General features: G+C 35.6%; 10 protein-coding genes and 1 non-coding gene across 23 annotated transcripts; 5 read left to right on the top strand and 6 right to left on the bottom strand.

The window, feature by feature from the left end:
* Nucleotides 1-35,238: 35,238 nt before the first annotated feature.
* LOC100376204 (reversion-inducing cysteine-rich protein with Kazal motifs-like) lies at nucleotides 35,239-88,853 on the top strand. Its single transcript, XM_085501251.1, has 24 exons — nucleotides 35,239-35,424; nucleotides 35,821-35,879; nucleotides 42,126-42,200; nucleotides 48,810-48,846; nucleotides 58,081-58,166; nucleotides 65,550-65,597; nucleotides 65,926-65,959; nucleotides 66,507-66,707; nucleotides 67,223-67,387; nucleotides 68,146-68,261; nucleotides 68,803-68,896; nucleotides 69,314-69,374; nucleotides 69,735-69,947; nucleotides 70,718-70,854; nucleotides 72,657-72,812; nucleotides 74,572-74,760; nucleotides 75,416-75,620; nucleotides 76,490-76,638; nucleotides 77,378-77,505; nucleotides 83,159-83,300; nucleotides 83,751-83,855; nucleotides 84,614-84,729; nucleotides 85,562-85,651; nucleotides 86,581-88,853. The coding sequence occupies exons 1-24, from the start codon at nucleotides 35,370-35,372 to the stop codon at nucleotides 86,794-86,796; spliced, it is 2,877 nt and encodes a 958-aa protein (XP_085357377.1). The 5' UTR covers nucleotides 35,239-35,369; the 3' UTR covers nucleotides 86,797-88,853.
* A 1,816-nt stretch (nucleotides 88,854-90,669) lies between these two features.
* LOC146740569 (uncharacterized) lies at nucleotides 90,670-92,544 on the bottom strand. The gene is made up of 2 exons (XM_085501838.1): nucleotides 91,381-92,544; nucleotides 90,670-90,873 (listed from the first exon to the last, which is right to left on the bottom strand). Exons 1-2 carry the CDS (start codon nucleotides 92,542-92,544, stop codon nucleotides 90,670-90,672), a joined length of 1,368 nt encoding a protein of 455 aa, XP_085357964.1.
* A 9,832-nt stretch (nucleotides 92,545-102,376) lies between these two features.
* On the top strand, nucleotides 102,377-102,465 carry Mir375 (microRNA mir-375). Its single transcript, NR_037560.1, has one exon. It is a non-coding gene; the product is annotated as a microRNA mir-375 (primary transcript).
* Nucleotides 102,466-105,457: 2,992 nt separating this feature from the next.
* Nucleotides 105,458-140,189, bottom strand: LOC100376509 (uncharacterized). 8 transcript variants are annotated; one of them, XM_085501253.1, is made up of 7 exons: nucleotides 140,041-140,189; nucleotides 133,739-134,019; nucleotides 120,635-120,852; nucleotides 118,832-118,956; nucleotides 118,010-118,158; nucleotides 107,670-109,960; nucleotides 105,458-106,923 (listed from the first exon to the last, which is right to left on the bottom strand). In XM_085501253.1, the coding sequence occupies exons 2-7, from the start codon at nucleotides 134,007-134,009 to the stop codon at nucleotides 106,915-106,917; spliced, it is 3,063 nt and encodes a 1,020-aa protein (XP_085357379.1). In that variant the 5' UTR covers nucleotides 134,010-134,019; nucleotides 140,041-140,189; the 3' UTR covers nucleotides 105,458-106,914. The 8 variants fall into 8 exon arrangements, with proteins under 8 accessions (XP_085357379.1, XP_085357380.1, XP_002732692.3 ...); XM_085501254.1 differs by having other exon boundaries at nucleotides 133,772-134,019; XM_002732646.4 differs by lacking the exons at nucleotides 133,739-134,019; nucleotides 140,041-140,189 and adding an exon at nucleotides 128,370-128,449.
* A 5,164-nt stretch (nucleotides 140,190-145,353) lies between these two features.
* LOC146740568 (uncharacterized) lies at nucleotides 145,354-150,438 on the top strand. Its single transcript, XM_085501691.1, has 2 exons — nucleotides 145,354-145,517; nucleotides 149,364-150,438. The coding sequence occupies exon 2, from the start codon at nucleotides 149,381-149,383 to the stop codon at nucleotides 150,173-150,175; it is 795 nt and encodes a 264-aa protein (XP_085357817.1). The 5' UTR covers nucleotides 145,354-145,517; nucleotides 149,364-149,380; the 3' UTR covers nucleotides 150,176-150,438.
* A 1,839-nt stretch (nucleotides 150,439-152,277) lies between these two features.
* LOC102800614 (uncharacterized) lies at nucleotides 152,278-155,475 on the bottom strand. The gene is made up of 6 exons (XM_006813907.3): nucleotides 155,301-155,475; nucleotides 154,958-155,014; nucleotides 153,647-153,755; nucleotides 153,058-153,193; nucleotides 152,591-152,729; nucleotides 152,278-152,348 (listed from the first exon to the last, which is right to left on the bottom strand). The coding sequence occupies exons 2-5, from the start codon at nucleotides 154,980-154,982 to the stop codon at nucleotides 152,601-152,603; spliced, it is 399 nt and encodes a 132-aa protein (XP_006813970.2). The 5' UTR covers nucleotides 154,983-155,014; nucleotides 155,301-155,475; the 3' UTR covers nucleotides 152,278-152,348; nucleotides 152,591-152,600.
* A 2,387-nt stretch (nucleotides 155,476-157,862) lies between these two features.
* On the bottom strand, nucleotides 157,863-160,762 carry LOC100376661 (uncharacterized). Its single transcript, XM_002732647.4, has 2 exons — nucleotides 160,565-160,762; nucleotides 157,863-158,825 (listed from the first exon to the last, which is right to left on the bottom strand). Exon 2 carries the CDS (start codon nucleotides 158,812-158,814, stop codon nucleotides 158,002-158,004), a length of 813 nt encoding a protein of 270 aa, XP_002732693.1. The 5' UTR covers nucleotides 158,815-158,825; nucleotides 160,565-160,762; the 3' UTR covers nucleotides 157,863-158,001.
* Nucleotides 160,763-164,701: 3,939 nt separating this feature from the next.
* On the bottom strand, nucleotides 164,702-172,208 carry LOC102803095 (esterase OVCA2-like). Of its 2 annotated transcripts, XM_078007536.2 has the most exons (9): nucleotides 172,158-172,208; nucleotides 171,233-171,255; nucleotides 170,238-170,308; nucleotides 169,593-169,673; nucleotides 168,932-169,063; nucleotides 168,514-168,579; nucleotides 167,786-167,926; nucleotides 166,969-167,028; nucleotides 164,702-165,950 (listed from the first exon to the last, which is right to left on the bottom strand). In XM_078007536.2, exons 1-9 carry the CDS (start codon nucleotides 172,191-172,193, stop codon nucleotides 165,847-165,849), a joined length of 714 nt encoding a protein of 237 aa, XP_077863662.2. In that variant the 5' UTR covers nucleotides 172,194-172,208; the 3' UTR covers nucleotides 164,702-165,846. The 2 variants fall into 2 exon arrangements, with proteins under 2 accessions (XP_077863662.2, XP_085357816.1); XM_085501690.1 differs by lacking the exon at nucleotides 166,969-167,028.
* Nucleotides 172,209-174,601: 2,393 nt separating this feature from the next.
* LOC100376810 (uncharacterized protein C8orf76 homolog) lies at nucleotides 174,602-179,879 on the top strand. The gene is made up of 6 exons (XM_002732648.4): nucleotides 174,602-174,944; nucleotides 175,565-175,801; nucleotides 176,431-176,515; nucleotides 177,811-178,144; nucleotides 178,782-178,854; nucleotides 179,284-179,879. The coding sequence occupies exons 1-6, from the start codon at nucleotides 174,849-174,851 to the stop codon at nucleotides 179,479-179,481; spliced, it is 1,023 nt and encodes a 340-aa protein (XP_002732694.1). The 5' UTR covers nucleotides 174,602-174,848; the 3' UTR covers nucleotides 179,482-179,879.
* Nucleotides 179,880-184,633: 4,754 nt separating this feature from the next.
* Nucleotides 184,634-202,968, top strand: LOC100376961 (2-amino-3-ketobutyrate coenzyme A ligase, mitochondrial-like). The gene is made up of 10 exons (XM_085501250.1): nucleotides 184,634-184,658; nucleotides 185,944-186,188; nucleotides 186,986-187,075; nucleotides 194,963-195,182; nucleotides 196,276-196,369; nucleotides 197,518-197,687; nucleotides 197,874-197,983; nucleotides 198,890-198,991; nucleotides 200,577-200,700; nucleotides 202,601-202,968. The coding sequence occupies exons 1-10, from the start codon at nucleotides 184,640-184,642 to the stop codon at nucleotides 202,705-202,707; spliced, it is 1,281 nt and encodes a 426-aa protein (XP_085357376.1). The 5' UTR covers nucleotides 184,634-184,639; the 3' UTR covers nucleotides 202,708-202,968.
* LOC100377113 (EF-hand calcium-binding domain-containing protein 4B-like) lies at nucleotides 202,958-260,706 on the bottom strand. 5 transcript variants are annotated; one of them, XM_078007525.2, is made up of 21 exons: nucleotides 260,573-260,703; nucleotides 256,030-256,149; nucleotides 245,706-246,059; nucleotides 244,887-245,040; nucleotides 241,536-241,574; nucleotides 228,577-228,723; nucleotides 225,784-225,874; nucleotides 225,569-225,664; nucleotides 223,900-223,971; nucleotides 223,599-223,714; nucleotides 223,293-223,364; nucleotides 221,745-221,799; nucleotides 221,368-221,385; nucleotides 219,019-219,051; nucleotides 217,667-217,764; nucleotides 211,573-211,815; nucleotides 210,092-210,209; nucleotides 208,129-208,267; nucleotides 207,031-207,227; nucleotides 205,936-206,037; nucleotides 202,958-205,758 (listed from the first exon to the last, which is right to left on the bottom strand). In XM_078007525.2, the coding sequence occupies exons 3-21, from the start codon at nucleotides 245,953-245,955 to the stop codon at nucleotides 205,588-205,590; spliced, it is 2,211 nt and encodes a 736-aa protein (XP_077863651.1). In that variant the 5' UTR covers nucleotides 245,956-246,059; nucleotides 256,030-256,149; nucleotides 260,573-260,703; the 3' UTR covers nucleotides 202,958-205,587. The 5 variants fall into 5 exon arrangements, with proteins under 5 accessions (XP_077863651.1, XP_085357373.1, XP_085357374.1 ...); XM_085501247.1 differs by having other exon boundaries at nucleotides 210,125-210,209; XM_085501248.1 differs by lacking the exon at nucleotides 241,536-241,574 and having other exon boundaries at nucleotides 260,573-260,706.
* Between the last annotated feature and the right edge of the window lie 1,682 nt (nucleotides 260,707-262,388).

The following is a 262,388-nucleotide window of genomic DNA, read 5'->3' as shown; positions in this document are numbered from 1 at the left end:
GTGGGAGAGGGCTGGTAGATGTTGAAAACCTGCACAGAGAACATTTTCAGCATATTCCAGCACTGAACATCTGTGTATTAATTTATTTCATGGGACTACAAGGCCTAATTACAGGGTCCATGAAAATCAATGTAATCTTAATATACAAAATGGATATAAGCAACACAAAATCAGAAAAAAAAAACAATAAAACAAACAATTTACATTAAAAGTACCGAAGATTAAATCTTAAAAAAGGTCTTTGACACTCAATTTGAAACTGCTTGATGTACTAAAAATATCGATTTCCGAAAAAGACAAAGTTAAATTAATAAAATTACCTATACATCTGTGAGTGTTGGTGAATATTTATTTAAATTAATACGATTACGAATTGGGTAGAATAAAGAGACGGAGAAAGAAATTTTACTTACATAATTTGAGTCTTACATTATATTGACCCATGTGTACGTAATCATGGTGTTCAAGTAAATAAGAAGAATAAGTCACTATCATACTGAATATGTGATTTGTAGCACAAATATTTTACAATTTTGCGTTGCATTCGTTCCCCTCTCAGTCTCAAACCTTTCATTCTGTCACTACTAGTTACTCGTACTAGTATTGAAACAATATTTTAAATAAGTTTATGAGTTGGTACAGGACCGATGAGTATGCAATGCCAACGTTGTCAGCGAATTACTAGTAGCGACTCTAACTCCAAACTCGCTATTCGTAATGAACTAGAAGACTGCTCAGATTTTATGGCCGAAGGGAACGGCAAAATCTAAAGGAGTCACTTTTAATTTCAATAATGAAGGAAGGAAGGAACATCTTATTCTTTAGTCTGGCATTGGTTACAGGTATTCATTAATGTTTTTCACAAAGCACTTTATTGACTAATTGTCAATAAAGTGTTTCAACAGGTCAAATCATGAAATGATTGTAAAATGATAACAATGCACATAGTACGAATGTGACAAGATAGAGGGACAAGAGACCAAGGGAGCTTGGATATTAAATGTGAACCATTAAATTGATCAATTAAAACAGAAACAAATTAAATAATTGGAATGCCAGTGGCGGCGGCACAGGGAAGGGGGTCCAAAATCAAGCTGAAACCCTTTGTGTCAGCAGAATTTGCCCCTCAAAAATATGGTGATAGCGTTTCAGCAGGTCTAGATTTCAAATTTTTTAAGGAGGAGCATGCCCCGGACCCCCTAGAATATAGTAAGGTCGCGCCTTCGGCCCGAAAGATGATTGAGCAGACCTTCCTCCATGCAACATTTTGTGCCGCCACCTATGAATGCCGATCTTCGTTTGGAAACACATCATGTTTAGCTTGTCTATGAAACTCTGTAATTTCTGTAAAGGTTGCCTCCCGTCTGTTTCTTCTTTCTTCCTGTTCCTCTTTTTAGCACCTGCAGCAATTTTGCTGAATACTTGATTTATCTTGAAAAGTATATTATCTGTTCAGCTATGAAATCATCAGCTTACTCATTCAGAACACACAGACTTGACATCGAAGTGCTTTTTGTTTTGTTGCTCAGTAGATATAAAGTATTGTTAAGAAGAATCCAACGATTTTGATCGAATAGAGACGAATGTTAAAAGAAAATGGAGACGAGAATTGAATGAAAAAAGTAAAGACGCGAGGGTATTATTGATATACATGCAATGCATAAGCCATTTATGTTGGGTGGGTGAAACGATACCTATCTCCTAAATTTCACCCTTGGAAATGATTTTTACCAATTACCTGGAATATGTGCGAGGAAATTTCATTTTTAAATGTAATTTTTCAGTTGACTTCATTCTATTACACTTTACTAAAACAGTGGAGTGAAGTTGAGCCTAATAAAACATCTCATATGAATATGAAATCATATGGAATAACAAAAACATCCGCATTCAAAATAAAAGTATCTTTTACGGAGTGTTTTTTAATGCAGGAATAATTTATATTGCAGATATATTTGACAAAAATGGGAAAATTAAAAATTGGGCTTAGTAATCTTCAAGCACTAGGGCTCAATTATGTTCAGCTACTTCAGTGGTATGGCATTATCTCTGCACTGAGAGTCTAGTGCATCTTTTTGTTGAATGCGAGTCTATTAAAGTCCTCTGGACATCAATTTTTAATCTATGGGGAACAAAACTAGGATGCCCAAGAACATTGTCAGCAAAACAGATTATATTAGGAGACAAGTTCTTCTCCCCTCTACTAAACCATATAATTATAAGTGTTAAAAGAATAATCTATACGTGTAAATTAAAAAAGGAACTACCATGCTTTATTCTCATAAAATCTGATATACGTTACACGCAAAAGATAGAGTTAGAAATTTCAAAAAGAAGACATACAATGTCCATTTTCCTGGACAAGTGGGGAGACTTTATTTGTTAATGGGTTCCAATACCTAACTGGTAACGGGTATGCAGTGTTTATTTTGTATGGGTTATATTAGCTGTAACATTTGTTGTATCTTGACATTGTGCTGTAACCTAATTTCTAGTGTATGCAATGAAGAAGGATAGGTGAAAAAAAAGACGCGAGAGAAAATACAGAGCGGAAGTCAGAATTAAACACTGCGAATTGAGTCTAACAAAATGAGTTTTATGAAAGTGGCGTGTGCATGCACTAGGGACCTGGTATTTTCAAATGCTGACAATTGTTTCTTTTGTTGGACTTTCAAATAACCATGCAGTCTCATCGAATAACAATTTCCCAAAAAATCAAGAAATTGCTCCATTGACTTCCTTTTTTGTTTAATAAAATACCCAATAGTTCTCTATTTTACTTGGTTTTGCAGTGAATCTACACTATCTATGAAAAATGTCAGTCATACAAAATATTTCTATTATGACTAAAATATCTTCTGCTTTTTATCTTGTCTTATGTGACAGAAGAACATTTGCTTGTGTTATAATTTTGAAGATATACTGATATAATGTCACCTCAGATATTAAATACTGTAGTTAGCTCGCAGAGAAAAATATAATACCCGTGTCAAACTGTATGCACTAAACTGATTTTCATGTCTATGGTTATGTGTTGGAAAAAGAGTCCCATATGATTTCTTATCTTACTGCTGAAGTGGGTCACAATGTTTTTAGTTAATGATCGAGGTATTATTTTTGGCACAACCTTATGAAGGTTCTGCCAGCCGACCGCCGGTAATACATACCATGTCTAATACCAGTGTTATCGCTGGGCTTGACATTTTATTTTACTCAGTGGAACAGTTGTCTGGATTACCGGGGTCTCGTAATCCAGAGCTTGAAAAAAAGGTGAATATCAGCAGACTAAACATATAGCAATCTTATCATATGAAGTTGTGTTGTATTTCGACTTCGGTGTCATAGAAATCAGCTGATAAACTATAGCACCGTCCATCAACACAGTGCCGAGGGCCGGTGACTATGGTAACGAGTGATGATAAAGAGCTGTGAATAAAAAGAAAAAGATGATTTTATTTTTTAAATTATTTATTACAATTTTTTATAATATATTTCAACTCCCTGTGCCAACATACCATTTACGCGACGCAAGAAGTCCGTCGCTAGACTCGGTTCAGTCTCATGTCTCTCAGTACGCTTATGTGAATCAGCCTCAGACGCCCTTTATAAACTACCTTTATATGCTGTATTTTGGTGGTATCGTCACACGGCTTGTCTCCGTGTATAATAACAAATATCACTGAGAGCAGTATAACAAACAGGAACGGCAACGTTATGCGCGATGAGCACATACTAGTACTTGAAATAAAGTCTACTTCATCGCTTGGGGGCGCGATCTATAGTAGGTGTATTCTGTTACCCCAGCTGCCTCCGTGGTATTTGGTTTCCTACCATAGACTATTGCCAAAAACCCGTATGGCTAAATTCGAAAACGACAAAATGTAGAAGATTGTATTTCATTTATATTATCCCAATAACGTCGACTGTAGGTAAAAAACAAAGGCAAACTACCATGTACCTAATAATATGACATTTATCATATAAGTATCATTTGATAACAACACTGGTTGGTATGTGTGTACTATAGCGCTTATAATAAACAAGATACACATTGTATTTTTGCTGTCTCAAAATTGTCCATTATCAGTTTTGTCCAGTAAAAATAAGAAATCAAACTACATGTATCTCCGGACTAGTCAATAACATTTAAATAATCATGAATTATTTATTCAGAAATATTCAACCACTAGGTTTTTAGACATTATTTTTTGGTTAGTTAGGGTGTGTGATTTTTAGGAGATCACGCACCCGGCAATATATAATCCACTGGAAATAATAGACTTTGGCTTTCTTATTTCTCCAGATAACTCTTTGCCCATTTGCTTGAGTTAAATTATGAAGTTTTACGTCACAGTTTGCATGTGTGAATAAATAAAAGATAATTTATTATACCTAGCCTGACAAGGTCACGTGAGTTGTCGTTCGGCCGGTGAAGGCGCTACTGACGCCTACGTGTCAGGCTATATTATACCCAGTTAGTTTTATTGGTTCTATTTGTAATAGAAATTTCGAACCCAATGTATAATTGGCGTGTCATCTGTGTATGACATTTATCGTAGGTTCTACAATTATCCCAAAGAACCATGGCTCCACATACGGAGCCGTCACCACGGATACAGTGTCGCATACATCTCTACACATCATTGGCCACTGCATTTCAATTATTTATGACATGTTAAATAAGTTATTTTAAGTACGTGAATATTTTTTATGAAATATTGTTCTAACTGTGACTCCTTTAAGTTGTGGATTTCCTTCGCCATTCAATTTAAATGTTTAATTTTATATAAACAACAATCATTATGGTTCATGTTTTTCTAGTTAAAAGCGTGTTGATGCCCTTTTAAAATGTTTGACACCTTTATCTTTATCTTTATTCAATCGAATAAAAATAAATGAACTGATACAGAAGGTCTGAAATTCTTATCTTTTTCCATTCAACGCCTCATTCGTCAATTTATTTAATCTTTTATAACTTATGGATACTTACTTAATATGTGAATTGTGATGGCATTCGCAAGTTGTGTACAATGGCAGTCATAACAACGCTATTATTCTGGTATTCCACAGGTCAGTAATATTCGTTACATTCAATGTATTGTTGTTACAATGTAACAAACATAACCGCATTGTATATGATAATACTATTTACTACCCTAGTATATTATTTAGGGCTAAACGGAATGGAATATTGGTACCACCCCCCAAACATGAAATGTTTCTAATAGGAAATCCTGGACAAATGATTAGCACCTCGTTACTGTCACCTGATAAAAATGTCAGAGGTACACAATTTTGAAGAATTTGATTACAACGTCATAAGCCTTCCAGTTCCGACCTATGCTGTAATAAACTGACTTATTTTGTAATACAGTATACATACCTGTACATAATACGTTAAGCTGTATCGTACGTAACGCACCGACATGTTTTGTAATTTACATATATGTGTGTCATAATGCCCCAAGCTGTATCGTACGTAACGCACCGACATGTTTTGTAATTTAGATATATGTGTGTCATAATGCTCCAAGCTGTATCGTACGTAACGCACTGACATGTTTTGTAATTTAGATATATGTGTGTCATAATGCTGCAAGCTGTATCGTACGTAACGCACTGACATGTTTTGTAATGTACATATATGTGTGTCATAATGCTCCAAGCTGTATCACATGTAACGCACTGACATGTTTTGTAATTTAGATATATGTGTGTCATAATGCTCCAAGCTGTATCACACGTAACGCACTGACATGTTTTGTAATGTACATATATGTGTGTCATAATGCTCCAAGCTGTATCACACGTAACGCACTGACATGTTTTGTAATGTACATATATGTGTGTCATAATGCTCCAAGCTGTATCATACGTAACGCACTGACATGTTTTGTAATGTACATATATGTGTGTCATAATGCTCCAAGCTGTATCACACGTAACGCACTGACATGTTTTGTAATTTAGATATATGTGTGTCATAATGCTCCAAGCTGTATCGTACGTAACGCACTGACATGTTTTGTAATGTACATATATGTGTGTCATAATGCTCCAAGCTGTATCACACGTAACGCACTGACATGTTTTGTAATGTACATATATGTGTGTCATAATGCTCCAAGCTGTATCACACGTAACGCACTGACATGTTTTGTAATTTAGATATATGTGTGTCATAATGCTGCAAGCTGTATCGTACGTAACGCACTGACATGTTTTGTAATGTACATATATGTGTGTCATAATGCTCCAAGCTGTATCACATGTAACGCACTGACATGTTTTGTAATTTAGATATATGTGTGTCATAATGCTCCAAGCTGTATCACACGTAACGCACTGACATGTTTTGTAATGTACATATATGTGTGTCATAATGCTCCAAGCTGTATCACACGTAACGCACTGACATGTTTTGTAATGTACATATATGTGTGTCATAATGCTCCAAGCTGTATCATACGTAACGCACTGACATGTTTTGTAATGTACATATATGTGTGTCATAATGCTCCAAGCTGTATCACACGTAACGCACTGACATGTTTTGTAATTTAGATATATGTGTGTCATAATGCTCCAAGCTGTATCGTACGTAACGCACTGACATGTTTTGTAATGTACATATATGTGTGTCATAATGCTCCAAGCTGTATCACACGTAACGCACTGACATGTTTTGTAATGTACATATATGTGTGTCATAATGCTCCAAGCTGTATCACACGTAACGCACTGACATGTTTTGTAATGTACATATATGTGTGTCATAATGCTCCAAGCTGTATCACACGTAACGCACTGACATGTTTTGTAATTTACATATATGTGTGTCATAATGCTCCAAGCTGTATCATACGTAATGCACTGACATGTTTTGTAATTTACATATATGTGTGTCATAATGCTCCAAGCTGTATTGTATGTAACGCACTGAAATGTTTTGTAATTTATAGATATGTGAGTCATAATGCTCCAAGCTGTATCACACGTAACGCACTGACATGTTTTGTAATTTACATATATGTGTCATAATGCTCCAAGCTGTATCATACGTAACGCACTGACATGTTTTGTAATTTACATATCTGTGTCATAATGCTCCAAGCTGTATCACACGTAACGCACTGACATGTTTTGTAATTTACATATATGTGTGTCATAATGCCCCAAGCTGTATCGTACGGAACGCACTGACATGTTTTGTAATGTACATATATGTGTGTCATAATGCTCCAAGCTGTATCACACGTAACGCACTGACATGTTTTGTAATTTACATATATGTGTGTCATAATGCTCCAAGCTGTATCGTACATAACGCACTGACATGTTTTGTAATTTAGATATATGTGTGTCATAATGCTGCAAGCTGTATCGTACGTAACGCACTGACATGTTTTGTAATGTACATATATGTGTCTCATAATGCTCCAAGCTGTATCACACGTAACGCACTGACATGTTTTGTAATGTACATATATGTGTGTCATAATGCTCCAAGCTGTATCACACGTAACGCACTGACATGTTTTGTAATTTACATATATGTGTGTCATAATGCTCCAAGCTGTATCATACGTAACGCACTGACATGTTTTGTAATTTACATATATGTGTGTCATAATGCTCCAAGCTGTATTGTACGTAACGCACTGACATGTTTTGTAATTTATAGATATGTGAGTCATAATGCTCCAAGCTGTATCACACGTAACGCACTGACATGTTTTGTAATTTACATATATGTGTCATAATGCTTCAAGCTGTATCATACGTAACGCACTGACATGTTTTGTAATTTACATATCTGTGTCATAATGCTTCAAGCTGTATCACACGTAACGCACTGACATGTTTTGTAATTTACATATATGTGTGTCATAATGCCCCAAGCTGTATCGTACGGAACGCACTGACATGTTTTGTAATGTACATATATGTGTGTCATAATGCTCCAAGCTGTATCACACGTAACGCACTGACATGTTTTATAATTTACATATATGTGTGTCATAATGCTCCAAGCTGTATCGTACGTAACGCACCTGACATGTAATTTACATATACGTGTCATAATGCTCCAAGCTGTATCGTACGTAACGCACTGACATGTTTTGTAATTTACATATATGTGTGCTATAATGTTCCAAGCTGTATCGTACGTAACGCACTGACATGTTTTGTAATTTACATATCTGTATCATAATGCTCCAAGCTGTATCACACATAACGCACTGACATGTTTTGTAATTTACATATATGTGTGTCATAATGCTCCAAGCTGTATCACACGTAACGCACTGACATGTTTTTTAATGTACATATCTATGGCATAATGCTCCAAGCTGTATCGTACGTAACGCACCAACATGTTTTGTAATTTACATATATGTGTGTCATAACGCTCCAAGCTGTATCACACGTAACGCACTGACATGTTTTGTAATTTACATATATGTGTGTCATAATGCTCCAAGCTGTATTGTGCGTAACGCACTGACATGTTTTGTAATTTACATATATGTGTGTCATAATGCCCCAAGCTGTATCGTACGGAACGCACTGACATGTTTTGTAATGTACATATATGTGTGTCATAATGCTCCAAGCTGTATCACATGGAACGCACTGACATGTTTTGTAATTTACATATATGTGTGTCATAATGCTCCAAGCTGTATCACACGTAACGCACTGCCATGTTTTGTAATTTACATATACGTGTGTCATAATGCTCCAAGCTGTATCACACGGAACGCACTGACATGTTTTGTAATGTACATATATGTGTGTCATAATGCTCCAAGCTGTATCATGTGTAACGCACTGACATGTTTTGTAATTTACATATATGTGTGTCATAATGCTCCAAGCTGTATCACACGTAACGCACTGCCATGTTTTGTAATTTACATATATGTGTGTCATAATGCTCCAAGCTGTATCACACGTAATGCACTGACATGTTTTGTAATTTACATATATGTGTGTCATAATGCTCCAAGCTGTATTGTGCGTAACGCACTGACATGTTTTGTAATTTACATATATGTGTGTCATAATGCCCCAAGCTGTATCGTACGGAACGCACTGACATGTTTTGTAATGTACATATATGTGTGTCATAATGCTTCAAGCTGTATCACACGTAACGTACTGACATGTTTTGTAATTTACATATCTGTGTCATAATGCTCCAAGCTGTATCGTACGTAACGCACTGACATGTTTTGTAATTTACATATATGTGTGTCATAATGCTCCAAGCTGTATCACACGTAACGCACTGCCATGTTTTGTAATTTACATATACGTGTGTCATAATGCTCCAAGCTGTATCACACGGAACGCACTGACATGTTTTGTAATGTACATATATGTGTGTCATAATGCTCCAAGCTGTATCATGTGTAACGCACTGACATGTTTTGTAATTTACATATATGTGTGTCATAATGCTCCAAGCTGTATCACACGTAACGCACTGCCATGTTTTGTAATTTACATATATGTGTGTCATAATGCTCCAAGCTGTATCACACGTAATGCACTGACATGTTTTGTAATTTACATATATGTGTGTCATAATGCTCCAAGCTGTATTGTACGTAATGCACTGACATGTTTTGTAATTTACATATATGTGTGTCATAATGCTCCAAGCTGTATCACACGTAACGCACCGACATGTTTTGTAATTTACATATATGTGTGTCATAACGCTCCAAGCTGTATCACACGTAACGCACTGACATGTTTTGTAATTTACATATATGTGTGTCATAATGCTCCAAGCTGTATTGTGCGTAACGCACTGACATGTTTTGTAATTTACATATATGTGTGTCATAATGCCCCAAGCTGTATCGTACGGAACGCACTGACATGTTTTGTAATGTACATATATGTGTGTCATAATGCTCCAAGCTGTATCACATGGAACGCACTGACATGTTTTGTAATTTACATATATGTGTGTCATAATGCTCCAAGCTGTATCACACATAACGCACTGCCATGTTTTGTAATTTACATATACGTGTGTCATAATGCTCCAAGCTGTATCACACGGAACGCACTGACATGTTTTGTAATGTACATATATGTGTGTCATAATGCTCCAAGCTGTATCATGTGTAACGCACTGACATGTTTTGTAATTTACATATATGTGTGTCATAATGCTCCAAGCTGTATCACACGTAACGCACTGCCATGTTTTGTAATTTACATATATGTGTGTCATAATGCTCCAAGCTGTATCACACGTAATGCACTGACATGTTTTGTAATTTACATATATGTGTGTCATAATGCTCCAAGCTGTATTGTACGTAACGCACTGACATGTTTTGTAATGTACATATATGTGTGTCATAATGCTCCAAGCTGTATTTTGCGTAACGCACTGACATGTTTTGTAATTTACATATATGTGAGTCATAATGCCCCAAGCTGTATCGTACGGAACGCACTGACATGTTTTGTAATGTACATATATGTGTGTCATAATGCTCCAAGCTGTATCACACGGAAGGCACTGACATGTTTTGTAATTTACATATATGTGTGTCATAATGCTCCAAGCTGTATCATACGTAACGCACTGACATGTTTTGTAATTTACATATATGTGTGTCATAATGCTCCAAGCTGTATTGTGCGTAACGCACTGACATGTTTTGTAATTTACATATATGTGTGTCATAATGCCCCAAGTTGTATCGTACGGAACGCACTGACATGTTTTGTAATGTACATATATGTGTGTCATAATGCTCCAAGCTGTATTGTACGTAACGCACTGACATGTTTTGTAATTTAGATATATGTGTGTCATAATGCTGCAAGCTGTATCGTACGTAACGCACTGACATGTTTTGTAATGTACATATATGTGTGTCATAATGCTCCAAGCTGTATTGTACGTAACACACTGACATGTTTTGTAATTTATAGATATGTGTGTCATAATGCTTCAAGCTGTATCACACGTAACGTACTGACATGTTTTGTAATTTACATATCTGTGTCATAATGCTCCAAGCTGTATCGTACGTAACGCACTGACATGTTTTGTAATTTACATATATGTGTGTCATAATGCTCCAAGCTGTATCACACGTAACGCACTGCCATGTTTTGTAATTTACATATACGTGTGTTATAATGCTCCAAGCTGTATCACACGTAATGCACTGACATGTTTTGTAATGTACATATATGTGTGTCATAATGCTTCAAGCTGTATCGTACGTAACGCACTGACATGTTTTGTAATGTACATATATGTGTGTCATAATGCTCCAAGCTGTATCACACGGAGCGCACTGACATGTTTTGTAATGTACATATATGTGTGTCATAATGCTCCAAGCTGTATTATATGTAACGCACTGACATGTTTTGTAATGTACATATATGTGTGTCATAATGCTCCAAGCTGTATCATGTGTAACGCACTGACATGTTTTGTAATTTACATATATGTGTGTCATAATGCTCCAAGCTGTATCACACGTAACGCACTGCCATGTTTTGTAATTTACATATATGTGTGTCATAATGCTCCAAGCTGTATCACACGTAATGCACTGACATGTTTTGTAATTTACATATATGTGTGTCATAATGCTCCAAGCTGTATTGTACGTAATGCACTGACATGTTTTGTAATTTACATATATGTGTGTCATAATGCTCCAAGCTGTATCACATGTAACACACCGACATGTTTTGTAATTTACATATATGTGTGTCATAACGCTCCAAGCTGTATCACACGTAACGCACTGACATGTTTTGTAATTTACATATATGTGTGTCATAATGCTCCAAGCTGTATTGTGCGTAACGCACTGACATGTTTTGTAATTTACATATATGTGTGTCATAATGCCCCAAGCTGTATCGTACGGAACGCACTGACATGTTTTGTAATGTACATATATGTGTGTCATAATGCTCCAAGCTGTATCACACGTAACGCACTGACATGTTTTGTAATTTAGATATATGTGTGTCATAATGCTCCAAGCTGTATCATACGTAACGCACTGACATGTTTTGTAATTTACATATATGTGTGTCATAATGCTCCAAGCTGTATCATACGTAACGCACTGACATGTTTTGTAATTTACATATATGTGTGTCATAATGCTCCAAGCTGTATTGTGCGTAACGCACTGACATGTTTTGTAATTTACATATATGTGTGTCATAATGCCCCAAGCTGTATCGTACGGAACACACTGACATGTTTTGTAATTTATAGATATGTGTGTCATAATGCTTCAAGCTGTATCACACGTAACGTACTGACATGTTTTGTAATTTACATATCTGTGTCATAATGCTCCAAGCTGTATCGTACGTAACGCACTGACATGTTTTGTAATTTACATATATGTGTGTCATAATGCTCCAAGCTGTATCACACGTAACGCACTGCCATGTTTTGTAATTTACATATACGTGTGTTATAATGCTCCAAGCTGTATCACACGTAATGCACTGACATGTTTTGTAATGTACATATATGTGTGTCATAATGCTTCAAGCTGTATCGTACGTAACGCACTGACATGTTTTGTAATGTACATATATGTGTGTCATAATGCTCCAAGCTGTATCACACGGAACGCACTGACATGTTTTGTAATGTACATATATGTGTGTCATAATGCTCCAAGCTGTATTATATGTAACGCACTGACATGTTTTGTAATGTACATATATGTGTGTCATAATGCTCCAAGCTGTATCATGTGTAACGCACTGACATGTTTTGTAATTTACATATATGTGTGTCATAATGCTCCAAGCTGTATCACACGTAACGCACTGCCATGTTTTGTAATTTACATATATGTGTGTCATAATGCTCCAAGCTGTATCACACGTAATGCACTGACATGTTTTGTAATTTACATATATGTGTGTCATAATGCTCCAAGCTGTATTGTACGTAATGCACTGACATGTTTTGTAATTTACATATATGTGTGTCATAATGCTCCAAGCTGTATCACATGTAACACACCGACATGTTTTGTAATTTACATATATGTGTGTCATAACGCTCCAAGCTGTATCACACGTAACGCACTGACATGTTTTGTAATTTACATATATGTGTGTCATAATGCTCCAAGCTGTATTGTGATAACGCACTGACATGTTTTGTAATTTACATATATGTGTGTCATAATGCCCCAAGCTGTATCGTACGGAACGCACTGACATGTTTTGTAATGTACATATATGTGTGTCATAATGCTCCAAGCTGTATCACACGTAACGCACTGACATGTTTTGTAATTTAGATATATGTGTGTCATAATGCTCCAAGCTGTATCATACGTAACGCACTGACATGTTTTGTAATTTACATATATGTGTGTCATAATGCTCCAAGCTGTATCATACGTAACGCACTGACATGTTTTGTAATTTACATATATGTGTGTCATAATGCTCCAAGCTGTATTGTGCGTAACGCACTGACATGTTTTGTAATTTACATATATGTGTGTCATAATGCCCCAAGCTGTATCGTACGGAACGCACTGACATGTTTTGTAATTTACATATATGTGTGTCATAATGCTCCAAGCTGTATTGTGCGTAATGCACTGACATGTTTTGTAATGTACATATATGTGTGTCATAATGCTCCAAGCTATATTGTGCGTAACGCACTGACATGTTTTGTAATTTACATATATGTGTGTCATAATGCCCCAAGCTGTATCGTACGTAACGCACTGACATGTTTTGTAATGTACATATATGTGTGTCATAATGCTCCAAGCTGTATTGTATGTAACGCACTGACATGTTTTGTAATTTACATATATGTGTGTCATAATGCTCCAAGCTGTATTGTGCGTAATGCACTGACATGTTTTGTAATTTACATATATGTGTGTCATAATGCCCCAAGCTGTATCGTACGGAACGCACTGACATGTTTTGTAATGTACATATATGTGTGTCATAATGCTCCAAGCTGTATTGTACGTAACGCACTGACATGTTTTGTAATTTAGATATATGTGTGTCATAATGCTGCAAGCTGTATCGTACGTAACGCACTGACATGTTTTGTAATGTACATATATGTGTGTCATAATGCTGCAAGCTGTATTGTACGTAACGCACTGACATGTTTTGTAATTTAGATATATGTGTGTCATAATGCTGCAAGCTGTATCGTACGTAACGCACTGACATGTTTTGTAATGTACATATATGTGTGTCATAATGCTCCAAGCTGTATTGTACGTAACACACTGACATGTTTTGTAATTTATAGATATGTGTGTCATAATGCTTCAAGCTGTATCACACGTAACGTACTGACATGTTTTGTAATTTACATATCTGTGTCATAATGCTCCAAGCTGTATCGTACGTAACGCACTGACATGTTTTGTAATTTACATATATGTGTGTCATAATGCTCCAAGCTGTATCACACGTAACGCACTGCCATGTTTTGTAATTTACATATACGTGTGTTATAATGCTCCAAGCTGTATCACACGTAATGCACTGACATGTTTTGTAATGTACATATATGTGTGTCATAATGCTTCAAGCTGTATCGTACGTAACGCACTGACATGTTTTGTAATGTACATATATGTGTGTCATAATGCTCCAAGCTGTATCACACGGAACGCACTGACATGTTTTGTAATGTACATATATGTGTGTCATAATGCTCCAAGCTGTATTATATGTAACGCACTGACATGTTTTGTAATGTACATATATGTGTGTCATAATGCTCCAAGCTGTATCATGTGTAACGCACTGACATGTTTTGTAATTTACATATATGTGTGTCATAATGCTCCAAGCTGTATCACACGTAACGCACTGCCATGTTTTGTAATTTACATATATGTGTGTCATAATGCTCCAAGCTGTATCACACGTAATGCACTGACATGTTTTGTAATTTACATATATGTGTGTCATAATGCTCCAAGCTGTATTGTACGTAATGCACTGACATGTTTTGTAATTTACATATATGTGTGTCATAATGCTCCAAGCTGTATCACATGTAACACACCGACATGTTTTGTAATTTACATATATGTGTGTCATAACGCTCCAAGCTGTATCACACGTAACGCACTGACATGTTTTGTAATTTACATATATGTGTGTCATAATGCTCCAAGCTGTATCACACGTAACGCACTGCCATGTTTTGTAATTTACATATATGTGTGTCATAATGCTCCAAGCTGTATCACACGTAATGCACTGACATGTTTTGTAATTTACATATATGTGTGTCATAATGCTCCAAGCTGTATTGTACGTAACGCACTGACATGTTTTGTAATGTACATATATGTGTGTCATAATGCTCCAAGCTGTATTTTGCGTAACGCACTGACATGTTTTGTAATTTACATATATGTGAGTCATAATGCCCCAAGCTGTATCGTACGGAACGCACTGACATGTTTTGTAATGTACATATATGTGTGTCATAATGCTCCAAGCTGTATCACACGGAAGGCACTGACATGTTTTGTAATTTACATATATGTGTGTCATAATGCTCCAAGCTGTATCATACGTAACGCACTGACATGTTTTGTAATTTACATATATGTGTGTCATAATGCTCCAAGCTGTATTGTGCGTAACGCACTGACATGTTTTGTAATTTACATATATGTGTGTCATAATGCCCCAAGTTGTATCGTACGGAACGCACTGACATGTTTTGTAATGTACATATATGTGTGTCATAATGCTCCAAGCTGTATTGTACGTAACGCACTGACATGTTTTGTAATTTAGATATATGTGTGTCATAATGCTGCAAGCTGTATCGTACGTAACGCACTGACATGTTTTGTAATGTACATATATGTGTGTCATAATGCTCCAAGCTGTATTGTACGTAACACACTGACATGTTTTGTAATTTATAGATATGTGTGTCATAATGCTTCAAGCTGTATCACACGTAACGTACTGACATGTTTTGTAATTTACATATCTGTGTCATAATGCTCCAAGCTGTATCGTACGTAACGCACTGACATGTTTTGTAATTTACATATATGTGTGTCATAATGCTCCAAGCTGTATCACACGTAACGCACTGCCATGTTTTGTAATTTACATATACGTGTGTTATAATGCTCCAAGCTGTATCACACGTAATGCACTGACATGTTTTGTAATGTACATATATGTGTGTCATAATGCTTCAAGCTGTATCGTACGTAACGCACTGACATGTTTTGTAATGTACATATATGTGTGTCATAATGCTCCAAGCTGTATCACACGGAGCGCACTGACATGTTTTGTAATGTACATATATGTGTGTCATAATGCTCCAAGCTGTATTATATGTAACGCACTGACATGTTTTGTAATGTACATATATGTGTGTCATAATGCTCCAAGCTGTATCATGTGTAACGCACTGACATGTTTTGTAATTTACATATATGTGTGTCATAATGCTCCAAGCTGTATCACACGTAACGCACTGCCATGTTTTGTAATTTACATATATGTGTGTCATAATGCTCCAAGCTGTATCACACGTAATGCACTGACATGTTTTGTAATTTACATATATGTGTGTCATAATGCTCCAAGCTGTATTGTACGTAATGCACTGACATGTTTTGTAATTTACATATATGTGTGTCATAATGCTCCAAGCTGTATCACATGTAACACACCGACATGTTTTGTAATTTACATATATGTGTGTCATAACGCTCCAAGCTGTATCACACGTAACGCACTGACATGTTTTGTAATTTACATATATGTGTGTCATAATGCTCCAAGCTGTATTGTGCGTAACGCACTGACATGTTTTGTAATTTACATATATGTGTGTCATAATGCCCCAAGCTGTATCGTACGGAACGCACTGACATGTTTTGTAATGTACATATATGTGTGTCATAATGCTCCAAGCTGTATCACACGTAACGCACTGACATGTTTTGTAATTTAGATATATGTGTGTCATAATGCTCCAAGCTGTATCATACGTAACGCACTGACATGTTTTGTAATTTACATATATGTGTGTCATAATGCTCCAAGCTGTATCATACGTAACGCACTGACATGTTTTGTAATTTACATATATGTGTGTCATAATGCTCCAAGCTGTATTGTGCGTAACGCACTGACATGTTTTGTAATTTACATATATGTGTGTCATAATGCCCCAAGCTGTATCGTACGGAACACACTGACATGTTTTGTAATTTATAGATATGTGTGTCATAATGCTTCAAGCTGTATCACACGTAACGTACTGACATGTTTTGTAATTTACATATCTGTGTCATAATGCTCCAAGCTGTATCGTACGTAACGCACTGACATGTTTTGTAATTTACATATATGTGTGTCATAATGCTCCAAGCTGTATCACACGTAACGCACTGCCATGTTTTGTAATTTACATATACGTGTGTTATAATGCTCCAAGCTGTATCACACGTAATGCACTGACATGTTTTGTAATGTACATATATGTGTGTCATAATGCTTCAAGCTGTATCGTACGTAACGCACTGACATGTTTTGTAATGTACATATATGTGTGTCATAATGCTCCAAGCTGTATCACACGGAACGCACTGACATGTTTTGTAATGTACATATATGTGTGTCATAATGCTCCAAGCTGTATTATATGTAACGCACTGACATGTTTTGTAATGTACATATATGTGTGTCATAATGCTCCAAGCTGTATCATGTGTAACGCACTGACATGTTTTGTAATTTACATATATGTGTGTCATAATGCTCCAAGCTGTATCACACGTAACGCACTGCCATGTTTTGTAATTTACATATATGTGTGTCATAATGCTCCAAGCTGTATCACACGTAATGCACTGACATGTTTTGTAATTTACATATATGTGTGTCATAATGCTCCAAGCTGTATTGTACGTAATGCACTGACATGTTTTGTAATTTACATATATGTGTGTCATAATGCTCCAAGCTGTATCACATGTAACACACCGACATGTTTTGTAATTTACATATATGTGTGTCATAACGCTCCAAGCTGTATCACACGTAACGCACTGACATGTTTTGTAATTTACATATATGTGTGTCATAATGCTCCAAGCTGTATTGTGATAACGCACTGACATGTTTTGTAATTTACATATATGTGTGTCATAATGCCCCAAGCTGTATCGTACGGAACGCACTGACATGTTTTGTAATGTACATATATGTGTGTCATAATGCTCCAAGCTGTATCACACGTAACGCACTGACATGTTTTGTAATTTAGATATATGTGTGTCATAATGCTCCAAGCTGTATCATACGTAACGCACTGACATGTTTTGTAATTTACATATATGTGTGTCATAATGCTCCAAGCTGTATCATACGTAACGCACTGACATGTTTTGTAATTTACATATATGTGTGTCATAATGCTCCAAGCTGTATTGTGCGTAACGCACTGACATGTTTTGTAATTTACATATATGTGTGTCATAATGCCCCAAGCTGTATCGTACGGAACGCACTGACATGTTTTGTAATTTACATATATGTGTGTCATAATGCTCCAAGCTGTATTGTGCGTAATGCACTGACATGTTTTGTAATGTACATATATGTGTGTCATAATGCTCCAAGCTATATTGTGCGTAACGCACTGACATGTTTTGTAATTTACATATATGTGTGTCATAATGCCCCAAGCTGTATCGTACGTAACGCACTGACATGTTTTGTAATGTACATATATGTGTGTCATAATGCTCCAAGCTGTATTGTATGTAACGCACTGACATGTTTTGTAATTTACATATATGTGTGTCATAATGCTCCAAGCTGTATTGTGCGTAATGCACTGACATGTTTTGTAATTTACATATATGTGTGTCATAATGCCCCAAGCTGTATCGTACGGAACGCACTGACATGTTTTGTAATGTACATATATGTGTGTCATAATGCTCCAAGCTGTATTGTACGTAACGCACTGACATGTTTTGTAATTTAGATATATGTGTGTCATAATGCTGCAAGCTGTATCGTACGTAACGCACTGACATGTTTTGTAATGTACATATATGTGTGTCATAATGCTGCAAGCTGTATTGTACGTAACGCACTGACATGTTTTGTAATTTAGATATATGTGTGTCATAATGCTGCAAGCTGTATCGTACGTAACGCACTGACATGTTTTGTAATGTACATATATGTGTGTCATAATGCTCCAAGCTGTATTGTACGTAACACACTGACATGTTTTGTAATTTATAGATATGTGTGTCATAATGCTTCAAGCTGTATCACACGTAACGTACTGACATGTTTTGTAATTTACATATCTGTGTCATAATGCTCCAAGCTGTATCGTACGTAACGCACTGACATGTTTTGTAATTTACATATATGTGTGTCATAATGCTCCAAGCTGTATCACACGTAACGCACTGCCATGTTTTGTAATTTACATATACGTGTGTTATAATGCTCCAAGCTGTATCACACGTAATGCACTGACATGTTTTGTAATGTACATATATGTGTGTCATAATGCTTCAAGCTGTATCGTACGTAACGCACTGACATGTTTTGTAATGTACATATATGTGTGTCATAATGCTCCAAGCTGTATCACACGGAATGCACTGACATGTTTTGTAATGTACATATATGTGTGTCATAATGCTCCAAGCTGTATTATATGTAACGCACTGACATGTTTTGTAATGTACATATATGTGTGTCATAATGCTCCAAGCTGTATCATGTGTAACGCACTGACATGTTTTGTAATTTACATATATGTGTGTCATAATGCTCCAAGCTGTATCACACGTAACGCACTGCCATGTTTTGTAATTTACATATATGTGTGTCATAATGCTCCAAGCTGTATCACACGTAATGCACTGACATGTTTTGTAATTTACATATATGTGTGTCATAATGCTCCAAGCTGTATTGTACGTAATGCACTGACATGTTTTGTAATTTACATATATGTGTGTCATAATGCTCCAAGCTGTATCACATGTAACACACCGACATGTTTTGTAATTTACATATATGTGTGTCATAACGCTCCAAGCTGTATCACACGTAACGCACTGACATGTTTTGTAATTTACATATATGTGTGTCATAATGCTCCAAGCTGTATTGTGCGTAACGCACTGACATGTTTTGTAATTTACATATATGTGTGTCATAATGCCCCAAGCTGTATCGTACGGAACGCACTGACATGTTTTGTAATGTACATATATGTGTGTCATAATGCTCCAAGCTGTATCACACGTAACGCACTGACATGTTTTGTAATTTAGATATATGTGTGTCATTATGCTCCAAGCTGTATCATACGTAACGCACTGACATGTTTTGTAATTTACATATATGTGTGTCATAATGCTCCAAGCTGTATCATACGTAACGCACTGACATGTTTTGTAATTTACATATATGTGTGTCATAATGCTCCAAGCTGTATTGTGCGTAACGCACTGACATGTTTTGTAATTTACATATATGTGTGTCATAATGCCCCAAGCTGTATCGTACGGAACGCACTGACATGTTTTGTAATTTACATATATGTGTGTCATAATGCTCCAAGCTGTATTGTGCGTAATGCACTGACATGTTTTGTAATGTACATATATGTGTGTCATAATGCTCCAAGCTATATTGTGCGTAACGCACTGACATGTTTTGTAATTTACATATATGTGTGTCATAATGCCCCAAGCTGTATCGTACGTAACGCACTGACATGTTTTGTAATGTACATATATGTGTGTCATAATGCTCCAAGCTGTATTGTACGTAACGCACTGACATGTTTTGTAATTTACATATATGTGTGTCATAATGCTCCAAGCTGTATTGTGCGTAATGCACTGACATGTTTTGTAATTTACATATATGTGTGTCATAATGCCCCAAGCTGTATCGTACGGAACGCACTGACATGTTTTGTAATGTACATATATGTGTGTCATAATGCTCCAAGCTGTATTGTACGTAACGCACTGACATGTTTTGTAATTTAGATATATGTGTGTCATAATGCTGCAAGCTGTATCGTACGTAACGCACTGACATGTTTTGTAATGTACATATATGTGTGTCATAATGCTGCAAGCTGTATTGTACGTAACGCACTGACATGTTTTGTAATTTATAGATATGTGAGTCATAATGCTCCAAGCTGTATCACACGTAACGCACTGACATGTTTTATAATTTACATATATGTGTGTCATAATGCCCCAAGCTGTATCGTACGGAACGCATTGACATGTTTTGTAATGTACATATATGTGTGTCATAATGCTCCAAGCTGTATTGTACGTAATGCACTGACATGTTTTGTAATTTATAGATATGTGAGTCATAATGCTCCAAGCTGTATCACACGTAACGCACTGACATGTTTTGTAATTTACATATATGTGTGTCATAATGCCCCAAGCTGTATCGTACGGAACGCACTGACATGTTTTGTAATGTACATATATGTGTGTCATAATGCTCCAAGCTGTATTGTACGTAATGCACTGACATGTTTTGTAATTTATAGATATGTGAGTCATAATGCTCCAAGCTGTATCACACGTAATGCACTGACATGTTTTGTAATTTACATATATGTGTGTCATAATGCCCCAAGCTGTATTGTACGTAACGCACTGACATGTTTTGTAATTTACATATATGTGTGTCATAATGCTCCAAGCTGTATTGTACGTAACGCACTGACATGTTTTGTAATGTACATATATGTGTGTCATAATGCTCTAAGCTGTATTGTACGTAACGCACTGACATGTTTTGTAATTTACATATATGTGTGTCATAATGCCCCAAGCTGTATCGTACGTAACGCACTGACATGTTTTGTAATTTACATATATGTGTGTCATAATGCCCTAAGCTGTATCGTACGTAACGCACTGACATGTTTTGTAATGTACATATATGTGTGTCATAATGCTCCAAGCTGTATTGTACGTAACGCACTGACATGTTTTGTAATTTATAGATATGTGAGTCATAATGCTCCAAGCTGTATCACACGTAACGCACTGACATGTTTTGTAATTTACATATATGTGTGTCATAATGCCCCAAGCTGTATCGTACGGAACGCACTGACATGTTTTGTAATGTACATATATGTGTGTCATAATGCTCCAAGCTGTACCACACGTAATGCACGTAACGTTTATCACAGCGCAGGTCAGAACGCCATGGCATAGGACATTATGACACAGGGCATGATTGAGTCAATTTTTAAATAAATAAATAAATAAATAAATAAATAAATAAATAAATAAATAAATAAATAAATAAATAAATGAATGAATGAATGAATGAATGAATGAATGAATGAATGAATGAAAAATTAAATAAATAAATAAATAAATAAATAAATAAACAAATGAATAAATAAATAAATAAATAAATAAATAAATAAATAAATAAATAAATAAATAAATAAATAAATAAATAAATAAATAAATAAATAAATAAATAAATAAATAAATAAATAAATAAATGGCATACACTAATTCACTCATAGTCAAGTAGATTGAAATACGACTATACCAATATAAATAATAATGTTTTCATGCATATATTAGTGATCAACACTTTTGAATTTCTTTGAACAGTTTTAATTACGTCACAGTTTCCTGTATTGGATGGATTGAATTGTTACATGTGTGAATCCATATTTCTACACAATTCTACATGTGAAACCCTTCCCCATAGAGTGGCCATACGAAAGCAATGCAAGAAGAACGAAGTATGTTCGGTAAGTTTAAAGATCATCCATAATGTTTTACTGGGGTTCTTTGATTATGTGAAAAATTAAATGGCATATAACTAAATGTTAATTTTTTGAAAAACTGTCAGTATATACTATTTGTCACATACGACTTATTTACCACTTCTGTGTCACTGAGAATGTTCTAGAACCGTACTGTGTCTGGTTGGAATATTCTAGATTTTTTTAGAAACTGGTTGAACAGGTAATAGAACACTGTAGGAGGCAATAGAAGATAATGGAACATTCTAGAAATTTGTAGTAAGTTCCAGACTCATTATGTATGCTGATGTAATGGTCTATTTATAGACAGTGGGGGTATATATAGGGGAGTTGTTCAGCACTGAGTTCAGATCGGAGATCTCGTTGAATTGTATTGGAGTTTAAGTATCTAGTTATTGGAGTAGTGGAGTTTTACCGCGTTATTGTACTTGATGTTTGCAGAGTATAATAATACCAGTACCAGTTGAAACCTCATCTGTTGGCTTCGTGTTCGTATTTTATCATCGCCGCCAGGGAAGTCTTTCTGTTACTGTTGCCATTTTGGTATTTGAACCATCACACCTGTACTATACCAATTGCGGTAATATTACATTGCGTGTGACATCTGGGGGCTCGTCCGGGAACAGTGAAGACATATAGAAGACAACATGGCCAGCGAGATGAAAGATATGTCGAAACACGAGTTGATGGAATGGGCGAATGAACTGGGAATGACTGGAGAAGACAAAAGGAAATTTATTTTGGAGCAACTGAGTTCTCAGCGGGCTGACAGAGAAGCGGCGAGGGAAGAGAGAAAGGCAAAAATGGAAATAGAAGCAGAAGTGAGGAAAATGGAGATTGAGGAAAGAAAGGAAAAGTTACGGTTGGAAGCGGAAGCAGGTGAAAGGGAGAAATTGTGAATGGAAGCAGAACAGCGAGAAAAGGAAAGGAAACTAGAGGTAAGGAAAATGGAGATTGAGGAAAGAAAGGAAAAGTTACGACTGGAAGTGGAAGAAAAGGAAAGAGAATTTGAGTTGAGGAGATTAGAGCAGCAATGCCGGGGTTCCAACAGGCTGATTTTGGTGATCAACGAAATGTGGTCAGTGATGCACAGTCACCAAAGTTGCCTGCATTTGTTAATGGTAAGGACGAACTTGATAGTTATTTATTGCGGTTTGAGAGGTTTGCAACGAATGCGAGTTGGCATAGAGATGGATGGGCCACAAAATTGAGCGCGCTGTTGACTGGTAGAGCACTGGAAGTATATTCCAGGATGTCTGACACTGATGCAGTTGACTATGATCGTGTGAAGGTGGCGCTGTTGACAAGATACGATTTCACAGAGAACGGGTACTTGAACCAATTCCATGAAATTAAATCTGAAAGTCCCGAGAGTCCTGACCAGTTAATTGTGCGGCTAAAGAATTATTTTGCTAAATGGGTTGAGTTGTCAGGCACTGCAGCAACATATGATGGTGTTACCGACTTGATGGTGAAGGAGCAGTTTATTGGTGCCTGTACAAGAGATCTTGCAGTTTATCATAAAGAAAGAGCACCCAAAGATTTAGATGAGTTGGCAGTAATAGCAAAGCAGTACCTAGTGGCACATGGTCGACAGTTATCCACAAAGGACCAGGAGAGGCGTAAGGATAATAAGACTGCCATTAGAAATACTAATGTGGGACAGGGTAGTAGTATCCGATGTTATGTATGTCAGGGTGTTGGTCATCGAGCAGCACAATGTCCATCCCGTGTTACTGATGTCAACCATGAGAAAGGTGAACAGTTCCTTCAGTGTGGTGCCATAGGACATGTGGCTAAGTTCTGCCGTAGTGGACAACACAGGGGTCAAGAAAGAAAGAGTGTCAAACCCAGCACTACTACTGGTGCAGCTGCAGTGGTTAAAGAGGAGTCTAATGTCAGTGCTAGCTGTGCTGTTCAAATTAACAGTGATGTGCCTAAAATGATTGAGAAGGACCATTTGTTGTTGGCATCGGGGGAGCAGTTAAAGGTTGTGAATGGTGCATGTATGGAATGAAGTGGTGTTGTGGAGGACAGGACTTTGCCTGTGGGTCAAAGGAAGGTTGGTAACACAGCTGTGACCATGTTGAGAGACACTGGGTGTAATGGCATTATAGTCAAGAAGAGCTTGGTACCAGATGACCAGTATACAAAAAAGATGGGTCATATATTGATGGTTGATCATACTGTAAAAAGGGTTCCAGTCGCCATGGTGGAAATTGATACGCCATATTTGAGAGGCACGGTTGAAGCATTATGTGTGCAGGACCCAATCTATGAGTTAATTGTTGGGAATGTTCCCGGAGCAAGACCACCGGATCCAGTGTGGAATGTGAGTGGAGCAGTAACAACCAGAGCATGTGAAGGTGAAGCCGCTCAAAGTGTGTGATGTGAAGACTGGAGCACATGTAACAAAAGACAAATTAATCGAGATGCAGCAAGCAGACACATCGTTGAAGAAGTATTATAATAAGAGAGAACCAGAAGTGAGAGGGCACCATACAACCGAGTTCCAGGTGTATGGAGGCTTGCTATATCGTGTGTATCAGGATCGTTCAGTTCCAGGAGGCAAGACGGTATGTCAAGTGGTTGTGCCGAAACTGTTGAGAACTCGTGTTATGGAGATTGCCCATGATTCAATATTTGGTTGACACATGGGGATAAAGAAGACAGAAGACCGGATTGTGACTAGCTATTATTGGCCTGGGCTACATCAAGATGTTACCAGTTTTTGTAGGTCGTGTGATGTATGCCAGAAGACTGTTTCAAAGGGATCAGTTGTGAAGGCCCCATTAGGTAAGATGCCTTTAATTGATATGCCATTCAAGCATGTGGCTATAGATTTGGTTGGACCAATTATGCCAGCCAGTGATGGGGGTCATCGATACATCTTAACTATGGTGCTACACGGTATCCAGAGGCGGTTCCACTTAAAAATATAGATACAGAGACTGTAGCCGAGGCGTTGATTGACTTTTATAGCCGATTGGGGGTTCCAGAAGAAGTACTAAGTGACATGGGGACTCACTTTGTGTCAGAATGCATGCAAGAAGTATCAAGATTGCTCAGCATTAAGAGACTGACGTCTATGCCCTATCATCCCATTTGTAATGGACTGGTGGAAAAGTTTAATGGTACTTTGAAGAAGATGTTAAAGCGATTGTGCCATGAACAACCAAGGCAATGGCATCGGTATATTAGTGCTTTACTCTTCGCATATAGAGAGGTACCACAGGAGTCAACTGGTTTTTCCCCATTTGAGCTGTTATATGGTCGAACGGTTAGAGGCCCAATGAAGATCCTTAAAGAGTTATGGACCAAAGAAAGCGATACTCCTGAGATAGTTAATAGTTACCAGTATGTGTTTGAGTTGAGAGATCGATTAGAACAGACTTTAGAGATTGCTCGAGAGGAATTACAAAAGGCACAGAACCGATACAAGTGTTACTATGATCGTAAAACGAAGAAGCGAGTGCTTAAGGAAGGAGATAAGGTGTTAATTTTGCTGCCAACTGACAACAACAAGCTATTGATGCAGTGGAAGGGTCCTTATGTGGTGGAGCAGGTAATAGACGAAAACAATTATCGAGTGAGGGTAGGTGACAAAGTGAAGACGTATCATGTAAATATGTTAAAAAAAGTTGTATGTTGAGCGGGAGACGTCACCTCAACCAGATGGAAGTGAGACAAGTTACTCACCAAATACGACCATAGACCTGATGAATGCTGTGCACGCAGCTACAGTGGGGTGCAATGAGTCAGATGAAGAGAATGCTGTAGACGAAGATGATCTCCTATAGTTAGGAACTTGTAAACCCAAGGAGTCAGGTAAAGATGTTCAAATTGGTACAGACCTGACAGAACACCAGAGAAAAGAACTGGTGGGTTTAGTCAATACTTATGATAAGGTGTTTACTGACTTGCCAGGAAAGACCAAAATAATCAGTGGTAAGATTGACCTGACCAATGATACACCAATACGATCTAAGCCATACTCACTACCATATGCAATAAGGGAGAACCTTAGGCAAGATATTGAAGATATGTTAAAAATGGGAGTAATCAGGAAGTCCACATCACCCTATGCGTCACCGGTGGTGATTGTAAAGAGGAAGGATGGATCAAATCGCATATGTGTAGACTATAGGAAATTAAATAAGGTCACTGTAACCAACCCTGAGCCAATGGTAACAACAGAGGGACATATTTCAGAGGCTACATAATAGTAAGTTCCTGTCAAAAATTGATTTAAGTAAGGGTTATTGGCAGATACCAGTAGCTGAAAAAGATATACCAAAGACAGCATTTGTTACTCCCGATGGAACTTATGAGCTACTCGGGAGCTACTCTGGTGCGGGGAATCAGGAAATTATTGTCAGGTATGGAGGGGGTTGGAAGCTATATAGATGACCTGATAGTTTATTCAAGCTGCTGGGATGAGCATGTTCAAGTATTATCTGAGTTGTTATGAAGACTGAGGGCAGCGGACATAACAGCTAGACCATCCAAGTGTGTTCTGGGTGCAACATCAGTAGAATTCCTGGGTCATGAAATTGGACACAATTGGGTGAGTCCGAGTCACGACATCATGGAAAACATTTGAGAAGCGAAAAGACCAGCAACCAAGAAAGGTGTCCGATCATTCTTTGGGCTGGTCAATTACTACAGAGACCACATCCCCTTATTCGCAACTATTGCAGCACCCCTGAGTGACCTACTAAGGAAAGGACAACCCAACAAAGTTGTATGGGGAGAGGCCCAGGAGAAAGCATATAACACTTATTGCGGGAATACTTATTGGGCAAACCAATTTTGAAGTTGCCAGACCCACAGAAACCATTTGTGTTGCGGACGGACGCGTCTCAGGTAGGAATTGGAGCAGTACTTATGCAGAATCATGGTGAGAAGCCTCAACCAGTTGCTTATGCAAGTAAGAAGTTATCCAATGCAGAAAAGAAATATTCAACTGTAGAAAGGGAATGTTTAGCCATTGTATGGGCGTGAATAAATTTCATCTATATTTAGCCGGTGTGGAGTTCATTTTGCAGACGGATCATAAACCATTGTCTTACCTGGATAAAGCCAAGTTTGCAAATGACCGAGTGATGAGATGGGCGATGACTCTGCAAGGATATAATTATAGTGTTGAGGATATTCCTGGACGGGACAATGTGGTAGCGGACTACCTGAGTAGATTGATGGATTGAAGAACTTTTGAACAGTATAGTAGAATGTTATTCGTTTATGACTATATTTCATATTTTATTATATTCTACTGTATGTGATTTTCGAATGTATGTACTCAGAGCTTTATTCAGTTCGATTTGATATTTTGTATTGTTGTTTTATTTGAAATTGTTATTGTATTCGTATTATTGACGTCGTTGCTAGTCATGTAATATTATATGTTATAATATTCTTGAGAGGGGAGGCATGTCGCATACGACTTATTTATCACTTCCGTGTCACTGAGAATGTTCTAGAACCGTACTGTGTCTGGTTGGAATATTCTAGATTTTTTTAGAAACCGGTTGAACAGGTAATAGAACACTGTAGGAGGCAATAGAAGATAATGGAACATTCTAGAAGTTTGTAGTAAGTTCCAGACTCATTATGTATGCTGATGTAATGGTCTATTTATAGACAGTGGGGGTATATATAGGGGAGTTGTTCAGCACTGAGTTCAGATCGGAGATCTCGTTGAATTGTATTGGAGTTTAAGTATCTAGTTATTGGAGTTGTGGAGTTTTACCGCGTTTATTGTACTTGATGTTTGCAGAGTATAATAATACCAGTACCAGTTGAAACCTCATCTGTTGGCTTCGTGTTCGTATTTTATCATCGCCGCCAGGGAAGTCTTTCTGTTACTGTTGCCATTTTGGTATTTGAACCATCACACCTGTACTATACCAATTACGGTAATATTACGTTACGTGTAACACTATTATGCTGCTTCCTATTTTAAAGTGGCGTTCAGCCTTCGTAATGCTGTTAAAACTCACTACATAAAGCATATTGAGAGGTATATGTGCTTGTGAAAATGCGTGGATAGCGAGAAATCGGTTTGAAACAGACGGCGACTGGAAAGAACTTTATTTTTCGGTGGGCCACTCGTAAACAAAGTCCCGAATGTCAGCTACTCAGCTTTGTTGCTGAATTCAGTTGGCCTAGGGAGTCTCGAGCAAATGTGAAATCGAAGCTTACAGCAGACAATTGTCAGTTCCAACGCCAGTGCATTGTTTCGATTTTTTTGGAGATGTAGTAATTCAGAACACCATCGAACACCAGGAATGTTTGCGGTCGGTAGAAGATGAAACTAATCTGTTCACTTGTTTCCACCAGTCTGAGAATGGTTACATTTTCAAGGGGCGCCGTGGAAACTGATTATTGTTGAACACATATTGTTTGAAATGTACCCTAAAACAATAACTTACATGTAAAAATATGTGAAACATTGTAAACGTAGAGGCAGTTTTTCATTGCAGCAGTGTATACCGTGGAATGAATACTGTAATTCATAGTCTGGTTTTGATTAAAGCCAATCAAATCTTTCCAATACTAATGATCATTGGAACAAGTCAACAACTCCAAAAAAGCGTTCAATCACACCAAAATTCCCACAATTCCCACAAACCATACATTCAACTTTAACTGCAACCTGTCTTGGCCTACGATTACATCCTGAGCTAAATTGGCCCAACCATGTGTAATAGTTGGCAAGATGCCACCGATCCTTCCTAGAGAAAGTTCGCAAAGACAGTATTTTACCACAGGGAGCCTAGGAACTATGATCAACTGTGTGCAGTATCAGCCGATACCCCCCCCCCCCCACCCACCCGCTCATATGGACTGCGTACAGTTGATCATAGTTCCTGGGCTCCCTGTGATTTTACCATGTATCCTTTCATTTCTTGATTACTGTGACACTGCCTATTCAAACTGATATATTTTACTAACAATTATTCTCTAATCTATCATCAACTCTGTCACCCACTTTGTATTGAAAAGGGTTTGTTCTTGGATTACAAATAATAGTAGAACGACATATACACCATCTGAATAGACTACTCTCAATAAACTAGTCATCAAATGCAAAGAGCATTCAGTTCCTCGTTATCTTTCAGAGCCAATGACTACAAACTCTACTAGTCAATCCTATAAAAATATAAATAAATATCAAACCCATAAAATTAATACGCGGTCATTCAAATAACGTGCTTCACTGCCAATATCATTAACACGCGATTCTTGTGAAAGATTGTTGGTGCCCACAATTCGTAGTTTTATCAAAAATCAAACTCAAAGATGAAATATCGATAAACATAAATTAAACATGCGGGGAAATTGTTAGAGTTATCCACAAGTGCATCTTTAATGTCTCGTGTTGTAAATATATTTAGTTACTATGGTTTTCAACTGTCTTCTATGATCGCCAGCCAAGATCCGTTTGTTCGCGGGGGAGTATGTTTACATAAGTTGAATTCGTGAAATCGTGCGATTCGGACGATGATCTGTAATACTAGTATCATAAATTTTACTTTTAAAAATGTATCAAGTTTTATAAGGCCATATTTCTAAATAGAAACTGAATTCTGCGCCATGACGTGTTCCTTTTTTTTTTAACTTGATCAATAAATAATAAACAGTAGCAATGTTTTATTTCCCTCCGTACTTCTGCGTGGATTAACGGTGTATTAGGCATGCATGAGAAGTACACACTAAAAAAATGTAATATGCACATTTTCAACAGCTGGTGCAGTGACTCGGAATGGCCCAAAATTTTTACTTCCGGATTGCATTATTCGAACAATTTTTGTGTTAAATATTTTGAAACAAAAGAGAAATTGGCACTGGACCTATTTTACATTGTATTAATTATAAGTGCACGTAGCGCTTTTGTAGCCTGCTGTGCTAGATGAACAATAAATTATTTACGTAATGGTTGTAATTTTTATTACAGACGACCGTGTTCGTTGCTGCTGGTTACCAGGTGGCATTCAAACGTCAGTGTCTGTTAGACGAAGACTGTGATGACGCAAAGAGGTGTAACGGATTATCACAAACGGGTTTTTGTATCTCCTGTTGCAATGACGACGATTATTGTAATATCCACACTTCTAGCAATGTCACGGACACATCAAATAATTTATCGACGACATATGCCACTTTAGCTGCCATGTCTATTATGGGATCTACCGTCAAATATTTTATTTGACTTGGCGTATGGAGTTTAAATGGTATCTTATGGTGAGGACGACCTCACTGATTGACGTCAAAGAAAACCGAGAAAAGTATTCCATTTTGATACAATGTTCGTTTATTTGTCTGTTTATTAATTATCAGTGCAGAAAGAGGGGCATAATAGTCAACATTCATATCACGCAGTAAAGTAGTTTAAAAAAAAAAGGATCCCTAACATTTGTTTCTGTCGTCTTACTCAGGGTTCGGGCGAATTATAGTCTGACATGTAGGCGTTGTAGCGCCCTCGCCGTCGGGCTAGGCGAATTACTAATATCCAAAAAACAATTGTATCGGTCATTTATTCGACAGGCAAACAAGTTCTAGGAACAACACGAAAAATGTTTGTGCATGCAGAAATTTACTTAGTCATGATAATACAAAAACAAACATTTGAAGCACAGACACTTGTCAATGCGTGAAATAGACAGAAACATCCCGATGCAAAATTTCACGCGTAACACAAAACAGGATTATCGTAGCTAGTATATCAATATATTTCAATTACAGAAAAATACAACTCCATTGAACGATTCGATGTAAAACCCAGAACTTGTACGGTATGTAGAGAAATAAACGTCGTCACGCCAGTGAAAAAAAAAAAAAACACAGATTGAAATCAAACATAAAAGAGTATCGAAGTTTTTGAGTTATTTATGGGAGAATTGCAAAGGAGGCCTGTTTATTTTTGGTGCTTCCATTTCCATTTAATTATGTTAATATGCGCGCAAACTTGGGCCCAATCAGGTGAAGTGTTTTAGAGCTGGCGAAGTATTAACTAACCAGAAAGGCTGTACCACAAATTGGTCCACTTACCCTAGGCTGACATGTATATCAACTTTCGCCGGTTAGCAGCTGTGTTTTTTAGGTCTTAGTTTTCTTGTGAATCCGCCTCTCCATTTCTTCCACCTAAACTGTTATTGTTAAGTGAGATGGTGTGTTTTGCTCCCTAGCTTGTAATGTATTTACCTAATGAATAATTCTTAGATATTGTATTTTACATTCAAGTAATGGAGTACCATATATATGTATTTAAGATGACGTAATTCGATAATAAATGACATTTTCTGTTGGTATAATAAATCATCATTTAAGTAATTAAGTCATTACTAGATCAGCATGAGTGTGTACTTTGTTGGTTGTTATCATAAACACTATATTCCCTGATATGAATCTCGTGGGTTCGACAATCTTCACATTATGGCACTGTCGCTTTAGTAAGAGCAATAATCGTAGAACGCCCTCTGTCGACAAAAAAGTGTAAGCACTGTGATTTAGTCCTGTTACAAGTACAAAACGTACATTACGTTGGCAAAGCTGTGTCGTTTTTTTATTTGTGATATCTAGTTCTATGTGGGTGATTGTTCTGGTGCCGTTGTAACACTCATTTCCATGGAAACGTCTGAGATAATCTAGTACACAGTGAATCCAAATAGCATATTGGTGAGGTTGTTAGTGCAATTCGAAATACTAGTATAAACGAGTCAAATTGCAATTAAGGAAGTATGACCATTTCTCTCTGTCGAATTTAACATTCCTGTCTTTTAAATAATTAAAATCACACTTGAAATCCAATGAAACTTTATACGACTTTTTGTCTATGATTTGTATTAAATCGATATTATTAGTATGTATTTGTACAAATTCAAATATCAGTAAACACATGTCCACTAATTGAGGCACACATAAACTTGGATTTCCACGTCACTTTTTACATACAATACATTAGAAACAAGTAATCAATTTAGTATATAATAGCAGCAGGGGAAAAACGATCGATCTTATTTCAGACATTGTTTAAAAGCTGCTAAGATACATATATATATATATATATATATATATCAGAAAGCTCGAATATATTTATAACTCGTATTCATAATTTAAAGGTCGTAGATCTGAGAATAAATTTGATTTTTGTGTGCGTAACCTCGACATTTGACGTGTTTTCATGTTGATATGTTAAGACATCATAGCGACCAACTGTCGCCTTTATTATATTAAAAAAGTGACAGCGCCACCATTAGTTATGACTTTTGAATTACAAAATGAGTTATTTTGACAGTTGATGACAACATTCCACGGAGTCAAATTTTATATGCGGTTATCATTTTGACAAATATCTCCGTCAGAACTACCGTATTTGTGTATATGTATTCACACGCCTGCATTCCCCCGTGATGCTGTATGCTATTCTACCCGACGTGCCTGAGTCGACTACTGCTGTTTCGTCAGGATTTAACTTACAAAAAAATCAATAATCTGTCATCTTGTGAATACCTAAATTAAACGTTTAGATGTATATATTCGCGTATGTAAAGATGGCCAGGCTTGTGTATTGTTGGGATGGGGATATCGAACACCGGGGTCGACCGCAGACACTAACATTATAATAACGGCTAATTTGGAATTGGGTACAATATGGAGAATTCAGAGTATTAACTTTGGACTCAGCTTGTCAATTTCACCCGATTGCGCTAAAATAATTCGAATGCTCCCCCAGTTCTAGTACCAATGTTGAATTGTAAAACCAAGTTTGCCAAACGGGCTTGCGGTCCCATAGTTTTTTTTCTACAGGGACTCCTATTTTCTCACGATCTTGAGAATGTGGTCCCTAGTGTGTTCGCCGCTACTTAGTCCTGCTGAAAATTTTCATCGATTATTATGGCTTGACCGGCAATACCTCCCACGAATAAGCTCATGAGAGGGTTTGGTTTCCTGATTGACAGGAGAGACTGAATCGTGGATGTCAGCCCAGACACCATGGGGGAGAATATGAACTTTACCTCAGTGCACGACTAGATATTGTCCTATAACGGTACGTGATGCCTAATCTATACATTGTTTAAACAATGAATGTTTACTGTTGAAATACAAATATTATCTTGCGGGGTATCCCTCAAACAGTTAGAAATGCGGGAATTAACAAAATCCCAAATTGAAGTCTAACAATTACCTGATTGTTCAAAACGAAACATTTCCCTTCCAAAATTGATCTTAGTTGCACTCTTCCGAGTTTGCTTTAAAATAAATTAATGTTTTGTCCTATTGAATGCTCACAGCTGCTGAGCAAACAGTTAGCAATGTAAACAGTGGAAACGTCACTAACTTGGTCCATTCATCACACTCGCTTCTAGTACAGTACTTCAAACCATTCCCGAACTTTTGTTCTTACGAAGCGGTTCGTGACGCGAGTCGAGTCTTGTCCTCCAAGACGCTTTCTAGGGGTAAGCTTTCAAGTTAGATGAAATGTTATCACTCTTCCATATTATGTCAAAACGAATCAATGGGCTCGTAAAAAAACTAACACGCGCGAAAGAAGATGTTTTTTTTATTCCTATCAATTAATGATACGGGTGCATTATGAAAACTTTCTCGCGGGAAAAAAAGGTTACAGCTGACACTAAAGACGATGTAACAACATATTAGCCACCCGTGCAATTAGAATGGGGATAACGAGCCGGCAGCTTTTATTGGAAACTCGATACGGTTAGAAATTACTGTAACGTACAACCCAAGACAAGGATGTTTAGTGACCATGGAGAAACAAAAATAGCGTGTACACATTGGAGAGAGTAATGCGACTACATCCAGCAAATTGGAGGGGAGTGGCTGTCGATGAAGATGGACAGTTGGGTGTATATCCGAGATGAACGCGGCATTCCTCTAAGCTCTACCTATTTATACCGGGGTACATTGTAGTATCACCGCGTTATGGCTTCATTTGGCATGTCTTTCAAAGGACTTTTCAGTGGGTCTAAATGTTGTGACTAATTACATATCGAATTCTAGCTCCTTGCATAGGAAAGATTGCACATAGCGATTGTCCTGCCTTTCATTACGATAATTACTCCGTTTATTCTGCTAGGCTCGTCCAATGTCTACTCTCCCTCCCCGCTCACTATAGCGGTCACACGAATCGTTCGCCATCTAAAGTGACGGCCATAAAACTGGCTATACTCACCTTAAATCATCTATATTTATTTATTGGCCCATAAATACCCAGATGTAGAACGCCAAGTGTCAGTAATGAAAGACGTATAAACGTTCATATATTTTCAGCACGTATAGTCGTAGTATCCCCGAGGGGGTAATTGGAACAGCGGTATTGTTGTGCATGTGCTAGCAGACACTCAACGTGTGTTAGCTCGGAGCTGGTTTTTTTAGACATCATTGACTCTATCTCACCGACCATCATCATGTATTTTCTTATAGTCGCATATTTGCTCGATACAACATGATCAAAACGCCGTTTATTGCTGTATTATTGATTATCGCTGCACAAAGTCAAGGTAAATTTCACAATTTCTCTCATTTTCTGCCTCTTCCCCCCCCCCCCCCCGAAGACTGTTCGCTATGTTTGAAGCCGCCATATTCAAGTCAACATTGAACTGGGCACTGTTTACCGTGTTGGTTTTACTAATAGACCGGTTTGTTTACTTCACAAGAAAGGCAGTTTAGAAAGGGTTTTCATTGAATGATGAAGCTCATATTTTGCAGCGTATTCTCGTCTTTATTTTGCTCCAATGTTGGCTTCATGTTTTGAACCTGCGCGCAGAGATCGGGATGTGTATCAGTAGAATCGACGTGATATCATGTACTCTGCCTGTACTTTGGGTTTCCAATTACACACTCTACCAAGCATTCACTCGTTCCAGTTTTATCACACATTTTTTATTAATTTGCAGATCCTCAGTGTTGTCATAATGTGAATAGCCACCCAGAATGTCAGGAAGTTTGCGACCAGGTACGATTTTACTGCCCATTTTAATACACTTCAATCTTTTAGCCAGAAATTTAAGTGGTCCAAAAAGGGGGTCAGAATTGCTGTTGAAAACAATTCGCACTCAAGTCTTGTGTAAATAAGAAGAGTAGACAGATTACTTAGTAAAAGCGGCCAGTATTTCACGTGTAATATTAGTAGGATACAAATGAACCGCTTGTATGTAGTGATTAGTAGTCTTGTGTATAATTTGCGTGGTTACACGAAAACATTGCGGGCCACTTTAAAGCAGTGGCTTTCGCATCCAAGTGGTCGCCCTCAAATGGCCTTCGTATTGGAGGAGCAGCCATCCCGCCGAGTAGACTTGAGGTCACTGCAGGGGACAGCGAACTATTTACACATGCCGATAATTTATCATGATTCAACTGTCAAATTTTGGTAAACATACTTTGTAGTGACATGCCCTTTTTCTAGCAGTGTAAACTATCTGTCATCTGTGCCAGCCAGCCATGTCACAGTCAATGTGGGCAGAGTTCGCTATGCACACAGCTTCTAGCCCGGTATTCAGTTTTACCAAAGTATTTCTTCACCTCAAGTAGTTTTTCCTCTTACACAGACGTTCTTCAAACTGGCTCCACCCCGTTTTGTTCCTTGCAAACATTGTTGACATATATTAAATAAAAGAATAAATTTTTGGTCTAAACTCTACACAAATTCAAAATTATATTTATACTAGTACATCCACCAGATAATACAGTTGGTTGACCTGCCATTATGACATAAAAATCCGCGATCCCAAACCAACAGAATAAACATTTCCTAATTTTAATTTCCGTTCTGGACTGGATTCTCGCAATCAGTGTAAGTTTTAGTTTACCTTTCTCATGCTCAAACCTAGTAAATAGGCAGTGTTTGCAAGGTCATAGGTTAGAATAATAGAAAGTGGAGCTGGAATATTGCTGTGGGCATATGAACACAACAAGTTGAATACGCCTGAAGATTGCTGTGCACAATGTTTCTCAAGCTCACCACACTTACTTGACATATTATGTGATGTAAGTCAGTAATAAATAACATCACAGTTGTTTGAGCAGTGATCTGGTATTTACCTGATTAGTTTTTCACAAAAGAATTTTCAGAAATTTCATGAGTCTGGGAGATAATTGTGAACAATTCTCAGGGAGTCTCGTTCACTTTGTCAAAATTTGTTCTGTGCTGCTTCTCTTTTGTCAACTTTCACAAAAGAAACCTGCATAACTGTTTTTCATATATTTTGCAAATATCAACCCCTGTAGCCAATTCGAAATTTTATTTGGTTCCAAAATTTACAAATAAATGATGAAATATATAAAAATGTACAAAATGTTGCATCACAGTTTTTTTGGGCAAATCAGTGATGTATTCTCGTTTCCGAGTAAAAGGAAAAAATAAAAAATGCTGTTGATGTCTAAAATACTAAAAAGCTACCGTTTATTCATTTATATATATTTATATATATAGTTGTTTTTTTACTACTAAAAAGCAAAAAACTAGCTGGTATTTTATTCAAAGTAGGTGGTCTTTTTGACTGACTATAGGCTGATTTCTACATCACTGGGCTCAAGTGATGGGACTCAAATCTTAGATGTTGATATTACCAGCCGACTCTTCCTACTGTGAGGGTATTTTATTAACACATTTTATCACAATGGTCATAGTTTCTACAATATTTCAATGTTGTTTTTATACATTTTAACAACACTTTGGAGGGTAAAGGCAATTTCAGGCACTGTCCACAAAATAGGTACATTTATAGTCTGCTTTTTTTTCTCCACATGAAATGTTGTGAAAATTTCTATTTTTTTCATCGGAAACTAGAAGCAATGTTGCATTTTGTCTGTCTTGTCCAAAATTAGGATTGCAATGTGAATTACAGAAAATGTGAAAATTTTTACCAGAATTTGAGCAGGAAAAATATTTAGGTGCTATAAATTTTGGTGGTTTGATAATTTGAGGGGGATTACATTTTGTAAAAATCACTGTTATTCACATCTTTAAAGATCACAGTGAAAAGTTCACTACTATGAACTGTCGTGCTTTTCTGGAAACATTCTGGTGCAAAAATGAGGCAATTAGCAGTAGTAGTAGCAGGGATACTTCTTGTATTTGAATGTTAAATATTTAATGTTAACCTAACCTTGCCTGCCCAGCACCAGTCCAGTTGGTATATAATAATTGATATTCATATTAATAATCATGTCATTGCCTTTTTGTAACAATTTTACTTTGGCCAAAATTCAAGTGATAATTTATAAAATGAACTTTACATAAATTAATAAAAGAATGTAAATAATATGAGATTATTATGAAGATACCTCAAAGTATGCACAAAAACAGTACAGCAGGAGTATTGAACGACGTGCAGCGGAGGTTGATGTGATATAATATATATAATATTAGTTTAAAAGCCTCTCTGGTTAGCTAAATTTTGAATGTCTGTTTCTCTACTTGAAAGTAAATATACGACTTTACAGTGTGTAATTGTTGTTCTCTGTAAAGACTTTACAGACCGTAAAATTTTATTTCTGTTATTATGAGTAATCTGCTGGAATTTATGGGAATTAAAGTATGCTTAATATATTATGTAAATGATCTGTTAATAATGTTATCATGAATAACAAATTAGTGTGGATATAACCATAACAAACATTTTAATCTTTTATGTACCTCTTTTGGAGATGCACTTCTATTTGAGCAAATATAGTTATGGTTTTTCAGTGCTACTGAATCTGCTACTGATTCTGAGAGAGCTGTATTGTAAAACTGTACAAGTTGTTATATGAGGCATAACAAACTTAGCTGTTCTTGTTTCCATGGTGATCTTTGTGAATTGTATTGATTGCCAGGGATATGGAATGTAGTTATGATGATGTAGATATGAGATGATGTGATATACGCTACAGGATGTGTAGTGAAAAAATGCACCCATTTGATGTAATCAGTTCCTGCTATGAGTGATCAAACTTGACCCCCTACACTTCGTCATATCCAGATAACCAAATAACAGTCCAGGTCTCCAACGAGGTCATAAAGGCTATTGCCTAGATTCCCCACCTTAACACCAACGCCTCATGAATACTTTCATGGATAGCAGAACTGAATTTGGAAAAATGGCGTCTGCAAGCATATGTCATGTGTTAACACATCGTCTACTTATTACTTTCACGGATAGCCAAATGGAATTGAAAAAAAGAACCTACTTCAGCAGGGATGAGTTAAATGCCCTTCAAAATATTTTCTTCAGAATTTTAATCAGTCTATGGCATTTTATTAAATTTCCTCCTTGAAATTTGGTGCCCCTAGAATATAGAAATTGAAGCCCTGGCCAATTAAAAGATAGTGTTGCTTTATATAAAATATGTCATTACTTAAATGAATATTTTGAGTTTGATAGCATCACATAGTCTACCAGTATTAATTGTCATATTGAATATCATCATGACAAACTGGAATACTGTAGAATACTTAATTTTCACTTGGAAGTTATTTTTGCTATTTTCACTGAAAGGATGATTCCGTGAAAATATAATCTAGCGAATATACTTTTTTTCTTATTTTTTCACATTAAACTTATCAAAAATCAGTGAAAATAAATTCCATACAAAACGCCCAAAAAGCCTTTTCAGCGAAAATTGATTCCAGCGAAAATAAAGTATTCCACAGTATTAGACGAACAAAGATAATATTTGAATTCATCAACATTTTTTTTTCTGCCAACTTGTTTTTATGTGTACATGTTTTCAGGTAATAATAAATGAATGGCAGAACAACAATAAACCCTATTTCATGAAATAACAGATAATCAATGTTTTTGTAAGTGAAATTGAAAAAAAAACAAGCTCGAGTTGAATCCATGAGAGGAATCAACATCCATAGCGTGCTCGACTATGGGCTAACTGTTGTCATTTTGACCTGGAAACTATTAACGCTGGAAGGATGCATTAATGTATTAATAATTAATTCATTGATTTTCAGAAAGTACTAACAATGTAAAAATGCAATGAAAAAAAAAATTAGCAGGTTGTGAGGCAAGCTAAGCTATTGTGTGCTTTCAAGCACATCAGATGATCAGTTTACAGGTCAATATCGATAAACTATCATCATGTTTTTCCGAAAAACATGTCATTGTAAATCCAAAAATTATGTTTTTTACAAAATATGAAAAAGAGAAAACACAGATCTGGCAATAACAGTTAGTATATATTACTTCACACATGGCACTTTTGACTTGCCATTTTTCCGTCAAGGTAATTACCAAAAGTTATACAGTGGTGTATGCTGGGAAAACACTGCTGTATATCACTGTTTTACTGCTCAGATTATATTAATAAATAATGACAAATTTTGGCCATGCTGCGTTCAATGATGATTGGTGTATATTCTTCTGTTGCAGAAACCTCACCAGTTTACTAGTACTTTCTCCACTTAGTCCTCATTCGTGATAGTAGCAACACACCAGTTTATAATGCTTATATAGTGCTTGATTGTTGATATTATTTTTTTCTTTGTATATCAAAAATTACATGGAATTTTGTTTCACCCCCTCCTCCAAAATGTTGTGACAAATTGACACTGATGGCACAGGAAATGTTTATTAAAAAAAAAAAATTGAGGAAAAATTAAGATCGATTTTTGAAAATATATCTGCTTCCCAATCAATGTACTAGTGATGTGCATTAAATAACATGCTTAATATTGATTCCAATATGTACCAAACTATGGAATGAGGTCAGTCTAGTTGACACATGTCCAGGCTCACATCTATTAGTCCCACTTGGAACATGTTAGACACCAAAACTACAAATTCAAGAATGGAGTTATGTTTTGGGTTTTCTGTCTGCCTGGACCTGTTTTGTTCAAAGTTATTGCAGAAAGTTGGTGCCTTTTTGGTAGGTTTCAGTAATACATGATAACCATTTGGTGGCCATTTTTAATGCTTGTTCCGTTTCATTCCTGTACTTGCATTTCCACCTGCAGATTTTGTTCAGACTTGGTATGTACATTAAACATTATGGGAGCTTGATGCATCTCATTTTGTTTTTTCAGATCGGATTCAAAATGGCCGACTGGTGGTCATTCAGTTTTAATGAATCCAGTTCTGGAGCCATATAGCTCTGATCGTTCATGTTCTATTTATTTCTTAAACTTGATAACTCACTGAGACTATGTAATACGAATAATTATTGTATTTAATATTTCCCTGATGGTACATCACAAACTCAGTACAAAAGCAAGAGAATGTCACACATTATTTACTTGGCTAACTTTATCATTAATTTTGTTACATTTTAAACGCCATGATGGAAATGTAAAATGTTTTGCACAAATGCAATAAAGTTTTTATCATATGTCAATTTATTTTGGGTCATGGTAAATTGAAAAACCTCAAAATGTCTCATAAATGTTTTAAACGAATCAATGTACAATTGCGACAACTCAACTCATGGTGCTGTACAGTGTTTCATAGTGGATCACAGCATGCTCCAAAATCAATTTCTATTTATCCTTGTAATTTACCATAAGGATTGGCATTTGACCCGATATATTAGTCTGTATTTACTGATTCCCTACATCAATGATTAATTTGACGAAGTTTAACATGGATTAAACAATAAGCCATAAGCAAAGCTTTTAAACTAATTGCTTTAAATTGCAAAAATTAATAAATTATGCGTTCATGGTAATTAAAATACAATAGTCAAGGTTATAATAGTTGTGCTATGTTACTTTAGGATTCTTGATTGTGTGACTCAGTATTACTATGGCATTACAATGAGTACCCTAGTGTTCGAGAGCTAGTGCGACTCATTTCAACACAGTAGAAGGCAATCCTCCAGTATTAATATTATAACACTGATAATATGACATACACCATGTCTGGCTCTAACTGTAGGACAATCAAAATGAAATTAAAATAAATCGAATGTAAGAAATAGATCAGTTGTTGAATGCTAGATATTAAAATTCTATCTTTCCATATCAAAATGGAGGATTATAGAATGAAAGTGGAATTGTGCGCTCTGCTTTTAATACCCTTTGAATAATTGCCTTAAACTTTGTGTGTTCACATTAAGCTGCTTTCAGAACCATCGCAATTACCATTATCAACTACATTGTCTGATTGAGGATAGACTCCCTTGGGAATTTAAATCAAGTTTTAGATAGATTATATTCAATTGCAGCAGACGAAAATGTTTCACTTCTAATGCTAAGTTTTTCCTTCTCTTATAGATGGCATTAGAAACGAGCCATACTGGAAGACAGCGTCATGTAACCAATCTACGCACACACTGCCCTTTGACATTGGTAGGTATAGCAAAAATCATTGAATTTCATATCACAATTTACATGAGAAATGCGCTTGTAATATCCAGTCCCAGCGTTTTTTAACGACTAGTCACAGCACAAGTTCTGACAAGCTTGTGTTTTCAGTAGTCGTATAAAAAGTGTGGAGGTTAAGTTCAATAATGGAAGTGTTATAATTCTGATTAAAATACAATTTTATTAAAATACATTTTGGCTAATTATCTCTGAATGAACTTACCGCATGAGTTCATGGAGAGGTGGATGAACAGATATGAGACAATCCAAGTGAATGTTGCCTGCTTAGCATTAGCTATAACCCAATTTTATTAGCATTTTGATAACGTGGCTAGCCTTAGTGCTAATCCTGAAGCGTTGTTTCCACTTTCCATTAGCCAAATGGCTAATTTTTTCTGGCTTAAAGTTCATCTCTCTTCCCAACATGTCCATGAAATGTAAACTGTTAGATGTGAATATAAACATGTGCTGTATTTTGCATCAAAACATGTTCATGATGCTGATGCTATTCAAAATGATATTAAATAGGTAATGAGATCTAATCTCCATTTACCTTGATCAGTTAGAATATCATTTAGGCACACAAGATTATCATGGGAGTTGGTCAGTTGGAATATCATGCGAGTTGATCAGTGGAGATATCATGCGAGTTGGTCAGTGGGAATATCCTGTGAGTTGGTCAGTGGGAATATCCTGTGAGTTGGTCAGTGGGAATATCATGCGAGTTGGTCAGTGGGAATATCATGCGAGTTGGTCAGTGGGAATATCATGCGAGTTGGTCAGTGGGAATATCATGCGAGTTGGTCAGTGGGAATATCATGCGAGTTGGTCAGTGGGATTATCATGCGAGTTGGTCAGTGGGAATATCATGCAAGTTGGTCAGTGGGAATATCATGCGAGTTGGTCAGTAGGAATATCATGCGAGTTGGTCAGTGGGAATATCATGCGAGTTGGTCAGTGGGAATATCATGCAAGTTGGTCAGTGGGAATATCATGCGAGTTGGTCAGTAGGAATATCATGCGAGTTGGTCAGTGGGAATATCATGCGAGTTGGTCAGTGGGAATATCATGCGAGTTGGTCAGTAGGAATATCATGCGAGTTGGTCAGTGGGAATATCATGCGAGTTGGTCAGTAGGAATATCATGCGAGTTGGTCAGTAGGAATATCATGCGAGTTGGTCAGTAGGAATATCATGGGAGTTGGTCAGTGGGAATATCATGGGAGTTGGTCAGTGGGAATATCATGGGAGTTGGTCAGTGGGAATATCCTGGGAGTTGGTCAGTAGGAATATCCTGTGAGTTGGTCAGTGGGAATATCCTGCGAGTTGGTCAGAGGGAATATCCTGTGAGTTGGTCAGTGGGAATATCCTGTGAGTTGGTTAGTGGGAATATCCTGTGAGTTGGTTAGTGGGAATATCCTGTGAGTTGGTCAGTGGGAATATCATGCGAGTTGGTCAGTGGAAATATCCTGCGAGTTGGTCAGTTGGAATATCCTGCGAGTTGGTCAGTTGGAATATCCTGCGAGTTGGTCAGTGGGAATATCACGTGAGTTGGTCAGTGGGGATATCACGTGAGTTGGTCAGTAGGAATATCATGCGAGTTGGTCAGTAGACATATCACGCGAGTTGGTCAGTGGGAATATCACGCGAGTTGGTCAGTAGGCATATCACGCGAGTTGGTCAGTAGGCATATCACGCGAGTTGGTCAGTAGGCATATCACGCGAGTTGGTCAGTGGGAATATCACGCGAGTTGGTCAGTGGGAATATCACGCGAGTTGGTCAGTAGGCATATCACGCGAGTTGGTCAGTAGGCATATCACGCGAGTTGGTCAGTAGGCATATCACGCGAGTTGGTCAGTAGGCATATCACGCGAGTTGGTCAGTAGGCATATCACGCGAGTTGGTCAGTAGGCATATCACGCGAGTTGGTCAGTAGGCATATCACACGAGTTGGTCAGTAGGCATATCACGCGAGTTGGTCAGTAGGCATATCACGCGAGTTGGTCAGTAGGCATATCACGCGAGTTGGTCAGTGGGAATATCATGCGAGTTGGTCAGTAGGAATATCATGCGAGTTGGTCAGTGGGAATATCATGCGAGTTGGTCAGTAGGAATATCATGCGAGTTGGTCAGTAGGAATATCATGCGAGTTGGTCAGTAGGAATATCATGGGAGTTGGTCAGTGGGAATATCATGGGAGTTGGTCAGTGGGAATATCATGGGAGTTGGTCAGTGGGAATATCCTGGGAGTTGGTCAGTAGGAATATCCTGTGAGTTGGTCAGTGGGAATATCCTGCGAGTTGGTCAGAGGGAATATCCTGTGAGTTGGTCAGTGGGAATATCCTGTGAGTTGGTTAGTGGGAATATCCTGTGAGTTGGTTAGTGGGAATATCCTGTGAGTTGGTCAGTGGGAATATCATGCGAGTTGGTCAGTGGAAATATCCTGCGAGTTGGTCAGTTGGAATATCCTGCGAGTTGGTCAGTTGGAATATCCTGCGAGTTGGTCAGTGGGAATATCACGTGAGTTGGTCAGTGGGGATATCACGTGAGTTGGTCAGTAGGAATATCATGCGAGTTGGTCAGTAGACATATCACGCGAGTTGGTCAGTGGGAATATCACGCGAGTTGGTCAGTAGGCATATCACGCGAGTTGGTCAGTAGGCATATCACGCGAGTTGGTCAGTAGGCATATCACGCGAGTTGGTCAGTGGGAATATCACGCGAGTTGGTCAGTGGGAATATCACGCGAGTTGGTCAGTAGGCATATCACGCGAGTTGGTCAGTAGGCATATCACGCGAGTTGGTCAGTAGGCATATCACGCGAGTTGGTCAGTAGGCATATCACGCGAGTTGGTCAGTAGGCATATCACGCGAGTTGGTCAGTAGGCATATCACGCGAGTTGGTCAGTAGGCATATCACACGAGTTGGTCAGTAGGCATATCACGCGAGTTGGTCAGTAGGCATATCACGCGAGTTGGTCAGTAGGCATATCACGCGAGTTGGTCAGTAGGCATATCACGCGAGTTGGTCAGTGGGAATATCATGTAAATTGTTCTGGCCATGCATATTAATTAGCTATATTGGCCAATTTTGAGGTACTTGACAGATTTCAATGAAACTTATTACATAAATTGATCTAGAATTCACAGACCTCATTAGTTCTCGGTTGAAAACAATGAATATTAAATATCTAATTTACATAGTAAATAATTTACAAATTTACAAATTTTATGAACAGATTTCGAAGAAATGTTGTACATGTATAGTTTGGAATAATCCTCTGACCTCATTAGTCTGGGATTAAAATGTATGCATATTAATCACTTAATTTGTGTAATAAGTAGCTAATTTTTAGCTGTTCCATTGATATTCAATGATATGTTTTCTTTTTATATTAATACATTAGAGTATTTTTATTGTTAACTTCTATAGTGTGTTTCAGACTGCTTTTACAGTTTGAGTAATAAATAGAAAGTGTTTTTCAAAATATGTAACTATGTCTACTATGACTCAAATAAATATTTAAATAATGGTTGCAGTTTGAAAATTCTTTTGTAAATTGTTCACTAGCCTTTTTGCCTCAGGTGCTTTATGCTTCTCACATGAATAATTAATAAAATTATTAAATTATGGAGCTATATATATTGTACAGTAAATCATATTCAATTATTTTAAAATGCAAGGGTTGAAATTAAAAGTTCTCTTTGCATTGGACTAGTTGGAGTTTGAAAGGCCTGCCTTAATTGATGATGTACCTGGCCCTAGCAAGATAAATTACCAGTAAGGGAATTTTTGGTTCGTCATATCACAGGTTTAACCCTTTCACCACCAGACTTTCTCGCCCAGATGTTTCTGCATTTTTTCTCTAATATTCTCCAATTTTTCTGGAAATGAACCCTAATTTTAGAGCCAACAGACAAATAGAATCAATTTTCAGTTTTTACTAAAAAAAAAAATTGGCTATTTTTGTCCCAGTTTTCTGAACAAAAGTGTAGACTATAAACATGACTATTTTGTGATAAAAAGAAGGAACTGGCAGTGAAAAGATTAAATACAATGAATTTTTTTTAACATTAATAAATAGTACCTGTCCCTGCTTAAAGTCTACTTGTCTGGGAGAAGTGGACAGGCATCAATTTCAACCCCTGAAATGTATTTTTTTTCACTCGAGTTAATCTTGTATGTCTAAATAAAAGCATTTATCATGTTGAAGTAAGAGGGGTATATATTAATAAATCAAGATGCTGTTTCCCAGTGTTGGAAGTGGTTCCATGTTTATTTTGAAATGTTGTTAATTCAGCTGCCAATGATTGTTTTCTTTGCTTTCACCACCCCCGCTTGGTGTTATCCTGGTTTTCAAAGCAAAATGTCAAGGGGCCTATTCCAGTCTTTTTGAGGGGGGATTCTTTAAACCGGGTAAAGTAGATAACTGGACTTACCTTATCTTGGAAATTATCTTTTTTTCTCTAAACATAAGTAAGGAATTAGGTAGGTGTGGTGGTAATGTGTAATATTGTTGGACCTTATAGAAATTACACTCTGATTTCTAGTGTATAATTTTCTGATATACTGTAAAATACTTTATTTTCACTTGGAATTAATTGTCGCTATATTCACTGAAGGAATGATTCAGTGAAAATAAAATCCAGTGAATATACCTTTTTTCCTATATTTTACATTCAACTTGTCAAAAATCAGTGAAAATAAATTACATACAAAACACCCAAAAGTGTTTTCAGCGAAAATTAATTCCAGCTAAAATAAAGTATTCTACAGTAAATAGACTATCATATGAAATACAAAAAATAAATTGGTATCATCATTATTGTTAACACTTGCTCTCACGGCTACCATAACTTGATTATTGTTTTGTTTCAATATTTTTATAAATATTATCAATGAGTATAAAAATCATGAATACGTATTTATTATCTTGCATGAATATTTCATGATATTTAGCCTTAGTAACCGTATATACTGTCATAAGAGAATACTATGCTCTTGAACTGCCAGTGATTCTGTCAGCTTCAATTTCTCATTGGTCATTCAGTGTGTGTACTCACTCTATATATATTTAAAAAACATTTATCCCCAGAGCGGCTATCTATCTCTCTGTGTATATTGAACATTTCTTTATCGTGTTGAAAACTGTCATTTATATAATATTCAACAACTTCATTTACCTAGTTCTGTTAATAAGGCAGTTCTATACAGAGATTGAATAATATTTTTGGGCGAAAATCAACCCAGCCATTAAGAAAAACAAGCAAAGTGCTGAAGTAGCATTATTTTATATACAATAAGACAATATACACCAGTAAAAAAAATACGGTAGGTTAGGTCAGGCGATAAGGTTATAGCTTGACACAAAGGGTTTTCCTATAGCCCTGGACAAGTATAATTGCCATTGGACAGCTGGATACAGACTACCCGTATAACAGTAAATAAATGGGCAACATAAATTCAGACAAGTGAGTTTGAAAAAGTTAACGTCAAGCCCTGTAGGGGCCTGTGCAAATTAGTTTTAAAAATAAAAACAGGTAGGAATAGGTTTAAAATTGATTGGTAAACAGTTCTTCATTTCCACTTGATTGCCTTAGAATATGCTAGACTCGTTCTGTATGGATGAGTTCTAAATTTAGGCAAGTCAAAATACCAGTGCAAAGAACTCGGGGTGTGTCTTAATAGAAGCACTAGAGTTAAGAGTTTAAATTAAGAGTATAAGTTACCGCTTAAAAGTTTGTTCTAATGTTGAGTATGGTTCTTACAAGAAAAATGATAATGTCGCCCATCACTTATAATATATTTATTGAAATTATCATTTTTAAACGGATCATAGGTGGTTGTTCTTGGATTTATGATTTGTAGATCTGAGTCAAAATCCTATTTGGGATCAAAAACAGTTTACCCTTACCCTGGGTGAGCGTGTCGCAGACTCAATGGAAAGACCAAATCCATTGAACCATGGGTGAGTGTGGCAAGACTCATTAGGGAGGCCAAATCCACTGGTCTAGTTTCATTCACTAAAGGATGCGACTTGGATGAAACCTTGGATAAGGTCTGCAGTTGCTTGTGTTTAATCAGGCGTGGTTGATTGTAAGATAGAGTGCATTAAGTTGCTGTAATGCCATTAGGATAGGAAGATGGGTAGTCACAAGACTGCCCTGTCTTCTACATTTGAATAAATGTTATTTACATAAAAAAACAAAAATCTTGTTTTTTCTTGAAATACTGTATTTTGTTTAATTTTTCCTGCTAGAAATTTTAACGATTTAATTATTCAATGGAATTTGTGAAAGTCATTGAAACTCTTTGACGTTGACCCCCAGAAGAATTTCCTTTGCTAGAAATTTTTACCATATTGCGAAATTCACGAAAACTTGTCTTACAGTATTCAGTAGTTTTCTAAAGAATTCAGACTGGTTTTTAATATATCATTCAATGTTGACACCTTTTACATTGCTCACTGGAAGAAACAAAAAGATTATACTCAACCTTGTTATATATATATGCAAATTTACAATCAATATACGCAAGTATGATGAAGGGAGATTTATTAACTGGGTTGTATTTTTTCTTTTCTTTTTCTGTAGGGTATATTTTGGCATTGTATAAACTCTACTGCATCGGGTAAGTAAATGTGTGCTTATAGTACTGTAAAACCTGTTGAAATAGCTACATGCCATTTTCAGGGATTGACCATTACAAATCAATGGAGGGTTGCTTGAAGATTTGTTTAAAAAAATGGTATGCATTGTAAAAAAATGCATGCATGGTGTAGAAGGAAAGAAAAAACTGGCACACTGAAGAAAAAGAAAAATGTACAGAAGACGCCATATCATTTTCACTGGTCACACTCTTTCAGCCACCCCCTCAATTTCAAATGATTAGTCCCTAACAAAGAATTTGACTCAATGTGTGAATTGACAGAATATTAAGTTAGCTAAAGTGCCAACAATCTCATTGTGGGAATATACTTTATTTTAAACTAGTGACATAGCAATACCTTGGATTAGCAAAATTGCAGATTAGCAAAATTGCAGATTAGCAAAAATAAATGTCAGCTAAAGACTTGTTTTACATTATGAAGAGCTGGATGAATATATATATGTAGATGAACTACAAAATCAAGAACTTATAGATGGATTGAATCATTTTCGTCACAACCTAACTTAGGATGGCAGAAATGTTGATGTCTAAAATGCACTTTATCCTATCTCCTTTCTATTGCATTCTTTGACCAATTTAATTGTCCACTCTCTTAAAAAAAAAATTGTTTTTACACGTGTACGTTTATGGGTTTTGTTTTACATCAACCTATTTGTGCATTAAAATTGCCATTTGATAGAGAGATGGCCACACAGCCCTGTCATGTAGTCCCAAACATGAATATGACTTATGTGGAAAAAATTTGTCAGCACTAGCACTTGCAATTTGCACATACAAAAAAAAGTCAGGAGAGACAAAAGTGACATTCAATGTCTGGAACTGTCGCCTAGCTGGCACAAAAAAAAGTATTATAATGCAGCAGTAGCAGTTTTAAAACATTCAGCTACCAATATTATGAGGTTATCATAAGAATACCACAAAGTATGCATGAAAGCAGTACGGTGATTGTAGCATATTTGAGTGCACACTTTGTACTATTCTCACGATTACCCCCCCCCCCCCCCCCCCCCGGTACCTTATTATTTTAATCATTTAATGAGAGATTATAGCCCCAAAATGGCAAAGAAAAAACGTTTTGCACTGGGCGAACACTCACACTCAGTGATGGGATTCAATTTCCGTCACACCCTATATCGCTTCTGCATCAAGTGTAAACAAAGAATAGTGTTTGAATGTGACGTCATTAATCTTAAACGAGTCAATGTTAGTGAAATGGTTCGTCACATAGAAGACTAATTTGAACGTTTGAACGAGTGTTCATTCATTTTGGAATGAGTGTTGATATGACTTTGTGAAACAATAAATTCAAATTTTCAGTGCTGTAATAATAATAATAATAATACCGGGTTATAATAAATGATAAAACATTTGTATCTTGTTTTAATTATCAGTATATGACTATCCATATATCAAAATATAGTAAATGTTTTTACCATTGAATCATAAATGTATATGGATTCTATTGGTAAATTACAAAACAGGTGTGCCACTTCTAATTCTATTTGCTTATAGATAATTCTAATTAGATTTCTTGAAAGAGCTGGTTACTCATAACAAACAGTCAATATTGGCATGATACTTCAGTGTAGATTTAATATGACAAACTACTATTTGTACTCACCATTTCTTGACACTTTACCTGAAATAATGTTTGTTTTATTTAATCAAAGCAAAATTAAAAATACTAGTAGTATAAGCTAAACTGTGAATGTTCTTGTCTTCACAATATCCCAAAATCTCGAATGTAGACACATTTGATATGACTTGCATTGCCTTTAAGAGTTTGGTGCATGCTATGTTTTCTGTGTACCTTTATTGTGGACATATTTCTACACTACTCAATGAAGCATGAAAGTTGGTAGCAGCCGCCACTATGCTCAATTTGTTGGAATTCACTCCCTTATTGTGATTGCAAAGACCCAAGTATTGAGTGCAGTCAATTTGAGGGAATTCAATGCCCCACATGTCTATTTAAGACTATCGCACATTCAAGTTAAATTGGCTGAGATTGTTTGCCCATGAACAATGTCTATTCACGATTTGTACAAAAGACAACCAAGCCACTATAGTGCTTTTTTTGCATTTAACTCTTATCCCATGAAGAAGAAAAACTGTTCTTTTCTAAATTCAGAGTAATTATCTCATGTTTGTACATGATATCATGAGACTGTTGTCACCATTACCGGTATATTAAAATCAACCGTGTTTTCGAAAGTACATGGTAGTATGAAAATATTGATGAAGATCATTGTTGCTAATGGCCTATATACTCATGGTTCTTTTTCAGTAACAGTGATATGCTGTGGTAATTTGCTATTCTCTAATACTAGCTTAATTGATTGTGCCTGTTATATTTAGAGACTTAAACAATACCTCATAGAAACTTCATGTGAAAACACTAGAGATAGCTAAGTGTGGATGGGTGATGAGATCTTGTTGACCTCGAAAACTGGGCTGTTGAAATTTTTTGGCCATCAAAGCAAATCTCAGTCTTTACACTGGACAGTCCAAGGTTTGATCGACTTAAGTCTAGCTGAGACCATTGTTGAGACCATTTTGACCATTATACTATTATGTAAAATCATTGATGAAATCATCCAAACTCAATTTGGATCACAGAGCCAAACATCAAACTAGAACATGCTGAACTAGAACACTTTTTCTTGGAATATCTCATTAAAGTTGCTTTTATAGTTGGTGTGTTGATTTGTTCATTTTCTGCAATCTCTGCAAATTTACTATTTTTTTTCACGAATACCAAAACCACTTAATTTTCATGAGACAAATATGTACGTTAATAAGAATTTTCAAAAACAGTTAAATACAAGTGAGTATTGTAAAATGTCATCCCTCCAACAAATGCCATCATTTATATCACTGAAAATAAGAGTATTTTTGTGATTTTTTGTTATATCTGATACCTCCTGTGTTTGGAGTGGTATGTTGTATATGTACCAGAAGAAATGAAGTTAGGCTGCAGTTAAAGTCAATTATAGAATCCATTAGCAGGAAGATTACATCCTAACTCAATATTAGTATATTATATCTAGTCTTCCTCGACTGAAGAAGAAAGCATTAATAGAAGCTCACTCTTAAATGAAATAATATACTTTTTGTAGTGAAGACATGCATACAAATGTATGCAAGTCCAATGTACTGAACTTGTCCCTTGTCAAATTTAGCCAAGATTCTTTATCCTTTCGTTAACCCATTTTTTTTAGGGATGCTTCAGTGAAAATAAAATCCAGTGAATATACTTTTTTTTCTCCTATATTTCACATTAAACTCATCAAAAATCGGTGAAAATAAATTCCAAACAAAACACCCAAAAAGCCTTTTCAGCGAAAATAAAGTATTCTACAGTATAGATTTTGAATAAAACATTTCTTTTTTATACTACAATTTATTATTTATGCCTGTAGTTTAGTGTAGCATATTAAATGGTTTGTTTGTGGAGAATTATGGATATCACCGATTGTATCCTCATGGTCGACTGTCCACTTAGCAGTGGGGATGATAAATTGTCAGCCCTTTTTGCTGCTTTTCTTCAAGACTACCATAGATTACTGCAGGTTGACTGGAGGATCGTTTTCTGGAAACAGCTTTAGGGTTGAACAGTATTGAATACCCTACCCTACCCTACCCTACCCTACCCTACCCTACCCTACCCTACCCTACCCTACCCTACCCTACCCTACCCTACCCTACCCTACCCTACCCTACCCTACCCTACCCTACCCTACTATAAACATAAATTTGCATACTGTAAAACCATTTATTTTTCACTGGCATTTAATTTCACTGTTTTGAAGTTTCGATTTATTTCACAAAATTGGCAGGGAAACAATGGCTTCTAATGTTATTTCACATTTTCGCATGGATTTGAATTAACGGATTTTACCTATCAGCAAGAATAAAAAAATAAAAAAAACCATTGAATAATTAATGCATTTACAGTAAATGCTGTAAACTGTTTTAATTTCGTGAGAGATACATTTTCATGAATTTTGGGAGCAAAATTTTGTAGCAGTCCAAATTTTTCTGAACGCAGTGTTATTGAGTTTTGTGAAACTTTGCTTTCTCGAATAATGTAAAATCCTGAAATCACAAGAATTTCTAGCGGTACAAATTAAATGGAATACAATAAATAAATTCCAAAAATGTGGTATGAACTATAAAATGCGCTCAGCTTGAAAATATGTAATTTAGTATGAACTGTTTTTCAGACATACATAGGCAGGTTATATCGAAACAATAATAACATTAATATACTTCCTAATTACTGTAAAATGCATTTTAGCAGCTGGAATTAGTTTTTGCTGAAAAGACTTTGGTGGGTTTTTTGTGTGGAATTAATTTTTACTTATTTTGACTAGTTGTATGTGAAATATAAGAAAAAAAGGATCCATTCGCTGGATTTTATTTTCACTGAATTATCCCCTCAGTGAAAATAAAGTATTTTACAGTACATGTAGACTAAGATCAATGTTGTGATTTGAGACTGTAAATTCAATTTTTTCTTATTTGTGAGATTTTTTGTTGAGAAGGAAAACATAAGCTGTTTATTGTGACAACCTCGTGTTTTTTTTTTTTTTTTTTATGCAACTGCATCAGAGACTGACAGCTCAAGCTAGCAAAAAGGACCTTGTAAACTTCTTTGGCTCAAGCTGAGTTTGGCTCCAATAATGCCTCAGGTTTGAACTGGATAGGACTGAGCATCGACCGTCTAAACGAGTAATCTCAGTCAAGGGCTCTGTTCCAGTTCAGCTCTATCGAACTGGGTTGAACTTTGAATCTGTTTGGCCACAACCATATAAACACACTAAAAACTGGGGGGAGAAGCAGTAGATTGCCTTGATAAAATTAACATTCTGCAGTGTAAACATACCAAATATTTGATGCTAAATTATGTTTACAATTAAGTATTTACGTACAACTCAAAAGTATATTCATTTTTCTTCACAGTAAATCTTTTCTTTTTTGTAGGACATAGTAATGGTCAAATAATATGCAAAAAATTTACATAATTTTTCAAATACCTATAATTTCAATGTATTTTGTCATTTGAAACCAACAAAAATAAATTTTAAAATATTAATGAGATTACTGTAACAAGTGAAGTGTTGACAGTATGAATTCTGACAAGTGACTTAATATTTTTACAAGTGAAATGTCCTCCCAATTCTCACAAGCGAGTATCTATATACTTGCTTACAATTTGTGTGCATATGTGTACACAGTAACTGGTTGCTGAGAATCGGTCATATTGCACCAGAAGGAAAATAACAACGTTGTTCGCTGCTTTTGTTTTAAAGATACATGTGTGTGTTCCTGTTAATAACAAAACTTGCGGGAAACATTGTCATAGCGATAGCTACATTTGTTACTAGACATTCGCATACTGATTGGCGAAAATGTAAACAAATGATGTCACTGTGCGTGTCTATACTATATAGTATTCACTTCAATTGTGAAAATCTTTACTGTTATTATCATCCCACAAGTAGCAGACATTCATTGTTATTGGTCAAAATCAATCACATGATCCTTTGATAAATATTGATATTGGCCTCTCTGTGTAACTATGATGTCATTTTGTGTGTTAATGGCCTCTAATATTATAACAGCCAAAGTACTTAGATTGTTGTACATTGTAAATGAATGGAAGTGTTTTGACCCAGGGTTTTGGCTAACAGTTTGACCTCACTCGCTTACTGCCATGTTCTTTTTCAGAATAATACAATTTTTATTGTCCTTGGCTTCAACCAATATTAAGTAATTATCATTCCAAAGTGGCAGTTATTGGCTGTCGCTTCGGTGAATAACTACCATTACTTACGTGACCAATAACTGGAAATATGAACTTTAGTTGTGGAAATTGACGCTGTTATATAGTTCTTTTTCAATTGTGAGAATCTACACTGTTTGTTATATGCCGTAGTTCTCTTTCAATTGTGAGAATCTACACTGTTATATAGTTCTCTTTCAATTGTGAGAATCTACACTGTTATATAGTTCTCTTTCAATTGTGAGAATCTACACTGTTATATAGTTCTCTTTCAATTGTGAGAATCTACACTGTTATATAGTTCTCTTACAATTGTGGGAATCTACTTTGTTATATAGTTCTCTTTCAATTGTGAGAATCTACACTGTTATATAGTTCTCTTACAATTGTGGGAATCTACTTTGTTATATAGTTCTCTTTTCAATTGTGAGAATCTACACTGTTATATAGTTCTCTTTTAATTGTGAGAATCTACACTGTTATATAGTTCTCTTTTAATTGTGAGAATCCACACTGTTATATAGTTCTCTTTCAATTGTGAGAATCTACACTGTTATATAGTTCTCTTACAATTGTGGGAATCTACTTTGTTATATAGTTCTCTTTTCAATTGTGAGAATCTACACTGTTATATAGTTCTCTTACAATTGTGGGAATCTACTTTGTTATATAGTTCTCTTTTCAATTGTGAGAATCTACACTGTTATATAGTTCTTTTTTAATTGTGAGAATCTACACTGTTATATAGTTCTTTTTTAATTGTGAGAATCTACACTGTTATATAGTTATCTTTCAATTGTGAGAATCTACCCTGTTGGTATGCGCTTTTCAGTTAAGATCGAATGACATTAGGTTTTAGATTTTAGAATGTTTTAAATAAATGTTGGAATGCTTTTTGGTCTAGACAGAATCCTTTTCAATTGCGGAGTAGTTGTAGTAAGTTGACAGTTATTAATAGCCCGCTTGGCTCACAACTAGCAGCCAACCCTCCACTATGGTGAGTTTGGAATGCATTCTGACACAAGTAAGATGGATGACATGCATAGACTGCCATGTACTAGACTATTAGTTGAGATAATTTATTGTGTGCATGCATTTTTGTGTAGTTCAGCTGTTCAGATATGTGGCCAGCATAAACACTTTTACCATGTCAACTGAATCACTGTAATCAGTTTATAACACCACTAAAACCACAACAACATTTTATAAGGGATGTAAATGAATAAAATGAAACAAAAGAAGTCAAAAAAGAAAAAAACAAACATAATTTATGATTCAGTTTGATTTTTATGCGCATGACGCAACAGTTTAATGAGTTTGTTGTGGTTTTATTGCCTGGGATGTAAGTTTTGTAAGGTCACTGCCAATGTAAGAGTCAAAGGCAATTCAGTATTATGTGGGTCAGTGTGTATTTTGTAATGGAATGTTGGTCTGCATGTGATAGTTGTGTTGACAAGGGGAGACGACCCTTGACCTCTATTAATATCAATCATTATCAGCCTTGTTTATAAGGCCACATTGAAATGCATACGTGTTATGCAGTCTTAAACAAAACAAAAAAAACTTTTTACAGAACACATAGTATTATATTTTATCCATACCCAAATATTTTATGAAAAAGGTGACTGATGAGATATGTAAAAATATGTTTCACTGCTTGTAATGAATATTTATGATTCTCCATTATTACAAACACAAATATATTTTTGTATGGCCCACATGACAAGCTCTGTTTTACAGCGCTCTGTGGACAGATGGTTCTACACGCATCTGACATGAATGTGCATGTGCAAATATCATTGTACATTCAGTACTTTTTACCAGTGTCAACATGTTATTCAAAGTGAATAATAAGTGATTGATTTATGCTATTTTTAATACAGCAGCGTGCTTTGAATAATAATCAATAATTGTGTTTTAATGTTAAAAAAAAACTAAATTTTATTCGCTTTATTCTGTAACCTAGTAATTTAAAATTTATAAAATATGAAATACATGTTTCAAATTTCTGTTAGTTTTATATTGCTGATTTTAAAGATACCCGTTGAATTTAAGCTACGAGTTGAAGTAATATATTTTTTTTTTTAAATGTTTCAATGAGAAATTCTTACATGTGGCTTATTCAACATGTAGAGGGGAATATATATCATAACGGTGGTACCAATACTGTAAGAAATTAATTATTCACTAGGCTTCAATTTTTTTATTTTCGCTGAAATCTGCTAAATTATATCCACAGGAACATGTAAAATTACAATAGAAATTATTTTTTCAGTGAAAACTTTGTCAATTTGAAAACACATTGAGTACGCTAGAAATGTCAAAAATAGTGAAATTAGATCCTAGTGAATTTAATGCTATTACATATCATATACAAGAAGAAAACATCCTTGTTTCATAGATTTTAAATCAGCCATAGTTTTGAGCTGAAATTGACCCGGGCAGGTAGATGTTGGAGAGTCATCTTTCTCATTAAAGTGGCTTATACAATTTCACGAAAGTCTAAATGGATTTTTTTTTTATTTTACGAATAGATTGCTTATTGCTATATAAGGTCGTATGTGAAAAAATGGGGGTACGGATCTAATTTTGTTTAGATAAATGTGATATTACTTTATGTGTATTTTGAAGTGAACGCACAGGACTCAGTGGGGGGGGGGGGGGTGAGTGAAACACGACCTGTTCAATCACAAAAATGTATAACGAATCTTTGCGATTCTTTTTTTACACTCTAGGCATTAAAATAATGTGTCTGGAACTGCATTTAAAAAAAATGTGGGATACAAACCTATTTCTATAGATACATTGTACAGCAGTTTGAGTAATTTTCCCTAAGATACCGGGGTAACACAAGCAATAGAACATAGTATCAAAAGAGAACACCTGCAGGACCAATTCAAACTCATCGTTGCGCAACGTTTAATATAATGTTTTCCATAATTATGGAAATTATACCACCATGAGAATGACCCCCACCGAAATCAAGGGGGATTTTGTGTACATTAGTACATGCGTTTTGCTCTATTTCCCACTATCAATGAAGGGTCGTAAAAGTGTTGCAATAATACTAAGGGGGTTGACCATTAGTAACTGAAAAGGTGGATAGTAGTAAAAATATGCAAATTATGTTTTCTTTGTGTTAAATTGGCCTAGATTTTGTTTCAGAATGATATTGCTGAAAGCATTCTCATTTTAACTTTCCACTTTCTCAGACAGACTTGAACAGGAAGTCAGTAGAAAACAACAGAATTTTTCGTTAACATAGGGGAATGTTGGTTAGCATTGGGGTAAATGAAGGTGTTAATCTAAAACACCATTGTCTGTCCTTGTTTGTGATTGGTCCTTGCAAAATTTTGGGGATCGTGACGTAGAATGTGCTAGTAACTTGTGTTTCTTGTTTACTATAGATATATGGTCTGATGACAGTACCTGGTATGGTCAACGTTGTTGTAGTGAAGCTAGGAATCAAGACTGTGGTCATGCATGTCAAAGAGTGAGTATATACTAGACCTGACAGGCTTTTAGCCAGCCACCTGTCTGCCTGTCATTTTAGGAAGGAACTCCATATTTTAAACAGGTGTAAAATTTCATTTGACAGACAAAATCTTTACAAAACTGTCCAATTTTTTATTAAAAATTTCCTGTAACTTACAAAATAACCATAACAAAAAAAATACAAAATAACCATCAATAAAATAATAGACTTAAAGCTGCAGACTAACAACTACTATTCTTCATTTCGCTAAAGTTTTAAAATTATTCTTTTCTTTCTTTTACTTACTTTATGTTGTTACTAACATTATTTGTATTGTACAGTCAAACCTGTGTTAACGACCACCTGTGCAGAGCGACCACCTGCTCATAGCGACCACCTTAGTACAGTCCCTTCGCAATTTACACGTTAAAGACACTGAATATAGCGACCACCTGTCCAACGCGACCAGCAACCACCCTATTGTAGACCTATTCACACTTTAACCTTTGTATAACGACCACCAACATTTCCATTGGACTGTCTCAGCAAAAAGACAATACCTACTTGCGAATCGCTAACAGGAAAGTGGCCATGTGTTACGTTCAGATTACCGAGTACGCAATCTTTAGGGCTAATAGACAGGGGTGACCATCGCAACTTGGTTTGTGAAGTTGCGAAAAAGTAAAAAAAAAAAAAAAATTGAATAACATCTGAATGTAACGTCTGGAGACTGGAAAGATTTTAACAACAAATTAAAACAGTTTCATTCAAAGTTTGAAATGAAAAACTAGCTTGTTTCCGATCGGTACTACCCCCGGTATACTATCGATCCCCAGCTGGCCAGCGGCACTTCTGTGGACTGTCTTGCACATGAAGAGCAAATTCCCCCCCGTCTCGAAAACAAGAAAAATGAACCAGTTTTATTAAATGAGAGATATTTTATTTACCTTGTCGACATTTTCATCGCGGGATTGCAAAATCCGACCTATTTTGGCCGCCATGTTGTTTGTTGTTGATCGTTATAAATTATGCTAATGAAGCTAGCGCATGGGCAAAACGTATCGTTACTGAGGGGTCATCTCGGGGTTATTCTCAACGAAAGATGTTTTCTATTTTGATCCTCTTTTTTTATAAACGGTAATATCAATAATTCGCAATCGAGAAAATTCGTTTGGGCAGTTTTGACACGTCGATGCTTGCAAACAAATAACTGTAAAATTGCATGTACGATCACCGTGTTTCATTTCCGGTTCGTTTTACTTTCTGATTCAACACGGAGAGTTGGAGCAATCGTTATGAGTTTGGTCAATTTTGTTTATTACCAATGCTTCTTCATTTTTAATGCTTGTTTGTTTTTTCAATCACGGCAACTTTGTCTGTGCATTTTGTCACAGTGTACAATCGACAATACTAACGATGGGACTGATTACCGCCTGTGATGGAATATGTGTAAGAGACTGGGGAATAAGACTGCTTGGCAAGAGTGTGAAAGTCCGAGCTGAAACGAAACGTCAATGCGGCCGATCGTTGACAATCGTTCTTATGCATTAAATACACCAATGAATCCATGGGCAGAATCACTTGGCTTCAGTGAATTTACATGATATAATTTGTAGTAAAAAAGTAAAGCTATAATTATCCAGATGAAAATGAGTGACTTTTATTAAAAAAGACCTATTCATTGTAGGTTTGTTTTTATGTATTGCTTATGATCTCCCTTAAAATTCCGGCCCTAATTAATATTCATGATTAAATGAATAAATTAGGCCACCTCCATATAAAGACCACCTGTCTATAAAGGACAGTTTGGCTCAGTCCACTGACTGTCCTTTATAGACAGGTTTGACTGTACTACAAAAAGGAAGATTCCTGAATAAAAAATAAGAAAACATTACAGAAAAAAAAAGTTTTTAAATTTTCTGGCTATATTCAGATTGTTTGCATGCATCGTCACTGAGGATGCAAAATGATGAAAGTCACAAATGTTTGTAGCAGCAATCACTATACTGGGGTTCTATAAACATGGAATCACACCAACTTCTGGAATTTATCGTCACAGATGTACTTCTTGATTGAAACTCGTATTTTTGACATTTTGAAATGGGTACATCAATGTTATAACGCTGTAAGAATTTGACTGGTCAGAATTCTTTTTGTTTTATTGAGAAATAAATTGTTAGGTCATGCATAGTTGCATGTAATTAAAATAAAAATTAAAAATGGTTGTAATCAAGTAACCATCTATATCAGTAAACTCTTTACACAGTTTACTTTTACCATTTTTCACTAGACTTTGAGAGAATGAATTCAATAGATGTGTAGGTGTAAGCTTTTGAAAATAGTACCATACATGTATATGGCAATTTTGGCATAAAGATGGAGATAAATTGTGTAAATTAGCAAATATCTCTGATTATTTCTGGGCACTCATCAAGAAATTCAATTTGAAAAGCTTTCAAAATTTTCAAATCGTCTTCTGTTTCTCCTCAGAACAGTGTTTGCATTTTTACGCAGAATTATAGGAATGAATATATAACAAACATAAATGTCTAATTTATGCAAAATATTTTTTTTGAACAAAGAATACAAACTTATCCCAACTCCATTTTTAGCTTCGCTGTCGACTTTGTCGAGCGGAGCTTATCATATGAGTGTCCGTCGTTCGTCGTCGTCGTCCGTGTCAATGTTTTACTTTTTCGACTTCTTCTTGAAAACTACAAGCCTGAATGCTTTGATACTTGATGTATATGTACCTTGGGTAGACCTCTCTCAGATTTGTTCATTTCATGATCATATCTTCAATTCTCTAATTTTGGTGAATATTTTTGTCATTTTTGGTAAAAAGTAATATTTTCGAAATCTTGTTAAAAAACGCAAGTCCAATTGCTTTGATATTACATATATCGGTACTACATGTGGACCTCTCTCAGATTTGTTCATTTCATGATCATATCTTCAATTCTCTAATTTTGGTGAATATTTTTGTCATTTTTGGTAAAAAGTGATATTTTCGACTTCTTGTTAAAAACCGCAAGTCCAATTGCTTTGATATTACATATATAGGTACTACATGTGGACCTCTCTTAGATTTGTTCATTTTGTAATGATATCTTTAATTTTCTAATTTTAGTGAATATTTTTGTCATTTTTGGTAAAAAGTGATATTTTTGACTTCTTGTTAAAAACCACAAGTCCAATTGCTTTGATATTAAATATATAGGTGCTACATGTGAACCACTCTCAAATTTGTTCATTTCATGATGATATCTTCAATTCTCTAATTTTGGTGAATATTTTTGTCATTTTTGGTAAAAAGTGATATATTCGACTTCTTGTTAAAAACCACAATCATTTATAGTGAAAAATAATATTTTTGAATTCTTGTTGAAAACAGCAAGTCCCATTGCATTGATACTATGCATATTGTTCATTTTCTAATGATATTTTCTGTTCTTTAATTGAAATGTGCAGTGCTAACAGCGGAGCTATCTCAGCCGAGAGGCTGCTTGTTATCTTTGTGAAAAGATATTTTGAGTAACACCAGCTAGTACAAAATCTGTTATAAAGTTTTCATAATTTATTTTTCATGATTTTGATCAAAAATGCTGCTTTTAAGGCGAAAACGAAGCCCATAACAGCATATTTGAAAAGCTGTCATAGCCACATTTCTAAATATATATAACATGACATCTCTTAAATGTCATCTTCATGTCTATCAGCTCATTTGAAAACATGGTTCAAAAGGTGCATCTCATCTTCCAATCTCTAAATTGCATCATTTCTAAGCATTGAAAATTAAATGGTTTGTAACATTTCTATGTTTGTAGTACCTAGAGTGTGAACTGCACAATAAGTATTTATAGCAACATGACCGAAATTTTAAATATTTTTCCTTTTTATCATTCATACATGAATAAAAGAAGATTTGTTATATATTCTGTGAATATTTTGCGTTTTGTCAACCTCTGTATACCTGTCATTTTAGACAGGTATAAAATTGGAATTGACAGGCAAAATTTCTACAAATTACCAGTAAATTACAAAAATAGTTAATAAAAAAATCACTTGTAAGTCTGTGGTTACAGACTCAGGACTGGTGTCTTTCATTTTGATATTGTTTTTCGACAGATACTTTCTAATTTTTGGCTTTAAACCCTGTTGACTACTATAAATATTAAAGCGGGGGAGTCGTCACTGTGAATGCATCAGATGGCCATAGCGTGTCATTGTTTACAAACAAGCGTCTACCCATGAGCCTTTGCGTTTTTAGCGTGAATTGTCGCTTGGGACTCGATTCCTGTGCGTGCGCAGGTGACGATCCTCCCGCTTTAATATGACTGAACTGAAGTATATCCTTGCAAATTTGCATGGTAGATTATCAACCGCAGAACGCTCTATTCTTGCGAACAAACATCCAATCATTTTCACCATCTGGTAACGACAGTTGTAAGAAACTTTGGGCTACCTGTTAAGACTCTCTTGAACAGTGTAACATTATTACCCCTACATGTGTAACATATACAAATTTTTCAGGATTGTCTCAAAGTTTAGTTAGTGCTGTTTTCTTGACTTTAGCTGTTCTCACCAGCTCCAACTGGCATGCCACAGCAGTTTGAACAGAGCCCATAAAAATACATGATACAGTGGTGCAAGTCTAAGCAACATAGAACGTTTTGTGACGTATCCCAGTTCCGAGAATAATCCAGTGATTATTGCCTCATAAAATCAGACACCCCATTGACCTTACAGCATACTGTAAAATGTTAGTGTTCACATTTTGTTACACTAGTACAACATTTCAGCAGGTTGTTTTCTGTAACACCTTGAAACTAAAACAGAAACTTCAAATTATCATTTTAATTATCTTATATTAATACACCTTCATACCAATAATAGCAAAGATTTATAAAATATGGTTATGCAGATTTTATAACCATGTATGGTATTAAGATCTAATAAGGATAGAGCTCTTGCACTTTGTGAGCGTTTAAAAGCAACCTTGTTCCGTACGCTTCAATTCTAACCAATCACATCACAGAATTCAGTGAACACATTAAAAAGTTTGATTTCATAAACAGAAATTAGTGAGATTATCACTGTATTCAAAAACCCAAAACTCGCGTATTACTCGCTTTTCGATTTACAGGACATTACCAGATTAATTAACATGAATCTGTTCTTTTATAGACTCAATAATTTGTATTAACATTTTCAGAAATGTGGATTTTGTGATCATCTCTCAATTTGCTGGTTCTTCAGCACATATCACTCATTAGTATACTCTCATTTTATGAATCCTTGTTACAATTTACAACTTAACGTAAATAATAGCAAACCATTGAACAGTCAACTAGTCAACCATCAAGCAACACATATTTTCACATACAACAACTTTAAATGCTGGACTCGGTTTGACCTGCCTTGTTGGATGCAGTTAAAAATCTAGACTCTGTGGACTGATGTAAATAAACAGGAAATCAAAATAAACACTTTGGAAATAATCATCATAATAAAGCCAATTTTGACAGACATCTTGCTAGCATTTTTGGTTTCTGTTCCACATATGTTCCTTCATGTTTTTTATGCAAATAAATGTCTCCATTTTTCACATATATGGAGTCAATTTGTGGCCAGACATTCCACTAATTATCTCTGTAGCTCGTCATGCAGTGACTCGTGTCTGTCACGTTCTCAAATGAATAGATAGATGATTTTACTCATGATTGAATGTAGTGAAAAACCAATCAAATAATTGTAAAGGCAGTTTATTGGCATTTATGTCCATAGTGTGTGCTTTATTCAGTGTTCAATATTGAGTGCAGAACAGTGATTGCTTCTGGGGGAAACTTTTATACCTTGCATTATGCACCTGGGTGATGCAGTAGTTCTCATACTCCTAGGGGAAGCTATATACCCTGCATTATGCAGTAGTTTTCATGCTCATAGGGGAACCTAGACCACCTAAGTGATATAGTAGTTTTCATGCTCCTTGGGTAACCTATACTATCTAGGTGATGCAGCAGTTCCCGTGCACCTAGGGGAACCTAGACCACCTAAGTGATGCAGTAGTTCTCAAACTTCTAGGGGAACCTATACCACCGAGGTGATTCAGTAGTTCTCGTATTCCTAGGGGAACCTATACCACCTAAGTGATGCAGTAGTTCCCATGCACCTAGGGGAACCTAGACCACCTGGGCGATGCAGTAGTTCCCATACACCTAGGGGAGCCTATACAACCTGTGTGATGTAGTAGTTCCCATACTCCTAGGAAAACCTATACCACCTGGGTGATGCAGTAGTTCCCATGCACCTAGGGGAACCTAGACCACCTGGGCGATGCAGTAGTTCCCATACACCTAGGGGAGCCTATACAACCTGTGTGATGTAGTAGTTCTCATAGTCCTTGGGGAACCTAGACCACCTAAGTTATGTAGTAGCTCACATGCTTCTAGGGGAGCCTATACAACCTGTGTGATGCAGTAGTTCTCATACTCCTAGGGGAACCTACATGTAGACCACCTATGTGATGTAGTAGTTCCCATACACCTAGGGGAGCCTATACAACCTGTGTAATGCAGTAGTTCTCATACTCCTAGGGGAACCTAGACCACCTAAGTTATGTAGTAGTTCTCATGCACCTAGGGGAACCTATACCACCTGGGTGATGTAGTAGTTTTCATGTACCTAGGGGAGCCTATACAATCTGTGTGATGCAGTAGTTCTCATACTCCTAGGGGAACCTAGACCACCTAAGTTATGTAGTTCTCATGCACCTAGGGGAATCTATACCACCTGGGTGATATAGTAGTTTTCATGCACCTAGGGGAGCCTATACAATCTGTGTGATGCAGTAGTTCTCATACTCCTAGGGGAACCTAGACCACCTGGGAGATGCAGTAGTGTTTTGAATTCCTTGATGCACTATATAAACATAAACAACTGTCAAGAAACTGATTATTCGTCAAAATGTTTCTTGTTTTAACCATGCTACACTATTTACAGACATTTTCAACCAGGAATACACTTTTTTAAAAGTTTAAACAGTATACTGCATGTTTACCAATTTAAACCCAAGTATACTGCATTATTTACAATTTAAATCCAAATATACTACATTATTTACCGGTTTAAACCTGAATGTACTACATTATTTACCAGTTTAAACTAGGCTGGACTCCATTATTACCTGTTTCATTTAGTATGCACTCTATTATTTACCAGTTTCAATCCGTATACACTTTATTATTTACCAGTTCCAACATGGGTATACTTCAATATGTTAAATATGCAATCTTTCTAGACTCGTGTTAATTAATGTATCTTGTCTAAAACTCAAGAGATTTTACAGTGTAATAAAAATTTTAAAAATTTACTATATTTATTTCATTTGTTTACAATTAGGCTTTATCAACAGCAGATATTATGGATTCTTGTTCAGTTGGTATTGAGGTTAGTAATGGCATTTAATTGTATATTTCATATAGAAAGCCCATGGGGTAGCATGAAATTCCATATGCCCATCTCATACATAATAAATTAGGTAATTTAGTTTCATGTAATTTTTGTTTTCGTATTGAATCGAGTTTAGTATAATGTACAAAACTGAAATTACTAAATTAGTCTTACTGGCTATCCCCTTTGGTTATGAATAGAGTAGGTATCCTATTTACCATTAGTGCTATTAGTGATAGCATGCGGTTTGTATCTCGCTACTAGTGCGCCCTCTACAGTTGGAGTTTTGTAATTTGCTCATTGTGGACTTTCATTTTGATTACAGGGAGCCATCTTTGATTGTCTTGCCAGATATGAAAGTAAGTAACACTCAGCTTTTCCAAAATAGAGGGCAAGATTAAATTGCCTGACATGTTTTCACAGTAGATGCTTGGGATGGTTCAACAGACCATTTTCTGTTCATTGCATTTTTCCATGTTATGCATGAAATCCAACGTTGAAATGGGACAAACAAAGGTCATACTGTAAAATGACTAATTTTCACTGGGTTCAAATTTCGCTAATTTACCATTTCAGGCATATTTAGTGGGTTTTATATTCAGTTTTATTATTTAGATAATGTGTTTTATGCTATTATATAATATTAACTGGGTTTTAATTTAGCGCATTTTCCAGTCAGCGAAATAAGCAAAATTAAAACCCAGTGAATAATTAATCCTTTTACAGTAGTTTTATAATGACATACTCTTGTTTCTCGAAAAAATGGTCCAGTAACCCTAATTTTGTTTTTCATTTTTGGTGTGCTACTCGCATTAACCTATAATAATAAAAGAATGAAAACTATGAAAAATAATCAATTTGATTATCAAGTGCCGTAAAATCATTTCTCTTTGCTATGTTTTTTAGGTCAACAAAGTTGTTGTAGTCAGGCACCAGCTGGTTCATATTGTCGAAGTAAATGCCTTATGATATATGAATTAGATAACCCAAGTTCAGAAGATGAGTTGACAATTAACAGATATTGCGGAGGAGGTGAAGGTTACGTACAAGTTCAGCAATGTGTGCATAATTACACAACATCTTTACCTGTCAGAGACCCTACAGAAAGTAAGATTTTTTTCAGTTTAGTTCGTTTCATTTTTAAGTTGTTCAAACTGGTACAGGTTAATGAAGAAATTCCTTTTTCTGTGGACAGGTGTATTTAGGATATCAAGATTGGCCAAATGACCATACTTTCCTTCAGTGTGAATACCTTTGTTATGATGGGCCAAGAATAACAGTTTTATTTTAAAAAATCTTGAAGTAATTTATTCTACTAATTATGCACATCATCGAATGAAACTGTTGTTTAATTTCCAAATTGTCAAATGAACAGGCAATTTTAATATAAAGTACAATTTTTGGTATATGAAAATTCAGATATTATGATCTAAGACTGATATCATTCATTGTATGTTTTCAGTTAACATTTTGTAATAATCTTTACAATTATAAAAAAATTACAAAATTGCTTTACTTTAAAATGTCAATCCCAATGGTTAGATTCTATAACGAATATATAATTATTTATTGAAAACTAAAATTTCATTTTCTCTTAATGATTTCTATTTTATATATTTCAGGTTTACATTGTTGTGAGTATGCTAGCGATGTAGCATGCAAGGACACGTGTCGTAACGTTCTACAAACAATGTCTAGGGATAGTGACATCATGGATGGTTTAACGCAAACATGTGGTTTACCGCTACCACAGAATCCATTGTGGAAATGTTTTCTTTGGAATTCAGGTAAGGACTTGTCAATTTATTGTTTTAATTGGTAATTTGAGAATTAAACCCTTTGAATGCCGAAATGTGGAGTGCATCACCATAATCTCAAAATATACTATATTGTTTAACAAAATTATTATTATAAAGTAATTGGCATGCTTTTCTAACTTGCACTAAAGGGAATTTTTTTTTTTATCAGTTATTGATTTTGGGCTTAATAAATAAATATAAACATTTTGGTAAATCCATCGTGGGTTTCAATTCATTCATATTTTTCATATTTTGTAATATTTTCCACATTTGTCTTCATTGCATGTAAGCTTGTTTAAGGTTCTATTGATTTCTATATTTTATCAAAATACATTTATTTAGATTAAACAAAGAAATTATAAAAAAAATTACACAAATTGTGATGACATCCGAATGTTTAAGACACAGTTGTCATTCTTGCCATAGAGGGCGTACTTTGAGATGATGAACACTTGTCAACTTGTGCAATAACAGAAAAATATTTATCTGGGGTTGGAGGTGGGCATTAAATCAATAGATATCACATGACTGTGAATAAATTATCTTAATGTGCTTTAACAGTTCACTTCCAACTGAATCCACAATATAAATGAACTTCATCCTACTTGCTTTTCGTCATCATCTTTTTGTCGTAAATTGAGGAAGAACTTGTTGTTCTCCAAAGTTTGCAACCCTTGACACTTGCTTCGTCTCTGATTACCTCCTTCTTTGTGTACAATATATTCATGTAATTGTTTGATTCTCAGGAAATAATGATCAAGAAGAAGATAATGGTTTATTAACAAATTCAGCATTAGATGGTGCTCACTTGGAATGCTGTTTTAAAGCATTTTCTCACACGTGTCGAGACTTGTGTGTAAAGGTTTGTATATGACTTTTTCTACCATTAGTATCGCATCTGTAATTCAGTTTAGTTTAAATTTGAAGATTTTAATTAATGGCGTTCAACATAATTTTGCAAATATTGCTATGAACTTGTTTCTTAAAGAAGCACAGCGAAAGTTTTACTGCTGCAAAAAAATTTCTTGTGCAACGGTCAAAAAAAAAAAACTGATGCATGCGAAACGCAAGTCAATTGTAAACAATGCTGACCCACCTCCTATCAAAAGCAAAACACTAACCCCTATATTAGTTTAGTTCACTTTTTTTTTTATGTATCTTCATGTACATTTTGTACATTACCTGTACATTTTGTACATTACCTGTACATTTTTATCATGTGTACAATGTTTTACTTTCACTGTCTAGTTTCTAGTCTGCATTTTTCATAGTTTCTTATGATTTTGACTCTCAGAATACAAAAATAATTTTGTTTCCTCTCCTCCAATTGAATGACTCACGTTTTCTTTGTGTCAATTTTAATTACCGATAATATAAAAGAATTTTGTCATTATATTTTGCAGTTATATACACAAAATGGAGCTAATTCAAATGAATTTGACGAGCATTGCCAGTATCAACCTGCTGAGACAAACTTATTACAGTGTCTGGCTGATGGTAAGATCCACAAGATAGTTTATATGCACAATTATTCAATATTTTTAATCATTTTAACTAAATTTAAATAAAAGTTCTAGCTTCAACTCTTCCATGAGATGTTGCAACATTACACATGGTGTGGGTTAGCTAATTTGTTGGTGACAAATGACCATCTTTATCTTGACTGTATATTTGAGAAAACAAATATCGGAGCCTGATATTCCCTAGTGTAATGAACACATAATAATCGGTCTAGTTTCTGTTCGTCCTAGTTTCTCTATGGAAAAGTTTGTAATGGTTACGCTATGTTATATTTCATGTGTCTCAATCTTACACGTTCCCTTCTGTTATATTTACACCACAAGGGTTTGATTTGAAACTTTGTATGCAACTAAGCACACCATCAGTTGAACCTTCTTTTTACTTCTCACACAGTACAAGAGCCATGTCAGTTAGGGTGCAGTGGTTTAAATTATTGCAGTAATTTCAATGGAAGGTAAGTCATTACAGTTAGACCTATGTTATATTTAATAGTGAATTTGTGAATATTCTGCACATATTAATGACATGATTTGCATATTACATACCAGCAATACTAGTAGTTGTGATAGAATTATGTTGATGTTTTGATATTTTAGCTTTCGTAAACAGAATATAAATACAGCGTCTTACTCAGTATTTGTGATTCACAGCAATTTTCTTAGAATTTGCCCACTAGCTTTGCTGTTTGTACAATGTTTGTGCTTTTTCTCTCTATGTATTCATTTAAGGAATCACCAATCACACATTATGTGGAACTTGGCTGATAATGTATAATTATATACCACAAAATGCATTTTTCCCCCCTGCTTTTCAGACCAACAGATTTTTTCCGAAGTTGTACGGCAAGATCTGATCGAGGAGCTGAGGATGATATTAATTTGTGGCAGAATGGCAAAATTGAAATGCCATTTTTAGATATTCCAGTACTAGATATTAATTCCTGTGAACCTGCAATGTGGAAAGCTATTGCGTGTACATTACAAATAAAGCCATGCCATAGTAAATCCCATGTTAACATGATATGCAAGTAAGTATACTGTAAAATGACTAATTTTCACTGGGTTTAAATTTCGCTGATTTACCATTTCAGGCATATTCAGTGGGTTATAAATTCACGGTTTTATCATTTAGATAATGTGTTCTTTGCTAAATTTGACATATTCACTAGGTTTTAATTTAGCGCATTTTCCAGTCAGCGAAATAAGCAAAATTAAAACCCAGTGAATAATTAATCCTTCTAGAGTATGTGTTTTGATGGAAAGTATTCCTAGTTACAGTGTAACCTGTCGCCAAAATAAACTGATCAGGAAAACCATTATTGCATTATCAAATCTCCCTTGCAGCATCGCAATATTCCTAGAAACAATTATTGCCAGTTGTTTATTTTGATTTCTGTAATCAAAAAAAGCCAAAGCTCTTGGATATGACAATTTTTATATAGATTCATTGATTTGGATTCAAAATTATGAAGAAAAAAAATATGAAATAGTGTATTTACTTTTGCTATGATGGTGATGGGGGGTGACTTATTAGAAAATTAGTGTATGGAAATCAGAAAGTCATTTTGTTTTCATTGTATATGTAATATACATAATTTTCTATAATATCTTTTTTAATATCATTGTTTTTAGAAGAAATATTAGAATAAAATTAGTCAAGTATCTATTGTGAAAGAAGACTTTTGTTTTCATATTGTCAATGTGATAACTCAGTTATTTTGAGCTTTATAAAACTTGAATTTATTTCCATCTATAAACCAAAATGAGATCATTGATGAATTGTTTTTTCATCTTATAGGTCAGACTGTATTGCAATACTTGGAAAGTGTTTAGATGTCTCAAGGCTAAAGAGAGATGAAACGGCAGAAAGTTTATGTACAATGCTGTCTCCTAATGATGAGACAACACCCTGTATATCATTGAGCCAATATCTAGGTACTTGCATGAATAAATGTCTTGATTTCACAAATTGTGAATGTCACTGAAAATCAGAAAGTTACACAAAATGTTGTCATTACAAACAACATTGTCATATTATACTATACAACACTACAAAATACATAGTGGTGTAATCACATTATACTATACAACACTACAAAACACATAGTGATGTAATCTGGTTATACCATAGAACACTAAAGAGAACACAATGGTGTAATCACATTATACCATACAACTCTACAAAAACACACTGGTGTAATCACATTATACCATACAACACTAAATAGAACTCAATGGTTTAACCTCTTATACCATACAACAATACAAAAAACACAATGGTGTAATCACATTATACCATACAACACTAAAAAGAACTCAATGGTATAACCACATACAATACTACAAAGACCCAATGGTGTAATCACATTATACCATAATAACACTAAAAAGAACTCGATGGTATAACCTCTTATACCATACAAGAATACAAAAAACACAATGGTGTAATCACATACCATACAACACTAAAAAGAACTCAATGGTGTAACCTCTTATACCATACAACAATACAAAAAACACAATGGTGTAATCGTATTATACCATACAACACTAAAAGGAACTCAATGGTATAACCACATACAATACTACAAAGACCCAATGGTGTAATCACATTATACCATAATAACACTTAAAAAGAACTCAATGGTGTAACCTCTTATATCATACAACAATACAAAAAACACAATGGTGTAATCACATTATACCATATAACACTAAAAAGAACTCAATGGTGTAATCTCTTATATCATACAACAATACAAAAAACACAATGGTGTAATCACATTATACAATACAACACTAAAAAGAACTCAATGGTGTGTAACCTCTTATACCATACAACAATACAAAAAACACAATGGTGTAATCACATTATACCATACAACACTAAAAAGAACTCAATGGTATAACCACATACAATACTACAAAGACCCAATGGTGTAATCACATTATACCATAATAACACTAAAAAGAACTCAATGGTGTAACCTCTTATATCATACAACAATACAAAAAACACAATGGTGTAATCACATTATACCATATAACACTAAAAAGAACTCAATGGTGTAACCTCTTATATCATACAACAATACAAAAAACACAATGGTGTAATCACATTATACAATACAATACAACACTAAAAAGAACTCAATGGTGTGTAACCTCTTATACCATACATCAATACAAAAAACACAATGGTGTAATCACATTATACCATACAACACTAAAAAGAACTCAATGGTATAACCACATACAATACTACAAAGACCCAATGGTGTAATCACATTATACCATAATAACACTAAAAAGAACTCGATGGTATAACCTCTTATACCATACAACAATACAAAAAGCATAATGGTGTAATCACATTATACAATACAACACTAAAAAGAACTCAATGGTGTGTAACCTCTTATACCATACATCAATACAAAAAACACAATGGTATAATCACATTATACCATACAACACTAAAAAGAACTCAATGGTGTAACCTCTTATACCATACAACAATACAAAAAAACACAATGGTGTAATCACATTATACCATACAACACTACAAATTACAGTGGTGTAATCACATTATACCATACAACACTACAAATTACAGTGGTGTAATCACATTATACATTCTATCATACAGAACATTATATTATATACACTACATATAATCACATTATACCATATTACTATCAAGTACTGTTGTGTAATAGCATTGATGTTTATTTCAGAACCAAGTAGTCATGGAGCAAGAATGCATGAAGTCTCAATTCCATGCCATAATAATCCCTGCAAAAATGAAAGTTTATCTTTACATGAACTATGTAGTATCAACCGGGGATCCTGCAGTTATAATGATGTATGTCTTGATTATATGTGCCACGAAGGTAAGCTGTCAGATTTCAAATTTGGGTACAATATACGGATATACATCACTAGTTTAGTTACTATGAAGGATTCTTCTCATGAAATACTGTAAAATACTTTATTTTAGCTGGAATTAATTTTCGCTGAAAAGACTTTTTGGGTGTTTTGTATGGAATTTATTTTCACTGATTTTTTTTTTTTGTGTGAGTTGAATGTAAAATATAGGAAACAAGGTTTATTCACTGGATTTTATTTTCACTAAATCATACCTTCAGGGAAAATAGTGAAAATTAATTCCAATCGAAAGTAAAGTATTTTACAGTAGTCATATGGTTAGTTTACATAACACTAATATTATAATTGCATCTATTGTGTTCATCATTGCTATAGTAATAACTAAAGTAGCCAAACTGTTTTAAGTCTAACGGCCACACTTATCTTGTAAATGTCACAAAGCCAATAGCCGAGCGACGTTTACAAGATGCTAGTATGCACTGGTGCCCAGTGAGTTTGCATTGGTGCCCAGTGAGTTTGCATTGGTGCCCAGTAAGTTTGCACTGGTGCCCAGTGAGTTTGCACTGGTGCCCAGTAAGTTTGCACTGGTGCCCAGTGAGTTTGCACTGGTGCCCAGTGAGTTTACATTGGTGTCTAGTGAGTTTGCATTGGTGTCCAGTGAGTTTGCATTGGTGCCCAGTGAGTTTGCATTGGTGCCCAGTGAGTTTGCACTGGTGCCCAGTGAGTTTGCACTGGTGCCCAGTGAGTTTGCACTGGTGCCCAGTGAGTTTACATTGGTGTCTAGTGAGTTTGCATTGGTGTCCAGTGAGTTTGCATTGGTGCCCAGTGAGTTTGCATTGGTGCCCAGTGAGTTTGCACTGGTGCCCAGTGAGTTTACATTGGTGTCTAGTGAGTTTGCATTGGTGCCCAGTGAGTTTGCATTGGTGCCCAGTGAGTTTGCATTGGTGTCTAGTGAGTTTGCATTGGTGTCCAGTGAGTTTACATTGGTGTCCAGTGAGTTTACATTGGTGTCCAGTGAGTTTACATTGGTGTCCAGTGAGTTTGCATTGGCACCCAGTGAGTTTGCATTGGTGCCTAGTGAGTTTGCACTGATACCTAGTGAGTTTGCACTGGTACCTAGTGAGTTTGCACTGGTACCTAGTGAGTTTGCATTGGTGACCAGTGAGTTTGCATCGGTGACCAGTGAGTTTGCATTGGTGCCTAGTGAGTTTGCATTGGTGCCTAGTGAGTTTGCATTGGTGCCTAGTGAGTTTGCATTGGTGCCTAGTGAGTTTGCATTGGTGCCTAGTGAGTTCGCATTGGTGCCTAGTGAGTTTGCATTGGTGCCTAGTGAGTTTGCATTGGTGCCTAGTGAGTTTGCATTGGTGTCTAGTGAGTTTGCATTGGTGTCTAGTGAGTTTGCATTGGTGCCTAGTGAGTTTGCATTGGTGCCCAGTGAGTTTGCATTGGTGCCCAGTGAGTTTGCATTGGTGCCCAGTGAGTTTGCACTGGTGCCCAGTGAGTTTGCACTGGTGCCCAGCGAGTTTACATTAGTGCCCAGCGAGTTTACATTAGTGCCCAGCGAGTTTACACTGGTGCCCAGCGAGTTTACACTGGTGCCCAGCGAGTTTACACTGGTGCCCAGCGAGTTTACACTGGTGCCCAGCGAGTTTACACTGGTGCCCAGCGAGTTTACACTGGTGCCCAGTGAGTTTACATTGATGCCCAGTGAGTTCGCATTGGTGGAAAAGGGTGCCTACTCAAATCAATGTTGTATTTTTCTAGGTTGTAAACTTGGTGATGGATCTGATTTCTTGGTTCCACAAGGCAGTTTTGTGAATATTGCTGATGCACCATCAATGGATCAGGCCTGTTATAAAGTTTGCAAATGTGGGCATAGTAACATATTAGAAGACTGTCAGGCAATGAAATGTATTTCAACACAACCTTGTAAAGAAGGTGGACAAATTAAAGGTATGTCACCAATTGATGGATCCTCAAAAACTGACACGCTGGCACATGTTCACCTTGCATCTGGGTTTGATTCATCGCACCAACTGTTTACCTTGTAGTATAAATCAGAGCACAGTCAGTCCAAACGTGCATTATTACATATAATAAATAATCCTCATTTGACAAGGATGATATCAAGCTCACTGGAGCTTGGCGAGATCTTGTAATATATGAACCCACCGAAAACAGAACAATCAATATGAGTTTGCTTTTTACAACTGAATAATTTTGTAGTGTCACTGTAAAATCTGTGATCTGCCATAATATGAAAAGGATGAGTTAATATTATCAGATATGGTATTGGTTTATTGAATATTTATTTTATGATCAAAATCCTTTAATAACTTCAAAATACCCTATTTTATTTTATTAGTAACATAAATGGCAGGTGTGCTATAATATAAAATTATATTTTAATGATCAAGTATATAATAAATGCTGTTTTTGTTGGTTTATGTGCTCTTTAATTTGAGATGTGCTTCAAATAGAGCAAACAACTGAGGCTTTGTTTAATATTTATTCCCATTTTGTGTATTTTGCAAGGAAATGTTAGTTTTGATACTGATAATACACAGGTTTTAATTTCATTCATAAAACTGCAATCGTTTTTTTTCAGATCACCACACTCACTTCCATGTGGATTGCAATACATGTTCTTGTTATGCTGGTGAGTTGATCTGTTCACTAAGGCAGTGTTTATCTGATGAAAGCACTGCGGAAGAAAGAAGACGATTTACAGGTCTACCATGTGATAGTGCCGATGATTTTTTACCTGTCTGCGCTGTGAATGGTAGGACATATCCAAATGCACAAATTGCAAAGTAAGTTCCCTACAAAATATTTCAATGACTTGTAGCTATAATGTACATAGATAGGTGATGTTATAAATCCAAATAATTTTTTGCTTGGTAAAGTACCATACATAAATTTTTTTCTGTAGATTAAGGGGTTGAACTTTAGAATCTTTTCGGGGTGGAAAATTGAAAGATAGTGAATATGAAAAAACAAATCTGCAAATAAATAAAGTGAAAGAAGAATTTTTTTTAACCATTTTCATCATAATTTGGGATAAAAAAAACACACACTTATACTTTAAATGTAGCAATGTTGTATGTATAACATGCTTATCAAAAGTGGTCATTACACTGAAGTTAGCTAAAACATGTATGTTATAAATATATAAACTTGAATGGTGGTTACACATTCTTAAAAGCTCATGAGTGATCTTGGCTGTTCTGAATTATGTGTGAGCAATTACGAAATGGAGGCGCTGATCAACTCATTTGGATTTTAATAAAACTAATTTAATGCCTGTTCCTAAGTTTTGCTTAGTTATTTCATTTCTTGTTAATTTGGGATAAAAAACACACACACACAAAACAATTTTTATTATTTTCAAGAGATTTATATGCTTTGAAATGTAGCAGTATTGCGTGTATAACATGTTTATGAAAAGCGGGCATTACACTGAAGTTAACTAAAACATGTAACATATTATAAATTATTTATAAACTCGAATGACAGTTACACAAGAGCACATAAAGTGACTTTCGCTGTTATGAATTATGTGTGAGGAATTACGAAATGGATGTGTGGGCTGATCAACTCATTTGGATTTCTATAAATCTAATTTAATGCTTGTTCCTACTTAAGTGTTGTATGTTTGTTATTTCATTCCTTGTTTCTTTAGATGCATTGGTTTTGATGATAACTATTTTGAGATTGGTACGTGTATATCCAAGGACTCTTGTCATCCCAATCCATGCTTATCGGATGAACAATGTATATCACACAAACAAGTATGTTTACAATCCACTGAATGTAAACAGTATGTATGTGGTAAGTATGCTTCAATAAATTACACAAGGTTTTTGAGGAAATGGAAGCAAAAGAGTTCCTTGTGTATCCCCCATCCCTACCCCTACCCCTACCCCTACCCCTACCCTCCTGCACTCCCCATTTAATTGTACATGCCCCACCTAAGGACATCTATAGTTATCTAGAGGGGGCATATACAAATGAATTGGGTAACTGGGAGTGAGTGTTAGATTTAGGGTTAGGGATGGGGGGTACAAAAGGAACTCTTGCAATGGAAGCTTGTTGTAGTACATACATTGCAGCAAACAACCTCTGGTGTGGTGGGGGTACATGCGATTGCATCATGCCTGAATGGATCTTACCATCAGAATTCAAATAAATTTGTATCTCACATTTATATGCCATCATTACTGTTGAACAGTTCAGACATGGATGGCACTAGATTATAGTACTAGTGGACAAACAGATTCAATATTCGAAATATTCACTTCCAGGTCATGATTACAACACACTAGGTTTACCTAGGTTAATAAGGGATAATTCAGGTTAATAAGGTTTAACTTTCAGATTAATACACTACAACCGTGGCCAAATATCGATAGATTCATAGAAGATGTTAGACATTGTATTTTCATGAGAATTCAAGAATCTTAGACCTAACTATACTGGTTTGATTCTTTAAAATGTGTGACTTAGCTGCTATCTTTGAATGCTAGAAGTTATTAATAATTGTTGATAACCAGTATTGTTTATATTATAGTTAATGCTGAATCAAGTTGTGCTGGTGAAGTTCATGAACCTGTGTGTGATACAGAAGGCAGAGAACACCCTAATCTATGTACGTTACATCGAAGAAGAAAAATGTTGGCATATAGGGGACGATGTCAGGTAAGAATTGATTCACATTCAGCGCATAGTGTGGGTATCAACTAGTACTGACGCATGGTATGGGTACAGACCAATACTGATGCATGGTGGGGGTGCAGACCAATACTGACACATGGTGGGGGTACAGACCAATACTTACACATTGTGGGGGTACAGACCAATACTGACGCATGGTGTGGGTACAGACCAATACTGACACATGGTGGTGGTACAGACCAATACTGACGCATGGTGGTGGTACAGACCAATACTGACGCATGGTATGGGTACAGACCAATACTTACACATTGTGGGAGTACAGACCAATACTTACGCATGGTGTGGGTACAGACCAATACTGACACATGGTATGGGTACAGACCAATACTGATGCATGGTGTGGGTACAGACCAATACTGACACATGGTATGGGTACAGACCAATACTGATGCATGGTGTGGGTGCAGACCAATACTGACACATGGTATGGGTACAGACCAATACTGATGCATGGTGGTGGTACATACCAATACTGATGCATGGTGTGGGTACAGACCAATACTTACGCATGGTGTGGGTGCAGACCAATACTGATGCATGGTGGGGGTGCAGACCAATACTGACGCATGGTGTGGGTGCAGACCAATACTGATGCATGGTGTGGCTGCAGACCAATACTGACGCATGGTGTGGCTGCAGACCAATACTTACGCATGGTGTGGGTGCAGACCAATACTGATGCATGGTGGGGGTGCAGACCAATACTGACGCATGGTGTGGGTGCAGACCAATACTGACGCATGGTGTGGCTGCAGACCAATACTGACGCATGGTGTGGGTGCAGACCAATACTGATGCATGGTGGGGGTACAGACCAATACTGATGCATGGTGGTGGTACAGACCAATACTGATGCATGGTGTGGGTACAGACCAATACTGATGCATGGTGTGGGTACAGACCAATACTGATGCATGGTGTGGGTACAGACCAATACTTACGCATGGTGTGGGTACAGACCAATACTTACGCATGGTGTGGGTACAGACCAATACTTACGCATGGTGTGGGTACAGACCAATACTGATGCATGGTGTGGGTGCAGACCAATACTGATGCATGGTGGGGGTACAGACCAATACTGATGCATGGTGGTGGTACAGACCAATACTGATGCATGGTGTGGGTACAGACCAATACTGACGCATGGTGTGGGTACAGACCAATACTGATGCATGGTGTGGGTACAGACCAATACTTACGCATGGTGTGGGTACAGACCAATACTTACGCATGGTGTGGGTACAGACCAATACTTACGCATGGTGTGGGTGCAGATCAATACTGATGCATGGTGGGGGTACAGACCAATACTGACGCATGGTGTGGGTACAGACCAATACTGATGCATGGTGTGGGTACAGACCAATACTGACGCATGGTGTGGGTACAGACCAATACTGACGCATGGTGTGGGTACAGACCAATACTGACGCATGGTGTGGGTACAGACCAATACTGATGCATGGTGGGGGTACAGACCATACTGACGCATGGTGTGGGTACAGACCAATACTGATGCATGGTGTGGGTACAGACCAATACTTACGCATGGTGTGGGTACAGACCAATACTTACGCATGGTATGGGTACAGACCAATACTTACGCATGGTGGGGGTACAGACCAATACTGACGCATGGTGGTGGTACAGACCAATACTGACGCATGGTATGGGTACAGACCAATACTTACACATTGTGGGAGTACAGACCAATACTGATGCATGGTGTGGGTGCAGACCAATACTGACACATGGTATGGGTACAGACCAATACTGATGCATGGTGGTGGTACATACCAATACTGATGCATGGTGTGGGTACAGACCAATACTTACGCATGGTGTGGGTGCAGACCAATACTGATGCATGGTGGGGGTGCAGACCAATACTGACGCATGGTGTGGGTGCAGACCAATACTGACGCATGGTGTGGCTGCAGACCAATACTGACGCATGGTGTGGCTGCAGACCAATACTTACGCATGGTGTGGGTGCAGACCAATACTGATGCATGGTGGGGGTGCAGACCAATACTGACGCATGGTGTGGGTGCAGACCAATACTGACGCATGGTGTGGCTGCAGACCAATACTTACGCATGGTGTGGGTGCAGACCAATACTGATGCATGGTGGGGGTGCAGACCAATACTGACGCATGGTGTGGGTGCAGACCAATACTGACGCATGGTGTGGCTGCAGACCAATACTGACGCATGGTGTGGGTGCAGACCAATACTGATGCATGGTGGGGGTACAGACCAATACTTACGCATGGTGTGGGTACAGACCAATACTTACGCATGGTGTGGGTACAGACCAATACTGATGCATGGTGTGGGTACAGACCAATACTGATGCATGGTGTGGGTACAGACCAATACTTACGCATGGTGTGGGTACAGACCAATACTTACGCATGGTGTGGGTACAGACCAATACTGATGCATGGTGTGGGTACAGACCAATACTGACGCATGGTGTGGGTGCAGACCAATACTGATGCATGGTGGGGGTACAGACCAATACTGATGCATGGTGGTGGTACAGACCAATACTGATGCATGGTGTGGGTACAGACCAATACTGACGCATGGTGTGGGTACAGACCAATACTGATGCATGGTGTGGGTACAGACCAATACTTACGCATGGTGTGGGTACAGACCAATACTTACGCATGGTGTGGGTACAGACCAATACTTACGCATGGTGTGGGTGCAGATCAATACTGATGCATGGTGGGGGTACAGACCAATACTGACGCATGGTGTGGGTACAGACCAATACTGATGCATGGTGTGGGTACAGACCAATACTGACGCATGGTGTGGGTACAGACCAATACTGACGCATGGTGTGGGTACAGACCAATACTGATGCATGGTGGGGGTACAGACCATACTGACGCATGGTGTGGGTACAGACCAATACTGATGCATGGTGTGGGTACAGACCAATACTGATGCATGGTGTGGGTACAGACCAATACTTACGCATGGTATGGGTACAGACCAATACTTACGCATGGTGGGGGTACAGACCAATACTGATGCATGGTGGTGGTACAGACCAATACTGATGCATGGTGTGGGTACAGACCAATACTGATGCATGGTGTGGGTGCAGACCAATACTGATGCATGGTGGGGGTACAGACCAATACTGATGCATGGTGGTGGTACAGACCAATACTGATGCATGGTGTGGGTACAGACCAATACTGACGCATGGTGTGGGTACAGACCAATACTGACGCATGGTGTGGGTACAGACCAATACTGACGCATGGTGTGGGTACAGACCAATACTTACGCATGGTGTGGGTGCAGATCAATACTGATGCATAGTGGGGGTACAGACCAATACTGATGCATGGTGTGGGTACAGACCAATACTGACGCATGGTGTGGGTACAGACCAATACTTACGCATGGTGTTGGTGCAGATCAATACTGATGCATGGTGGGGGTACAGACCAATACTGATGCATGGTGTGGGTACAGACCAATACTTACGCATGGTGTTGGTGCAGATCAATACTGATGCATGGTGGGGGTACAGACCAATACTGATGCATGGTGGGGGTACAGACCATACTTACGCATGGTGTGGGTACAGACCAATACTGATGCATGGTGTGGGTACAGACCAATACTGATGCATGGTGTGGGTACAGACCAATACTTACGCATGGTATGGGTACAGACCAATACTTACGCATGGTGGGGGTACAGACCAATACTGATGCATGGTGGTGGTACAGACCAATACTGATGCATGGTGTGGGTACAGACCAATACTGATGCATGGTGTGGGTGCAGACCAATACTGATGCATGGTGTGGGTACAGACCAATACTGATGCATGGTGGTGGTACAGACCAATACTGATGCATGGTGTGGGTACAGACCAATACTGACGCATGGTGTGGGTACAGACCAATACTGATGCATGGTGTGGGTACAGACCAATACTGACGCATGGTGTGGGTACAGACCAATACTTACGCATGGTGTGGGTGCAGATCAATACTGATGCATAGTGGGGGTACAGACCAATACTGATGCATGGTGTGGGTACAGACCAATACTGACGCATGGTGTGGGTACAGACCAATACTTACGCATGGTGTTGGTGCAGATCAATACTGATGCATGGTGGGGGTACAGACCAATACTGATGCATGGTGTGGGTACAGACCAATACTGACGCATGGTGTGGGTACAGACCAATACTTACGCATGGTGTTGGTGCAGATCAATACTGATGCATGGTGGGGGTACAGACCAATACTGATGCATGGTGGGTGTACAGACCAATACTGACGCATGGTGTGGGTACAGACCAATACTGATGCATGGTGTGGGTACAGACCAATACTGATGCATGGTGTGGGTACAGACCAATACTGATGCATGGTGTGGGTACAGACCAATACTGACGCATGGTGTGGGTACAGACCAATACTGATGCATGGTGTGGGTACAGACCAATACTGATGCATGGTGGGGGTACAGACCAATACTGACGCATGGTGTGGGTACAGACCAATACTGATGCATGGTGTGGGTACAGACCAATACTTACGCATGGTGTGGGTACAGACCAATACTTACGCATGGTATGGGTACAGACCAATACTTACGCATGGTGTGGGTACAGACCAATACTGATGCATGGTGTGGGTACAGACCAATACTGATGCATGGTGTGGGTACAGACCAATACTGATGCATGGTGTGGGTGCAGACCAATACTGATGCATGGTGGGGGTACAGACCAATACTGATGCATGGTGTGGGTACAGACCAATACTGACGCATGGTGTGGGTACAGACTAATACTGATGCATGGTGTGGGTACAGACCAATACTGACGCATGGTGTGGGTACAGACCAATACTTACGCATGGTGTGGGTGCAGATCAATACTGATGCATAGTGGGGGTACAGACCAATACTGATGCATGGTGTGGGTACAGACCAATACTGACGCATGGTGTGGGTACAGACCAATACTTACGCATGGTGTTGGTGCAGATCAATACTGATGCATGGTGGGGGTACAGACCAATACTGATGCATGGTGGGGGTACAGACCAATACTGACGCATGGTGTGGGTACAGACCAATACTGATGCATGGTGTGGGTACAGACCAATACTGATGCATGGTGTGGGTACAGACCAATACTGATGCATGGTGTGGGTGCAGACCAATACTGACGCATGGTGTGGGTACAGACCAATACTGACGCATGGTGTGGGTACAGACCAATACTGACGCATGGTGTGGGTACAGACCAATACTGACGCATGGTGTGGGTACAGACCAATACTGATGCATGGTGGGGGTACAGACCAATACTGACGCATGGTGTGGGTACAGACCAATACTGACGCATGGTGTGGGTGCAGACCAATACTGACACATGGTGTGGGTACAGATCAATACTGACGCATGGTGTGGGTGCAGACCAATACTGACGCATGGTGGGGGTACAGACCAATACTGAATCATAGTAAGGGTACAGACCAATATTGACACATGATTTGTTTACAGGTCAATACTATTTCACGCATTATGTGTTTTTTTGGTTTGCATTAATAGGATTCATGTGTGGAGGAGCTTGCAGTGACTGTATGTGGACAGAATGGTGAAACCTACAGCAGTAAATGTGCTGCTTGGAGCAATAGAGTTCTAATAGACTACCCTGGAACATGTCAATCTGTTGGGATTATCTCATCAGAAGGTATGTGCATTATAATACACCATATATAAATTAACCATCTGTAAAAGAACTGGTTATAGTGTTCATCTCAGGCTATTTTTGCTTGTTTTGTGTTTTGAAACTTGCTCATTTTTATTAACACTATCAAATCTTTCCAAACATTCTGAATAAACATTTCTAAACATTTATCAGTTGAATTTCTCTTTCCTAGTTGTGACAAAAAAAAAAATTAGTTGAATTGTGACCAGATCAAAGCTAACATTCATGCTGTCATTGGTAAAGTACATTGAGTTGCATGTGCATGGTCCATTTACCATCAACCTTTAAGAATGTTTTCTCCATAATAAACATAAAAACAGGCTACCAACTAGATTAGTGTTAAGACTGTGTGTATTCTGCCCTCTAGTGACAATATTCCTGAATTCTTTTGTTTCTCACTCATTCTATATACCGGTAATCCTTGTTTTTCAGAGGAGACTTATGCTGATTCACGATGTGCAACTGTCAAATGTGCCAAACCTGATATCTCTACATGTATAGGAATCACCCCACCTGGAGCCTGCTGTCCAGTTTGTGGTATGTATCTGGACTATTAATGAAAGGAACACTTTAGCTTGGTTATTGTTTTGTTAGAAACCATAAAACCATGTATGTAGAATCTAATAACGAAAATGATTGACAGTAGTTTTATCAGGGAAACTTTACAATAGCTGCAGTATGTTGCTTTGTTTACAATGGGCAATTGAGTAAGCATGTACTGATGCTTGGATAAAGACATCCAAACTATATACAGTTAACATTAGCATTATCAATATTGACAAATATTATTCAACTTTCTCTTCACTTGTTTTTAACAAAAAAACAACAACAAGAGTGGAGTGTACAAGATAATGTAGCATTCTCTTCTAGAATATGGATGAATATTATTGAAATGTGCACATTCAAATTATTTATAAATGACATATATGAAAATATTTAGTGTATTTCATACTTAAAATATTTAAAAAATAATACTCAGATCAAATGTTATTGTATTTCTTAATAATCACGAATGCATGTACTGAAGTATGTGTGCTGTGCTCTCCTATCTCTGAAATCTTGACCGGCTATTTGTTACACTTGACCACTTTTTCATGGGCAGTTTTTTTTCTTCTCACTGATATGAGAAAGAGGTCATTTGTAGATAATCATGGTGATAATGGACGATATTGCTGAAAACAAATCTTTTCTTGCTATGTAATAAAAATAAACTAATATTGCTTCAAGATTAGCAGTGAATAACCTTAGTGTTTGTATCATTTCCCCTCTCTGATGATTTAAATTTTTTATTGCAGCTGGACAACTACGTATTCTGTACAGTACTGTCTTAGCAGATGAAATTGTGGCTGTTACAAATGAACCAGTGACATTATATGATGTTTTAGCTTCTCTACGGAGACATGTTTCTGTGGTAAGTTTAATATTGAACTGGTCTGACTGAATGGGTTTTATCTCGGCATTAATTCAGTGACACTTGTCCACTTTCAGTGCCAATTGTGTGACCTTGTCCACTTTCAGTGCCAATTGTGTGATCTTGTCCACTTTCAGTGCCAATTGTGTGACCTTGTCCACTTTCAGTGACATTTGTGTGACCTTGTCCACTTTCAGTGCCGTTTGTGTGACCTTGTCCACTTTCAGTGCCAATCGTGTGACCTTGTCCACTTTCAGTGTCAATCGTGTGACCTTGTCCACTTTCAGTGCCAATCGTGTGACCTTGTCCACTTTCAGTGCCAATCGTGTGACCTTGTCCACTTTCGGTGCCAATCGTGTGACCTTGTCCACTTTCAGTGCCAATCGTGTGACCTTGTCCACTTTCAGTGCCAATCGTGTGACCTTGTCCACTTTCAGTGCCAATCGTGTGACCTTGTCCACTTTCAGTGCCAATCGTGTGACCTTGTCCACTTTCAGTGCCAATCGTGTGACCTTGTCCACTTTCAGTGCCAATCGTGTGACCTTGTCCACTTTCAGTGCCAATCGTGTGACCTTGTCCACTTTTAGTGCCAATTGTGTGACCTTGTCCACTTCCAGTGACATTTGTGTGACCTTGTCCACTTTCAGTGACATTTGTGTGACATTGTCCACTTTCAGTGACATTTGTGTGACCTTGTCCGCTTTCAGCGCCATTTGTGTGACCTTGTCTGCATTTAGTACTCTATCATCTTGAGAAATGTAGATACATGACAGAAACTTTCAGTTTAAAAGATAATTCACATTAATACATGATTATTTTGCTTTCTCTTCAGTCTGAATGTGATCTGTTTGGATATCTGAGTATAGATGGATCTATAATTGTATTGGTTGCTCCTATAATCCAATCTCCTACAGATCTACAGGTAAGCTTGCATTTCATTCTTCTATATCTGACAACACTTACAAGATTAATTTAATTATTATGAGTATGACAAAATAAAAAATAACTGCGTAAGAGTACCAGCGTTCTGAATCTAAAACAGTGAATTTCTGTAACCATAATCTGGCAATAGAAGGCATACTCCGCCTATGCTTTCAAACTTAGTATTTCCATTCAAGATCACAAATGACCAACAAAAGTTATATACTTGACCTTCACACCACCAGACTCTCTCACCCAAATTTGTCAGCACTTTTCTCTTATATTCTTCAATATTTCTGGAAATGAACCCAAATTCTGGAGACAACAGACAAAATTTGAGTTTATTTTCATTTTTTACTCAAAAGAATTATTTTTGTCCCGATCTTCTGAAGAAAAGAGCAGACTATAAACAGGACTATTTTGTGAATTTGTGATGAAAAGGGGGAACTGGTGGTGAAAAGGTTAATGGAAAGTACTGTGAAATGACTAATTTTCACTGGGTTTAAATTTCACTGATTTACCATTTCAGGCATATTCTGTGGGTTTTAAATTCACTGTTTTATCATTTAGATAATGTGTTCTATGCTAAATTTTACATATTCACTGGGTTTTAATTTAGAGCATTTTCCAGTCCACGAAATAAGCAAAATTAAAACCCAGTGAATAATTAACCCTTTTACAGTACTATCAAAAATTTACTCTCAATTGTTGATCAATTCATACATTTCTCCTTCCTTGGTAGAATGGAAATAACGCTTTTGATTATTTTATTTATTTTTTTTGTATCTTTATTTGTTGTTTGTATTTCATCTTTATTACTATAAACTAATAGAAACACTGCATTTCTAAAAATGCAATAAAGTTATTATATTATTACCAACTCTTTTGTTTTCAAAGTTACCTGAAATACTCTCCCATTTGTTTTTGTAGGTGGATGCGTGTAATAAAGAAGCGTTAAAATTAGAAGCTCTCATCAATTCCAGAAGTCCCCTCGTTTCTGCGTTTATACACTTATCTGTACTGACATCGGCATTTGCCGAGATTTGTCAAGTACAGATTGTTAGCAGTGCTCGTTGTCTTCTTTCTCCGTATTTTTCACTCTCAATAAATTTCATAGTTTATGCAATAGTTAATTTAAGAAGGTAGTCACCATGGAAACCAGTTTCTGTCAGGTATGAACCTTACTTGATTACCACGGATGGTCATTGAGTGACTTCTGTACATACCGTACAGGCTTCCTCCTGGATTTGGTGCCAGAATTGTGGAATTAACAGGGTAATTTGAAAACTTTTTCCATAACAGTTATAAGGCCACTGAATGCATATTATAGCCATTTGCCAGTTAATATGTAAACTATGAGCAATATTTTATTGTCCATATGCAGGTCTAATCAAAAGCAATATGATATTGTCCATGCAGGTCCAACCTAGAACAATATGGTATTGTCCATATAGGTCCAACCAAGAGCAGTATGATATTGCCCATGCAGGTCCAACCTAGAGCAATATGATATTGCCCATGCAGGACCAATCAAGAGAAATATATTGCCCATGCAGGTCCAACCAAGAGCAATATATTGCCCATGTAGGTCAAACCAAGAGCAATATATTGCCCATGTAGGTCAAACCAAGGGCATTATGATGCAGGTCCAACCATGGGCAATATGATATTGCCCATGTAGGTCAAACCATGGGCATTATGATGCAGGTCCAACCATGGGCAATATATACACAGTTGTAGTAGCTGTATATGGCACTATGCTATTGCCTGGTACTCAGTTGTAGGGTACTGTGATATATTTCTGGTATACAATTGTAGTGCAAGTTTAGGGCACTATCATACTTCCCATTTACAGTTGAAGGGCACTAAGATATTGCCCTGATACTGTTGAAGGTCACTTAGATATTGCCCTGATACTGTTGAAGGGCACTAAGATATTGCCCTGAAACTGTTGAAGGGCACTTAGATATTGCCCTGATACTGTTGAAGGGCACTAAGATATTGACCTACCGGGTATACTAAGATATTCCAATGGTACAGAGGAAAGAACCCTATTATATTGCCCGATACAGTTGAATGGCACTATGATGTTGCAGTGATACTGTTGAAGGGCACTATCATATTGCCCTGATACAGTTGAAGGGCATTTTATTTACCAGGTTCACACACAATTGTAGTACCAGTTTAGCGATGCATATCGTAGTTATAGAAACAAAACAGGGTCAATTTTATTATTTATGTATCGTAAATACTGCCTATACTAGTTGTGTAGAAGTTGTATGTTTCAATTTATTGGGGATGATGACTGGGACTGGCACATGGGTGGGGAAATCCATATTATAATGGAATGTAGATACTGTGGCAGGGGATGATTTTTATATATAGATTTATCAGAGCAATGTAACTTGCTATAAAAAAAAGTATTTTATAAAATGTTGATGTGTATACTATGTATTTCATTTTGAGAGGGTAACAAAGCAGCTATTTATTCCAGAATGCAATCTATGTTTTAAGTTTTATAGTAAGTTTTCATGTAAAATAATGACTAGTGATTGTGTATACAATACATATGTAATTGTTGATGTGCCATTTAATAAGAATAAGAATTTAAAGCGTGGTATCTGACTTATCCATCGTTGGGTATTGGTTGGCCACTTATAATACCATAGATAAAAATGTAATACATCATTCTTTACTGCTAACCGTTCAATTTTCACAGCTAGCGTTTTTTGTGATTTGAAGACAGCATTTTGATTGTGACTCATTAGAAACTCAACATTACGCAGAAATTAGTCTCTCACAAGCAGTTTTCGATATATCGGGAGTGCAGGGAAATATCTCAGTCAAAAAAGATTAAATGATTTAAGCACCATCAAATGGTTTTAAAAGCCTAAACATTTTACTTCGCATTTATAGTGTTATTTATTTTTAAATGGATGGTGACTCAGAGTCCTATTGTACTTAAAGCCCCTGTACAGTTTGGTTTCTTTCAAGGTTTTATTTATAATGTAACTTTCTACGCAATTCCAATTACTTTCATATTCAGATTACAACCTGTAGTTTTCTATTCACTTTATATTTTATATGCATGTTGAGTCTTCCCATTTTGCTGGACACACACTGTAGTAAACAAATTATATTGTTACATAAACAAATCTCAGAATAAAGAGTTCTTTGTATATATATATATATATATATAGAAATTGAATTGTATTAAGTCTATTTTTTTTATTTTACGATGATATACAAAGCTTATGGATGTTGTGTTTGTGAAAGAAAAGTACTGCAAGTCTTTGGTTTTATCCCATCTGTGTATATCACCTGTCTCAAGAAACACTCATCAGATTTCAATGAAAATTTGTTGGTGTATACAAGTACGGGTATTTACATAATAATTACCTAATTTGCATAAAGTACTACTACTAGATGTGTTTGTGTAGGGAAAGTACTGCAAGTCTTTGATTTTATCCCATCTGTGTATATCACCTGTCTCAAGAAGCACTCATCAGATTTCAATGAAAATTTGTTGGTATATACAAGTACCGGTATCTACATATTAATTACCTAATTTGCATAAAGTACTACTACTAGATGTGTTTGTGAAAGGAAAGTACTGCAAGTTTTTGATTTTATCCCATCTGTGTATATCACCTGTCTCAAGAAACACTCATCAGATTTCAATGAAAATTTGTTGGTATATACAAGTACGGGTATTTACATAATAATTACCTAATTTGCATAAAGTACTAATACCATATACCGGTATATACCATATTTTCTGTTACCTGTTACCTATCCTCCAGATGCCTAGTGGCACATAGGGCCTCCACCGAACGTCTCCATTCTGTCCTATCAGCTGCTGCAACTCTGGCTTCCGCCATGACTTCCATCCAGCCTTGTTTCTTTCCTTCTCTACAGTGCGTCACCAAGTTGTTTTGGGTCTACCCCATTTCCTTTTCCCTTCTGGTGCCCATGTCAATGCTGTGTTACAGATGCTTGTGGGTCCCTCCCTTAAGGTGTGCCCAATAAATTTCCATCTCCTCTTCATTACTATAGTGCTCAATTTCTCCATCCCAGTCCTGGTTAGCAGTTCTTCATTCCTAACATGGTCTTGCCATTTTATCTTCATTATCCTCCTTAAACACTTTGTTTGAAAAGTATTGAGTTTTCTTTCGTCGCCTTTTGTCATCTTCCAGGTTTCAGATCCATATAACAGCACTGACAACACCAATGATTTGTACAACTTCAGTTTTGTTGCTCTCTTGATTTTGTTACTGTTGCATATTTTATTAAGCTGCCTGAATGCATTTCTCCCCCTTGAAATTCCGTTTTCCATGTCTCCCAGGTACACAAATTCGTTGACATCTTCAACAACTTCGCCATCGATGTAAATTCTGTCAACATTTCTTGCATTAATTCTCATTAATTTTGTCTTCTGGGAATTCCCTTTTAGACCAACTCGTTGAGCTTCTGTAAAAAACCTGTCAGTTTTTTGTTGGATATGTTGTTGTGTGGATGCTATCAGCGCCAAATCATCTGCGAAATCCAAGTCATCCAACTTTGATGTAAACTTCCATCTAATTCCTGTTTCGCCGTTCTGTACAGTCCTTCTCATTATCCAATCAACCACTATGAGAAACAAAAAACCTGACATATTGCAGCCTTGTTGTACTCCTGTTTTGATGTCAAACCATTCCGATGTTTCCCCTTGATGTATCACTGCACATTTGAAGTCATCATAAAAAGCTTTCACAAGACTGGTTAACTTTTCTGGTATTCCATACATTCTCATTATTCTTCAAAGGCTGTCTCGGTGCACAGAATCAAATGCTTTTTCGAAGTCAATGAAATTAACGTATAGTGTTGCTTGCCATTCGTTGACCTGTTCAATAATATTACGTAAAATAAATATTTGTTCTGTTGTGCCTCTTCCCTTCCGAAATCCAGCCTGCTCATTTCTGAGACTTTTATCAACTCCGTTCTTTATTCTGTCCATGATGACTCGGCTCAGGATCTTGCTTACGATAGGTAGTTCTTACACTGTTTGAGATTTCCTTTCTTGGGTAGTTTTATTATCAAACCTTGCTTCCATTTCATACGTATTCTCTCTTCTTTCCATATCTTATCAATAAGCTGTTGAACTTTGTCTGTTGCAAGTTCAATATCTGCTTTAAGGAGTTCTGCTGTAATTGAATCAACTCCAGATGCCTTCCCATTCTTTAACTGTTTAATTGCTGTCGCATACGACTTATTTACCACTTCCGTGTCACTGAGAATGTTCTAGAACCATACTGTGTCTGGATGGAATATTCTAGATTTTTTTTTAAAAACTGGTTGAATAGGTAATAGAACACTGTAGGAGGCAATAGAAGGTAATGGAACATTCTAGAAATTTGTAGTAAGTTCCAGACTCATTATGTATGCTGATGTAATGGTCTATTTATAGACAGTGGTAGTATATATAGGGGAGTTGTTCAGCACTGAGCTCAGATTGGAGATCTCGTTGATTTGTATTGGAGTTTAAATATCTAGTCATTGGAGTAGTGGAGTTTTACCGCGTTATTGTACTTGATGTTTGCAGAGTATAATAATACCAGTACCAGTTGAAACCTCATCTGTTGGCTTCGTGTTCGTATTTTATCATCGCCGCCAGGGAAGTCTTTCTGTTACTGTTGCCATTTTGGTATTTGAACCATCACACCTGTACTATACCAATTACAGTAATATTACGTTGCGTGTGACAATTGCATTCCTTATTTCAACTCTGCTTGGTTCTCTTATATCAATTTCTTCAATATCTATATGCTCATAATTTGCATCAACATCATTGATAGGTTGGTCGGGTTCTTTTCTGTTTAAAACTTCCTTGAAGTGGTCACTCCATCTATGTAGTGTTTCTTCTTTTCCACTTATCAAGTTTCCATTCTGGTCCTCCACTGCTACACTTTGTTTTGGTGGTTTGTTACACAGTACTTTTGTGAACCTGTAAAGTGTTCTCATTTGGTGACTATTAGCTGCTGCTTCTGCTTCTGATGCTATGTTGTCAGTCCAGTCCCTTTGGTCAGTTCTTATTTGTCTTTTTACCTCCCTGTTTACATCTTTGTATTCATCCTTCAATCTTCTTTTTATTCTTTCAGATCTTGTCCCAATGATCTTCTCATGCAAGTTGTTTCTCTGTTCAATTAGTGTCCATGACTGCTCAGAAATCCATGGCTTTTTCTTCCTCTTCTTCTTCCCAAGTACCTCTTTCGCTGCTTCAATGTAGCACTGCTCTATCATTTGGCATTCTACTTCTATCTCATCACCTTCCTCTTCCCTCAATTCGTCCTCCAGCATTTCAAATTTGTTTCTTACTGCTATGGCAAATCTGGATCTAAAATCCTCTTGCTTGAGTTTCTCGGTGTCAAACCGAGTTCTGCTGTTGTTATCTTTAGCCTTTGGTGCTCTCTTTAACTTTAGTTTCACTGTAGTTTTCACGAGGTAATGGTCGCTCCCAATATCAGCAGATCGCATTACACGAGTGTCCAGTACTGAGTTTTTAAATCGCTTGTTAACGAGCGTGTGATCTATTTGATTCAGTGTTGTGCCATCTGGCGATTTCCATGTTGCTAGATGAATGTGTTTGTGTGGAAATATGGTGCCAGTTATTACCAAGTCTTCCATAACACACATTTCACACAGACGGGATCCATTCTCATTTCTGCTTCCAATACCATGCCTTCCCATCACTCGTTCATAGTTTTCATTATTGCTGCCATGTTTTGCATTCATATCACCTGTGATTACGAGAAAGTCATGTTTATTTACTTGTTGTACCGTTTCCTGGAACTTCTCATAGAATTCATCTTTTATTTGATCATCTGCACCTTCTGTTGGAGCATATGCATGTATCATTTGTCAGTTAGATATGGTTGGAAAAGAATCTTGCTTTAATAATCCTGTCGTTTATTGGCACCCAGTCTATAAGTGCTTTATCTACTTCATTGGTCATCATTATAGCTACTCCCTCTCTGTGTGTCTCGTCGTCTCTTCCTGAGTAGATGATTGACATACCATCAGCAATTCGTATTTTTCCCTGCCCAGCCGAATGTGTTTCACTGATTGACATTTCATCAGCAATTCGTATTTTTCCCTGCCCAGTCCAATGTGTTTCACTGATTGACATTCCATCAGCAATTCGTATTTTTCCCTGCCCAGTCCAATGTGTTTCACTGATTCCCATCAATTCTATTCTTTGCTTCTCCATTTCTCTTGCTACTTGTGCTGCATTCCCTGCTTGGTATAGGGTTCTAACATTCCAGTTTTCTATTCTAAGTTTGTGCTTTGGGTTTAGCAATGGCCTTCTCCGCCCCTGAGCTTCCTCTCGGTTTTCACCCAGACGCATCCTAATCTCACTCCTGTAAGGAGGGGTCATGGCTTCCCCCAAATTGTTAGGTTCAGTAGTATTCGTTCGGCTTCTGGTTTCTGTAATAATCACTTTTTTACAGGAATGGGTTATCAGCCCATAGCCCAACCTCCAACCTGGAGGACCAGGAGACTATACTTCGTCTGGCTTCTACCTGTCGACCTTTCCGCCTTGGGTGACCCTACCAGGAGTACAATACTCCCGACGGTATAGCTCTCCAGGTCACTGAAGCGCGCAAACACCCCCACCAACGATAAGGTGATAGTCCCACGGTGAATCAAAAAACCAGAGGAGCGAAATTGGCCGTCAGGTAATTTCTCAGACAAACATTGGTATGGCGTATACACTACTAACATGTTCGCCTATATCTAAGCTTTCAGAAGCGATATAGGTTGATATAGTAGCATGCTTTATAGTAACTTTTAGTGAATGTCTGATTCACAGATCAATTTTCAACTTGTAAACACCTCAGATGTAATTTGAAAGCACTTGGTCAAACATAAATAACAGACTTGTACCACAGAAAAATATTTTTTTTTTTTAAATTGCAGCAAATAATTGCATTGGACAATGTACATCACTGATCTAAGGGTACTATGGGGTAGGTATATTGTATGTTTTGACATACAAATTATGCTCATTAATAATTCAATACCTGTCACATGACATTGAAAGGACCATTCTAATGATGTATTTGCAGCCTACTTCCATTCTTGTATCCTGGCCAAGTTGCACAGTCCTAGCTAAAGTGATAAATCTGGTCAATTTACAAGTGACATCTTATGTGAGATTTGTATTAGGTGTTTAAAATCTTTTTTTGAATATAAGCATTGTCATAAATTTGTGATTTACAATCTGTGTAAAGACGATTCTTGTAGGTTTATGGTTTTAAATGTATGGCTGCAAAAATAGGTCACATGACCAAGAGTGGTATAAACATAGTTAATTAAGCTGATTAACCCTGTTTGATGTTTTGCCAATATGCATTTACTAAATGTGTATTTGTAATACTACTTTGGAATATAGGGGTATAGTCAATACCATGTATTGTTTTTTTAAAACTTAATTTACATCAGTGACTTTGGTACATAACATAGACCCTTGAATTAAGATGGTAGGTTTTAACTTCATATATCTTTTTATACTTGAACAAATCGCAATGTAAATATACATAAAAATCTCTTTATCAACAGAAAAGTGTCTTTTATTCATGCCTTACATTTATCTGATTGTTTACATATTTTGGAGTCAACAAAAACTCACTATCAGGAAGTAGAGTTTAAATATTTATTCAAATAAACTAGAATCAGTCAATAATCATCTATCAAAAGAATCTTCACATTTCAACACTTGAGGGCGCATAGATCGAATTCTATGATTTAATTATTGTGAAGTATGGGCCTTCATAAAATATGTAGGTTGACATGGATTTAAAACAATCAGTATAAATTTACTTCGAGAAAACGTTTACTACATCCTTAAAATGAAACGTATACTCAACAGGTTAACTAATTTTCACAGATTTTCATTATTGTTGTTCTGGTGAATGTTAAAATTGTAGCAATTTAGTAATGCCTAATTTGAATATAATTAAAAAGACAATGTAGACAACTAAGTATTTTTCTGAATAATTATGTTTGATATTGCGTCTTGATAAAAAAAAATCATAAAAAGGTATGATTTATGAAGAGTTTTTCATGCTAACTTGAAACTGGCCTTCAAATCCCATGATCCATTGCGTGACCGGCGACTACATCGTTGATCTGTTCGGTGGCCATTTTTGAGAAAAAACATGTTCGGCTTCCATTTCATGCACGTGCGCTTTATTCAACTTGAATGAGTGTTACACATCATGTTATCTGTGCATTGTTTTGTGGAGAATATTAATTTTGCATTTTTGTTTGAAATTCATAATGTTGACTTTTTCGAAATTGCCGGTGGCGTGCATCTTGTTAAAACTTTGTTATTCAAACCCATGATGCATTTCCTTACCAAAACTCCTGCATTAGTTCCCGGCTGTAAATGAACCACAATAAGTCGATACCCGGATATGTTATTGTTCGTATTCATTCGGACAAGTAATTGGCTGTTAATTAACGTGTCCTTCTTTAATTTTATTTTTTAATTGAACTGGATAAGGCCAGCTACTTCAATAAATCATAAATCAATCTGACGTCATACTCACTCAAAATACAAAAGTCAGTAGTAATAAACTCAGTGTTAGGTGGCGCTCTTCACTCATATACACATACGTGTAATTTTTAAATATCGTTAGAACCAGTTTCTTATAATTTTTTGTGCCTCCAGACATGTGATTTGCTGCTTTTAATCGATTTACTGTCACGGTAAAAACATTAATTATTCACTAGGTTTTAATTTCGCTATTTCCGCTCATCATAACTAAAATCCGCTAAATTAAATCTATATGAACATGTAAAACAATAACACTCATCGTTTACTTGACTAATCCGTAAAATTAAAACACAGGGAATATACTCAAAACATAAAAATACATGTAGTGAAATTAAATGTCAGTCAAAATAAATACTTTTACAATATTCTTGTACTTCATGAGTCCTTGATTGAAAAGAATAAATAAATAAATTACACGGAATATAAGGTAGATTCTCAGCCGTGAACATGCATGCAACCTCAGACCACTAAAAGATTTATTAGTGGCCTGAGGTGCAACATGCTGGAAATCACACTAATTATGTATGGGAAGCATTTCTCGTCAATATTATTGCACACATCTTCAAATGTTATAGAACAGTACATGCATACTGCAAAAATTGCAATGTTCTACTGTCACAACTGTAACCATTTATGTCTTTTTTTTACATTGTTGTCTTCTTCAATGAAAACGTGCATCATAATATTGTTTTCTTATTTTCAATGTAGATACATGAAGTGGTTCTATCTCATGAGACGTGTTCATTTCATGACGAAGTCAATGACGTCACACTTCTCCTGACTACTTCCGTCATACTTGTTTCTTCTCATGTCCGTTACTCTAATATCTTATTTGTAGTCCCCGATAAACCGTTCAAAACGTAACATCTTCATAAAATAAATGTCGCAAACTGAATGGTAACGAGATCGAGAGAGACGCGACACGTTTTTGCTCAGTCTCCCACACAATAGTACTATTTCTATGAATATACTCTACAACTTTGGTGTTCTAGCCGCAAAGAGATCAATAGAACTCCATTCCTTAGCACGGCTAGAACACAGTCCCTCTATCATAGATAGATAGAGGGACTGTGGCTAGAAGTTATATTTGAACGTGTGTGGATGTGTGATTAGTCCAAGTTGCAGGTGTTTTTTGTCGCTCGCTAATAGTATTCAATTTCGTCATTGTGTAGTTAAGACAGAACACGTGTATGATTAATAAACAGAGTGTTACACGCTTGCATAATTAAGGAGGTTTGAATCGAGGTAAAGATTACATGTCATGTTTACAATACTTTTATGGTTATAGGTTCATGTTATCTGGATAGCAAAATGAATAAATTTGGTAACAAGACAAATTTCCAAGATACATGGGCGCAATATATCATTTTGGTCAAATGGTCAAAACCGGCATGTTTACACTGGTTTCACATTTTGCGTGGAATAAAAAAGTCATATAATATGTGCCACTGGCAATTTACCCTTTTTTTTACTTTCATTGGAATGTCAAATTTTTGAGTATTATTCGTGTGAATTGCAATCCTGATTCGAATTGTCAATATTTTCCCAAATGTAAATGAATTATTTATTGTATTTTCATATCGTTGTAGGTTTTAAATTCTTGTAACTTTGTAGTGAGCTTTAGAGTCTCACTCTTCCATGTAAACATGATGCTATAAGATATCTTTGAGTAATAAATCATTCGTGTTCAGTATAAATAATTATTTGAAAAAATATATTTTCTCTTTCCGCTACCGTAAAATTAACTATCAGTTTGAAGAATTATAAAGCAATATACTGTTACCATAGTAAATTGATATATTCATGTCGGTTCATTTTTGCTCGGGATTTGTTGTTGTTGTGTGATAATCAAAAGTCTGAAAGCTATATGAGACGGTGAAATCATGATTTCAGACATCACGTATTGGTTTTGCATTATCTCAGTACCATCCTACAACAGTCAAACAAATCCCGCAAAAAAACGCACGCACACACGCCCGCGCACACACATGCAGGACGGAGTCATGTTACTGATGAAAACGGATATATATATGTATATAGATAATATTATTATCGATTTATATTAACATTTAATCAATTGCAAAGATTTTTTTTAATCGAGCACAGCTAGTCTATATAATATATTCAGAGCTAGTTTTATTTAGAAAATGACCACATGAGCCCATTCTGGTTTGGATACTTAACTATTAATTGATGCAAGCAATGTATAGGGTATAGCAATGGAGGACGCCATCATGATATTAAATAGCAATGCTGTGAAAACCCACAGCCGAGACGGAGACTCTTCCTAATTGACAGTTCTTTCACGTTTCCAATCATTACGGATGACATTTTATAAAAAAATAATAATAATTAATTTCCTTGCATTTCCATTTAAAACTATGGGTGGACGGACGAGTCCGTGTAGACACAAGACTGCAGGTGACAGTATATGAATCCATTGAAAGTTACTTCCAATCAATTTATTATTGTACAATAGAATTAAACAGTGCGGGAGGAAATGTATTTTGATCAGGAAATTCCCATAACACTATTATAATCTCTATTTGATTGTCCATATATATATACTTTAATTTCGGAGCCATGGCGACGTCACCTGCCGCTGTATCCACTCGTCATAAAACATTTTTGCAGGGAGAAATTTCTCCGCATTTACGTGGACCGAACAAGCCGGTAGTTAGCTCAGTTCAGACGCACGGGTCAAGCGATGCCATTCAGTGATGGCACAGAGGTAAGTAACTTGTTCTGATCATGGAGGTAATTTGTACCTCTATGTTCTAATATCTGACTTCAGTTATGGCATGGATTCTTTTTAAATGTCCATCGATGTTGATAATAACGAGATGTTTAACACAATGACTGGGTGTGTCCTATATTTTAATTTATAAAACCGCTGTATACGTACACATGCATAACATGCATACGACAAATAATGAACTGTTTTAATTCTGACATATAGAGGAGAATATTCATTTTAATACATTTTGTCATTACAACATTGTTACATATCCTTTCTAACAGTTTGATCGTGAACGTCGCAACGTTACGGGGTTACAATAAGTGATAAGAGGGAGTGTGTCGTGTGAGTGCCTGAGTGCACGGGTGGGTGGGCGAATTACTAGTAACATAGCTATCACGTCTGCCCGGACTATTTTTTGGTATACGTGTTTTATTTTCCGATGCCAATATAATTTATAGTAAGACTTTTTACAAAGAATTAAAACTACTGACAGAAATGGATGGGATATAGATGGTGCCATATTTGAGTAATATATTGTCATAAAGCTAAAAGGCGTATCAATTAATGGTCTTATTTTTACATATTGAGGTTGTTTGTATTTCAGATATATCACTGTCCTCAAACACTGGTTTTCAAAACATTGTCATCGTTTTGTTAGTTTATGACCTACCATTAGAATTGGTACCTTAACTTCATTTTGTCTTATCCGATTTCTCCATATATCCTGAATTTAAAATGTCACGAACACAACTGGAACTATTTCGGGATAATTGGATTCGCTTAAAATGTGCTACTGTAGGGTAGTATTGTTCTTAATTTCCTCATTTCTGATATCAATACAAGAAATTATCAGAAAAAAATCTAAAACGAACAAATAAAATATTTTTGTGAAAACAAACCATTACAGTAGCACATTTTAAGCGAAATAAATTATCCCGAAATAGTTCCAATTGTGTTTGTAGTTTTTGGGGTAGCTCGGTTAAGATGAGGTTCACGCGATAGTTGGTGTAAACAACGATATAGGTCAATAAACACATCAAGTATAAAAATTGTGTTACTTCAGTTTAGTATTAAACACGTATAAACTAAGCCTAAACCGTACCTGAACTTGAGAGATTCTGTTGACACTCGAAGCCCCTAACCTACTAACTCAAAAACGCCACCCAATGTGAAAACCAAGACATGTACGTTATTGTTAGGGTAGATTATAGAATGACAAGATGACAATGTTCGGCATCCAATGTATGTAAACATATAACCGATTGAAATACAAACATTAACCAAAATATGGAAATATAACACCATCTGTATTTTACGAGAACGCACAAATGATTTTATGCCTCGTAGCTTTGTGACGTATTGCTATATTGAAAAAACAAACAAAAAACAGTAAACTGTATTCATTCATTCATTCATTTATTTATTCAAACATGTGTAAGAATTATTATTATTATTTACTAAAGATACATGCAAAGTCAAATTACAGTGACATACAGAGTAATCAGAACATGTACTATGTTATGTATGTTAAACAAAATGTGATCACAGAAATATACAAATAATAAAAACAGAAACGCGTAGTCTATTTCCGGTATCTGCCTAGAAATGGAGCCAGGCGAATCAATTATCGGAATCAGATGATGTAAACAAAGTTATTGTCATCGCCAGACAAAACAAAAAAGACGAATTAGAACACCAACTGGTAAAAAAAAACATGAAGTGGAGGATTTTATTAAAATGAGTTGCTGAAATGAAACCGTCAGACTAGTTACTATATAAATATACAATTTCTGGTGAATACCGCGCAGAAAAGAGTAAAAGCAACTTAGATCAAGTACCTCTCTCGTATTAACAAAATCATCACATTACCAGAACACAGTCTCTGGTATAGCGCAATGCTGGGTTGATAATGCTTTAATATAAACACTACTTTCCTTTTTGACAGCATTATTTGCCCAATTTTGGTTCATTGTAGTAAATAGACAGATAAATAGCAGGTATAAGTACAAACTGAAAGATCTCTAATCATTTTACTTTCCTTTAACTTTTAACTTTTCAATTTAAATAATTTATTTTTTTTGGAAAAGAGGCCTTGCTGCTGTACTTTTCTAAGTCATTGTTATGTCATTAAATATATTATTAAAATAACCAAATTTTGGACAGAAACATTACCATAATTAAGACGACTACATAGTAGCACAGAGGTAAAAAAAATAATAGACAGTAAATGAGCTCCTACAGTATTCCCCGGTTACAGATTGGGGGTTATTTTCCGTCATATAGTATACGTTCATAAAGACTTAGTGCATAATGTTATATCATTTGATTCTGATTATAATGCCGGTTTTGACGTTTTTGCGCATTTTACTTTGTGATTGCTGCATGCGTATATCTGCATGGCAACATATTTTGCTGACAAAATGACCCGGATGTACATAGCACACCTATCTCATATATGACGGACCACTCGTTGCACTCCCTTGTCGATCACTTGTTTAGCTTAGTCAAAAGATCTAGAGTGACTAGCAACACAGACTCGGCCAATCTGAAAATACAGAATATCGGGTGTTGTCGCTACAAATAATATACAAAGTATATTAAAAAGTCAACAACAACAAAAACACTCGTCACCCCACTCGACACTTTGGTCATGGTAGTAATAACCGTTGTCTACGTTTAGGTAAGAAGCTGTACGATTTACCAGTACACGTGGACAGTTTGCAATGGAGACACTTCTTCATCGATTCTAGAGAAAACTTAGTCCTGTATACATATCATCGAGTGAGGAGGTGTTCGTTTTCAATGGATTTTCATGTCGTCTTCATGCGTGCACGACCATTATGTGTTCTATAAGTGACGAGTTTGACACCTCGGTTTGAATAGTCATCCGTCATTAAAAGAGGAATGAAATTGAAACAAGTCAACCATCGAACATTGAAAAAAATAAAAAATTAAGGATGAATCACTATAAACTCTGGGCGATTGAGAAAAATATAGTTCACACAGTAAGAAAATAAGCATACAACTAAGTGAACGAACGTGGGGTGAAATAAATATACGGGAAATAATGCATATTAATGGCGCTGGCGTGATAAACAGAGGGTTTACAACACTACTTAGCACACTACTTAATAAATATTTTGCTTTTTGTTTTTCTGATTTAGCAGTGCAGAATTGTGTCTTTCTGTTATTGATCCACACTGATTTTTGTTTGTATGATTGTTCCTGTACATTTTTTCAGTTAGGCCATCCTTTAGTTTCTAATGGTCAACCCCCAATACTCCTGGACCAGTTGTATAGGGCTTAAGTATCACCCTGAAGTGCACTACAGTCTTGCAATTTATAACACAGAAACACTTAGATTTAACAGCAAAGAGGACAACAGTATAATTTAACTGGAGAAAAGAAATAACAATCAGTATGTATCGCCGTACTCAAAATGTTGTGTTCATACATAGTCATATTCATATTTAATTTATAACAATATTAAAAATTCATTTGACAGCAGGCGTGTTGATGTCCAGACCTAAAAATATATTCCAAATTGTGGTGAACCAAGAAAATGATTGCGCCTACCACATCAGCAGAATACGTAAACGTTTGAACAAATCTTTGATTACGATATTATTTAAACGTGACGCATAATAAAGTTACCACCGTGAGAACAGGCGAGGTCAAAGAATAAAGAAAACAGTTCCGGTGGATATCCTGAGTTAAAAAGAAGCAGATTTTGCTATACAGATTGAGGAAATTGATTCATTAACATTAAAAGACTAAAACACGTGACTTTAATTTCCTGATATATTTCATGACATCAAAATGACATGCATTATTTACTACACGATCTACGGACGTGGTTGCTAAGTCGACATTAACAGATGCGACCGTACTGCAACATGCACGCGATACAAGGCGTTGCCACTGACAACTATACTTTGCTGGCACCACCAGGTGAGTCCGTATCACACCCATTAGTAGTTTAAGTTTACACGAAATGTTTTTATTTCAGTTGGTTATGTACAAATCTAATTTGCGTCGTATCCGTGGTGAAATGCATCATGGTTCTCATAAAATAATGTAATGTTGGCACTTACTTACACGGGACCTGGTTACAAAATGACTTTGCATGCGCTGCCGTGACAAACAGTGAAACATTTGAGCAAAATAAAAAAATATCGTTTCACAATGACCATCTGTGCGGAACATACTCTATTACCATATATACATGTGCATATTATGATTATGTTTTTTTTATGGAGTGGTAAAAAACCATATTGTGTGTCTGACTCGGATCTATGATACACAGAGTGTGGTTTTATAGCTAGACTCTGCAGCGAGTCAACGGTCATTGGAGCATATTTATTCGGTTCCAGACTTCGTCACAGCTTCCGGTGTTGTTGGATTGTCCGGGCCCCACGATCATGGCTTATAGCGTAAACGCTTTGTTCGTTCGGCTCGCGCGACTTAATAACACGATTACATCTACACCAATCGGTGATGGACATTGTCAGAGCACTACATTATTGTGCAACTAGGGAAATTGATATTGAATAAGTATCATTTTGCATACATACATAATCGTTTAACTGTAGACATTTATTATCATAACCATATATGAAGTATATCTCTACTCGCTGTTGTTGTTGTTATTCATATACCTCTTCTATACGGTGACCGGTTTGCGCCATCTAACATTTTTTGTGTTTGTAAAATACATTTTCTCAAGTTTGATGTTTTATACTAATTTCCAATAACACCGCTACCAAACTATGGTCAGATATTCTTTCAGCAGCAGACACAATAGAGTTCATTTGATGAAATAAAAAAAATACACACTGCGCATGTGCTGTGGAATAATGGTACGTACTTTTAATTCGAAACGTAAATACATTTGCGTCGTTCAGTTTTTTAAACACAACGTTTTCGTATATTATATTTTTATTTATAGTCTTAATTTTGATTGCATCTACTTACCAGCTGCAAATAATGCCAATAGGAATACCCGGTTTTATGTAACAAACAAACAAATGCCAAATAGACATTCCATACATAGTAAGTATTAATACAATGATTATTATTCAATACAATGGTATTAAGGAGACCTTAAGATGAGATTTAGACCGAAAAAAGTTACGTGGGCTATTTTTTGTATGCGCAAGGGTTGCCGGGAACCAAGTACCAGGTATAGAGATACATGATGGAACCATACAACGAATTAAGGGTGATAGCATAAAACTACTGAAGCGGTTACGTACCGGGGATCTACTTTAGAAGGTGTGGGTCCGATTCCGGGGCTGACTCACCTGTCAATCCGTCAAAAACTGACTCAGTAATGTAAATTAGAAGACAGCCTGTCTGCGCATTGCGGGTTTGAGAAAATGATATGACCATCGGAAGGGAACGGAGTGACTTCCATAGGATGATTTTACAAATGTAAAAGGAAAGGGGTACATCGTATGGCTTCTTTTTTCAGGCTAACAAATACAACTTGAAAATCAACATAAAATTTTGTTTTTTTATCTCACGATTATTTCTGACGGAAAAACAGCTCATTTCAAAAATGCCAAAATGTAACTCTAAATTATCGAGGGGCAAGAGTTCTTCACAAAATGTTGTAAAATGCTAGCTACAAGTATTTGGAAATGAAGATATCGGAGACACGCTCTATCGTTAGTCCTACGCCCTCAACGTCATTTGCACATTAATCAATTCCTAATCCTTTATACTATAGAGGTCCACGTTTCTACCAACGCAACTTATTACATCTATCAAAAAGACAGTAAGCCTCACCGACAGACCAGTCCTAAAAATGAATGTACCGCCGAGGGCGCAGTAACATCCGCCAAACAACTTGAAGGCAACCGAAAGGGCTCGTACATATTAAAACTAAATGTTGAATAAATATTTACCCTGAGTGCGAGATGTTTGAACAATGAATTTATAATTGGGACAAGAGGGATATAAATCAATGTAATTATTTAGAGTTGCTTCTTTCTACTTTAAAATTAGAAATTATTCAACATTTTCAATGTTTAGGAGTGGAATAAAAATTCCAGCAGTTCCTGGTAAACTTTAGAATAAAGCCGTTGCAGTGTTGCAGTTTTCGCTGGTTCCCGGCGTCCTTTGCGAATGGCAGGTAGGACGCAGGTAACTAGTAATCGCCATATTGTTCCATTTGGGCCGGTTTTCCGGCCGGAAGGCACGTGACTGGGTGACGTAGTTTGAAAACATTCCAAGTTCCGTTTTGCGTAAACGTGTCTGTAATGCTACAATAAAGCCATGCTCATACATACATACTGCCTGCTTAGATTTACAGATTTGATATGTTCTGTGCAAATTTATAACAAAAGAAACAATTCTTTTTATTCGCCCAACTTTCGAAAGCAAAAGGAAACCCCTGAACGGCCACGAGCGTAAGCGCTGACGTCAGGTAACTAAGGGAAATGGAACAAGCAACGAGAAAGTGGTGTACCAATCAGAATGCCGGAACCGTTACTAGTTACCGGCCTCTTGTGGCTTGGTACGCCATGACACTTGAGGCGGGAACCAGCCAATGTTGCAGTTATCCTCGGGGGCGGACATCCGGGCATTTTCTACCGCCTGGCAACCCTCGCGGTGAAAACAAAGACCAAAAACTCGCAGAAAACGGTACTTTGCGATGGTTGTTGAGAGTCCCCTGAAAGTGTAATAAGATGAGCCCTACGTGTGTAACATATATGAATTTGGTTGTTCAGGATTTCTCGAGTTTTCACCGGCTCCTTGGCGTTTCACAGCAGCGCGCATGCGCGCACAAAGCCCGTAGAAATACGTGGTACAGTGGTGCGCGTCTTAGCAACGTAGAACGTCCGTGACGTAGCTCCGCCCCCGAGGATATCATCAATACTACATTTTGGTTATCTAATTATCTCAATAGTTTACCCTGTTTTCAGTGTGGTAATTTTGAATGTTTTTAATACGTTTTACCAAAATCTTGGTTCACTAGTAGTCTGTATAAATTTAGTGCAATGCTAGTCTTTACGTTTTTATTTCTTTTACTTGTGTTGCGCCCTCTCTAGTTGACTACGATACTATTATTTTTATCCGAGAATTTTAAGAACTGTTAGCATTTTGTTTTTATCTTGTGTGTCATTCAAACCTTTGCCTTATCATTTAAACACACACTTAAACTTACTGATTAGAGTGTGTATTTTGTCCCTCAAATACGATAGTGATTGATCTGTAAATTCTATTGATTTTTTTTTTTATCCAATAAATTGCAACGATTATTGAAAGGTCAGTTTTTTAACAGTTGGGTACAAGTGCAAAGGACTCTAACTGCAATGATGCAAGGTACTTCTGAAAAAAGATTCAGTTGGAAAAGAGCACCCCCCCCCCCTCCCCCTGTGTCTCGTAATGTTAAACGACAAACCCCATGATTTTTCATGCAAACGAGTAGACACATCCAGCAAAAGTACAAAACGCAAAAAACATAAGGCAGATAAATGCTATATTTATTTTAATTGTACAAAACATAGCACAGAATAACCGATCATTCAATTAGCAGACATCGAGCAACTAACAACAAATTTCTTTTTTTTTTTTTGCACTTTTCCAGGCATTCAGTATATTAAGAAAAGCTATTAGCACATCGAGTAGAGCATCGATACGCTGCATAATTGATAAGAAATATGCGAATGATATCAACACCATTAACAAGAATCCAATATTTAGCAGCTACAAAAATACATTACAAGCTTTATAGCTTTACAAGTCGCAACAGGATGCAAAGTTATATATCTAAGCTGTCGATAAAAATAATCTTCACTGGGTATTCTATCGTAAAAAAAAAAAGTTTCCATGATATAATCTCCATGTATTTTTTCCCCCCTAATTCTTTATGCATGGAGTAAATATAATTTGCATAGTTAAGATTTTGGGGTATCCCAGTAAATTTAATATACAAATTTTTTTTTTTTTTTAAAGTGAATTTTTGAAAACTGTATGAAAGCTCCAAAGGCAGGGGAATAGAACGACAGATATAAAAGTCTGTTTGTTGCAATTAAGTTTTCTTTGAAAAGAGAAAAATGTAAGGCTTTATATGCTTCTTTTAAATACAAGTCCAAGGTCAATAACTTCTGCATAAATATATAATCTATAACTACATATATCCTGTTTTAAATCAGCACATTCAACTTTTCTTGGCAAAGTTATTTACAACAAAACTAAAATGTGCAACAGTTATTCAAAAATAAATTTGAGTGCATCACAGTGAGACATGAACACAGAACATAATGTCAGGCACGTACACTAATAATGGCCGACATTGCATTCGAGTTTTGCATTTGAGTGATAAACTTATAGAACATATAGAAATGACTTTGCTTGCTACATAATTAAACTGACGACATTGTACGACACGAAATACTAGACAAATAAATAGATTGCATACAGCGTTCTCTGTCTCATGGCCATACAGGTTGATGACCCAAGTCACGTTATATATTTAAATACATTTGGCCGCAAAATATGCAAATACTCTCAAGATTTCAAACTTTCGGTTTGTTAACTCCAGAAAATTAATCTAGAAAAAAATATGGGCATTCAAGTGCTGACTATATAAAAACACTTTTTGTAAATATGGACTGAGACTACATATAAACACGTATAATTCGAGTTGAACTAAACTACACAGAAAATAATATTTTGTTCCATGGGGCCCAATCACCATTTAAAGTTCAAACCATTTTCTTCAAGTACATTGTGGCCCTCTAATAAATGGCACATCATATTTATTCAATTTTGTAATACTAATCAGTTCTTAGATATGGTGATTTAATTGTACTGTAGCCAATGTTTAAGGCACGGACGTCAATCCAAGAAATATACACAGGTATGTGATGACATCCATTTTGGGATCCAGAGACCAGTGAAACTTTCAAGATTTAAATCAGAAATCCTGTAAGATACAAAGGAAATGACAAATAAATTAATAATAAATTACACTCATGATAAATTAGTTGAAATATTGTGCATGCGATATAAGAAAACGTCCAATGAGAATAAACCTGATTAAGTACTCAATTATGTTCCTTTTATAACATGAACTTTGTCTGCCTCGCATGTTACCATGGATACAGGAATACAGTACTGTATTAAACTTTGTTCAACTGTTTTAAACTGAGTAATGGCTGCCTGATCTCAGAATCCGAAATGAAATGATCACATGTTATTCCAGAGCTGTGTTTTCACAACACAAATTGTGGTTTTAAAAAATTTGTATTTAACAATTAACTGAAAACACCATCCATCAATTGCTGGGCAGTATCAATGATTAACAATTATTTAAAACTGCAGTATTTTATTTTATAAAAGAACATACAAACCCTGCATAAACATCACAATTCTAATTTTGATGCATTTTTCCATGAATTTTCCATATTTTTAAATTTTTGACCAAATTTCACAATGTCTACATATCTTATAAATTACTAATTTTGAAAAATGTTCGAAGGGTGAACAAAGTAGGCTTTGGTGGTCAATGGCTTTTTCACTATCACAGACACAGAAAGTGTATTACCGGTACTTTCACTTGGAAATTATTGCCCCACATTTGTAGAAATTTAGTTTTCATGTACCCCCACAACCATCCCTCCCCAATGAAAGAGGCCAATTATTCCAAATTATCGATTCAAAAACACTTACCAGTAGATTAGCTGTCTTGACTATGCCACTATCGCTGTCATCATCATCATCATCAACCAAGTTTCCTTCAGTATCTTGTTTTTCTTCATAGATATTAGCAGAAAATTTCATATCCTTAACATTGTCATAGTAAACTGTATCATCCCTTGGTGACTCAGGTGAAGATTTGTAGAATTCATTATTAAAACCATTAAATCCATTTTGAGTGTCAGCTTTGTGATTATGTCTCCCATCATCTTGTTCATTTGTCTCCTCCTCAGCAACATATTCTGCTTTATACCCATCCTGGCTGTCCACAAGCAGAAATCCATCTGAACTGTCATGGTGATAAACATCCGGGCTATCGTCATGGTGATATCCATCCGGGCTACTGTCGTGGTGATATCCATCCGGGCTATCGTCATGGCGATATCCATCTGGGCTGCCTTGGTAGCTGTAGTCCTCTTGATTTTCAGTTTGGCTGTCTTGTTTATACAAATATCTTTCCTCTTCAGGACTTTGAGGCTGTTTGTTATTCTGCTCATCATCATCGTTAGGAGTAACGTCATCTGAATCATCTTCATAATCTTCTCCTATTAATTTTGTTTCCAGATGTATTTTACTATGTCTTTCTTCAGCATGCGTAACATCATCAGTTTCCCATTTATTTTTCAATGCTTTGGCACTAACAGACAGGTGTACTGGCTCGGGCGTCTCCCTTGGACGTTCATCTTCATCATCATCACTCACAACATATTCCTCACGCTCATCCAGCGATTTAGGGGATGTTTCAACCTTTTCAGATTTAAATTCAGCATGTGCAAGATCTCCTGTTTCCCATTTTTGTTTCAATGACTTAGCACTGGCGGAAAGTACCACTTTGTCACGCCCATCAGATTCCCGGGCTAAATCCAAGCGCAGCTCAGGCTCATTTTCGGTTGTTTGACCACCCTCAACGACGCCCTCTTCAAGTACGTCTTCAAAGGCATGACGCGGAATTTCAATCTTTTCTTTCTTTATTACGGAAACATTTTCAAACTCACCTTTCTCCCATTTATTGCGTAGAGAACTCGCAAACGTCGTGAGGACACCTTCCTCCATGACATCAGTAGATCTTACAACATCATCTCTTTGCACAGGATTGTTTTCCACCACACTGTCATCAGCATCAGTATCTTCCCTCACGGGAATATCAATAACTTGTTTGTGTATCTTAGTTGCTTTCACCACATCTCCCTTCTCCCACCTGTCTCTTAGCAACCTAGCACTTGAAAAGACAATCTTTTCTTCCTCTTCCCTGACAACATCAGTTCTAATTTCAGGCTCATTTTCCACAACATGTGCACCTGCATCTTCCTGTTCCCGCAATGATCTAATATCTATATCTAATTGTTTTTTGATTGGCTGCTTTGGGTTGCTTATGTTGCCAGTTTCCCACATGCTGCGCAGTTTTTTTGTATTCGTGGAAAAAATTTGTTTACTAGTATCCGACTCCCTGACCACATCATCACGCCGTATCGGGTTGTTCTCAACCATTCCAGCATCTGCATTTACTTCATAGTCATCCAGTTTGGCAGGCAAGCTCACAGTAGCCGTCTTTTTCACCTCAACACGACTGACATCACCCCTTTCCCATCTCTGTTTCATCGACTTAGCATTCAAAGATGCTAAGATCTCTGCTTCCTTGTTTTTCTCTTCTTCCTCCTCCATCTCTGCCTCATCACTGCTGTCTGTGTCATGCCTTGGTTCCTGTCCACTATAGATGTCAATCACCTTGGGTGGCACGTTTGAACGCTCCTCCTTCTTTTCAAATCTATCCTTTATTGATTTCAATCCAGCAAATGTCAGCACCTCGGTATCCTCTGGTCTATCACTAGCCCTCACTACATCATCTCTAACTTCAGGCTCATTTTCCACAACCTGTACCTCTGCTTCCTGCCAGCTATCGGCCAGATTCTCAACCTTCACGTTATCAACCTTTTTTGTTTTCTTAACCTCACCACTTTCGAACATCCCACGTATCGACTTCATACCACCATACAGTTCTCTGGGCTCTTCTTTAGCGCTTTCTTCTCGAGCTAGATCTACACGTACTTCTGGCTCATTTTCAACAACCTCCGGTTCACGAGACATAATTTCTGGTTCTATTGTGACACATGGTTCCTTTAGTTCATCAAAACTACCTGCAGTTTCAAATTTCCCTTTAATGGACTTTATGCCAACATACAAAGAATCCGGATCTTCTTTCTCGTATTCGTCTTGCGTCAAGTCTGGTACCAACTGTTCTTGTTCTTCCTCTCCATTGGCTGAACCTGACGATAGAGAAATAAAAATTGAAATGAATATTGTTGTCAACATAAAATTCTGATAAACAACATTGAAGCATACATGAACACTAGAGGGCGGTCAACTACAGTGCCTAACAATGTACTCACAAACCAGCCTTGAAAAGAGGAGAAAAATGACTGTACATTAGTTGCGAGTGTTTCTGTGACATTCAAGGTTAAAAGAAAGGAGCTGATGATGCAAGGACACACTAACTACAAGTCATGAAAATATCATACACAAAATGGCCATGACATGGATAAACTTGCAAAGCATTAATAAACTGACAAGTGATTTCGAAAAAACCTCAAAGTAAATGTAACCTTGGAATAAATCGTGTCATGATCATTGCAGTTTACCCAAGAGGAATAAATACTGGGGTGTGCAACGTTCTGGATGATGTACGATGAAGATCACAGTAAAATGCCATATAGTGAATGATTCATTTAGTTTGAATAATGAGATTTCGTCCACATCGTCAAATTATCATTTCACAGAGGTCTGTAGGACAGTGAGTCAGTGACGAATATAAAATGTCGTTCCCACCAATTCTGTCATGCCATGAAAATGGATAGGGGCAAAAATTAAATGATTTCAATAAATGAAATTTCCTAAAACCGGAAGTGCCAAGTTATTTTTGTCTTCTGTTTGTCTTCTGCAAGCTGTGATCCAGATTTAGACTGCAATTTAAACTGGCTAAGTTTTCCATTTCAAGTTTGCAGATTCCATTCCATTAAAGATAATTTTCATTTTCAACGCTTGAACAAATCTCTCTCATGACTTCTTGTCTGTCTTGTGATCTTATCGCATGTCTCCCTACTTGCTTGCCCCCATATTATCCACCCTTGCTAGTAGCAGCAAAGTGACCATCACATGAAATGAAATTGCATGAAATGAACATTCACTAATTTCATTATTTGATTGATGATGCATGGAGAGAAAACGGAAAATGATGAGTCAAGCTTATACATGTCATTTCAGAAGTCATCTAAGTGCAAACTACAACAATATAGCAGACAAAATATGTACACACAAAATAACCATGAGCAAGCAAAGAAATCAACACTACTATGGTCACCATAATACTCACATTACCGTATTGCGTGTGTGGTCAGGAAAGAAAGACAACATCAGTAGAAATCATACAGACAAGACAAACAGGAAGGAAATTTATAACAATTATTTATTTACTTTTATTGAACACATTTCTTACCCCAATGGTGAAAATATGAATACTACAGATACTTTTACTTTACTGAGATGATAGAAGCGACATACAGAGCAATAAACCCGTCACCAATCTTTGTGCATACTTCGTGGATTTCCTACAATGTGAGGTTGCTGTCACTGAAGAATTCATACAAATACAGTTGTCATGTGAAGTGAGGGCACTGTCTAATGAATCCACACAAAAACAGTAGTCGTGAGAAGTGAGGGCACGGTCACAGAAGAATCCATACAAATACAGTTGTCATGTGAAGTGAGGGCACTGTCTCTAATGAATCCACACAAAAACAGTAGTCGTGAGAAGTGAGGGCACGGTCACAGAAGAATCCATACAAATACAGTTGTCATGTGAAGTGAGGGCACTGTCTCTAATGAATCCACACAAAAACAGTAGTCGTGAGAAGTGAGGGCACGGTCACAGAAGAACCCATACAAATACAGTAGTCATGTGAAGTGAGGGCACGGTCACAAAAGAACCCATACAAATACAGTAGTCATGTGAAGTGAGGGCACTGTCACAAAAGAACCCATACAAATACAGTAGTCATGTGAAGTGAGGGCACTGTCACAAAAGAACCCATACAAATACAGTTGTCATGTGAAGTGAGGGCACTGTCTCTAATGAATCCACACAAAAACAGTAGTCGTGAGAAGTGAGGGCACGGTCACAGAAGAACCCATACAAATACAGTAGTCATGTGAAGTGAGGGCACGGTCACAAAAGAACCCATACAAATACAGTAGTCATGTGAAGTGAGGGCACTGTCACAAAAGAACCCATACAAATACAGTAGTCATGTGAAGTGAGGGCACTGTCACAAAAGAACCCATACAAATACAGTTGTCATGTGAAGTGAGGGCACTGTCTCTAATGAATCCACACAAAAACAGTAGTCGTGAGAAGTGAGGGCACTGTCACAAAAGAACCCATACAAATACAGTAGTCATGTGAAGTGAGGGCACTGTCACAAAAGAACCCATACATATACAGTAGTCATGTGAAGTGAGGGCACTGTCACAAAAGAATCCACACAAAAACAGTAGTCGTGAGAAGTGAGGGCACTGTCACAAAAGAACCCATACAAATACAGTAGTCATGAGAAGTGAGGGCACTGTCACAAAAGAACCCATACAAATACAGTAGTCATGTGAAGTGAGGGCACGGTCATGGTCACTTAACAACCCATACAAATACAGTAGTCATGTGAAGTGAGGGCACTGTCACAAAAGAACCCATACAAATACAGTAGTCATGTGAAGTGAGGGCACTGTCACAAAAGAATCCACACAAAAACAGTAGTCGTGAGAAGTGAGGGCACGGTCACAGAAGAATCCATACAAATACAGTAGTCATGTGAAGTGAGGGCACTGTCACAAAAGAACCCATACAAATACAGTAGTCATGAGAAGTGAGGGCACTGTCACAAAAGAACCCATACAAATACAGTAGTCATGTGAAGTGAGGGCACGGTCATGGTCACTTAACCCATACAAATACAGTAGTCATGTGAAGTGAGGGCACTGTCACAAAAGAACCCATACAAATACAGTAGTCATGTGAAGTGAGGGCACTGTCACAAAAGAACCCATACAAATACAGTAGTCATGTGAAGTGAGGGCACTGTCACTTAACAACCCATACAAATACAGTAGTCATGTGAAGTGAGGGCACTGTCACAAAAGAACCCATACAAATACAGTAGTCATGTGAAGTGAGGGCACTGTCACAAAAGAACCCATACAAATACAGTAGTCATGTGAAGTGAGGGCACTGTCACTTAAGAACCCATACAAATACAGTAGTCATGTGAAGTGAGGGCACGGTCATGGTCACTTAACAACCCATACAAATACAGTAATCATGTGAAGTGAGGGCACTGTCACAAAAGAACCCATACAAATACAGTAGTCATGTGAAGTGAGGGCACTGTCTCAAATGAATCCACACAAAAACATTAGTCATGTGAAGTGAGGGTGCTGTCACTAAATAATCCATAGACCACTTTCCCGGAAGATTGGGGTGCAGAAATATGCCTGTCAATTGGTACACCCAAAAGCACAATATCACACATGCAAGTTCACGTTACACACCAAAACTGTATGCGCGCATGCAAAACGTATCTTTGACTTCCGGGGAAGTAGTCCATACAAATTTAGTGATCATATGAAGTTTGGGCACTGTCACAAATGAATCCATACAAATACAGTAGTCATGTATTGTGAGGGCGCTGTCACAATCCATACAAATACAGTAGTCATGTATTGTGAGGGCGCTGTCACAATCCATACAAATACAGTAGTCATGTGAAGTGAGGGCGCTGTCACAATCCATACAAATACAGTAGTCATGTGAAGTGAGGGCGCTGTCACAATCCATACAAATACAGTAGTCATGTATTGTGAGGGCGCTGTCACAGTCACTTAACAATCCATACAAATACAGTAGTCATGTATTGTGAGGGCGCTGTCACAATCCATACAAATACAGTAGTCATGTATTGTGAGGGCGCTGTCATACAGACACAATGCAGATGAAGAATAGATCCAGCGATAATGTAGAAAAGTAACTAAATAATTGAAAATTCACTCGAAAAATTGAAAAGTGATAACAGATTTACATAGTGATATTGCTTAGTTTGAATACACAAAGACAACTGCCCTAAAACAGAGAACGCATACATAGTCTAAGGAGTCATTGTATTTATGTATTTAAGCAAGAATAGGTAAATGGGTTTAGATTGCATCTTTTTCAAATAAACAAATATTCACTGTCCTAAATCTGTTATCCTGTCATTGTTATTTAATCTAATTATCAAAATAACTAAACCAAGCGAATTCCATTCCTGCACAATACCAGTGTAACAAACAGTACTACACATTTACTGTTGCTACATGAATTTGACTTTCAAAACCTGAGATGATTGGTATACCCAGGCAAAACCAATGCTAGTCACAATAGCAATACTAATAAAAGGTTGTATAACAACCCAATAATACGCATAATAGGTGGTATAGCAACCCATAATAGATACTATAACAACCCAATAATACCCATAATAGGTGCTATAGAAACCCAATAATATCCATAATAGGTGGTATAGCAACCCAATAATATCCATAATAGGTGGTATAGCAACCAAGTAATACCCATAATAGGTGGTATAGCAACCCAATAATACCCATAATAGCTGGTATAGCAACCCAATAATACCCATAATAGGTGGTATAGCAACCCAATAATATGCATAATAGGTGGTATAGCAACCAATACCCATAATAGGTGGTATAGCAACCCAATAATACGCATAATAGGTGCTATAGCAACCCAATAATACACATAATAGGTTGTATAACAACCCAATAATACCCATAATAGGTGGTATAGCAACCCAATAATACGCATAATAGGTGGTATAGCAACCCAATAATACCCATAATAGGTGGTATAGCAACCCAATAATACCCATAATAGGTGGTATAGCAACCCAATAATACCCATAATAGGTGGTATAGCAACCCAATAATACCCATAATAGGTGGTATAGCAACCCAATAATACCCATAATAGGTGGTATAGCAACTCAATAATACACATAATAGGTGCTATAGCAACCCAATAATACGCATAATTGGTGGTATAGCAACCCAATAATACGCATAATAGGTGGTATAGCAACCCAATAATACCCATAATAGGTGGTATAGCAACCCAATAATAACCATAATAGGTGGTATAGCAACCCAATAATACCCATAATAGGTGCTATAGCAACCCAATAATACCCATAATAGGTGGTATAGCAACCCAATAATACGCATAATAGGTGGTATAGCAACCCAATAATACGCATAATAGGTGGTATAGCAACCCAATAATATGCATAATAGGTGGTATAGCAACCCAATAATACCCATAATAGGTGGTATAGCAACCCAATAATACGCATAATAGGTGCTATAGCAACCCAATAATACCCACAATAGGTGGTATAGCAACCCAATAATACCCATAATAGGTGCTATAACAACCTAATAATATCCATAATAGGTGCTATAACAACCCAATAATACCCATAATAGGTGGTATAGCAACCCAATACGCATAATAGGTGGTATAGCAACCCAATAATACCCATAATAGCTGGTATAGCAACCAAGTAATACCCATAATAGGTGGTATAGCAACCCAATAATACCCATTATATGTGGTATAGCAACCCAATAATACCCATAATAGGTGCTATAACAACCCAATAATACCCATAATAGCTGGTATAGCAACCCTACCCACCATACCCGAGATAGCAGCCTTACCCGAGATAGCGGTATAGCAGCCCTACCCGAGGTAGCGGTATAGCAGCCCTACTCGAGGTAGCGGTATAGCAACTCTACCCACCATACCTGAGATAGCAGCCCTACCCAAGATAGCGGTATAGCAACCCTACCCGAGATAGCGGTATAGCAACCCTACCCGAGATAGCGGTATAGCAACCCTACCCGAGATAGCGATATAGCAACCCTATCCGAGATAGCAATATAGCAACCCTACCCGAGATAGCGATATAGCAACCCTACCCGAGATAGCGGTATAGCAACCCTACCCGAGATAGCGGTATAGCAACCCTACCGGAGATAGCGGTATAGCAACCCTACCCACCATACCCGAGATAGCAACCCTACCCGAGATAGCGGTATAGCAACCCTACCCGAGATAGCGGTATAGCAACCCAACCCACCATACCCGAGATAGCAGCCCTACCCAAGATAGCGGTATAGCAACCCTACCCGAGATAGCGGTATAGCAACCCTACCCGAGATAGCGATATAGCAACCCTACCCGAGATAGTGATATAGCAACCCTACCCGAGATAGCGGTATAGCAACCCTACCCGAGATAGCGGTATAGCAACCCTACCCGAGATAGCGGTATAGCAACCCTACCCGAGATAGCGGTATAGCAACCCTACCCACCATACTTAAGATATCGATATAGCATTCTGGCAATATCGATAGTCAAAAGGGATAAAATTAAATGTAGAAAATTAAATTGACATCTACAAATGAGTCATGACCTCACAAAAGTCTCAAACATGATTAAAAGGGTTTTTAGAAAATGCAGCTGCAACACACAAGGTTCTTAGCTATTATGCAAATTAGAAAAATAGCATGTGCCGCTTTGGAATAATAAACTAAATGATCTGCAGGTTATACCGAAATATCAATTTCATTGAAATCTGCTAAGTTATTCTTGAAATATACATCAAGAAAAATCTAAAAAATTAAGTAATGCTTTGAACACTGAATTAAAAATAACCTGATGTTAGCACACAAGTACAAGTGACTGAATTCAAAATGACTGACAAGGAAAATAATGATTGATATGAACTAATAAATATGAGGAGAGTAAAAACTTAAGATTGAGAGAGGTTTCAAAGTAAGTTGTAGATAAATTACCAGTGATAGATGATATTATTAATGGACGGTGAAAATCAAATATTGAACTATTATAAAAATTATAATTATAAAAAATGTTAAAAAAACTGAAAGTGATTCATCTTAACTTTCAAAATTTAATTTAAAAAACGTATATGATGGGTGAGTCATCTAGAGTATAATCTGACTAAACAAAATGCCTTAACCTCCGTTTATAAACGCATCCGTATAAAAACATTATTTTGACTCTCTCTTTGGTTTCACTGTATATTATGCTAGTAAATTTACACTACACTGGAACTATAAGCATGAAAACATATACAGCAGATAAACACTTACTGTACACCAAATTCCTTACATAATAACAAAGCATTTTTACTAATTAAAATACCGTGCAAGATTAGTCCCAGCTGTGAACTACTTTTCGCCCCTCTCTCAAACTTAGTCCCTCCATACTAAAAAATACACAACTTTGAATGATAATACATCAAAGCATTTTTCAAATCACAAGTGAGTACATAATTAACACATGTGGGAACACCTACAAATAAAGTTATGATCGCATTTCATTGGTCTATGAGGTAGCAATGCAAACCCTGTTAAATCCTAGAAAAACCCTACATATTCTACCGCCATCTAATTTATAAAGTCTATCTAATCTAATCTAACCTACTAGATTATACATCAAGACTAAACAACTATAGACCGAACAAACTGTTTAATTTAGCCAATACCACACCTTGCCTTCCAGCTACAAAATCAATATATTATCATCATCCCACTCCAACCATCTGCCACCCATTATAAAAGTTATGTGTCAACAATAAAGCACATGTGTTCATGCTGAAATTGTTGATTTTGCGCTACTCGAAATTTCAATGTGAAAAGTTTACCAGATTTAAAAAGAATATAGTTTCTAGGAATGCACGCTCATGGATAGTGGCAATGGCAGTGTACGAGGATAATACTGGTGGTGCACTATATCTCTAGAAATTCTTGGATGGCTTATTTCCACACCTCAACATAGCCAGCATACTTAAGGCCTTTAAAGGTCATAAAGGAACAATACCTTGAGTACTAATGCATGAACACAAGAGTTCAGCCATGCATACATATGAGAACTCTGCATGGAAAACGGCCAACTAACACCTTGTTTATCTTCTGCTACTGATCCATACTTTAAAAAAGTTCCTTAAACTAAACTTATAACCTGTAAATTGTATAAATTACAGAAATTTGAAAAGGCAATTAAGGTGACTAGTCAATTCAGCTGATGATAAATAACATAGCCTATGAAGTATGAAGAATAACAAACTAGCAAAAAAAAAAAAACAAAAAAAAACAACGTTGTCGCTGTTGCTGCTGCTATTTTTTACCTTGTTGATCCGCCATGTCTGTGGGAATCGATGGTCTTTTCTTCTTTTCTAAGTCAAATCCTTCACTATAGTTGCCCTTCAGTTTAAAAAGCTGAGTAAAATGGGGTTTACAGTAGACCTTGTCTTCAATGGCTGTGTAATTACCAGGTCTGCAAAATCAATGCATATATATACCTACGTAGTGAGTATACAATGCTCCATTCAGACAGGTCAATGAGTAATGGGTGAGTCATCCCAATAGTATACACTTACATGGACTGAACTCCCCAACCCACTACACAAGTCAATTCTGACAAACTAATAAATAAATAATACATTCATCACTGCACTTCATTGTCAACCAATCGCAATCAAGTATTATAATCATGTGACAGGGGGGAATGACCTTTAAATATAGCAGCTACATACAGGACATCCTTGTAAGAAGATCCTTGTTGTAAACATTCCATCTATGATGCTTAATTCTGACAAATCCTTGAAATTTAATACATTCTCTACAGGCAGCCATATTTGTTCAGATTACTGTATATATCTTCTGTAGATATCCATTTTCACTATAGAATACCAATTGTTTTTATAGGTATTGAACATGCCCCCCCCCCTCTTCACTCGCGTCTTCATTGCCTGTGTTTACCCACAAATATTTACCATTTGACAAACTTATTTTGGACCAAACAGCCGTATTATTTTACTGTTTGCAGATTTTAATAATATATGACCAAAATAGAAACACAAATACACCGTGCCACCATTGCTGAGTATTTGAAGGCCTACTTGAATTACTCTTAAGTTGGTATCAATTATAACCATTGGATTTATTACCTGAGAACGGTTCGGCATTCCTTACATCGAAAACAACTTTTATGAAACAAAAACTTATCAGCGACCATCTTTTCCATCTCATAAACCCGCTTTCCACAAGCCATACATTTATCACCTCGAACCGGCTAGTGAAAAAAATAAACAAAACAAATTTTTTATGGAAGACATTTAAAAAAGAGCGTACATTTCCCCCCGCGTATGTCACAAAACCTTTACAAAATGATCAATTAAATTTAAAAAAGTTAAAAGAAATGCAGGTTTTACAGATTTTTTTATTTTTATTTTACAGTGGAAATAATTACTCAGTGAATATAATGTACTAAAAATACCAAAGAAATTTTATAATTATTGTGCATTATTATTGTCTCGCATAATGAATTAACCCAACCAGTTCTATCTCTAGTTACGGATGACGAGCAGGACGATTACCCTGAATACCACAAAATGATTTCCGTTCACACATGGTTGAATGGACCAAAAGAAAGGTGGGTGAACTTAGTTCAAAATGTCTAGTTTGTTAAGCAATTCAAACAAGCACCTACCTCACACATAACCATACTGAATGCAATTAGCGTAACACCGTCAAAAGTTAGATCCTCACAAAGAATTGATTGTTTTTTTCATTTTTAACATTTATATAGACACTGAATATGTTAAGTAGTTTAATCATATGTTTATTCCAATGATAGTATTTAAATTATCTGTACCCAAATATGGTCGTGTGTTTCCTCTTTTCCCACACACTGGGTTAGTGATGAAGGAAGCCCTCAGTGTGAGTCATCAACCACAACATTCCAAGCATATTTGACAACATAGAATGGGCAAGGCAGGAAAAAGGAGAGCCAGACAGCCAAGGTCAAAGGTCAACATTGGACAGTCAATAAATAAGTATGAGTTTGAGATACAAAGTAAGTGACTTTTTACGACCATCTTAGAATTCAAAGCAAATATATAACCCTATGAGGCATTCATTGTATTCAATTTTTTTTTTTTTAAATTGGTCATCTGTAACATTTTATTTCTTTTCAATTATTTTTTTTTTTGCATTTTTCGGCAGAAATTTTCACCCCTCATAGACAAAATTTACTATTTTGAAATTAATCACTTAAGTGATGAATTTATGCCAAGAAATATAACTATAGTTTTCTATGATCACAGCTGCTAGTGCAATTAAATGGCAACCATAGTAACACAGTCACCTTCAAGTGTTATTTTCATAACATGATGAGAGAAAGTGCTTGTAATATTGCAATATTTATAATATATTTATAATATTTTACACCGTGTCATTTAAAAGACAGGTGTTAGTGAGTCCACATGGTTAAGGGGGTTGCAGATTATCATGGAAGGGTGGGGGGTGGTGGTAATTATCAATGGAAGCATGTCACACTATTCATACATGTATCTTTGTTAAAAAGAGAGGAGGAGATGGAGGGGGAAAGAAGGAGGGGTAGAGTGAGAAGCAATAAGAGAAGGAGGGAGGGAGAGAGGTAAATGCAACAGCTAAGCTGCAAGCACTATAACTTCTATGTTCCATCATGTTTGGGGTAAACAAGTAATAGATGGCTTTAAAAACAAACTTCTATTAAATCAATACGTAAACCAGCTTGCATGACACATCTCAAATATCACAGCACTGCAGCAGCACGCCACATCCCAAACAACGTTACGTCACGTCACACCACGGCAACAGCACGACACTACCCAAGCAATGTCACAACATCCCGCAACAAATGACACAACACATCTCCCATTTCATACGAACATGACAAAATAAGAGAAAAAATATTTGGTTGAACTCACCTCGACATTTTCCTTTGGAGTAGCTTTTGGCAGATTTCTTCTAAATGACGGAACCTCAACTTGGTCCTGTGCATCTTCACTTTTGCCAAAACTGGCAAATCTAGTTGTGTCAAGCCTGCGAGTGCCTGGCACTGCATGAGGCTTGCTGTCTTCTTCTTGAAACTTGCTGAACTTTGAGGTGGACAATTTCTTGGCAGGTAGCATGGCTTTTGTTGTATCTACAAACACAATACAATTCTTTTGATGTTCAATATGCAAATATATGCAAATGTTATTCCCCAATTTTAACACAATATAATGATCGTAACAATGTTAAAACCATTATCTGACCACCATTAAATATTAAAACAATATTCCATATGTAATTTATGGATTGCTGCACAATTATGCATTGTTTTAGACAATTTAACTTTAAATTATTTAAGTTATTAAATATTTTAAATTATTAAATTATGTTAAAAAATATTATTTAATAAGAGAAAATAAAATTTCAGGACTTACATGAACTTGCACATATAAATAGGATACAGAAATGTTAAAATACATGACAACATAATACAGGTACATAACACATGTTAGGGTACATGAGAACAATACAGGTACACAACAGGTACAGGACATGACAGCATAGTACAGGTACATAGCATAGTATAGTACATGACAACATAAAACAGGTACATAAGACAGGGTACAGTACATGATAACATAAAACAGGTACATAACATAGTACATTAAAAACATAATATAGGTACATAACACAGGGTACAGTACATGACAACATAAAACAGGTACATAACATGGCATAGTAAAAACATAACATAGGGTAGAGTACATACCGGTAACATAAAACATGTACATAACATGCTACAGTAAAAACATAATACAGGTACATAACACAGGGTAGAGTACATGACAACATAATAGAGGTACATAACTTGGTACAGTACATGATAACATAATACAGGTACACAACATAGTACAGTACATGGCAACATAATGCTGGTACATACCATAACACAGGGTACAGTACATGGCACAAGAAAACAACATAGAAACATACACAAAACATTATTATATTTATAGGCGCATATCAGTTAAGAATCAAATCTAGCATGCAATGGGAGAGCAATGCATTATGGGATTACTAAATGAAAGCTTATAAAATTTTGTCTGTTTTCAACATGACGAGCATTCATATATATCCATATAAGAGATGGACTAATTTACATATACTAATATTGGTTGTAAATAGTCGCATGTACTTTGTTACTCTTTCAATAGTTGGAAAGTTAAAGATAATTCATGATACACATTATCAAGATTTACTTTGTTATCATAAGAAAGCATTGCACGAGAGGAATGTACTGTATAAGTAAACAAATTAAGGCTTTTGTTGTGGTCGTTTTACTGCTAAAACAGGAATGTACAATCGTAAAGGTAGTTGACAACCATTGAAATGTACATCAGAATTCTGAAACTTTTTATTGTACACTATTTTTTACATAATTGTGTTTTTTGAGCAATTGACCTTTGATTTTGAAATCATAACAAAATGTAACATTGTTTACAATGATCACAATTAATTTTTATTTTAGAATCATACAAAAGTAGCCTTGTTACTTTTATAATGTCAAAGATTTTTATGTCTGCCTTCCATTAAATCTGGTTGACCCTCTGAATTCAATTTTTTAATACTTTTACTTAATTTGTCAATAATTTCTTTTTTTATTTTTGACAAAGCGGACATAATTATGTCTTGATTAGATTTTGTGAAAATCTGGAGAAAAAAAATGTTTTTTCTTGCATGAAAGGTATTAAAAAGTAAAAAAGAATGAAAAAAAGAATGACTTGCAGACTATTTTATGCAAATTATTAAATTAATATGCAAGATGGATTTGAATACTTAATTACGCATGAAATCTATGTACGAAAACAAAGTGTAGTAGTAAAAATCAGGAAACAGAATCTTATGAATAGGACAGACAAACTTGAAACCATCTACTTTTGCATAAATTTGATTAATTTCACTACACGTAATTTATGTTTTGAGTTTTAAGTTTCTGAATTTGTCAGGAAAACAATGAGATCTATTCTTATTTTATAGCAAATTACACTTATTAGCAAAATTAAAACCTAGTGAATAATTAATGTGTTTACGGTAATTCATTTGCATAACAATGGAATCATAAGTATTTGTATATTCCAAGAGCATGAAGGTTAGAATAACTGCGATGAGCACTTACAAGCAGAGGGATATTCCAATGTGATATACAGTGTCATTACAAGACTAAAGCACTTAGCATTCTTGTTATCATTTCACAGTGAAAATATATGCCTCCACAATGTCCAGCTGATAAACACATTGGTGTCAAACATTGCTAAATAAGACCAATAAACCTTTTCTGATTTTCAAATGTAACAGATACAGAGGAAGCACTAAATGCATCTCTTGTGCGTGACCCTCATAAAAAGACTTATTACAAGAATTGAATGAAACAGTGCATAAACCTACGTAAAAGCGCTTATGTGACCTCACATATGAACACGTATCTAAGTATGGTGTGAAACCTACATACCAATGTCTGTGTGACCTCACATATGAACACATATCTAAGTATGGCATGAAACCTACATAACAGTGCCTTATGACCTCACATATGAACACATATCTAAGTATGGTGTGAAACCTACATACCAGTGTCTATGTGACCTACATATGAACACATAACTTAGTATGGTGTGAAACCTATATACCAGTGCATATGTGACCTCACATATGGGGTGAAACCTACATAACAGTGCCTTATGACCTCGCATATGAACACATAACTTAGTATGGTGTGAAACCTACATACTAGTTCTGATGTGACCTCACATATGAACACATGACTTAGTATGGTGTGAAACCTATATACCAGTGTCTATGTGACCTCACATATGAACACATGACTTAGTATGCAGTGAAACCTACATAACAGTGCCTTATGACCTCACATATGAACACACAACTTAGTATGGTGTGAAACCTGTATACCAGTTCTGACGTGACCTCACATATGAACACATGACTTAGTATGGTGTGAAACCTATATACCAGTGTCTATGTGACCTCACATAAGAACACATGATTTAGTATGGTGTGAAACTTACATACCAATGTATATGTGACCTCACATACGAACACAAAACTTAGTATGGTGTGAAACCTACATAACATTGATTTATGACCTCACATATGAACACATATCTAAGTATGGCATGAAACCTACATAACAGTGCCTTATGACCTCACATATGAACACATATCTAAGTATGGTGTGAAACCTACATACCAGTGTCTATGTGACCTACATATGAACACATAACTTAGTATGGTGTGAAACCTATATACCAGTGCCTTATGACCTCACATATGAACACATGACTTAGTATGGTGTGAAACCTACATAACAGTGATTTATGACCTCACATATGAACACATATCTAAGTATGGCATGAAACCTACATAACAGTGCCTTATGACCTCACATATGAACACATATCTAAGTATGGTGTGAAACCTACATACCAGTGTCTATGTGACCTACATATGAACACATAACTTAGTATGGTGTGAAATCTATATACCAGTTCTGATGTTACCTCACATATGAACACATAACTTAGTATGGTATGAAACATACATACCAATGTCTATGTGACCTCACATATGAACACATAACTTAGTATGGTGTGAAACCTACATACCAGTGCTGGTGTGACCTCACATATGAACACATATCTACCTATGGTGTGAAACCTACATACCAGTGTCTATGTGACACAACATATGAACACATGACTTAGTATGCAGTGAAACCTACATAACAGTGCCTTATGACCTCACATATGAACACACAACTTAGTATGGTGTGAAACCTATATACCAGTTCTGATGTGACCTCACATATGAACACATGACTTAGTATGGTGTGAAACCTACATACCAGTGCCTATGAGACCTCACATATGAACACATACCTAAGTATTGTTTGAAACATGTATACCAATGTCCATGTGACCTCACATATGAACACATGACTTAGTATGGTGTGAAACCTATATACCAGTTCTGATGTTACCTCACATATGAACACATGACTTAGTATGGTGTGAAACCTACATACCAGTGCCTATGAGACCTCACATATGAACACATACCTAAGTATTGTTTGAAACATGTATACCAATGTCCATGTGACCTCACATATGAACACATGACTTAGTATGGTGTGAAATCTATATACCAGTTCTGATGTTACCTCACATATGAACACATATCTACCTATGGTGTGAAACCTACATACCAGTGTCTATGTGACACAACATATGAACACATGACTTAGTATGGTGTGAAACCTATATACCAGTGCATATGTGACCTCACACATGGTGTGAAACCTACATAACAGTGACTTATGACCTCACATATGAACACATATCTAAGTATGGTGTGAAACCTACATACCAGTGTCTATGTGATCTACATATGAACACGTAACTTAGTATGGTGTGAAACCTATATACCAGTGCATATGTGACCTCACATATGGCGTGAAACCTACATAACAGTGCCTTATGACCTCACATATGAACACATAACTTAGTATGGTGTGAAACCTACATACCAGTTCTGATGTGACGTCACATATGAACACATAACTTAGTATGGAGTGAAACCAATATACCAGTGTCTATGTGACCTCACATATGAACACATGACTTAGTATGCAGTGAAACCTACATAACAGTGCCTTATGACCTCACATATGAACACACAACTTAGTATGGTGTGAAACCTATATACCAGTTCTGATGTGACGTCACATATGAACACATAACTTAGTATGGAGTGAAACCAATATACCAGTATCTATGTGACCTCACATATGAACACATGACTTAGTATGGTGTGAAACCTATATACCAGTGTCTATGTGACCTCACATATGAACACATGACTTAGTATGCAGTGAAACCTACATAACAGTGCCTTATGACCTCACATATGAACACACAACTTAGTATGGTGTGAAACCTACATACCAGTGCCTATGAGACCTCACATATGAACACATACCTAAGTATTGTTTGAAACATGTATACCAATGTCCATGTGACCTCACATATGAACACATGACTTAGTATGGTGTGAAATCTATATACCAGTTCTGATGTTACCTCACATATGAACACATAACTTAGTATGGTATGAAACCTACATACCAATGTCTATGTGACCTCACATATGAACACATAATTTAGTATGGTGTGAAACCTACATACCAGTGCTGATGTGACCTCACATATGAACACATATCTACCTATGGTGTGAAACCTACATACCAGTGTCTATGTGATACAACATATGAACACATGACTTAGTATGGTGTGAAACCTACATACCAGTGCCTATGAGACCTCACATATGAACACATACCTAAGTATTGTTTGAAACATATATACCAATGTCCATGTGACCTCACATATGAACACATGACTTAGTATGGTGTGAAATCTATATACCAGTTCTGATGTTACCTCACATATGAACACATAACTTAGTATGGTATGAAACCTACATACCAATGTCTATGTGACCTCACATATGAACACATAACTTAGTATGGTGTGAAACCTACATACCAATGTCTATGTGACCTCACATATGAACACATAACTTAGTATGGTGTGAAACCTACATAAAAGTGCTGATGTGACCTCACATATGAACACATATCCACCTATGGTGTGAAACCTACATACCAGTGTCTATGTGACACAACATATGAACACATGACTTAGTATGCAGTGAAACCTACATAACAGTGCCTTATGACCTCACATATGAACACACAACTTAGTATGGTGTGAAACCTACATACCAGTGCTGATGTGACCTCACATATGAACACATAACTTAGTATGGTGTGAAACCTACATACCAGTGTCTATGTGATACAACATATGAACACATATCTACCTATGGTGTGAAACCTACATACCAGTGTCTATGTGACACAACATATGAACACACAACTTAGTATGGTGTGAAACCTATATACCAGTGCATATGTGACCTCACATATGGTGTGAAACTTACATAACAGTGACTTATGACCTCACATATGAACACATATCTAAGTATGGTATGAAACCTACATACCAATGTCTATGTGACCTCACATATGAACACATATCTAAGTATGGTGTGAAACCTACATACCAGTGTCTATGCGAACTCACATATGAACACATATCTAAGTATGGTGTGAAACCTACATACCAGTGCTGATGTGACCTCACATATGAACACATAACTTAGTATGGTGTGAAACCTATATACCAGTGACTGATGTAGATATGTGCAAGTATTCAGAGAGGCAAACATTAAGCCAGAAATTCAGCAAACCAACATCCCAAACACGCTCCGTAGTAACACAGCAGCAGTATGGAAGAGCCAGCATGTCAAATATGCAGTAAAAATGCCAGTGCAAATCACGATATTCCAAGCCGGGACAGGTATACTCATGCTCAAAATATAGTCAGCAAAACCATAAGTATTGTAAAAAAATATATATAGTGATGAAAACAATTATTTCATAAAATGGATACTGTATTTGTTGCTGAAGACGTTAAATACTATCCATGATTTGGTTTATTATGTAGCAGGGCAGCTTTGTTAATAATACAGGGTACACATGGTCAAACCAAAAATGGTTGTCTGGTGGCCATTTATTTGAATGAAAATGTGATATGTAGATATACACAGTGATAATCTTAGGAATTGAAATGAACCTTCAGTAGATGGCAAGTGTTTTTTTTGCAACCCCACCTCTAATCCTAACTGTAGCCCTCATCCAAAGCCCCCAAATTCAATAGTATTTGCCGTCTATAGATAACTAGAGGTGTCCATAGGAGGGGCATGATGTACAATTAAATTGGGGAGTGCTGGAGGGTAGGGATAGGGTTAGTGTTAGGATTGGGGGTGGGGGTGCAAAAGAACTCTTACCACATAAAAAAAAAATAATACAAGCGAGTAAAGGAAATCCATAGTAACACATGCCTATAACGATGACAGCACAGTGAGTTCACCATGCAAAAACATGCAATAACACAGCTAATGATGATGAATAGACAGCGGGGAACACAGAATTAAGCAAACAAGCAACACAGATATTAGCCAGCAAGCAACATAGAAATTCCATGTACAGTTGTTAGTACCTTGTTTACGAGTCTGCTGAAGATAAAGTGCTGTTAGTTTGGCAGTAGATGCAGGTAACTTGTAAGATTTGTATATATCTATGTATACAACCAAATGTCAGTGATATTATTAATCACAGAGCAATACATAGTGAGGGAAAGTATGGTTTACTACAAATTAACCATCTATATACGTTTCAGACTGTACAATGTTGTCTGGATGAATCAGTATTCACATAAAAAAAATATCATTCAGATGATCCAAAAAAGATAGAAATAAGGAAAAAATAAGGATATATAATTTTGGTGTGAAAGCTGGAAGTGAAAGTGTCAACTCATACAGGATGTTAAACATTAATACAAACAAGTGAAACATGATAAAATCATGAGTAGTAATCAGAAAAAGGCAGACAAACCATGTGTACAAACAAATGGATTCCTGATTGGATGGTTATCTGATTGAAGAAGCATTCTGCAAGTTAGATCGACTCACCCAAGGAGAGTACAGAATCCCCCAGACTCTTACCAGCAAAGGTGGTGTCTATTCACATAATATGCAAATTAAACAGGTGTATGTTAACTACATGCAAATTAGATATGTAAATGACTTACACCTGGAATTCAGCTCATTATGTACCCTGCCCACCTGTATGTAGTTGTGATGTACCATTATAGGTCAGTTTAATTAATTCTATTTATAATTAGATTACATAACATGCAAATAATCTTTCTGGTTTTAGAAATAAATTAGAATCATTACAGGATACCAATTATCAACTAAAACTGAGGGACATAAAATAACAATAGAAGATAAAATTCCATTTTAATTTATTATAATCATTTGTATAAATTGCTATATGGAAAATGGCGAAGTTATCAAAAAGAATAAACAATATGAACAACCTGAGTCTCACACTCTATATCATGGTCACTACCGTACTTATACAAAAGTTGTTCATGTAGTTGTACTAATATCAAGACTACAGAAATAGTTGTCTCTCAAAATGAGATAGGGTTACATTGCCCACATTTAGCCTAAATGATGCGCCTCAAATGTCATAAATCTAACCATAATTTGATCTAACCCGTAACAAACATAACAATCTCCAGACACACACAACAAACCAGTCAATAATAGGCAATGTTGCTGTCAGTAATATTTAGTTGTAAGTAAAATTTTGAAACAGAACAAACCTTTATGAATACACTGTGTTACAACACTATTCAAAAGTTTTATCAAATATTTATTAATTATTAATACCTTATCACATATAAAATTATTATATATTTAAAAAGACTAGCTAATCTTCGTTGATTGCATTATTATCAATAATATGTAACTCAAAATATTGGGCAGTCATAGATTTTAGATTTTGTAAAGTCAATAGCAATTTTTGAAATCTCATTTTTAGTCATATCTCAATAATTATGCATGAAAGACACCTCTATCTTTAATTCGGTCAAGATTATGTAGATATTCATAATACGTATAAGTTTAAACAAGGTCTGATAATCCATACTCAAGTTCCCATAATTACAATAAAAATAAACGTTAACGACAACACACAATTTACCACTACAATTTTTCTTTTAGGTTTGTCTCTGGAAAGATCATGAAACAAATTCCTTGGCAAACATTAGCACTTTGTTTTGAGAAAAGCATTTATCTGCGTAGGTGACCATATGTTACAAGTACGTGGACAGCTGGATATAATATTATGAATCTAGAAGTATTTTCTGTACCGCAATAATCCATACATGCACAAGAAACTAAATGTCATTGAAAGGAAGTTAACTTTAACTTCTGTTGCAAGGAAATGGAATTCAAAGAAAATTACGGAAACTAAAAGCAAACCAAAGGTCGTAGGTGACATTTCAGAAAAACTCAACTATGCGTGTAGTGTATTTTTAGTTTAAGCCATACCAATGGTATTCATGTCAGTTGTCCACAACTGTAAAAGGGTTAATTATTCACTAGGTTTTAATTTTGCTTACTTCGCTGACTGGAAAATTTGCTAAATTAAAACCCAGTGAATATGTAGAATTTAGCATAGAACACATTATCTAAATGATAAAACTGTGAATTTAAAATCCACTGAATATGCCTGAAATAATCAGCGAAATTTAAACCCAGCGAAAATTAGTCATTTTACAGTATACATACGTCCATGAGTTTAGTGGTAAAACCAGGACAGACAAAATCTTCATCCCATGACCTCATGGGTGTACAGTAAAATACAGTATAATAAATGTCAAGAAAATTTGTACTGTGCCTAGAAATATGTTTTTCAAGAGTCAACTTCAGTCTGTACAGGACATAAAAATATTTGGTCTTTTATGAGAAGTTCACTTTGATTTGAGTTGGCAAATAAAGTACAACTATTTTGGGCCATTTCTAGTGTGTATGTGTGAAATGCATTTTCAGTGTTCACACTTAAACATAAATAAACACACACAGACATAAAATATCAGTGTTTTCACCAGACATGAGACATGAAACACTTGCCTCATAGTTTAATTTTTGTCCCAGGTTTTTTTTTACTCTCATGAGACAAATTGTGTCACATAAATGCAAGAAAATACAAGTGACAATTCATAGGTGTAGAATAAAATTCAAACATAATAAACAATTGAGTACACTGTCTCCGCTATAAGGGGAACAAAACTTAAATTCCACATGGATGGGTAATTGTCTCGTAATTTCTATAAATTGATGAAACAATTCCATCCCAAGTATTAAATAGCACACAAAGGAATAGAAGATTATTAGGGTGTGCCCTCAGATACCATGAAATAATGTCAAATATTATGTTTCCCATAAAAACAAATCAAAAGGCAGCTTCATAGAAAGAACATCTGCTTTCTAAAGATATGGAGGAGGAGGGGGGGGGGAGATTGAAATTATGACAAAGGTATTGGACATATTTGAAATTAACTTATTAGCAATCCCGCGATTGAAATAGTTTTGCTGTGATTCATTGGGTTTACATTAGGGGTGAACAAATCAATTTGGAAAAATATGGCGATCACTTGACCATGCAGCATCAATTTGGGGAGCTCCAGGCAGCTCCAGTGGTCCTGCTGTTTATTGTGCTGTTTCGTTGTTTCGGTAATTATTTGGTTATATGATGCAGATACTACTGAATTTACTGTTCATATGCAATTGCTGCGTTGCATGTGACATCAATGAACCCCCACCACCCTCACCACCACCCCACCCCCAACCCAAATGCTTTGTCATCACATGCAAATGTTTTAGTTCATCATCCAAGGTGGCCATCAAATCAAATAATGGTAACATCACGTCCTTCAAACAGTGACTGAAGACAGTGAACAGATAGAAAACAAAATGATGTAATCGCAGAGGAAAGTTTATGGAGCAAAATCTAGTTTGGTATCAAAAATAATTTATCCAGAAAGGAAAAGTTTGATCACCAGATTCCTTGGTTCTGTCAATGAAAAACTGTTGCACTCAAACATTGTTGATGTTGTCAACTCCAATCAGCTAACTAACTTACCGGTAAAAACAAATTTTTGATATTCAAATGATAAAATGTGAAAGAGATGATTGTATCAACCAAGCGTTGTTACCAACACCATCTTGACCCTTTCACGAAGCGGAGGTGAAGTAAATGACCTAATTTACGGTTTTACCTGGAGGAGAATAAACTTCAAATTCATGTGCATAGATTTCACATGTAGCGATTTTTGAGCGATAAATTACGAAAGCGACTTCATGAAAGTCAAAATAAAACAGAAATTTTGTTAAAATGATACTTACAAAACAACTTACAGTAACTTAATTAAAATTTATTGAATTCCATGGTAATGCAAAATATTTTTTAAACCCAAATTTGACATCTAGACACGAAATGCAAACTATAACGCATTCTCTGAATAATATTATGGTTTGAATAATTTCACACGGAGGCCAAAACACGAAATGAAGTCACCATGTCAAGTCAAACACAACTCGAGGTTTGCAAACATGCAGTTTGTTTGAAGGATTCCATTGTCTACTGAAACATATATTCAAGACTTAACCTTCAGTATTCTGAAGACACCCAATGTTAAGGGATTCCAAAAAATTTATACTGAAACTGTGAAGAAAATATACCAGTATATTTTGAAGAGAGCCAATTTATGGAGGTGGACCAAAAACAAAATATTGTCACAAAACCAACTCATTAAATAGAGCTTTCTCAGCATACCTGTATTGGTAAATATCAATAACTGGCTCTCCAAATATACATATACATGTACCACGAAAAATCTAAAAAGATTATTAAGCAAATTAGATTATTATTATTTGCTGGTTAGCAATGAATAGCTAGTAGCTGGTGCTGGTTACCAGAGAATAGTTGTTATTAGGTCATTCAAGTTGCTAGTTAGAACCACATAGTTGGTAGTTGGTAAGTGAAAACATTCAACATATATTATTAGTGTACAAACAATACAGCATATTCCAAAATAATTTCAAATTAGATTTTTGCTGCCATGGCTATGCAACTGTTTGTGTTCATGAACTTAGAGGGTACGAGAATTAATAACATTGAGTATTGTACGCAGACTTGAAATCACTTTTGTAATCCTAAAGCAACATAACATGGTGACGGCCATTCAAAACAAGCCTTGTATTCACCGAGCAAGACTGTGAACAGAAGCAACCACAAAACATCTAATAAACAGTGGAAATAAATGCCGAAATAATAAATATTTGAACCACAAATGTGACTGGCAAGTGAATGTATAAACAAATCTTTGTTTTTCGTCAAAAACTTCAAATTGATTCTCAACAATGAAGCTTTGTATTTTATAGTATTGCGTACACCACCAATACAAGCCTTGTATTGTAATTTAACCAGTGGTTGCCATAGCAACATCAGCCGTTACTGGTGCTCAATGAAAAGACTTGGATATAAATACACCACCAATCCCATATATCAACACCATCCCCAAATATGTATATCCCCACCGACATGATATGTATATACTACCAACCCTATTAAGTACCGGTAGCAACAGAAATGCATGTAAAATAACACAATCGTTTCAAGATGCATAAGTTAACAAGTTTGCAACTGCTCTGGTATTTAAGGCAAACACATAAATCATCATATTGGTTTGAAACTGATCTGTACATGCAGGGCATTATGCTTTTTTGGCCAAATTTATTGGTTATAAATGAGGTTTTCCAGTGACAAGCGAATGTTTATTTATATTTCAGTAGCTAATTGTTTTGTTCAAAATAAACTCAAGAGTGGTGAAGCCATGTTACAATATACCCAAAGGAAACCTTTCATTGACTTTATAAAAATCAAACAATAGATCAGTGTTAAAATAATGATAATATTCTGGAAAAAAAACCACTTTGTTAATACACAGCATTGGAAAAATATAATATAATATACTCACCTTGGCTTCGGTATTTGATGAAAACAGGTCCATCTCAGGATACACATTTATGCTGAACAGAAAACCATCACACACAAAAAAGGTAGTGCAAGTAGGTACAACAAAAGGAAAAAAAATGTCTTTCCCTAACTAAAAATGGTGACCATTAAACAGAACCTGTCAGGTTAATAAGGTTAACATTGAGGGTATGCACTCATTTATGTACTTATTTGGTCAAGTCAATGTAAAAGTACATACAAATGTAGGTCTGGCAGGATAGGGGTGAAAGAGAAAATTGAATAGTAATCATAATTAATATACCTTATTAACCAAACAGATCCTGTTTTGAAAAAAAGGTAATGTCAGCACTTAGCATTGCATACACTTTATACAAACAACAAAAACTAAGTGCGATATAGGGTGCAGTGGATCTTAAAAATGTTGGTAACAATAATGCATTGCAAATACCATCAAATGATGAAGGGCCCTCACGGTCCTCACCTCTGTCGCTTCTACTGGATGAACTGTCGCTGCCATCGTCCTCGTGCCTTGTTGTCGTGACTGTTTTGGTTACTGTGACAACACCATCCTCTGTCTCCATCTCAGTAGTTTCCTGTACAACGACTTCTACACCATCATCTTCATCACCTCGATCAGGGCTAGTCGTCTCCTGTTCGAGTTCCTCATCATATTGTTCCATACTAGTTGTCTCCTGCACAAGTTCTTCGTTGTCTGACATGACCAATCACCTGAGAAATAAAGCGACAATTTAAAATTTTGTAATCAAGCATCCAGTATTTATCTACTTTTCTATATTGCCTATTCATGCAGTTATTCTTGCGTAAATACTGTCCACGCATGACTACATCAAACGCACAATCAAACATCATAGACACTGGGTATTAAATCGGCCAACAAAAACATAATTGTTTTGCAATTGCATCACTTAAGCTATATGTACTTTTCTCGGCAAGATAAGTAAGCTGATATTTTTACTGTTTATGACCGCAAAGTTCCTCCCAATAGAAATATACATTATTTATATTTTGTATTATAATTGAGAACGTTTGGGATGACAAAATTTTTAAAAAATGAGTAATCTGTCTTAAGAACCAAAGTAAAATATATTCACAAAAATGGTTAGAGGTTGTTGCTTTTATTAGCCTATGTGCTTACGTAAATGACAGAGGTATGTCAAAGGTTAATCTGTCAGAGGTTAAACTACGTCATACTCTAACTACTCAGTTTACAAACCGCACAACTATTGATTTATATGCACGTCTACTGTAGATGCGTTTCAGATGGAGCAAATGTTGTATATTTTTGAATAAGTGAAATTCCCAGTTTCTGTAAATACAGACATTTAGGGAAATCCTACACATCCAGGATGTAAGGCAGTCTACTGATCAGACTATATTTTAAACTCCAGCAAGGTCTAGAGATGAAATACCTGAGTGGAAATCGATATGGTTGAGGGGGAGGGGGGGGGGGGTTAATAACCTTGAAGATCACACTTTTTAATAAGATGTCTTGTAGTAAGTATGGCATATTACCGGTAGTGGATTCTAGTGATTGGCTAGTAAATGAACGTAGAATCAGTCATTTATGCTCCCATCAATCTGTTATGTGAAAATTCAACAAATATTGGAGGAACATTTTTGGAAAGTGAATAAAGATGCCACAGCAGACAAAAAACTACCAATGGGAATGGGCAAGGAATGATAGTAATTGGATCCTGTTATACTTTCAAATTCATGATAATGACACCAGTGTATGTGAACAACTTTAATTTCATAATTCAGTGAAAATCTGAAAATTTTGTACATGTCGCAGTCAGTATATTGTTTTTGCTGACATTTGACACAAAGTTTTCACAAAAAATTGTCTTCACGAATTCCATTGTTGTCATTCCTGGCATTTTATAGTACTTACATCACTACCAATGCCAATGTCAAGTTTCAAAAGAACTGTGAAGTCTATTTATACCCTCTGTAATTACATGTTTTCATTACATCAGCAAAGAAGACCGTAAATGTAATGGGCCAAGAGTATGTGAGCAAGCCAAACTATGGTGATTGCTTAGCAACTAAAGATATCATGGGATATCCTATACAAATATGATGTGGTGGATCCCCAAGGACCATGCAGTTTATCCTAAAACTGTGTTTATTTAAGCTTCAAATATTTCATCTACTTCAGTAGGTACTACATGGGTCAGATCACATTGTAACACTTTTTCAGTGAACTGTATCCCATTTTTAAGACCTCATGTCTAGTGACTGGGTTGTTAATTTTGTTAATTCTTGTTTATTGGTATATTTACCATTTGTCTCTCTGACTTTTTGTGAATGAAATCTCTACACATTCAATATATATTCATAACTGTGGCATAAAATCACTTTTGTGATATTCATAGTCATATCTATCAAATTACGGGCTATGTAGTAATCTAAAACCCCATAAAAAACTACATGACTGGGACTTGATGTGAATGTTTATTTACAAAATAATTTCCACTGTTTAGGGACCTATATGGGCCTTTAAACCAATGTGGATTTCCAAGAAAATTAGTTCCATGTATGGAATTATTTAATTTGCATAAAATCTGATAGGTAGAGGCTCTGGTCACTTTTAATTCTAGTCTACAGTCAACATCGCTTTTAACATATAACAAATGTGTCAGCCATGGAGGTTGTTTTGGCTGCATTAAAAATGTAGCTTACTACTCAACTCACAATTCTATTACTGGTTTTTATTAAGTCATATTATGAAATCCAAAATGGAGGTATTTTTGCATTTTTCTGAGAAATGCCTATCATCGGCTTTACAGATTTGTGACTGTTAAACCTTGAAGAATGCATAAAGCACTTACAAAATCCCTATGCCCCACATAGAAAATATAAATAAAATATAAAAAAGGCATGTTGTTGTGCTCATCATCTCACTGTCACACTTGCCATTTTCGTATCTTAATTCTAACAGATGCAAGTTAAAATTCCTCGTTTTCAAGGGAACTAGACACAGAATGTACTGCAAGAATAACACATATAATGGAAATATGTGAAATGCTATAATATATATATATATACATGTATATATTATATATATATATATATATAATATACTGATCGACCAAAATGTCCTGAAAAAAAACAAAACATGACCAAAACGTCCATGGCCAAAACGTTGATGGGAAGCGGTTACAACTTAAACATCCTACATTTCAATTACGCCACTTTCCAGTAAGACTTGCAGTAATTGGTTGACAAATCAAAGGTCAGAGTAGTTAAAGGGAAATGTACATCGGCTGCCGTATATTAAAAACGACCAAAGCATCTGTCTAACGGTATATCAAATTTCAGTTTTTGACTACCCGTATATTCATCTTTGATAATAACTTAAATTCAGATGCCATATAGTTTCTCAGAATTGCCGACAATATTTATTTACTTTACGATTCCAGGTGACCTTCCAAATCACATGACTAGATCTAGGTTATGGAATGAATTAATTTAACAGATTGCCTGCTATTATGCCATTTTTTTCCATTCATTTTGGCTACCAGTACCTGTTGAGACTAACAGTCTAAAAATTGTTAATGAAATCCATCCTATGTATATTTTAACGCTGAATTTAAATCCTTCTGATCACCCACGAAGTGTGCAGACCAGTTACAATAGTTTATCAATAGTTGGACTGTACAGTCAGCGTAAATTGAATCGTCCAGTGTAAGAGATCCACCATCTTTCATTGGATTTTCTGAAGACCTCCTGTATGGACATACAAGACTACATGCCGGTGACATACACACAAGAGATCAGATCAATCAGCCAGACCAACAGAAACTGACAATATTTTTGGCCAAACGCCAATACATAAACAGTATCCAACACGTTTAGTCTGGCCATGGCACTTAAAATAGACCGTCCATGCAGACATACTTTGTTACATGGTTTGACCAAGGCTGATTTCTATATCCTGACATAAAACAGTTAATAGACATACTTTGCATACTCTGAAATGGTTCCAACATCGCAATAATTTAGGACACACATAGCATGAGCAAATAAGTTGACCCGTTTAATTTTGGCTTGGCTTGGCTTGGCTCGGCTTGGCTTGGAGAACAAATAGCACTTTAACCACAAATTCACTGACATACAAGTTCAAGAACACAATACTCACTCAATGGATCTTCCACTAGAAGCACTTACACATTGTAATCTTTCTGAACCAAGCTATAAGCAAGGCATTGACAAGTTTTGTGAATATACCTGTTTAGACACGTCCAGAGAAACACCACATCAAGATAAGACAATCTTGGCACATTAATTCCACTGTCTGGCCAAGCCTTATATCAGATCAGAGTCATTAAAACATCTGTACACTGACAGCCAAGAATTCCAGGGTCCATTATAACACCGATTTGGTGCATTGTTGTGAATACTACAACCAGTAAGAGGAACAGGAGATTTTAATCTGTTTCAATTCCCACAGATTTATAAAGATATGAGAATCACAGATTTCATAAAAAATTATATTAGCTGATTGTGTTTTTGAAATTTGGAATTTAATCATAGCGTTTTAATGCCAGTGTTTTCACGTTCACGTTTTTCGATACTCTGTTTTATTTATAGACCCCTGACCCAAAGAGAATACAATGCCCCCTCATGAGTCACTATCTTGACACATGAATGAGCTACAATCATTCAGAGTAATAATCACAGATTGTACATTGTTAGATAAAGTAACAGACACACTGGTATGCAAGGAAACACAACACACAAACTGTGACGGTACCAGTAATATATTTCTACAGTGCTAAAAATAATTTACAAAAAAAAAACTATAATTATCTGAATAATTATAACTGTATTACTATTTTGATTCTAACTGTACTGCATGCGGATTCAAGACACAAATAATTACATTGTTGCAATCCATGGCACAAAATAATGGTAATCAAGGTTGCCAAATTATACTGAGCAAAGTTGCCAAGTAACTAAACGTCTACGTCGACAGATTGAAATCTCAATAATAACAGAGACAAAAAAAATTATAGAAATATCCAACATATTACAATACTGTACAGACAGGACAAAGAACGTTAGCAGCTGTCAATCACAGTGGGCCAACAAAGGAATATGGGCAGCACTAAATCCTACAATGCAATACAATGGAAATGCGATATTGTGTGAAAAACTAACATTAATAATTATGTTCTATACCCTGCACGCACATTTGCAGGTTGGAATTCACTAGTTCAATATTTCATAATATTCAATTTGATAATACAAACAAAAAAATATTTTAGAAAAAGGGTCACATAATTAGACTTTGTGAAAATATTTATTATGCATTTCATTCAATTTGAAAATGACAAAGGTTTTATTACATGAAATGTTTTATACAGCACATGTGATCTATTTGTTAATTTTATTTCTCTATTACTTACAATGTAACACACACACACAAAAAAACAATATTATCTGTAAAAAGCTGAATTCCCAAACAGGTTTATATTTCAAAGTCAAAATTAAAATATTTAAAATACATGTGATTGCCACTTAGTTGCACTCTAGACAATGATCTATCAAAAATACTGCATTAATATTGGTACAACAGTCTGGAATATTTTTCCACTTACAAATGCTTTTTCGTAAAATGTTTTGGAAAAAAAGGTCTTATATTTTGATAAACAATGAATTAATAATGGGTATTTTAGAAATGCAAAGTTTAGAGATAGCTATTCAGTTTTCACAGTGAAGGGCAAAATGTGTCCTTGTTTCATTGTGACAGATGGCACATAAAAAGAGGAAGCAATAGTACTTCAATATTTAAAAAACCTTTTACGTTTAGTTTTTAAAATAAAACAGAGAATAATATATGTATGCAAATTTGCCCCTCCCCCTTCTTATTTAAGTGTCTATTCCAGTATATTATTTAAAGCAGAGAAAAAAAACAGAATTAGTCACTGCCAGTGACTAGGGATGATGTCATACCAACACATGTACTACCTGTATAAAATATTTAAAATATTACATTTTACAAGAAAAATTATTAAAATTACCAGTACTCCTGCAGAGATTGCTAATCAGTGCATATTTTAACTTGATGTTATTAAAATTAGAAATATTAATGCAGTGTATATTAATTAAACAATTGATAATTTTATGACTGTAGCACGTGGTTAAAATACATCTGAACATTAAATGTATAATATTTAATAATATTTGTTGTGAACCGTCAGTGCCCCAGCCCCAAAACACAGTGCACAGAATGTACATGATTTAGGTTGTACTGCAGGATTTGCCATGGTCACTCCAATAAGCGATCTGACCACGTTCTGCCATTTCTATTAATACAAGTCAAATGGGCATCTAATTGGTCGCCACGTCAATTAACTGTCCAGTGCCATGTCAATTTCTTTTAGGGCACACCGACAATAGAGAACGGATATTAGTAAGCATACGTCGGCGAGCTATCCGCGTCGCCACAATGACGTGTGTGTTACAGACCCAATGTACAGGTCACGATACAATTAATATATACTTTTGCTACACTCAAAATTTTGCGTCTAGTCGCGATCGAGTTTAGAGCGATCGACACCGGGATCGACAACATGTCTACCAGAGCAATTTGTCAACAGCGAAATGAATGTGACAGTTGATCGTCTAATGGTGCCGGTATTATAGGAATTAGATCAGAACTGCCCTTGAGAATCTGTCTACCACAGATCTACAACTTTTTGTAAAAGAAATAACTACACATACCTTTTAAGTATGACTCCTGGAAGACGTGAAATGTATTAAAATTGAGAGTATCCAGCAAATAGTTATAACAGACACGATTTTAGAGGGAGTACAAGCAGGGTTTCTTTGCAGGATGAACACACCCCATAAAACTAAAGAAGCGAATTACAAGATTGATCCTTATTGGTCGCAAAACTCTAATATTCAATCTCCTAGCCAATCGCGATTTTCCTTATTTGTATCACTTCAACTCACCACCCTTGGCACTCCTTCTAATGTAGTGAACAATTGCTGTTGATTATACCGGATTTGCGTCCAAATAACTGAAAATCATCATGCCCAATTATCATATTTTTTGAACATTTCATGGATGTTTCCATCATACGAGTACAAAATTAGATTCACCTTGAAAAACCATCATCTAAATGTAAAAACGTAAAATACCTTTAGTAAAACTCTACTCAAAAAATGTTTTCAGGTGGAGTGAGGGCAATGAATAGATCAGCGGGATATGTACGATGTCATCCACCGAAGGGGTCATGTTACTCGTCAAAACACATGCAACTCGTGTGCGATTCGTAAGCTGCTTATTCGACACAGATAATGTTAAAAATAATTTCAGTTTTACCAGGGTAACAATTTATACGTTCGGTACATGGGACGCCGTTGCCTAGATATTGACGGCCATATTTGGGTTACGCTAAAGTTCCCAACATGTAGAACGCATTGACCGCTCTGACCCGAGACAACTCCGCCGCACACGCCTGTACTTAGCAGTTGAGTACGAGCAATGACGTCACTTACAAAGGTCACACGATACAGGTGATAGGTATTCTCTACCCAGAGTCCTTTGCGATATTGCTGAACGTATAACTGCTACCACTTTTAGCCTAGTACTATATTTGGTCAACACTAAAAAAAATTCGTATAAATACAATTTGTTACATAACATTTGAACGCGCAATGACGACTGGCGTTTTAAAGAGCTTTAAAAAAAAATCCAGCATAAACGTAAATACAAGTGATTGTATTTCAGGCCACACTGATTTAATTTTATGGATGACATCCTTTGAAGACCCCAAAACTAATGCCAGAGGGCGAAAAAAAAAAACTAGCCAAAAAAACCCAAAAAAAACCACAGGACTACGGAGCTGTTATTACGAATTGAACCACAGTGTATCAAAAAAACAACAACAAGTCTTTATTTGTAGGAGGCATATGCTGATGGACACATCTCGTACTGTATTACTGTCACAGGTATCATCACCTTTGATTTTGAAAAGGCTAGAGGATAAGGCAAATGTTAGCTTTGCCAAAGGCATACACATCAACTCAATAATAAAGAAAAACTTACTGTGTTGTATTGAAAAAAAAAAAATTAATTAATTTAAAAAATGAACAATAAGTTTGTCAACAGCAACCTGGAAATTACCTTCTTTGACATTCAAACTACAGTTTAACTTTTTAAAGTGACACTTCAGATAGTCTATGTGTACACACAAATGCTCTAGAACTACTTCAACTATGTAACAAATTATAAGAGGCTCGATATTGAAAAAAAAAACACCAACAGTCAACAAAAATTTGGATGCAGAAAATTATGTACATGTATCTTGATGAACATTTGTCATATGATCAAATCATTACTGACTGTGTTGTGCAAGAAAATTTATCCGAATCAGAAAATGAAAAAAAAATAAGAAGAAATTTTTGTTCACCCCGAAAGGGGACTTCGGCCGAGGAGCTTCCGCTGCTTTCGTTGCAGTTTTGTCGGCTTCAATGCGGACAAAGCAACCGAACTGACTTGTCGCCTGACCGACTTTTAGGCCACCATGCACCTCCACTCCTCTCCCAATTCGCTCATCGTTGCAGAAGAAACGCTGGACAGCTCTGGACAATATGTCCTTAAAGTTGTCTGGGCGAAACTCGCTTGCCGCTACCGATCTCTCGTATAGCTGTGTAAACGTCGCATCTCCCTGGCCAACGTCGATTGCGTACCAGTCTACAACAATCCCTCCGTTTTACTTCTGAACTTTTATGCTCACGTATTTTGGGGGTGTGGTCGCCATGTTGGATCATTTATGACAAAATTGGCACGTTTTGAGACAATCTCCTTCCCATAGGTCTTTGCGCTTTACGTAACGCGCATCTAACTGTGCGGAGTTTGGTTTTGAGGTGGTCCAAAACGAGTTTTACGACAAGTCGGCGCTTTGCGACAATATGAGTCGGCAAGTTCCGGACAGAAAACCGATCTGTGAAGACTCGTCGTCGGAGATTATTATTTTTTTTTTTTTTTTTTTTTGAGAACAGACGAAAACTAATGCGCGCGCGGATGTCATCCATAAAATTAAGTCGGTGTGGCCTTAGTACATTGAATTAATTGTATTTTACTCTTCAATTAGCTCTTCTAGTAATCATTCCACCCATGTTAAAAAAAACATGATTGTTAATACGACAGTCTAAGACTTGTACTGTCATTACATCAGATTATACCAGAGAACTTGAATTCTGTAATACAATTGTGTGACTTTTCACGACCGTCACAGACGGTAATATTGCGTTTAAACGCAAGAAATCGGAAACTCCTAGTATAAACGTTGACCATATGGTCGCACCTGGTCACACACTGAGACGGTCTCAGTCTGTAAATGAGGCGAACAAAAACACGAGGAAATGAAGTGAACGATATTCAAATCGTGAAAATAAATCAACACTAAAAATGGAAAACACCATAGATGGATGTACGCTGCTCGATGGATTCGCTATGTATAGTCACAGCATGGACGTCATCCCCAGACACATGGTATAGGATATGACTCATCTCAGACCACTGAGGACTCATGGAGCTATACTAGTTGAACGAATGCATGTTAGCAGCGTCCTCTACAGTTCACTGTTTTACACAAGCCGCTCACTTCGTATTTCATCGTCCGCTCACACGGTTTTGTATATTACGTCCATCCCTCTCTATATACGAACGCAGTAAGCTGAAACATTATACACTGAAAATTACTTCGGAGAGGAAGAATTAAAAAATAGCAAAAGTGACCTTCATGCAAATGTTGACCATAACAGCTGGGTCTGCTGAATGCATCTTCACTGGAGACGAATTTTTTAGACAGTGCGACTCGGGCTGGTCACTGAAGGTGATGAAAGCCTCGAGATACAATGTTGTTGGATATATGTTACCATCATTTTTATATGTCACTATCCATTGGCGCAAGGAACACGTTCACAATGAAAATAACATTATATATTAATATTAAAAATGCAGTCTGTTCAATGCAGAATCCCAATTGTGAATTATAGATTTGAAACTGTACTATTTTTGATTTTAATTAATGATTTATACTCAAATTCAATTGTGTGAGCTTAAAACATAATATCATTCCTTCAAATTATGCGATTTAATCCGACGTTGAATGACCCTTTTTTCAATTTTGAAAAAAAAACGTGTCTCTGACCGACGTCAATGTACTGATGCCTGTTGCTCATTGTGGATAGGGTGCACGTTGCGAATAATTTAGTTGAAAACAGTTATGCCGAAATGAATAAATACTTATTCACATTGTCGTAACCTGCTACCTTAAAGGTACATGGTGCAAACAGCTCTCATCATGTTCCAACCAAGTCTTTTTTCATTTAGGTTCGTAACACTGATTTAAAAATGGATATGTATTGACTATGGATATTAAAACAGTGATTTTGTGCCACAATTACAAATATAAAGGGAAGTGGGAAGTCTACAATAGACAAACCGGAATTACAAGTTCATCAACAATTATTATAGACGAGTGCGACAATATAGGGTTCATTTTCTCCGTATTCATTCATCGATCTATTTTTTTTATTTAATATGTTACAACAATTTTAGTATAAAACTTAAATGCTGACAACTTAAGTACCAACAACTGGACTCCGCGAAGTCAACTCCAGTGTGTCGTATCAGATTTCAAAGGGCGAGAGAGGCGTCGGATGAAAATCTTGATATCGATACGCTTATTTGTATTAACTATCCTGAATAGCTGGTGAACCCTGTTTTTATTGACCCCATTTAACTTTTGTGACACCCCGGTATGACACGCAAACACTCTTTACACATTGGTAACTGGTACCCTAACCCCGCCTGAAACTGAGTTGTATGAATTGTTTAGTATAATTATTTACAACGACTCGCGTTTCCTGAGAACCAGAATGCCGTGAATTATACATACGTATGAATCTAAGAATTTCGTCACGGTAGCTGTTCGTATTGAATTATTTTTCGACCAAAAATGTTCAAGCGTGAAATCCAAGTTATGACCCGATAATAACTTTAGAAATAGTCAAAACTCGTTAGAAACATTTCCTGACTACTAAATCGTCGGATAAGTCGACGTTGAGATGTAAACTTCATTTATCTGATTTAAATATGCATGCCATTATTAAAAGCGATGCAATGGAGGCGATATTTCCGATTCACTATATTGCTTTAATAGCCACTGGAATAAAAATTGGAATTTATGTCTATAAAAATGTTTTATTTTAAATTATTCATTACTGGTATTTGTTTTACTGTTACCGCTTCTCAGATGAGATGGCAAACACAAAATGGCAATTTGTTTTAATTCGTACCTCCGTTCTTCTTAAAGAGATTTATTCCACTATGCTATACCATGGCTCAGACTAGTAACACAACTAGTCTAAGACCATGGGGGTAAAAAACGTTAACCTTCATGGATATACATGATGATTGGAATGCAATTGAAAGACATCGATTAAAATATAATTTAAGTACAAACTCAGGGACGGGAAGATTTTTGATTGGGTGGGGACTCACCTTTACAATGACATTATTTTCAATTTCCGAAATACATTATGAGATGATCTGCCTTTAAAATTATGTGTCAATATTCAGTACATGCTTTATTAATTCATGATTTTAATGTAACGGGTTTCTGTTTCGTTTCATGCATAAATACATACAAATTAGAATATAATTAAACAAAAGTTGAAATTTAAAAGACCCAAGATTGGAGTTGAATTTGTGTTTTTATCGACTGAATTTGAATATATTACTTATTTATGAGCAAAGTGACTATTAGAGTTTGGTTTATGTTCATGGCGTGCAATAATAATATTACCACTGATTATGGCACATTTGAAAACTTATGAATAATATAGTATTACTCGGATTTGTATTCTTTCTTTTAAATAACATGAATTGTACTTTATTTAGCAGCTGAACAATTATCATCTCCAATATATCACATGATTTGTGACGTAGCGATATAATGTAAAAGCAGATGCAGAGACCGCACACATCACGTGATCGATATCGACCAATTGAAACGTATCTGCGAACACCATGGACAGACTGATGGCTTTATTGAAGTATACAGAATTCTTATACAATTCGGAAATACTGTAATTTTGGGAATTTCATCGCAATCAAGGTGCCGAATTAGTGATATACCTGTTTTCCCTTGAACGAATTCGGTGTTTTCCCACAGAATTAGGTAAGTTTTTTCTCTACAACATTTTAGTATAACCGACCGCACCTAAATAATATGTTCGTCAAAGTGTGTCGATATTCATGTCTGTTTTTTAGGACAAATGTACCAAATTTTACCCCTGAATTGAATATATTACAATTTATATATAAAAATTGGAACCATATTGGTATTGTCAAGGAAAATTGCTCAGCAAAAAATGATGCGTGATTTTCATGTTGTGGTAGATCGTATTGTAAATGGAAACACTAAATTTTCATTTATTTATATATTTTCTGTGATTTGTTCAATTAAACTTATAAAATAGAATAATGCATTAATCGGAGTGGGCACGAATGGCGTAAATATTGCCAGCCGACGTCGTCTTCTATTTATGCTAATATCCGATCGACTCGGAAATCAATAATTCATATTTTAAACCCAATAGAACCTAGAAGGAGAATATTCATTGGGTTTATTTTTTTAGCGGATTAGAAACTGCATGGATAATAACCAGGTTTTTAATTCACTGGTTTGTGTGTAAGAAACAAAACATGCTAATATTCACTATTCACCAGGTTTTAATTTACGGAATTTATTTATCAGCGAAACACGCGAACATTAAAATAATTTAAATCTTTTACTGACAATAGTCACAATAATATTAACTATCACAGACAGTATTTAAAAGCAGGGCTAGATCTTGGTCATACGTCGTCAAATTTTAAATATTTTTTTCAAAATAATTGTTCGCCCAGCTTGTAGTGATTTCAATCGATATACATGTATTTATAAATAATAATGGAACTTTGAATGATGTGTGTGTGACAAACAGCTGGGGCGATGCTAATCTATTCCATCGATGTCATAATTTAGTAAAATCAATCCTCCAGGGTATCAGCTGTGTCATCTGTTCACTTATTGTATTCGTACTTTATTCCATATTAATAGAATTGTGTTGAAAAAAGCAGCATCGTAAAATGAAATCTACAACTCCTTATACTGCCAATCCTTATGCGAACGCAGACTAGTGGTGTGATATGCAAATTACCATATTTTGTTGCAATCTTTAAATTCGAACCTACTCAAAATAATGGTTGATTTTTTGGTAAATATAAAAAAAATCGTCGCAGTGATGCTCAATTCGCAGTTGGATTAGACGACGAGATGATGCACTGTGGACTGGGTCAGTCTCGCTAGTTATCTACACAAGGTGTTGCGATTCTACTACCCGTCCCATAGTGAAAATATAACACATGGACGGTGTTTTAAAAATCACGTACTACAGATACACACCTTCATGAATGACAGTAGGCATATACATTATGCATTACTTAGGCAACGTGTTCTAACCGATTTGAAAACGTGGTGCAAAAAAGCTTATGGCACGAAAAATATAAAATCAGCAAAGAAAGCTCAGGTCAACTCTTTCGACTTAGTATTAGTAAAATTAAACTTGATATGCGTGTTTTTTTCAGCACGTGGAGTGGATGGAATGTTCTGGTACGATTTCAGTTTGACATGACCTCGGCAAATAGCGTTGCCTCTAGAGAGTGTCCCGATTTTAGTAGGAGAGTGTAGATATGCATTAATACTTGTACATGATTGGTATATAAGCTATAATATGATAATCAGTATAAACTGGATTTTCTCTCTACTATCGATGTGGTAACCATAACATAACGTCCTTAATGTATAAGACCTACAGAACACTACGATATTAAAGACTTTCCGTTTTCGACATTGTGAAATTCTTTTGTTTTTTGGGAGAAAAAAAACACTGAAACTAATTATTTTTACGAGATAATTCAGAAATTTATAGCAAGAATATTTCATAACGAAATGTATTTCCTATTCAACTATAAATAATTTGCATAATTACTGATTACACAAGAATTAAGACTGAAAGACTTGAAACTGAATGAAATTACAAACTATGTAGTGTGTTCGACAACTCATGTATGAACAATATGATTTATGATTTTTACCTGGTGAAATACAGTATTTTTCTGCATAAAAACGAAAGAATTTCACAATGTCGAAAACGGAAAATCTTTATCGCAGTGTTATAGCCATACATCCTTATGATACCTTATCCTCGGGGGCGGTGCTACGTCACAAGGCGTTCCACGTTGCTACGACGCGCACCACTGTACATGCATTTCTATGGGCTCTGTGCGCGCTGCTGTGGAACGCCGGTCGAGCCGGTGAAAATTCGAGAAAACAACACCAACTCAACTTTGAAGTAATCCCGAACAACCAAATTTATATATGTTACACACGTAGGGCTAATCTTGTTATACTGTTCAGTGGAGTCTCAACAATCATCCCAAAGTATCGTTTTCTGCGAGTTTTGGGCCTTTGTTTTCACCGCCGCGGGTTGCCAGGCGGTGAAAATGCCCGGATGTCCGCGCCCGAGGATTGTTTACAAAACCTTATTGACAAAGCGTAGTCGTTGTTGGCGTCGTTAAAAACTGAGTTGATGCACGTCAACAAAAAAATACAGATACAAAAATATCTAAAAAGTCGATATGACCATTACGCGAGGATACAAACCTCGCACAAATGCATTACATGTAATGCACGTTTCGAGTAAGTCACAAATGCACGTAATCACTAGAGGGCGCGATTTATAGAAGCGGTGTAACTTTATTTTTTTACTGATGAATAAAATTCGCTAAATTAAATCTCCGTTAAATGTTCTTAGTGGTCAACTAAAAAATCTATGTATTTAAAACTTCGAGAATATGATCAAATAACAAAATAATGTATTTTTTTCTGAGAATTAAATCATTAAATGTCAATATTTATTTGATGTTGAGCCCTTTGCCTATTTGTGACTAAGTGACATGATGAGTGATACATTTTATAGCGAGAGAAAGATTGAAGTTTACTTTATTTCACGGGCTGATTTGTGTATTTTACGAATATTTAGCTTTTCTGGCATTGTTGTGGTTGTCAGAGAGCGCAATCTGGAATGACTGGTTGTTCGTTGTAATCCACAAAACTTTCAAAAAAAAAACGCATTGATACAGAATATGCAGTTATTTTGGGGGTAAAATCCTGTCTTGTCTGCTTCTTGATTTTCGTTCTGTTTTCTATCGAATCATAAATCTCTCCCTCGACGATCGTAAGCTAATATTCATGTGTACATCTAATTGAATTTTGTGATGTCCATATGATATTCGATATATAAATATTGAGATTCCTAATATTCAGATGGCCGCGTGTTTGCGGGTGAATCGTGTGAGTGTGTGACGACTCTAACACATAATCGACGTATGGTCATTTATTTCATTGCCTATGCAACTGATAACAATGTAAAATGTTTTACCTTTTGGGCTGTCGGTGGTAGAACTATTTCCTGCAGTATTTACTTGTAGTTGAGATACTTTCATGACAGTAAATAAATTAAGTATAAAATATGTATTTTCTTCGTTTATTTTAACTTTTTTAACTAAGAGCAAACCTGATAACAGCAAACAACACAACACCGTGACTCATCCAATATCGTAATTTATTTTGAAACATACTAGTATGCGTCAAAACATTCTGCTATCAATTTCAACCGACTTGCCATTTACACATAGATCATAAGGCCAATACTATACTTGTCAACATGTAAAACATTAGTTATTTTATTGTTCACTACTTTTCTGATTAAATAAGTAACCAATTAAAAACTTTTGAAAAGATAAATAGATACACTACTTTGCTCTACGAGTAACATAATATAATTAGTATGCCGGAGACATCTCCGAGTATTTTAATAGTAAAATTATTTAACTAAGAGCCACGTATTGGTGTGTTTTTGTCGAAAGATCATTCAATGTTAATCGTGTTATTAACTTTCTGAATTTATGTGTTCCGTAGAATTGCTGATACATATAATGGCAGACAGCAATATTGCACTGGTCCATATAATTGAAGACATCGAAGACATCATTACAGACTGGGCTCTTGACAAGAAAGACCGTGAAAAGTATACGGTACAGATCTTGAAAAATGGACTGAAATTCATCCAGGTTGGAGACATGAAATATCGAGGAATCGAAAAATCGGTAAAAGGGCAAGATAAAAACAATTCCGACACGAGTGGCGAAGTTCACCCAGAGCGTCGTTGCCAGGCGATTTATAGTACCTCGTTTTCTAATAACACGGAGACCACACAAACACACAGGTATAAAACCGATAGGTGTCTCAAAACAAGCTACAGTTGGTCAATGACAAGCGGCAAAACGTTCAGTTCTCGGGCTGGGATAACGTTCACACCTCCAAACTCGTGCATCGAAGCTAGCGTGGAATTCAGTAAGCAAACGTCACAGGAACACAGTGATTCGCACGTGTTTGAAAAGAGTCGCACAAATGCACTTGAATCGGACATCGAAGTAAAACCAGGAAAAAAAGTAACAGTCATCATGAAAATCGAAGAGGAAGATATAATGGCTGAATATCAAGTGAAATATCGCATCGAGGGAGGCGTAAAAGTCCTGATTACTAAAGACAAAAAGGACACAAGCACTAAAACAGGACAAGCGCAAAACATTTTTGAAGGAATGCGTGGTTTCAAAGTCACCGAGGCCACAGAGAGTAGCATCGGATACGTGACATTTGAAAACCGCGGAGTGTTTTTGTGTCGGAGGGAAATTAGTCAAGCACTGGAATTTACACAGACCGACGTGTAGATTGTCAACTCCAACTTGTTCATAATCGTATTTCCTTAATATTGAGGAACACGTGCTGCTGAAATGACTGTTTAACATGCCATAATTCATCATGAGCCGATGTCGGTATATGTATTGAAGAGCCATAACCTCAACATGAATTAATTACACGTTCACAGTTTCTATCTAGTATCAATTGGTTTACTAATTCGTTGTTGTCACTTTTAGTTCATTCTTTACAACAAATTAGTACATGAAAATTAAATCACAAATACACAACTAAAGAGTTGCAATTGCCGATTTGTACCACAAGGAAAACGATCGAAATGTGCAATAGTTGAGAAAAAAGTTTTAAAGGGCGGTGGTCGTCGCGCCGCGTCCTGTTTGACATGGGACTCATGGCGACGTATAGAACATGAAAATACATTGGTATTCACATGAAATTCGACTCACACTGCGCGACGACCGCCGCCCTTTAAGAGGTAAAAGCCAGCCTTCTCATAATTTGACAAAATTGGTCATAAATCGCATGACAATGTTCATTAGTTTATTATGTACAATCATGAAGCTAATGTCCCATGGCACCATAGCATTATTTTGTGTGTTACAGTTAAGTTTTTTGAGAAACGTGTCCTAATATTTCTTGAAAATTGCTATTTTTAGAACAATTCCACAGAACACAATGTTAAAGAAAAATTGCATTTTTTGACACTTTTTAACACCCAGATTTTTTAAATAATTCAGAACAACAAAAAGTACTCCATCATTAACAATATATGATTTTTTCAGCCTATGTCACCAAGCTAGATTTTGATATATTGCATAATATATCTACCATAAGAACCTATGGTAAAAGCATTATAATAGTGCCAAAATGACGACTTTCCACTAAAATACAACCATCAATTTCTCGAAAATAAGGCTGGTGACCCCCAACATTTTTTAAAGTCAATATGCTTATATTGCCTTGGAGTACAGTTTATTGCAAAATGAATAAATTCTGGGTATTTTAAAACTTTCAAGTTGCAACCTGAAGTGTGGCAAATTTACAAGACCCCTCAGTGAAAAGTTTGACGTTTACAATATTATTGTCGGTGAAGCGTGGCGTTTACTATAGGCTCATTTGTGAAGTGTGGATTTTTCACAGTGTTGTATGGGGTTTACACTATTCGTTGATGTAAAGTGTGGCGTTCGTATACAGTGCGGCGTAGTTTATCTATAGTGTAGCCGTTTACTAATCTGCACGCACAAGAAGACAAATTTACATGAATAAACGCAGAGCCTGAACAATATATCACATGGCTAAGAGAGATTTATCAAATAAATTGTCATCAAATTGAACAAAAACTATTATAACAATAATTTATTTTTCATGTGATTTTACTTTCATTGAGATGTAGTTTCTCTCATAGTATTTAGTCTTTATATACGCAACGTGAATTGTAACTAAGCTTGTCCCTCAATTTGCGAGCTATTTGCCTTGTTTGGACCTTACACGGGATACACTACTATAACAGTGAGGGGCTGGGAACGAACCTACGTGTAAATCGACTTCCAAATTGTCACCATGGCAACAACAGTTGAGTACTCCACAAATTGTCACCATGGCAACAACAGTTGAGTACTCCACAAATAAGTAAACACAATCACCATAGGAAATGTGTTATGCAAAAATACAAATCTGCATACAATTGAATGTTTCAGCTACTTTAAAATTGGTAATGTGGGTGTCAAACTGAAGCACAGCGAAATAGATGCAAGTTGAAGCCGACCTAAATCCAGTCTCAGATCGTCCCTGGCGTATATATTTGCCGTTCATATTCTTTATACCGCCCTCGACAGTATTTGTTTTTATACACTGGGACAAATCAATACATATCACGTGACGGCGACTACAACCCGAATACAACGCGAATACAACACGAATACAACATCATATACAGGTAGTTTATTACGTGGGTCGAACCCAATACTGGTCAATCTCACATTGAGAAATTACTATCATGCTTATATCAATGCATTAACCTCGGGGTTCCCGAATGAGAACTACACGGGTTTTGCTAACATGCATGTGTAAGTAAGCATGTATGCTTTGGAGTGTCTGTACAATTATAAACCACATATATTGTATGCATAGTTTAATCCCATATGTATCACTTGTTTTTGAGTCACACAAATAATACTGGTACTTGGTCTGAAAGAGAAAAACAAAATTATTCTTTAATCGTTAGCGTTTATAATAGCGCCGCGTCGTGTTCGTTATGCGTGGGTCCCATGCGACAACGCGTGTAAAATATAGTAGTTGTTTACACGTAATTCGAAAAAGTTTTGCGTGACTGTAATGCTTCAATGTGTATTGATATATATAAAAGTCACTGATTTGTAGCCGCAAGCATTTGTAAATGAAATAACGTCTCGGAAATTACCCATACAAACCATTATGCCATTATGTTTTCTCGCTTTCAAGACTACTTTGTTCGCTCGTCTCGTCCACCAGGATCAACTCATCGTTTCTGTCTTTCCATGATATGTCATCTTTTTTTCGCAAAATAAGAATGATGTAGTTGTCTATCACCTTCAACAAAAATAGAAAATTGTTAATTTAATTAATTCATTCTAAATCTTATACACGTATACGATTCTACTAAAACTAAATGACGGTGGTGTACGAGGTGGTTGTTTGTAATGGCCACATGTCTAGCACACAGTAACGTGATGATTTAGTTAATGATGCATCGGTTACAACGATTGAACTATTTCTTATTACGATTAAATATATAATACAGATTGACGCAGGTACTGTTCCATGCGATATTTAATGAGCTCTTGATTAGAGGATTAAGATTGGTCAGTAACTCTAGACTATAAATTCATTATTTCACATAATACGTAAACGACATCACCTTATATCGACAATATCGCCTTCTCCATACACTTCTAGTCGGGTTACAGTCACCTATGATATCTTTATTCAGTTCCTTATCATTGAGCGCCAGTTTGTAATCTCCGAGCTCACCAGTCACGGTCAGATTTAAGGACCTGTAAAATATTACCCAAACGCCCTCTAGCGACAGAACGCATGAGTAAGGTAATGGGAGACGTGACGACCTTCGGCGTCGAAAATGTTTTGAAAGGTTGTCGTCTGACAACGCAGAACAATTTTTTCGAGATTTTCAATATTTTAAACTAAGAAACGACTGCACAACCAGACACAGTTTGACGCTTTGAACTACATTGCTTTCGCCATCTATGTCATTTGACGTAATAGAAGCGGCTCGCCACTAGAGGGCGCGACATATAGAGAAGATTAATCCGGGTAATTATTTTCAATTTAACCTTGCACTTTACGTGATCACATGATGCATTGTTTGGATGACAAGAGCACTTTTAATACGCTTGATGGAAGGGGAGGGTGTGTGGGTTTCTCCATGCTTTACTGAATTTACATTCAACAGAAGATTTTTTGTGGTGGCGAGAGAGTTGTGTCCATACCTGTCTTGAAACGTTACATGTATTGGTATTCTACGTCGTTTGACTTTTAACCACGTGACTCCTGTCAGACGTATCTTGATATATACATACCAACGTTGTTCGGACGATTCTAAAATAGTATCATGTCAATTATATTATTACATATAATCCAAATTTTGGCATGAAAATATGAAACTCAATACCTAATACTTATATATACTATCCGGTATTCCGAACGAGTGTGACGTCATCGGAAACGAGTCCAAGAATGACGTCACACGAATGAGCAATACCGGAGATTCATATATTTTATAATATTCGTAGATATTCTCAAGAGTAGACAAATTTCTAATACGAATACTTCGATTTTTATCGAATAATCAGACGAACATTGGACCAAATGGTATGAGGTCCAAACTCGAGCAGGCACCGATAATCCTAGATGAGTTGTATGTACGACCATACGAATCGTGTGACCATCGAACCGCCAACCGACTATTATCAAGAACTGGTGGGCATACGCCGGGCAGCCGATGGGAAATTCTTGGTATATATAAATGCACTGAACAACGATACCGTTGTATTTTTTTGTATACTAGTAGTATACCCTACATTCTGTTTATGTTTCAAAACATTACCAACTAATTTAACTATGAAAGTAGTCCGGTGTACCATATCACACACATGTTCCGATATAATACCACAGTGACGTCACATCTAGGTGATAACGAGTCTACGTATATAATGGCCCCTATAATATATACCGGTAGTTACACCCCTTCCTGAGCTGAGTCACGTGGTAGCTCTTTACTGATCACCATCATGGGAAACGATAGCTGGGTTGATTTTCAAGGTAAATTGAACATATTCGGTAAATTACGACATTTGTGTGTGTATAGCGGTCATTGCAGACAGAAAATCATCTCAAAGACGATTCTGGAATTCAGCGGAGCGATACATGTTACCTGGATTATTAGTTACTTCATCACTCCGTTGACCACTCCGCCCAGCAATAAGTTATTTTAAATGACATAGCATTATATGGTGTGTATACAAATGAACTTATATTTTGAAGAACGTCGTTACAGGTAGACTCTAGGTGGCGCTGTTTGTGCAAATGCATTACATTTTATTTACACCAAAGACAACTGTATTTGATTATCCCAAGTTCTCAAAATGGTGATGTCACGCTGTTGTAACACATCAAAACGAATATATTACTACATTGTGCACAGTTTATCGACGATCATTATAAGTATCTAAAAAAGGACCGGAATTAATTTCAATCGTATATTGCAGAATGCAAATATGAAAATAAATTGTGGGACATACCGTATTCAGTTAACACCTTCGACATGGCCGCAATGACTTCATGATTACATAAAGTAGCTTGGGTAAACGATAAAAAATAAAACAAATATTAAAAATGAAGTGAAAATAATCCAAATATGGCGTGTCATCCTTGTTCAAACCCGCCCTCTGCGTGCATTATCAACGCATACCCGAACGCATATTGCGGGGAATCTGGCACCACAGTGATGGTGGATCGAATCATGTACTAGTATATTACGTACAGCAATATTTTTCATGAATAACTACCACACTAAACGCAAATACATATACGAGTATATTGTGTATATAGTCACTAAAAACTGCGCATGCGCAGATCACACACCTGCAAATTATTATCACCTCTCCAATATGTTCCGCCTTCGTCAGTTGTTTACTATGGAACATCAACGCTGTACATAGATGTGGTATATTGTTGACCCTATAGACGTAACACCAGTAAGACTGACCACGGTATATCCGCCAAAAAATCGATCAAATAGAAGCTCTGCGTTTCTTCGGTGGATACTAAACTAATGTTATGTAAATTTATTCATATCGTTGGGGGCCACTCGATATGATAATGTTATGATAATGCTTGTATTAGCCAATACACACTGTACGGTTGAAAACGCCGCACATGCGTGGATTTGTTCGATGGACAATTTCTCCCGTGTTCAATATTTTTTTTAAATTCTCAGGCATGATTCACGCCCCACACCCCCACCCCACACGCAGGGCGCAATGCAATCGGGTTTTTTGTTGGGTGAGTTAGTCATTAAATAGTTACATTTACCTTCACGGCGGTATCACTACCAACCAGAAACAGCAATTCTATCAATTTATCGAATCCCATTATAGACGGCCGATCGTTGCAACATTCGCGAAATTAGAGTGTATTGTATAATGACATCATGTACGCACATTTGGTTCACATGACGTTGCAGTATTATTTACTTGCATGTTTAAAGTAAACATTATCAACATATATACCAGAACTTTTTTATAAATAGGTTGTTTACGGTATTCAGTAGTGGAAATTTTGCATTGTTTTAACCTTGAGACACATCCCTGGTACTCGCGCCAATGATGCAGCGATTGGCCGGTCGCATTATACTCTGCCACGCCTTAAAGTTGTTGTAGCATTTGTAAGATTTTGTAAGAGGAGGAGAGAAGATAGAAAGAAACAGCGAGAGGTTACCTCAGTTGGCCATTTGGATGAATACAGCTGGGCTATCTGTTATGATCTCATAAGAACATTTATACATAATATTCTTATGCAATGAAACGCAATAATTTTGACATGTGACTTATTAAACAAATTATCTCTTCGGCTCTTCGAACACAAACTAATATCCAACACGGTTCGAAAATGAAAATTTAACAATTGAATCCTGAAATAACCATTGTCACAGCACTCATGGACAGATTCGGGATTTTTGTTTAGAGGCGCGCCTTTACAATACTTGTTACATTGCATTGTGGGATATGCGCGTACGAGTAACGACGATTTGTTTTATAGCTCTAAACCCACTGTTTCTAATGTCATTGGGTACCGCCAATCACACATTAATCAATGAAAAGAGCAATAGACAGGGCAAAACGAAACGAACATTAAGTTAAGGCGAAATTATAATTTCGTAGTAATAACACTTAGTATGTGTCCCCACTACGCAGTCTGTATACAAATATTGTGTGGCCAGATTTCAGGTAAGTTGTAACTTCGCTATGAGCTCAGATTGTGTGCACACTCAAATGTGAGCATGTAAGGCAATGAATATATACTGTAAAACTGAACAATCATACTAGTCGTACATATCCATTGTAATGTCGTTATTCAATTCCAAAATAGCCTGAAAAGTTCGCGTGAGTTGCGCCCTCCGCGGTGCTGCAAACCGGCGAGGGCGCCACTCACGCCTACATGTTAGGCTAATTTCAAACATGCAATGTAAATATCGATGGAATATTTTTTTTTTTTACAAACCTCGATTGTAATCAATTGTTAACCATTAAGAGTTAACAGTCATGTACAATGGTATAAAATATATTACAGTAGTATTCGTATGTAAGAATTAATGTATTCATACAGACACGTGACAAACATAATATTTCATAGCACCATTTATTTATTACGTTATACTAGGATCACTATTTTCAGTACACATGTAGGATGCGTGTGTGCGTAGTCAGAAGCATATCATAGAGATTGTCATGGTCAAATAGGAAGACAGTCACACGTGATTGTAGACACGCTGCTAAGAACAATAGTCAGCGTGAGAACATATTGAGATAATAGCATGGAGTAGTTATTGCAATATGGTGGTTCATTGTAATAGTAAATCACTTTCTATAATTTCAGTAAATTGATATTTTCCCAGTCATTGTAATATATAGTTATCTGAGGCAGGGCATGGGTATAAACTTTTGCTGTATTGTTTTACTAGTTTCAACTGGGAGAGGGTGTAAAATAAGTCGATGAGTTTACAACATGAACAGTATCTGGGAGCACTACGATAAAGACTTTTCGATTTCGACATTCTGAAATCCCTCCACTTATTTTCTTATTTATTTTTTTTTTTGGAAAAAAAAATATTGTGACAAGTGAATTCAGAAATATATTAAGAATGTTTCATAACGAAATGTATTTCATATTACACGATTACACGTGAATATAAAAATCAAAATAAACTTGTTATTTCATTTGTCTTGAGTTATAACTGAGAGCAGCTAAATGGAATTGCGAAATATGTGTATCATGTATGATATTATTTCGTAAAAATACGGTATACTCCATAAAAACGGAAGAATTTCACAATGTCGAAAACGGAAAGTCGTTATCACAGTGTTTGGATTGAATGAAATTGTAATGTCGGTACTGGAATTTTTGCCAGTGACGAATATTGATGGCAGTGTACTAAATTCATGATAACTGTTTCTATCCTTTTATAAAAAACAAACAAACATACAGTTACGGTCAAACCTCTTCTATCTATGATCAAACAAATCGGCCTGAGAGAAGTGATCTCGACCGCCATGATCAGTTCAAATTATAAATCTTCGTCTCTCATTTCCAATTCTTGTCTTATTTCTCTTTTCGACATAAAAATACCCTTGTTAATAAATTTAGCGAAACCTTTCCGTTTTTCTGTTTTGGGAAATACCTTGAAGCCATCCATACCGCGGAAGATATCCTGAGCTTGGCCATGCCGATCGGAGTCTATTTTCTCCCCTTTCTTAATAATAACAGTTACTTCCCCTTCAATACGATATTCTACGTCATATTTCGCGATTAAGTCTTCCTCGGTGATGTTCAAGTTCACATTCACCCGCTTCCCTTTCGGGACGATTACGTCACATTCAATGACGTTTGTCCGTGTTTTCTCAGATGCGTTTACTTCTTCCGTCGACTCCTCCGTCGTCTTTCCGAACTCCACGCTCGCTTCTATACACGCGTTTGGGGGCGTTAGAGAAATGCCCGCCCGAGAACTGAAGGTGTGTCCGCTGCTCATCGACCAACTATAGCAAGTGGTATTAGTGCGTTCAACCCGGAAATGGTGTTTTTGTTCCGCTGCAGATGTAGCGTTTACGAACGACGTGGTATGTACAGTGCGCGTACACGTGTTAGGAGTGGCCTCCCCGGCCTCGGCTCCACTCGGAATATACTCATTTGGATTATCTGGACACGGAACCATCTTTTTCACGGCTTTATAATTTATTTCACCGATTTGCATGAATTCCAGACCATTTTTAACAATTTCCACAACGTACTTATCCTGGTTGTCCTTTCCTTTCAGAGCCCATTTTTTGATGACTTCATCAATATTTTGGATAATTTTGGACATGGGTTTGTTGTCAGCCATGTTTATTTATTCTATGAAAGAAAGAAGATAAATTATTAGTAACGTAAACATCATAAACATAGTTTGCAGTAAAATTATATCACAGGCTTTCATTTCTTCATAATCGTTCAGTACTCTCGATTCCATGCGTCGATCGTGAAATAAAAAAATTAAAGGTGAAAATCGGCCGTCCTTCAAAAATTAAATACAAGATCGTTTGCTCGATTATAACTACTAATTCCGTGTCTGAATTACATTCTATTTGCAGAACATAGGCAATGAATTGGCAAGCGAGCAGCAGGGGCGATGAATGTTCACAACGGGAGTGGCTGTTTCAGTCTATATATTAGTTTATTCCGTGGAGAGTTCTTTAACAAATTTTAATCGAGATTTGCCTGTTCACCAGGGATACTATTCACCCGTGAATTAAATTGATTATCTGATGCCAAAATATCCCATGTTACCGTGATCAATGTTGAGACCAATTTCGATAGTGTGTCATTATTTTTATTCTGAGTCAGAGCACAATTTCGTTTCAAATAAATTATGATAAAATGCTGCTATCTGAACGAAGACCACGTATATTCATGAACAGAAGTGATGTTTGATCGATTTCAAATGTTATGTGAGTTTTTAATTGCCATTTCTGGCAAGAAAACTCATTTTAAACCCGTCAACAATAGATATTACTTAATTACACCGCGAACAGAACGTATCGTTTACACACACACAGCAGGAAGGGCCTAAATATAAAGGTATACGCTGTATGTCGTACAATACTGACACAAAGGAACGCAACAAATTAGGGGGAGAGTTGATTAATTGATATCACGGGCGTTATGGTAACAGATAAAATATCGACAGAAGGATGCTAGGATACTGAACAAAAGTAATGAAAATCTAATAGAAATCGATTAATTAATTTTAAATTGAATGTCCATGTTTGTAACGCTGTTTTAATACATTTGATATCACTGGGTTCAGAATGGAACAGACACAATATATCTATCAGTGTGTGTCTATTTAAGGCCGCAATACTATGCGTGGAATTGTGAGTGATTTAGAATAGAAACTCGCGGCATATTGACAGACATTGACGACTAATGGCGGCATTCTTTTATAACAGATAGCACTGGAATCATGTTACAACTTGTTCCTACTATGCGCATTAAAGAGTGTGATCACCTTAAAATAACAAAGAAAGAAAGTCCACCTAGGTTGGATTGTGTCAATACCGAATATGTAGTTGTAAGTTATGTATAACCTTCCAATAACGTATGGTTAATTTTTGTTTTATAATATATTTGCAATTAAGCTGATACATACACGTCATGTACAGCCGTTGTTTGAGTTTTAAAAATACACCGGCTAGCTGTGATGGAAAAAATAGTTTTTTTAATTCGTAGATTAAGTGTTCGTCATAACAATACTCGCTATTCACAGAAGATATATCAATGTTTTTTAACAGTCGGTATTTGAATAGTTTTATAAATTTTTTATAACGTTTTGTAAGAAGAAGAAGCAGCAAAGATAGTTTTGTCTGACGTGGTCCGCCATGATGTTTCTATATCGGTTTCGCGTATAGGTAAGCATGCGGAACGGTATGGACAAAACACATAACTGTTTTTCAAAAGAAATATAGCACTACAGACACACTGGATCAGTTAAAACTCATACTGTATTACATTCAGTTAATTTAGTATAGAGAGGGGAAATTGTAGAATTTATAACAAGGTACAATTGTCAACAGAAATAAAAAACACGCCCTTACCTGGGTGGCTAGTAAAATCGACGTAAATATTTTGCAACCACAATCTTCTGTCAAAATTGTCAGTTTGTGTTCGTATAAAGTTGTTCCGATACAAGCCTCGCAGATCGCACGGTTAAACGAGTTTTGTTATGTATACGAGGAGCTAGTTTTAAGCAGATAGAAATGTTCTATCATGAACCACAGTCTCTGTATAGAGTCGATATATAGAGGGACTGTGCATGAACACTGCATGTAGGAACCTGTCCAAGAACGACGCTGATTGGTAGACTAAGAGGACACGTGATGTATAGAAAGTAGATTGAGGTGTCACGTGATGTTTAGAAAGGGCGGCACTATACAGGAATTAAGGAGTAACATCTTCTGTGTACGACTGGGGTTTGAAACGTTAACAGTTGCGTAAACCACCGTCCCGCAGGACCACAGGGGCTTGACGATCTATTCGTCGGTGTTTAACCCGACCGAAATTAGTACCTGGTATCACGACATAATAACTAAATGGAATACGGAGGATTATGGGTAGAGGCACTAAATAACTGAACTTTTTTTATCATCATAGGGTGGTCTGTTGTAACAATATTGTTGATGACACGATGAGCTTAGTATCTTCGAATAGTAATGTTTTTATTTAATTCCCCCATAAGACATGACTTCGAACTTTCGTCTCAATTGTAAGGTTCATTATGGATATAATTGTACATTTTAATTGATTATTTTATTTTATTTTAATGAGTATATGTTTTCCCATATACATTCTGATAATTCCCCTGTTTCTGAAAGAACCTTCAATTTGAAAATTGATTTTCGAATTCGCAAAACAAACTTGGAATGCTGCCGATCGGATCGGATCGGAAGAGCAGGCGCGGTTCAAGTCGAAATCGCTGGCTTTTCTGTGGGCAAATAGATTTTGTTGAAAGTGATCTGAGAGAAATTAAATTTACACCCAGACTTGCATACAATTATGAATGAAATTGTATTCAGCTATTCCAACGTTCCCTTGCAGTGCCATCCAAATCCAACGTGACGCCATGCCAAACGCCGATATTGTAATCATTGAGCAAGATTTCTTATGATGAGATTGTATCTTTAAGTTGGCTTCATGGATGTACTAGTACATCCATGGTTGCCTGAACCTAATAATTGTGTTTTGATTTAAAATGAATGTCATTTTCAAGTTTCTGATATTTGGCCAAGACTTACTATCTCGTGACCACGATTTATTATCTCGTGGCCACGACTTACTATCTCATGGACACGACTTATTATCTCGTGGCCATGACTTATTATCTAGTGGCCACGACTTACTATCTCGTTGCCAAGACTTACTATCTCGTGGCCACGACTTACTATCCCGTGGCCAAGTCTTACTATCCCGTGGCCAAGACTTACTATCTCGTGGCCAAGACTTACTATCTCGTGGCCACGATTTATTGTCTCGTGGCCACGACTTACTATCTCATGGCCACGACTTATTATCTCGTGGCCACGACTTATTATCTAGTGGCCACGACTTACTATCCCGTGGCCAAGACTTACTATCTCGTGGCCAAGACTTACTATCTCGTGGCCACGACTTATTATCTCGTGGCCAAGACTTACTATCTCGTGGCCAAGACTTATTATCTCGTGGCCACGACTTATTATCTCGTGGCCAAGACTTACTATCTCGTGGCCAAGACTTACTATCTCGTGGCCAAGACTTATTATCTCGTGGCAACGACTTTTTATCTCGTGGCCAAGACTTACTATCTCGTGGCCAAGACTTACTATCTCGTGGCCAAGACTTATTATCTCGTGGCAACGACTTTCTATCTCGTGGCCAAGACTTATTATCTCGTGGCAACGACTTTCTATCTCGTGGCCATGACTTCCTATCTCGTGGCCACGACTTATTATCTCGTGGCCATGACTTCCTATCTCGTGGCCACCGTGGCGACGTATCTTGTGGTCAACACTCTCTATCTCGCGACTTCCTATTCATAATTTTTGAGAATGTTGGTCATAAATCGCATGTATTTTGAGAAACTTGTCTTAATATTTGTTCAAACATGGTTATTTTTGGAACGATTCCATGAAACACAATTGCATGTTTGACACTTTGATTGTTAAAATAATTGAGCACAACACTACGCCAATCACTATATACTAGTATATATTTTTTTCAGCCTACGTCATCAGTCCACAATTTATACAATTATATTGCCCAGAAGTACAATTTATTACAAAATGAATAAATTCTGGGTATTTACATTCATGAGTAGACTTCTACCTTATTAGGAAGTCACGATGACATTCACTTATAGAGCGACCTCTAGCGATGATATTAGGAGGCTTCCTGACTGACTCAACGAACCGTGATTGAAGTTACCCGCCCCTGAAAGAAAATAGATGCTGAATTGTTCGAGTTACGGACATCGAGTTACATAAATGACCACGCCCACTCGATGTTCAATTAACAGCAGTTAACAGTTGGTTTGTTGTTGAAGATCTTTCTGCGTGTTTCATTACTATATCTGATTTGACGGCTAATAATCCTCTATATCAAGTTCCAAGTGCTTGAAGCCCATTTGTCATCATTATTATTTTGATTGGTCAATTAGTTCAGCAGCCTTATTGGATGCAATAAAAACTTTAGCGGCCATGTTTTTGAAAACTTCTACTTCAGAACACATTCATCTGAAATTTGTTTTTTAGCATCTATATGTGAAGCACATTTAAGTTTGAGAATATTTTATGGTTGGTCACATGGTTTGGCCGCCATTTTGGATTTCTGTTTAACTCTTGGATTTAAAAAAAAAAGTTTGGGCATTTGTTTCTGATGGCTGCTTCTTGATCAACTTGATATTTTGTATATAATATGTATGGCCATAGCTTCTTACATGAACAATAATACAATTTAGATCAGTCATGTGGTGAGGCCGCCACCTTGGATTTTTCACAAAAAATTACCAAAAGTTTAGGCATTTGTTTATCTTGAATACTTCAACAAATCACTTTGATTTTTAGGATATAATATGCATGACCATAGCTTTTTTAAGAAAAACCAAATATAATTGTGATAAGTTGCATGGTTTGGCAGCCATTTCAGATTGTTGACAATGTATGGCTAATATAATTTAGATCAGTCACATGGTCTGGTCACCATCTTGGATTTATACCAAAAATACCAAATGTTTGGGTATTTGTTTCTCTTGAATGCTACCACCAATAAACTTCATATTTTGTAAATAATATGTCTGGTCATATCTTATGAGAAAAGTAATTATAATCGATCACATGGTTTGGTCGCTATCTTGGATTGAAGTTAAACAAAAAGTGACAATATTTACCGCTTTCTGAGGGCCTAGAAACTGTTTGTCTTACAGTAGCTTTAAAGGACATTAAAGTAAAGCTTGTTATGAATAGTCACATGGTTTGGCGTCCATCTTGGATGTTTTCCAAACAGAAAGAAGTTTTTACTGATGCAGCTATCTGATTGATTTGAAATTTGGTATGTTACATCACCACGCTGAACCACAAGCCAAATAATCTGGACAAATCATGTAACTTACTTACTTTAATACTCGTGTTAATAAATTATCACCAAAGTTTTACCCACGATGTGTATGAACATTTGTTCAAAGCACAATGTATCACCATGAATTTATTCAGATCAAACATAAATATTTACTAGTTGTGGGCCATACTCCGACTAGAATCGACCCATGTCACAGGTTTAACAACCTTGATCAAATTTTTATGCAATTATATCAAATTTAAAGTCTGCCGCGAATATTCGAAACTTAAATGTTACCAAATAAATATATCCAGGATCTCACAAACAAAACATGATTATAGCATCGTCAAGCCAGTACTCGAGTGGACAAATTTCAAATTTTTGGTCATAGTTTTGCACAAAGTGTATTATCGTACAAATTTATGAATCCAAATTCCAGACATATCTCATTCTAATTTGCTTTGCTCAGCCTACCAACTTGTCATTTATTTTGTCTGTAATTTTGTTATCTGGACTTTTTGAAAAATCTAATCAATCTTGAATGATTTCTATACACAAAATGAAAAAAAAAAATTAAGATCATTTTTGAGAGTTGGGTATTAAATATGCACTAATCGACGATAAAAATCACTAATAATACTGTGTAGGAGAAAAATGAAGAAAAATATAATTATATTAGTAATTTCTTCACAAAAAATTTATTATAACAACTCCCTGGTCATAATACAAGATTAGGTGTCACGTAACAGTGCACTGCTGTTATGGGAATCACTTCTAAAATGATGGTGTTTATCCAACATACTGGTATTGTTCCTAATATGGCTTGAGAAATATGGGTGTTGCCATTTCCCATATCCAGAGAAAATAACAATTCACTCAGTCTCATTGAAATCTTGATGCTTGATTTGACATTTCAGAAGATACAAAAAACTAAATAAATAAGAGAAAATCATTTAAATAATGCATATTGTAATAATGTAAAGTACACTTCAATAGCAAAAAATGTATTGGCTGAATACCTCGGTAAATCATTTAAATATTACTTGTTTTGACCAAAAACAATCTACTGTAATTTACGTAAGTGCATGCGCTACTAATAGAACAAATACGGTAATGCCATGTGTCCAAAAAAAAAACTGCTTGCATGTGCTGAACAAGACTAAATTAAATGCTAAAAAATATACAAGTTTATAATTTCCACTCAAAGAGTAAACTGTGCAGATTACGCATACAGGGTATAATGTGTGGGGAGGGAAGGGGGGGGCAGTCAAATAAGTTGTCTAGGCAAACACTATTCTTTCCCACTCTTCTGAAGTGTAGTATTGCATTGACCAAACAAAATTACTATTTATTATTCTGAAATTGAATACCGGTAAGTTCATTTTATTTTATATCTTATGATTGAGTTTTAGAAATAAAACAGCCATAACCACTATACATTCAACAATTATTCAGTAAAATTTGATTTCCTGTTCTGCAGAAGAAATATTATCTGCTAAAAGGCATGATAAAAAAGATATGGCTGATTCCACATGGCTCAGAACAAATTTAAAATTCAAACTAAACTATAATCTTCCAAGACATCAATTATTCCATATGCACTTTTGTTGTATTTAAAGGTCCAGATAGTCAGCCCTGTGATGATGTGTATATCACCTGTCAGTCGTTTGATATTGCTCTTGTGGATATTGCCCTCCAATTGTACATATTGACCTCCAATTGTGCATAATGACCTCCAATTGAACACATTGACTTCCAATTGTGCATAATGACCTCTAATTTATTTCTATCAACATTGCTGGCCTTTAGTCTGTTCTTTTTTCTTATCTAGAAATGACTGCAAGAATTCAAGATATACTTTTTTCTGAGGTGATGATGCAGGAACAAAATGACCTGAAAATAGACAATTTATATTAGTGTTACTAAACTTGAATCACACAAATGGAATAATAGTAAAAATTTCTACTTTATGTTATAATTATTAACCATTTTAATATGCAACAACGCTTCCTATGTATTTGTTTGTTTGTTTACATACAAAGGTGAAGTGAAGCATACCATAAACATACATTTTAGTATAAATATTATAATTAATAAGAATTTATTAAAACTAGATGTATGTCATTGACTTGAGTGTCTTTATACATAACCTTTTATTCTAGGTTTTATATTTTGCAATATTAACAAAATTTTTTTACAAGAGAGGTTATTTTATATGAATGATGTCAAGAAATTACAAGGTCAACAATACAAATGGTGTATTCACGTTGCCATTCAAAGTCGCACAAAGTTCAAAATGATCACAAGATTACAACTTTACTCAAATGCATGTTACCTATATATTTACTAAAGTCTATTAACCTTTTCACCACTAGCTCCTACTTTTTATTACAATTTCCCAAAATAGTCTGTACTTTCCTTCAGAAGATTGGGACAAAAATAGCCAAATTAAAATAAAAACTGAAAATTGACTTAAATTTTGTCTGTTAGCTCCAAAATTAGAAAGTCTGGTGGTGAAAATGTTAAGGAAAGTGGGTTATTATTCAGTTGTCTGGGCTATCAAACAAACTGTAATGATATTCCCTGAAGACGTTTCTAAGAATACTAATGCAAATGATGAATAGGCTTTGTATGGGTCTTGGTGCCTATAATCTTTGCGTTATATTCGGAGCATGTACGGTACCGATACATCATGTTTTTTTTTTTCTTTCTTGAATATGACGATAACCTTACTCACAAGCATCCATTACATTTTGCGACACCACTGGTCAGAAATAAATTTGAAACATGCAAAAAACTTGTGGAACATGGATATCAAAGATGAAATACCCTATCTTATAAATCATTGAGCCAAATCATGGACCTTAGACACAGATTTTAGGTTTATTGTCAAATAAAACATATACAATACCTCCTGTATGATTTAGGGTCTGTGGATTAACAAAGTATTTCAGAAGCTGTACACTGGACTCTAAAAAAAAAAAATAATGAAACTGTGTTTTCTCATGACGACAATGAAAACCTTTTTTTTGCAATTTAATGATTTAAGGGCATTCTTAATGATGAAATTTTATTATAGTCACTGTGACTTCGTAGGACCCTAGTGAAAGTTACTATAACTCATTAGGACCCCCAGTGAAAGTCGCTGTGACTCCCTAGAACCTAAGTGAAAGTTACTGTGACTCCCTAGAACCTAAGTGAAAGTCATTGTGACTCCTTAGAACCCCAGTGAAAGTCACTGTGACTGCCTAGAACCCAAGTGAAAGTCATTGTGACCCCCTAGTATCCCAGTAAAAGTCACTGTGACTCCCTAGAACCCAAGTGAAAGTCACTGTGACTCCTTAGGACCCCAGTGAAAGTCACTGTGACTCCCAAATACCTTGGTGAAAGTCACTGTGACACCCTAGGATAACAGCGAAAGTCACTGTGACTCCCTAGGACATGATTGAACATCACTGTGACACCCTGGTACCCCAGTGAAACTACTATGACTCCCTGTTTGTGTGTATATATATATATATTTACCATATATTGAGTAGATGATTGTTACAAAACTTCAAAAAATTCTCCATGACTAGCAATATTTGTGAAAGTTAGTGAAATTATAATATTTGTAAATCAAACTGGGTGCATGTATCAATCTAACTAAATGCTACAATTGAGTTTAATTTGATAATAATCAATACATGTATCAGTCACATGACATGAGTAGTCCAATGAAATCTCACCTTTAGGAATCACTTTATCTGTATCACCATATACATGTAAACTAGGACATGTGATTGGTTCATCATAGTATTTACTATGTGGTGATAATAAACTTTTGAAACCAGCAATCAATATAGCAAAATCAAACTGGAAAGGAGAGTCTGAAATAAATTTGCAAAATAGTAAAGATGTAACTATGGCAACCTATTACATTTTGCATCGCAACATATTGTGTATGGTCTGGAATTCCAGACTTTGAACAAAATCTGTCAAGACACATTCGAGTTAATGACACATATAAATAACATTAACATGGCTGCCAGTTCAACATTCTGAACAACAAAACAAAATGAAAAAAACAAGTTTGAATAAAATTGGTCCAGGCATACCTAAGACAGTTGGAGACAATAATGGCTACAAGTCGCGCAACAACATTACATGCATCAGTAAACCACCATGAAAGATGTGATTACCAAGTCAGAATAAAATCGACTCAGGCGCACCTGAGAAACGGTTAATACCAGTAACATAAAATTTGTAATAGAAGCTGCATCCCTAATAGAAGGCGCACCCATTCTTTTTGAACAATTGCAAACCAAAAATTCACCATTTGTGATATGTGTAGATTCTTTAATAAAACCCACATCCCTTGATTAGAATAAACATTTTTTTATAATAGAAGTTGCAGCTTCCAATACAGATTTTACAGTAGCTCATAATTGTTATGATGAAGACAAATTATTCTTACCAGGCTGATCTCCAATGGAGCACAACAAACTGACAAACGAAGCACCTTGACTGAAACCAACAACACCTGTAATACAAACACACTGGAACTATTAAACTAGACTTTTTTTTTTTAAAAATGTATCTTCATTTACAAATTAGTTGAGAATATTCAATGTTTTTGTTCACAAGGATAATTTTCTATTACATGTACTTTAATTGAAATAAAATTTAGGCAATATGTGATTCTATTATGTGTGAACGATTGATCAAGATTCAGCCTGCGGGACAGGCTGCAAAAACAATGGTCTTTTGACATATGTCACACAAATCCGTGATTGACATCTTGAGAAAGCACCCCCTTCCATATTTATTTCATCCAAGCCGTCACTGTGTTATGTCTTTCTATTAATTCACAATTAAATTGAAAACATACATACCATCAAATGGTCCTTGTTCTTTAAATATCATCTCTAGGAACGCCAACGATTCCTGAAAACCATCAGAGACACTTGTTTTATCTGCAGCATCATAATAATTAGATTTTCGGGAAAACCACCATCCTCTTTGATCTGAAGACAAATATTCAACTGTTGTTATGATTATGAGTTGGGATAAAGATTTAGAGTTTTAGAGCAAGTTATTCTCAGAGATTGTACATCCAGGCATTTTCACCACCTGGCAACCAACACCAGTGAGAACAAAGGGTGAAAACTCTCAGAAAACTGTACTTTAGGATAGTTGCTGAGACTCCTCTGTAACAAGACATACATGTGCAAAACATATATAAATTTGGTTTTTCAGGATTTCCACAAAGTTTAGCTTTTTAACTGGTACTCCACAGCAGCTCGCACAGAGCCCATAGTCACACATGGTACAGTGGTACACGTCCAAGCGACATAGAATGTTGTGTGACGTACGTAGCTTTGTACGTAGCTTCGACGACTGAATATCCATTGAATTACATGTCACCATGTAACTTTAAAATTTGAAAACTTCACTGAAATGTATATAATCTTATATAAAAAAAGTTTGGTTTGTAAATCAAAGAATTTGTTCCTAGCATAGTCTAGTACATGTTTGTTTAAAACTCCTACATACCTTGACTGTTGGTGGCATCAGATGGGTCATCCTCACCTTCCACTCTTATTGACGGTACAATATTAGGTGCTGTGATGTAGACTAAACAGAATTTAAAATATGAAACATTATAATTTTTATACCATAGTTCACAGATTAATAAGTTTTATGGATTTCAAAGAGAACGTTTAAGAAGGGGGGGCAAGGGGGGCAGCTGGTACAGTTTTACGGGAAATAAAAAGGGCTTTTTACAATTTACAAAAAAAAAAAGACGTTTTTACAGTTTACAGTGAAAATTGAATGTTTACAGTTTACAGAAGAAATAAAGGTTATTTTACATTTTACGGAAAATTAAGAAAGAAAACCTAGAAAATTCTTGTACATACCGAGAAAAATGAGACATTTTTACAGTGTACGAAAAAAATATTTGATTGATGACGTTGTACGTCTAGCCTGTGATTACAGAATTATGGAATTTATTTTTTCAATTAAGTTATACGAACAAAAAAAAATTGCAATTACGTTGAACGAAAATAACCCTAGCCCCCCCTCTTTAAAAAAAAAGTGTCTAGAATTGGTAAAACACAGACTGTGCATGTATCTAGTATATAGTATGTATGTTTAAAAGCATTGTGATGAGTATGTGCAATAATTTCAATACTTAACTCAGTTCAGCATGTTTTTTCAAAATCTTTCTAAAAGATCCTGTTCTTTCACGGAATATTTGACCATTCTGCCTGGGATGAAAAATAAAACTAAGTGATACTGGATAATTATTGTGTCAAAGAAGACCTGTATCTGATGTGACATTTAGTGACTACATTGTACTACTACAATAATGGTATAAATAAAAATATGTTTCTCTTTATTATTATAACAAATTCAATTCACTTCTATTGCATAATAATGATCCCTTCAGTGAAAGTTGTAGACTGTCAATAGTCCCTTCTGGGTAGGTATATTAGCTAAAATGATTTAATCAAATACAGACCATCACTTGAAATGCCTTCACCATTTTGCAAACACATTACATTGAATCATTTTAGTTGAAAAAAAACACTACTCCGGTAGGCCAAAAGAACTGTTGACAGTCAGTTGAAATTTGCAGTTTGATGCCATAGATGTATTTTGCGGGCAGTTCTACATTCAGCTCTGTGGTGTTTTCATGTACACAGTCCAACAAAATCTTGGCCAGAGATATCAACGACACTGAACTGAACTTGGAAATATAGCCCAACTACCCAGTAAAAAGTTTTAGTAATGTTGACACTTTTTTGTATTTCTTTGTATTTATGTTCCTTACCAAACAAAAACCCTCTGAAGGTTTTTAGTAGTGTAATAAAGTTAAGTATTATTGTTATTATTACTGATATAAAGATATCATATTTGCTCAAAATAAGATATGTTTCAATTTACTAGTAGCAAACTAGTGCAATTTTTGCTTTGAGTGCACAACTGACAGATCAAATAAATTAGTCCTATAGATAAACTGTCATTTGAAGAACTATACTACTGGTAATTCGTGAATTTAAAACAGAGGATACTTGCTATATTTCTTGGAACCATGCATAAGGACTATTTACAATTACTTTCAGTTCAATATTCATATTTATCAGTTTTGTAATATTTTCAAACTACCCGCTGTATATGGATTAACTTACCGATATCCATGTATACACAGTATCTGTTAAAATAAAAATAAAATAATAATAAGAATATGTTTTCCATGATAATTATACATTTTCTTAATGTAGTAGTCTATTCTGGTCAAGGACAGATTATTTGATTAAGTCACAATTTATATAAAATAAGAAAATTTGTGATCAGCAGCAACAACAACATGCAAATAAACATTCATATTCTGACAGTCAACTGTCCCAGTCTGGCTTAGTTTTTTTTTTTTTTCATGCCACAGTCCATAAAAATGTGCAGGTGTATTATTATTATTATTACTAATTAGGTCTAAGGGACTGACAACAATCTAATGTTTCGACTATTAGGATTTAGAAATTGTTTACAAATGGGCAACACACACTTACTAGTACCTCGGCTTAAATACTTGTAAAAATATAATTTGTGTAGATCTAAATTGAATATTTTCCTGTTTTTTTTTTTCTGATGATAACTTGATTACTAATACATTTTTTCTCAGTCCCTCTTTTGTAGGAATTTACCTAAGCATTACAATTTATTTAGTGGTGTGAGACCTACAATTGAGGAAACTACCGGTACTAGTGTGTGTTTTAACACAGTCCCTCTATCATGATAGAGAGACTGTGGTTCTAATTAACGATCGAAATAGTATGACTGAACGCTAATGTCTCCGTCTTCGTAGCAGGGGTTTATAGTTCCATATTAGATCTTATATTTTCACTTTCTTGTCCGTGGCTTGTCGACATGGGCAGCAAGTTTACCCAGAAAGAGCTTGGACAAAATAAAGCCGGTAAGGTCTCGCATAGAGAGCGTAGAACGTCTGCCACAATCTGGAGCTACCGAATTGCAGCTACCGCCTTCGATGCTCCTGTAATACGGAACAACACAACACATGTTCTGTGCAAAGATCGAAACGTAAAATATTCCCCTTACCCTCAAAATCATCTTCTCGTTACTGTGCGTCGCCATTTTGCTACCGGTACATATTTAGAACTCAAGTGTGAGTGCGCCATCATGCGGACATATTCGCGTTACGTATGCTTTATCATACGCCGTAACGCAGAGTGGGTACCCGAAATAAATGTGGAACAGATAAACAAGAAATAAACAAAGCAATTAAATCCGGCAGATCGATGACATTCAAAGTACCTGCCAGTCATGCATTCTCATTGCCGAACCCTTTAAGCAACTAATGTCACTCCGGCAGATTTTTTTTCACGATAGTAAACAAAGTAAAACAACTATTACTTGGAAAAAATTACAATAATATTTATAATCATTGGGAATGCAATTGATTTTAAAGTCATAGCGCTGATACAAAATATATTTAACTAAAAATACCAATGTTTTTATTGGCGGAATTAGAAAGGGGTAGAGGGCGCGCGTCCCTAAAACCGTGGTTATCTTCTATATTGCAAAGCGGCTATGGTAAGATGCCCCTGAATATCCTGCATCCGCCCCTGGTTTTGAGCCCGAGACATTCACACGTAAAGTTACTCTTAATACTCTAAGTCGCGCCCTCTAGTGACAAAGCGCTTCTATGACGTGGCATGGAGGCCGTTTAAAGCGTCCATATTGTTTTGATTTGTAGTCGTCTATTAATTTTGACCGTACACAGTTCGTTCGATTGGAACGACATTGGTGTCACCCATTACGTCATTTTGATGTCACAGAAGCGATAAAATGGCGATGGTGTTTCGATGTCACCGTATTCTTAGTAGAGGGACGACAAGGGGGTATTTTCGTAAGCTGTAAACAATTGTTTTTATTTTCGTAATAATGTAATTCTTAAGTAAATTAAAAACGTAAATTCGTAGACATAGATGTAAAATGTAATAAGCTATTTTATTCGTCCGTAATTTGTACGAAGATCTTATTTTTTGTAAGCGTATACTAGTAAAATGTAATTAGAAATTTGCTTTATCTGTAAAGTGTCTAAACTATTTTTTACTGTAAATGGAACTTTCCTTTTTATTTCCTGTAAAAACGTAAAATGCATTTTTTTTATTTTCTGTAACCTGTACCAGCTAGCCTCTCCTCTTAGTATTATGCAACCTTAGAAATATCGATATATTATCACAAATAAATGCAATTTATGAAATTGTTTCAATCATTTGACAAATTTATTAAGCTCCAATTTACAAATTTTAGGACAGGACATTGATACCCATCAATGGAGGCATTATATGACACCGTCAACTTATATTTTATCGTGAATCAGAATATATAAATTACTCAGTTCCAGTCAGTTCATAATAGTCTGAATATCCGCCAGACATCTGCATTTTTCAGCGATTTATTCGGGCTGTTTTCTTCTGTTTTCAGACCGCTCCCCAAAGATCTGGTTCTTCGGGCGTCTCTTCATGGATCTAAGCCGCTGCATGTTTTGCTTAGATGTAAATAATCAGTATGTGGTCATACCACGATTGTAAATGAAATATAACACAATTGAAGAAAAACAGAGGAATAATTATAAAATAATAATAAAAACAACGACAAATCTATGAAAAAATCGCAATACACACAAAACACATGTTAGTAATAATGTTTATATACAGACCACCTTGGGTACTCCCAATGCAATTTACATGTTAAGTGACCAGTATTATAATTAAATACAGTTTAATGTAACCAGTAACCATCCAGCATCTGGGGCAATGGTTTGGTTAAATGAACCTGTACATAAAAGCCCAAACGATAGAAGATGATTAAGTATCTATGATATTTCTCACGAGCAAGATATGTATAAGATTGTGCTTTTCCCGTGGACCTAAAAACGAGGACGGCCTAATTACTAGTCGCTACAAGAGGGCGTGGTAAACGATGGGACAAAGCTAAGACACTTGAGAAGATCTTCTCTAGTGTATTTGAACTGAGGCATATACTCTATTTATTTGATACCCCACCTTCATATATCGTTTGACTAACTGCCACTGAAATAACTGTTTTATTTTATTATAAATAAAAAAAAATCAAGACCACCTCTAATAATGATAAAAACACTGATTTGTAAAACATTTATGAAATACCGATGATGAAATGAAAATCGATAATATAATGATATAAGGAGTCGACTGATACTACTAGATACTAGAACAAAAAACGTGTACTTATTTTTTTTCTTTTTTTCTTCTGTTTTAAACCCTTCTATATCATGTATGTGTAAGTTTTTCTTCGGGGGGGGGGGTAATTATTTGTTTGGTAATTTGCTATTGGTTGGCCCCTTTTATAACATGAAAAAAAAAACAGATTCAAAAATTAAATTTGAAACAATAATTTTCATATAAAATAAGCATAAAACAATGAAATAGGTTATCTTGGGTGTTGATTTGTTTAAAGCGGGGGGGGAGTCGTCACCTGCGCATGCGTCAGATGGCCATAGCGTGTCGTTGTTTACAAACAAGCGTCTATCCCTGAGCCTTTGCGTTTTTAGCGTGCGTTGCTATCGTCGCTTGGGACTCAATTCCCGCGCGTGCGCAGGTGACGACCCCCAGCTTTAAATTCCGGCAGCCCTCTACTGTCGACCAGCTTCATTATCAGCTGGTATTGCTAGCAAGCATCACTATTGATCAGCTGATGGATCAACTTGCTTGAATCTCGTGCGTAGTGGCGATCTTGGCAAAGATGGATTTTAACTTTGACGAAGACCTTTTTGGAGAGTCAACAGGGAGGTGCAACCTTGTAACTGAAGACTACACAGCAAAAAATTGTGAACAGATGGTATGAATATTCATGGAGCTATAATTCTTTTTTTAGTTCATATGGAACTATGGGTCATTTCAGTCCCCCCCCCTTCCCCGGATGGTTTAAATCCGAGGGGTCATATTTCTACAAAAAGTATGGATGGTTTAATTCCGAGAGGTGTCATATTTTTGATATATTTAATTTGTTCACATACCCATCCGTATATGTCAAATTAGTCAAGTTTCCGGGGGGGGGTGTTAATTAATAAAAGTCCATAGGGTGTCATAACCTTAATATCCATCCGTAGGGGTGTGTGGACAAAAACTGGAATGACTCTATCGGGGGAACAATCAATCTGGAGGAGGTTGCTTGACAGCCATGCACTTTCCCCCGAAATTGTGATTATCTCTGAATCATTGAAAAAATCAACAAATTGGGAAAGAAATATAGCTAACCAAACTCACCTTTTTTGTTGTTATTCATTGATCTTTACTTTGTTGAATAAATACTTCTTTGTTGAATTTGAATAAAGCACAAGGATCCTCCAGGGTAAATAATTTTTAAATAGTTTATAAATTTTCATAAAATCTGTTTGTGCTATCATGAAATTAACAGTACCATGGCAATTAATGTTATATTATAATTTTTGTTATTAGTGGTTTATTTCAGATGATGTCACATCAAATGAAGAACCAATACAGTTACATCTATACAGAGGAGATACATATTATTATAAAAAAGATTACGACAATGCGTTGAAATATTATCTGTTGGCAATGCAGTTGTTACATGCCAACAATTTATCATTAAAACGTGTTATACAAGACTGCGTCGCTAGGTGTTATACGAATCTTGCCCAGTATAAAGATGCTGAAACAATCGCTGTACAACTGGTAGGTAATGGTTCTTGCTTATGGTATCTTGCTGAATGTGATATATTAAAATCTGATGAATATGGTAATACAGTTTTACTTTGAGATGATACTTTTAGATTTTAGACAATTTTATCACATATTTGTAGCTCGCACCACGGTTACTGATAACCATGCTTGCGTATAAAATATGGCCATCTATTAAGTTAATACGGTAAACGTTGGACAACAACCTTATTAGCTGAGTCAGTGCAAAAGTCAACTACTGTAAAAGGATTAATTATTCACTGGGTTTTAGTTTTGCTTATTTCACAGACTGGAAATAGCGCTAAATTAAAACCCAGTGAATATGTAAAATTGAGCATAGAACACATTATTTAAATGATAAAACCGTGAATTTAAAACCCACTGAATATGCCTGAAATGGTAAATCAGTGAAATTTAAACCCAGTGAAAATTAGTCATTTTACAGTATGTTTACATTCATCAAAATATTTGTACCCAATAGGAGGTTGTGTTAATCTTATCCAAAATTAACAAAGAAATTAGATTAAAAAAAAAAAAAGGTGTAAATAAAAATGTGAAAAGTTTTGGAAAAAATTATGTTGAACAAAAAGTTAATATAATTATGGTATTGTTTAATTCCATAGTGTGAAGATTCTTACTACATGGAACAGAAAACCGCAGCGCTCAATTTGTTATTATCTGTATACCATGCGGCTGGAAAAGTAAAAGGTAAACTATTAGAAGACAACTTTGCTTTAAAACTCTCAAAAATATTGATGAACGTCTACGGATGAATACTGACATTTTGAACAGCTTAGTTGCTTTTGATTCATCTGTATCATAGAAGCGTTTCATTGCTTGTGGCCATGATGATAAAAGTGTATTAATCGCTTTTATATCGCTATGGTTCAAATTGTTAATGTATGATTGTTGTTTCATATATAGTGTTTATTATTATGGGAAAAGAATCACATGGAACAAATACAGTGTACGTCAGAAACCTGTAACTTAGTTTATAAATGCATTCATAAATGCTGATACATGCCTTCAATTATACAGTATATTGATACAATATAGTATGTGACTACCCACTTAATATTAAGTGTTTTCTGATTGGATGATGTTGACATTTCAACGGACTTGATTACAGACAATGCATGGCGCAAATTTCAGGCGGAAATTCAACAGTGTGCTCTCGCAATCGCGGATTTAGTCATTTTTACAAGGTTCGCCATTTTTGCTGTCACGTGGTAATTATGTAAACAATGACTGTCCAGTTTGTACGAACTTGTCCTTCTATACTTTTGAATTATTTACGCTAAATTACAGTTCTGAATGAGACAAAAAACAGAACGCTCTATTCAAAAACATTGTCAAACCCTTCTCGCTACCTTAATATTTATTTATACTCACTATGGTGTTACAACGCCATTGCTGGAATTGTCTAATTCTAACAGCCAATTTTAATTTATAAATTTTGTTATTTATAATGTTCACAGGATTCTGGCATACACTGTATATTTTACAAAAAACATTCACAGTAAAAATACCCTTAAGAGTATTGAGGTTTGTTTAATACTGTGATGACAGCATGTTGTCGTCACCTGTGCATAGTGTGTCATTGTTTACAAACAAGCATCTACCCATGAGCCTTTGTGGTTTTAGCGTCTGTTGTTATCATCGCTTGGTGTGTGCGCAGGTGACACCCTCCCGCTTAAATAGGTGATTTTCTGGTCACAACAAGATCTCGCTTAATGCGTGAAAGACTTTACGACTGCGGCAAATTTAGCGATTTGTCTGTGAATTTAATTTTTCTTTTTTTATAGCTCAATATTTATCGCTTGATATATGAAAAAGGGAATATTGTGTTGAGATACCTTTACTTCATCAGATGTGTATAGCACATTATTAAGTCTTGAATAAATTCACGTTGTCGAATCCCATGTTTTGATGTCACTAAGATTGTATGACCTTTGTTTGTCCTGCTCTAATAACATTATTGACTTTCATTTTCATTTGAACAGAAGAACAGAATATACTACAGCAGTTTATCACGCTTCAACCAACCAATCCTCATCTATGGCTTCAATTAGCGGAAACTTACTCAATTGAATCCAGTACATGTGTTCCTGGAAGATCACAGGAATTGCTGGAAACAGTTACATCGAATTCGGACTGTGAAATAACAGTATTAAGTGACCCAGATAGTCAAATAGAGAAAGATGCTGCGACAGAACTTTTAAATGTTACAAGTGTTGTAGATACTGTCAGACGATACACAACACTTTTATGTAAATGGGCCTCAGAGTGTAATGGATACCAGTCGCTACAAGTTATTAGTTGTTTAACTGCAGCAAGGTAATTAGTCATTTGCATATTGCTGAGACAAAAAAAATAAATCTTTATATTATCCTTCGTCATACTGAAAAAATCACAGGAGTTTGTTATAAAAATTACTGATCGTTTTCGGATATTATATGATAAATAAAAGTACAAAGAAAACACATTTTAAAAATATGAATAAAAACATATATCATTGTCTATATTTGGTCATGATCAATTCTGCTAGCCATGAATCAGCATAATATTGTGACAAATGAAAAATGATCTGTGTAAAAGGAGTTTGAATAACAATAAAAACATAATGCATTGTGAACTAATAAAAGCACTTCACGCAAAAAAATATTACTTTAAATATATTGTTTTAACTACTGTTTCAGATCTGTCATTTATCGCACACTGAGCACACATTAAGATTTTAAATTGATCACCCTGGATTGAACGGCAAATGCATATTTGGAAATTTATATCATAACAGTGTAATGATCAAACCCCTCACTGTGCCATATTGGTTTCAGAGTTAATTCTACGCAATATGCAGTCATTCACCTTATATGGCTTGTACAGAATTAACTCCTAGTCTGATACGGTTCTATGGAGGAGATCATTATTGTTTTGTAATACCGAGATATAACCTGCATTGTGTTTTTTATAGGATTTTACTCTCCAGTGTGGAACATAGTGTGGTGTCTTTTGCTAAAGAAAGAAATCAACGACTTGAAAAAGAGGTAAAGTAAACAAATCTTAGAACACTGACAGATTGTATTATTGCAAAATAAAGGGATGGTATATGGACAATGATTCATAAATACAAATAATGGATCACTATTTTATTTTTCCAATAAGTTTGCACTTCGCACGTTGCGGATATATTTTCTTGTGAAGTGTTTGCATGTCAACTTCAAAAAGAATATTCAAAACATCAAACTTTGTCTATTCGGTACAAAAAAATTAAAAAAAAAGGAAAATAAATAAAAATGGACAAAATAGTTGCGTTCAAAGGGTTAAAAACCCCAGTGAAATGTTTGAATTCTTGAAATAAAACTTGTCTCGTGTTGCTCTTGGTTTATCAGTTCAGATTGCTCTAATAGGTCTATCTGAAATTTTAGATTTTAAAAAATGATTCACGTTTTTTTTTATTCTTACTTTATTCACAGATTCATGAGAGGATACTCAGCATGAACATTTCTGATAAAGTTTTTGAAGTGCTTCGGCAGCTCACAAAATATATTATTTATAGATGTGAAGATGAAGGATTCACTGATGGAAACCAAATACCTAAAAATTTATCTGAGAGAGTGAACAGAAAATTTGAAGAAAAATGGTTTCCATGGTTACAATTCCTTGACAGCTGATAGCAACATTAGTGTAAAGGCAGATAATGTAAAAGACAATATAAATGAAGTGTAACCATGGCAATGTTTAAATCAAACAATTGCTTGTGATTGATGTTTATGTAACTCTTCAGTCATGTGACTTCAATAACATTCTTCACAGACATACTGGGATTTATAATATTTTGTGGAAACTTATTTGAAATGGATGGACTGTGTGTGCTGTAAATGCATTAATCATACTTTTTTACTGGGTTTTAATTTCTCTATTTAAGCTGACAATTTAAATGCTAAATTTAATCTTGGTCAAAATCATTGTTTTACTAGCAGGTTCAAGTTCATGGAAATATTCAAATTATAAATGCCAGTGATAAATTAATGGTTTTACAGTAATATTAAAATTTTCTTTGTCAGGTTAATTCCCTTATTTGATTACATTTTTCTTGTTTCTTTGAAACTTGTTCCTGTCTGAACTTGATAAAACATTAGGAACTTCTTATTTGCAATTCAATACCTCCTGCACTATTTTGCATTTAACTGGATCAAACAACACCTTTTTGTTTCTCAATGAAATGTATTTTCCTTTAAATTTGTTTAATTGGTTGAACTTTAATTATTTTTTTTTCTATGTATAAATAATTCATATCACAGATTGAAGAACGTGTTTTGCATCACAACATACTAAACACGCTTCAATTTCATGAGATTTAGAATATCGCTAAATCCCCCCCCCCCCCCCCCCCCAGTATGGAGTGCTGAAAATTATGGGCTGGGCCAGAAAAGTTGAAAGGATGGCAGTCACTCAGTATTTATTTATTTATTTATTTATTTATTTATTAACACATAACCCCCCCCCCCCCCCCCCCCCCCCGGATGAAAAGTGTTACAAATCAGATATCAGTAAAAAAAATAACCACATTAAAAAATTTTAGGCAAAATGTTGTTCATCTTCAACATGGTCATTCTCACACATAGCACATTCTGTCTTCAATATGTATGCAGGCCTGTTTCAATTTTCAGACAGTCTAAACTTTGTCAAGGATTTGCAAAGTACACTGTTTTGATATTTGTTAAGTAGTTTTCTTTTCTATTTTGGTTTTAAATAAATTGTAGGTTCTTAGTTTATTTTTAGAATTCATTTTTTTCCTGTTATTATTTTATTTTCCACTCTGTTCAATTGCTAACTCTTCTTTTAATACCTCATCAATTGTTTTTAATTTTGGTAATGAGACTGCCGCCCTTCAATAATTTTATTGATTTTATTTGTGGAGTAAGAGAGACTGGTGCCATCGCATTGTGTCATGGATTTCTGTGTGCGTGTCATGGATTTATGTGTGGGTGTCAAAAAGTTGGAAATTGGCCTGTAAATAATAATTTAATTCTGCAAAGCATGGAGTTTTCGTACTACATTTGTACTACCGGTATGTTCAAATCTAAGACACATTTTGTGATTTTTTTGGCGACCTTTATACGTGCTTTGTTTTGAAGACTTTGCATGACAATTAATTTGGATCCTTCTACCCCGTTTTTCAAATGGCCCATCTTTGTGGATTTGACTGAGTGTAGATTATGTACCTGCCAAATAGACATTTATTTTGTGACGGACACAATTGAATAACACATATTCATGAAATATTAAACAGTCTGTGGCACGCGTGACTGGTACTCACTAAAACGAAGGACCGCGAAGGACCGAAGGACCTAACCGAAAGACCAAAGGACTTAAACGAGTGTAATGACTATAAAATGCTGATACGAATTACGTTGTTACACGTTGCATTTGTTGACAAATTATGCAGTAGCGATTAAATTTACAAAAATAATAAAAAAGCGAAGGACCACAATTATATTATAAATATGAGCGAAGGACCTCGTTTTTATTGTAAATATGAGCGAATGACCATGATTACGTGAAAGAAATGAGCGAAGGACCTCGATTATATTATAAATATGAGCGAAGGACCATGGTTATATTATAAAAATGAGCGAAGGACCACGATTATACTATAAATAAGAGCGAAGGACCGTGATTACGTGACAAATATGGTCGTGGTCTTTCGCTCATATTTATCATGTAATCGTGGTCCTTCGCTCATATTTATAATATAAACGTGGTCCTTCGCTCATAAGTATAATATTAACTTGGTCCTTCGCTCATATTTGTCACGTAATCACGGTCCTTCACTCTTATTTATAATATAATCGTGGTCCTTCGCTCATATTTATAATATAAACGTGGTCCTTCTCTCATATTTATAATATAAACGTGGTCCTGCGCTCTTATTTATAATATAAACGTGGTCTTTCGCTCATATTTATAATATAAACGTGGTCCTTCGCTCATATTTATAATATAAACGTGGTCCTTCGCTCATATTTATCACCTAATCATGTTCTTCGCTCATATTTATAATATAATCGTGGTCCTTCGCTCATATTTATAATACAAACGTGGTCCTTCGCTCATTTTTATCACGTAATCATGGTCCTTCGCTCTTATTGAAAATATAATCTTGGTCCTTTGCTCATATTTATAATATAAACGTGGTCCTTCGTTCATATGTATAATATAAACTTGGTCCTTCGCTCATATTTGTCACGTAATCATGGTCCTTATTTATATAATTCGTATCAGCGTTTTATAGTCATTACACCCGTTTAAGTCCTTCAGTCTTTCGGTTAGGTCCTTCGGTCCTTCGCGGTCCTTCGTTTTAGTGAGGTGACGGCATCATCATCCTCACACCCCTGCGCGTAGGTAAATGGCAAAGTAAGCCACAGGTATTGAATGGACGTTTGCGGGGGACAGCCAACCAACCTACCTTTATGATATGCGTCTCCCATTTGGTGCAAAATTGGCTCCAAGTATCTTCCATAGGCTAACCCAAAGTGTGAGACGTATGATGGCTCGCCGTGGTTATGAGGCCATGGTAGTCTACCTCGATGACTTTCTCATCATTGCTGAAAGCTACGCCACATGCAGGATGGCCCTAAACACACTCATCAGCCTACTTCGCCAGTTAGGTTTCCGCATTGCTTGGGGTAAGGTTATGGGACCCACTCAAAAGCTTACGTTTCTTGGTATTGAAATAAATACCACCACGCTAACTTTGAGCCTGCAAACTGAATGAATTGCAAGAGCTGCTGCTCAAGTTTTCGAAGAGAAAACATGCTAATCGCCGCCAGCTGGAGTCCCTTGCGGGTAAACTCGCATGGGCATGCAGAGTCATAAAGGGAGGTAGAACTTTCCTCCACCGCATTCTAGACCAGCTAAACAAATTGCGCTGCCCTTCGCATTAGGTCATTTTATCTACTGAATTTGCTGCCGACATTCAATGGTGGTTAAACTGCCTCCCTCTTTTTAACGGCTCAACCAAATTTATTGACCCTCGCCCTATCACAGACATACTCATGGATGCCTCCACGCAGGCATCAGGTATATTCCATAGAGGGGATTGGCAGTACACCTCTTGGGGTCTTGATTGGCCTGCCGCAAAATCCCTTCATATCAATCATAAAGAAGTTCTTTCCATTATTTTAGCAGCTAGGAGATGGGGCCCTAGATGGCAAGACTGTACAGTGCATGTATTTACTGATAGCAGTCGCAATGGCCAATATCAATCATGGTACATCTCGCAACCCGCTAGTAATGTCTGCTCTTCGGGAGTTATTTTGGCTTTCAGTTTCTTACAATTTTAATATACATGCCATACACATCCCAGGAAAGCAAAATGACATTCCGGATGCTATATCTAGGTTACACCAACCTGGTCAAGCACAGCGCTTTTACTCCTTACTTCACAGTGACACCCACTGGGAACCCAGAAACTTCATTCTGTCATTACCATATCATATGACTCATTGTGCGCTCTCTCTTGTCCAGCAGGTACTCGACTCCGACAAATGGAGTCAGAACTGGATGCTGAGATCGCCTTCTATAGAAGCCGCACCTTCGCAGACTCCACAAAACGAACATACAAGGTTCATAGGAAATCCCTTTTGGAATTCTGCTTAGAATTTGGTTACAGCCCAGTCCCTGTTAGCCCGGCGGTTCTATATAGATATGTGGCCCACTTGGCAAGGCGCCTCAAGCCGAGCTCAATTCGCCAATATCTAAATGTCATCAGACTTTTGCATTCTAAATGTGGATCCCCTAACCCACTCACAGAGAATTTCACCCTCAATTCTCTGATGAAAGGAATCGTCCGGGTTAAGAGTACCTCTGTTACTCGTAAGCTACCTATGACGCCACAGCTTCTTCTTGGTATTCATGCTCAGCTTGATCACTCACATGTAACAGATATAGTGTTTTGGGCTATATGTTTGGTTATGTTTTTTGGTCTCCTGCAAAGATCAAATGTTCTCCCCCCATCCATCCGGCTTTTTGATCCTGCTAAACATTTGTCACGTGGTGACTTCCGGTGTTTCCATGGGGCATAGGTATGGTAATTAGGTGGTCCAAAACCATCAAAACAAAAAGTCGTGAACTGCTTTTACCCCTCCCAATCCTCCCCAATCACCCTCTTTGTCCCGTTTCAGCTGTTATTCTGCCTTCAGGAATACCCCCTCTCCTCCTGAAGGACCAGCCTTTATATTCCTTCCCTCCCAGCCAGTCCTCCCTCCTATGTTCACCAAACGTCTGGCCTCTCTTTTGGCTCCATTGGTGCATAATGCTGATCAGTATTCAACCCACAGTTTTCACCGGGGTGGTGCTTCATGGGCGTTGTACTCAGGTATACCCACTGAGTTAATCAAACTCCTGGGGGACTGGCAGAGCGACTCCTTCAGAAAATATCTGCATCCATCCCTTCCCCTGAGGCGCCAAACAATGAAACAATTCATAGCCAGACTACTTTCTACGTAACAACTACTCTCACTACGATGTCTTGGATCTTTGGGGACTTTAGTCCATTAGTTTAGTTTGTAGTTTTTAGATATGTACGTTACAAGTGTTTTCAAAGTCAGCATGTTCACATTTACATAGCATTTGCATAAATTTGCATATTCCTTGTGAAAACACTGGTTTCTTAGTTCATAGTGCTTTAGTAATAAACTACCCCCTATATGGATCCAAGACATCTATATGTATGTGTGCGTTATTCTCTTTGACCTCCCAAACTGCCTGTCCCTATTGCTGTGGTGCAGTGCCCTCACAGGCCGTACCTGGATTTAATGTTCCAAGATGGCGATATCACTTAGCAGTAAGTAGATATTTAGCGCCGGCATGGCGATCCTAATAATACTTTCTATGGCACGAGATTTACGGGACTGTGCCTCGACACTGAATAGAATGTTGACAACTGCTGTAAACCGCTTTAATTTCGCGAGTCCGTGAAAATTGCGAAATATTGTAGCACTGAAAATTGTCGTAGTGTACGTCTAGTGACACGTACAGCGTCAGTTTAATAACTTCTGCGAAATTTTGTTCTCACGAATTCACAAAATCCTGCATGAAATCTCAAACATTTCTAGCTGTGAAAATTAAACGATTCACAGTATAAACTGTTACCCAGAAGCTGTTAAGCGAGAATAGCGGAATGCAAAAAGTTGTCGTCGTTGTGGGTAATTAATGTGATGCCCCCTGACACAGTCAGACATCATATCGAACTCATCATAGACTAATCATATGCGATACGCTCTCCCATTATACCAACTTGTACTCTATGATAGGGGGACCGTGCTTGGACTACAATGTACTCAAAATAATGTATCCGGACAAATTATTGTTTATCTGTGGTGAAATGTTTACATTTGTTACCCGAGCAGTCTGCTAACAGGTGGGGGTGTGTCTGGTTCTAGCAAATTGATTGGACAATGTCTACTTGTAGTCGCTGTCGGTGACGTCTATGTTTTGGTATACCGTGGCACAGTCCCTCTATGCTGGACTATTACAATTTAATGAATAAGCCATAGTTGATTTTAAAATTATTTTAGATTTGTTGTGTTATTTTGTGTTTTTTTTTTATATTGAACTTTACTCAAGCATTGTTGTTGTTATGTTCCAAATAAAATATCCTAACTAACTAACTAACTATAACTACCATTTTATTGCACATAGTTCACAATTTTGCATACTGATTTATACTTAAGTCCATTCATTAACTTTATTTCTGATAACTTTATTTTCTGATATAGCCAGATTAGAAATGTGGAATGTTAGTAGAATGAGGAATATAGTTTGTTGTTTTGGAAAATGTTTTGTCTATTAAATCAAAAGAAATGTATATATTCGAAAGCATTATTTAGAGTCAGTGAATTGTCATGCCAAAGACAAACATAGTGTGTTGTTTATAAATAAGTGCCTTCCCATGAACCTTTTCATTTTTAGTATGCATAAATTGTTATTATCTATTTGGACTCAATGTGTGTATTATAGTGGGGACAATCCTTCTGCCTTCATAAATGTTAAACATTGCAGATGTATCTTGTTTTGGTGTTATTGCAAATACATTCAGCATATACTAAACTTTTTTGTGTTTTTTGAAGGAAATCTGCTGAGATGCAGGATTGTAAGCGATCCATGTAGAGTAGGATTGATTCAATGTTATGCAGCAAAACCTGCTGTTGACATCATGAATGAAATTCTTGGTGAAACCTTATCATCCATAAAAGCTGCTGGCACATGGAAAGCAGAGCGGGTTATCACAACAAAACAGGCAGCTGCCATACAAGTGCTTGGTTCTAAGAAGAAAATTCTCAATTTCTGTGCTAACAATTATTTAGGATTGTCTGTAAGTATAACAATGATTATTAACCAGTGGTGCAGTTTTTGTATGAAATATAATGCACAGATCAGGTTCCAGGGTTTGTAGTGTTGGGAAAATGCTTTGAAAGCCTTTAGATTTTTTGAGATCTGGAAAGTCTTTGAGTTGTCTTTAAATTACAGGAAAAATAAAAAAATCTTTTGAAAAGTCTTTAAATTTCTTCATAGTTATTACCGGTAATTTTAGAAAGGCTAGTTTTCTCTGCATAGAATCTTTTTTTTATAAAGTGTTTCTACCCCAGTTCCGACAAGTGTTGGCAGCCTGAGTGATTATTGCAATACCCGCGCCTGCCCTTCTTCCATGTTGGTCTGAATTAAGGGTCAAAATGTCTTGAAAAAATGCAAGAAAGTTAGGGAAAAGGTCTGGAAAAGTCTTGGAAATCATTTGGCTCTTGATGTTATGGACCCTGGATTCAATGCATCAACATTCTTCACTTTGTCTTAGTGAAGGATGTATAAATGAGATAACATTTCATTTTTCAATAATAAATAGGGAAGACTTCCTTCATGTGATGTTATACTGCAAAGTTGGTGCGTCCTTTAAGGATTTTTTACTCTCACCTCCACTACATTATGGTTAATGTATTGTCTGTGTGTACATTAAACATATTGTGTGTGAATTTGTCAATGATCAGAGGAGATAAACCAATTCTGTTTTATATGCCACACCTGATATGTGTACCGGTATATGCCGTATGATTATGGGCCACTGTAAGTGAGAACATCATGGATGAGAAATATAATAGAATACTATCAAAATTTCAGAGCCATCCTGAAGTTATAGAAGCTTCCAAGAAAGCATTAGACAAATATGGTGCTGGTCTGAGTTCAGTTAGATTCATATGTGGTACTCAGGTGAGTATGGTGTGGTTTAACTTCAGTTAGATTCATATGTGGTACTCAGGTGAGTATTGTGTGGTTTAACTTCAGTTAGATTCATATGTGGTACTCAGGTGAGTATGAGATGGTTTGAGTTCAGTTAAATTCATATGTGGTTCTCAGGTGAGTATGAGATGGTTTGAGTTCAGTTAGATTCATATGTGGTACTCAGGTGAGTATGAGATGGTTTGAGTTCAGTTAAATTCATATGTGGTTCTCAGGTGAGTATGAGATGGTTTGAGTTCAGTTAGATTCATAAGTGGTACTCAGGTGAGTATGAGATGGTTTGAGTTCAGTTAGATTCATATGTGATACTCAGGTGAGTTTGAGATGGTTTGAGTTCAGTTAGATTCATAAGTGATACTCAGGTGAGTATGAGATGGTTTGAGTTCAGTTAGATTCATATGGTGGTACTCAGGTGAGAATTTTGTGGTTTAAGTTCAGTTAAATTCATATGTCGTATGCAGGTGAGTATGAGATGGTTTGAGTTCAGTTAGATTCATATGTGGTACTTGGGTGAGTATGGTGCTGGTCTGAGTTCAGTTAGATTCATATGGTGGTACTCAGGTGAGTATGAAATGGTTTGAGTTCAGTTAGATTCATATGTGGTACTCAGGTAAGTATGAGATGGTCTGAGTTCAGTTAGATTCATATGTGGTACTCAAGTAAGTATGAGATGGTTTGAGTTCAGTTAGATTTATAAGTGGTACTCAGGTGAGTATGGTGTGGTGTAAGTTCAGTTAGATTCATATGTGGTACTCAGGCTAGTATGAGATGGTTTGAGTTCAATTAGATTTATATGTGGTACTCAGATGAGTATGAGATGGTTTGTATTCAGTTAAATTCATATGTGGTTCTCAGGTGAGTAAGAAATGGTTTGAGTTCAGTTAGATTCATAAGTGGTACTCAGGTGAGTATAGTGTGGTTTAACTTCAGTTAGATTCATATGTGGTACTCAGGTGAGTGAAATGGTTTGAGTTCAGTTAAATTCATATGTGGTTCTCAGGTGAGTATGAGATGGTTTGAGTTCAGTTAGATTCATATGTGGTACTCAGGTGAGTATGAGATGGTTTGAGTTCAGTTAAATTAATATGCGGTTCTCAGGTGAGTATGAGATGGTTTGAGTTCAGTTAGATTCATAAGTGATACTCGGGTGAGTATGGTGCTGGTCTGAGTTCAGTTAGATTCATATGGTGGTACTCAGGTGAGTATGTTGTGGTTTAAGTTCAGTTAGATTTATATGTGGCACTCAGGTGAGTGTGAGAAAGTCTGAGTTCAGTTAGATTCATATGTGGTACTCAGGTAAATATGAGATGGTCTGAGTTCAGTTAGATTCATATGTGGTACTCAGGTGAGTATGAGATGGTTTGAGTTCAGTTAGATTTAGAAGTGGTACTCAGGTGAGTATGGTGTGGTGTAAGTTCAGTTATATTCATATGTGGTACTCAGGCTAGTATGAGATGGTTTGAGTTCAATTAGATTTATATGTGGTACTCAGATGAGTATGAGATGGTTTGAGTTCAGTTAAATTCATATGTGGTTCTCAGGTGAGTAAGAAATGGTTTGAGTTCAGTTAGATTCATAAGTGGTACTCAGGTGAGTATAGTGTGGTTTAACTTCAGTTAGATTCATATGTGGTACTCAGGTGAGTGAAATGGTTTGAGTTCAGTTAAATTCATATGTGGTTCTCAGGTGAGTATGAGATGGTTTGAGTTCAGTTAGATTCATATGTGGTACTCAGGTGAGTATGAGATGGTTTGAGTTCAGTTAAATTCATATGCGGTTCTCAGGTGAGTATGAGATGGTTTGAGTTCAGTTAGATTCATAAGTGGTACTCGGGTGAGTATGGTGCTGGTCTGAGTTCAGTTAGATTCATATGGTGGTACTCAGGTGAGTATGTTGTGGTTTAAGTTCAGTTAGATTTATATGTGGCACTCAGGTGAGTGTGAGAAAGTCTGAGTTCAGTTAGATTCATATGTGGTACTCAGGTAAATATGAGATGGTCTGAGTTCAGTTAGATTCATATGTGGTACTCAGGTGAGTATGAGATGGTTTGAGTTCAGTTAGATTTAGAAGTGGTACTCAGGTGAGTATGGTGTGGTGTAAGTTCAGTTATATTCATATGTGGTACTCAGGTGAGTATTGTGTGGTTTAACTTCAGTTAGATTCATATGTGGTACTCAGGTGAGTATGAGATGGTTTGAGTTCAGTTAAATTCATATGTGGTTCTCAGGTGAGTATGAGATGGTTTGAGTTCAGTTAGATTCATATGTGGTACTCAGGTGAGTATGAGATGGTTTGAGTTCAGTTAAATTCATATGTGGTTCTCAGGTGAGTATGAGATGGTTTGAGTTCAGTTAGATTCATAAGTGGTACTCAGGTGAGTATGAGATGGTTTGAGTTCAGTTAGATTCATATGTGGTACTCAGGTGAATATTGTGCTGATCTGAGTTCAGTTAGATTCATATGTGGTACTCAGGTGAGTGTGAGATGGTTTGAGTTCATTTAGATTTATAAGTGGTACTCAGGTGAGTATGATATGGTTTAAGTTCAGATAGATTTATATGTGGTACTCAGGTAAGTACGGTATGATTTAAATTCAGTTAGATTTATATGTGGTACTCAGGTAAGTATAGTATGGTTTAAGTTCAGTTAGATTCATATGTGGTACTCAGGTGAGTATGAGATGGTTTGAGTTCAGTTAAATTCATATGTGGTACTCAGGTGAGTATGATGTGGTTTAAGTTCAGTTAGATTTATATGTGGTACTCAGGTAAGTATGAGATGGTTTGAGTTCAGTTAGATTTATATGTGGTACTCAGGTAAGTATGAGATGGTTTAAGTTCAGTTAGATTCATACAATGTATGTGGTACTCAGGTGATTATGGTTTAAGTTCAGTTAGATTCATATGTGGTACTCAGGTGAGTATGGTGCTGGTCTGAGTTCAGTTAGATTTATATGTGGTACTCAGGTAAGTATGGTATGGTTTAAGTTCAGTTAAATTTATATGTGATACTCAGGTAAGTATGGTATGGTTTAAGTTCAGTTAAATTTATATGTGATACTCAGGTAAGTATGGTATGGTTTAAGTTCAGTTGAATTTATATGTGATACTCAGGTAAGTATGGTATGGTTTAAGTTCAGTTAAATTTATATGTGGTACTCGGGTAAGTATGGTATGTTTTAAGTTCAGTTAAATTTATATGTGATACTCAGGTAAGTATGGTATGGTTTAAGTTCAGTTAGATTTATATGTGGTACTCAGGTAAGTATGGTGCTGGTCTGAGTTCAGATAGATTTATATGTGGTACTCAGGTAAGTATGGTATGGTTTAAGTTCAGTTAAATTTATATGTGATACTCAGGTAAGTATGGTATGGTTTAAGTTCAGTTAAATTTATATGTGATACTCAGGTAAGTATGGTATGGTTTAAGTTCAGTTAAATTTATATGTGATACTCAGGCTAGTATGAGATGGTTTGAGTTCAATTAGATTTATATGTGGTACTCAGATGAGTATGAGATGGTTTGAGTTCAGTTAAATTCATATGTGGTTCTCAGGTGAGTATGAAATGGTTTGAGTTCAGTTAGATTCATAAGTGGTACTCAAGTGAGTATGGTGTGGTTTAACTTCAGTTAGATTCATATGTGGTACTCAGGTGAGTATTGTGTGGTTTAACTTCAGTTAGATTTATATGTGGTACTCAGGTGAGTATGAGATGGTTTGAGTTCAGTTAAATTCATATGTGGTTCTCAGGTGAGTATGAGATGGTTTGAGTTCAGTTAGATTCATATGTGGTACTCAGGTGAGTATGAGATGGTTTGAGTTCAGTTAAATTCATATGTGGTTCTCAGGTGAGTATGAGATGGTTTGAGTTCAGTTAGATTCATAAGTGGTACTCAGGTGAGTATGAGATGGTTTGAGTTCAGTTAGATTCATATGTGGTACTCAGGTGAATATTGTGCTGATCTGAGTTCAGTTAGATTCATATGTGGTACTCAGGTGAGTGTGAGATGGTTTGAGTTCATTTAGATTTATAAGTGGTACTCAGGTGAGTATGGTATGGTTTAAGTTCAGATAGATTTATATGTGGTACTCAGGTAAGTACGGTATGATTTAAATTCAGTTAGATTTATATGTGGTACTCAGGTAAGTATAGTATGGTTTAAGTTCAGTTAGATTCATATGTGGTACTCAGGTGAGTATGAGATGGTTTGAGTTCAGTTAAATTCATATGTGGTACTCAGGTGAGTATGATGTGGTTTAAGTTCAGTTAGATTTATATGTGGTACTCAGGTAAGTATGAGATGGTTTGAGTTCAGTTAGATTTATATGTGGTACTCAGGTAAGTATGAGATGGTTTAAGTTCAGTTAGATTCATACAATGTATGTGGTACTCAGGTGATTATGGTTTAAGTTCAGTTAGATTCATATGTGGTACTCAGGTGAGTATGGTGCTGGTCTGAGTTCAGTTAGATTTATATGTGGTACTCAGGTAAGTATGGTATGGTTTAAGTTCAGTTAAATTTATATGTGATACTCAGGTAAGTATGGTATGGTTTAAGTTCAGTTAAATTTATATGTGATACTCAGGTAAGTATGGTATGGTTTAAGTTCAGTTGAATTTATATGTGATACTCAGGTAAGTATGGTATGGTTTAAGTTCAGTTAAATTTATATGTGGTACTCGGGTAAGTATGGTATGTTTTAAGTTCAGTTAAATTTATATGTGATACTCAGGTAAGTATGGTATGGTTTAAGTTCAGTTAGATTTATATGTGGTACTCAGGTAAGTATGGTGCTGGTCTGAGTTCAGTTAGATTTATATGTGGTACTCAGGTAAGTATGGTATGGTTTAAGTTCAGTTAAATTTATATGTGATACTCAGGTAAGTATGGTATGGTTTAAGTTCAGTTAAATTTATATGTGATACTCAGGTAAGTATGGTATGGTTTAAGTTCAGTTAAATTTATATGTGATACTCAGGTAAGTATGGTATGGTTTAAGTTCAGTTAAATTTATATGTGGTACTCAGGTAAGTATGGTATGTTTTAAGTTCAGTTAAATTTATATGTGATACTCAGGTAAGTATGGTATGGTTTAAGTTCAGTTAGATTTATATGTGGTACTCAGGTAAGTATGGTATGTTTTAAGTTCAGTTAAATTTATATGTGGTACACATGTGAGTATGAGATGGTTTGCGTTCAGTTAGATTCATATGTGGTACTGAGGTAAGTATGGTGTGGTTTAAGTTCATTTAAATTTATATGTGGTACACAGGTGAGTATGAGATGGTTTGTGTTCAGTTAGATTCATATGTGGTACTGAGGTGAGTATGGTATAGTTTAAGTTCAGTTAAATTTATATTTGGTACTCAGGTGAGTATGAGATGGTTTGCGTTCAGTTAGATTCATATGTGGTACTCAATAAGTATGGTGCTGGTCTGAGTTCAGTTAGATTCATATGTGGTACTCAGGTGAGTATGGTGCCGGTCTGAGTTCAGTTAGATTCATATGTGGTGAGTATGGTATTATTTGAGTGCAGTTAGATTCATACAATGTATGTGGTATTTAGGTGAGTATGCCACGCTGGTCTGATTTGAGTTAGATTCTTATGTGAATTTTTATATGAATATGGAGGTATGTATGGGGGTCTAAAAACTAACTCTGCGACGCGATTGTGCGACTCGCCGAATGTCGATTATTGCACTCTGAGACAGGATCGCAGTGTCACTCTACGAAGAGCACGATTCCCATTGGTTGGTTGGTCGAAAAGCGCGAATCTCAATGGTCGATCGATGTAAGGGTACACAGCATGCCTTATAAAAATGTTCAGTTTTAAATGGTTATTTCGCGGACTGTTCGCGAACTACGGTAAACAAGTATTTATCGACGATATGCCGCACGGTTCGGTAATCAGCAAGTATTTAACATTGATTTATTAACTTATAAAACATCCCCTGGAGGGGATGAAAGGGGTTACAAAACACATGCACGTTGGTGTTGGCTACATTATTACGGTGTAACATCAGGGAACTGGTAACATTAACGCCATCTTAATGTTGTAAGGCATCGTCCGCAACTATGCTCATTAGCATAGGCGGCAGCTTTAAAGCGAGTAGAGCGTAAAGTACGTTTCACACGATGTTACGTGTTTTTTTTTTGTCATTAGCAAGTATAATTTGTTATGACTATATTCATCGCTTTGAATTCCCAAATAAAGCATGTAGCGGGTCAAACTGTTTCTAGGCAATCAATATCGTTTTATTAAGAATATTAGGAGAGAAAAAACGTAAAGCTGTGTGAATGGATTGCAACTACTGCTAAAGATAGAAAACTAAAACGGCAGTGCCAACGGAAAATTAGATGGGTGCACGCTCTCTGCATAAACGGAAATGATGGCTTTGTTTATTTGGCCGATGTTGACGAGCAACAGATTTCCCGTACTCACTTCCTCGTCTGATCACCGGCTCTCAATGGTCTCACGTATCTGTGTCGTCATCGGTTAAGTAGTTGAAATTCTTTTGCGTTGATGCGAATATTTAGTCCCTCGTCTGTCATTGGCGTCTTTGCTTTCTTTCTTTTCATCGTCATTGTGTTAGTAAGATGGTATTATTAAAATAGAATATAGACATAGAAAATAAAACGATTTCTCAAACGAAGTCTTGATAGATAATAATGCTAACAATGGAATTTAGATAAATATGCATTGTTTGCAACAGGAAGCTTGTCACCCGTTCTATCAGAATCGTCAACCGGTAGTATACATATACATGTACATACACATGTATTATAAACATTATGCAAATATTAACGAAACGGTAGTAGTGTTAGCGTTTGAGCACTGGTCTTTCCGAAATTTCGAAAAGCTGGGATGAAGAATCAAGGTACAAAGTAACCGTTTTATCAATTATTGAGAAATCAAGAGAAAAAAGAAAATTTCCCTTCCCGCTACATTAAGATCAATATGGCGTTCATTTAAAAAAATAAACCATAATTTTCAGTAATACTGACTTCGAAAATTATGATACAAAAATAATTACATTCATACCACAAACCAACGCCATTTTTGTTTACTTTTCACAACTGTTTACTATTTCGATTGTAGACCACAAGTTTTGAATCCGTTTATGATCTAAACGAAGACAGACGATTGCAAACAACTGCTGTCATGGCAAAAAATTGGCACATCGTGAATGATTTTTTTTTCACTGCATGCATTATTTTCCTTGATGCACTCAACAATGTCAAAGCAGACGTGCAAAATTCGTTGCAGAACGCGTGAAAAGTACTTGCGTTCCACTCGCTTTGAAGCTGCCGCCTATGCTAATGAGCATAGTCGTCAGACGAAGCCTTACAACTCCAAGATGGCGATAACGATACACCGTAAATAGGCAGTCAAAACCAACGTGCATGTTACACTATTTATTTTTTCTAACCAGTGGTGTTATTTGTTTGTTCCCACAATTTGTCTTCCATGTGCTTGCCGATCAGTGCCGCATGTCGTCGGTACATAGTGTTTACACACTTTTTTTACCGTACCATTTTTACCATTGAAAACAAAATTTTTTATAAGGCATGTGGTGAACATCGACCATTGTGATTCGCGCTGTTGAACCAAGCAACCAATAGGAATCGTGCTCTTCGTAGAGTGACACTGCGATCCTATCGCAGAGTGCAATAATTGACATTTGACATTAGACATTAGACCCCATGCATACATGGAATATGGGATTGTCTAACTTCAAATAGATTTTTATGTGGTACTCAGGTAAGTATGAATTGTAATGTATACTGCACAGTTTTCTCATTTCCAATGGTTTTAGATAACCACTTTGAAACATATACTTTATTTCTAAACAGGATATTCACAAAGAGCTTGAAAGCAAGATTGCCAAGTTCCATAATCGTGATGACGCAATTCTATATGCTAGCTGCTTTGATGCTAATGCTGGAATATTTGAAGCATTACTAACACCAGAAGATGCAGTATTTTCTGATGAACTCAACCATGCTTCTATCATCGATGGTGTAAGATTATGTAAAGCACAGAAGGACAGATATAAACATAGAGACATGGCAGGTAACATTTCTTGCACAAATCCCTCTTTACAATTACTACAGTTGACTTGTTTTTCCCCATCCCACCAGTTTCTTGCTTCCATCCCTCCCTGCACTGTATTGTTCACACCATACCCATCCTTACATTTCCCACTATACCATTCATATATATTTTCTTTTCCATCCTGTCTTGTTCCTATCCCATGCCACTGTTATTTATTTATTTATTTATTTATTTATTTATTTATTTATTTATTCAATCACTTAACATCCATTGGAATGGATGATAAAATATATACAGTGAACAAACTGTTGTGCCCCTGTTGTTCAGCCTACTTATACCCACCCGTTCTGTCATGCCATTATTTTGTCTTGTCTCTGTCCTGTAGTGCTCAATCACATCGTTGTGTTCATATCCTATGACCCTTTCCTGTTGAATCTTGTGTCTTACTGTGTTGTTCACCTCAATGTTTTTCCTATCCCACCTTATTATATCCCCTACCTCTTCTTTCCTCACCCTGATGTGTCAACCCCACCCATCCTGTCATATATGTCCCAACCAAACTGTGCTATCCCTGTTCACCCCATTTTTTCCCCATCATGTCGTCTCTCTACCCCACCCTCTCAAGTCCTAAGCACTTTTTGTTTGTCTTACGTACCCCTACCCACCCTATCTTTTAACGGGCGGCAGGCATCGTGCAGCATCCTGTCGATATGGGACTCATAGCGACGTATACAACGCATGTAAAATACATTGTTTATTTACATGAAATTCGAACATGCCCTGTGCGACAGCCCCCGCGCTTTAACCACCCCAAGGCATATAAGTACTGTAAAATACTTTATTTTTGCTTGGAATTATTTTTTCGCTGATGGAATGATGCAATGAAAATAAAATCCAGTGAATATACCTTTTTTCCTATATTTCACATTCAACTTATTAAAAATCAGTGAAAATAAATTCCATACAAAGCACCCAAAAGGTCTTTTCAACGAAAATTAATTCCAGCAAAAAATAAAGTATTTTACAATAGCCAAAGAGTACTAATATTTCACAGCCTGGATTTCTACCAAACGTATGTAAGATAACCAATTAAACATTTGATTTCTCATAGATCTTGAAAAAAAGCTGGCTGCTTCTAATGCTAGAATGAAACTGATTGCTACTGATGGTGCTTTTAGTATGGATGGCAACTATGCCCCATTAAAGTTAGTTTATTACACTGCTCTTATGTTGTAATTGCACATGTAGATTAAGTGGTGCATAGCTTAGACTCTTGGCTGTGAAACTGTTGACTAAACAGTTCCTTAAACGTGTCCTGCTTTGGCAAACTTAAATAAATCTTCATTGTATATTGAGATTGTTCACAAAAATTAGCACTTAGCAGTCCCATCTCTAGGTTCTTGTGATCCGCTCCGCTAGTATTGCCCTTATAATCACTTTTGTTGGCGATCCGCTCCGCTAGTATTGCCCTTATAATCACTTTTGTATGGTTTTTGTATTCTTTCGTCCCAAATATATCTCTTCATACAAATTTTGGAGTAAGAATCTTGGATGTATTTTGTTCTAATTTTGTATTGATACCATACAAAATGTAGTTTTTACTGGATTGACCCGTGCTAGCGCTAGCCTAAATTGTTATTTACATTTGACTTCAGTGGTTAAATCAGTGGTGTTAGTGAACCTCTGTAGAAGTCTCTCTCCAATTAAGAACTGCAGACTAGACAATGCTGCAATTTTGAGTTTCGCCAACGAAAATTGGCACACCAATCACACATTGTGTGATGCATTCACGAGTACTGTTGTAAACAGAAACCTCATGTTTTCCGTGTTAGTCTGTTCAGACCACAAGAGTAGCTCAATGATAATACTGTAACAGTATACAAACATAACAATTAATGCAGCTGTACCAATCATCTATAACCAGAAGCACTTTCAGCCAACCAACTTGTCTGACTTACATGTACCATGGCAACACCCAAAAACAAAAAAATTTTTTTTTAGCAGATTGCTAATTAGCATTCTGGCTTGTATAATTATGAGTTAGTTTCATCTGTACGCAATAATTAATGATATTCCCTGAATACCGTATCGTTTGATAAAAAAATGTTCTTGATTTGTTTTCTGTGTACTGTTGACTCGTCAAATGATGTACCATATCAGATAGTAATATTTCACAATTGTGAATGATATGCAGCATAGTCATTTGATGAAATAAAATATAATAATTGGACTGAATTGACACAAATTATCAGGGATAATGACATTTGTACTTATAATGAAGTAGAAATATTGTAACTACAAAAGTAGAAAATTGTGTAGTGAATAATTGTTTCTAAACCTTTCAACTTTTCAGGGAAATATGTGATTTAGGAGATAAGTACGGTGCTTTGGTTTTTGTTGATGAGTGTCATGCAACAGGTTTCCTTGGTAACACTGGAAGGGGAACTGATGAATTTCTGAATGTATTTGGAAGACCACAGATAATTAATTCAACACTTGGCAAAGCATTAGGTGGAGCAGCAGGTATAATTTCTTTATGGTGTGTCAAAATTACTGGAAACTTTTGTTTTATGTCAACAACATAAAAATGAATAGTTTTGTGTGCCTGTTGTCATGGACATTATATTTCCTTTGATTTTGCGTGGTGTTTTTTTTTTCAAATATCATACTGGCTAGTCAGGTGTACAATAATTGTGTTTTTATTTGCAGGTGGTTATACATGTGGTCCTCAGTCTCTTATTGATCTCTTGAGACAAAAATCACGGCCTTATCTCTTTTCTAATTCTGTTCCACCACCAGTTGTAGCAGGTGCATCTAAGGTAAGCATTTATAGTGACTGGTCATGTGTCTTGCAGTGACTGGTCATGTGTCTTGCAGTGACTGGTCATGTGTCTTGCATTGACTGGTCATGTGTCTTGCATTGACTGGTCATGTGTCTAGTAGTGACTGGTCATGTGTCTTGCAGTGACTGGTCATGTGTCTTGTAGTGACTGGTCATGTGTCTTGTAGTGACTGGTCATGAGTCTTATATTGTGACTGGTCATGTGCCTTATATTGTGACTGGTCATGTGTCTTTTATTGTGACTGGTCATGTGTCTTGCATTGACTGGCCATGTGTCTTGTAGTGACTGGTCATGTGTCTTGCATTGACTGGTCATGTGTCTTGCATTGACTAGTCATGTGTCTTGCATTGACTGGTCATGTGTCTAGTAGTGACTGGTCATGTGTCTTGCAGTGACTGGTCATGTGTCTTGTAGTGACTGGTCATGTGTCTTGTAGTGACTGGTCATGTGTCTTGTAGTGACTGGTCATGAGTCTTATATTGTGACTGGTCATGTGTCTTTTATTGTGACTGGTCATGTGTCTTGCAGTGACTGGCCATGTGTCTTGTAGTGACTGGTCATGTGTCTTGCAGTGACTGGCCATGTGTCTTGTTGTGACTGGTCATGTGTCTTGCAGTGACTGGTCATGTGTCTTGCAGTGACTGATCATGTGTCTTGCAGTGACTGGTCATGTGTCTTGCAGTGACTGGTCATGTGTCTTGCAGTGACTGGTCATGTGTCTTGTGTTGACTGGTCAAGTGTCTTGTGTTGACTGGTCATGTGTCTTGTGTTGACTGGTCATGTGTCTTCTAGTGCTAGGTAAGTGTATAGTTTGTGAAGGCGTGTGAAGGTACTAAGTGATTACATTGCATATCAACAGAATAATTTTCTTCCCATTGCCAGGTTTTTGATTTACTCATGAATGATAGTTCATTGGTTGAAAAAGTAGCATCCAAGACAAAACGATTTCGAGAGAAAATGACAGCTGCTGGATTTACACTGTGGGTATGTAATTAAAATATATTTGTGACATTTATTAACGAAACAGTGTATAGCATATGGTGATAGAATACATAATTGGATGAATATGTCACTGAGCGAGATTTTGTTGGAACTGAGAGATTCACAAGTCTTGTTTTTACCCCTGAAATATATGTCATCACATGTACTGTTCCTAATACCCATGATAACATAGATCAGTTGAACAATTACGAGGGATAATGGAACACTACTTGAGGGAAAAAACAGGATTGTGCTTCTCTTGCTTTCAAAGAGTTCTCTGCGGTCATTTGGATCTAGGATCTATTTTGAGTATTATGTGTAATGCACTGAACATCCAAGTTATGATCTGATCTGCTACAGCAAGTTACCGTTCTTCCCCGAGTATAAGCCCAGGGCATGAACATGTAAAATCGGGAAAAATAAGGGGTGGGCTTATACTCGAGAACCACCTCAGAAAAAATAAATTTTTGGTGCGTTTAAAACTGTAACCATCTTCCCAACCTCGAAACATTATCCAAATTACATTTTCCCTTCACAGCGCCGGTCACGGAAGAATATTACGTCTTTTTGAGGAAAAAGGCAAAACGTGTCGTCATTTTTTACAATGAAGAAACAAACATGTTCATAAAAATACAAACATGTTATTATAATACGATTTACATACCGTCTGAATTAACGGTACAAAAATGGGTAGGGTCTGTAGAAAACGGTCGAAGGCAAGATCGTACACAAACTCTTGATACAAAGCTATTTCCACCATGCTGTGTCATACAGTTGAAGTTTCCCGATTATTGACGAAGTATTTTTTTCAATGCGGAAGTGAATTACCGCGATGTTAAAATGCAATCTGTTAACACTGATTTTGACAAAAAACGGTGACGTTTTTCCATAAAAGTTGTTGATTCGCAATTTTGGAAAGGTAAATTGAGGGTGAGGGAAGTATTCACACCTTTCACGGCCGCCAACAAGTCAAGTCAAAGAATAGTTTGCTCGTTCACACCCGTTCACGATAATCTCAACAGGCAAGATTATTCAGAAAATGAAAACAATGATCAGTGACCAGGTTTCAACCAGGTTTCACGACTTGACGATCACGTTTTTGTCGTTTGGAAAACTACTACTCGATAGAAATATGGATTTTTTCAGTATTGCAACATCGGTGTTCATCCTGAGTAAAAACAGAATTAATTTGAGTTTTCTTTTAAAAACTGGAACCAAATTACAGAACCAATCATGATTTTTATGCAATGAAATACACTTTTTACATGCATATTTTAATAAATGTCGTCTCACCCGGAAAAAACACCCTCTGCCTATACTCGGGGATGCCCTCAACTCGTTAAATGTCCAAAAACTGAGGGGTGGGCTTATACTATGGGAAGTACGGTAAGCTTCTTGTGCATTTTTTTTTGGACATTATGAAATGAAATATCCTGAAGTTCAAAAAGCAATAAATTCTTATTTAAATCTAGACACCCTCAATTGACGTTAGTTGGATAAACTGCATTACTCTACTTGTATGGCATGGCGTGTAAACTGCATGAATGTCCTCAATGGGGTGTTTATTGTATCTCTGATTGGTTTGCAGGGAGAAGGACATCCAATCTGTCCAATCATGTTGGGAGATGCAGCCTTGGCTACCAAATTTGCTGATGAAATGTTGAAACATGATATATATGTGATTGGATTCAGCTTTCCTGTGGTTCCCAAAGGTGAGCTGCTAATATTAAATGAATATCCTACATTTTTATCTATTACACTTATTCCATTAATGAGATGTCATGTCAAAAGACATCGGTCGAATTGCACGGTCCCGTGTCTTCGACCTCTACACGATACCGTGCAGGATCGCATAGGCTAATTGTGCTAGCAGTGAGATCTGATTGGGCGCGCCTCGAAACAAGGCACCCAATCAGCTTGGACGTACCAACTTATACAATAAAATTGCACTTCCTGTTTTTGTTGCTATGAAGACATCCTTCCCACACAAAACTGCGTCGAGTGCCTGTACCTGATGAGGCTTAAGGACACCAACACCGAAAACTTCACGATTCATGGGCGCTGCCATTTTGTTTAAAATGAAACGCCAAAGAGGGATTGGACAATGATTAGCCGCAACTGACTACTGGAGGCGCTGTTAGAATATGCATATTTGATGGTCGTTCTGTCAAGGTTCGTTTAGAGGCTTGGCCGAATAAACTTAGACCTTGGCTTGCGAAGATGGTCAAAAGACCAACACATATAATACATGTACATGAAGCTGACTTAGCATACATTCCTCACCATTGATAGAATCTTATACCTGTTGTTTTCAAAAGTAAGCAGATGCATTGCTAAGTATTATCTTGCCATGTTATTGAATCAGGACAAATACATTTTACTATTACTAATACCCCCCCCCCCCCTTTGGTATCTTGTACATCTTGATCTAAAAATGTTCGACCACTATGGCCATTCATTTTTCTGGAAAATCATATTTGTTTTATGAATTATTCTTACATGTATCTTCAAATATGAAGAAATACTTCAACAGAAAAAATGGATGTTTCCTACAATGCTCAGTGTTAAACCAATTAGTTTTTAGTCCCCGTTCGAAAGAAGTCCGAAAACGGGGACTTATAATTCGATCTCCGTTCGTCCGTACGTCCGTCCGGAGTCGTATTTCAGAATCCTTTGGACAGATTTCGTTCATTCTTTGCATGTGCCTAGTACTTTATGTGGGACAGCGATTCGATTCAAAATGGCTGACTGGCAGCCATCTTGTTTTTTTGAAAATGTTGTATTTTGTACATGCTTTGTCAGTTTTCATTCAAACTTGGTACATAGATTATACATGTTAGGATACATGTCCATGACAATTTGTTTCAAAATCGGATCAAGGATGGTCATCTGACTTTTTGGCCTTACTGCTATATTTCCATGATTTATGTACCATTTTCATTCGTATTTGGCACATACATCATACATGTTACTTTGTTTCATAATCAGATCAAAGATGGCTGAATAATGGCCGTTTTAATTTTGGGCCATATTACTATATCTCTGTCACCATGTATCATTTTCATTGATATTTAGTATGTCATAAATGAATACATGTCAATTAAATTTGCAATTTGATCAAATATGGCCAACTGGCGGCCATCTTGTTTGTTTAAAATGTGATAACTTGGACATGCTTTCGCTTGTGATTTATGTTTTTCTCTGCTATACATGTATCTTAAACCAGAAGGGTCGTCGCGCAACACGTGTTCGACTTTGATGTAAATAAACAATCTGTTGTATATACCACTTGGGACTTAAGTTTCAAGAACACGTTCGCGAGAACCCCTCCACTTTAATATGACGAGCACAAAGACTACTTTCAAAAATTTAACGGGGATTGTGTCATTTTCAATGACTTGTAAGAATAGTTATTTATATAACTTATTTCCATGATGTCCCACTTGTATATTTCATCGTATATTAAACAACAGTAGCACCCCCCTAACAATTAAGTACAATCGTTAGGGGAGATTAAGATCATTGCCTGCTGAAAGCTTTCACACACCTGCCATAATCAGTGGAAAATGTGTTAAAATATTAGCAGCTAACTCTTTTATTTTATTATTTCAGGCAAAGCACGAATTAGAGTACAGATTTCTGCAGCTCATTCAGATGCAGAGATTGACCAAGCTGTGGAAGCATTTACACTTGTTGGAAAACAGCTTGGAGTAATCTAGTAATAAAGTTTGAAACTGACAGTATCTTCCCATTTGGAAGAACCTGCACCTATTGACATGTAAGATTAACAATATATATATTTGAATTGATAGTACCGTATACGCCATGTGACAAGACATACAGAATGCATGTGTACAGCTCTGACGATACTTTGAAATAATACCTAAAACAATGAATGTAAGTCTCTCAAATGTATGACTTCTTCAAATCTGTATCACATTGTATGATAATAAAACAAGCAACCGAGAATGAAATGAAAATGTGACCTTTATTCTGTTAAAGCCATAACCGTGGTTTACATCATGAATTTACATTAAGTTGTTAAGGCAGCTATGGACAAAGAAATGACATCCGAAATACAGTATAGGACATACAATACATATGTTTGAGTTCCATAATCTAAAGATCTATGAACAAAACCAGGTATAAGGCACAAAATAACCACAAAACCAGTGATAAAATGAGTTTTCCTCTGGAATGTACAAAAAAATAAATACCCAACATAACCCACAGTAAAATGGAATGTTCCATATTACATGCAATCTGTATTTTCAAATAAAAAAACAAAATTTAACCTGTACAAATAAGGCACTATTGTCACTGGATATAGAATAAATATTATTGGTCGTGTGACTTGAGTTTCTTGACTGAAGGTAAATATATAAAGATACATATAATGATGGTATTTACATAGTTTTTTAAGGCACTATAAGTATGTTAATAAGGCACATATGGTGATATGCATATATATTCGGAAGACAGAAATGTGTATATATATTCAAGCCTAGTAAAATGCCAATCAGGCTTTATGCAATGTAGGCTTGTATAAAATCACTTATTTCTGGCTAAAAAAATCTAGCTAGTGTGTTGGATTTACTCTAAGGTCAGTGAATGGTGCAAACACTAATAGAAATAAATCTAATTACTAAATGTACAATATTTGTTTGATATAGATTGTGTAAAGTTAAAAAAAAAAATTGGCAAAAATTAGCAAAACACTCAATAACCCTGGACGATTAGAAATCCAATTTTTTATAATATTATGAACACTAAAATATGCAAAAAATAATAATCGCATCTAGACCTGGTAAAGCATTGCTACAGGCAGAACCTGTACAAAATTAAATTGAAAGTAAAGTTCTGTATAAAAAAAAAACGAAAAACTTTCTTACTTTTACGGTATCCTACATACTAGTGTATACTGTAAATGCGTTAATTATTCACTGGGTTTTAATTTTGCTATTTTCATTGATAAGTAAAATCCACTGAATTAAATCCACATGAACATGTGAAATAACAATAAAACTCATTGTTTCCCTGCCAATTTCGTGAACTTAAACTCAGTGAAATTGCTCAAATAGTGAAATTAAATCCAGTGAAAATAAATGGTTTTACAGTAAGCTATCAGCAATCAAGCAGCACATTTCTTGGCTGTATTCTATTTATACTGATACATATCTGATACGCTATATTTGCTCCATTACAAGTGCTTATGTAAATGACGGATGATTCTACAATCAAATAAAAACATTTTCTAGATCCAGTATTCAATAAAAGCAATTTCTGGTTTATGTGTGCTTTTATTGGAAATGTACTTGTAATAAAACAAACACAGGATCGGAACACATAAAGAGCATTAAGTTCCTATTTCTGATTGAGTTTCAGTGAATGTGACTTCTCTGTATCTGATTGAGTTTTCCATAGATTTGGAATTCTGAATGATTGTATTGTCAATGTAGTAAACCAAGAGAAGTACTAAATAGAGTATGTACACTCCATGCTTATTGCACTAAACAACGCTTGAAAATCGACAATAAAACTACACTAATTAATGATATGTACAGTAAAATCAATATGTAAATATTGACAACCAATAATTCATATTTTATATATTAAACAACAAAACACACAAGTATGGTACCTTTACCTGCAAGATACCTATAATTTAATTTAATTGAATATAATATAATAAAATGGAAATTATGTGATAAAAACTAAGATAGTGACCAGGAGAAGATTGATGGTAAACCTGGTTGCTAACTTTTTCCCAAGTGATACACAATCTCATTCAAAGGTATTCTAACAAAAAATACGGGCATAATACACATTTTTCTGCAAATAAGAGTATTAGCCATGCAATAGTTTTAAAATAGTATATATCTGGGCTGGAAATTACTTCACAAATAAAATAAACTAGATTTTTGTATTTTTGATACAATGAAATAATGATGACTCTGGATATTTATTATCTACTCATAATTTTAAATTTGAAGAAAACTTGTTACTGTAAAATACTTTATTTTCGCTGAAGGAATGATTAAGTGAAAATAAAAGCCAGCGAATATACCTTTTTTCCTATACTCGGCAAAATTCATTGAAAATAAATTTCATACAAAACACACAAAATTTGTTTTCAGCGAAATTTGATTGCAGCTGAAATAAAGCATTTTACAGTACTTGGAATGTTACACCTGAACCATCAAATGAAAATTGGTGACTTGTACATTACCACTGACAAGGATCTTTTTTTCCCAAACAACTGTAAAAATAAAATGCTTATTGCAGATATAACAAAATTGTAACTAGGTAGATGTCACACAATCAATGCAGCTGTGTTTTGTAGTCCAGAAGAGGCATATGCAGGTTATTTTGTTATTTGTTCAACTATAAATGATTTCTGAATATTTTGAATTTCTAGTTGTGACCCAACTTAGGGGGAGAGACTTTAAACGGTAAATAAGATTATAGTTTTCATGTCGTATCAATTCTGAATGATATGTCAGTGGCTGGCAATTAGATACATTTATCAAGAGGAAAAAATTCAATGTTTTACTTATGATTTTACACCATAATATGACAGCATTGTTTTCGCGAGTCTATTAATCTAGATTACAACAACCTTTCTTCTTGTCTTCTGATTGTCCCAACTGAAGGACCTTTTGCAGTTCTCTATCTTCTTTCTCTTGTAGTTTTCTTGATAATGCTTGAATACTTTCATCTACATTATAGCTAGATTTTGCACTGGCCTCATAGAATAACGTTTCATATTCCTTTAAGTGGGGGGAAAAAACAATTAATATGATGCCATCTTAAATTTATTATGCTATAAAAAGTGAATATTTAAAACATTCCAATTCATGTGTATACAAGGCCTACTGAGTTGACCACAACTGTGAAAGGAAATTAACAGCGCCCTCACAGGTTTAACTTTTGTTTTTTTCACTAACCTCTGATAATCGATGTCCATCTTTTTGTTTTACTTGTCGTTCATCTTCCATATCTGTTTTATTACCAATTATCATGATAACAGTACCCTCTTCAACGCCATCCTAAGTAAACAAACACAATGAGGCTCAGTCATCTTGTTGCTTTGAGGCCGGGGGTGTGTGTGTGTGTGTGTGTGTGTGTGTGTGTGTGTGTGTGTGGGAGAGCTGGTTGTTTGAAACCCCTACCCCTTATCAGACAGAAATAAACTCAAATTGCCTACCCCTTATCAGACAAACTGGATATTTGACACCCCTTTTCAGACATTAAGCATAAATGGTACCAAGGGAAAAGCAGGTGGACTCCCAAAGATGGACTTTGACAATCAAAATGAGGGTACAGAAAAAAAAGTCAGTTACATTGTCCTGGTTGTTGGATCACTCAAGCTTTAGAGACAGTTGTTGGAGAATATGGACTCTTATTTTTAGACAGAAATAATGAAAAAAGGATACCGCTATTCAGACAGACAGGGTAAAATAACATACCCCTTTTCAGACAGAAGTGGTGAATTTGGGACCCCTTTTGGCGGCACATATACATATACAGGTAGCACTTTAATGTGAGTACCCCCCAGGCTTTGAGGACACAACATTTCTACTCTCTTTTAGTGGGTGAATTTGTACAACTCCAAGGTGCAAATGTTGGGAATCACATGAAACGAAATTTTGTTTTTTGTTGTTCATCTTAATAAGAAAAACTAAACACATCATTTTAGAAAAATTGTACATGAATCAGTTATATTTTCATGTAATTTTTCGAGACGTTTAACTTCAATATTCACAGGTGTATTATAAATAAAATTCCTCATTTATATATGCTACTGTAAAATGACTAATTTACACTGGGTTTAAATTTCGCTGATTTACCATTTCATGCATATTTAGTGGGTTTTAAATTCACTGTTTTATCATTTAGATAATGAATCCACTCAGCGAAATAAGCAAAATTAAAACCCAGTGAAAAATTAACCCCTTTACAGTAGTTGGGAAAATGTGCACCTGCACACATGGACTTTAAGAATTACAGTTACATTAATCCATTACTCATCCTGACCTTACCTGGACACTACTCATCCAGTTCCTTACACTAGTAAAGCTGGATTCAGATGTGACATCATACACCACTATTACACCGTCAGCTTTACGGAAATACTGTTTTGTAATGCTACGAAACCTTTCCTGTCCAGCTGTATCCCATAATTGCAATGCTATCATCTTATGATCCACTATGACATTCTTGACTTGGAAATCAACGCCTACAACCGAAAAAGTATGTGTTGGTAAGCACACTATCGTAAATACTGGCTTATTTATTCTATTTGCAATTATGAATTCAGAAAGCTACAATATAATTTTTTTCCAGTATTGTAATTAGTGCTCCACCTTGTGACGCTCTGTTAGAGGTATAGCAAGCTGTTACGAATTAAGCACCAATATGGCTGCCATATCCAGGCAACGGTGTTCAAAATACTGTACATGTAAAGGCTCTATAACATAGTTTCAGATTCGCTAGTTGCTAGGTTACCATGCGCATGATGTTGTTTAAGAAAATGGGTCAATATAGTCAGTCATTATAATTGTCACCCCAATTTGTATAATCTGTGTACAACCTGAGAATTGCCACTGTAAACATCATAAATGCCAAAATGTGAAAAATTATACCCCTTTCCCGAGAAATTCTGGAGAAAAATTATGCTCACACTATGGTTCTTTTGAGACATGGTTTAAACTATGCTTTTGAGCAATATTTGAGTATTATATTTATAATTAAAATAATGAACTTTCGCTCAAAAAGAACGCTATGGGGCACATATGATGTATGGTAATCTACTAACCACACCACACACAACTTAAATTGACACATTTAAATAGGTCCTTGATTTTTTCTGTGATTGCATGAAATTGTCTTCCATAATTACCCTTTTCTTTGGGAAGCTCATAAGAAATTACATTAAAAAAAGTACCAATACGGACTGTGTCATCATGTGTCTTTAAAATTTATTCAAATTCTACACCCAACCCGGTAGATACAATTTCTAAAGGTCACCTGAAATAGTCTTTAATAATAACAATTATCGAGTGATCAATAACAACTTCACTTTTACATTATTTGGCAATTTCTGACAGAAATAAAAGAAATCAAATATAACCACTCACCAATTGTTGCGCTGAAATTAGATTTGAATGAATCGTTGCAGAACCGATAAATAAAACTACTTTTACCAACTCCACTGTCACCAACAAATACTACTTTGAATACTCTCTCTGGATTCTTGGGGAGAGGTTGAAGAATTTCCTAGAATGCATAAAAACACACATATATGCCTGGTCCCTTGTGCAAAGTATTGTTCAGTCAAGTAGTTATTGAGTTACAAAACAAAAAAACTTTTAGAATTGTAATACGTCAAAATATAAAATATTTTATAACATATTAATGATAATCTGCACAGATTTTCATTCAAATTTAGTCTTCTTTAGTATGTATAGTAATATATATGCTGATATTTTTTCTTTATTGGCAAAGTACAAAGTACATACGCGGTTGAGTATGGTAATGTAAGTGCATGACATACGACACATACAATAATACGCAATATTTATGCAAACAAATACAATTCATAACTCCAGAACTTATGTTACATGTTACCGTCATTTTATAGCTATACTAGATTCCAGGACCTCTGATATACATTTCTGAATTATGTATATTGGTATAAGTGCAACAAATACAAGCCATGACTCTAGGACCATTATTTCATAGCAAAACCAGGGGTACCACCATAGGGAGGGCAGTCAAGCATGTGAACACAATGATTGAGCAAAATTAACAGGATTTCAAAAATAAAAACATTGTTTGAGAAAAATTAACAGAAACACTCTATAGTATGGTATACTAAATTTCAGTCCATTACAGATCTCTTTCTGCCCAGAAAACAAATCTGAATTGCATATAGTGGTAACATATGACACAAGTTCTGAAGTAAAAAGCCATAGAAGCAGCATGCAATCAGTTTCAGTTCATCTCAAGGAAAATGTAGTCCACCAGCTCTATATGAACTCATTAACAAATATATTAGTAGAGGTAAAACTGGGTTTATGACAGATATAAAATAAATTGTAAGTTATATTTATAGGAGAGTTTTAACATTAAATATATATGTTTGAGAAATAACTACTAACATTTCAAGAACATGGAGAGGATATTAAGATGACCCAGTGATTGTTGATTTTTTGATCTCAAGTTATATCTGTTATAGTTGAGAATTTTATTGTTTTCACTTAAAACAAATTGAAGCTGTTAAAAAGTGTTTTAAGGGCACTATATGTTAGTCTAAGAGTCGTCTACGTATTTATCCTCTGTGGTTAAAATGATTCCACAGCTAGGGAACAAGACACAAGTGCCTTATTGTTTCTGTGTTACAGGTAGTTTTGATAGATCTCAAAGCATAATAATATTTATTAACTTATTTTCCCAGAGAAGGACATGAGTTCATATTTTAACGTCACTGCAGTACATGTGCTGTGTATGTGGTCTTTAGGTAAAACATGTCGAACATGTTAGGGGAACCATAATAAATAAATTATGATGAGCAGGTTAGGGGGCCATATTTAATAAAATAATGATGAGCAGGTTAGGGGGCCATATTTAATGAATTATGCTGAGCGGGTTAGAGGACCATATTTTTTATTTATTTCTCATGAGTCAAACAGGGCAGCCAGAAATAGGAAATATAAATAATAAAACAATATTGCGAAAGATTTTTCATATGGGATGTCCTCTATATCTGAGGTTTTTATTTTTCACCCCAAATTTACATTAAACAATATTGTTTTACAGGTGATTGCCAGTTTTTATCAATCATGTCAAAAATGTAACTTTATCTAGATTTAATTGAGGACGTTGATATATTCTGAAAACCAGTGGATATATAGATTTTTTGCCCATACTGCAAAGTTTACTTAGAAAGGTATCCTTCAATTCTAATACTAAATTTACACCACTGCAGAAGCAACATGGACACAGTAATGATTGTGGTGGAGAATGAAAGGTGATCTATGTCAGCTAGAACACACAGGAATATGGAAAGGGAGCGGATGAGATGTTAGTAGTTAAACTCACATGCGTTGGTGTTGAAGTAGCTTGACATCCTACCGGTTCTCCACGTGGTGATGATGGTGATATACTTTCAGCGCTTCTACTTTGAGAATCTCCCCCTATCATTGTTGCTGCCCCATTTCTGAATGTGAAACAAAGTCTACATTTCAGCATATATGTTCACATACAAGTAACATATTTGCTCTAAAAGCATATAAGGTTATGGGAATAACAGAAACAAATTTATCATCAAAATAAGACATATTTCTATTTATTTTTTTTCATTTGTAAAAGTTTATATTGTAATTATTGATATTGAAAAATAATGCAAACATTATCATTCAAAACAGCCACTAGCAAATCATATGCAAATGAAGTCATCCCAACAACATATTATATACGCTTCTAGGCACTTCTAATAGGGTAAATATGGTACTTATTTAAATTCAAACTACTCTTGAATGGATCACATGAATTAAATTCATGGATATACACAGCTGCATACTTGCGAACATACTCAAAGCAAGTCTTGCACTGAGAATCTTTCCTATAATTGTTTTCCAAGTCACGTAAAAAATAGTAAGTTCTGACCAAGACCAAAACACTGGTGATGCATAAACATTATAATTAATATTGTAATACAAGTATAATAGTATAGGAGTGAACTCCTTTTCACTTATTTTGCCACCCACTAAGAAAATTGTGTAATACTGCAGAAGACAGCACTGTGTCCTCAAGACTCAATACTGGGAGTAACAGTGTCTTTGGCAAATGCTTTCTATGCATCGTCGTGAAGTAGTACATTACTTATGTAAGATAAGACCAGACTTTTTTTTTATTCCTTGTTTCTCGAGTTTTTATAAGTCAATTTTTTCGAGGAGGGCGTAAAAAAATATTATTAATTCTTTTTTTCCCATTTGATTTGTGTGATTCTCAAAGAATTGTAAGTGAGATCATTGATCGGAGAGAAGAAATGAAATAAAATTTTATTCCATGTATAACCTGGTTGGCAATGTCGCCAATTGTGGCACAATTTTCAGCATTAATGAGGGATTTCTCGGTTTTTGACGACAGAGTCTCAAGCAGCACGCAGAGAGGTCAATACCCGAGATTCACTGTCAACCAACACACATAAAGTATAGATCTGCGCGAGACTTCGTTACTTTGATCATGATACCCCCATGAAAATGCAACTTGGATTTGTTAGGCGGCGGGCAAAAAAAAAATGAAGATACAAATAAATTACGCTGAAATAAAATTTTATTTTTATTTTATTTTTGTCTCCTGTTCATTCGGCAGGTTTGCGAAACAAAGGATAATAAAAGTCTGATGTAAGTTAGAAAATAATCCAAATATTAGTTTTACAATTCCAAATTATAGATTCCCGTACAAAAAATATTAGGAGACACCTAAGGCAAATGTCTGTTACTATCTTAGAAATTTTTAGCAATGAAAATTGAATGGTTTCTGATATATGATAAGTCAATCAGTGTAAATGGCCATACCTCATTACATGTTTACTTTGTGTTCCAAGACTACTATCATCTGTATAATGTAATATATTCATTTCTTCTTTACTATTGTTATTTACTCCAGAGTCATCATTATCTTTCATCCTCTCAATATAATAAGCATCGTCATCAACTTCAATATCATCGTCATCATATTCTATATCATCTATTTCTTCTAAACTATCTAATGTTTGTGAGCCCTCCAGTGATGTCCGTAATGACCCTTGGTTGGCTTTCCTACAAGGAGATTAATGAAAAAAGAGAAAGAAAAAGTAATTTAATAATTAATTGGCAGTAATGAAATTGCATATGTAGAAGCAATCACCGATAGCATAGGGGTTGCACCAAACTTACAACTGGTAGAGTTCAAATCGTACTTGAACACTGATTAGGAGGCAATTTTAAACCCTCACTCTAGGCAAGTCTGTCAATGACTCAATGGGGAAAATAATTATTTGAAGCCATGTCCAAGATTAATTCACTAAAGTTTGCAACTTTGGGGGAACCTTGAATAAGATCTACAGATGCTTGTGTTTTACAAGGTTCGATTGACATCAGCATAGTCTAGTATAATGCACTATATGTATATCATCAGCATTTACAATCTGCAGGGACATTTGAAGACAAGAACTTTCAGAGGGCACAAAATTCATGAACCTTATTTGATATGTGATATGTAGTGTAATATCTTCTCAGTTGTTCCAACATTATGTATGTATGCAAGTTTCTTTTGATATTCTCTCAGTTTGTGTGTGAAACGATTCAGAGTACAATTATAGGGAAGTCAACACCAATATATGTATGCCATGGTAGTGAACATTTCAAATTTTATGTCAGAAATCATTAAGAGATTTTTCCTGTCTGTAATTTACTTAATATTTTGATATTTGTCTGTAAAGGAACAATCAGAGGTACATTACTTGGGGTTTGCAACGCGCATAGTACTGTATTGTGACATCATGTCAAGATCTCATTCAAGTCTCTTCTCGTAGATAGCGAGACTGAGGCTACGACCTTCTGACATGACATATATCAATGTTCAAGGTTTGTAATGAAAAAATAAAATTTTTCTTGCCACTATCTTAGTGAAAAATGTAATACATGGAAAATGTACAGAAAATATAGTTCTCGTAATCCGTCATATCGTGGGCAGCTATTTTGATCCACCTGGACATCCCAGTATCCTAAGTTACCTCGGGCATGCGCATTCGCATTTTTCTGAGTTGGAACGCTTATGCGAGAGCGAGATTGTGATGGGATCTTGGTATCATGTCACCGTTGTTGCAAACCCCAAGTAATGTACCTCTGGAACAATACATTCCTGTGGCTAACTTTGTATTCACCAACATAATCCAACTGTTGACTTTGCCTTGCAGCACCAAGCAGCAAAAAAGAACATGCTCACTATAAACATTAGGGTAGGTAATTGAGTGGTGCCTTTGTTCGTGCATGTTTAAGTGTTTGTTTTCAAGGCGGCGTCTGGAAATGCATTGAGTGGTTGGTTCACACATTACATTGTAGTTTGATCACCAGCGAGTGACCAAAATTTGATCAATCAGTTACAAATATTATTTGAAAGTGCAAATATGGAAATTAACAAGGCTGAACATGAACAATGAAGTATACAACCACTTGCTTTTGATCCTTGGTCACTTTAATAGATACTTTATTTATCTATTTATTTTTCAATGTTATGTTAAACATTGTACTTTTTGTGTCAAATAAAGTATTTATCTATATTATTGTGAAAATTATTATTTTATTAAAAAGCAATAATAAGTCGTACAGGGTCAAGATATACCAGCCATATCAACTGAATTGCCATCTCTACTTGGAAAGCAAATGTCATTTCACTTGAAGGAGGAATCAAAACAGTACCTGAAAAGATTCTCCCAACACCACAATGGATTGGTACCATTGCATCAACAGGGTCGACTCAACAGTTCAGTAAAACAACCCACAATTTTATTCATATTATGTACATGTATAATCTATATTCAGTATTGATATCCTTATTCAATACAACATTTTATGTTTGTATTGAGTGTCGCCGGTATAAACTGTTTTTCCACTCTACCCCACCAACACTTCTAATGCACGCGACCATCACTATCACTGAATAGACTGGGGAAGTCAGTTGTCAAGAACAAAGACCACCACTCAATCAGTGTACTGTATTTTGTTGGTTGCGCACTATAAAAGAAAGTCAATAGCTGGCTGATGCTGGTAGTATTTTTAGTGGATTTGATGCAACAGGGATATTCATTATGTTTTTAATTGTTTGTGAAGGAAACATTTAATAGTTTGTTGATTACCTATTAATGCATACAGCTGTCAGTAAAGTGAAATTAAACCCAACTATCAGTCAATCCCTGTAATACATACTATATCTAACTTTATATATTAATATCTAGCATAGTTTACAAAAACATATTTGCATACAATTATTTGTCTGTGGTGCTTTGAGTACCGGTATAAAGAATCAACAGAATATTAAATGTAGAATTATTCATAAGAAATTTTACAATTAATAAAGTGGAATCTAAATTGTTATTTTACTTTATGTAAAACTATAGATGTCTATGTATTTATCCTGCATGGTAATGATTCACTTGGGGAAAACCCCAATGTCAAAAATTTATATAAAAAAATAATGGCACCTCAGTATGTACCATCTGTGATTGAAAGACGTGGTAGATTGTAACTAAGCTTCTGATGCACAAGTGTCAACATAAATAGCTGTTTTCACAGTTTTTCATTTTTCATTGTCACAGTTTTTCATTTTGAATAAAACGTTACATGGGTCCCACAGTTTTACTTTTTTTCTAATAGTGAACATTTTGTGTAAATTATTCAGTATGTGTATTATTATTTTTTATGATTTTTATGATCTAAAGTGTATACAACAAACAAGTCCAATAACATTGTCAGTTTGGAAACTCATTTACAGTGAAAAGATTTTTATGACCACAACAATTGTCGACTTATACCGATACTTATTACTGTAGTGTCCTATTAATTCCATAGCAAAACTTTTGTAATAATCTGTGGCTACTCAATACTGTAACATGAATTAAGTTGTGTTGAAAAAAGCATACTAGAGCACTTTCTAGAAACATTCCTGTCGGTGGACCAGTACTGTAGACACAACAAAATGTTATTGCATGCAAATTTCCAAGCTACATTTTTTAAAACAAAACAAACCAAACAAAATGCAATAGAGCATTTTTATTTCAATAACTTTTTCGATCTTACATATTCAGATGTCAAAATAGAACATAGCTTTCTGAGAACCATAATCTTTCCAGTAATTGCACCATGAACAAATATTTATTTTTGGAAAAAATTATTTTTAGCAAAATACAGTTGATCCAACTAATAAACAGATTACTGTAAGGAATAAAGAATCACTGAATGTCTGTGCGAAGTTGAGGAGACATTGAATAAAACAAGAAAAGATGAATTGGTGAGTGTGACACAACTTAACTATAGCTGCTTCAAGTGGAAGTTAAGGAAGAGTTTATATGTGGCACTTAAACTGCCCTGGTTTTCTGCACCTCATCTAAATGAGTGTACAGTCTGATGGTCATCAGCTCAGACATGTATTGTCAATGCATTAAATCCCAACCACAACAAGAATTGCTCACTGAATTATACCACTTGAAAAGTTTGTGTGGATAAAATCTGTACATGTACAGTTTGATTCAATCAATTCAGAATTCACTAAAACTAAAACTAAAAGACTCAAGCATATGCAGGTATATCAATGTCTCTATTTCATGTTCATGAAAGATAACCCTTAATGAATTACTGATTAGATAGACCAACAAATTAAAAATATCACAAAATAAACAAATCTGATAAACTTAGTGCTTAAGGTACCTCCATACCAAGCACCAAAGCAACCAGGCTAGAGATTTTCAAGAAGAACTGAAAATAACCATTCTGTATGAAATCCACCCAAGGTATATATACATAGCAAATATCAAGGTTTTTAAGTCGAATGGACAATTATAGTTCTGATATATACATGTTGGACAACAACAATATGAATAGTTTTGCTGTCATCACCATGACAGCAGACCTATTACAACCAAACACTTTAGCAAGCTCAGTGTAGTGAACTAAAAGCAACAAAAGTGACTAAATTCAAACAATAGGGGTATACCCACATCATAAATACTAGTGCTGAAAAATCCTGCATAATATGTCACTTTACCGCCATGGTCTAAGATGACAAATTCCTAATCAAGAATTATTTGAAGAAAATAGTCATCATTCAGAGAAAAATAAATTCAGGAAAACATACTGTAAATGCATTTATTATTCATTGGGCTTTAATTTCGCTAATTTCGCTGTTAAAGGTATTGTTAATTAAATCCACATGAACATATAAAATAACAATAGAACTCATTGTTTCATTGGAAAATTCATGAATTTAAAACCTAGTGAATTGCTCAAAACATCAAAATAGTGAAATTAAATGACAGCGAAAATAAATGGTTTTACAGTATTGTTTGCTTAACAAGTCTATATAACAAGTCAATATATTTTAATTTCCTATATATAAAAATCTGAAAAATATTGTGATGATATAATTGGCTGTTATTTTCAATGTATTTGCCAAGTAACATACAAGTTGATAACTTTCAAAGAAAAACAATGTACCGGTAAGTACCAGTCACCATGGATACAGCTAATTTACATACACCAGGATCTAAGGATTATTTAGTAAAAAATATTGACAACTAATTCTAACTACCGAATCAAGAAATACAAGTCATTGAAAATGACACAGTCCCCGTTAAATTTTGGAAAGTTCTCTTTGTGCTCGTCATATTAAAGCAGAGGGGTTGTCGCGAGCCTGTCCTTGAAACTTGAGTTCCAAGTGGCGTATACAACAGATTGTTTATTTACATCAAAACGCGTGTTCTGTGTAGTAGTAATATGGCCAAAAATAAAAACAGCCGTTATTCGTCCATCTTTGATCTGATTATGAAACACACTGATATGTATGATGTATGTGCCAATACGAATGAAAATGGTACATAAATTGTGGAAATATAGTAGTAAGGCCAAAAAGTCAGATGGCTGTCAATCGGCAATCCTTGACCAGATTTTGAAACAAATTGTCATGGACATGCATCCTAACATGTATAAAGTACATGTATGTGTCAAATTTGAATGAAAACTGACAGAGCACGCATAAAGAGATACCGCATAAAAAAAACAAAAAAACAAGATGCCTGCAAGTTGACCATCTTTGATCCAATTGTGAAATAAATCATCATGGACATGTATCATAACATGTATAATCTATGTACCAAGTTTGAATGACAACTGACAAAGCATGTCCAAAATACAACATTTTCAAAAAACAAGATGGCTGCTAGTCGGCCATCTTGAATCGAATCGCTAAACCACTGCATGTGCATATGTCCCACATAAGGTACTAGGCACATGCAAAGAATGAACGGGATCGGTCCACAGGATTCTGAAATATGACTCTGGACAGACTGATGGACGGACAGACGAACACACGGACGGACGGACGGACAGACTCAGGAACTCACGGACGACCGGGGACATGTATCCTAACATGTATGATCTATGTACTAAATTTGAATGAAAACTGACAAAGCATGTCCAAAATATGACATTTTCAAAAAACAAGATGGCTGCCAGTCGGCCATCTTTGATCCAATTGTGAAATAAATCGTCATGGACATGTATCCTAACATGTATAATCTATGTACCAAGTTTGAAAGAAAACTGCCAAAGCATGTCCAAAATACACTATTTTCAAAAAACAAGATGGCTGCCAGTCGGCCATTTTGAATGGAATCGCTGAACCACTGCATGTGCATATGTCCCACATAAAGTACTAGGCACATGCAAAGAATGAACGAAATCGGTCCAAGGGATTCTGAGATATGACTCTGGACGGACACACGGACGGAGACCGAATTATAAGTCCCCGTTTTCGGACTTCGTCCGAACGAGGACTAATAAATGTGGTAAATGTTAAAATTCTATGACCAACAATCTAAACTTAAAAGTTAAACAAGACAGTTAATTTATACTTCACCTTTTTGGAGATGATTGAGTGATATAGTCAGACATAACAGAACCCTGCTTGACCAGCATAGACTTTTTAGGGCTAGGTTGAGACTCACCTTTGGTTGCCTGATGAGAGAAATCAAAAAACAAATTTAGAATACTGTTTGTATGCAATTAACAGTATTCTGACCAGCATGCCACGCCTATTTTGCTGTACTACTGCACAAATTAATATATATTTGTACATGAATTAAAACAAAGTAGACATTATGATCAAGAAAAAAAAAAAAATTTCAAAAAAACATGGTATTACAAATCAACAAAATAAAAAAAAAAAAATAATAAGATATTAAAGAATTGCAAACATCAAATATTTTAAATATAAACATGTATTATTATAGCTAGTACCCGGTAATAATAATAACTTTATTGCATCCTTAGAAGTACAAACATTCTATTGGTTTACAGCAATAAATATATATGTCATTTTTCAAAATTTTCTTCACCACTCTTTTTCACATAGACATGAACATTTTAATTTTATATGGAAATTTATTAAACCAATTATCCCAGTAGATCCCTGTGCTACATTTCTATTCGAAGAGGATGTTTTTCCTATGCTAGAAAAGCCGTTTGGTAAGCCCATTACCCATGAGTCCCTGTGTCTTTTCCCCAATTATATCCAATTTATGCTTAAGATAGTTCCAAAAAACTTATAAAAAGACTCAAACAAGCAGATGTATATTTTGAATTTGGAGTAAGACATTCCTTTGCCAGGTAGCAGGAAAACTGTTGTGATGAGTCAAAAGCCATACTGACTGGGGATATATGAACAATGGTATCCATCCACTATAGGTAGTGTTATAAGCCGACTTGTTTTCAAATGTTATTTGAAATTTATATAATGTTTATGAATATTTCACATAAAAAACATTTATGGTTTTATGAAATGTAGCATACTTAAATTATAAACAGACTTAAGGTCACATCACTGATATAAAGACATTAAAACAACTAACGACATCAATCATAAAATTCAGAAATAGTTGCTATGACAATAGAAATACTTTCATTTCACACATACACAGAAAGAGAAAAAGTTAGAGAACCATCCTGTTGAATGTCTTAGTTTTAGATGCTGAGTAATCTTGTGATATCAATAATAAAATATTGAAATTATCAAGAATCTAAAATATGGGAATTTTATGTTTTTCTGTAACTTTTTCTGCTTGATGTTTGACCAAGATCACTATTGATACAGAAAAGACACATGCAGGCATTCTACAGGATAACAAGATGAGAATGAATTACAGAAAGAACTGAGAAGATAGGTAGTATGATCTAGAATAAATTGATTGTTAATTATAGACATTAAGATACCTCATTCAACTCATCTTGTAAAGTCGAGCCAGGCTATATATGGTTAGTAAAAAAAAGGAAACAAAAATCAAAGCATCCCATGTTGAAAAATAAAATAAAAAAATAAGATTAGTTATGAGTGTGGATAGTAGAACATAATAACTACATGCCATTTTAGCAAATCTGGCTCAATCCATGAATTACCAGCCATTGATTCGCTAAAGTGGCAATGATAGTTTTCCTTAAAATAGTGAAAATATAGAATAGCCACTTCAGCTGATATAACACGTTAAATCATGCTTCCTTCTAGACTATTTCTATGATTTCTACATTATTATGTAATAGCACTAAATACGCTGATAAGACTAGTCACTATCAAAATCTACCAATACACACTAACAACTTGAATCAATTAAGAAATAGATATATAGCTTCATTGATCATTTTATCACCCCTCCTTCCTTAAGTTTAGGGATAGTAATCAGATTATTATAATAAAGACATCAAAGGTGGTAGGGTGAATAATCGTCAAATCCCAGTGTATTGTTTTTGGTAAATTACTGACAAACTGATCACTATAGCATAGCATAGAACATATCAATAATTTAGACTAAAAGAAATTTTCATACTTTTATACTAAATAATGATTTCATACTATTATGTCAGAATCTATCAATACACACTAATAACTTGAATCAATTAAGAAAATTATATATAGCTTCACATAATATTCCAATTCCATTATGCGTATATTAAGTAAAATGTAGAGTTTTCTGTAAATTACTGACAAACTGATCACTATAGCATAGCATAGCGCATACGAACAATTTAGACTTAAAGAAATTTTTCATACTTTTATACTAAAAGATGATTTCATACATCATGTTAATTTAAAACATGCACAATGCCTATTATCGTTACATCTATTCAGCTTGCTGTTAAATTACATATTTTACGGGAGTGGCGGTGAAGCCTAGCATTAATTGAACACAATATCGTTGCTCCAAGATTATGTGAATTCAAAAATTTATAACAAGATGAGGGAATTATTTATATGTAATTATGTTTTTGTATGGCAACCTTATGGCACATGCATTCATGTGAAAGCTGTAATTATTTATTTTGACCATTGAAGATCTTAGATTAAATAAATTTTAGTTTAAAAGTTGGCAAGCAAGACCTGTAAATCTGAGTTTTCAAAGCAGTTTGAAGAAATGTGTCTGGTTATTACAGTAACAATGCCGGAAAGTACTTCTATGAATTCAACTCCAGAATTTATAGTGATTTTCGTGTAGCCCTTAAAAAAGGTCATTTCCGGTTTGCCTGTCACAAGTCCGAAACATAATTTCAATAAATACAAACACAATTAAAATCCTGAAAAATGCCATATTTGGTCTTGAATGCAAACTTCTAAATATAACATACAATGATTTACATGCATATTATTTGAATAAAAGTGAAAGTAAACAGAGTTTAGCATCACAAGATATACATACCATGCAACATACATAACTATAATAGACCACTTTTCCAGATGTATCAAGATGGGATTTAAAAAGACACCTGCTCTTATCATGACGGCAAATGCAAACATGTCAGTCTGCTGGTATTTGATACAAGGAATTTATTTTTGTGATTTTGATTGGTACATAAACAAACACAACATCATGTATGCATGTTTATGTTACACTCCATTTCTAGTTCGCGTGAACATGCAAAACGCTGTATCTTTGACTTCTGGGAAAGTGGTCTATACGCAATTCAAGCTAGTTTCAGTTACGCTTCTATACATGCTGAAATGACATGGTTTCCCCCCAAAAAAACAAAATAATGATGAACAATAATGGGGCAAGCATGTAGACAATTTAGGAAGAATGATCCTTAAGTCATTTAATGAAAACAAACAATGTATGTGAATTATTATGTCCAAAAAATAAACAGAAACATGTTTCTGGTCAATTTGTTTGTCAAAATTGATGAGCGCATACGTTTTTATTTTTTTCCATTTTTCATTTTAAAAAAATTGTTAAAATTTCTAATTTTTCAATTGATTATTCCTTTATTTGTTATTTTTTTTAAATTCTGCCATGACCAGAAATATGAATAAATTTTTTGTCTGGGTTTAATAGACTGAACCATCTCATTAAGTTTCTTGCATCTATAAATTCCATGGTTTGACAATTTTTGAGCCATGATGATTTTTCCAACATCAAGTGGCAACAATTGATGATCATTCTTCCATATCTTTTCACTACATCTTGTACAATATCAGCTACTCTTTAATCATTCAGCTAAGTATAAACAAATTTTTTTAACCAATTCTCGAACACCGGGATGTGAAAGCAAAAAATAAAATGAAATTGTGTTCACCTCAGCAATCTCAAATGACTGAGACATGAAAATTGTAAGAAAAAGGGAATGAAGTAGACAATAACAATTATTAATAACTTGGCATTGAAAATGTAAACAGAGATGAGTCTTAATAATTAAATTATATATTCATGAGTTTTCTCTGCTCACATAGTTTAATACAAGATTTTAATGACCAATCAATGTCAAGCTCACACAGTGACATGATTTAAGTGACCAATCAATGTCAAGCTCACATACCGATAGTCACATGGTTCAAGTGACCAATCAATGTCAAGCTCACATAGTCACATGATTTAAGCAACCAATCAATTTCAAGCTCAGAAAGTCACACGATTCAAGTGACCAATTAATGTCAAGTCATGTGAATAACTCACCTGTTTTGATGCTTCATGCATGTCCTTGTCATCCTTGAGTTTCTTATTCATATCTCTAGTGAAATAAACAAATCAGTGAGGACACTATGTGTTATGGACAGTTTATGATATTACAGTGCATGATTTCCCACCAGTTCTGGTTTTCAAAAACTACATTACTGAAAACACACTATTGATAGAAAGTGAAGAAGTGGGATGATCACAAGGTGAATATATACATTTGTTAATCAGAGTGTACTACCAATTAGATTAATATAAATTATATTCTGCCTTGCTTTATGTGTGTATGAATGACAATTGTACACACATGTTCAAAGGTAACATAGATGACTACAAAGAAGTGTATCAAAGCTGATCAATTAGCAGAAAAGATTGATGGTAACTAAGCAACCAGTGAGCCTGAAACTTGGGAATTTGCCCAAGAGATTCACGGTAGCCAAGCAACCAGTGAGCCTGAAACTTGGGAATTTGCCCAAGAGATTCACGGTAGCCAAGCAACCAGTGGGCCTGAAGCTTGGGTATATTATGCAACTGAATTTTTAGGTATCCTCAGGGTCAGAAGTCGGTCACAGAATGTTCTATGTTGCTAAGATGCATACCACTGTACTATGTATTTCTAAGGACTCTGTGCGAGCTGCTGTGGAATGCAGGTAAAGAGCTGGTGAAAACAGCTTAAGCTAGAAAACACACAAACCCAAGTTTAATGTAATTCTGAGCAACTAAATTTATACATGTTGTATGTGCGTGTAGGGGTCTTGTTAAACTGTTCATGGAAGTCTCAACAACTAGCCCAAAGCACAGTTTTTTTGAAAGTTTTCAGCCTTTCCTTTCAATGGAGATGGTTGCCAGGTGGTGAAAATGCCTGGATGTTTGCTCCTGAGATCAAGTAGTGGATTTGTATTAACACAGGTTTCCATGGTGATACTCTCGGCTGGCCAGAAAGAACAGTATAAATTAATTTATTTATCAGTTGTCCTATTTATGGTATCCATACTCGATTGTATTCTACTTCAAACTTGATTGTTTTTGTACTTTTTTTATAATGCTGTTCGCACTTGTCACTCGTATTTAGCTTTATATACCCATAGTAACTCTTATTTTGCAAAATGAGTACATTACACATTTGTTATGAGTAAATTACACAGTAGTATATAATGAATAGTAATGAATACATTAGACTGTAGTGACAAGTATTTTACTCAGTATTAATGAATGTTACACATTAGTAATTAGTATACACAATAGTAATCTGTAATAAAGTCACATTACACAACAGCCACGAGGACATTACAAAACAGTAATAAGAACATCACAACAGAGTAATAAAAACATTACAAAACAGTAATAAGGACATTACAAAACAGTAATAAAAACATTACAAAGTACTCAACATGGAAATTACACAACAGTAATGGCAATGGCCCACTCTCCAATTACAAAAATTAGTACACAGTAAATATACAATGAGACATTGTACCACTATGTACATGTATATGACATCATTATACACTAATGATACAATAGTATGTAGATATGTATTGCACTTACCTTAGCATATCTAACTGTCGAACTAGACTCTCTCTTTCTTGTGCAATACCTTCAGTTACTTTTAATGCAGCCCTGAAACAAAAAAACAAATCAATAAAAAATCATCATGATGGTTTATCAGGCTGCTAGCCACAGGTATAATGCTGTAACCACTATTGTTACTAATTTGCATCTTTCGATACTTAGTTCCTGTAAACTGCCTTTAATAAGAAAAAAAACATCTCAAAGTCAATTTAGACAAGCTAATATTCCATCTATTTTTTTTTCTTCAAAATAAATTATTTATAAATCAATGCCTATACTTACTGTGCCCTTTCCCTTTTTTCTCTCAATGCCTTTTCTTGTATTTCTTTTAAGTACTGCTTAGCTTCAACTAAACTAATTGATGTGTTTTCTAATTTATCTTGGAGACTCTCGTTATACTGTAAAAATAACATGTTTATTATTATTTTGCATGATGGGACTACTGCATGATGGGATTGATGAATAATCGAATGGAATCATAGTATGATGCATGATGGGACTGGCAAATAAAATAATGATGAATGACAATATTTGTTGATAGCTCAACACTTTTTTTTCACAAAACAGTAATTTAATAAGTTACCTTTGCAAGCTCTTCATTTTCTGTTGCTATTTCTGATTGTGTTGCATTCATTTCTTGAAGTTTCGTCTCCAACTGTAAACAAATATTAATAAATAAATATTAATGATTCATACACTGTGATAACATAGACTATGATGGCATCTATATAGACACATCACAGAGAACATGGTGAATTAGCACACTCCACTTCAAAACAGCTGAAACTAACTACCGGTAAATTGAATAAGTGGTTAACAAAAATTCACCAAATCACCAAAATTTGATTTGAAATCAAATTGGAATCTTTTCATGCATACACCTTAAGTATACCTGAACACTCGTCAAATACACCTAGAACACACCTGAACACTCGTCAAATACACCTAGAACACACCTGAACACTCATCAAATACACCTAGAACACACCTGAAACACGCGTCAAATACACCTAGAACACACCTGAACACGCGTCAAATACACCTAGAACACACCTGAAACACGCGTCAAATACACCTAGAACACACCTGAACACGCGTCAAATACACCTAGAACACACCTGAACACTCGTCAAATACACCTAGAACACACCTGAAACACGCGTCAAATACACCTAGAACACACCTGAACACGCGTCAAATACACCTAGAACACACCTGAAACACGCGTCAAATACACCTAGAACACACCTGAACACGCGTCAAATACACCTAGAACACACCTGAAACACGCGTCAAATACACCTAGAACACACCTGAACACTCGTCAAATACACCTAGAACACACCTGAACACTCGTCAAAAATAAACAAGCAGCCAGTCGGCTGATATATCTTTGCTGCATATTTTGACTGTTGAAAATAGCATTTTTACCAAAAACAACATAAATATTCACTAAAAGTAGAAAATTAAACCTATTGTCCTGAAATGAACAAGCCAGTCAGAGGGTCACTTGGGGTGTCTACATACGAAATATTGAAGTAAGGCCGAACTCGCCGAATGAACAGGAGTCAGAAATGAAATAAAAATAAAATTTTATTTCAGCGTAATTTCTCGCGCCCGCCGACTTGTAAGTGCAAAAAATTGTTAAAAAAAACTTATTTTTATCTTCATTTTTTTTCCACCCACCACATAACAAACCCAAGTTGCATTTTCGTGGGAGTATCGTGGGAGACCGAAGTCTTGCGCAGATGAGAAACAAGGTTATACATGAAATACAATTTTATCTTATTTCTTCTCTCTGATCAATGATCTCACTTACAATTCTTTGAGAATCACACAAATCTAATGGGAAAAAAGAATTAATTTTATTTTTTTCCGCCCTCCTCAAAAAAATTGCTTTATAAAAACTCGAGAAACAAGGAATAAAAAAAGTCTGGCCTAAACAAGCAAGCTGTTTTTTTCAAAAAAGAAATCAAAAATAGCATTTTTACCAAAAATGACAAAAATATTCATTAGAGATTAGAGATATTCAAATTAGAAATTTGAAGATATTTTCATGAAATGAACAAATCTGAGATAAGTCTAGCCAATGTAAATATATACCAAGCATCAAAGCAAGTGGACTTGCAATTTTTAAGAAAAAGTCGAAAATTGACAACAATAAACAATTAGTAGTAGCGCAGCTCCGATCTGACGGCTAAAGTCAACAGTGGAGCTAAAACGGCAAATGAATGCAAGTATAAACTGCTTACATCTTTTTGCTTCTGCAGAAGTTCTTGAACCTCTTGTTCCTTTCGTAAAAGTTCTTGTGACATTTCTTCTCTAATTTTCCTCTCTTTTCCTTTTTCCTAAATGTGGGAGAAAAATGGTATTTGTGAGCTTTATAATGTATAGTGGCATTGCCATAATAAGGCACGAGTGCAATATTACAGTTCTAGGGGAAAATTAAGGTTATACAAATTGATACCTCATTTAAAATCTTTTCTTTTTCAGCTTTGATTTGGATTTCCATTTCTTCATAAAGTTTCCGAACTTCTTCGTCATGAGCATAAGCTCGACTGAAATTAAACACAGAATGCAAAAATTAAAATGTGACAATCCAATCAGGTTAAAGAAAAATGAACCCAGTTCTTACACACTATAGTCAACATGTATCTAAATAGTATAATGATGAATTATTTTTTACCACATTTCTGATAAAATAATTAAGTTTATACAATCACCATGTTCCACTCAGTCCAAGGAGTGCTTTTGGAATTACGGCAAAAACCAAATAATGGACTAATTATTATGTTTTATTATTCCAATGCACCTTGAAATGTGACAAGTGGTTCTTGACTACATTGGTGGAAAAGATCAATACATGCAGACAACATTTACTGTAAAATACGTTTTTTCGCTTAGAATTTATTTGTTCAATGATTTCGCTGAAGGGTGAAACTCCATACAAAACAGCCAAAATGTATTTTCAGCAAAAATTATTTCCAGCTAAAATAAAGTATTTGACAGTACTATGTTTTGTGCATACATACTATGGCATATTTCAAATAAACATCAAATAAGAAAATATTGTTGGCACTTGGACACTATTTTATAGTCAGATGTACCGTATAGTAAACATATAATCCAAAATTGAATTTTGTTTCTTGCCAAAAAACATTTTCTTTATGGTTTAAAGAAAGCACTATATTAAATATAAATTAAATATAGTTGAAACCAATAAAAAAATGTTTTGTTTTATTGTGAAATTCTCATAGGGAAGAAGAATGCAACAGAATCAAACAATACTTGAATTAAGTGTCCGCATGAGTGACTAGTCAAATCATTTCAGAGTTCAATAGTACCATGGCAGCACAGGTCAATTGAGGGTGTTTGTAATTGAGTGTCTACAAAAGGATCAATGATTTTATAGTTTCTAAATATTGACATTCAACAAAGTAACAATAGATTAATGATTCAGCACAGGAAATGGTAAACAGGACACTTCTCATCATTTCACATACCCATAAGAAGCTTTTTTTTCATAAAACATGACGCAACACGCATCTAAACTGATATAAAACTGTTTACAGCTATATGTAGTTATGTGATTATTTTATAGAGCGGGGTTGTATGATCAACACATGCATGGACCATTATAGAAAAAAGTAAAAGTTAGATTGCATAATGTAATTTCAGTGGGATTTTCTTCAGCATATATCGTGGATAAAAGCATGTACGCATTAAAGCGTCTTTATCTACATTTGGTTAGCTTAATATTTAACCAGGTTCTAAACTGTTGCCAATTCAAGGGAGTTATTCAAGTTTAAAAAACAGAAGTCTAGACTGTAAATGTTAAATCATTTAATTTTTTATGTTTTAAGCCAAAATGCATATATTTCAAAGTGATCTTTACAGCATGCACATCATATTTGGCCTAATAGCTCCAAATCTAAGTTCTCACATAGGTTCAGATTCAAACTGACATGTTGAATATGTACCAGTATCAATTGTTGTCACTAACAATACACTAATGTAGACAGACTATTAAGTGACTATAATAGCAAAATGACTATGAAATCCCTAATGAAAAAATCATGTCAACAACATTTAAGTAACTTTGGGGTTGAAAATGTACCAGTAATTATAGAGAGGGTTACGCTTACATGAAGCTAACAAACAATATGAAACATGACATATGAATAATTTAAAGACACGTATTATAACGTCACCTGGCAATTACATGCTGGAAACACCAGTCGAGCAGGGGCTCCACTGACATCTATATCTGAACTCTTTCTGCCAAGTATTGCAGAGTTTGAACTTTGCCCTACAACAAGATACCAGTGCCGAAAATATATTCTGACCCCCTAAGTTAGTAAATATTATATATCAATTTTCAGACAATAAGTAACTACTAGTATTTTCTCCCTCGTCCTTACAAACCTGAGGTTTCTATTTATATTAGTACACACATGTTCACAAAACTCAATGGATTTCTACTTAAAACCTAATCATATATCATATACACCATGTATTTTCTACAGTTTTATCAATTAAATTCATGTATTCTGTTGATGCACCAATAACTTTACACACTTTTCGAATGCAGACCATGTGTCTGCCATATTGAAATAATACGAAATGTTGAAGTAAAATAGATGGAATTTATATTTGAATGAAAGTGTAAGTCATCTCAAGTGCTGAGATGATTGAAATCAGAAAAGTTGGATTGAGTTTACCACATATTTTATAGTTTCAAAAAAATTAGGCAACTTTTTGGCATGTAAATGTCATATACTGGTAGTTCATTAATTTTTTTTTCAAAATGACCACCATTTTGGATCTCAAAGCCAGGGGGATTATATCAAAATGCCTCAAAATTTTGATACAAACGAGTCTGGTGACCCACTATTCTTTCGCTCATTTTCAAATTTACTAGCTTGACACAAAGAATAAATAAAAAGAAGATTGAGAAATGTCAAGATATATTCTCTCATTAGTAAAATTTTCTAGAAATTTCAAGAAATCGTACATTATTAAAAAACATGAGAAGCATGTTACTTGCTCTTTTAGGAAGCACATTCCCAACAGAAGCGCACATAAACCAAAATTGCAGTGACAAACATGTATCATGACAAGCTCAATCATTACAATATGACTTTTTTAACAGAGACAATATCTGTGCATACACTAGTATTTCAACTTAATACAATTAAATCAGCGGTCTCACAGAATTATACCTCTCACCTGACCACCCACAATTAATACTCATACTTACTTTCTAAGAGCACTTTCCAACTCATCACTATCAATTCTTGCTTTACGAATGTCACTTGATACTTTTTGTATGAAATCCTCAAAATCACCCAACAATTCTGGTTCACTTGACTTTATTTTCTTCCAAAGTTCTTTGATGTGTTGCTGACTGTAAAATTAACAAAAGAAAAGCCATTATGTCGAATGATAGAACTAAAAAATAACCTTTGTGTACTGAGTACACTGGTAAAATTCCTTATTTGTCTAAGGTTGTATCCAATTCCACTCTGATGAAAAAATAAATTTGCCTTAAAAAACATTATTGGTATCATTGTGATGTCAAATTTACCATCTCATCCACGATAGTATCATATGACATCAAATTGATCATCATGATGGAATCCAGGGTATCAAGGTGTCAAATTGAACACTATGATAAAATATGTCACCATGGCTACAATAGTATCATGATGTCAAACTGACCACTAGTATCATGAACAACTGACAATCAGTATCATAACAAACTGACAATCAGTATCATAACAAACTAACCATCAGTATCATAACAAACTGACCATCAGTATCATAACAAACTGACCATCAGTATCATAACAAACTGACCACTAGTATCATGAACAACTGACAACCAGTATCATAACAAACTGACAATCAGTATCATAACAAACTGACCATCAGTATCATAACAAACTGACCATCAGTATCATAACAAACTGACCATCAGTATCATGACAAACTGACCATCAGTATCATAACAAACTGACAATCAGTATCATAACAAACTGACCATCAGTATCATAACAAACTGACCATCAGTATCATAACAAACTGACCAACAGTACTATGACAAACTGACCACCAGTATCATAACAAACTGACAACCAGTATCATAACAAACTGACAACCAGTATCATAACAAACTGACAATCAGTATCATCCTCATGACAAGCTGACCACTAGTATCATCTGACCACCAACGTCATGTATAATGACCACAAAAGTATAATGATCACAAACTGACCACTGTATCATAACAAACTGGCCACCAGTATCATGACAAACTGACCACCAGTATCATGACAAACTGACCACTGTATTATGACAAACTGACCACCAGTATTATGACAAACTGACCACCAGTATCACAACAAACTGACCACTGTATCATAACAAACTGGCCACCAGTATCATGACAAACTGACCACTGTATTATGACAAACTGACCACCGTATCATAACAAAATGGCCACCAGTATCATGATAAACTGACCACCAGTATCATGACAAACCGGCCACTGTATCATGACAAACTGACCACCAGTATTATGACAAACTGACCACCAGCATCACAACAAACTGACCACAGTATTATGACAAACTGACCACCAGTATCATGACAAACTGACTACCAGTACTATGACAAACTGACCATCAGTATCATGACAAACTGACTACCAGTACTATGACAAACTGACCATCAGTATCATGACAAACTAACCACCAGTATCATAACAAACTGACCACCAGTATTATGACAAACTGACCAACAGTATTATGACAAACTAACAACCAGTATTATGACAAACTAACAACCAGTATCATACCAAACTGACCATCAGTATCATAACAAACTGAACATCAGTATCATAACAAACTGACAACCAGTATCATCCTCATGACAAGCTGACCACTAGTATCATCTGACCACCAACGTCATGTATAATGACCACAAAAGTATAATGATCACAAACTGACCACTGTATCATAACAAACTGGCCACCAGTATCATGACAAACTGACCACCAGTATCATGACAAACCGGCCACTGTATCATGACAAACTGACCACCAGTATCAGAACAAACTGACCACAGTATTATGACAAACTGACCACCAGTATTATAACAAACTGACCACCAGTATCATGACAAACTGACCACCAGTACTATGACAAACTGACCAACAGTATTATGACAAACTGACCAACAGTATTATGACAAACTGACAACCAGTATCATAACAAACTGACCATCAGTATCATAACAAACTGACCACCAGTATCATAACAAACTGACCACCAGTATCATAACAAACTGACAATCAGTATCATCCTCATGACAAGCTGACCACTAGTATCATCTGACCACCAACGTCATGTATAATGACCACAAAAGTATAATGATCACAAACTGACCACTGTATCATAACAAACTGGCCACCAGTATCATGACAAACTGACCACCAGTATCATGACAAACTGACCACTGTATTATGACAAACTGACCACCAGTATTATGACAAACTGACCACCAGTATCACAACAAACTGACCACTGTATCATAACAAACTGGCCACCAGTATCATGACAAACTGACCACTGTATTATGACAAACTGACCACTGTATCATAACAAAATGGCCACCAGTATCATGATAAACTGACCACCAGTATCATGACAAACCGGCCACCAGTACTATGACAAACTGACCAACAGTATTATGACAAACTGACCAACAGTATTATGACAAACTGACAACCAGTATCATAACAAACTGACCATCAGTATCATAACAAACTGACCACCAGTATCATAACAAACTGACCACCAGTATCATAACAAACTGACAATCAGTATCATCCTCATGACAAGCTGACCAGTAGTATCATCTGACCACCAACGTCATGTATAATGACCACAAAAGTATAATGATCACAAACTGACCACTGTATCATAACAAACTGGCCACCAGTATCATGACAAACTGACCACCAGTATCATGACAAACTGACCACTGTATTATGACAAACTGACCACCAGTATTATGACAAACTGACCACCAGTATCACAACAAACTGACCACTGTATCATAACAAACTGGCCACCAGTATCATGACAAACTGACCACTGTATTATGACAAACTGACCACTGTATCATAACAAAATGGCCACCAGTATCATGATAAACTGACCACCAGTATCATGACAAACCGGCCACTGTATCATGACAAACTGACCACCAGTATTATGACAAACTGACCACCAGCATCACAACAAACTGACCACAGTATTATGACAAACTGACCACCAGTATCATGACAAACTGACTACCAGTACTATGACAAACTGACCATCAGTATCATGACAAACTGACTACCAGTACTATGACAAACTGACCATCAGTATCATGACAAGCTAACCACCAGTATCATAACAAACTGACCACCAGTATTATGACAAACTGACCAACAGTATTATGACAAACTAACAACCAGTATTATGACAAACTAACAACCAGTATCATACCAAACTGACCATCAGTATCATAACAAACTGAACATCAGTATCATAACAAACTGACAACCAGTAACATCCTCATGACAAGCTGACCACTAGTATCATCTGACCACCAACGTCATGTATAATGACCACAAAAGTATAATGATCACAAACTGACCACTGTATCATAACAAACTGGCCACCAGTATCATGACAAACTGACCACCAGTATCATGACAAACTGACCACTGTATTATGACAAACTGACCACCAGTATCAGAACAAACTGACCACAGTATTATGACAAACTGACCACCAGTATTATAACAAACTGACCACCAGTATCATGACAAACTGACCACCAGTACTATGACAAACTGACCACCAGTATCATGACAAACTGACCACCAGTATCATTACAAACTGACCACCAGTATTATGACAAACTGACCAACAGTATTATGACAAACTGACAACCAGTATCATAACAAACTGACCATCAGTATCATAACAAACTGACCACCAGTATCATAACAAACTGACCACCAGTATCATGACAAACTGACCACCAGTATCATGACAAACTGACCACTGTATTATGACAAACTGACCACTGTATTATGACAAACTGACCATCAGTATTATAACAAACTGACCACCAGTATCATGACAAACAGACCACCAGTACTATGACAAAATGACCACCAGTATCATGACAAAGTGACCACCAGTATCATGACAAACAGACCACCAGTACTATGACAAAATGACCACCAGTATCATGACAAAGTGACCACCAGTATCATGACAAACTGACCACTGTATTATGACAAACTGACCACTGTATTATGACAAACTGACCACCAGTATTATAACAAACTGACCACCAGTATCATGACAAACTGACCACCAGTACTATGACAAACTGACCACCAGTATCATGACAAACTGACCAGCAGTATCATAACAAACTGACCAACAGTATTATGACAAACTGACAACCAGATTCATAACAAACTGACCACCAGTATCATGACAAACTGACCACCAGTATCATGACAAACTGACCACCAGTATCATTACAAACTGACCACCAGTATTATGACAAACTGACCAACAGTATTATGACAAACTGACAACCAGTATCATAACAAACTGACCATCAGTATCATAACAAACTGACCACCAGTATCATGACAAACTGACCACCAGTATCATGACAAACTGACCACTGTATTATGACAAACTGACCACTGTATTATGACAAACTGACCACCAGTATCAGAACAAACTGACCACAGTATTATGACAAACTGACCACCAGTATTATAACAAACTGACCACCAGTATCATGACAAACTGACCACCAGTACTATGACAAACTGACCAACAGTATTATGACAAACTGACCAACAGTATTATGACAAACTGACAACCAGTATCATAACAAACTGACCATCAGTATCATAACAAACTGACCACCAGTATCATAACAAACTGACCACCAGTATCATAACAAACTGACAATCAGTATCATCCTCATGACAAGCTGACCACTAGTATCATCTGACCACCAACGTCATGTATAATGACCACAAAAGTATAATGATCACAAACTGACCACTGTATCATAACAAACTGGCCACCAGTATCATGACAAACTGACCACCAGTATCATGACAAACTGACCACTGTATTATGACAAACTGACCACCAGTATTATGACAAACTGACCACCAGTATCACAACAAACTGACCACTGTATCATAACAAACTGGCCACCAGTATCATGACAAACTGACCACTGTATTATGACAAACTGACCACTGTATCATAACAAAATGGCCACCAGTATCATGATAAACTGACCACCAGTATCATGACAAACCGGCCACCAGTACTATGACAAACTGACCAACAGTATTATGACAAACTGACCAACAGTATTATGACAAACTGACAACCAGTATCATAACAAACTGACCATCAGTATCATAACAAACTGACCACCAGTATCATAACAAACTGACCACCAGTATCATAACAAACTGACAATCAGTATCATCCTCATGACAAGCTGACCAGTAGTATCATCTGACCACCAACGTCATGTATAATGACCACAAAAGTATAATGATCACAAACTGACCACTGTATCATAACAAACTGGCCACCAGTATCATGACAAACTGACCACCAGTATCATGACAAACTGACCACTGTATTATGACAAACTGACCACCAGTATTATGACAAACTGACCACCAGTATCACAACAAACTGACCACTGTATCATAACAAACTGGCCACCAGTATCATGACAAACTGACCACTGTATTATGACAAACTGACCACTGTATCATAACAAAATGGCCACCAGTATCATGATAAACTGACCACCAGTATCATGACAAACCGGCCACTGTATCATGACAAACTGACCACCAGTATTATGACAAACTGACCACCAGCATCACAACAAACTGACCACAGTATTATGACAAACTGACCACCAGTATCATGACAAACTGACTACCAGTACTATGACAAACTGACCATCAGTATCATGACAAACTGACTACCAGTACTATGACAAACTGACCATCAGTATCATGACAAGCTAACCACCAGTATCATAACAAACTGACCACCAGTATTATGACAAACTGACCAACAGTATTATGACAAACTAACAACCAGTATTATGACAAACTAACAACCAGTATCATACCAAACTGACCATCAGTATCATAACAAACTGAACATCAGTATCATAACAAACTGACAACCAGTAACATCCTCATGACAAGCTGACCACTAGTATCATCTGACCACCAACGTCATGTATAATGACCACAAAAGTATAATGATCACAAACTGACCACTGTATCATAACAAACTGGCCACCAGTATCATGACAAACTGACCACCAGTATCATGACAAACTGACCACTGTATTATGACAAACTGACCACCAGTATCAGAACAAACTGACCACAGTATTATGACAAACTGACCACCAGTATTATAACAAACTGACCACCAGTATCATGACAAACTGACCACCAGTACTATGACAAACTGACCACCAGTATCATGACAAACTGACCACCAGTATCATTACAAACTGACCACCAGTATTATGACAAACTGACCAACAGTATTATGACAAACTGACAACCAGTATCATAACAAACTGACCATCAGTATCATAACAAACTGACCACCAGTATCATAACAAACTGACCACCAGTATCATGACAAACTGACCACCAGTATCATGACAAACTGACCACTGTATTATGACAAACTGACCACTGTATTATGACAAACTGACCATCAGTATTATAACAAACTGACCACCAGTATCATGACAAACAGACCACCAGTACTATGACAAAATGACCACCAGTATCATGACAAAGTGACCACCAGTATCATGACAAACAGACCACCAGTACTATGACAAAATGACCACCAGTATCATGACAAAGTGACCACCAGTATCATGACAAACTGACCACTGTATTATGACAAACTGACCACCAGTATTATAACAAACTGACCACCAGTATCATGACAAACTGACCACCAGTACTATGACAAACTGACCACCAGTATCATGACAAACTGACCAGCAGTATCATAACAAACTGACCAACAGTATTATGACAAACTGACAACCAGATTCATAACAAACTGACCACCAGTATCATGACAAACTGACCACCAGTATCATGACAAACTGACCACCAGTATCATTACAAACTGACCACCAGTATTATGACAAACTGACCAACAGTATTATGACAAACTGACAACCAGTATCATAACAAACTGACCATCAGTATCATAACAAACTGACCACCAGTATCATGACAAACTGACCACCAGTATCATGACAAACTGACCACTGTATTATGACAAACTGACCACTGTATTATGACAAACTGACCATCAGTATTATAACAAACTGACCACCAGTATCATGACAAACTGACCACCAGTACTATGACAAAGTGACCACCAGTATCATGACAAAGTGACCACCAGTATCATGACAAACTGACCACTGTATTATGACAACCTGACCACTGTATTATGACAAACTGACCACCAGTATTATAACAAACTGACCACCAGTATCATGACAAACTGACCACCAGTACTATGACAAACTGACCATCAGTATCATGACAAACTGACCACCAGTATCATAACAAACTGACCACCAGTATTATGACAAACTGACCAACAGTATTATGACAAACTGACAACCAGATTCATAACAAACTGACCATCAGTATCATGACAAACTGACCACCAGTATCATGACAAACTGACCACCAGTATCATGACAAACTGACCACTGTATCATGACAAACTGACCACCAGTATTATGACAAACTGACCACCAGTATCATGACAAACTGACCACCACTATAATGAGAAACTGACCACCGGTATCATGACAAACTGACAACCAGTATCACAAACTGACCACCAGTATCATGACAAACTGACTGCCAGTATCATGACAAACTGACAACCAGTATCACAAACTGACCACCAGTATCACAAACTGACCACCAGTATCATAACAAACTGACTGCCAGTATCATAACAAACTGACCACCAATATTATGACAAACTGACCAATAGTATCATGACAAACTGACCACCAGTATCATAACAAACTGACCACCAGTATCATAACAAACTGACAATCAGTATCATCCTCATGACAAGCTGACCACTAGTATCATCTGACCACCAACGTCATGTATAATGACCACAAAAGTATAATGATCACAAACTGACCACTGTATCATAACAAACTGGCCACCAGTATCATGACAAACTGACCACCAGTATCATGACAAACTGACCACTGTATTATGACAAACTGACCACCAGTATTATGACAAACTGACCAACAGTATCATGACAAACTGACCAATAGTATGACAAACTGACCAACAGTATCATGACAAACTGACCAATAGTATCATGACAAACTGACCAACAGTATCATGACAAACTGACCAATAGTATCATGACAAACTGACCACACAAATCATAACCATTGCTTAAATTGTTCAGCTCAGCACACAAATATATTGAAGTTAAAGTGTAAAAGCGCCACCAAGTGGCAACAATTAGTCTGCCATCCATCCAAATCAGTGAAGATGATTAACCATGTCAAGAATTAATAGTATACATGTATAAGACCAAAAAGAATGAAACTATCATGGTTGATCATATGATCCATAATAGAGTTTTGGTTCATCCATACCATGGTACTTCATGGTATGGTATAATAAAAGTGCTTGTACAATGTATATAAATGAAATATACATAATTTAGCTTATATAGCAACAAAATTTAATTTTGCAATTCAGTTCAGGGTTATGACCATGATTACCTACACATATGGTGATGAGCATGCGGTCAACCATTGTCTTTGACCATGGTATTTGATAGTGTATCATTGTCAGACATGTATATGCTTTGCTATAGCAAACATGTTGAACCTTGTCAGCCATTTATCTGGAATAAACATGAAATCACTGACGAACACATGGACAGATTTCTGATAACAAAATCAAACAAATTTCGTCAATCATAAAACCATTTATAGTTATTTAATAATACAACGGTGATTGATACATGTATGTATATGTTAGCGCAGCAGAGTGACGAGTTACACAAATGTATGTATGTTTGCTTTAAACTGTATTATATAAAACATGTTTCCTTTGAAATCCTATTACAACACTTCATTCGAAAGTGAGAGTCGAAGAGATTGATGACAACACAAGATAAATCATGTTGCTATGACTACCTTTTTTTGTCAAGATTTTCCCAGTGAGCTCCTGCTTTAGAGAAGACATCCTTCCAGTTTTCACAAAGATCACAACGATAGTCTACAATGAATTTTTGGTGAACTACATCATGGTAGAGCTCTCTTAGCGCAACAACAAGCAGTAATAATATAGCTCCCAGCAGGACATGGTTTAAACTAACACTAGCTCGAATATACTCTGATGTAGTCACATTATGGCTATGCTGGGTAAACCAGTTCATTTTTGTTCTACCATAGCTCTATAGACACCATACTGACTGCTACAATAATGACCAGCTCAATTGCGCACAGTAATATTTGTGAGGCAGCACAGCTGTTACATATGGCACAAATCCCAAATACCAATTCAAATAGGAGCAACAAAGGAATTAAAATCTATTGAAATCATAAGAATATTAAAAAATGGTAACGTATGGGTAACCTTATATGACATCAATATTTTATGTTAATAACTGTTGACCAAATGTTAAAAAAATAAATTTCATTATAGTTGATAAAAATACACCAAAATAACTATTTTGAGCCAGATAATGAAAGAATGGTCTCCGACAGAAAAAAATAATATTACAAACAATAAATATAAATTTGTTCCATTTAATATTTCCATTTTTATATCCAACAATGAATGGATTAATGACACATTGAAATAACATATGCTAAAGGTCAAATCTGTTTACATGACATTTTCAAATTTTCATAAATTATGACCTGCACTGCTACATCTGTCTACATTTTACAGACAGTTTACTGTATATTTATATACTCAATTGAAAAAAAAAATAATATATTCTTGCATATGCTAATTAGAGTGTTATCTTTGAGTTCACCGAGTATTTCAATATACCAGATAAGGTATTTTAATGAAATACGGTATTCTATGCCAGTCATTATGTGTAACATATGAATTGATATTTTTATCACATCAGTTTCATAAATAGGCAATATGGTGGCAATGTATTATCAAAATAAATGGAAGTATTGGGTTTATATGTATTATCAAAGAAGGTTGAGAATGACCTGTAAGATAAGCATGCCTATCTTCTACAGGGATTTGTCTTTTAAAATAAACAAGTCATTGAAAATGACATAGTCCCTGTTTTATTTTTGAAAGTTCTCTTTGTGCTTGTCATATTAAAGTGGAGGGGTTGTCACGAGCGTGTCCTTGAAACTTGGGTTCCAAGTGGCATATACAACAGATTGTTTATTTACATCAAATTCGAACACGTGTTACATGACGACCCCTCTGGTTTAAGACATAGCAAAAAAAAAACATAGAAACATAGATCACAAGTGAAAGCATGTCCAAGTTATCACATTTTAAACAAACAAGTTAGCCACCACTTGGCCATATTTGATGAAATTGCAAATTGAATTGACATGTCCATTTATGACATGCTAAATATCAATGAAAATGAAACATGGGTGACAAAGATATAGTAATATGGCCAAATATAAAAACAGCCGTTATTTGGCTATCTTTGATCTGATTATGAAACAAAGTGACATGTATTATGTATGTGCCAAATGCGAATGAAAATGGTACATAAATCTTGGAAATAAAGTAGTAAGGCCAAAAAGTCAGATAGCTGTCAATCGCCATCCTTGATCCAATTTTGAAACAAATTGTTATGGATAAGTATCCTAACATGTATAACGTATATGCCAAATTTGAATGAAAACTGACAAAGCATGTCCAAGATACTACATTTTCAAAAAACAAGATGGCTGCCAGTCGACCATTTTAAATCGAATCGCTACACCACCACATGTGCATATGTCCCACATAAACTACTAGGCCCATGCAAAGAATGAACAGAATCAGTCCAAAGGATTTTGAAATATGACTCCGGATGGACGCATGGATGAACGCACGGACTTCGTTCTAACAGGGACTAAAAATTAAAGGTTCCTGTGCATCCTATAGATAGTACTTATTAACACCTATAGACAACTGTAATCTACCAATATAAGCATCTTATAGTCAATACCATGTATAAATATAGTATGTTCTATGTGCATCCGATAGATAGCTCTCATTACTACCTATAGACAACTGTAATCTACCAGTATAAGCATCCTATAGTCAATACTATGTATAAATATAGTATGTTCTATGTGCATCCTATAGATAGAACTCATTACCACCTATAGACAACTGTAATCTACCAGTATAAGCATCCTATAGTCAATACTATGTATAAATATAGTATGTTCTATGTGCATCCTATAGATAGAACTCATTACCACCTATTGACATATGTAATCAACCAGTATAGGCATTATATGGGCAATACCATGTGTAATTATAGTATGTTCTATCACCGTCCCTCGTGTTGAGGGACGGTGGTTCTATGTACGTTCTACAGATAATACTCATTACCACATGTATAGACATAATATGTTCTATAGGAATCCTATAGATATTATGGTAGTAATCCTATAGATCCTTACTACCTATAGAATAGTATGTTCTATAGGAATCCTATACATGAACAAGACGACAGCTGGTTGTACTGATGACCACCTGCAAACATAGAATATATAGAAATACTATAGAAGAACACAAAGATACAGCTTCACTACACATGAAAACACAAACACAAAAAGTTACCGTATATTACAGTATGATAGATATGTTTAGCTGTTGACACAAACTGCTGTGTAAATCAGCATATAATTTACACTATTAATGGAAATGATTACCGTAGTACATGTATTATGTAAAAGTAGTGATACATTTGGTTACATATTTCTTCTATTACAAAGTAAAGAAATTTGACATAATATCAACAAGATTTATAACGTTTGTGTGATGTTATCAGTGAGGCCAATATACTTGGCATTTGAATAATAATTCATTTTTTTTTATCAAGCTCCAATTGAAGTTACTGCAAACATGTTACAGAATGAGATGGAGCTTACATTACAGTCACACATAGTATTTGGAACATCAATGCAACATTTTGCTAGTCAGTAACAAATTTGCTAGTCAGTTTAATAGCAATGATGCTTTCAGTCAAGCATCCAGTGCTGCTTGGCAGTGGCATAGACGAACTTGAGTATGAACACCAGGGCATTGATAATGTGTAATTATATACCAGGCAGTCAACTTTGCGATATATCAACGGTATCCGATATCACTTTCATGGAACAACCATCTCATAATAGTGTTGAAATTCTAAAAAGCAGGCATCTGATGATTGTCTGAAGGCAAAATTACTATAACTGTCTAGCAAATTGCCTGCTAACATGCCGTATTGGTGTTCAAACACTAAATACTGCAACAGTATAAAGATGGATGAGGCTAACATACTTCATCTAAAAGAATTACTTGCAATTTTAAATTAATCCCTGGGCTGCCCATTTAAACAGAAAAAAAAAATATAGATACACCATATACATGTCGTATTTTGCTAATTTTTGCAATTAAAATGGTCAGTATATCACAGCTTAACGCTATGAAGAATTCAAAAACTCATTGTTTCCATGGAAACTATTTCAGGTACCAAAATTTGCTATTTGTCGTTCATTTGATGACATCTTTGAATTTGTGCTTTTAAAAAAAAATTGAATTTTTACTACCGGTAGTTAGCTGCATTCATCTTTTAACTGATAATAATAATAATACCTTGCCAAAGTTCAAAGTGTTATCATGATGATGGTTACCATTTTGTGAAGATTAAATTTACACAAGTGCATAGGTCGTGTACATGAGTTATCATCTGTATTTATTCAAAGATAACATGACAGTGTGTTAGTAGACAGGTATAGTAGATAAGAGACGGCTAACACAATGTTTGAGATGGGGACTTATATACTTACTCATAAGGCTGAAGACGGCCAAGTTTACCTCTCCCAGAACTGATGAAGAATATGATATATATATATATATATATAAACAGGCAGAAATAAAATAATAAAAAAACATGAAAATGTGTAGCACTGTTTGGAATCAGTGATCGTACACCTGAAAGTATAGTTGTAAATAGGTGATTTTCCGAACAATTGCGAGATCTCGCGAGATGCATGAAAGACGCGTGTCGAACGTCTGCTGCAAACATTTGATTTTGAACTAGAATTTCTTTATTTTGCAGCTTACATTGACCAGCCGATCTTCGACAGAGGAATATTGCTTCCGAATACCCTCACTTAATCGAAATTGCCCATCATCAAATGTGTACAGCACATTATTAAGCATGGAAATGTCCCCGAAATACTTTCGCGTTTGTCGAATCCCATGCGATGTTTGACGCGACTACGACGCTATGACCTTTGTTTGTCCTGTTTTTACGTTCGATTTCACGCATAACGCGTGATTCTCGCAGTGAACGGAAAATGGTAAATTGAACAGATCTGTCATACAGCTGCTAATTTTGATGTGTAGACACAAATTTGATAGTTCACCTTTCCACAATAGACAATTTTCCGTTACTGTAAGATCCTGCGTTATGTGTGAAATCAAACGTAAAAACAGTACAATCAAAGGTCATAGTGACGACAAACAAACGCGAAAGTATTTTGGGAGATATTTCAATGCTTAATAATGTACTGTATACATGATGATGGTCAAAGTAAGGGTATCTAAATGCAATATTCCCTTTTCAAAGATCGGCCTTTCGACTTTGAGCTATGAAAAAAAGAAATTTGAGCTCAAAATCAAATCGCTAGATTTTGCAGCAGACGTTCAGCCCACGTGTTGCACACAATATGCGAGATCTTGCAGTAGAATGGAAAATCACCTTTCGAACATTTTCTCATTTACCAATGATGGGTGTTGAGCTTCACACTGTTTTCTGTTCTAAATATGTTTATAGAGAGTTTTTAATTTGCCAAATGATGTGAAAATTTGATTGGGTCTTTCCTAAGACGTACATATTAAAATATTGAAAGCATGGTTACTTTCTGTAATTTTACTAGTGGCCAACAACAGCAAAATGTAGCAGTTGCATATTGGAGTTTTGGATGAGTTGATGACTTGCTATTTGTTCAGATGATGCAAAAGAAATTGTGCATTGTTATTGCAAGAATGTTTACAATTTTAGAATTTGAATGTACTTATGAGAATGAAATTCATGATAGCTAAATGTACTTTGTTTATTATACCTTTGAATGTCATTTCTTTTCCGCCCAATTTTTGTGCAACATTTTGTTAATTTTTAGACATTTTTTGATAATTTTTTTGTTAATTTTAGACCAGACAGACATAATTTCCTGTTGTCTTTAGCCATTGATCAAAAGATAAGAAAAAAATGTGGTATATTTTGTGAAAGGTGACAAAAGTTGTCTTTGGTGCTCAAAGAGTTCAGAATCTCAGTGAAATGTGTTCATGATATACCCTGATACACAAAAATGATTTACACTCTGTGCTTGTTATTCACATCACAAAAATGTGTGAAAAACAAACACAGAATACCTACAACAAAGCGTGATCAGTTTGAAAAACTACTAAACATGTAGATATGGGGAAAGCACAACCGAGTTCAGACTACCTGAAAAAAAACATATCTCTGAACTGAAACAATTGTACCAGATACATGCTTCCAGTACATGTATCAGTACATGTGTCATGTTCCACTGTATGTGAACACCAAATCTTCATATGATTCAACTATATTCTGCACTAACTGCATAATTATTTATAATATATTCTAAATTATGTTATAGTACAGTTATAAATACATTTCTAAACACATTGATACACAATAACATTCTTTATACGTATGACATGCTATTTAATTAAGGGAGTGATGTACAAATCTTGATACTGTGGAATACTTTATTTTCGCTGGAATTAATCTTCGCTGAAAAGGCTTTTTGGGCATTTTGTATGGAATTTATTTTCACTGATTTTTGATAAGTTTAATGTGAAATATAGGAAAAAAAGTATATTCGCTGGATTTTATTTTCACAGAATCATCCCTTCAGCGAAAATAGCGAAAATAAATTCCAAGCGAAAATAAAGTATTCTACAGTATTAACCAGGTGTTAGCCATCCAAGATGATATGATATATTTTCTGAAAGCTAGTTACTGATATACACAGAATCATGCACTCACAGATTGTGTGTAAATTTATGTAATCAGCTAAAAGTAAACACTGTGAATAGAAGTGTGACAGCAGAAACGAATGAAATCGTATTTCTGAATGATGAAAACAAACAAATTTGAATCTGTTGAAAAGAGTGAAATTTGTTTAAGTAACATACATTTTTGGAGTTCAAAAAGAAAATTTTGCAAAACAAGTCATGCAAAAACATGATTTATAAAACAGAGCTCAGAAATATTCATGGTAAGCTATCAAAGTGATGAGTGCAAAAACACTAACTGCTTTATGCAAGAGGTAGGTACATCAAACCCTTAAAAATAATTGGATTAAACAAATCTAATATAACTGGAGACATTTCCTAAGCAAGTCTGAAACACACCATGGAGTGCCACTAACAATGCATAAAGGGGCAGGCAAGTGGAATACTTTGCAATCATGCAGGCCAGGCATACACAATAAACAGTATCAAATACTATACATGTACTAGTATACAGTCTAATATTATATACAACACACAGGCCACACATACAATGAGATTTGTACCAGGCAAATTTGAACTGAATATACCTATAAATATTGTGGTTGACATATAGATGTATGTACGGGTTGCTTTATCAGAAATGAGTTTAGATTGTAAGTTTTATCGGGTAACACATGCACGTGTATTGTTTAACGTGTTTTATTTATAGGAAGAAAAACATTCCTGGGTCACTTTTTAGAACAAAAACAAACAAATCACATTATAGTTCCCAACTAATATGACATTTCAAAAATACAAGTCTATACAGTGCTTTTTAATCTATTTAACATTTGCATTGTGATCTATAGGGTTATGGATGTGGTTGAAGCAAAATACACAGCGCCCTCTATGTTTGACATTATTGACAAAAATCAAACATGCTTGGCAGAAGTCTGAAAGTGATTGAAAACTGTCACTAATTGAGTGATTTGAGGTCCTAAATGATTCTATACTGTTTTTGTTTTATGTTTGTTGAGTTATTTCCAGGAATCCTAACCATATCAAGGGCTATAAAAGAGCACATAAAGTACAAATCTCATTGCAGGACTGTTGTCTACACAAATCAATATTAAATTAAGCACAATTAATAAAGGATTGATCACACTTACTCATCAAACAGTGACGTAGCACCCAGACCTTCAAGTGCTTGTTGGAATGCTATATCTTCTTGTGTGTCATCTTCTTCACCTTGTTCGTCCTCATAAACATCACGATGTCCTTCCTCCTCTGCTGGATCCTCTGAACCAAAACCAAGAAACCCACCTAGACAAGTAGAATTATTTTAAAATGTGATTTATGTCATGGTTTTTAACAGGCTGTGCGAAGTGAACAGCAGGAATGAAGTGTGTATATTTAACAGTCAATGAATTATAGAAATGAATTATTTATTAAACTATAATTCAGTTTCAAGGGTTTAAAAGTACTTGTACTAATAAGTCTTGATAACAGCTTTCAATGGTAGTCACAACTTGATATCACTAATTTGAGTTGCATTCGCTGTGAATTAATCAATCTGTTAAATAAAGTTACATTCCCACTTTGTATGATCTCCAGAAAATCTCTCTCTGACCCCTGACCCCCTGTAAGCATTTCCACTTTCTATGACCTCTTAATCTCCCTACATTATCCTATAAGCAATATAAGGGTTTTGAATTATGTGCAGTTCATGAGAAATCTTGAGAAAACAATCTAGGCTCTTCTAAAATAAAGTGGACTTGAATGATTACGACAATGAAAATTGTGTTTGATTTGCCGATTAGAAGCTACAACTTTCAGTGTTTCAATATTTCATGATTTGCTATCAAACCAAGTGATTTTAGAATTGTTCATATAAAGATCACAATAATCAGTCAAAGTTGTTCTGAATATTTATATACAGGTATATAATACAAGTAGAAATTCAACTTTAATTAATTTAAGCAATTTACCGAATCCTTCTGTAAACTCCTCCAGAGTAAGGTATCCATTTCCATCATCATCTAGTGAGTCAAACACTGCTTCCAATTGATCTGGAGTTAAAGGAAGTTCTCCTCCCAATCTTTGCATGTCTCTCTTTGTAATAAAACCTTTTTCTTCTTTATCACATAACATAAATAGTTCTGTAGCTTTCTGCGTCAGCATGTCCTGCATTTCAGTGACCGATGGGGTCTGCCCGACCCCTTCAAATTCTGTAGTCATTTTGTTGGTAAATTAAAATCTTCTGATAGTTGTGTTATCTAAATTTTGAGTTATCCATCATTCAAGTCTTGTGATTAGTTACATGTATGTCATTATCGTGGCACCTGTAGTAAGAAAATAGTAAAAAAATAGTGATTTAATGTACATTGTGTGTGTGATTAACTGTACCTGGTTGACACCAAGATTACACATTGAATTATCATAATGCCATTATGAATGTAAGATGGTCATACAGCCAAGTCATCTCGTCACAAACATGGTTTCTGCAGAAAAAAACACTGTATACAACACTTGCACTTCACACATTTAAAAAAAGGTCAGGAGAGACAACAGACATTCAATGGTCGCAACTGTCGCCAGCGCAAATATATCTAAAAAAATGAACATATGTATGTGAGGAATATTAAATATTTGAACGCCCAAAATACAGTCACACCTGAAAAGTGTGTGAATAAACAGATTACAAATGAGACCATGAAAAGTAATTAGCATCAGAAAGTGATCAGAAACTTTGATAAAGATTTGATTATGGTTGAATATTACAGAAATATCTCACTCAGGTAATGATCAGATATTTGTACACAAATTAAAGGGAGAACAGTGAGAATATCTCATAACCCTTTTTCGTTAACTTATATGTACTGTAAAATACTTTGTTTTAGCTGGAATTAATTTTCGCTGAAAAGACATTTTTGGTGCTTTGTATGGAATTTATTTTCACTGATTTTTGACAAGTTGAATCTAAAATATAGGAAAAAAGGTATATTCGCTGGATTTTATTTTCACTGAATCATTCCTTCAGCGAAAATAGCAAAAATCAATTCCAAGTGAAAATAAAGTATTCAACAGTATACAAAATTTAGTGTAAGTTTTTTGATAGAATACACCGGTTTCTGAAATCCTTGAGACACTTTGGTTGACATTTTTCAACAAGTTTTGAAACAAACATGCAGCATAATATTATTAGAAAATTTTTACTTAATTTTTGATGATTAATTCCATTCAACAGTATACACAATGTATCAGACTGACAACAGATATTACAAAAAGAGATAGCAGAAAAGTTCCCCTACCCAAGTGTATTTGTATAGAAAACTGTACATGTACTGAAGAAGGGTATATAAAATTAAAATGGCGGTGGGGCATTGGATCTGCAAGGTTAGGATTAGAGTTATGGATGAGGGGGTCCGAAGTAACTCTTTACTGGAGATGGCAAGTGAACTGAGTACTCCCCAATATGGGATGTAATGGCAAACATAAGGTACTCATTTTAACTGATAGTTATAAACAATTTTGGAATCAAAATGTGATTATTTCTATGTGAGACGTACATTTCTTGTACGAAAATAAGTATACAAATAAATTTTAGTTCGTCTAACCTTCATGGCATGCATTTTACCTGTATCCTCATTGTAAACTGTCAGCCAAGTTTAGTTAATCCAAGAGTTTAGAACATGCATGGATTTACCAATTCTTAATGAAGCAGAACCAAGAGTTAATATTACTGTAACCTCATCCAACATTGTGTTGTAATGGGTCAGGTACACATGTTGAGTTAGTATAGGTTCAATAAGAACCTTTCAAGAGAGAATTAAGGGTGGAAAACATTCTTTCTACTTGCAAGATCAGGCAAGTTACATTTTCTGCTACATAATGTTCCCACAGGTAAATCTATATTAGAATGATATTTCACATTATGATAGCTTTTCACCCACCACCGCAATTGAAAATACCACTACAATTACTACCAAGGCCACTCCCCTCCCCCTAAAGCCAAAGAACTTTTACACATTACAGTGAGCTGTATTTTACATTATTATGTAAATGATGTTAGTTCAAGTCAATAGCTTATGGAGCACTCAGTGACCATGCATCCTAGCACCTTACCAAAAGCTGGCCTTGATTGGACTATCATGTTCTATGCGAATGTCAAAACATTTGCAAGTCAAAAACCATTCATTTTCTCTTAATTGACTAAAATTCTCATCAAAGATATCTAAACTGAAATTATTCTTATGAAAAAAAATCCTGAAAACAATAATCAAACCAAAAAGGAATATATAATCTGTACCTTCTGAAAATATGTTGCGTCTACACACAGCAATACAACAACCAATAATAACTGAACAGGGTACAAAACCTATAGAAACCTTCTGAGAAAAATTTTCGTCTGTACACGGCAATACAAACAAAACATGGTAGCGAACCATGAAATTATAAATAAATCTTTCATCAAAGCTGTCAGCTCGCCAGACAACATACATTGCACTCTAACATCGCAAGGAATTTCACAATTATTTCAGTCGTAGTTAGTGAATGCACGCTGCACACAAATGTATAGTAAACCCTATCAATGCTTTCGGCTTTTAATTTGCATATGACACTAGCTTATTTGAAACCATACAAAGTATAAAACAACACTATAACCTCACCCAAATTAACCATGACTTCAAAAGTATCCATGAATGGTGCAGTGGTAACATTTTTACTTGAAATAATGGTAAAAAAAAACAGTATGAGAATGCCCCGAAGATGCGATTACCGAGGACAGTCTGGTGGTATGAGAATGCCCAGGAGATGCGATTACCGAGGACAGCTTGCTTAATTGTTAATGGGTCACCAAATAAAATGGTGTATTCTCAGTTAAACTATGAGGCCATTTCAATTGTTCAAAATATTTTCCACAAATTTATGTATATTTTGTGAGTAAGAAAAAACTTAAATTTTTTAACTGTGATGATTTTTATTGGGGTTGGTGACAGTGCCTTTTGTGAAATTTTGTAGTTGTAAATGCCATCAAGTTATCAAAATAAGTGACTTCTCAGGCGAAAAAGCACTGCTGTTGCATGTGTTTATTTATACATATATATATATACAATAATAAAGCAATTGCGGTTTTCAACAAAAAGTCAAAAATATCATTTTTTACCCCAAAATGACAAAAAAATTCAACAAAACTTGAGAATTGAAAATAACATGAAATGAATAAATATAAGAGAGGTTTACCCAATCAAGTATCAGAATTTCAGAAAGAAGTAGAGAGTGTAAAAATTCAAAGCGATGCGAAGAAAATCATTAATATGATTAGGTGCACTTTACAGTGCATGTAAACATCAACAATTTCATAAGTTCACCATATTTTGTGCAGAAAATCTTCTTTAATTACTGTTACAACATTTATAAATCTAAAATATCATTCCTATATCTTCATTGACAGAATACTACAGATCAAAATGATATCGCTGTGGTGAGCTATCTTCATGTGGAAATGTGTTTGTCTACTTTAACATTTCTCTCATCTTTCACAAAAATTTTTTTTTTTACATATATTTTGGGAGGATTACACGAATTTGATTCAAAATTAATAAAGAAAGTACAAACAAATGAGAACAAACTGTTGTTGAACCCATACATTTACAGGAACAAGATAATGGTACTGGATTCCCACATTCTTCATATTAAAAATGTAATTTTAGTTGACCCTGATGCTAATATCATTCTTTTATCAATTTTCACAAAATAAAGCCAAAAAAAATTTTTCTATATTTTTTCAAAAATTTTGATCAAGAAATGTATCTGATGATCATTTGGTCCAAAATTTACGAAAAAAATTAAAGAAAAATACATAAAAATTATAAAATGATGCACCAAATTGTTGGAGACTAAAATTAAGGTGATCAGAGGTTAATAATTCAAAATTAATGTGTGACAATCAATAACAAATTTATAAAAAGTCTAACCCTTTAGTGGGTACTATGTGACGTACAAGGTACAAGGAACGCTATTCTGTGTTAAAATTGATTTGACTGTCAATATTTTAAATGACGAACAATGACATAATCAAACAGATGTCTATTTGAATGATATTATTTACATTATTTCGACATCACAGAAGTACTTCGCCACTAGAGGGATTTATTGACACATAAATTTGGCCAAAAAACATGCATAAGTTTCAATACCTGCATAACCTACATACGACCTACAATAAATCAACTTGAAACTAAACCCAAGCCAGGTGACCTGTAATCCTTTCCCTACATGCTAATTGGGTAACATATGTCATGATATCATTTTATAAAGTAGCTACTGTATTTTATACAAAAAATAAAAAATTGAATATGAAGAGGAACAACACACAAGATAATAGTTGTGTAATGTAGACAACAATACAATGTGTTCAGATTATTATCAGTGATCTCATTTTTTACAAACGAAATCATGCATATGATTATTTCTCTGTAAATCGTGTAGCATATGTTATATTGTTGCCATGGTAAATTAAATGAGTAGGTAAGAATTTCTATATAGTTTGTGCTTTGTTGTTGAATAAAAGGAAGGTTAATTTTGTAAAATATAAAGACGACAAATTCCTGAATATTTTGTGACAGGATGACAACATGTCGCAGAAATTCTATATGATGCCATGTACTGATGATACCTTGAACTGTGAAGAAGTAACAGGGACATATGTTTCTATCCAATTGCTTTTTATCTTTCTGCATTGTTCAGTAAATACAGACTCTCACATCACAAATTGTTATTACAATGGCATTGAAAATACCATTTAATTGTGACATAAAAAAGTAGATAAGAGTAATTCCCCCTTTTTTTTTTTCAATAGACACTAAATTATATGCACAGCTGTGTACAATTTCAATGACATTGTTAAAATACATAATAAAAAAAAATAATATTTTATTTTCGGGTTTCATACCATTATGCAATCAAATTTCACAAAATTATTATAATCACACAAAGAAACAACTGATCTGCATAAATATACAAAAAATTTTAAATTTTTTTTAAAACAAACAAATTCTCAATTCTTTTTATAATTTCAACACTTGTCATAACGTGAATAATTTTGTTTACTTTATTTATTTATTAACAATGAAACAGCTTCAAGTAAAAATGTAATTTTTTTGTGTGTTTTCTGTAAAATTTTCTGGTTTAATTAAACTGACTTTTGCTCTGAAATTCTGTTAACAATACATCAAAATTATAAATTACTATGAATAAAAAAAAAAAACATTTTAATGGTTAATAATTTATTTTAATTCATTTTCATATAATTTTTTACCTGAATGCGACTTCATCAACTTTAATAGAAAACAAATTTATTAAATTCTGGGCTATTACAAATTCTGATAATTGGTGTATTATGTTAAATTTGCTAAAATGTTATGTAGCTTTTTTAAAGTGTTCATGTTCTTAATTTATCATTAACACTATGTACCAGTAATTAATTTGTTTAAGGAATGTGATACTACCCACAGAATCATTGAAAACAGTTATAAGCATTGTCCTTCAAGTATACCCACTATAGTGTTCTCAGTATGTAAACAACTGCATTCACAAGGATAACTAACACATATTGGATCAAGAACGTTTATTGATCTTTCTACGAGGAATCTATAAATTCTTGGACATGCATCTTTTACAGATTACTGTAAACAGTTTATATACTGTAGGTAGTCGCAGTGAAGATTTCACTGGGATTCCATAAGACAGGGAGTCATCCAGAATACTTCACTGGATTCCCTTAAGACATGGAGTCACAGTAAAGATTTCACTAGAACCCTTAAGACAGGTAGTCATCCAGAATATTTCACTGGATTCTTTAAGACGAGGAAGTCGCACTAAAGATTTCACTGGGATTCCATAAGACAGGGAGTCATCCAGAATATTTCACTAGATTCCCTCAAGACATGGGCGTCACAGCAAAGATTTCACTGGGATTCCATAAGACAGGGAGTCATCCAGAATATTTCACTGGATTCCCTCAAGACGTGGGAGTCACAACAAAGATTTCATTGGGAGCCTTAAGACAGGTAGTCATTGATAATATTTCACTGGATTCCTTTAAAACGTGGAGTCACAGTAAAGATTTCACTGGGATTCCTTAAGACAGGAACTCATCCAAAATATTTCACTGGATTCCTTTAAGACATGGAGTCACAGTAACGATTTCACTAAATTCCCTTAAGACAGGAAGTAAAGATTTCACTGGGGTAATTGAAACAGGAATATAGTCACAGCAAAGATTTTACTGGGGTCACAATGACAATGTGACAATGAGTCACAGTGATGTAAATAAAAGTTACAGTTGCTTTTAGAATACATACTATTAATCTTTCCTGCCTGGTTGACATTTATTGAGGATATAGCGTGGCAATGTTGAAAAAGTCATGTGTGGGCGTTAATGTCTGACTACATGGTAGGTAAGGAAATAAGTTTCTAATACATTGTTTTGTTAACGGAACATAATGTTATTTTAATTAATTGAAAATAAAATAACAAATTTACACAACTATCGTACATTAAATAAACAACATTATTTGGTCTATACTTCTACTTCCTTTTCACACTTCCGAATGCACTATTGTTAGTCACAATCCTGTTCATGAAAACTATTAGTTTGGTTACAGGGGACATTGAAATAGACTAGAAAACACTATTTCCCTACAATCTCCTTTAAAATATTCCTTGAAACTTTGCCAGCAGTGTTTATATTTTTACTTGGCACTTTCAATCCTAACAAGACTATGCTCCTGGGATTTAAGGATTTGATAAAGTCATATTTTGAGTGAAAGAATGGAGTGAAATATTAAAATAATTGAAACATACAGGTATTTTACATTTGAACACTGAATTATTATCTGATCATTGCTGGCATATTCTTTCATTTCAAATTTGACTTCCATCAAATAATGTACATCTGTCATCGTAATGCCATAAGTTACAGCGTGCCGTAATGCACTAGGTGTTTTCATCCCACCATATTAGGAAACACAAATTCAAAATATGGAATGATGCGCCTATGCACCCTCTAATAATAAAAAACAAACATGGCTGCCTACAGGGTTTGACCGGACCCCACACAAAGAAGTTCACTAAATATGTTATAAACGTTTTGGATTTCGACATTCCCATGATTGTATTCCTGGAAGGAAAATATGTATATTACGAGGATACCTTAAAGTATGCACTCAGACAGTACGTCGTTGCGTCGACCTCCACTGTGCATTGGAAGATACTCCCGCTGTAGCTGTACTGTCTTCGGGCATACTTTGCAGTATCCTCGTAATAACCTCATAGTATACTGAGAATGTTTGAGATGCATTCGACAAGGATGAGGGCAATTTTCTACAATTATGTTTTATCATGTTAAAATAATTCGGCTTTACAGCATGTGTAGTGCAACACAAGTTTAACAAAATTGTGTGTTGTTAATTTCACGTTAAGGCAAAGTCATAACAAACACCGTTGCCAATGTTCCTAGAAATATTACAATTTTGCAAGGGAGGTTGATAGACAGCAATTTGATCAATATATTTCAGCACCCACTGTAAGTGAATTTCTTGCACATTTGCTTATGATTTTGTATACATTTTTAGTCTGTGAGACTAACGCATATGTTTCATACCTTTTTATTCAATTATGAATTGTTTTCATAATAAGATTCTGCACTAGCCAATTTGGTTGCTTAGGTACGGGTCATATAGTTGTTAATTTGCATAACAATGATGCTCATTGTGATAGCTATAAACGTCTACACTGTTCAGCCAGACTAGTTTTTGTGCTCTTGAATGAGTACAAGATAATAAAATCAATAGTTTTCACTGAAATAGGAGTTGATCAAAATATTGGGAATCCCTCTGTGATGATTACAAAATGAGACATTTTTAAAACCAGTGACCTTTAACCCCGTCAACTTTTGTCACATATCACAAAATAAATCTGCATAATATTTTTTATATTTATTTCAACATTTTTTAGCCAATATGATGTTATTTCAATGTCTAAGAAAGTTATCATACAAAAATAGATAAAAATGTGCAAAATTTTGGTGCGAAAAATCATATCATTCAAAATCTCTAGAGTGACACTGCATGAATGTACATCACATTCAAAACAATAAATGAAGTTTCCAGAATAAGAACTTTAAGCTGATGCATTTTTCCCAATTTTAAGAGCTGACAATTGCAATTTGTTGAGAGAGTCAACTTTACTGTTTAATTTGCACTGCTATAAATATTTGTGACACGATAATTTGATAGCATTTGCAGGGTTAATATTTCACAATAGTTACTGTGTTTCACTTATTGACTTAAAAATCCCAATGCAATGTTCACTGCTACATAGTTATAGCTTTTCCCAACTAGTAAAAGTCTTGAAAACATGAAAGATAGCAGGTCACAGTATTTTAGGAAACAAAATATGCTAATACTCTAGTTGTCAGGACTAAAGCATCGTAGTTTTTGTGGCTCGTCAATTTGTTTAATATTGGTCCTAAGTGATGAAAATGGGTCTCATGTGATGTGTTATTTATTTACATAAAATTTGAATGTGTTGCTACCAGAAAACTGTGGATGTTCGAAGCACCATAGTTTCCACCTCATGTTGTGTTTCAAATGAGTACAACATGTGAAAAATACATTGTTTACATCGTATTTGGGACAATTGTGATGATTAAACATTTAACTTAAACTTGGAATGTAGCATAGTTTTTAACTCAATCACAATTCTAACTTTGAGCCTGAATTCTGCAATGTGCATGGAATGTATAACACGTGTTAAAAATACTACAAGTGACATCACATGATAATTTAAATACACTTTTAACAAAATTTAAAAAAAAGTATAGTTGACGTAATTAGTTAGATTTAAAGAAAAACAAATTATGACAATTTTGATAAAAATAACTTGATGACATCCGAATCACAGTGTCTATACATCATAACAGGAATTCTACGTAAAATGGCCTAAATATAGACTGTAAATAAATCATATAACATGCGATGAATACCTGAATGACGTCAGCAAAGAACCCCACCAAACATCTACTATAAATGCTGGTACATGTACATAGGTAAAACAACCATCGCTATACCAACATTTGCGGCATACGTTACAACTGAGGTCAACCATATTAATTTCATTTATAACTGAATTGTTTCAATAAAAACGTTATTAAGTTGAAATGTACAATTAAAGCTACTGTTAATCTGGCAATGCAAAAGTATAAATATTGATAGATATTAAATACTACCTAGGTATATATTATACAGAATTCCACAGGTGATTTGTATATCAGGATTTCACTGATATTAAAATATGCACATTAATAATGAATAAAATTTAAGCACATGCAATACTAATGACAATTATTAAAATGAGTGCTGCAACTTTCAAACCACAAAATATAATTTTTAAAAGTATCTAGGATACCATGAGAAAGAGATATGCAAAACCAGGTCCCTAATATAATCACAATCAAAGTACATCACAACTAAGTTGACATATAACAATTTTCCACGGAAACAAAACATTTATAGTAAAAATTAGTGTAGATATTTGAAGAACAATAATTAGTAAATGGAAAACTGGAAAAGACAACAAAAATCATATTTAAATCATATTTATATGAAAATACAATAAAAATAACAAAGATTGTATTATATTTAAATAACAGATACTATATTTTATCATATTAATAGTCTGGTGTCATAGAACTAATTTCAAATTAAATTAATGTACACTTTGATTCAACCCGATTTATTTTTGGAATATTTGACCCTGAATGCATATCTGGGCTTGATCAAAATATGATCAGTATCTGGCCAAAAATACTTTCAGAAATATGATTTACATTATAATTACATATAAACAAATGTTTTTTTATGAAATATACCCCAGTAGTCATAGAATTTTCATGAAAGTTATTGAAACCACTAACTGGCTGGTCGGTTATCGGTGGTGCCATAAACTCAACTGTCACACATCCTCTTAGCATCCCCGGCTACATACTAACTAACACTCATATATCCCAATTTCAGAGTGCAAATACATTGGATTTACCAGTTTGGGACTGTATTTCACAGTACGAAATAACAAATAAAGGACAACAAATTTGCATTTTAAAAAAGTGACGTTTTTTTTTTTTACAATGTATGTGTCCATATTGTCCATCAAAGGCATTGAATTAAACTCAAATTTTAAAATTTGTTGAAAGTGTTCCTGAACTAATCTCTGATATACTGAAATAATGACAGTTTAATTGAGACTTACCTGTCAAATCCAACAAATGATTGTTACGTTGTTGTTGTCACAGTAAGTTAAAAAAATGGTACGATGTATCGAGGTGCCAGATTATACCACTGTCTAACAATCTGAATGTAAAAATATATTCTGAAAAGATAAATTCACATTTTAGTTGTAGGGGTGTAGCTAGAAATTGGAGGGGCACTTTGACAAATACCAAAACATCAGTGCTTTTACTGTTATAATTGTAGGATAACTACCACATTACTGTTTTAACACAATACAGAGTATTTTAAAGTTTATTTTCAATGCTAATCAACATTTCAGTTTTCCCAGCTACAGTACTCATTTTTAAGTACAAGTATCCTGCATATCATAATAGTATAGTCCAACAACAGGTGGTTTGAAATATAGAATTATTCATCAATATTGGTCCTTATCACACAGAAAGTTCAATTATTTTCACTGTTAGATCATCAAATACTATTAGGAAGATGTGTTGTAACAGTAAATAGCCATAAACATATGCGTAATTAACAAGAACAGAAATGAAATGCAACCAATAAAAGACACATTTTATTTTAATATTAACTACTTCATATTAAGAGGTGTGACTTTCATTATGTAAAAGTAATAATTTGTAATCAACTGATGTGACATGTTTTTCTTAAGAACACTAGAAATATAAAATGTGAAGATTTCGAAGCAATATTACATCAACAGAATATGCAAATTTTGTTGACCTCATTCATAAATCTGCAAGCAAAAACAGACATATTAGCAAGTCTGATTAAATGTTACCCACTCATGTTTTTTTTTGAAAAAAAATAAACTTATATCATGCTGGTATTCTGATATGTACCAGCATGGGACTAAATTAATTGATGTACAGTACATTATACTGACCACAATAATGATTCATATTGGAATGCTCATTATTTTGTAATATTCAGTAGTTCAGTGGTGTACAACAATCAGTATACTATACTATGGAAATACATGTCTAATAATACATGTTTTCTGGTTTACATATTACTTCAATGTACTGAGAAACATACTTCTTAGTAACGGGAATACAGCACGTCTGTTCTATTCAGCAGTGATCACATGACTTGAATCATACCGGGTCAACACATGTCATGTTCTACCCATTGTTTTGCTCATTTGTTTTGGTGGAAATAGCTTGCAATGACGAAGGAAAGATAACAATTGCGCGAACAAGCTGTGAGTTGAGTTATGGCACAAATTTTATTTCACAGTATGGCACATGTAAATTAACAATGGCTGCCAGTCAGCCATCTTGAATACGATTGTAAAATAAATGCACATGTGTGTAATGCTTGAATTCAGTTATGTCAAAATTAGCTTAAAACATTTTATTAAAAATGACAACTAGTGTCACAAGACATTTCTAATTATTTGCCATATTTTGTGTAAAACAGTAAATTTAACAGAAAACACTTAGGACCTTTGCCTGAAATAATTGAACAAATTTAAGACATTTTGAAGAAAAAAAAACAAACAAATTGCTGTTGTCCAACACCTAGACATCTGATTATGAACTTGTAAACAGCACCTAGACATCTGGTTATGAACATGTAAATATCACCTAGACATCTGGTTATAAACATGTAAACAGCACCTAGAGAGCTGGCTAAACATGTAAATATCACCTAGACATCTGGTTATGAACATGTAAACAGCACCTAGACATCTGGTTATGAACATGTAAACAGCACCTAGAGAGCTGGCTAAACATGTAAATATCACCTAGACATCTGGTTATAAACATGTAAACAGCACCTAGAGAGCTGGCTAAACATGTAAATATCACCTAGACATCTGGTTATAAACATGTAAACAGCACCTAGAGAGCTGGCTAAACATGTAAATATCACCTAGACATCTGGTTATAAACATGTAAACAGCACCTAGAGAGCTGGCTAAACATGTAAATATCACCTAGACATCTGGTTATAAACATGTAAACAGCACCTAGAGAGCTGGCTAAACATGTAAATATCACCTAGACATCTGGTTATAAACATGTAAACAGCACCTAGAGAACTGGCTAAACATGTAAACAGCACCTAGAGAGCTGGCTAAATATGTAAATATCACCTAGACATCTGGTTATAAACATGTAAACAGCACCTAGAGAGCTGGCTAAACATGTAAATATCACCTAGACATCTGGTTATAAACATGTAAACAGCACCTAGAGAGCTGGCTAAACATGTAAATATCACCTAGAGAGCTGGCTAAACATGTAAATATCACCTAGACATCTGGTTATAAACATGTAAACAGCACCTAGAGAGCTGGCTAAACATGTAAATATCACCTAGACATCTGGTTATAAACATGTAAACAGCACCTAGAGAGCTGGCTAAACATGTAAATATCACCTAGAGAGCTGGCTAAACATGTAAATATCACCTAGACATCTGGTTATAAACATGTAAACAGCACCTAGAGAGCTGGCTAAACATGTAAATATCACCTAAACATCTGGCTATGAACCTGTAAACAGACCCTAGGCAGCTGCCTATGAACATGTAAACAGCACCTAGACATACCACCACATTTGGTACCACATATGTAATTTTGACTCAGTTTTAAATATATTAACAATATATAAACAATCTGACACAGATTGTGCCTTTGGTAAATCTATATTTTAGTAGATTCAATAGGCATACCACCACATTTGGTACCACATGTGTAATTTTGGCTCAGTTTAAATATATTAACAATATATAAACAACCTGACAGAGATTGTGCCTTTAAATCTATATTTTTGTAGATGCAATAGGAATTGAATTTTCAGGATCTTATACATTCATATCAAGTCACTGAATCACTCAGTATTTTCTGATTGTAGATTTGAAATCAAATCTCGAAGGGAATCATTTCCCTTTAAAACAATTTGCAATGCACACCAGATCTGTTTCCTGTAAAGTGCTTCAGAATTTATAAAATGACAATTTTATACTCAAGTTGCCAAAGCACTTGAGAAAATTTTGAACAATGAACAACATACTTGCTTTCTCCAAGTTAGTTACCCAAAGCGGGATTTAAAGCAGCAATGCATGACAGGATTTATTGTAGTGAAGACAACAACATCTTTATAGTCAATAAACCTTGAAATGTGTCATGTTTTGATTTGGGTTAAGCTCATAAAGCCATATACCTTTCAGATCTATTCCTTTTTCCTTGTGTTCCAATCTCAAAACAAAATGTTACAGACAATGTAACTTTTACAGACTTGTCAACCATTAACACATTGTTTCAGTATTTATGACCAAAGTTTTCCAATATACTAGAATTGTCAATAACCTTTCAAACACTAAAGTCAACCCTTGTTACCTTTCACAAAATTAAAGTACGTAAGGTTTTTCATAAATTGTTATCATTGTCAAGCCATGTAACAATTGGGAAATTATGTTTAATAGATTCAAAATTAATCAAGAATTAAAAGAAAAATACAAAAAAAAGGGTAAATGGTAATTATTTAATAATTTTAAAATGAATATAATACAATATTTTTGTATATTCAACAAATACAGCTAAAAAGTTTAGGGTATGGCACCATTGAATTCACATTATTAATAACAGTCATGTTGTATATAAGTTGTATATGCCGTATTTTAGTAGTAAAGGACTAGACAGTGCAGATTACTTTATTTCAATTATAACACCCTGGTATTCAGAGAAGTAGCTTGATAAGAATAAATTGACAGTGTAATAAGCATTTGAAATAATGCTCTGCTGTGGCTTTCAAAGGAAATTGTTTAAAAAATATCAATTTTTGTGTTATTTTAGGCAGTTTTTTTCAAAACAAATATTTCACATCAGGTAAAAAATCTGCAAAGTTGGTGACAAAATTAATAATCATGTGAAGCATAAATTTATGAAAAACTTTTCACCCTACTTATTAAGTTGATTGCCCGCATTTATCTACCTTAAATGTATGCACTACTAATAGAACAAATGCAGCATATGGAATGTATTTGCATTCACACATTGTTATTACTGCAAATATATGATCCTGTATTCAATTTTAAAATATGGCAGGTATTTTTACTATATAACCAGAACTATTTAATTGAATGTATTAAAATGACAATGATCATAAACAACAATGTGTCAAAATCTTGTTTATATAACTGTTTCTGACCACTGTATATACTTGGCATGATCCATTTTTAGCCGGCATTCCTGCATTTCTTGATTAATTGAACTGATTAATTAAGTGAATCGATCGAAAGACATGATAGTTTAGGGCGGAAACTGGATAGCGCAAACTACAGCATCATGTACATAACTTTTTATCCACATTCATCCAACCATAACTTCCTGAACAGACATTGTGACATGCTCTAATGTGCAGCTCAGTGTATCTTATTCCTGACGAGTAGGCTGACGAACGATCCACATGTATATAGACTTTGCCTATTTGTACTAATCACTATAATTAAATAAATGATATAATAATTTGTTGTCATACATAATTAATTCAAACAATTGTTGCAATGTATCAATAAAGAAATTAAACCTGCGTACTCACCTCCTGGATCTTGGATAGATTTAATCTTGGGTCTGTTCATTCTATCTATGGTTTTCTCAATGTTAAAACCTCATTGTAAGAGGTTGTCAGTGACAATGTCAGCAGACTACGTGAATGGCTATGCATACCTGCACAAAGAATAGAACCAATCTGAATGATTATAGAACAGCATAAAACACTGATAACAATGCGAGTCCTGGCCTCTATTTATATACTCTTTGTAATTGCTCCACGTGACAAAAACGCTCAAGTCTGCAGCAAATTTGGCATATATGCTCAATTGAGAACAACATCTTTATAATTTGCATGATTATTTTGGTGATTACGGCAGTAGTTCTTGTTGAGTGCCTTTGAAAAGCATACTTTATGCAAAGTTTAATTCTACGTGGACATGTGCCAACTTGTTCTGAAATGGTTTCACTAACAATGCCACAAATGTATTGTACAGTGTGACAAATATGTCACAGGAAAAGCACATGATGTTTACAGCTGTAGCTACAAACATTGTTATGTTCTATGTATTGTATAGTTTTGGCTAGCTATTCAAATAATTCTGTAGTTGAAAGTAAACATGTCATTAATTTTCATTCCTGGTAGAATTATTTATTTTGATATATCTTCCTTTGGTATATTACTTTTCGGGTGTGCTGATGTAAAATTAGTCTTCAGTTACATGCAAGTAAACATAAATCAGTGAACGTTAGATGAATCAAGCCAAATTTTGTTTACAACAAAAATTCATTCAAGCAAGAATTTATCATCACAGTTTTCTACCATTTACTGACATTAACTACCACTGGTATTAACTACTGTTAACTAACTTTCACTATTTCCAAACCAAAATTTTGTATACTAGTATTTTCCTTTTTGAAGTTATTCTAAAGTATACCAGTAGTCTGTTTAAATTTTTGCATATCCTCTCTTTGATATTTCCAACCCCAACTTCATTAAATTACACAATTCATGCGTCAATTTGAATTCTTCACCTCCTACATTTTTTGTAATTTTGCATTCTGGTGAAGTGCGCCACATACGGTAGAATGGGGAAACGTTTGTTGTCTTTTTTTCAGAATTGTGTTTGTAAATCAAAATCACTGACAGTTAATGGATATTTTTCAAAAGCATTAAATACTGTACAAGAAATAAATAAAATAGCATCACCATGATTTTTTTTACAATTTTCACTGCCATATCATATAGTTTCTAGAATGATTGCTCTGTTCTTTGTTCCTGGTCTTATATCTCCCTGTACTTGGTTTGTACCGGTAGGTCCATGCATGGTTCTATATTGCCCAGACGTGCACCACTGTACCATGTATTTCTATGGGCTTTGTGCTAGCTACTGTAGAACACCGGTCTAAGAGCAGGTGAAATCAGCTAAAAACAAGAAAACCGCACAAACTCTGAACAAACTATTTATATATTTCCATGTGTAGGGCAATAGTCATGTCACATTGTTTAAGAGTGTCTCAACAATTAGCCCAAATTACTGTTTTCAGAAAGTTTTAATTCAGCCTTTCGTTTTCACCTATGAAGTTTGCCAAGACAGTGAGTGGATAAAATAATTTTATTACAAAAAAGAAATGAATAAATAAAATAAAACAAAATAAGCTAATACATTACAGAGAAAAATATTAAGACTAAATTATTATACTATAAAAAGATAGAAAACAAAATGCAAAACGTAAACTGTGAAAGACGATTGTCACTGGGGTTGCTGTCTTATTTCAAAACACTTATTTATGAAATACCTGGATGTCCCCCTCCACAAAAGGAAGAAAAAAAAACTTGAAAGGCCATGGAAGAAATACTCTGA

The sequence above is a fragment of the Saccoglossus kowalevskii genome, chromosome 7 (assembly GCF_978046115.1).
Source record: "Saccoglossus kowalevskii chromosome 7, keSacKowa6.1, whole genome shotgun sequence".
Taxonomy (NCBI): Eukaryota; Metazoa; Hemichordata; class Enteropneusta; family Harrimaniidae; genus Saccoglossus; species Saccoglossus kowalevskii.
The sequence above is the reverse complement of the archived record's forward strand: the minus strand, read 5'-3'. Positions and strand labels throughout refer to the sequence as shown.

Excerpts from the sequence above, each read along its gene's own strand:
- LOC146740569 (XM_085501838.1), bottom strand. The coding sequence starts at position 92,544 with ATGATACATGCATATGCTCCAACAGAAGGTGCAGATGATCAAATAAAA. Across the intron at positions 90,874-91,380 it reads ATGCAATTGTCACACGCAAC|TTAAAGAATGGGAAGGCATC; the intron begins GTAATATTACTG and ends GCAATTAAACAG.
- LOC146740568 (XM_085501691.1), top strand. The coding sequence starts at position 149,381 with ATGGCAGACAGCAATATTGCACTGGTCCATATAATTGAAGACATCGAA.
- LOC100376204 (XM_085501251.1), top strand. The coding sequence starts at position 35,370 with ATGATCAAAACGCCGTTTATTGCTGTATTATTGATTATCGCTGCACAA. Across the intron at positions 69,375-69,734 it reads TGCAGTAATTTCAATGGAAG|ACCAACAGATTTTTTCCGAA; the intron begins GTAAGTCATTAC and ends CCTGCTTTTCAG. Across the intron at positions 83,856-84,613 it reads AGCCTGCTGTCCAGTTTGTG|CTGGACAACTACGTATTCTG; the intron begins GTATGTATCTGG and ends TTTTTATTGCAG.
- LOC100377113 (XM_078007525.2), bottom strand. The coding sequence starts at position 245,955 with ATGACTACAGAATTTGAAGGGGTCGGGCAGACCCCATCGGTCACTGAA. Across the intron at positions 221,800-223,292 it reads CGACAGTTAGATATGCTAAG|AGATATGAATAAGAAACTCA; the intron begins GTAAGTGCAATA and ends TTATTTCACTAG. Across the intron at positions 210,210-211,572 it reads CAAAGTAAACATGTAATGAG|AAATGGGGCAGCAACAATGA; the intron begins GTATGGCCATTT and ends TTTCACATTCAG.
- LOC102803095 (XM_078007536.2), bottom strand. The coding sequence starts at position 172,193 with ATGGCGACGCACAGTAACGAGAAGATGATTTTGAGG. Across the intron at positions 169,064-169,592 it reads TGATGCCACCAACAGTCAAG|ATCAAAGAGGATGGTGGTTT; the intron begins GTATGTAGGAGT and ends ATTTGTCTTCAG. Across the intron at positions 168,580-168,931 it reads AGAACAAGGACCATTTGATG|GTGTTGTTGGTTTCAGTCAA; the intron begins GTATGTATGTTT and ends TTTGTATTACAG.
- LOC100376509 (XM_085501253.1), bottom strand. The coding sequence starts at position 134,009 with ATGTCAGACAACGAAGAACTTGTGCAGGAGACAACTAGTATGGAACAA. Across the intron at positions 118,957-120,634 it reads CTCCAAAGGAAAATGTCGAG|CCGGTTCGAGGTGATAAATG; the intron begins GTGAGTTCAACC and ends TTTTTTCACTAG. Across the intron at positions 109,961-118,009 it reads AGACATGGCGGATCAACAAG|GTTCAGCCAATGGAGAGGAA; the intron begins GTAAAAAATAGC and ends CTCTATCGTCAG.
- LOC100376810 (XM_002732648.4), top strand. The coding sequence starts at position 174,849 with ATGGATTTTAACTTTGACGAAGACCTTTTTGGAGAGTCAACAGGGAGG. Across the intron at positions 174,945-175,564 it reads CAAAAAATTGTGAACAGATG|TGGTTTATTTCAGATGATGT; the intron begins GTATGAATATTC and ends TTTTGTTATTAG. Across the intron at positions 176,516-177,810 it reads TGCGGCTGGAAAAGTAAAAG|AAGAACAGAATATACTACAG; the intron begins GTAAACTATTAG and ends TCATTTGAACAG.
- LOC100376661 (XM_002732647.4), bottom strand. The coding sequence starts at position 158,814 with ATGGCTGACAACAAACCCATGTCCAAAATTATCCAAAATATTGATGAA.
- LOC100376961 (XM_085501250.1), top strand. Across the intron at positions 187,076-194,962 it reads GATTCATATGTGGTACTCAG|GATATTCACAAAGAGCTTGA; the intron begins GTGAGTATGGTG and ends ATTTCTAAACAG. Across the intron at positions 200,701-202,600 it reads CTTTCCTGTGGTTCCCAAAG|GCAAAGCACGAATTAGAGTA; the intron begins GTGAGCTGCTAA and ends TTATTATTTCAG.
- LOC102800614 (XM_006813907.3), bottom strand. The coding sequence starts at position 154,982 with ATGTCGAAGGTGTTAACTGAATACG. Across the intron at positions 153,194-153,646 it reads CATGTAACGTTTCAAGACAG|GTCCTTAAATCTGACCGTGA; the intron begins GTATGGACACAA and ends AATATTTTACAG. Across the intron at positions 152,730-153,057 it reads GGCGATATTGTCGATATAAG|GTGATAGACAACTACATCAT; the intron begins GTGATGTCGTTT and ends TTTTTGTTGAAG.